This window comes from Netta rufina (assembly GCF_964035555.1).
Source record: "Netta rufina genome assembly, chromosome: Z".
Taxonomy (NCBI): domain Eukaryota; kingdom Metazoa; phylum Chordata; class Aves; order Anseriformes; family Anatidae; genus Netta; species Netta rufina.
Genome location: NC_140126.1, coordinates 72,037,094 through 72,325,451, shown reverse-complemented (window position 1 = coordinate 72,325,451; position 288,358 = coordinate 72,037,094). Strand labels below are relative to the sequence as shown.

Sequence of the window (288,358 nt, the reverse complement as noted above, 5' to 3'; positions counted from 1 at the left end):
CAATAAAGTATTGATCATTTGATCAATAGAGAGCAAATGCAGGATTACAGCCTTGCAGTAACCCGCTTCCTGCGTGTGCTCTTCCTCTCCCATTCCTTGTCCTCTCTCAGTATTCTTTCTTCCGATACTTTGTTTTCCATATCAGCATTTCATTTGATGTTTATTATGTTAAATGAGAGTAGAGATTAGGGTAGCCTTCTAATAAGTGCTTGCATTTAGAGGTTCCAATTTAGCTGGTAAAATTTCTCTTGGAGGCAATTACAAGAGGGTGTTCTGAGAACTCTGCTTGTGTGTGTGTGTCCACATGTGCATCTCCACGTAGTGAGACGTTCCTATCTACCAAATGATAAGGTAAAGCCAGTACTACACTGATGTAAAGCGCTTTTATTTTTCTGATAGAATTATTTGGCTAGATTTGAGGCACTTTGCCTGAATATATTCTTCTTTAGACTCATAAAATGTAAAAGTGAAAGTGAGAGTCTTATTTCTGCACAATATGCCAAACACAGATTTTGTAATAAGCTCGACTGCTCTGTTAATACCTCTAAGTGACTCATTTCAGACTTGCTTAACACATGCCTGGAAAAAACAAAGACTTACAACTTCCATCTGCTCCCTAATATGATGAAAGATGAATCCTGAAGATCACAAATTGTGGGAGACATGCAGCTCTTAATAAGAACAGCTGAACAACAAATGCCTTGTGAGAGGTGGTGAAAAACGAAGTAATGAGGAGGAAAGGCAGGCAAGCCTCTTGAGGGAACGTGCATATCCATGGCTGACTAGAACTGTCACATCCAAACCTTATTCTAAATATGAAATGCACATTATGTAACACAAGTCACAGTGAACAGATAATAGCCTTCTTGAATTTTCTGCCAAATTAATGCCTTACTATTACAAGCAATTGTGGTAACATGGGTTCTTGAGCTTTCACAGCATGTTTTATTTTAGCAGAAATGTGGCGGACCTCCATATTGGAGTATCTGTTTAACAAATGAGGTTTTGAAATCTTGGGGGTTTTTAATCCTCATGTTAACAACATTCCACGCAATGCAAACTTTGTTAGTTTAGTTACTACAAATATGCAAAACTTCCATGTGTACAAATAGAGCCTTTCATTTCACACGTATAGTATTGCAGGAAAAAAAAAACACAACACGCATACCTGTGTGCTCCAAGAAAAATGGTGACTGGAGTAGTCAAGGAGAATCAAAATTAAACTTGCCTTAAAGTGAAATTCTGCTTTGCACTTTCTCATTGTAGGCTGCTTAAATGTGGCCCCTCCTTAGCTTAAATGGGCGTCCCTATAGTGCTGTCACAGTAACGTGCATGAACCAGATTTATGCCAGTTAGCAAGGAGACCTATAACAAAACTCAGATGCAGCAGCCTGAAACCCATCAGAGACTAATACGCCCTGCCGAGAAGGTGGTACTCTGCATAATTCACACCAAAAGAGGTGTGTGACCCGTCTAATTTACTCTGACATAGGAAGAGGAAGACAAAGCTCATTATAAGGTATATGATATATACATTATGTTCTGAGCCACTGCAAATCTTGAAAACATTTTCCAGGTCTGCTTTCAAATCTGATTTCCATAAATGTAATGCAAAACTGAAATTTTAGCTGATGAGATCTGCAAGGTTCATAACTGCATAATAGTTGGATACAATCCATGAGGTGAGTTTTAGTATCTTTTCTGCTCTAAGGGAGAGGGAGGGAAGTATGCAGACAGTGAATGTGCCTATAGTGGAGCATGATGTTATACTTTATAAATCAATTCCACAGGAATAAGATTTGCGGAGAGATTTGTAAAGATAGACACTTGAATCCCTCTGGAGCACGACCTCATTGACTTTATCACAGATCTACAGGGATGTTGTGATCTGCCTGCACAGATTTGACGGCAGGATCAGGAACTCTGGCCCTAATCTGGCAAACAATTTCATGGTCGAGTAGCAGTGTGTGTGTGAATAGTCTCATTAAGCTCACATATATGTTTGCATTATTAGGATCATAGGACACAGTAGAAACAGAATCACCCATTCTAGTGTGCTCTCCAGTTTTAGTTATTTCTTAATATAGAAGCCAGCTTTTCATTAATTTAGTCATTTTTTTTTTCCCCAAAATGTTTTTGTGGAAAGAGACCTTCTTCTGATTCTAGCTGTTGGGGAAAAACATTTATAAATTTATGTTATAAACAGAATATTGTTACTTTATTATTATTATTATTTTTAATTTTAATAAACAGGGTAAAATTGTTAAAGAGGGCTCCTCTGGACAGCTTCTCGCATGTCACTGCAGAAAGCTTTTTATTCACTCCTCACGGTTCAGTTATAATATTGTGTTTATTTTCCTATTACTTTTATGGTTTTAACGTTAGTCTACTTTGTGTACACCGGCACTGCTTTTTCTGACTCACATTGCCAATTGCTTTCTTCTTCCTGCTCCAGTGGCTTCTTCCCCATTGTTACACGGAGAACATTTGGTGGATTGGGGGCTGATGGATGACAAGATTATAGCTCCTACCACTCCGAAGTCAGATACAGCTGCTGTCTTGGCTCATTTAGAGCAGTTTACGTTCTGTATTTCCAGTAACTGCCCTCCTCCCTTGAAAGATAAACAAAATTAAACAGCCTCCTACCAACTGTTCCTTCCCTAGCTGTGTGATGGACATCCCTTGAGGGCCTGTGCAATCTTCTGTCTTCCCTGATGCTGGAAAGAAACAAGCCTTCCTTTCACTGTCTTCTGGGAAGCTTCTTCCCTGAGCACGAGGAAGGCAGGGACTGATCCGTCAGCATCTCAGGTTTCTGTACTCCCTTTGACAGTGGCCTTTCTTGGTGCTTGACTGTGCTGTTCTCATGGACCTTGTCTGTTTCCAGCAGCTAACTGAATACTTTTTGATTCTCGGATAGTTAAAATGTATTCTCCATACTGCTGCCAGTATTCAGGCCAGGCTTTGGAACAAAGTTTATTCCTCTTCTCTCAACGTTGAGATTCAATCCCAAGTCTTTCAACAGTGAGACAGACACATAGGGGAAATAACTACTTCCTTTTTCTCTTAATAGGGACAAGGAAGTTCCTCTACACCCCTGCTTCCTTCACTGATAATTTGTAGAGTCTTCCTGGAGGAAGATGAGTCTTGTAAATTCATTCTTTTTGCAGCACTGTAGTATGTAGAGGGTTTCATTGGAGCATCAGTTCCCTAAATCACATTTCTTAAATTGTGTAAGGAACTAAGCTTTCATTCTTTTTTAAAAATATCTTTCTTAGGCTGCTTGATTGCTTAGGAAACATGACCGAGTGAAATACAGAAAATGATTAGGTACCAAAAAAAGAAATGTCCCTGGTGAAGCTGACCTTGCTTACATTCAGTTCCCTGAAATCCGAATTACAATGAGAAGATTGTATGAATGGAGTATCCAAGAGGATGATTTCAAAACAGAGCTTTACTCTGGTTTTAATGCTTTACTGAGTTATTGGATGTAATCTTGTCCTGTAGAGGTAGTTCCAGAACCTTTATAATAAGCAAGTACACATTTTTTATTTCCACTAAAAGAAACACACAAACAAAATGTAACTCCCAGTTTTCTTACAGTTCGTGTAATAATTTTAATAAACAGAATCTGTAGGTTAAGATTCTTTAGAGTCTATTTTTAGTTGCTTAAGATGTAGTTAAACTTGGTAGCTCCTGCTGAATTTTCTGTTCAAGGTGTCTGCTTCAGGCTGAACTCTTTCTTCCCAGTACCTTTCAGCAAAACCAGTTCTCTGAGGGTTTACAGAGCTGTCTCTAGGCAGACAGAGAGATACAAGGAGAAGGAAAGAACAAGTGATCGAACACTGCTGTTCCTTTTGGAAGAACCATTGCAGTTTGCTGGGGGAGAGAGGTAACTCACCTACTGTGGCCAAAGCAGTCTATGACAATGAGAAAAAAAAAAAGCCTGACCATGTAATGACAGAGTATTTCTCCGTGCTTACAGGCAAGGGGCTAGAATTAAAGCTGCAGAAGTCAGGGCAAATTGTCTTCAAAGTGGGTGACGTGAACTTGATAGCCCCAGGTTTGTGAGTTAGCGAGTGTGCATGCTTTGGTTCTTCAGCGGGTGCCATCCTGCAAAATGACTTGATTTTGTTCCTTTTAAAAGGTGTTGGGGAGAACAGGGATGCGACATCATCATCAGTAGCTGGAGAAGGTGATGGTAACCACTGCACTTCCCATAGAGCTCAGTCTGGAGTACGAATGTTTGTCCAGTGGAGCTGTGCAGGGAATGTCTGATTTTGGGAGCTGTAGTGGTAGAAAGTGCAGTTTAAGCACTTCTTAACTGCACATTCTCTAAAAAACAATGCTCTTGGAAAGAAGAAGGAAAGTTAATTAACTAGGAACTTGGTCTTATAAAAAGAAGCTGTAATAACAGTTGGAGATTTCCAAAGCTATATGGTAGCAGGGCTGGGTTTTTATAGATGGTATTTTTTATTAAATCACTGTGTCCCACTCCAATCCCATGCCAGACATGCAAATTCTTTTGGAGAGAAACTTCAAATCTTGCCACAAGACCCTCTTAGACTCTACAGGAGTCTTTAATACTGTTCTTCAATGACAATTTGGGCTTGTCCATGTTTCCTGGGATTAGACAACCCTAACAAGTGGTGTAGTTGTTGACAGGTCTGTGAATTAAAAACTTCAAAATAAATGGAAGAGAAAAAATTGATAGTCTTGATATATTTATTTTGTTCTTCATTCTTATTTTGTCAGCTGCCTAAAATGTAAAATAAATCTTTTAAAAAAAGTTGAATGATACTATGTGCATTGCAGTGTACTTCAGCTGTCCTAGCTGTTCTTGTGAACCAGCAGGGGATCGGTATTAACGAGATTCCTGTTCTCCAGCACTTGGAGAATAGGATTTAGTGTACCTCAGTCCCCTGCTGGTTCAAAAACAGGGCTGGCAGAAAGAGCAGAAGAAGATTTGTTAATAATGTTAACTGAAAATGGCCCAGTTAACGTTAAGATTATTGCCATTAAGCCTAGATCTGAAAGATAGTTAAAACCTTTGCTTTTGTTATGTGCTTTAAAAATACATTTAAAGATAGCAGGAGCTGAAAGAACTGGTAATCTGTGCTCTGATGGTTTTGAAACTGTGAATTAATTTCAGCTGTGGGCCCCTAAAGGTTGGCTACGAAGGTCTTGTTAATATATGTAGGCTTTTTTTTTGTTGTTGTTGTTATTTGGTTGTTTTTTCACTTCAAAGTGTCATGAGTATGCAGTAGGTTTTGAAGTCAGATCAATTCCAGAGGTGCTGGTGAATTCAGAGGTGTCATAAATCTGGATTCCTGTTTAAGAGGCTGGGTGGACGTACAGGTGCTAGGATACTTATCCTTGTATATCGTGGGATTTACTGTTTCAAACTATGGCTCAGTTCATACATGTAGTAATATCTTTGGTTTTTTTTGAATAAACATTTTTTGATGCAGGAGTAACACTGGATGGATGGAAGTGATGCCATGAGCTGTTTTCACAAAAGATTTTGTGAACCCTGGTTCTGTCAGGAACTTCTGGTTTAAGAAAAAAGCAACAAAGCAGTAAAACATAGTATTTGACTACCTGTTCCATTCTGTTTTCAGATTATTCACAATTTTCAGAATTTCAGGGTAAGATAGATCAAAGGAAATATTTCAAGAAAAAGATCGTAAAGCATTTGCATATTGGATTTCCTATTTATTGCTGACTAGAATCCATGTCAGAAAATGTGTTCTAACTTTATTAAATGGAGCCTGACAAATGTTGCAGTTGTTGAGATACTGCCTTGATAACAGCAGAAATTGAATTATTATTTCTGCATGTATTGTAAGCAATTACACACAATCATTACCTAAACGTGTACATTATGTGTTCTCCTGGACAAAGAATTGTGTCAGTGGAAACTGCTTTTTTATAGCCATTTCTGTGTTGTTTTCGCTGAACAAGCAAACCATGCAGCTATTTACTGAAGCTGCAAAACTGCAAGATGCATTCCTTTTTGTATTGTGGATCTTACTTGAACTTTTTAAAACATTGTGCAGTTACACGACCATGGTGTAACTCTTCAAACCGTTTTTTAGTTTTTATTTCCAGTGTCACTGTATCTGTCAATCCTCTCTGTAGGATGAGCTCTAACTCCTTCCTTGTCCAAAGAGGTTGTTACCTGATACGATCTACTCCTTCATAGATGCAAGTCCTGATCATCCAGGTTCCTTTTGCTCTTATTTTTTATGCTAAAACTTTGTTTTTATTGTCAGAAGCCCTTTTTCTGTTTTACAGTTCATGTCTTCAGGGATCTGGGACACACACACGGGACTTCTCAATTTGTTCCCATTCTCAGCCTGCATGGCTTTGCTACAGAAGCTTACCTCAGGTTCTCCTTTGTCAAGTTTCTTGAATCATTGAGTCTCTGTCCCTTTCACCCTTAGATTCATTCCTATGCCTGATTTTATTGTCTGCTTAGTTTTCTGGGACCCTAGTGGTGACATTTAATTTCTCTGTTTGCCTTCAACTGGAAATTCTTGTGCCCAAAGAGACAAAATACCATGTTGTCTTTGTTATTTCCCCAAGTGTGGCTTTAAAAAGCTTGGCAAACCTTTACTTGTGCTGGTTCAGAAGATATGTTACATGCCCTGGACAGTTGCTCGAATGACTGGGAGTTGTGCTGAAATTCTTAATATTCTAGACTCCTTGTAAAATTAATATGGTTAACAGAACTGGTCATTAAACTGTGGTGAAATAGAGTGAGGGTCAAAGGAAAAATAGTTACAAGTCTATGTTTTAAAAGTGCCATTTATGATCATTTATGATTTATCTTGTTTCAAAGTCAACAACATGCACTAAATAAATGATTGACTTGAAAATGTGCCAAATGTATTTATTTCCAGAGAAGGAAAAATGCCAGATTTTCTTAAAACATTTTTTCCTGTCACAGCAGATTTGTTCTAAAGCCTCCTCAAGTTTTGCCCATAATTTCATCTGCAGTTTTCAGTGCTTCTGATATTTGAAAGTATTTCCTGAGTATGAAAGAGTAGGAAGTTCTAAACCTTGTACTTTAGCCCTGTGCTTCACAACAGCTCTGCGAAGCATTTGTCACTCCGTAAAAATGTGTTTCCATGCTACTTAACAGGTATCTCATGAATTGCCAGAGTAAAATGGAGCAAATTGAGTATCTAAACTTGGTGTTCCAGTTTTTAAGTATTCTATATATTGGCAGTATTTAAGGACAATTTTGCCGGATCTGCCAGGAGTGACCAGCTCCATGCTCAGAAGGAGCACTGAGGACATCCTTGGAGAAGGTGCTGAGCCTCTGATCAGCACCAGCAGGTCTGTGTGGAGAGGATGAGGGCTTGGGGTGGCCACAGCAACTCATCACATCTTAATGTTCTCCATCAGTCTTTTTCTACACGTAGCTCTTTTAAATGCCCACGTCATCGTTCTGATAAAAAAGCTCAAGAAGACAGCCTCTGCAGAATGCAATTTAAACATTTAAGGCCAAATTTGTTCTCCAGGTGTTACCTAACAATGTAGACCTAGAGGTATTTCATTTTCCAACGTGAATTAGCGAGAACATGGCCTGGTTACTTGGCACCTGAGCCTCTCCCTGCCAGGGCAATGGTTCGGCTGCTGGAGCTGCATGCAGTGACAGAGGGTGGGTGGTTCCTGGTCTCCTCTTGCCTGCTGCTGGCACCCTGGCATGTGGCTACTTTGGGGGAAATTATTCACGTGCCTGTCTCTACAGCAGTTATTTTTGTGCTTGGTTTTGGACCATGCAGCAAGAGGTGGTAGACTTCATGGATACCTTTTAAGGTTTATAAAATACACCATTTTCAATAACCTAGCGCTTGCCAGCTTGTGATCTCCAGATGTGCAGAGGAAAAATTTGGAAGTTCCCATCCATTAGCACAGTTTTCCCATCAACTACTAACTTCAGCTTGTTTTAGCTCTTTTTACTGCATCACTCTGTCTTTAGGAAAAAAGCAGTTGTATGAGAAATTACATAAATGTAAGCCTGCAAATGCGTCATCTTATGAAAAGATGTTGAGGGACGATGCACTGAGCAAATGTTTTCAAGTATGTTAATACACAAGTAGTTCAAAACATTTGCTTTAGCAGTCCTGCCTCAGGTCCATCTTTTAAAAGGTTCATTGTCACTCAAATGTCTTTTCAAATGAATAGTGGAGGAAGACAAAAGGCTCCATAATCACAAAAAAAAATATTTTCCTTTCATATTTTATCAATTTTAAAAATACTTAGAAAGTGATGACACCCAAAGTTACACTTGCGTAATATTAATGTTATTGTAACTAATGTTACTAGCCCTACAGCTAAAGTTTATACAGGAAAAGTGTTCAGTAAAGCTCAGGAATTAAGCTAGTCATTCTAATTCAACTAACAATCACAACTTGTATGAAGGCTTTTTTTTTTTTCCCCATCAGAGTGTAGTGAAGTACCGAAATATAATGATTTTCTCCATGTGTTAGTCCAGTTAAAAACTAATTTTAAGAAATGTTTTTGCAGACTGAGTGACTACTCTGAACATTCTTCTTTGTATGTGTGTACATAACAAGTCATCCAAGGCACTGCATCTTCCTTTAACGATATTTTCATTGCATATTTACTAGTGTGAGATCTCTGCATTTACTTAGCCTTTACTCAAGGTAATCTTGGGCTCACTTTTGACCGCTGAAACATATTGAAAGGTAAGTCAATTAATACATCGTATCAGCTTTTCCTTGTGCAGACTGATGTCTCATCATGCTGTTGTGTGATGAAAGCAGTAGTTATGTAGTAGTATCAGCCAGATGATGATGATCTGGCCAGCACAACCAGCATTACCAAAATCACATCTACGTTCTCGAGGCTGTGCACAATAGAGTAAGTCCCTTGAGCTCTTGGATTATTTTTAACATTATATTTTCACTTTCTGTACAGGTAATGGTAGAAACAAGACTGAAATGCTGCTCTCTTAAGCTTTCTCAAACGTCTTTCTCAAAACTGGCTATCAGCCTTGATAAAAAATGCAAATTTTCTTTTTAGTCTCTTCTCCTTTTCTAAACCCTCTGTCACCATTGTTCTGGCAAACCCCACTGCTAAGTAATTATGTGGATTCCTCCGCCCCCCAACTCCTTTTTTTTTTTTTTTTTTTTTAATTGGAAGTTCTCTTACATTCCCTTTTGGTTCACGACGGCTACAGGCAAAGATGGGACTCTGCATATTTCTTCATGAGAAACTTCGTGAGGCATTGCGCCTTCCCTCTGAACCCCTTCTAGCATTACTGGCTGTTTCAGAAAACAGCAGTTCCTCACACGCCAAGACCTCTGCTTTAATTTTTAATTCTGACCTGACAGGCGTTCAGACTGGCTGCCTGTAACCGCCCTAGAATCAACATATTATTGCATGTGTTTGATGAACCATAGAATTGGTGCAAGTCTTGTTTCCAGTTACTTGGTTTCTAAATGTACTCTTTTGGGACCCAGGCAGCGTTGTCAATATTCTTTGTTCCAGTTGCTCAGCAGTTTGCAGCTTAATGTTGTCGAGGGGCTTTTGTATTGCAGCAGCTGCCTAAGTTAAACCTTGTTATGCAATGGAAGAAATTTAGAGATGAGTCCCATGCTACTATGGACTATGGAAAACGTTTTTCTTCTCATTTCTATGTTAGGTGTAGAGCAGGTAAAACCATATTGTTTATAGCTTGTCTTTATCTGTGGGCATTATGGTAGCTTTTTAATTGAACAAAAAGCCAAAAATTTCTCAATTCACTATTAAATCCAGAAAGCTGCATCTCCTACTTAAAGTAGCTGATGTTTTTTTTTTTTTCTGTATTTCTATGTAGTACTCTCAGTGTCTTTTTTTCTTTTATTTCTGAAGATACGCAGTCGGCAACTCTACAGTATGTTTGGTTCAGATACACAGTAAAAAAATGATTTGTGTTCAATATTTTGGATATTGCATTGCTTTCATACTGAGTTATAGAACCAACTTTTCATCTGCTGTTTAGTATAAAACTGCTTTTTGCTTATTAAGTTGTGCTGCATATGTACATAGTCTTGAAATGGCTCCTAACATGAAATCTAATGTGCAAAAATGTTTAAATCAATTCTCTCCAGTAAAATCTGATTTCCTGTATCTGGGTAAAATTCCTGGGAATTTTAGGAGGATTAGGGAGTAAATACAGACCAAGCTGTCAGGACTTGATTAAATTTCGTATTTGCTAACGTCAAACTCCCATGGCAGTGGTACTGGGAGTTCTGCTGCAACATTGTTTGAGGATTGGGAGGTTTCGGGAAAGACTGCAGTTTAAGATTCCAGGTACAATTAGTGAAAATCTTTAGTAATCTTTTCCATGGGATGAGTAGCAATTTTGTATAGCCTTCTTCAAAAGCGTTGGGATTGCTGCATCCAAAGTTGAATTTTCAAGATGATTACTGAAAAAGTAATTTTTGTAGGTAGCTCTCTAGTACTTTTAAAAAATTATCATTATATTTAAGAGTAACTGCTGGATTGCACTATGGTGCAATTGGTTTTGCATAGATTTGTAAGATGCATAATTGCATGTAAATATATCAGATGGACGGAAGCTTTATAATCCACGTTTCAAAACGTAGCCACCTCTAATTTCAGTACTTAATTGGTGAAGTAATGTCATACATATATCTTTCAGCACTGGTACTTGTGTTAAAAACAATTGCATGTTGCAGAGTTTGTATTGCACTACTGCTCCTGTCAGTGAAAAGGAGGCATGTATTTAAGCCTGCAGCTGTGGTTTATGTGAGCAGGAACCACTGTAACGTTGACATGCTGGTATGTAAAACAGACTGAGAAATCACTGGTTGCTCTGAGAACTTGTTATATTGCGTACTGGAACAAAACCACTTCTAGATCAAGGGACCACTAACTGAGACATGCGGTAATACCTCGGAAACCTCCAGTTCTGCACATGCATGCCGTATGCCGTTGGGAAGCTGGGATTCCCCAAATCAAAGGGAGATTTCCTGGAGATAATTAATATTTTAAGGTAATTAACATTTCAGTTTTCTTGCGTGCTCACCAATCATTTCCATTTTCTTCGGCCTGAGTGCAGGACCAAACCTGTCAAGTAATCTCTGAGGCTTTTGTGCAGCCCCTGCAAATTCTGTTCCGCCGGAGCAAACACTGGCAGGTCCTGACCTCTGTTTGTTCTGACTTCTGAGCTTGTCCTGCTTTAACCGTGTATTTGAGCAGAGCTTTTAGGCAAACTACTCTGGCCTCTTTCTTCCCTACCAAGTGCTGGCCCTGGCGGTCTCCCAGCATCCGCTTCCTCCAGTCCTGCTCTCATGTAGCACAGTATCTCCAGCGGAAATCCTGTGACCAGCCCGACTTCCTTTCGCTACAGATTTATCTCCTTTTTTTCAGCTCTGCCACCTTTGTAACTGAACAACTTTATGCTCAGACATGATCAAGTCTCCCATGCTTGCCATCTCAGTTGGCTCTTCTCTGCTTGCTTGGAATCCCCGCTGAAGTCTGACTGCTCCTTCCCATCCTTCTCCACATATGATCACACTGACTTCTTAAAAGAAGAAAACAATAGAATCATGCATAGTGTAATTACTTTCTTTGGTTTGCCTTTCTTTCCCTCTTTTTCTTGCTCAGTCGTCTCCTATCTCATGTTCAGGAAGGAGTTCTAGCTCTCCTTCTCTAATTCTTCCACTTGCTCCAGTGTTTCAGTCTTCTTCTCTTGCATCCTTTGCATAATTTTTCTTTCTCTTGTTCTTAATTGACATTCCCATTTGATGTCTAACTTTATTTTTTTTTCAGTCTCTCTCATCTTTAATAAACCCTTGTGATTCCATTTTGCTTGAGCCACGTGCTGCCTCTCACCAGCTTTTCATCTCTTGACTGGGTGAACACACTCTTTGCATGTGAGGTACCACCTCTTCTCCAAAGGTACTAGAGACCTTCCCTGATCCAGACTTGGTCTGTCACATTAAAATGACGTTAAAATGAAGTGGAACTTTTGACCCACTCTTGATTCACTTCAACCTGTCTCACCTTCAGTGCCATTAATTCCCTTATCGAAATACTCATAATTTACCTCCTGTCGCTCCAGATATTATTTCCATGTTTTCTATGGTGTTTTTTCTCATCCTTTGGTTGCCTCATTCTCCTTTCCACCATCTTGCTGTCCTTGTTCCTCTCTGTTTATTCACTTTTTACTTCATTTCCAAACACAAACCCAGCTATACTGTTTGTGAGTATAATTCTAGCTATTTGTTTACTTCTAAAAGTTTTTTTAACCCCCAAATCAAATTCCTAGCTTTTCTCTCGTACCCTTTCAAGCCTGTTTTGTTGAAAACTCATCTAACCGTAGCCAGGTGTCGTGGTTCCGCTCGAGTGGGCAGCCGAGCTCCACCACAGCCGCTCTCTCACTCCCCCTCCTCAAAGAGGAATGGGGAGAAAATATGTGAAAAGGGCTCAAGGATTGAGATAAGGACGAGAAAATCACGCAATAATTATTGTAACGGGCAAAACAGACTCGGCATAAGGAGATAGTAAGATTTATTGCCTACAACTAACAAGCAAGAGAAGTGAGAAAACAAAGGAAAAAAAAACAAAAGCACCTTCCCCCCATCCACCCTCTTCCACCTCCTCCCCCCGAGCGGCGCAGGGGAACGGGGAATGGGGGTTATGGTCAGTCTACAGCACTTCTTCTCTGCCGCTCCTTCTCGGTCACTCTCGTCCCCTGTGCTGTGGGGTCCCACCCACGGGATGCAGTCCTTGATGAACTGATCCGGCGTGGGCTTCCCACAGGCAGCAGCTCTTCCAGAACTGCTCCAGATATGGGTCCGTACCACGGGGTCCATCCCTCAGGAGAAAACTGCTCCAACCTGGCTCCCCTACGGGCAGCAGCTCCTGCCAGATCACCTGCTCCTGCGTGGGCTCCTCTCCACGGGCTACAGGTCCGGCCCAGAATCTGCTCCGGCAGGGGTCTTCCACAGGCGGCAGCCTCCGTCGGTGCAGGTCCACCTGCTCCACCGTGGTCTCCTCCACGGGCTGCAGCGTGGAACCCTGCTCCACCGTGGTACTCCATGGGCTGCAGGGGGACATCCTGCTTCACCATGGTCCTCACCACAGGCTGCAGGGGACTTCTGCTCCGGCGCCTGGAGCACCTCTCCCCCTCCTTCTACACTGACCTTGGCGCAAGGCTGTTCCTCACTCCTCTCACTCTCCCGGCTGCTGTGTGGCGCAGCGTTTTTTCCCTGTCTTAAATATGCTCTCACAGAGGCGAAAAACAACATCGCTTATTGGCTCGGATCTGGAAAACAATGGGGCCCTTCCCAAACATGGGGCAGCTTCTAGATCTTTCTCACAGAAACCACCCCTGTGGCTCCCTGCTACCAAAACCTTGCCACGTAAACCCACTACACCAGGTTTGTTCTAAGAGCTGCAAATATTTTCCAGGTACTGTATATATGCTCATTACTATTTTTTGTACAACTAAAACTATTGTTTCTCTGCTTAACCAGTATCTTGATTGCTGAATTGTGCTTTTTTTCTGGCCATGACAAATTTGGTTTTCCTGTACCAGTGTTCATCCAGAATACTTCTGTAAAGATACTTTTTCTAACTTACTGATCACTTTCTTTCCTGTTCTATATTCCTTTCCATTTCTGTTCAGTTTACCTCTGATTTATCAAGAGCTCATCACTTGCCATAATACTGTTTTTTGCCGTTCCTGAATAGATTTTCCATCAAGTACTCTAGTGCATTTCCATTGCATTGAAGAGAATATGTCTGAATATGCTCAGATGTACCTTGATACTATCCTTCAGATTCATCACTAAAACTTCACTTTAATGAGACATATTTAATATTTTTTCATATATATATACACACACATATATGCATCTATACATGTATCAGGCAAATATACTGCTGGTGTTCCTGCTGCACAGCTGGTGATCAATGTTGTCTCATTTTTAACTCAAGTTCTCCTGGTTCTCTATGTCTGTCTGTAGTCCTGTTACAATACCTGGAAAACTAATATTGATATTATTTATCTGACATTGTAATTATCTTTGCATTACATTAATTTTGGCCTTCTTCAGAGACAGTAATGCTTAGTTATATAGGAAGAACATGTTAAAACAGAAGGCTTTTTATATTTGCCATTGCAAGAAAAAATGCTAGTCTTAACTTGCACATTATAGAGGAGGACTAACATGAAATGCTTAACAAACTCTTCTTCCATAATTTCTAGTATAAGTAGGCTCTGCTCCACATATGCTTTTGGGTTGCTGCTGTGCTGGCCCCTAGGATGTGCCTTACAGGGATACCTTGTTCCCTGCTGTCAGACACTCTTTAAAATGCTGTGGAGAGGGACAGGGCTTGAAAGACAAAGAGTCTTAGGATACATGATGTCCCAAAGCAGAGTAAATAGGAAAATGTTCCTTGTTTCACCATTCACAGTGACTGGGCTAGGCATAATAGAAAAATCTACAAAAATGTTACTTTTGCGCTTTTCTTCATGCTTATAAATTGGCAAAGAAAAAAATATTTTAAGAAGTGTATCTGGTTTAATTTATTAAATGTAATTTTCCTCTTTTCTTCACAAGCTGAAAAAAAATGGAATTGCATTTGAGAAACTTGATACCAGAATCAATTCCAGCATTCATTAGGTACATGATGACTGGTGAACATATCTATGATATCTCAGTATCTACTGATTACAGGGCTAGCAAGGCCAGACTTATTTGCCAGAAATGTTATAGCAGCCTCAAGGCCATTTTGTAAAAATGAGTAGGCAAAATTCTGTTTTAATTATTTATTTTTCACATCTGAGCTATTCTCTGCCCCCAAACTCCTTCCCTAAATATTAAAATATGTCAGATGTGGTTTGGAGAGATGTATGAACAACTGAGAAAAACTGATTAAGGAAAGAATGATGATTGTTTGGGTATGGTCAGACAGTAGTAGCAAGGCCAAAACTTTTGGTTGTAATTATAGTTAATAAAATCAGTCTTCATATTTAAACCAGAACAGTACATGTTGTTTTCCACTTAGGAAGGAAAATAGGTATTTTTCCAGATATACATAGCAATGCTACTTACACATATTCAGGGCTTGTACATGAGAATGTTAAAGGTGTGTGTGTGGGGGGGAAGTAGCTGGTAATCCTGAGGGAGATTTTTATGATTTAATATTGTAGTTCCTTAGAGTGGAGAATGAGAAAGGCCTGATGAACAAAGATGGTAAATGGGAGATGAAAGCACAGCTTTCTGTTTCTGTAAATCCGTTTTTTTAAACCAGCAAACTGGTTTAAAACAAATCATTGTAGTCAGTCGTTACATTAGTATTTTATCTGAAAAACTGTGGATTCTCAAATAACAAAGCTTCAAATGTAGAAGAGTGATCAGTAGTGTCTTGGAATGCGTGAATAATATCTTTAAAAATGAGGTACAAATCAAACAAGTATAAACTGTAGGGATAGACTTAATACAGATACGGGAAAAGAACGTTACAAGCCCAAGTAAAGATGATTGTGAGTATTGCTGTTCTTAACACCCTTGAGTTTTAGCTGTTACTCTGTTTGCTGATTATGAGGAGATAGTGCTTAACAAGCTACTGCTGTTTGGTATGTGGTTTAGATATGGTAGCAAAATTATTTTGGAATTGTAAATTAATTTCTGTTGATGGCTTAACCATTTTATGTCTCCTTTGCTAATAAAATGTCAGGTATTTCTCACCTGTCAAAGAAAACCTTGATAGTTACCATAAACAGTGCTATTTTAGAACAGAAAGATTACTATTAAATATAATTGCTGTGTTTCTGAAATTTATTGCATTTAAATCACTGAATCATTTAGGTTGGAAAGAATATCTAAGATCATCTGGTGCAACCCTTAACCTAGCACTGCCAAGTCCACCATTCAACCATGTCTCTAAGCACCACCTCTGCGTGTTTCTTGAAGACCTCCAGTGATGGTGCCTCAGCCACTTCCCTGGGCAGCCCCTTCCAATGCCACACCACCCTTTCAGTGAAGACATTGCTCCTAACATGCAACCTAGACCTCCCCTGGTGCAACTTGAGGCCGTTCCCACTACTCCTATTGCAGGTTATCTGCGAGAAGAGGCCGACCCCCAGCTCCTCACAGCTTCCGCTCAGGTAGTTGTGAAGAGCAGTGAGTCCTGCCCTGAGCCTCCTCTTCTCCAGACCAAACACCCCCAGCTCCCTCAGCCGCTCCTCACAGGCCTTGTGTCCCAGGCCCTTCACCAGCTTCGTAGCCCTGCTCTGGACACACTCCAGGGCCTCGATGTCCTTCCTGTAGTGAGAGGCCCAAAACTGGATGCAGTACTCGAGGTGTGGCCTCACCAGAGCCAAGCAGAGAGGGACAATCACTTCCCTTGTCCTGCTGGCCAGGATGCTGTTGGCTTTCTTGGCCCCCTGAGCACACATGTTCAGCCAGCTATCAACTTACACCCCCAGGTCCTTCTCCACCAGGCATCTTTCCACCCACTCTTCCGCCAGGTCCCTGCAGTGTTGCGTGGGGTTGTTGTGCCCCAAGTGCAGGACCCAGCACTTAGCCATGCTGACAGTCTTTCAGTTTATTCTTCACAGTATCCGGTGTCCTTATTAGAAAGCAGCACAGCCAGGATTACTCCAGCGGAAGGCACTCCAGCGGAAGGCACTGCCTTTTTTCTCTTTCTCCTGTGACTTTTGAATAGATACCAATGCCGCAGAGGAAGCATGCTGATCCCTTACCTCCTGAGAATACCAAAAACCACCCAATCAGCCTGTATTGTCTCCCTTCAAGTGAAACTTCAGTGTCCAACATTTCACCATGTCACAGTAAGAGGAGGTGACAGACAACACAACATTAGTGTGATTTGTCCTTATCTTCCAGCAAGGGCATTGATAAGAGAATGTATATTTTTTTAATTTATCTTTCAAACTTCCCCTTGAGCAAGTCCAAAGATCAAGGAAAAATAAAAAAGAAAACTAAACATAAAGAAGCAGGAGCGTGTACATCTCTTCCTCCCTCATCTGTAGGAGAAAAAGAGTTCTCAGAATTGGATCTAGATAGATCTAAGGAAGAAATTCAGGAAGGATTATTCCCCTAGGGTGTACATGTTTGTTTTTTAAAACAATGATTGAGTTATTTTAATACCCTGGATATTCATCTTCATGTACAGTACAGGAAAAAAAGAATAAACAAACGAGAAAATATTTTCCACTCGGCAGCATTAAAAAAAAATCTTTCATACATCTCTATGCAGATTTAGAAGACTTCATCTGAGTAGAATAGGAACACAGTAATAACAGAGAAATCCAAACTTTTATGTCATCCAAAAAAACCCGTGTTTGAATGTGGCTTTAACCTCTTCAGTTAATCATGAGTGCAATCTGAAGGTAATTTCTCTCCCAGAAATTCAAGTAGAAGTTAGTTGTGCCTAAAAAATAACTGAATTGAAGCAAGTTTCTTTTTTAATAGTGATTCTATTATTCTTATTATTTATATTATTTATTTAATAGTGATTTTACAAAACCATAAGAGGCTGAGCAAAACAATTCTCAAGAGAGACTTGAACATGTATTTGTATTCTTGCATTTTTCCTTATTATTTGTAGTTTGCAGTTGCCATCAGTTCTGTATCCTGGAGGTCAAAGGAACCTCAATATTTAGTAAATGGTGCTGTTGTAAGTAGTGCCAAGCCTGACATGTTGAGGCCAGCAGGAGAATCCCAAGCAGAACTGCTGTGTGCAGTTTCTAAATACTTAGTTGGAAAGATATGAACAAAGTCTTACATGCAAATTGAGCTTTGGGGTTTTGTTTGTTTGTTTTTTCTAAGGCTGTGAAGGAGTAGAGAAATAAGTTTTTTTTTTCTTTTTTTCTTTTTTTTTTTTTCCTAATGAATACAGCAAAGATAGACAATAGATTTTTCTGCTTTCCATTCAGCTTTAGAAGTTGGCACATTGTTAAGGGGATGTAAACAATGAGTAGGATGTTTCTTTGGTCCCTCTATCAATATGGCCGCCTTTAGTCTGTCTCTTTCCTCTTTGCTAAGGCAAGACCTAAACGAATAATAACAAAACTCTGAACTTTTCACTACACAGGAGAGGGAAATAAACTTCCAATTACTCCTCTAATTATTGCTGTACAGCAGGAAAAAAAGCAGTGGCAAAACATTTCAATTACGTTGGTGGGGCTGAAGTATGCTTTTCAGCCATTAAATGAAGAAACAGTTAACCTGACTTTAGGATGCAAATTGAAATCTCTCTACATTGGTATTTATATGCCTGTAAAAGCTGATATTCATAAATGTTTTTACAGCACAGAGATGAAGATATCAAATAGATTAGTTATAAATACGCAGGTGTAAATTAAATGCATTGTGTAGTTTGATAGTACCAGATTTACAAGTGTGAAGCAGAACTCTAAAACCTGAAAATGCGAGTGAAGTCCTATTGCTGTTTATTTTACAATAGCTACTTCCTGTGGATGTACACTTGTGTTGCATAACTGCTGATTCACATCCCTTCTGGGATACCTGGGCTGCGCAGAAATTTATAATAAAGCCCTCTGTGAAAGTATTGCTGGCACAGACAGCCATACAGTAATTTTCAGCTTTCAAAATCAGTGCCTTTGGTATGTTCATGCGTGTGACTGATTTTCCATGTTGTAATAAGTGATCAGGCTTTTAAGTATCATAACCAGGTTATTTAGTATTTTAAGAAACATGTATTTGTCAGGAAGCATACAAAATAAAACCCACCAAGTGTTATTGCACAATTAACATGTTTTTAATCAAAGGACAGGGGAAATAAATCCAGGCAGAAAATAAAGGAAATTAAAATTGCCACTGGTCTTTTTAAGCAGTCTGAGCATCAGTTTTATTAAGTTCTTCTTGTGGCAAAACAGTTAATGTTGAAAGCCATAAAGGAAGGTACTGAACTGTCACTATGTGTTGTTTTTAATTCTGATGTATACTAAACTCCTTTCCTTTTCTCTGTGAACTACTGGTGAATGACAAACTGACAACCTGCATTCAGGTATCACGTGCATACTGGCATTCTGCTTGATGACTCCTTTTTTTTTTTTTCCTGGCATTTTGTTGGCTGACATTTTTTGATAGTTGGCTGAACACGAGCCAGCAGTGTGCCCAGGTGGCCGAGAAGGCCAGCGGCATCCTCATTGTGTCAGGAGCAGTGCAGACAGCAGGAGCAGGGAGGTGATCGTCCCCCTGTGCTCTGCTCTGGTGAGGCCGCACCTCGAGTGCTGTGCTCAGCTTTGGGCCCCTCACTACCAGAAGGACATCGAGGCCCTGGAGCGTGTCCGGAGCAGGGCTACGAAGCTGGTGAAGGGCCTGGGACACAAGGCCTGTGAGGAGCAGCTGAGGGACCTTGGGGGTGTTTGGTCTGGAGAAGAGGAGGCTCAGGGGAGACCTCATTGCTCTCTGCAGCTACCTGAAATGAGGCTGTAGTGAGATGAGGATCAGGCTCTTCTCCCAAGGGCCAAATGATAAAATAGGGGGAAGTGGCTTCAAATTTCACGAGGGGAGGTCTAGGTTGGATATTAGGAGAAATTTCTTTACTGAAAGGGTGGTGTGGCATTGGGAGGGGCTGCCCAGGGAAGTGGCTGAGGCACCATCCCTGGAGGTCTTCAAGAAACATGCAGAGGTGGTGCTTAGAGACATGGTTGAATGGTGGACTTGGCAGTGCTAGGTTAAGGGTTGCACCAGATGATCTCAGAGGCCTTTTCTGACATGAACGATTCTGTGATTCTATCATTCATTTATTCTACACAATGGGCCCAGCATATTAGCAAGACATGGTAAAACCACCACAGACCATTATCTGTTGTTTAATAGAGCCTGTAAAAATGTCTAACTTTGCACATATAGGACATCTAGTTTGACTCCAGTTTTATAAGAGGTTATCATAGAACATTAAACCACTCAGCACACAAAGGACTGAGATCGAAGGATGGCTTTCAGCATTTTCCTTTTATCCCCTCCCATCAAATTCAGAAATAAAGGATAATTTTGTAGTTAAATATATGAACACCTATATCGGTACAAACTGAGGAGGACTGAGAAAAATACCCAACTTTGAGGCAGTCTTCCTATATGAGGATCACTTAATTTCTCTGCCTCAGTTCCTCATCTGTAAACTGGACATAATTGTCCATTTATTAGATCCCTTACCCCTATTTAAATAGTAAATTGTTTCTGGTAAGAATTATCTCTTGGTTTTTGTTTATAATGTCTGCCATAGTCAAATTGGCCAAGTCTTTTTTGTTAAAGTGCATATGATAAGTAATAATAGGCGTGGGATCTCACTGAGAATTAAAAAAGCCTTAAGGCTGAAATTTATCAGTCCCCAGAGGCAGATTGCCAGAGTATGCCATTTTTTAAGATATGGTGTGTAGAATGGAAAAGTGAGGTGTGGCAGTCACTAGAAAACCTCTAGCAGTGCTTATTTTATTTAAGCTTCACTGATTCCTTTGCAAAGGTATTGTGAGCTGGTGGATTTAAAGCCAGTTTTCAGGTTTTCTTCCCCTACTGCAAGAGGTTAAGTACACTGCATAATCAAACATCCGTCAAGAAAAGGATACGGAGTTTACAAGAGCTGAAGAGTCTGTGAAACCTGTCTAAACTATAGTAACAAGGGACTTCAGATAGGAAGAACTACAGTTGTTGGACAGCACAAAACTTGAGGTATGCTTTTTAGCACATTAAAGAACTTTTTTCAGTTCTCAGGTAGTTGGAGAGCCCACATTCTTAATTTAATATTAAATAGCAAACTTTAAAGTTAATTTAAGACAGTATAGCTGAGCTGCCAAGTTAATAATAATTGCAATATAATTAAATTCAATATCCTTGGGGGAGATACAGAACCAAGAAGCAGCAAAGGAGACTAAACTTTAGAGGAAGTTTAATTTCAATAAAATGAGTTGGTTAGTCAGAGAGGTCCTGAGGTTAAAAGCTAGGAAAGGAAAAAAAGGGAAGGGAAGGGAAGGGAAGGGAAGGGAAGGGAAGGGAAGGGAAGGGAAGGGAAGGGAAGGGAAGGGAAGGGAAGGGAAGGGAAGGGAAGGGAAGGGAAGGGAAGGGAAGGGAAGGGAAGGGAAGGGAAAACTGGAAACATGGCCTGGGTGCTACTTAAGAGAACACCAACAGCTCCTTAGAAGTCAGTGTGCCATTGAACAGAAAGGAAAGGTAAGCCAAGGTGGTTAAGCAGTGTAGTGTAAAAGGGTCTTCAGACAAATATCTGTCGAAATTTGGAAAATTTTGTTAAAGAGTAAGACATAAAGGAACATAACTTCAAGCAAGCTAGGTTCAAGGGGAAATTGGATGAGTGAAAGTGGTTTTTCAAGATTATGTGGGCAAAAGTAGAAAACTAAATCAATGATTTATTAAAAACTGGAAACCTGCAATAGAATTAGGAGGGTTAGGAAACCTGAACCATGAAATATTGCATTGTTTGTATATTAGGACTAATCCAGAAAATTCCTAACTGTCATAGCAACCTATAACAGTGGAAAAATGGTTATGCTCTGGTAGGTCAGTGGAGACTTCTGTGTAATATGTTAGTGCATAGCTGTGATCCAGAAAACAGATCAAGATGGAATTAAAAGCAGAAATGAAGATTAAAGGATTAATGTGGCTTCCTGTCTATCTCAGACCATGAAGTTTAACCTAAGATCTCTGTCAAGCAAAAAAAAAAAAATCAGCTAGACTGCATGACTTGTCTGTTACGTAAAAATATGGGGCACAGAGGAGACCAAGGTACTTGCAGTGCTGAAGGGCATTGGCTAGGTAAGACATTCTCACAGTACTTCAGCAGACAAATCCTGTTGTGAGCTCCAGAAGATAATGAGAAATACCCTTGGTCTGTGCCATCTGTCCTGAAAAATTCCTTTCCAGCCCTTCATGTACAGTTGTGTGACTTGAACTCATAAACAAGCCACCCTAGCAAGCCTCTGAAGAGGCATCCATGCGTGACCTGGAGCACTCGTCCTCAGGACCACATCACCTGCCAGCCTCGCCTGCTTCAGTAGAAAGGAAGCCACAAATGCATAAGCCAAACTTTGTTCCTAATTGCTCCCGGGCTCTGAAAGGTGACCAAGAAAAGCCATTAGGGGTGATAATTTATTGTGATTGGTGCTATAATGCAGGGTTGCAAGTGTTAAAAGCGTGTTGAGGCAGTGCAAGCAGTCCAGACCTCCCGAGGGCCAAGTGAAGGAAGCAGAGGAACTCAAGCCCCAGTGTGCACAAACTGGCTGGAAAGCAGCATTTAGTGCTGAATACCTTTTAATACTAACGATGTAATTTTAACCTCCAGCAATTGGATCTTGTTATGCACTTGTCAGTAAGACTGGTAAGTCCGATGTGATCAAAGATCTCCCTGTGCCTGTATCCACAGGCGGAGTCACTTTAAACATTCTGTGTCATCAGGTGGATGTTAAGTATCATCAACACTTGCTGCATAACCTGTGTGGTTCAGTGGCTCAGTTACTTTTTATAATGATCCTTCCTTGGGAAATTCCAGTATTTCCAGACCTGAATGCAGTTCTCTAATTGTGAGCATGTCACAGTACGGTTTGCAAGTTTATTGCTAAAAGTTGAAATCCTTCTTAATATATAAACAAATCTATATTAATGTAACTAATGCAAAAGTTAATATATACACAAATCAGAAAAAAAATCATTTTCCTTGACAGAACATGCCATCTATGAGAAACACAATTTAGTTGTTCACATGATGTATAAATCCGGAGCTCAAACTAACCAGCTTTTCTGACACAAGCACTTTGTATTTAACTGGCTCCTGTTTGCAGTACCGGTTTTTGATGGCTTATTTTGGTTTCAGCTTATTTGGTTTTCAGTATTCGTGAATCTGTGATTGAAGGAAGTTTATTCCTTAGCTTTGAAAAAGTACTTAGTTTGAAATTATATATGATAGCACAGGAAGATAAGCTTGTGTCAGATGTGCATAATAAACAGGGTGGAAAACAGCATGGAATATTTAGTAACCTCATTATGAAAAATGAGTGTTATGGTGTCATCTGGCTTCTGTGTGCAGTAATGCTCACCTCAGCTTTGAAAAAAGGATACTACTGCATCACAAGCAAGAAGGATGGTGAGAGTGGTAAAGGACACAGAAACCTTAAATAAATGGTACTGAAGATAGAGTTAAATTGCACAAACAGTGTAATAATTCCTGTGCTTTCTCCAAAACTGTCCTATTCCTGTGTTTTGGTTTAGAGAAACAAGGGCAGTAATAACTGTATAAAACACTGATCTTTGTTTTGTAACTAGAATTATATATATATGTATTTTTTACATACTGATTAAGCATTTTTACATATTGAAAGTGTATAAAATGAAGCTTTATTCTTGGTTACCAGTGCTTTCACGTATTTGGTAGTGAATGGTAGAAAAGCGAATCAGGTATTTGAGTTCAAAGGGCGTAAAATTATGTGAACAGAGGTGGGACAAGCCTGAAGTTGGTCATAAATTGTGATCAGTGGATTTGGACAGGAGGAGCTGCTGTTTTATAGGAGAGGAGCAATGCAAGAAACAGTGTTCCGTGACTAAAATCGATGATTTTTCAAGGCTATTCACAAAAAAAAAAAAAAAAAAAAAAAAGAGGTAGCAAATAAAATCGAAAATGGTAAAAACAGAACTGATAAAAGGCAAAAAAAAGCTATACTGTATATTTTTAGGCAAAAGAGCCACTCAGCATTGAGAGTTACAATGCAAGATGTCAAAAGAAGATCAACATTTCTGCGAGTAATGGCAACATCCAGAATGACTGGTATCAAACTATTAGAAAGTATCTTTAAATTGGGTATTTCAGAGATTAAGTAAACATCTGGCACTCGAAAAACAGGATGAGGTACAATGCCATGATCAAATTACTGCACCTCTGCTTTCAGCTATTTTGTCTCCAAGTTTTTCTTACTGTACTTCTATAGAAATAGCCGCTCCCTCTCCCTTTCCTTCTCCCCCTCTCCTCCTCCAGGAGAGGTATCAGATGTGTACCAGGCATCTGACACCCCACAGGATCTTTGTCTAAAGTTTTTCTACCACATGGCCGAAGACAATGTCATAAGTACTTTGCTGTTTGAGTAATTTTTGAGTAATAGAGTTCTTTTTTGTTTTAAAAACACTTAAAAAAAAATGGACTGGGGAGCACATGTGGTTTGTAGATCCAGTATTAAACTTAAAAGTTTCCAAAGAGCTGAATCTAGTCGACAGGAATCCTGTTAATATTATCTAAATGTGGTTGTACATTAGCTTGCGTACTGTGGAGGCATAAAGGACTCTACTTATACCACTTCAATGTGATATAACTCCACTAGTTTTATAACAGTTAAGTTTGTTGGGTTCTTATTGCAGTTTATTTGTATTTGTGGAAAACTACTGTGTTCAAGCTTTCATTATCTTAAGTTTGAATTACCACAGAATTTTTATAATAAAGTGAGATCACACTAAAACTGCATTTTATTTCATTAAAAACCAGCAAAATAATTTAACAGAAAAAATATAGTGAAGTAGTAAATATGGATTTTAACATCAGATTCAAATAATGTATTAGGATTGTTTGAGAATATTTCTGTTATTGGCATCTTAATCCAGACATGTGAGGCCTATTATTTAATAGTAAAATACAATTTGTGTTTATAATAATTATTGGTACAGTTTTATTGAAGCAAATTTTAAAGGAAAACATTGTTCAATTACATGCTACTGTTCTCAAGTATTGCTGTCAATTTAGATTAGTTTTACTATGGAAATTGTTTTTAAAAAAGGAAAAATACTTAATTCCAAAAACCACTGTGATAGAAGACTATGCCTCTTCAATTTTAAGATACACGTTGCCATTGTTCTTTTTGTTTGTTTGTTTGTTTCCTCCCATGGAACAAAAGATTTTCACGAAGTCCTTGTCAGTGGCAGCAGTGTGCTCTCTGGAGTTTTCTTTTGCTTTCTCCTTCAAATGAAGAGGAACCCAGTACGTGGTACGCTGAGTTCCAGAAAAAATACAAATGGAAATGCTAGACTGAGACCTAGCCCTATTTAATATTGTATGGAACACTGGAAGCACATTTCCCATTGTTTCAAAACCAAGATCTCTGATGCAGCTATTAAAAATTTTCTTCCTTCCAGCTTTCTTATGCATACCCTTATTGAGAACATCAAGTGTCTTTCAGATCATTCGTGTTTAATACAAGAACCAAACTTGACTTGGATTTTTTTACCCCAGAAAGTATAGTTTCTGGGGGTGTAGTTCGTATGCACCTATATGAAAAAATACAGTGAGGTGGATTTCATAATATTAGACGTTAATAAGGGAGTTTCTGAAAAATGAGAGTGATTTTGGTGTTTATAGGCTGGGGAGTAACTGCCTGGATTTTGAGTGGTGAAGGAAGAGGTTAATTTTCCAGAAACTGTACTAGCATTGCTTGATGGTGGTGGTGGCTTAGCTTATTAAATTATTAATGGTTAGAGGGCCGGAGAATGCTCAGAGCTCAAGGCTGCTGCTGGTGCACACACTGCTGGATGTTCTTCCGTGGAGAACCTAACCTAAGAGGAGATGTGGCCAGCTTCTGCTACCAGAGTACGGTCATCTAATTTTAGTATAAGATTCATTTTTAATGCCCACTGCAGAAAAACAAACTTCTTAGTTTTCCCATGACACGATTTTTCATTTAACCCCTTCACTGATGAGTTGTACGTGACATTTAGTATCTCTTCCAATTTATCATTTGTAAGGGTAGAATATGATAGTATTTTCTAATCAAAATCATTCCTTGGTATACTTTGAAGCAGGAGTGCACCACATTTTTCATAACTGCCCAAAGAAGTGTCTGATCATTTTGTTTTTTATATGACAGCCTTCATATTTTAAGATACTTGTGTACTTTACTCTTTTATATTTCATACTTGCAACTTGCTTTTATGGAAACAAAATAGTGAAATTTCTAGTCAGTGAAAGAATTTATTTTATTTTCCTTCAAGGCAATTCATCCACAGACCCTTTGCACAGTTATAACGTAGTATTTACCATTACTGTTGACAGTGTCTTCAAGAGTGAATGTTTTCCAGAAAAGGAGTGAGGTGGGGCAGCGTGAGTGAAGGAGAGAATGAAAACATACTTGATTATGGTAGTTTGGATCATTTATAAGAATTTTACTCTAGTACAAGCTCAAGTACATTAGTTCACCATGATTACATGGCAAGAACTTTTGCTGTTGCTCATGCTTACTTACCCATCATATAGTAAATACTCATTTTTGAAGCAGAATTAATGTTTTACTGTTTTTTCAACATAGGCATAATTTTTCCCATAATTATGTCAGAAAATATTGTAGAGTTATACTGAAATTACAAGGACAGCCTCAGGATTATGGAACCTAACTCTTTTTAAGCTATTCCATTTCTCTGAAATTTATTTTTCCTCTTCTATACTTAAAGTTAATATATGCCTAGAAAACTTTTTGTTCTATCAGACTTTCCACTGGCCTGCACAAGTTGTCCTAAAATGACGAGATTTCATCTCACAGCATCGTAGATGAAATGTGGCATCAAGGTTGACACTTCTCTGCTGTTGAACATAAAAGCTTTTTACTCTTTTCCAGTTTCATTTAGGTCCAATTTGCTCTTGTGTGGGTCCTTGGAACTGAGCAGAACTTTTCAGTGACCTTTTCTCCTACTTGCATCTCTCCTGCAGTGGTATTTGGCCATGACAACAAGCAAGTAGCTTTGGTCTAGTTAAGCTTCAAGTGAGTTTGGTCACTCAAGTGTCTTTTTATATTTGGCTATATGCCCCTTAAGGCAGTATTGGCCAGCTTTTGCACATTTGTTTTCAGTGGCTTGTGTCAAAGCAGGAGGCATGTTGCATGGCCCACATGTGGGCGATGAGCCCCTCCATACAGAGCTTTCATGCAGTGGTCTCGTCACCCAGCCTCATCACCTACAGGTGTGTGGCATGGATTTGAAAACTGCTGTACACAACACTCTGGGTGTTCAGAATTAGGCAGGAACAGATTTATGTGTGTTACACAAGTACAAAGCTGCAGCAATGCTTGGTTAAACAATAAAGCCAGGCGACTGGCATCTTGCAGCTCCTCTGAAGATGAAATAATACTTGCATTGTGCACTCAACATACGGTTTCAGAAAGAGCTGATGTGGTAGAAAGGGCTGGCTGTTGGGTTGGCAGTTCCTTAATTCTGTCTGCTCCTTGTGTTGCTGTTGGTTTGCGATGTGAACTTTACTTCCCAAACATGCTTTTTTTTGTGATCCTGTAAATTGTGTGAAAATTAGCACCTCTAAAGGTACTTGGTGTTTTTTACTGATGTTTATCATTAAAGGGTATACATAAAGGAAACAATCTCATATGAGTACTGCCTTGAAAGAAAAAGCGATTGGGTTTAATATTCCAAAAAACACTTTATCTGAGTTGTCTCAGACTTCTGTTTCTTTTTGCCCATTGTGCACTACTGGAACCAGGTTTTGACACTGATGTTTTGGGGCAGCTTTTCAGCTGTGATAACTCAGTGTGGCTTGATCAAAGTCAAAAGAAATACAACAATATTTACAGTTCTGTTTGCTAGGAATTTATTTGAAGTTATTTTGGTCATAAAAGTCTATGACTATGTTGCACAAGACTGTTACGAAATAGCATAGTGTGAGAACACAGGAATGAGCATCTTGGACATTTTTTTCCAGCATTTCAGGTACATGGCAGACCTGGTGGAGATGGAATATATCATTTTACACTTCACTGCAAAAATGTGGGAGCTGAAACAAATACTTCTGTTAGATAGAAGTATTTATTTCTTTTAATTTAAACTGCTGATTTTTTAATTTATTGGTGAGCATACTGTTAAAAAAAAAAAGAGGCTGCATGTGAAAAACAGTCATATTAATTTTTGTTTTAATTTTATGCAGATGTTTTGTTATGTAACTTCAATGTAAATGTAAAAGATGTTAATGAAAAAAAATACATTCCATCCGAAAATACTCAATCTTAAAATCAGTTCCTGTAGTATTCCCAATTCACATCAGGGAAAGAGTCTTGGTTATTCTTTCATTACTCTTGGTTACTCACATGGCCATCTAAGCCTGATTAGATCTCTACCACTGCTTCATGGTCAGATCTTCTCCCACAGTTGCTGCTGTCAAACTAGTGTTTCTCTAATTCTGTTCCAGCTCAAATTAATGTTTTGTAGACTGAATGGTAGGAGTTTTCACAGTGCTCAAGTGAGATCTAGCCCGTGCATTTTTTCTTGTCATTAATGTTTTCCTATTCTCACTGAAATTTTGTAAAATTTTAGATTTACATTGGCTTTCAAGATCTCATGATCATTCTTTATTATTACATATTTATTTTGTAGATGAATAACTTTGATTTTTTTTACAAATAGATCCTATTAATTGCAAGTTTGCTGTTCACCATATGGTTTAAACTTAAATTTAGTACCTTTGGAGGTCATCCTTTTCATCTGTTTCCTTACCAATGGCATTCTGATCCTCACTACGGAGACCTTTCACTTTCATGCCATTGCCAAGCTTTATTGGTGCAGTTGTACTACAACAAGATTTCCATAAACACCGTATAAGTCTGTGTTCACAGAGATGAGCTTTAGACCACCGTAAGCTACAATGCAAATGTTCTTCTCATTTTCTTGTTCCTATTTCTTCATACACAGACACCACTTTTCATACTGGGAAATGGTACATATATACACACACATGTCATACGTACATACATGTATACATCGTACACACATACTCCCTACTTGTGTGCTGCCTCTTCAGACTTCCAACGTCCCCGTATTTTCAAGTGTTCCATAAAGGGTTTGCAAAGGTCCTCTGCTCAGAGCTAACATGGGTTCAGTCTCCTTAGTACACTGAGAGGCTTGGATAGAGAGAGCTGTGACAACTGCATTTAACTTAGTCTTTTAGTTTCATGGAAAAACACTCTTTGGGTTATAACTTCAATTTTTGTGTAAAATATTTAGTATTTTCTAAAGCTGAAAGATATAGGGGGTATAATAGGAGAATATAATTCTGACTAAGGCAGCTTAGAGCTTTGTCTGTAGAGGTTCACTGAATCAGTAGAGATTTTTCATGGTGACTTACGACTCTTTTTTGCTTTGGGGAAAGGGAAATCACTCTCCTGTGTGACAAAGACAAAAACGTGGCAAAAGATCTTTGATGGGTTATTGCAGTGAAACTCCTGTTAGAATGTAAATTTCCTTTCTCTAAAATTGCTCACACCTCCTTTAAAAACCTTAACTGCGGTACTGATTACTTCTTATTTTCTCAATAGATACACTTCAGAACTAGTCATTTATTTTATTGATAAAATAATTCATTTTATATTTTAGGGGAATCTGAACAGTGTGACATCATACACACATCATCTATGTATTTAAATTTGTTGCTGGAAAAAAAGTTATTATTTGAGATATTTTTTTAATTCAGCTTGGCATAATATTTCTATGCAAGAACAAAATAAAAGCGTCATATGAAGCTCATTAATTTCTTAGTCTTCTAAGATTGCAACATTTGCAGGGTCTGACATATATTTCTGTCCATCAGACCAGATGTTTGTATTGAACTTGTCTGTGATTTGGTGTGTATTGCTCATCTACAGGATTTTCCCTCATGGTAGATTTTAGTGCAAAATCAAGAGATGAAATCTTGGCCAGGCTGACATCAAAACTTCCACTTAATTCTGTGAGGACAGAATTTGCAAGGATTTTGTGCTGAATTCTTACTGTCCTGTTCTTATGTAATAAAGTCCTTACATCTCGTAAAATGCGGTTTTGAAGATGTTCCTTTATGATAAATTTTCACATTGGAGCCATTTAATCACTTCCTTTCATTCAGTCATGTAAAAACTAAAAACCCATAAACATGTCTTTGAAGATGATAAAAAGAAAATTCCTCTTAATGGTTGCAGACTGCGGGGGGTGTAGAGGCTAGCGAGCCCCCGTGTCAGATCAGCTGCACTGACAATGGTTGTCTGGAACGGCTGCCAAAACTGACATATGGTATGATGAGAGGAGTCATTACAGGGGATTACAGCTTCTCAGGAGCGTAACCATTGGAGGTTTTTCTGTGCGCTTGCTTTTTGGGGTTTTCTTCGGTTCCTTTTTAACTTTCATAACTTTTATGTAGTTTGAATGTTTTTCCTCTGCGTGTAATCGTCAGTAATTTTCTTTAAGTTTGGTAAAAAAGCGTAAGATACCTTAGTTCAACAGTAAATTTCCTTAACAAATCTTATTTCTTAATTACTTAATTTGGAGCTATAAATCTAAATAGATGTTTTTATCGTGCTATTTTTTTCCCAGTTGAACAGGATTTTAAATTTAACATCCCACCCCTCAAAATAATCATTAAAGTTGAAGCCTTCTATTTGGCTTCATGAAAAATTTGAAATGCATGAACAGGTTTGTTATATTTCGCAGTCTGAAACCGTCCCTCTCCTACAGTACTCACTCCAATAATACATTTTATTCAAATGGAAGTTAGGGAATCAAAAACAAATATATCAAAAAGACCTTCCACGTAGTTCTGCTGCGTTTTCTGTGGCTGAACGTGGGAGTCAGACTCACGGAGCATGTCACACGTCGCACTTGCAGAGCACACATCCCTCCAAAGCACAGGCTGTCAGTCCGGGCTGTGGTGTCTCCTGCCTGCTCAGGAGCAGCTGCAGCGTGTCAGGTCACCGTCCTCCAGCATCTTCTGCTGCTGCTGAAGGCACCAGGGTGGTTCCTGTGCTGTTCTTCTCTCCAGGGAGCTGCACTTTGATTTTAATTCGGCGTGTAGCAGCACTGGTAAATTTTCCCTTTACATCTCTTGTTTTCATGTCAGGTTTTCAAATGTTTTAGTTATGGTGTTGGAAATCTCATAGAGGTGGGCAGTGCAAATAATAAGCAGAAAAAAAAAATAAAATAAAGACTTCATACTTCCTGTCATAGCTTCTTCAGTCTAGCAGTGGAGAGGAGCTGCTTTTTCTGAAATACTGAATGATATTCAATAAACACATGGAAAATAACATGGAACAGGTCACCCAGAGAAGTTGTGGATTTTCATTTTTTGCGATTTTCGGGGCTTCTCTGGACAAGTCCCTGATCTGCGCAAACTGCCTGTGAGCAGAAGGTTGAGCCAGAGGACCCCCAAAGGTCTCTTCTGAACTAAATTATTACTTGATCCTCTAACGATCTTAAACTGGGTATATTTCATCTCGCTCCCAATAACACTGCTAGCACAGCAAGCGTTTATTGGAATCAAAATTGTAGAAATCTTCAAGGTGAGAAGAAAACTAATTGAAAGAAACTGGTGGTTTGGATTCAAGCCATAAAAGGGAAGGGAAGCTGTTATGATATGCATATTGCCCATTAAAAACTTTAAAGTGGGAGATCCACATTATATAGATGGGACTCAGTAACAGTTTAGGATAGGAGAAGATACAACTGGGTATTGCATTTATTTATTTTACTGTGTTTCCTCTACAAGAAAACAAAGGTGGCCTGCTTATAAAGCAAGTGTGAGTAATTATGTCAATATATTTCTGGATAGATATAACACAGATAAAGAATAAGGATGTTTTTCTGTAATTTTGATAATACTTAAGTCAAATTAAATGCTACCTTTGTTGCTACATGTAATACTAAGAAAAGCACTCTTAAGGAAGGGAATGAGTATATCAGATTCATGGCTCTGTTCTCATTAAGCTGTATTTCTGTGCAATACGTGAAGATCCATGACCCAGATCCTTTGAGGAGAAATTACATTGAGAGAACCCTGGAGGTCCTTGCACCAGCTCCTGTGTCCCACTCCTTTCCTGCTGTCTCAGAGCTGTTCCCCGAGCTGCTGGAAGCATGACAGCACGGGGCTGGAGGTGGCTGCCCCACAGCCCCCCTGGCAGAAGAGACCACTGGCTTGGTTTATGCAGCTGATGAAAGCGATCTGTGCTAAACTGGCTGGTTCTGCAGGATTTCACATAACGAGTTTGCCAGAAAAACCCCAAGAGCTGTTGGGCAATGCAACAGTTTGGAGCAGTAGATCCCAAAGTGGACCTCTGGCCACAGCTTTGGGATTGCCAACAGAGGGAAGTCATTTAGCAAAGGAATAATAAGCGGTATTGCTGTGGGGCATCATTCTTTGCTTCCACACAGGCTTGTAATTCTTCTTGCTTTTGAAGAACTTAATAAAGAAGAAGTTCAGGGAACAAGTATCTCAGCTTTCTCCTGTCTTTATGTTTGATATTTAGAATCATGGAATCATTTGGTTTTGGAAAAGACCATTTAGATAATCAAGTCCAACTTAACACTATCAAGTCCACCACTAAGATGTGTCCCTAAGTGCTGCATCCACGTCTCCTAAATGCATCCAGGGATGGATGCGACTCCATTTGCTTGGAACCGCTCCTTCATTTTTGATTTTTTTGCAGTTTATTTCATGCAACTACAAAAGGAAAATCTTAGGTCTGAAGACTTCACAGCCAGTTATCACCAGTTCTCAATGTGTAGTATGTGTTAATAGAAATAAGGTGTAAAGTCGCATTATGTATATGTGCAAGTGTTACATACACATGTGATTGTTCTTAAGTCTAAATTATAAAATGAATTAGCTTGGTCTGTATAAGCATATAGAAATACATCATAAATCAGAGACGGATTAAATGAAAATATGTACACACAATTCATAATGTAATGTTTCATGTCAGAATGACAAATCGTAATTAAGATTGCCTGAGATACTTGCACTAATACTTCCTGCTGTCATCTGCTTATAATCTCCAGGTCTCCTTAATTATTCTGTTTGAGTTATGATGCTCCTTACCTGTGTTCCACACAGTTACAGTTCTTCAGGTTCAACTGTTTTTGGTATGACAAATGTAAAATAATGCTGTTACTAAAAAAAAATCAAAACTTTGTATCAGCCATTCAAGATAGCTATTTGTAGAGACCTGAACTTCAGCAAAGGGTTCCGAAAGAACTGAGATACCACGGTTAAATTAAAGATTCACGGTTTAAAAAATCACTGATGTTTCACCTTCTTAGGGAGCGCATTTTAGGAAGAGTATCAGAGTGGTATGGATATGTAGGATTGTAACCATGAAGCTGTAACTTGTACTTCTGTCAAAATTGAGCTATTTTCTTGAGTTTACAGTAGTAGGATTTTTTAGAATCCTTGGAAGTGGGTGTATCTGTCAAAGTCATACATTTTACTAAAAGCAAAGCTCAGATATGGAGAACTTTTCCTCCAATATAAATACATGGAAATTTAGAGGGAACAGAAGCAACAGCATCTGAATGCTGTTTTTAAGAGTAAAGTCAGATATTTCTGTTTCTATAATAAAAGTCTTAGATGCTGCTTGATTCCCCTATTCCGCTAGTGAAATCGAAGACAAGCAAGGTTCACTCTGAGGTCACGTCAGAAGAGGGTATTTTCTGTGAGTTTCCAGTTTCCTTATAATCCTGGCTAATATGATTTTGAAGCAGAATGAAAAGAATGCCAGATACAGCACACCACTGTTGAGCTGAGTGACTGAGCCCGATACGAAGTCATTGTGGATTTCAGAACATCAAGCCCTAAGTGGTTACGAATATCAGCAGGGGCTGGCTTGCTGATGTGGTCTTGTAGTTGTTCTTGAAGGAAACTATTCCTACCCTATTTATTTTGGAACATAATTATATGTCTTCCAAGTAATCATTTATTACAGAAATAAACCTAATCCATTGAAAACAGCAGTTGTAAAGATAATTGCTGTGATATTATGTGCTGGGGAAAAGTTACTTGCAATTCCATGTTTTATTATTATTTTTAATCCTTTACATTACTTTCATCCTATTTTCTTTGTAAATATGTCATTCGTTTAAAAATATGAAGTTTACAGATGAGATGAAACTTGCAGATTTTTTTTTTTTGAGTTTCATCAGGCATTGTAACTTTCGAATAAAACTGGTTATAGGCAGCACAGGTGTAATTAACTTCTACTCCAGGAGACATAGACTCTTAAATGCCACTGAAACATATTATACAACCATTATTATTTTAATAACAAGCTTTAAGTTGTTGTCACTTTAAATTTCGTCCATGTCGTACATCAGTCCTGAAAGAAATCCTCCTGTGTTTAAAACTGTTCAGCGATATCTGTTGTTCTGCCTGCATGGAAAAAACAAAACAAAACAAAGCAAAACAAAACACTAACAACACAGAGCTCCTGGCAAGAAGAGGTTTAGATGCTGGGTTTTGTTGTTAAACTTGTTCTTTTATTTGCTGGATGAAGGCACAGGACTTAATTTCAAAATTTGTGTAAAATAATGAGATTTTAACTTCATGGTATAAAGTGGTTCTGAATTTATTTAGCCACTATCAGAGTCAAAGAAAAGAAGCTGTCTAGGAGCAGTATAAATTAATATAACTTAATTTCTTCCCTAGATTTCTGGCTTTGGGTACTGTCTCTGCTAGGTTAGCTTTTAAATTCTCACTTCAGTGAGACCAATCACAAAGAAAATGTTTTGCAAATTACTGTTAGGAAACACATCTTTAGGCCCCGATGTTTGGTCTCAACTGTTTCCCTTCTTCCATTTTGTCATACTCATACTTCTTACCCATTCTCACCCAACCCCTCCTGTTGTAACTTGCATGCTTTCAAGGCTGTTCTGCACAGCCCAGTTCTCCACTTGTACAAAATCTTTGCTTTTCTTACAGACCCAGGTAGCCTATAATACGGATCTGTAACGCCAACGTACACCCTCTCAGATTCTTCTGAACTAACCTTTTTTTGAATACTGACAATAGCAATATGCTGGGAAGGTGATTAATGCTGTAAGAAGCATTAGCACCAGACAATTGCTGTTATTTTAGGCCTCCCACCCGTATCTCAGTCTCCTGTTTAGTTTGGTTGTCTCTTAGACATTTTGACAGTAAGCTGCTTTTAACATTTGGAGGCTTCGAGTTCTGATTCAGCCTGGATAAAGCCTCAAGCTGATAAATATGTGAGTTTGTACAACACTGATAAAAGTGTTTCCCCTTGGAGTTTTCTGATGACTTTCTTTGTCACCATGAATGCCTGCCTACTGTGTTCAGGGGAAAACAGTTGCTTCTTAGGTACTTCCGAACTGTGATGGAGCAAATTTCATGTAAATGCTTCCAAATTAAATGCTTAATTTTGGGGAGCTGAAACGAAAACTGAGGAATGAAGAGAAACAGCTAAGGCTTCAAGAGCAACAGAAGTAAGATGAGAAAATGTGTGTGGCCCCACTGCTGAGCTGAACAGGGACTCTGGTGACAAAGTTGATGGAAATAGCCATGGTACTCAATACCTTCTTCACCTTGGCCCTCACTGCTGCAGCTTGCCCCTGACACCAATGGGGCAGTCTGGAGTAACAAAATTTCACTTGTCTTTGATGGAGGAGGATCAGGTGAGGGAACATGGAGAGAAACTAGATATCTGCATGTTTGTGCGACCTGAGGGGATGCACCCACAAGTACAAAGCCAGTCTCACTGCAAGCCATTCTTGATTATCTTTGAAAGGTCACGGTGATCAGGGCAGGTTCCTAGAAAAAAAAAAGAAAATGCTTCTCCTGTCTTTGAGAGCAGTAAGGAGGATCCAAGGAGCTGCAGGCCACTCAGCCTCACCTCCATTTCTGGGAAGCTGATGGAACAAACATTACTGGAGACCATTTCCAGACGTTCTGGATGTGCAGTATGTCTGGAAAGGTGTTTGGGAGTAATCAGTGTGGATTTATGAGGGGGAAATAATTCTTCACTGAACTGGCAGACCTCTATAATGAAGTAACTGACATGGTGGGTGAGGAGATACCCGTGAAAGTTGTTTATGTTGTTTAGCAGGGCTCTTGCACAGACGAGCTCCCATCATGCTGTTATTGACAAATTGATGAAGTACATATTGGATAAATGGACAGTGAGGAGGACTGAAAACTGGCTGGACGACCAAGATGAAAGTGTTGTGTTCGGTGGCACAAAATCAAAAGTGGTAGGAGTGGTTGATACAGCAGAAGGTTGTGCTGCCGTTCAGAGGAACTGTGACAGTCTGGAGAAATGGGCTGCGAGGGAACCATATGAAGATCAGCCAAGAGAAATGCAAAGTCCTGTTGCCTGGAGATGAGGACATGGGGCACCACTACTGGCTGGGGATCAACCAGCTGGGAGGCAGCTTGGCAGAAAAGGGCCTGGGGTCCTGGTGGACACCACGCTGACCAGGAGCCAGCAGTGTAACCCTGGCAGTGGAGGGAACCAACAGCAGCCTGGGCTCCGTTAGGTATAGTGCAGCCAGAAGGCTGAGGGATCGGGTGATCCTTTCTCTCCCACCAGCTGGTGAGAAAAATTAGGGTCCGTTTTTGTGTTCCCCAGTACAAGAAGAGTATTTATTGGCTGGGAACTCTGGGACTGTTCAGCCTGGAGGAGAGAAGGCTCATGTGTATAAATTAATATCTGACCTGAGTAAAGATGACAGGGCCAGGCTTCTCAGTGGTGCCCTGTGACAGGACAATATGCAAAGGGCACAAACAGAAGCACAGGAGACTCCGTTTATTTAAATCTATAAAGATCTAAATATAAGGGTAATGCAGTGGAAGAGGTTTTCCAGAGAGGATGTAGAGTCCATCCCTGACGATATCCCAAACCCAACTGGACACAGACCTGAGCAGCCTTCTCTGTTTGACCCTACTGTGAGTCCTAGGGTTGAACTGGATTATTTCCAGATGTCCCTTCCAAACTAAATTCTGGAAAATTCTGAATACCTCTAATTCTACCTTAGTTTAGATGGCACTGAATTGCCCATGCGTTTGTCTGTCTAAATAGTATTGCCAATTTTGAAGTTCTTTCAGCAGTTTAAAGAAATATGGCATGGTATTCTGTGCAGTCAGGCAGTATTTATCAGTGACACTTGAACATTTCCTGTCCCACTTCTGCAAAGTGGTGAAGGGGCTTTCTATATTATTCCAGTTTGCTAGCCATGGGGTTGTGTGGAAATGCATTTTAGCTTGGGAGGAAATAGTGCGACACAAACAAGCTAGGAAGAACCCTGAGAAAGAAAATGGAGTCAAAAGCAGAAGATGGTAAAATAAATGCAAGACAAAAGTGTCAAGCATTTAAATAGAACTAAGAATGGTGTCAGAGGAAGCTTTATGCATCTAATTACTATCGGTACTCCCTTTGCTCCAGATAATTTGTTGCTTTTCTCACTCTAATTCTCTTTTATACACTTCTTTCACTGAATTTATGGGGAAGTGGCACAATTTTTAAGTTACTGTTAATCAGCATTAACTCTTTGTACAGGTGTTACTTTGCAGTGCTTCATATACAGTTGTGAAAGATGATAAAGCTGAGCAAACAGAGGACTGGAGTGCCTGTTGTATGAGGCCAGGCTGGAGGGAACTGGGCCTGTTTACCCTGGAAAAGAAAAGACTGAGGAGAGACCTCATTGATGTATATAAGCATCTGAGGGGAGGGTGTCAAGAGGGTAGAGCTGGTCTCTTTTCAGTGGTGCCCAGTAACAGGATGAGAGGCATCAGTCACCACCTAAAGCATGGGAGGTTCCAGCTGAATATGAGGGGACACTTCTTTACTGTGAGGGTGACAGAGCACTGGGAGAGGCTGCCCAAAGAGGTTGTGGAGTCTCCTTCTCCAGAGGTAGTCAACACCCACTTGGATGCCATCCTGCACAACATGCTCTAAGTGATCCTGCTCAGCAGGGGTTTGGACTAGGTGATCTTCAGAGGTCCCTTCCAGCTTTGGCTGTTCTGGGATTCTGTGATTCTTGGCAGTGACATAAGATTTATAGAATATTGTACTCCCCAAGACCATAGGACGGCTAGGCCTGTACTATGTATGTAGGAGATTCAGTATCAGCAAGCTGTAGATTCTAATCCATATCTTCAGTTCTGTGCATGGACTGTGTTCAAGCCTTGTTTTCAATAAAGGAGTAGATTTTTCATACGTGATTAATGACTTTACATTTCTCAGATTGTAGCTACCTAAATTCAGAAAAAATAAGCAAGGTTATCTAGAAAAAAGATGTAATTTGTTTAAATACTTCTTAAAGAACACTCAGTTTGGTCTATTAGCTATGTCTAATACTTAGTTTTAGTATCAGTGAGCATATCTCGACTCTTAGAATGGAAATTCTCATTAGTGAATCTTTACAGACTTCAGAGAACTTGGCAGTAATTTTGAGTAATATTTTGTTAAGTTCTGAGTTCTTCAAAGATAGCTTGTGAAATTGTACACCATATGATCAGATTTTAATTTTGTGAACTTTTAAGCATCGTAAACAAGACTATTATGTAGAATATGTGGGTTATTTGGATATGATGCATCCTAGAGTTTAAAATTTTTACTAGTCTGACAAAAGCTATTGAAAATGAACTGTGCCAAGTTTTCATCATCAGATGTAGTGAAAATTACATTCCTGTTCATGTTCTCATTGGCCATCTAAAATACTATGTAAGAAAACATTACTCACCACCTAGCAGTTCACAGACATGCAAGGCAGCCTAACAGAGCTGCTGTCCCATCTCCCCACCAGCCCTTCATTGTCACCAAAAGTTCTAACTTTCTCTTGGATTTTGGCTGGTCTTTTGCAAGATGTTTACACTGGATCATGCTATGCAAAGTTCTGCTAAATGCAAGTGTATTTTTTGCCCCTTCTTGTGTCATTAGCTAACATGGTCATTGCCAAGTCAGAAAGAACTGAGACTGTGGGTCTGTTTCCCTTGTCCGCATGTTTCAGACCAGTGCTGGTGTAGTTCAGAGCAATATTTGTTCATTTCTTTTTCGCAGAACAGCAAATATTCTTTGCTTGATGTTCTATGCTGATTTTCTTTTATTGCACCTCAGAGTTTTATGCCTCTGTTCCTATTTTGCCTTCTTAGCTGTTTAGCAGCAGTTTTTATAGCTCTTGTCCTCCTTTGTGGAGGATGAAAGTACTGGTCCTCTGGAGGAATATTTTTTGAGGTTGTGTCTACTTGAGATGGAAGTCAAATAAGCAGGCATCACATTTACATTTTCACCAAGTTCTTAACAAATGCATTGGTGCATGAATATTCTTGAGACAGTCTGTAATTAAAATCTTTGAGAAGCTTCTTTTTATCTATTCAATAGTCAGGTCTGAATTACTTCCCATGAGCCTGTATTCCTCCTTCACCATATTTCACCTGAATTCAGACTGCTTTCTGACTTTTCTTTCTGTGCTGCAACAGTGCATTTAGAGTCAGATACCTGAGCCAGGATAAATCTGAAGTAGGGTGTCGTGTGCTGCCCACGAGGCGCTTTTTCATATAACGCAGAAAATTATTAAAAACGAGAATTTTGGCATAGCTGCTTCATTTTAGTTGGCAGGTAGTAGTAGCCTCCTGCTGAGACTGCACTTGCAGATAGTTGATTATATTGCTCTGGGTTTATGCAATCACAACCTGCACTATGAGCATTACTCTTTTGCATAGTCTTTCTTAAAGAAGCACATTGAAAACTTTCTTTTTGACATCAAATTGCAAGACTGAAGCAGCTCGATGCAGTTTTGAATTCATTCATCTTCAGTGGTGTTTGAAGAAACCTAAGGACACCGTAAGAGTACTGAATTGTTTCCAACGCAGATCCTGTGGTGAACAGAAAGACAGTTTATCTCAGGCTTTACAGAAATAGAATTAGGCAGCCTAATTATTTTTGTGATTGTAGGGTCCAGAGGGATCTTTGTCACACGATCAGACAAGCAAACTTTTGTGCTTCTGCGCTAGATTCCTAGGTTCGCCTCCTGACTCATTTTGGGAAAAGCCTCTTACTCCCTCGCGCCTCACTTAGGCCACAGTCGAAACAAATCCCATCTCCACGCGTGAGAAACCTTCAGCGTCTCAAACACCTCAGTCAGCGTGATGTTCCCATGCAACTGAATGCTACTTTAATCCAGGGTGTTCCCCTGCGCCAGTGCGTGGACACGGCATAAACACTGGGCCGGGAGGGGCCACAGGCCCCGCTGTCCCCAGCGTCCCTTTGAGCAGACGCCAGACGTGCCCGCGTGCCGCCGGCTGCTGCCGCAGGAAGGGCGGCTGCCGGTCCCCGGGGCTGCGGGATGGAGCTGTGCCAGCACCACGGCCGCCTCTGCTCATAGCGGCTGTGGCAACGGTGCGAGGGCGCGGGTAGCACCCGACGTCCGCAGCAGGCCCAAAAGCATCTCGCAGGCCTGCAGCTGACGGCGGGGCTGCTGATGGCAAAGAGGAGTTGGTGCGACTGCTGTTTCCCTTCCCTTCATGTCCCGCTCTTCTTTGTCACTCTCTTTACGCCCCCAGCACAGAAACATGGTGCCTGTTTTCATGCTAGTTCAATAAGGTCTTAATAAAATATATCCAGTAAGCATAATGTGCCCTAACATAGCATTAAAGCAAACATCTCATCACAGAGAACTTCCTCTGTAGAAATACAATCACTATTAAAGCTCTTCAGCTTTTTTTTTTTTTTTTTTCTTCTTTTTTTAATACCTAATCATTTTGAACTTCTTAGTGCAGCAAATGCATAACGCTCTATGGTAAATCTACATCATTTTGGGTCCAGAAATGGATCAGAACAATGTATCTGTTTAAATTCACAGGAAAACAAGCCGCAGGCTAGCACGAACACTCAGATTCTTTTTAAAATGTGTTCTCTGTCTTCTCCCACTGTTTGCCTTTCATCTTCATATTTGTTTCAAGATTTTACAACTTAACACATTAGCAAAGCTAGTAACTTAAATGTAATATTCCTTAACATTACTTAGTAATTTGCTTTAAAACATTAGGTTGTTCTTAGGTGTGTTGAATGGCAGCTGCACACAGTGTGATGTGTGATATGTGGCAAAGAATTTAAGTTGTCTCTACTATTAAGGGAAACATGGATACTAGTATAATTTGGATCTAGCAAAATGCAGTATACTATTGGGATAGACTGGTTTCCATGACAACATTTTCTTTTGTATTTTTGAGGCTAGAAATGATGGGCAGAAGCTGTTTTATTCAGCAGTGATTAGGTCAGTCTGGTTTTGGCGAAGGAAAAAAAGAATGCAAGCACGTGTGAATGGCAAAATAAATGTTAACCCTTTCTGTCTGAATGTGCCTAGCAGCCTTACATCCACAGCATTACTGTAAATACCTGAATAGAAGCAGAAATGTTTTGATTTCTTAGAAAATGGAATGAAGAGCTTTTTAAAAAGCAGTATTATTTGAATTTTATAAAAAGTCATTCTCATACGTTATAGACACTAGAACGCTCAAAATATTTTAAAATTGTACTATATTTTGATGAAATAAGCACCCTCTGGTAAATGTTCAGTTTACAAAATATTCGTGTGGACCTGCTTCTGTGCCCAGCCTTTCTTTTAAGGTCTTCTAGGAATGCTACCTGTGCTGGAGAACCACAGATTTCAGTCTTGTAAGTTGCCCTGGAGGATGTTGCTTGATTAGAAATGTAGTGTCTTCTGTGAGAAAATCTGATGATGAGAATCATCACCATAATAGTCTTTGTTTTTAGCCAGTACTACAGCCAATCTAAGGGAAATGCTTATCTCACAACTAAAGGTTAAATCCCTGCATCATCTCAGAGGCTGAAAATTGAAAAGCAGGAGCTGGCTGGTTATGAGAGACTGTTTCTTTTAGGAGAGACCCTTTCTAAAATCCAGTGACCCTCTGCTGTGAAGAAAAATAACGTTGAAGAAGCAAACTACTTTGCAAATGCAGCTCAAGATGTGTTTTAGTTGCAGGGTAGTGAGGGAAGTAGGCTAAGGATGAAAACATTAATTTAGTTCTTTAAACTTGTTTTCTGTGCATCTTTTCATTTACCTACTCTTCTGGTAGTCTCTTCTTCGTTGTATGGAAATGACTGTTTAAAAGGAGTGGGACTAGTTTCTTGTCATTTGGTTAAAACAGTAAACGAGTTGTGAAACAAAGAAAGCAATTCTTAAACTTCCACTAATGAACAAAATTTAAGAATAACTTGTTTTCCATCTCCTCAAAAAACAAATCAAACCAAAGCAAAAAACACAGAATTTCACATGAAAAACAGAAAACTAACAGTTTGTCTTATAGCTTCCATTTTGGCTGGCTGCAGTAAAGGAGGGCCCGGTCCTACAGGGAATTGATTAATTATTGGCACATCTTTTGCACTGGTTACCATTTAGCTTGGAATCAAACTGATGGTCTTTCTCTGTCCAGTTCCATGCTCCTTTAATCCATCTTTTTGAAGCAATAGTGAAGGTCAAGCAGCTTCAGGTGCTCCAGTTGCCTTAAAGCACAGTGTGAGCCTGGACATTTAATTTCAAAAATCCTAATGATCCATATTTCTTTTTAATCTTTGCTCATCTACTGAGACCTGAGAATTGTTTCCACATCCTTTCACGGGGAGCACACACAGATACTGCAAAAAATAGCTAACACAGGAAATTCTCCCAAATCCTTGCTGCATAATTGATACATTTTTCCCTACGAATGTGAAATTCACATTGTTGTTAATGGGTTTTCCATACATATATAGGAAGAAAGATAAGAAAGATAAGAAAATTAAGGATTTTCATATATGTCTGTAAAATGCATTCAATATAATGGTGCAAATGCTCCTATGTAATGGGTGCAGGATGACAACTTTATGTATCAGTTAAGGGGTGGAGAGCTGCTTTGCCATGTTTCAGAGAAAAACTTCCATCTACTTTAGTTTTGTTGCAGATCCATAATTCCTGCAGCTGCAGAAACTATACACTGCATCTACAAGAGTGACTCTGCAGAGTGTCATTGTACAAGATTCCTTCATGTAACGAGCAATCTTTTCTTGTGTACTCTTTAGCATTATGAGGGCTCTTCAGATATTGTCAGTGGTTGTATGGTTATAGTTTCTTCCTCTTTTTTTTTTTTTTTTTTTTTTTTTAAATTCGATCATGGAAGATGTGGGTTGTAGACATGGTTTTAAATATGCTTGTTCAAGTGAAAAAAGTACCTTTCAGATTTAATAGATTCTATCATTGATTTTTGTACTTGTTCCCATACAACCATTAGCACAGCACCTGAGCTGTGCAATGTGTTATAGCTAATGTTTTAGAATCAGATAAGGCCTTCATTTTAGTTGTTTATCTGGGAGTCGTATGCTTCTGCATCCTTCTGTAGGCTTTGAGAAATCAAAGTAATAGATAATGCTAGAAAACCCACTTTTTAAATACTTGAAAAAGAATACGATCTTTTTAAATTCTATTTTAGTACTTCTTATGCATGTCTTTATATGCATCCCTGCTCAGTTAAGGACTTAAACACATATTCAAATTAAACTACTAAATAACACTTAGTTCTGAAGAAAAGACACTATTGATGATGTAATAATCTTGGGAAGGCTTATAGTTTGCTTTGTAGTTTGCGATTTATACCTCTAGGGAGTTTTTTCTACCTTCCTTTCTTTGGAATTGGTAAGGAATTTTCCATTTCATCTTACCTTCAAGCTTACATAAACTCTGTACCTTCACAGTACTTCTCCAGAATTTTTTTTTCTTTTATTTCTCTCTTTTTTTTTTTTTTTCCTCCAGCCAGTTTATTTTGTGTGTAGGTCCTCACAAAATTTCATAATGTTGCTGAAATGGGACCCCACTTATGATTCTTATTATAAATTGATGTTATATTATTTATCTGCTTATTTGTTTTTTCAACTTGAGCCTTTGTTCTTCCTGTAGTGGATGTTTGCTACTTTTTCTTTTTTTTTTTGGAAGTAATATGAACACAGTGATCATTATCTAGTAACCTGCTGGTGTAGCAGTAGGCACATCCTAGCTGTGGATGTGAAGTTTCTGGGTTACATTCAGTACTGTCCTAGTTATGGTGTTAGAATTGACAGGCAGACCTAAAACAGGTTGGTTTTATATAACTAGCCCTGGTCACTTCATAGTTATATCAATCTGATAAGGATTGCTGTCACTGAGATATCTGCAGGCACTGAAAAAAATTGGACTGTGACTTTGTATAGTATGAGTACTTTCTAGAGATTTACTCAACCCTTTACCCTTCTGCCATATAATAATGTAGATGTTGTGGCTTTACAGCCATAGTGTTGAGATATGCATGACTTCTAAAATGATAGGCTACTTAAAACACATTCTATACTGTCTTCTTTATTTGCCTTAAACAAAAGTGTAGAGGAAAAAAAAAGTCTTTAGTTCATCTGATGAAAGATCCTTCATAATCAGTGAAATATCCAGCTTTTTGCATTCTGAGGCCTGTTCACCTTGGTAGTCTTCAAACTTAGAAATCAGTGGAGTTTCAGAGAATTTCTTTGTGAAAGAGATACAAAAGTAACAAACGTTTTAGGAAGTAAGGTAAAAATAGCCTTACCAAACAAACAGCCTCAGTTCTCAGTTATTTTCTGAGGCCAACAAGCATACATTCTATTCACTGGTCTCTTTTATGTATTTCTGTTCACAGTCTGGTGAAAAATAATCTATTTTCCAAGATCTACTTGAATTGTACCTATTACCCAAGTGTACTCACAAGTATCCTGTTTCTTTCACTGGCATTGAAAACACTATAGTACTTTCTGTAAGAAGACAGCCATTCATGTAGAGTATAGCAGCCTGACTTATTTTGTTAAGAGATGTCACAGAGTAGACTTGATATACCTTTTGATATCAGCAGGAGTCATTGCACAGTACTTACTTCATTTTGAAGCACATTTATTTTAACTTGAATCCTGAGCACAGACTAATACCGTGTTGTCCTAGTTGAGGTGAGTTAATATACATGGGCACAAAGTGGAGTATAGGAAGTTCCATTTAAACATTAGGGAAAAAAAAAATTTTTACTCAGACTGTTGTCAAACACTGGGACGGGTTCCTCAGAGAGATTGTGGGGTCTCCATTCTTATATGCTGAGAATCTGTTTGGATGCAGTCCTGCTGTGGTCAGTTCTGCCATTATGAAAGGGATTTGATTAGAATTAACAAGAAAACCCGTGTCTTAAGAGTGTTGTAGAGGGTCACTGGATTATTGTACTCAATGCACTGACCCTATTCTTGTCTCTGAAATTTTTTTTCTGCCCTCTTTTTAAGGCAGCAACAACTGCTTTGAATTCCCTTGCCCTGCAAATTATGTGCTTTTACGCATTTTTCATCCTTACTTTTATGGAAACCAGTAAAAATTAAGCATGTCTTAAGAGCTGTCTGCTTCCAATAGCCTGAGTAACACATTTTTGTTTATTCCTCTGTGAATCTGAGTTGAATTGCATGTTGGCTGACAGACTCTGCAAGCAGATGAGAAAGTCTACCTGTTATGGTGACCAACCAGTCAGTCGTCTTTCTATCTTTTCTCCATGATCCTTGAAGTTCATCCCTTAATCCTCTCAACTTCAGCCTTCTTGGTCAAAAAACTGGAGAGACCTCTGTGGAATGTGCAGTGTCTGCTAGTACTCATGGGGACCTTCATGTTCTCATTGATCCTTAGAGAACCCGTAAGTGTTGGTGGACCTTAAGGCAAGGAATGGCCACAGATGTCCAACTGAAGGTACATTTTATGGTGTAAAGATACATTGCTCGGTGATTTTACCCTATCCAGGAACAAAGACGTTAAGTAATACTTATGTCTTTGAAAAAAATCCGATCTTTAAAGCTTTCTTGAAACTGGGGAACCTGCTGTGAGAGAAAATCTCTCTGAACTTGTCAAACCACACGGGCAAGGACTGCTGTTTAGAGGCCTGTGAAGGTCACTCATAGATAAACATTTGTTGGAAGGGGAAGAAAAGTGAAACCAAGATACAAACTTGCTGAACAGAAAATGTTTCTCTAACACTGAACCACTCTTTGAACCTTTCTAAAAGTACCTCATAGACTCCAGTTTCATAGACTGACCGGTGAAAATATAATAACTTAGGCTGGCTGAGGATCGGTTGTTCTCTGTTGTCAGTTTTATCTGCACATAACCTGGGACCCCAGAAACTAAGTGACTCCTAAGTCATAAATTAAAAAAAGTTAGGAAGCTCTTTTTCCACTATAACTTAATTTTTAATGAAACTGACTTATTTAAATCATGTTAGGTAAAATTTAGCTGGCTAGTCCTATGGGTGTCCACAGATGCATTCTGTTTGCTCATGCTGGCAAGGTTTTGACTTTTCAAGTTGCTACGTTTCTTAGGAAAAACTTTGTCTGAAGGCTGTTTTTTGTTTGGTTGGTTTTGTTTGTTTGTTTTTGTTTTTCCTTTTCTTAATTATTAGACAGTACAAAAAGTCCATCCTTACATATTTATGTTTGTACAGTGTATGCATTTACTATACCTCTGTCCGACTCTGTCAGTTAGCAATAAAATAATTACAAGGGCTTTATTTTTCTCTCTGGTGAATAACTTTATTTCTGCCTGTGGTATACGTTGTGTTTTGTCATATCTATGATCCTTAACATTTTTTCGTAGGACGTTTAAGTAATGTCCCACCCTGAATGCTTCCTTTCCTGCTGCTAGGGGAAGAGGAAGGAGTTGACAGTTTACACACAAGGCCTCCTTAGTCCCTAGAGAAGTCATATCCTGCTTGGTCTGGCTTTTTTGCAAGCACAGACTCCTGATTTATATTAAGATACTTCTCATTGTTATTACTACGCCAAAGAAACCGTTATTTATTCGAATACATAATAGGTGTGTAAGGTGGTAGTTGTTAGAAACACATAACTGCAGGGTGATTTCTCAGGGAAGCTTGGTTTGTTTTTTTGAAAATATGTGTCAAGGAAGGCTTGAAAATCACTTTGATTATACTGTGTTTTTTTTTTTTGTTGTTGTTGTTCTTTGTTTTTTTTTTTTAAATCTTGGATAGCCATTGTTATAAAGCTATAATAGTCATTACTACTATGTGCCACTGCCTGATAGCATTGTAATGTATTTAGCTTTGAAACCCTGTAAAATAGACTGTATTAGATTTAAATGTTAGGATTTTCTGTTTCAGTAGTGTTATTTCAAAGTCTTCACTGCAGAAGTTAAGCTTAATTTGACTCATTTTTTTAGGACTGTTAGGTCTCTTAGGTTTAGAAGTTTTGTTCAGAAGGTTTTTGCTGAATCATATGAATCTGAAGCAGTTATTTAGTGGTACATAAATACTCTGTTTATGCTTTTAAAGCAGTTAAAGTGCTATAGACGATGTGGTTTCTGCCCTTGAGATGGAGCAAGATGTATGAGGGTAACCTGAAAATCATTTTAAATAAGGGTTAAAAATATTTTCTGAGCTTTGATGAAATCATTGTGCAGTCTTTTCTATCTTCTGAAGTACAACATTGCACTCAGAAATTCAGAAATCCAAAACTGCCATCTCCGGAGTTCAAAACATACAATGGGAATGAAACATTACTATCTTTAGGCTTGATGTGGGAGGCATTCTTTGAATATTTGCATCTTAATTTCAAAGATGTTGAATACCTTAAAGATAAACAGATTTCTATGCCCAGCACTTTTGAGATCTGTAGGTGAAAAGAAAGTTGCTCTTCATATGGATATTAAGTGATACTGTCAGTAAAATAGGCCAAAAAAGAAAAGATATTACTGAATTCAAAAGGATTTTGAAGTTGTTCTGATTTTTTCAGCATATTGGAACAATTTTCTCAATAAAAAACATGACAGGGCATGTAAAGCGAGTGATAGTATAAGGGTGTGAGAATAATTACTGCTTCATTACTTCATTACTATGAAGCCCTTTCTTCACAGGGAAGAAAAAAAAAAAGTTTCCAGAATAACAGTTTCTGACCATATTTGGTTGTCATCTTTAAAACACAGTTTCTCTGCATCTAGAGCCTGGACCTTGTGTCCGAGCTGACTTAGAGAGCTCTAGCAGAGAAGTAAGTATACAATATTTTGGAAGAGCTATGTACTTCACTATGCAAAGTATCAGCTCCATCTAACCCATTTCCAGATGTCTGCTGCCACCATTTCCTGATGGTGGCATCACAAGATCCTTCAGTCTTCCTCACGTTATCTCTGTAGGGAAAGTTCAAATAGCTTTCCCAGTTCTGATTTTTAATTCATTATCCTGTGAGAAAAGCCCCAAATAAATAAATGGGTAAAAAAGTAAACCAACCTCGTGATTTCATGTAGTTCTCTCTCAGTTTCAGTTAGACCTGTATTTCCATGGATCACCATCCCTGGTCATGGCAGTCCTGCTGCCCTTTGCAGGGGTGCCAGCCGTGGGCTTTCTGGTCCTCTTCATCTCCACTGTGCTGCACCTCTTGGTCTCTGTGCAGCTCCACTTGGCTTCCTTTTCTTTGCCAGCGGCTGTTTAAACTCTAAGAAAATGCATACCATTTTGGAGCTCCTCCACCACTCCTCTGGCATGAGCTGGAGTTAGCAGGCTCAGAAAGGTGGTGATGTGTCCTCTGGAGAAGATGGTAGTTTAAAAATGCCAGTGCTAACTAATTACCTTTCTTAACTTGGGATGACCTCTAGTCCTTTTTGCTGACTTTACAACATATTATTAGCAAAACCACTCAGAAATTAAGTGTTTCTGTACCTTCATGTTTTAATGGGATATCTGTTGACTTTTGAGTGAAGAAAAAATCAGTAGTTAGATAATGGGGTAGCAATGGGGAGGTTTGTGTGAAATTTAGATAATAATTTTCTGTAGATATGACTGAGAAAGAAAAATTGTGGCAAAATATTCTTTGTATTTACAGTTTACACTAGTGTAAAGACAATATGCTGGTATCATAAACCACAGATGTAGAGACTGCTTTGTAAGAACTTCTGAACTGTTAGATGTATGGCAAGTGATTAATGACAAGCTTTCTGAAGATGTGAAAAAACATGCTTGAGTAGACACACTCATGCAGAAAGTTAGAGCATGTAATATTTTGAGTGCTGTGAATACAAATACTAAGCAGTTTAGGAAAAAAAAATCGTTTATACTCTTAAGGTTAATTTAGCATTAATTACTTGAGGAGGTATGCTGTTTTGTGTGTGTGTGTGTGGAATTAACAGGTGCTGAAATGTAGCAGTTCAATTACATTTAATTCGTGGAGAGAGTAAAAGACATGAGAGGTTCTAGACACGTGCGTGCTTTTATTTTGCTGGGAGTGATTTATTGATCTTTTGTATTCACACTGCAGTTGTCTGAAGGTGATCTAGTCTGAAAGGCTCTAGTTTAGGTAGGGCCATCAAGAGCAAAATCTGCTCAAAACTGACTGGTAGTGTTGGCCCCTGTCTGTCTTCTCTTTCTACTTAGTGGAAGGATTCTCCCCAGTAATGTAAATATGTTTTATCGTTCAAGGCACTGTTGAGGTATGGCAGAATTGTTGCAGCCAAAGGCTGCTAGTTTTGGCTCAGAATAACAGCTGTACTTTTTGGGCAGGTAGACAAATTGGAAATGAAGATTTTATTTATCTTGCCCTTTAAGTATTTTACATTAACATCACTAACACAATGTTTCTCTGGAATGTGTAGCAAAGGAATTTAATCAATACAGATTAAATGACACATTTTTGTTGTTTTAAACATGGTGTGGAGACTCGTGTGATTTCTCTTTAAAAAATAAGATCCTGTAATTAAATCTTTAGACTCAACAGGCACTGTGTCATGTTGGCTTATTGCCGTGTCTTAATTTCCTTGGAAGACTAAAAGCCAAGTGTCTCAGCTACTGGTGAAATGTTAAGATCCCAGCATGAGACACACTCTAAAATGTCTTAGTGTGATTATGAAATGGCCCTATTTTATAACATAAGTACAATAAAAGAATGCATGTATTGTAACACCATGAAAAGGATGTGGAAAATTAAAACGATGTAAGCTAGACTCTTAATTATTTTGTTTTCTAGATTTTAGGTGCTGTTTGAAATTAAAACAACAAAATGACATGTAAAGTAATTCTGAATCACTGTTTAGATACAGAAGTCATAAAATAACTAGGAGAAGCTATATCAAGAAGTTGACGTCTCTTTATTAATTTTCTTTTTTTCTTCTTGAGTGCTGCTGCTATGTATGTCCCAGACAGTGTACCACTGGAGACACTTTTATTCCCCATTCTTTTTTCCAGTAAGAGTTAAATTAAAATTTCTGATTTTTTTTTTTAGTATCATTAAGTCTCAGAAACTAAACTAAATCAGAAGACATAAAAGATTGTAGTGGATCAAGAAGTGGAGAAGAACTTGAAGAATGCAGGGAAACGTCCAATTTATTGAAGAGAAAAGACAAAGAAATGAGAACTGAATAAGCAAAAGCAGAAAAAGTAGATTTTGCAAGTGGTGTCTTGAAAATCGTGAAGGGGAAAACAAGGAAAGGAAAAGGTGTAGTTGTACTATTGATCCTACCCAAGAGATCGTGTTACATGACATGACATGCAATATGGCATGGGGCCCTTATCCTGGAAGCATGTCACCTTCACAAATGGTTGTCCTGAAGCAGTCAAAAAAACCACCTGTGAATAGCTACATGCTGACATATTTTGTGTGTCTGTGGTCAAACTGTAAAGGAAAGTCTATTCCACTGCAGAGGTTTAAGGACTGATCCTGTAAGAATTTAAACACATGGGAGACTTTATTGCATTTTATTCACCTCAGAAGGAATTTGCTTACAATTTTGCAGACACACACCTTAAATTGTTTAATCTGATTTTAAAAACTTGAATACAAATGCAGTAAGAATGAGTTAAAGTAACTGTGGTCCAAAATATGTTGCACGGTTTAACTATATGGAATACTTGATGATTTTGAGGTAAGCGTTAATATAATCTCTTTAACCTCAACAAATATTTACATTCTGCTCAATGAAAAAGTTAGTTGCATTTTTTAAAGCTGAATAATAACGAATGTTAAGGACACAACAGGGATGATCACTGGGCCTCCATAAATTTGGCACTTCGGGTATTTTATTTGTCAGACTTCTGGTATTTCCCCAACTGAGAAATCCCTCAGCTTAAAGAACATCTGACGTGTACAAAATAAACCAAACAATAAAAGCTCAGATGTGCATTTCTGTTAAGCAGGCCTAAAGTCAAAGTAATAAAACAAGTGAATAGGGTAACTCGTAAGCAATCGCATGGAAAACACTCCTTACAAGGAGCTGGTTCATAGCTAGGAATATTCTCCCAGAGGAAGTGATGTGAGCATCATTGCTGTGGAGTCACTCGGCAGCAGAGCAGGCAACGCACTCAGGAGCACATTACGAGGCAGTGTAATGGTGTTGCATTAGAGCAGCTGACCCGGTATTCCTTCCCCATCCAGAAGCTGTACGTAGTTTTAATCATACAGCAGGCTGTGCTCCTGGTTACTTGCATATCGTCGTTCTTTATATTAATGTGCTTCTCCTTTATTCAGGAAGTGTCTAATGGCATTTGGGGGAGGGGAAACTCATTAGCTTCCTTCCTGAGCAATATAATTTTTATTTCCTGTTGTAACAGTGGCCTCAGCCAAAACCAACAATGTAAAAGTAGGGGGGAAGGGTTGCCTGTGCAAAGCATTTTCCTGTCTGAAGCGATGTTGGTTACAGGAAAATTTTGAGACAAACAAGCAGTTTTACTGTGTCCTTCTAGCACAATGCTCTGAGGGAACTTTATGCCCCTCATCACAATTTTTTCCCCCCTTTAATTAGGAGGACTGGGGGTGAATCGGAACTGTACTGAGCAGTCCGTTTGCCTTTTCCTTCCTCTCCAATACCGTCCGAGAAGGCTTCGCCACCATCCACTCCCCTGGGCTGGCCTCCGGAGGCAGCCATCACGCAGGAGCCTCCATCCAGCCTCCGGCTGCAGCACCTCAGCTCCAGCAGCTCCACTGCCTCGTGCCCCTTTCTGAGTCCATCCACTGCGGCCACGGGTGACAAGGCCCCAAGTGATGGGCAGGACCCTGGGGTCAGGGCTTCAGACAGGCCCCCAGCCGGCACACATTCTCTTCAGGGTGTGCTGAGGCACAAGGTGAATCTGGAAATGTGGAGCAGCCTACCCCATGTGGCTTGTAACTTTGTCTCGGCACTATGTCATGGCAAAAACACTTTCTATTTCAGATTATAAAGCCCTTCTTTTCCTGAAAATAACCTGTATGCTTGGAGTGTGTGACAAATATTGCAAGAAACAGGCAGCGGTAGTGTTGAGGATGGCTGAGGATGAGAGGTTTTTAAAAATGGTTACACTGAGTCAAGTAATAAAATGCAAACTGTTTTTTTTATGGTGCCTTATCAAGTGAATGTGTATCATTGTCATGCTAAAATTGCGCTCTGTTCTGCGCGAAAAGGAGGATTTTAAAAAATAATTGGAAGGCTGTATAGGTTCATTGCTGTGGCTGATAAAAATTGTGGCAATGTTACCTCAGCCTAAGAAGTGAACCATTTTGTCCAAGGCTCATCTTTTATATATTTAAACCCAGATTTTTGTCACCTCTTCACCCAATTACTACTATATTTGAGCTTCTTTTCACTCTGGAAATTTCAAGTTTTGTGGTTTTGTTGTCTGTCTATAGCTAGGCATTCACTAACTTGAAACTGTTGTGTTAAATGTGAATTTTGCAACGTAAAGTTAATTAGGCAGTAGTGTGCAGTGTGCCACAAGCACAGGTCAGTACACAACTAACACCAAGCTGGGGCCACAAAGAGAAAAGAATGAAACTTCTGGTTGTCTTTCTGCTATACAAACCTGGCACTTTTCCTCTTGAATTTTGAGGTTGGTGATGGTGAGATTTTAATTAGGTGGCAGAACCAATATACCGGAGTAGGAATTACATATTCCTGACACTTGAAGCTTCACTATCTCGTATCTTAAAATTGCTTGATTATCGATTCTTTTCTTTGTCCAGCTCAACTGTTCTGACACTTTTTGTTGCCCATTCATATTTATGATGTCATCCTTATTCATAGAGTGCTGATATGAAACTGCCAATAGCACAATGGAAATAAGAATGCTAGTAATAAGACAATATTTGTACTTGCAAGCTGTGCTGCATTTTCCTCCTGTTCTATTCAGTATGGGCAGTTTTGATAGTGAAGGCGATGTTCTTGTTTTTTTTTTTTTTAAAAAAAAGTAGTGAATTGTGTAGTTACGAATTAAGGAAAACAGCCTTTATTGCTTGTAATTTTGGTTAGCAAAATATGAGTAAGAATAGAAATCACGGAGCATGAGAAAACAGACTCTGAAAAGTCACTAGAGTCTTACTGCAGACCCAACTGCTCGCAGCGCGAGTTCCTGAACTAACTTCATGGAAGAATCATACATTGGTGCCTTGTGTCACTGGGGAGACCTCTTCAAGAGGACAACTAAGCATGGTAGTTTTTCATTTTTTATGAGCTAAGGGGAATGAAGGACTTCTGGCATGCAGGGTGGCAGATTTATCTTTGCTAAAATAGTTTGTGAAAGAACTGACAAAAAGAAATCCCAGAAATCTTTGTCTTTTACCTTCTGTCCCCTCTTGCTGCGTAAGTATGGATATATTAAACAGTTAAATTAAGTTTTTCTGTGGGACTTTATTATCCCTTGTTACCTGACACGGCTCTGTTTCATCAGCTTTGGTACCAGACATGAATATCCCCGCGTGGGAGCCGAGTGGTGCCAGGGGAGACCCCTGCCCGCAGAGGTTTGTGAGCAAAGAGCCCATCTCCCTGGGCAGCAGGAAGCCTGGAGCTGTCTCCAGGGATTTGAAGGTTTAGGGCTGGGAGCAAAGAAGTGATAGGATAAATGAGCTTTAAAGTTCTGTGTCTTGGCTGTGGCTCAGAGGAAATCCCAATAAAAGTTGCATTTCCCTCGTTCTGTTAACAAAATACCGCTCGGATGTAAACCTGATATCTAGCCACTCAGCTGCTGTCTTCTACAAGTGGGTCTTATTTTGTTGAGCTTCCCCAGTTTAAGATTCAAAGAAGAATGTCAGCTCTCCAGTACTTTATTGATGTGAATCTTATCAGCATTATATAGCGAGAGCTGTATAATTTCCCATCAAAAGCCTGTATCACCACTGCCAGCTTCCCCAGCATAATACAGGCTATTTACCTGATAGTAGGGGGCACAGCGAGAGTGCTGGTTTGCTTTAGCAATTTGCAGCTTGTATTATGTCCCTGTAGCACAGCACTTTGGGACCAGCCAGCTCTCTATAATTAACCAACCCGGCTGGTAAATTGTTAGGTTTGCTATATCAGAATGAGGAAAAATGGTGTAGGAGGATATGCTGTAGTCAGGAGGATGGGAGGGAAAATAATGCCTCTGAGTGTCATCGTTCGGGTGGCTTAGGATGGGGAGCAGGCTTCAGTTTCGTGTGGTGTTTTTGTTGTTGTTGTTGAGGAGAGGGGCAGGCAGGGTGCCTGCATTTTAGGGTGAGGTACGTGGCTGCCCCAGAAGAGGCCTGGTCCTGCAGCAGTGAGCCCTCAGCTGGGGAGGAAGGCCCACAGGTGGGCCGTGTGTGATGGACGCTGTCCCTGTTGTCACTGTGGACACTGCATGGCTCTTTTGACGGTGTCGTGGAATGGGAGGTCAGGGCAGCACATGGGCGACCAGCTGCTCTCCTCCACTTTAGACCATTTTATTCAAGGAGCAGAGAACTGGACCTGTCTGTACTATCCTTCCTTCAGGCTTCTCTCTGTTGGGTGAGAGGAGGAAGCCAGCATCTCATACGGAATGAAAGACGGACTATTCCAACCAGTAATCACATTTATCACTAGTCGTTCAGATTAGCCAAGCTGCTGTCCTGAAGCAGAGCTGACCGTGACAGTTCGGTTTGTATCCACACCCTTCCTTAGGGAGCTCAGGAGGAACTCACTCATTTTTGTTTTGGATCATTGTGGTGGTGTGGGGAAAGGGCCACACCAATGCTCGCGTGGATGTCACTTAAAAATATTAATAAACCAAGCAATAACAAACCAAACACCACTTCCACCCCATGAAAAAGGGTGGAGACACCACCCTGGAGGTCTTTAAGAGAGATGTGGGGGTGGCACTTAGGGACAAGGTTTAGTGGTGGATTTCTAATGTTAGGTGATGGTTGGACATGATGATTTTATGGGTCTTTTCCAATCTAAATGATTGCAGTCTGAATGATTCTGTGATTCTAAGAGTCTACATAAAGAGTAATCTGTATGATGATCTAAAAATCTGCATAAAAATTAAGTTTTTTTAAAAGTACATTTCAGAGCTTTAGTAGCTAGTAACCTTAAAAGACTCTAGTGCTTGTTGTCCCAGCTATGGATTTTCAGTCACCATAGGGTGTAAAATAATTGGTTCCCCGAGGAGAAGTAACCTGGTTGAACCCCTTGGGCTTCAGAGGCTCCGCAGTGTGGCCAGGGCACCCGGTGTGCTCACGTGCGGCTGAAGTCAGGGCTGCAGCCCCTTATTCCTGGCTCGGGTTTGCTGGGCACTGACAGCTCATTTTCTCACGTTAGCACCACACTCATTTCCCAAAGAGAGGAGAGGTTTTGGTCCTGTTTATTTTTAGCAACTCGTTTGTGTTTAACTTTAAGAACAGTGTAATTTTGCCTGGCTTTTTTGGTAGGGCAGTAGAAGAATGACCGGGATGCAAACCACTGGGGGGATGAACCTGCTGAGAATACAAATTGCTTGTGATGCCGAGCCATTTTTACATTGTGCATGTAGTAGGATGAGGCATTTTGGAGGACAGTAGATAAAAATGGATTGACGATGTTATTTTTCTTTGCTAATTTGAGTTCCAAATGCTACTTAGTGGGTTTCAATTTCAGAAGGGATTTTTTTTTTCAGTCTTGTTTGTTTGTTTGTTGGTTGGTTTTTAATATCCTAAATATAAAAATGTCTCAGACATGCATCAGACTTGTTCCAGATGGAAAGTGTTTGAGTTGCAGACCAAATATTTCAGATACTAAAGCTTTCATTCAGAAGAACATCTACAGCCTTACAGAGCCACTGAAGAGTGAGCCCCCTCTCCCTCTGTTGTCCTTTGAACACAGGTCTGATACTTTTTTCTCGAATTGTGGTACTCCATGGGGTAGGTAGCATGTTGGACTCCTGTGACTATTAAACTGTTACTTGAGATAATTATTTAAGCAAGCAACTTGCAGCATAAAAATGTTAAATCTTCATAGGCACAGTACTTAATTCTGCTTTAACATTCAGCCGTGTTAAAACTCAGTGCTCAAAAAGTTACATTTATCCAAAGATAGACTTTCACATAACATAATATAAATCAGATATTTTATAGGCTATCTTTGAATAAGCTGTAACTTTTTCATACTTTTCTTCAAATTCACAAGGCTTTTTTCTGACTTGCATACTGAAAATTAACCATTCTATCTGTGCTTGAAAACCCAAGTTACAGACAGGTGTCTCAGAAATCTTACCTAGTGGACTCTTTTAAATGTTGTACCCCATACGTTGCATGCCAGTTACACAGAAATGCTTGAATACATAGAGCATTTTCAGAAAGGTGAACTTCAGTCTCAGTAGGGCTGCTCTCCCTGCACGTCCTCATTAGTTGCTAGTAAAAGATCCACTCCTCCAGAGGATGACTCAGAGCAGCTTTCTTGTTGTGCTGGTTGCAGAGGGTGCCTCGCTGGGCTAGTTAGCCTTGCATGGCAGGGAAATACTTGTAACATCCTTAATCAGTGTTACATTTAAATTGAGATATTCCAACATATATCTTTAATTTTCAAATCCCTTTTATTGTCCTGAAAATGTTGGCCTTGCGCGGACATTTCTGCTTTTGAAATTAACTTCAGGAAGTTTATAGAACTGTCTTACCCAAGAAAAACAGCAAAATCTCTGTAAAACAGAAATCATATTGCATGGTTTTTGTTTGTTTTTTAATTCCAGACTCACAGTGTCTTAAAATTACTGTGCTTGTCATGGAATTAAAGCATTTATTTTTCAGCATCGAAGAAATACCAGTGATTCACAAAGTCACAAAATTCAGGCTAGAGACTGAAGAAAAAGTATGTACTGTGTTACATACCACTAACTCTCAACAGTGGAGCTGATGTTCAAAAAACACCCAAGTGGCTTCTTTAGTATGTTCAGTCTGTGAAATTTTTCTGTCAAAATATCTGTAGAGTTCATGCACTTTCATATTTTAGAACAAAGTAATAACATTTACAATATGGTCTTGAAAAAGACAGTGAGCTGTTGAAAAAGACTATCTGTGGGTAGTACTTTAGTAATGGTTGTTGAAGAGTGGTTTCATGGCATGAAAGCCCAGACGAGAACACCTGAATATACTATTTCTAGAGCAAAGTAGTGCTCAAGAAATGACATAAACAGTGGTTTCTTCATGATGTAAACTCTGCAGTTCATCTTCTTCTGAAGTAGCAGCTTGTTTTCCCTCTTCATGCCTTCCTTTGCGCTTAGCTATGTATAGAGGCAAAAGTCCAGTTCGGATAGACAGGGAATTATTGAATTTGTTGTTTTTCTGCTGAAGTTGGCACTTACTTCCAGGACTGCTGAATCACTTGCAGGTGACCTAAGAATAACCCCAGACCTGTCTACTTTGCATTGCATATTCAAAAGCCAGTCTTTCAATATACTTTAACACATAGTAGCTCATAGCATGCTTGTTCGTTTGCGTTTCATTACTTGCAGAAAAGAGACAGGCAGAGGAACTTTAGTCATTATTAACGATTATATTCTTAAAATGGGAAAGCACTGGTGTGGAGGGCAGTGTCGTGAGGACAGGAATACAAAAGTACGACAATCCTAAAATCATTGTAAAACTAAATGGATTTAAGAATTGCATTAATTAAGCGATTTAAAAACACTGTGCTAAACATCTTAATTACTAGAGAAAGGTAGGGTGTAAAACAGGCCTGCCACACTAGCTTAACTAGCACAATTGTTCCAACTGTGAATTTTCTGTAGAGCATCAACAGAGAATACAGTGGAGCAAGTTTGAAGCCGGAAGTTAAAAATTTAGCAGTGCTAAGCCAACTTTTGCGTAGTATGTCATGGCTTAAGCACAGGTATAGTTAGTTTGGGTATTACTCAAATAGAAGGACTAAGCCTGGTATTTCTGAAAGTTAGCTTTCGGTACCTATTGTTGATGTTGGAGAGGATGCCATTTGACTGGTCAACATCTAAAATTATTTGTAATAATGGCATTGGGAGCTAGCCATGATGAATTGTGTATTCTGAAGACGTGCAGCAACATTTCTCTCCTCTGGGGTCATATCATCATGACCCCAAAACTCACTGAGAAAATACTCAGAAAAGACGATGATGCAGTTTCATATTTCAACAACTTCATACGTGACAGTAACGCTCCGATTGTGTACAGCGGATGGATTCAGTGGAGCCCGTGCAGCGCAAAGCAAAGCAGTGGCATGTCCCGAGATTCGCAGCTAAGCCAGCAGATGGGAGCAGGCTTGGTTTGCAGGGAGCCTGCAGAAGGGCTGCAAGCATCACCTCTGGAAAGGAGCACTTTCACTGAAAGGCCACTGCATCCCGGCTCCAACTGCAGCAGCAGAGCATCACTTCCTTGTGTGCCTTCAGCCCATCCGTAACGCAGCGGCCTGTGATAGCTGCAATAGTCACGGTGCCTTTTATCCAGTGTCACCTCAATAGAGTGGGCTGGTGTTTGGTTCTGTGCCTGGGTAGGCATCTCGTGGGATTAAGCTGAGATACACGCCCTTACTTGAGCAGAAAATTGTCTGAAAATGGTAATTGAAATGTTACTATCATTGTTTTGTATCTTCATAAATAAAGAGGCAAGTATCCAACTTCTAACTTTAGTTCTGTTAACTTTTGAAAAAGGGTAGACAAAAACATGATAGTCCTTAGTCTATTCCAATATTTAAAACACACATTATTATTTAAAAAAAATAAACATTCTGTTGAGACCTACATGTAGGATTGATTTTAGTAACTTCCAGTGAATAATATTGTTATTTTATTATTTTAAAATACCTTTTCTTCATAACCGTAATTTAGAGATTTTTTTTTGCCTGGAAATTGTGTTATATATAACCCAAGAAGATGTAGCTAAGGGGCAGGATTGACATGTTGTCTTTGGACAAGAGTTTGGAACACTTTTTTTCATTGATAGCAAATATTTCTGTAAAAATCCTTTCTGTTAACAGTATACTTCCAAATGAATAGACAATTTTCAGTTCTGTAATAGAATTTCAGTATCTTAGCAAAGGAGAGTGGAAACACCAGATTTGACACTGGTATATCGTAAAACAAACTATAATCCCACTTAAGATATAGGGAAGCCTTGCTCACAGTGAGGTTTTGTGGGCAGGTAGGGTTACCCTGTGGGGAGAGAAAAATTATCTTTTAGACAGACGGGTGTGTCCCCATCTGAATAGGTCTGCTGAAGTAAACTGAGACAAACACAATACTTTTTTTTCCCAAAAAAAAGATAATATGTGATTTTTTAGAATTTTGACAACCGTTATTTAACTTGGTTATTAATAGAAATTAATAGACTTATCGCTGTAGTACATTATGTGTTCTTTATCACCATAACTGAGTGAACAGAAGTGCAGTGAACAGAAGTTCACTAAGTGGAGTGAATAGAAATGCAGTTCCAGAGTCTGAATCAAACTGTAAGGAGCTGCAATTCCAAAAAAAAAAAAAAAAAAAAAGAGAGAGGAGTTATGAGGAGTGGCATTATGACCCTTACGGTTACACTTTTTAAGCTACTACTGTCATGTGAATACCTTCCTATCAGAAAACAGAAATTAAGCATTTTAGACAAAAATGTGTCAGTGAAACTACATCAAGAATTATTTCGATCCTGTGATTCAGATGTTTCAAATGAGTTGCTTCTATCAATCATTTGTCTTTCCAGAAAAAAAAAAAAGTGATTCTTACCATTCGCTAAATTCATGAACTTGAAAAAGTAGTATTAAATACTTATCCTTTATCCTCCAGTTAAAACAAAACTAAACAAAACAAAACATTTTCTAAGTGTTCTCCTAAAGAAGACTACAGATTTGCATCAAAAATACTTGGTAAAATATAATAAAGATAGTAACTTTTAAGTAGGTAATAAGTAGTTCGATTTTTGGTGTATTATTCATATCCATGCTTTCCTGAGACAGCAGCCAGAATGCCCTGCTTGCAAAAAAACATTGGGAAAAGGAGGATATGAGAGAGTGAAAAAAATAGAAAGTTGGCTTTTGGATTATTTTGCTGCTCATATTACTCTTTTGATGCATCAGGGGCTGGTCACAGCTAAACATGATGGCCCCAGTGTCTTCTGTTCCTGTGTCTATTTACAGTTCTCTTAATTGGCATCGCTGGATGTGATGACTTAAGCCATACTGATTTGGGAAGACATTTGACTTCCATATGCACTTGCTTGTATGTTCATCTCAGAGCTACCAACTGACTAGCAGAGTCTTATTTACACTTAGTAGCATTGGGGGTTTTCAGCATGGGCTTCGAGGAGATTTCTACCAAAAATGAAACATCTTCTGCTTTCTCTGCCAACGGTATGCCTGAAACCTTGTACAAGCAGCAGCCGATGTTGTGTTCCCTGTGTTGTCCTTCTCGTCAGCCCATGCACAGTCTGGTGGTGTTTGTGTGCAGCTTGAGGTCAAGCCGTGAAGCTGGGGGTGCAGAGCTGCTGCCCTGTGCTCGCTGGGGTCCCCTCGCCAAGGATCATCACCACAGCAGCTGTGGAGTCCTGGTCTGCATATGGGGTTCACACTGGTCCATGTGGTCACAGCAGCAACGTGTAAAATAAGTGGCAGGTCATGTTTCGAAGTAGCAGCATTAGTCTTAAAAGAAGTTTGTGTTCACTGTTGGTGTGTGTATAAGTTACCTCTGTGTTAATATCACACGGGTGGAACAAAACTAACCTGAAATGCTGAACGCTTCTGCTGCTGTTTTGATGGAACTGGTTGTATCAATAATCTCCACAACAGAATATTTGTGTGTTTGTGTCTGGTCGCTGCGTATTTTGGTTGCATATATGCAGGTATGAGAAAATCAGATTAATATCCTTATAATTTATCTAAATTCGTTTAGGTTAGAAAGCTGAGTGGTTTTAAAATAAAACAATAATCATTTTATTTGTAACAGTACCAAAATGGTCCTTAACATCAGGTTAAGTGTCACTTCTATCTACATTTGAGTACTTAATCTTGAGGAGTAAATTACGTCTTTCTCATGTTAAGGTTTACATGAAATGTAAAACGATACTGCATATATAATGCAGCTAGTTCTCTGGATTTGTCTGCAATAGATTTCTTATGAAAATATCACTCTTGATGCAAACTCTGAATTCCAGAGAAACCGATTTAAGTGTTATTATTTCTGAAGATCTTGCCAAAATTCCCATGTCCTAACTTCTCTCTGAAGCAGGATCCAGAGAGAGGAAATAAAGCTTTAATATGTCTGGCATTACTTGCAATAGTTCATAGTACATCAGCAGTCTTTTCTGACTCTCATTCAAAATCAGATAGGAAATTTTGAAATAATCAAAGGAAAGCTTTCAGGCTTATCATTAAAGTGATTAGAGTCTCAGCAAATGAATTTGAAAAGTAGCAGTTCCCATGCTCTATTTTCAGCAAATGCTGCTTAGACTCCAGAGTTGTGAGAGGTACTGAGATTCGCCAGTATTTTACCAGATTTTACCTTTTCATAGTGATGATGCTAATTCACTTTCACGTGTGTAACCCGTCCTGCCTTCACTTCTACATGCAATGGAGTGTCACAACCGCTGTGCATGAAGCTGTACAGCAAAAACCCGTGCTCTAGGTAGGCACTGCAGTGCCCCTCCAGAGAACGCCTGCCTTTACCCTAATATTTGGGGTAAGACTGCACATGGAGGGAGGTATCAGCAGGTGGTTGTTGCTCAACCCCATGGGGACGGCAGAGCATCCTCAGTCACATTTCATTCACCTGTGCTATGTGACAGGAGGTGCGGCGGAGGGTGGGACAGCACCATTGTGCCTGGGTGCACAAATGGATGAACGAAACGTCTTTAAAAGTGAAAATGGCCTCGTTAATTGTTTAAGGCTTCTTCTTTATATTAGTGAATGAGCCAGATTAGGATTTTAATGGATAAAGTCTTTTCTTTGTGAAATACTTTGATCAAAAACAGAATTCTTCTGTGAGCTTCTGCCACAAACCCCTTCTGGTAGCCTCAGCAGATGACCTCTGCATTACAAATTGCTCTCTGAGTTTTTATATGTAATAAATGACATCTTTTAATTTTATTTATTTATTTTTGTGATTTCTTTGTTGGTAAACACAATCCTAAAGCGTTACAAGCTGCTCATCAGACACTAGTTTTAACTTTCTTAATGTAATAATCTAGCCTTGCGTTCTCCAGGGTTGTAGGAATAACACAGTGAATGTCCACAATAATTTTCATTCAAGTATTTTAATTATTTTAATTAATAATTCTAAAGAGATGCCATAAATTCAGTATATTAGATGCAAAAGAGAATAAACTATTCTATTTTTAAGGAGCTGAACTATCATAGAAAAATACTAGACCATTTAAATTTTCCTATTTCATCTTTTTATGAAATGTGGAGAAAGCAAATTGCAAATATTTACAATGTCAAACTAATGGAAGTATAAATGATGAGCAACTTGTAATGCATGCAAAAGGAAGCCATGGTTTGCTGTGGGACTGTGGAAGAAGAACTGAATAATTCATTAGGATAGAATAAATAAGAATATCTCAGTGCAGCTGTTGCAGGTTTGTTTATTGATTTACCTGGCATAAGGTCCTAAAATGTTCATCACATAGTGTAAGCTAGAAAATGTAATATAGCTAAAGCAGTGAACATGCTTTATTTCTGGTTTTGGGACTTAATTGTGCATCAGGGAAAAAAATCCCAAAGAGACAATGTGAAAACAAAAACAAACCCCAGTATTATGTAACAAAAAATAGAAATTTTAATCTCTCTAATACCAAAGACAGGACTACTATGGAATGCTTATAACTGTTAAATTCTTACAAATAATAAACAGCACTGTAAATGTCAGTAAAACTGCCCTAGTGTTATGACCACTCAAACATTGCCTCATTTTGTCCTCCCTTCTACTAAGAAATATATTGAAGAGATGGTTTTACACAGGTGTCTGTAAACTACACAGGATAATCAAGTCTCAGACAGTTCAGGCCAGTTAAGACCAATGCTTAGAGTACCTCCCTGAAACATCATGGTCCACAACCAGAAAATGGCCAATGTTAGTAAAGTAAATTAAATTAATCGTTAGCAACTAGCATGAAACAAAGAGCTGGCTCTCTTCTGCTTTAGACCTTTTTCTCCAGGAACCATTAGAACTGAGATTAATTAAGTAAATCACTCTGGGTCACTTTTGTTATTACCTCCACACAACCTTGTTTTTCTTGTCCCTCCATCATCACAAATAATTGCCTTTTGCCAGCCTCTGTTACATCACGGCGTGCTAGCACTGTTCAGATCCTCTGGCCACCCAGTGAGCAGCTCTCCAGAATGGGCCTTCAGAGGCTGCAGAAGATCTCCAGACTCGTTCCTGTGCTTCATCAGGCTCCTTTCTACTTCTCTTCATTAGAAAAGTTATACGAAAATCGCTCCTCCTAAAAAAAGTGTTAATTTGGGACTTATCCACAGGAATCAGCAGCATCTCAGGGCATAGTATCTTCATTTACATCTGTAAATGTGTGAGGAATACTTAGGTGCATTTCATTGCTACACCTGTAGCTCAGCAGACGAGGAGTTGCTCCATGCCTGTTGTACCACGGCTGGAGAGCTGTGTGCTGCTCCCCCAGCTTCACCGAGGAATGAGTCTGGATTCCTCTGGTCTCATGGCTACCTCACATTAAAAAAATAGAAATCAAATTATATTAAAAAATAACTACTGAGACAACCTGAAAGATGTTATCTTCAGGCATATTCTAGGTAAAGCCTTGTTAGAAGGTTTAATGGCTGACAAAAACCCTAACGATTACAATGTTAATTGTTTTCTCCCCCTGGTTTTGGAAAATCATTATTTCATTTTTTTTGGCTTCTTTAACTATTAAGGAATGCAAGGAGGGATGGTATTATAATAAGATTCATCATTATTTGTGCCTCTTTAATGGGCTACTACTACTTCTTAGTGAAAGACTGCAGTGCAGGCTATTTCGGACATTTTAAGATGCTCAGGCTTTTAACATCATTGATTTTCTCCATCAGTGATGCTACTGTTGTCATTCTTCATCTAGAAACGTGGAAGTAAGATCTGCCATACTTCACTCAAACTGTTTCTGCACCTATTGAAGATTTTACTTGACATTGTTACCTCCTGCGTAGGTCAAACAAGTAAATTTTTGATTAGGAAACAGAACAAACCAAAGCAAACCAATGCAAATAGAGCTTTCTCTTCTGTTTTGGGGAGTTGATTCTGTGCATTCAGGCCACCTGCATGCTTTTCCTTCTGTCTGGGATGCCAGAGAGTGCAACAGACCCAAGAGCAGTAGTGGAGGTGCTGCAGGGAGTAGTGTGATTTTCCGTGCACATAAGCAGCACCTTGCTCCAGTCCTACAAACATCAGATGGTGCCCAAAGGAGGGCAATTGCTAGCGGATAGCCTTCTTCATTTGCTGAAGCTTTATCGGCTGGTTTAGTTGGTTTATGGCAGCCTCCAAATGTCTTTGCTACCTCCAGCTCACCTGGCCGACTTTCTCCATCAGTCATATATTATTTCAGCACTAGTCCTGCAGACAATGTAAGACCCTCTATCACAGGGTTTTCTGGTCCATCAAACTAGGCTTCAGTCATCTCCAAAGTCTTTGCATTTTACTCATGAGTCCTAGACTTTTGTTTGAGAAGAACATGCAGCTTAGACGCTAGATGTGTTATTGGTAGTTGTTAAAGCATCGATTCCAAAGTGCAGTTTAAGCCATCGAAGTATCTGTGGTAATTAACTGAATATTTCCTTTCTGCTTGGTTTAAAAAGGTCAGCCCGCCTTTGTGCCAGTTTCCAGATCTTTCCAGCATTATTCTTTAATTTCCTAGACAGTGTGCCAAACACCTGGAAATGCAGTCAGTTTCCAGATCTGCATCTTTTGGATATCAAGCGCGAGCGTACAGCGGAGTGATAAGTTAATAAACATAAGTCATTCATGTTCTGTAGGGCAGATATCGGCAGGCCATTAGTAGACTGCGAGCGGCTCTCATTGCACTGTGCGCGCATGAGTACTTTCACAAAAGATTGCAAGCCTTTATAGGTGATTCAGACTTATGCCATAACAGAAACGTATTGCAGGAAGGAAGGCTGCTAGAAATTAAAAGTAATTGAGGTTCCAATACATGACAACAATAACAGTTTGGCTTCCCTTTTTTGTGACGATCTCCTGCTTGTAAATTGCCAGAGGCAACATTCTTTACTTGCTTATTCCAACTGAAGGATTTGCAAAGGTAACTAATTTCATCCTCTGCTTCACTTCTTAGAAACGCATTTTTTTCTTTTCCCTTCCAAAAATGTAACCTGAATTCTTCTAATTTGTCATGGTGGTTATTTTGGGGGTTGGTAAAATCATGAACATTTCCAGCAGAATTGTGAACATTCCTTCCTTCTTGTACTGAACAGAATCCTGTTTTGAAGCTTGATATAATTCTGAAAGAGTATTACAGTCTGCTGAAATTATCTTTAAAGTGCTTGGAAATTGCTTATAAATTGCATAGAATAGTTTCTTTATGCTACATATATATCTTTGTACATGCATGAAGATGTTAATACACATAATACAAGAAAAAGTGTGCAAGTTACATTTACATTCAGATATATGTGGATAAATACAGATTAAATATTTCTTAAAATCTAGTCAAGGCCTATCTAATCAATACATCTATGTATATATCTGTGCAACTCTAGCATCCCTCCACTCAACATAGACCTGCCATATTAACAAATTATTATGCTTGTATAAAAGAAGACTAGGCACTAAACAATTTTACTTTACCTTCAGATGAAGCAATGGCATTATTGCATATCCAGAGACATACTTTCTGCATTTTGGTTACAGCAGATTTTGGGGCTTTTTTTCTTTCTTTCCTTTTTTTTTTTTTTATTTTTATTTTTTTGGTTTAATGCCTACCATGCAATGACAAAGGTTTATTTTCCCTTTGTTCTTTTCAGAGTGCTGCAGCAGCTCCCAGTCCAGTGCTAGGAAACATTCCCCCAGGAGATGGCATGCCAGTAGGTCCTGTACCACCGGGTTTTTTTCAGGTATTCAGAACAATTATGATTACAGGATTTTTAGGGTAGAAAACCCTCAGTAATACTGTTTAAAAGTCTGTAGAAAAGGTCCTGTTTATAAAATACGTCTCACTATACGGTGCATTACTTGAGAGTTATTTTTTAATAAAAGTGAATAGGTGGAAAGGAAGGGCTTTCTTTGACTGACAATTGTTCCATTTCTGAAATAGTACAGCACAGCTGATTTCAGAATTTCCAGGATAAGAAATGGTAGTAATGTATGAGTAGAGACTGAAAATGCTTGAATATAATTTTATGACAATTTCTTATGATAAAGTATTATAATTTCAGTGGAACTTAAGAACTTTATTGGTCATGTCTAGCTCAGTGGAGTCAAGCCAAGGATTAGACTGTGCGTTGTCTCTAGTAAGTTTTGTCATAAGTGAATTGAAATAACCAGTTAGCACTTTGGACACTAACAGTGTGGAATCTGATGATGGACAAAGTGGCAGCTTGCTGGAAGGCCAACCTAAAAACTGTAATCTGAGGCTGGACCACTCCTGTGAGTGAGCTTGCATCTCCACCTCACCAAAGCTCTGTTGCTTCTCTTCCCTCTGTCAGACTGTGGCTGTGCAGTAGTAGCAACAAACGCAGCTCTCCCACTCTTAAATAACTGAAGAGCAGAGTTTTGCACTTTACTGACTTGATCTCACAATGAGGAGGAAACTCTTCAAATTTCCAGGATTGTGGTGTGGCGAGAAAATCATGATAGGAATCTTCTGTTCCATAAAAAGCAGGTGTTGAGATCCGGGTAGAGACAAGTATCTTTTTGTCTTCCTGGAGATATGTAGTCAAAAGCATATTTCATATAGGGGGGGAAAAAAAGAAGAAGAAAAAAAAAAAGAGAGAGATAAATGTTTTACTTCACAGCTCTAGATTTACTTCACAGCCCTATATTCTTTTAACCAAATGGTAACTATATAAAATTAGTAGGGTATCAGCAGTCTTTACTTTGTGTTTTTGGCCTGTTCATGAGTGGCAACACTATTTGTACGGTGTTCCTTTTCCATAGTGACAGGGAAAAAAATGGTGTATGTGATACAGATACCTACCTAAAGAGATATGCCTCTGGCATGAGCATGTTATTCCCTTGATCAACGCAAAAAATGAGGTGTGATTTTTAGTGCATGAATGAGAAGATACGTGTAAGTGAAGTATAAAATATCTTACTGTTGCCAGTGACATAATCCTCAGGAGTTGGCAGAAGTGATTAATTGTTTTATTTCTGTTTTTCCTGTTTTGAGCAGCTGGAGTAGAGTTTTTTAAACATATATATATTTTTTATATTTTAAACATATATATATTTTTTTATTTTCTTATTGTGCAAATATTTCACTTTTTCTTACTTCAGCCACCCACTCTGGTCATAAAGTCAAAATAATTAAATCTTAATGCTTTTTCTTTTTCTTTTTTTTTTTTTTTTTTTCTTTTGTTGTCTTTTAGGACACTTAGGAAGGGAAAGGGGCACAGATAGGACAATTATATGAAGAAGAGAGGAGAGAATAATAATTTTAAAGGTTTTGCAGGAGAAGGGTGTGGGTTTTTGTTTGTTTGTTTCAACCTTTAAACTCATGAAAAGACTTCTATCCATTCTAGGTCTTTAAAGATGTAAAAAGACAAGGTGATAGAAAGTTAAGGTTAACACGAGTAAACTTTTCTTCTCTGTCAGCATCTGAATTTGGTTGAACGTTGTACTAAAGGCCATGTTTTAGTGATGGGACTCAGTAGGTCAGGTCAGTGATGGGACTTGATGATTTGAAGGTCTTTTCCAACCTATTTTGGTCTTTTTCAACTTAGATAGGTCTTTTTCAACCTATCTGAGGCCCCACTGACAGCCTTGTCTTTTTCCAAGGCCTGGGTTTGAAAATAAACTGAGGAAAATCCATTTTCAATGTAATAGTTTGTGACATTGAGCAGAGCTGTAGTAACTCAGCAGGACATCTGGAGAACCTTCTGCAAGGCAGGTTCTGAGAGCTGATATGCACAGTCCAGTTTGGGCTCCTCCAGGCTTCACCGTGCACCTCTTGTTGGGTCTGTGCCATCGTGTGCCTCTGTAATATGCAGTACTTGACACAAGTCCCTTACATGTTAGGGAGGTACTTTCCTTGATTGGATGGCTTAGTTAAGAAAACAAGCATTTTTCAAGAGATTATTAGTTTTCACTGTAGTCATCTGCTTATGAATGTATATAATGAAATTGCATGTTAGTAAGAAAAACAACTATAAGTTCGATGGCAGATACACTGATGTGGTTGGGAGCAATCCCAACAAAGGGAGCTAAGCCAAAATGAAGTCAGTTACATAAGAGTGTGCGGAAACGCTGAGGTGTGTATAAAGCAGATATGTACAGACAGTCCGTGACAAGGTGTTGTGGGGTTGGAGGGTGTGTTGTCGAGGAGCAGCTAGTATCTGGTTGTAATTCCTTCCGAGCTGAATCTTACCAATGTCAACTTATATGAGGACAAGAAAATATATTGGCAGACATAGCCGTGTATGTGAAGCTTGAAAAAAATTGAAGAGCACCATCATCTGTTGCTGCAAAAAGCAGGTGAAAAGACAAGCAAGAAAGAGAAAGTAACTGCTCATCCAAACTTACTTCCTTCATAGATGCTTGCATCCTAGTACATCTTTAACCAGAAAATCAGTTTCTGTATGCTCTTCTGCAATTTCACTGATCCTGGCAGACCACAGGAATAAACCAAATTACAGAAAACATGTTAATGTTAAATCTGTCTTTGAATACTGGCAAACTGCAGCCTCTTTTCTATGAACTTCTATGGTCTTCTGTAAAGGAGGAACTGAATTTGCACTCAGACCTGCAACGCGCTTCTAGACCATGAAAGTGAACAATTTTAGTTTTCTTATGAGAGTTGGAAGAGTATAGAAACAGTGGGAGATTGGTTCTTAACATCAGTATTTAGTTCACTAAGACTGTGCACTACAGAAACATGATAACAATCCAACTTCTTTGCAACCTAAAATTTATCTTGAAGACCATTCTGGGATGACAAAGCTGCCTTTCGTTGCTTCTGTGGAAATGTTTGGTTTGGTTTGGGCTAGGCTAAAGCTGTTGACAGCCAGTGCCTGTAATAATCCAGTACGATGGCATGGCACGTGCTGGCAGATCAAGATGGGAGCGATATGATTCTCAAGGAGAATCAGCTAAAATCACTGTTCTGCTCTTTGTAAAGTGAAGTTTTTGAGTGCATGTAGGCTACTACTGCTGACATTACTCAGCAGTCTGTGTAATTTTATGCCTCGTCATATGAGGTGGAGTTTTGAAGACAGCAGCTGAATCTGCATTGTACCTCTAGGCTTTATATTTCTGTTCAGGCTAGGATTAGAGCTGAGCACTACAGTGCTGAAAACCTTATGGTGATACAGTGGAAGGAAGGTGGTAGAGTTGTGTACAGCTGTTACCATCAATTGTACTTCCTTTTGTTTTAATACAGTGGTTTAAAATGTCAAAAATACATCTGCAAAGTCAACAGGTTTATGTGATTTAGGATGTGTTTCTATTTCACCTACTGGTGTGCATGCATTTAAATGTAACTTTTCATGTCATGGGTATGAATTTTTTTTGCCTGCAGGGCCTCATCTTCCTTCAGTACTTAGAGTAGCTAATACTCTGGAAATAAACTGGGGTTATACAGTAACTGAATTTCTTCCTGCTTCATGAGCAGCAAGATTGAATATGTGGGACTACAGAAGGAATGAGGAAAATAGTGCTGTGGTACAAGATTCTTAAATCCCAAATAGGAGAACCTAAAGAAATTTTGGAGTCGACTTTGTATCAGGCTGAAGTAATGGGACTTAGGGTCAAGTGCTATATTCTGTGAGTGGGATGTCTGGAGGGTCAGCACTTCTGATAAGTTGCTTTCGTAAATATGAAGCTTCAGAGAAGGTTAAGGGTTGGGAGTGAGAGTGCTGGACTGGATGTTATGTTAAACTAAGTGTGCGATTCATTTCTCAGGTACCCACATTTTCACTGGGTAACCTAAGATGTGTCATTTCAATTCTTTTTTTTTTTTTTTCACATGTCTCCACCTATAAAAAGGAATATCATAAGGGAAAATCCTTTTAAAAGATTATGAATTGCTTGGGCAATAGAAATCATAAAGCTGTCTTAGGTTCCAGAAGGATAAGATGACTGTATACGTGTCTGAAATTCTCATCAAACTCCAGTGCAAGTCTCGGAAATAGATAATAAATTTGCCAGAGTTGCTCTCTACACCACCACCTGCGGGGAGCTAAGGTGTGAAGAAAGCAGTTAGCTACTACATTAATAAAATCATTCATGACATTTTCTGTGCCATTTTTAAGCACCAAATTTAGTCTTTAAGTTTCTTCTTGTAGCCATCCACAGATATCAATGCAACCTAGTTTTGTCTTCATCCTTGTTTTTGGAGTCCTGCCTGATACAGAAACAGCAGGATTTCTGGAGGACTGAAATAATATTATAGTAATTATTCACCTTCAGATACAGATACTGGAGAATGCATATAATGTCAGCAAAGTTTTACATGGGTTATCATGTAAGGTGAGGAAATTAATCCACTTGTGATCAAAAAAGATTAGGTCATAGCATTCAGAGATGCTATCACATTTCCAGTTCCTGGTCTGGGGACTACATTTTCCACTATGGTTCTGTGCAGCACAGACGTGTTGTTTTTGGAAGTTGTGTTGGATACAGGCTTAGCACAACCTTTAAAGCATTCAGTGCTAGCCTCGCTCCACTCCTGAGGACAAAGAGCTATGAAAAAACGCCTGGTTTGTAGTTCTGTATTATGGTATGGTATGCATTAAAAAATAATAGCATGAACATTTAGAAGTGTTGTCATGGAAATTTTGAAGTCCTTCTGTGCCACATGCCTGTGTGCCCATTTGAAGTGTGAGAGCTGCATTCAAGTGCATACCAGTACTCCTCATGCAGTGAAGTGCTGGCCCATTTCCATCTCTCTCTTCATTGATCGTTAAATCAGCTCAAATATTTGAGATATATTACATTTGTGTTTTCACAAAATACGTATTTGATCTTTGTTGTTAGTAATCAGCTTTACTAATCAGATAAACAGAAGCCAGAGGAAAGTTTTTGAGATTGTGTTAAGTGTGGTGTTTCAATTTGTAAACAGCATGAAAAGTATTGACTGTGTAGGATTTTATTCACCTTTTAGTTACTCTTCCAGGTTTGACACAGCTAAATGTTGAGTTCTAGGTTCTAATCCAGTGGAATTAATTGTATTTCTCCAAGTTAGTGTCAATTAGCACTGCTGAAGATCTGGCCCAGGTTACTTACTCTTGCAGTACAATTATGAAAAACGGTTAAATGCGTATTTAATTAAACACCAGTTATCTTCACCTCTTTTATTACATGGTTGATCAAAAGTTTGCTATGTCTGCATCTGTGTAAAGAACCTTTCTTTTGTTTTAACGGCACTTAGCCAGAAAACAATATTGACTTTGTACTTCACCCGCCTGAGAGACACGGCTGAATAGTTAACTCATCAAGTGCTAACTGAAATGTGGAGGAAACAGGTTGTTTGATAATTCAAAGTTCACTTTTTTTAATTTGGTAGATTAAAAAAAAAATCTACCACTGACTGTAACTTTTTCACATGTACATATATATTAAAAAAGTTACTTTTTTTTTTTTGCATCCGACTAGTAAATATTTGTGCTAGTTGAGCTTACCACTAAACCTCAATTTCCACTGTGCATATATTCTAAAGGAATTGTCATGTAGTTTGCTTCATTCACCGATTTGTGATAAGCAGATATACTTGGATAGGCATAGGAAAAATGTGTTGACACCATGTTTGAAAAACAAATGTTACATATTGCTCTTATATAAAGGAAAAAAAAAAAAAACAAAAAAAACACAAACCCAACCCATCAAATAATGTAAGGCTGTGGTGCCATCTAGTGGCAGTTGTTCTTCCTCATCTGAGCTTAATAAATATTATTTTAAAATATTATTTTTAGCCTTGTGCTTTAGTAGAGCTGACCTAATGCTTTAGGAGAGCTTTATTACAGTAAGGCACGTGAGAAAAAGTAACTCTTGCATTTCTCTTCCCACCTAGCATTACTATTTGCCATTAAAAAATGAATTTAAAAAATATTTAAGTAGTAAACATAACCAAAGTAAGTTGGTGAATTAAAAATGAGTAACACACACCTCTTTGGTTTTCAGAATGTGAGTAGGAAATAATTTATATGTAAGATCAAATTGTGTTTTTTTTAAGCCTCTGTGTAAGGCTATGAAACGTCTGCAGCTTTTTAGAGGTCAGTGTCCAGTGAGCTCTCCAAATAAATGCTGATGGCACCTCTACATCGCTCGGACTGGAAGGCATGTGGGCGCCCAGCCAGCCCGCCTACAGCCCTTGCAGGCACCCTGCCCGGGTGGTACCAGTCTCCTGCAAACGGCACTGCGGGCCTGGGGTCTGCCGGGTGCCCAGTCCTCCACGTCAGCCCCTCCAGATGCACACAGCATCCTCCCAAATTGCTCGTTTGAGCGAGCATCCAGCAGCAAGGAAGATGAGGAGGGAGAAATCCTCTGGCATGCATTCAGAGCGGTGCTGGAGTGGCTCTGTTGTTGCTGTGAATTGTCCACCAAGGGGTCGTTGTTTGTGCAAGGAATGAAGATTCCTAATTCCAGCTGCTAAATTACGTGACTAGAACTAAAAGACACAGATGCTGCTCAGACTGATCTTTGCAGGACCATAATGTGCTTCTACATGGATTAAAAAATGTCTTGTTTCTCTTCAAACCCCACTGAACTGTTTCAACTACCATCCTATCACAGTCCTCACGTAGTCTCCTGGTTTTCCAGGCTGTGACTATGTTTTATCCCCACTCTGAATTTTCCTTCAAACAGCCAGCCACACATAGTTAACGTAGTTATCTTTAACTGCTGGTCTTTGTGTTTTCCTCACTTTCGTGGCACTGCCCATCTGCGTGAACTTCCTGAGAACGACTATAAACTTGTTCACGTGAAACAACGTATGGGTGGTAGTTGGGAAATCCATGTTCTCCTTGATGCAAAATCTGCAGCCTTCCCTCTCTTGGCCTATGGTGAAAGATTGAACAAACCAGCTGTTTCGTATTTTCAATTTTGAACCATGGATTCTCAAGCTCCTGGTAAATCCATGGCACAAATGAAACTGTAAGTGACACATGCAGGCCTTTATTTTTACTTGGGAAAGCAAGTAGCTGTTTATTACTAGGGTTGCACAAAGAAAGTCTCAAGTTTCTCTTGCAAAATCAAAATCTGCTGTACATTTTTTTTTTAAACTAAAACATACAAATAGTTAAAAACGAACTAGAGCATGACTAAAATTAGCTAGTTTTGCTACATGTTCACACCCATCCTAAACTCCAGTGAAACAAGTGAGATAATTGCAGGTGAAAAAGTGAAAAGTTGAAGCATTGGGCCCCGAGTAGAGCAGATAGAGTGAAGAAGCATGGAAAATGTCACAGACTGCAATACATTACTGTAAGCAAATGACTCATCATCAGAGCTGCAAATATAGGTTGTGAGTGAAGCCAGCAGCTCTGCTAGGCCTTGCAAAGCTTTGAAAATATGAAAGTGCATTTTAAATGGGATTTTTTTTCCTATGGGTCTATACAATTGATGTTAGTAAAAAAAAAAAATAAAAAAAAAAAATCTTTGCAATCTGTGATGCTTGTAAATGTATCCACCCACCCCAGTGCATGAAACTATGCATATGTCTCTACCTCTCTGCAGAATTGAGATATGTGCCTTTTTGCCCTTCTCAGTATCACATTGCATCTTAAAATATTTAAAAAATTAATTTGATTTCTTAGACTATGTGGGTGTGGTATAACATCTAAAAAGATCTCCATGTAGTTTGTGCTTGTTCCTTCTTGTTCGTTCATTTTCTCTAAATGCCAGAAAGAAAGTCAACTTCTAAAAAGATAGAGGTGTCTGACATCTGCTGGCTTTGATAATTCCATCCTGCAGTTGTGGAAATGGTTTTGTTGCTCGTAACTGCTAGAACAAATTAAAACTGCTCAGCTTGAGTAGCTAAATAAGCTTTGAGCCCACACTTCCCCACCTCCCCGTCCACATGCACAATTTCAAGCAGCCGCAGACCCGCTGCTAGCTGTGGAGTAGGGAGGGGAGGGAGGGAATTAGGCATAAGTTATTTACCTCAGGGGTCTGCTCTGAACTTTTAGCATCTTGCCCTTAATGTCAGTTCTCTGTTCGTGGGGTAAATGTCACAAATTTAAGGGGGCTGACCATCCACCCAAACTGGTCATCTAGTTGCTGCTGAAGTGTACTTAAAGGTAGGGGAGGGATTGTTATTTGTATGTAGTGCTTCCTTCTGATGAGGTTAATTCAGCTCCTGTCGCAGTCTGGTTGTTGTAGTCTTTATATGAGCCACAAGTGCCTAGGTTTTAGACTGTTGGAAGAAGATAATGCATTTAGCTTCAAAATACTGTTTATTAAAAACAACAGCAGGAATAACAAACACCAGCTTTTCATTTTCAAAGTTCCAAAAAATCAGTTGTGTATCATGGTCAGGGGTGATTAGAAGGTTCACTGAATTTAAGGGAAGTCTCCAGCTCAGTGAGCTGTGTGCATGTCTGAATTAAAAAAGCATGGTTTGCTTATCTCTTTTAAAAGGGAGATACTTATCTTTCAGTTTTAGCTTAAATCATGTTTGGAATATTTTATTTTTTGTAGTTTAGTAAGAACTGAAGTCAAAACTATTAACACGATTTAAAATGTATAGTTAGTAGCCTATTTTAAAATGTGTTTCTTTCAAAACTGCCATTAAATACCATGTGCATAATTTAGCCTTTTTCTCTCTCTGGCTGTCTTTGTGAGCACAAGATAATGGTGCTTCCCACAAAGTCAGATAGATGTAATAACAGTACCATTCCTAAAGATCATCCATCATCAGAATCAGTGTTATTTACTTTCTTAAATTTCTGGAGAAGTAACTCAGCCAGGAGGCAGATCCTGCTGCTCAGATCACAGAGAGATGTTTAGCTGGGGACAAAAGGAACGTATTTTTAAGAGGATTTTTTTCTTCTCACTTTTCTATGCAGAGTGTGCAAGTTATATATTCAAAGTTTTGTGGTATTCTTTCATATAGTAGAACAAGTCCTGTATGTATTGGCTAGGGATAAGGCATTCATTTTGTTTGAAATGCTAGTGTTGTTCTGGTTATAACTTTTGGAATCTTATATGTGGAGAAACAGAGGTCCATAGAAAGCTTTTCATTTTTATATTTATTATTATTTTTTTAATATTAGTCTGTACTCTGAATTAAATCAAAGCTGTTAATGTTGCAATTTATATGTTGCCAGACCACGTCAGGCTGCTCGTACAAAATAAAAAACACGGAAACCATTTTTATGGGGATCTTCATCTGAAGTACAGAGAAGAACCTGCTCATGAAAATGGATATGGTCATCAAAAAAGGCCAGCATAGGGAGACATCCTGTCTTTATGCTGAGAAGCTTACATGATTTTATCTGAAACAGTGTAGATGAAAACAATTCTTTTGATTTATACTTGTAGATTACAAGATATGCAGTATGTAACCCCGCTTTCAGCCCCAAAATACTTTAGCAAAATACAAAACAAAGACCTCTAACACTGTATCAGCCTCTTGCAGAGCAAAAAGGGACAAGAGAGTTTGTATAATTAACAGTAAAATGCAATTGAATAGGAAAATAATTTCTGTTAAGAATTGATGATAGCCTGTCTGAGCTTCATAGAGGATAAGTTACATGTTTATGCTTATCAGCAGACTGTGCCAGCACAAGTGTGTCATTTTGAGAGCTAATTTAGTATGGTTCTGGTTGGAATTAAAATGTGTTAATCAGGAATGTCTTAAACACTGCGGTGACTGTCATTGCCAATGAAGATGTCCACAAAAAATGCAGAGGAAACTAAATAAATGAAATATATGAATTATAAACTAACTTGGATAAATTCTTCACACATATTTTATGGTTCATTACCGTACTTTTTAAGAGGACAAAACCATATATTTTATAATGGAAGCACTCATACTACTAAGCATGGTAGTTGTAAAGTACCTCTAAATCATTCTATAAAATGCAGGAGTCTTAAGGAGATATATTAAAACGTTACTTACTAATATTTTTTCAATACTGATACCAGAATAAGAAAATTAAATAAAATCATAAAGTAGTCTTATTTTCATGTTATAAATAGTTTAATGATGTTAGTTGTTTCAACCAAGAACAGAATTTGAAAACCAAAAAAGTGAATATGAATCATAGTTTTAGAGACGTAATACAAAACCTGGCAATTGAATTATTTTTCTGATTTTTTTTTTTTTTTTTAATATATTAAGGGATTTGAGCTCTAAGAGAATTCACATCTGTTTTCTGATTGTGATGCTAGTAACTTGGACCCTTTTGTTATACCTGCTCATCAAGTAACAGCACAATTAAATTAAAATAGTTTATAATAGCATGGGCACAAATTATAGTTGTGATTCCATTTGTAGTTTCTAGTGATGAGTAGAATTTAGAGTTTGTGTTGATTATGGTGACTGAATTACGCAAACCAAGTAAAACCATTTCAGTCTTTTTCCATACCAAGTGCTTAAAACTGTGTTTTTCACCTTGTATTTTTTAATTTGTGGTGTGCTCTTTTTTATCTTTTTAAGAGGAGTTCTCCAGTTAGGAATAAATACTACCAGCCAATCATGGTGCTGAGACACACAATCTAAGGAGATTTTTCTAAATGTGATGGTGCAGGTAAAGAAATAGTGTTCTAACAAGAAGATTCCAGTTAGTTTTTTTGTTTGGTTGCTTGTTTGGTTTTGGTGTGTGTGGTTTTTGTTGTTGTTGTTTTGGTTTTATTTTGGAAGCGTGCGTGTAGAGGTGGCTTTGGGAAGCCCAGCAGAGCTCTGTCTGCAGGTCCTGGTGCAAGTACATGTTCCTCTGCTTTCCTACGTCTTATCAACTGCAGTAGGAGCACGGTGCTGGCATCCTCTTCCAGATCTGGATGGAGCTGTGGCTAGAGACATGTCCTCTCCCTCTCCACTGTCCACCAGCAATTTGATGGTGGAAGAGGAAGGGCCTTGAGCCCAACTCCTCTGTCAGGCCCAGCCTGGTGTCCACGTGGACACCACACACTGGTCAGGCTTGGCTGGTGCCATGCTGAGGCACCCCAGAGAAGTAAACACAGCTGTGTTTGTGTAAACACACACAAGAGCCCTCTTGTACGAGCGCTCACCTGTGGAGACATGGTGCTGACACCAGGAGGGAAGGCCTCAGCCAGGTGCCTCCAGCACATCCCATTGCTGAGGGTGGCGTGTGTCACACTCAGCAAGCAGCCCCACCACAAACCAGTTAGCCCCAGAGCGCGTATTTGGGCCAGCTGACATGGATTAAATGACTGCTCCTCTTTATCCAGTTGGCTCAAATGCATTTATTTAAAACAGATTGGTGATGTGCTTTAAAAATGTACCTTTCATCCTGCTTTGACCAGAGATCTGCATATTCTTTCAAGTTGGAACAAACCTTTTAATGCACCGAGCTGGGAAGATGTTAATGTGACTCTAGAGGAGTGTTGTTATTTTAAGCCACCCTCACTGAAAAAGATTTTTATTTTTTTCATGCCATGTATACGAGGTTCTCCCGTTCAAGCATTATTCATTCCATTTTATCCCCCTCAGAGAAACAGCCCTTGCTTTGTTCGCTGTCTTTTTGTCTCTTGGTATTTTTACTGTTAGCAGATGTGTGCAACCCCAGCATCACTCATGCCCAGTAACTGCAGTAATTCCTCTTGAACTACGTTTACTTGTTTTCCTGATGTGTGTTTGTTTAGTATGTGAAATTGTACTATGCAATGTAACAAAGCATAGGATATCATATAATATGCATATATTGGAACAGATACAGATATTTATGGTAAATTCAATCTCATTAATCTAGAAATAGGAATTGAAATGTGAGCAATACTGCGGATTACTTATTTGAATGTGGATTATTGAAAAATTTGCAATTTATGTGGAATAATATGTGGTTGATAAATATAACAGTTTGAGTAAAAAGGATAACAAATGTCAATGCAAAAAAAAAAAAAAAAAAAAAAAAAACAGCTTAGCCATATTTGGAAGCAAATTATATTCCTAATTTTTGGAAGGGAAGTAAATTTAAACAAGCAGATTTCTTGAAACCTGCAGTACCATCTTTTAAGATCATTTATTCCCTAGTCGTAAGTACATGAAAACTAAAATGCATCATATTGTAGAGTCACATAAACAACAAAAGGAAGATGCAGGAAGAATTATACAATTGGCATGGAAACATGCTGGCTTCTATGCATTTATGTCATCAACTTCCCTGTGGATATTTTTTTCTGAAATCTTTCTTCCTGAATATCAGAATCAGAATGTGGGCTGTGAGACTGGTGTCTGATGCTTCAACATCATTTGACTTCCCTGCTAGAAACTTATTATCTGCTTGTCCTCATGTTTTCCCAGAGATTAAGAAAAACAGTATTTTAAATTTTTTTTATGTTGTATACTCACACGCAAACACATATACACATGCACACACAACTTGCAAAATGTGTGCCACCATCATTAAAATTCTCAAACTTCTTGTTTTAAATGTTTTAAATAATTTGACATGAAAAAGAGCAAAGAGTTTTCTAAATTTAACATTTCAAATCTTGATTTTATTTTGTTTAGTATCCCTCCTTCAACATTTCATCTACATTAAGTTGATAAATACATATGTTCTGTTGTGACTGCACAGGAGGTTTTTTTCTATACCACACTTCTTTTTCACTCAGTTTAGAAAGTTTCTGCTTATATGCCTTTGGTCTCAGCTGCTTGACAACAGTCTTCAGTATGCAATTTTTCACAGAATCACAGAATCATCTAGGTTGGAAGAGACCTCCAAGATCACAGAGTCCAACCTCTGACCTAACACTAACCAGTCCTCCACTAAACCACATCACTAAGCTCTACATCTAAACGTCTTTTAAAGACCTCCAGGGATGGTGACTCAATCACTTCCCTGGGCAGCCTGTTCCAATGCCTCACAACCCTTTCAGTAAAGAAGTTCTTCCTAACATCCAACCTAAAACTCCCCTGGCGCAACTTTAGCCCATTTCCCCTCATCCTGTCACCAGGCACGTGGGAGAACAGGCCAACCCCCACCTTGCTACAGCCTCCCTTGAGGTACCTAAAAAGAGCGATAAGGTCACCCCTGAGCCTCCTCTTCTCCAGGCTGAACAAGCCCAGCTCCCTCAGCCGCTCCTCGTAGGACTTGTTCTCCAGGCCCCTCACCAGCTTCGTCGCCCTTCTCTGCACCTGCTCAAGCACCTCGATGTCCTTCTTGTAGCGAGGGGCCCAAAACTGAACACAGTACTCGAGGTGCGGCCTCACCAGAGCCGAGTACAGGGGGACGATCACCTCCCTAGCCCTGCTGGTCACACTGTTCCTGATACAAGCCAGGATGCCGATGGCCTTCTTGGCCACCTGAGCACACTGCTGGCTCATATTCAGCCGACTATCCACCATCACTCCCAGGTCCTTCTCTGCCTGGCAGCTTTCCAACCATTCCTCTCCCAGCCTGTAGCTCTGCTTGGGGTTATTGCGCCCCAGGTGCAGGACCCGGCACTTGGCCTTGTTGAACTTCATGCAGTTGACCTCAGCCCATCGGTGCAGCCTATCCAGATCCTCCTGCAGAGCCTTCCTGCCCTCGAGCATGTCGACAGACGCACCTAACTTGGTGTCATCTGCAAACTTATTGAGGGTGCACTCAATCCCCTCATCCACATCATTGATAAAGATATTAAAGAGAGCTGGCCCCATACCAAATTATTGGGTTATATAACTGAAAGCAGTAAATACAATATACTGGTGTTCACAAATGTGTTCAGTAAGCTGATTTCCAAACATGTTTGCCATACTCTTTGGGTATTTCCGTAACTTGTGTGACCCATTTCCAAATGTGGTGGCACCTCCACCTAGGGCTGTCTTCTCAGTTGTAGCTTAGGTAAGACACTCTTGCCTTATTTTTTGCTATTTTTGTTTTCTACACATTATTTCATTTTGCTTTGGTTTATTTTGAGCTTTTTGTTCCTTTTCTTAATACATCACTGAAGTTATGTGCCTGTTCCTGAACCCCATTTGAGAAGTTAATTGTAGCTAAGGGTAGTGTGTGAAGGTGTTGTTTATATCTTCTCATACTCAGTCTAATGTCCCTGTTGTGAATTCAAGCAACTTGAAGGTTGCATTAGTTACTGTAAACCCTTGAGAGCCATTCCTGAGTCTGGAAATTATTGTTGGAAGGAGCCACTCCAGTAAAATTCTTTTTCCTTGGCAGATCAGGTTCTTGAGAGCTTATATATTCAAATACACTTGCTCAAGCTTTCTTATATACTAAGCAAGATCTGGCTATGAAATGATATAAATGTTACTGCACCCTTCTGCACAGAGAGGGTTCTAGGAGATAAGTCTTTTGGCCCTCTGTCTTCTTCCTACCTGACAGCATGGTATAGCATTATTAAATCATGTTATCTGTCTTTTGGTATATTCTTTGGATTTAATTGTTTCTATGTTTGCTTTTCTTATTTTTTAATAGTCATGTGTCTATAATGCTTTCTTTTTACCAGAGAGATGGAGGAAATCCTCTTGTAATCTGTGCATTGTTGATAGCTGTCTTACTCCTTGTGAGCTGGGATAAGCAAGGAAGATTCATTTTTTGATTCATTGATGTGATTCCTAACCAATCTCTTTTGCTGAACTCTTGTGACAAATCAGGAGTCTGTCTGGCAGTGAATTTAGTACAGAGGACCACAAAAGGTTTTAGACTATCAAGATGCTGAATTGTGAGTTGACACAAGTCTGGGTTAGCAGGCAGAAATGCCTGCCTGTCTTCAGCACACAGAGAATTTATTTTTTGTGTTCAAAAATCAAGCACCCCGTGGACCAATTTAAAATTGATGGTCACTATTTTTAAATTAGTGCACGTACTTTGAACCTATTATTTATATATATGGATATATATGCTGCAATATCGCTAAGAGAAGAGGATGAAAGAGTTTCAGAAGTCAAGGAAGGAATGCTACTAACTGTCAGAAATGAAGTCTAGCATTGTTCCTCTATAAACTGCAGTCATTTCAAGCAACACTCAACAATGAAGTAAAACCAGTTGAGACTAATTCCTAATTACAAAGGATGTAGTGAAACACCACACATGACCCCCCCCAAAAAAAGCCGGCTGCTTGAATTCAAGTCTTTTAGAATGCCTTAATGCCTCATGTGTGTCATACTTGAAAAAAAATAAATTGTTTCTAATGTAATGAAAAGTCGTTCATATTTAACATATTTTCATTAAAATGTTTGACAGCATTTCTGTTGTGTCTTGGTAGAGCTTTTTATGGGCAAACATGATAATAATGACGGAAATGGAGAAGGTTAATAATACAAAACATAAAGTATTAATTTTTTTTCTTTTGGTAGTAGAATTTTTTGTGGTAACCTTGAGTATTAAATGCTGATACAAAACAGAGTGAAATTTTTTAGAATTGTCTTTGAACATGAGTATCTCACCACTTTCTACAATGCTGTATAACATGTTATCAACACATAATCACCAAAATATTACTTGTTGTGGGCTTGTTAGTTATTTATATATTTTACTGCCCATAGAGTACCATCTTCAAGTGCAGTATTTATATCCAAGGATAATCAAGAACTACAAGAGCTCTCTGAAATTAAGTCATTCATTTTTCTTCTACGTGGGTTTAGTTGCTTAAAGAATGGGAGAAGGTTTAAGCATTTCCACAAATATACTTAAAAGAAATGTATAAATATATTTACAGTAAGTAAAATTTCTTTTATGATAGTTACATTGAAGAGCCTTCTATAGTTAGTCATTATTATACAATGAAGTAACAAATCATTTAAGAACAGATGCACTGGTTCGCAAGTAAATGTTTGATTTCATGCCTGCATAACAGTGCATCAAGAAAAAAGGTGACTTACTATATTATTTCAGAGAAGAATCTTATATTTAATCTGTAAGGTTTGTATTAAATAGTTATTAAATTGACTTGAGACCTTACAAATCTATTCAATGCAAATCCACAAGTGCAAATCTACACAATTATCTTAAGTAGCTACTGACCTCAGGGATGCAGCAAACTAAAAAAAAATGGACTATGATTAATAGAATCATAGAATGGTTTGGGTCGGACCATCTAGTTCCAACACTCCTGCCATGGGCAGGGACACCTCCCACCAGATCAGGTTGCCCAAAGCCCCATCCAGCCTGGCCTGGAACACCTCCAGGGATGGGACACCCACAGCTTCCCTGGATAACCTGGTCCAGTGCCTCACCACCCTCTGAGTAAAGAATCTCTTCCTTATATCTAATCTAAATCTACCCTTTTTTAGTTTTAAAACATTATTCCTTGTTCATAGGATAACAGGGACTACAGTCACTGACAGAAGTCCTCTCAGGCCAGCCCAGGTCCCTCTGGATGGCATCCCTTCCCTGACACTACAGGGAAGGGATGCACATCCAGAGATGACACAGCTCAGTGTCATTGGCAAATGTGCCGAGGATGCACTTGGTCCCACTGCCCATGTCACTGACAAAGATGTTAAACAGTGCCAGTCCCAAATTGTCACACATTGGAGACACTGTGAGTCACAACGTGAAAATAAAACTGTGACTTAGTACGACTGCTGTTCCAGCACTTTTAATAAAATTTAGCTTCCTATATAGAGAATATTTTTTTAGATATTTGTACAAAATGAATATGAAAGTAACCTGTTGGGAAGTGAAGGGACAAGTAGGCTTCCATCCTACTTGACTGGAAATCTGAAAGGTGAAAGAGATGTTCTGCGAATAACGCGCTATTATGCACTAATATTGGTGGTGCTATTCTACATTGAAGTATGGTTGATTTGCAAGACATTACTGATTTCCCTTTTACAAGATGTACAGCTGTAAATAAACTGTAAATAAGGTATCATTCGATGAATATAATAAGCCAAATGCACTCGCTAGAGCTGCTGCACTCCATAGAATGCAATTGGTTGACCTTTAAGGAAATTGTTGAAATTCTAATTGCCTCACACTTCTACTGCTTTACAAAGATCCTTATGTTTACAGCCTTCACCACATGCACAAACGTTTTTTTTTCTGTTTCTTTCTCATCATAGAATCTCACCATCAAATAGAGGGCGTGAAGAAGCCTCCCTCTTCTATAGCACATTTCAAATGCCCTTTTTATTAATGTAATCTTTTCCCAGTTGTCATTTAACTTTTCTTCTCCAATTTGTAAACCATCTGTATTTTAAATTGCTTCCTACTATCCATTTCAAACATGTTTATATAGAAGATTATTACTACAACTTTCATCTTATTCTGACATGTGAAAGGTTCAGTTGATTTTTCTTCCGCAGATCATTGGAAAAATACTGTTGCTAATTATTAGTAATAATTATAATTGTGCTGCTAGTTATTGCTATTATTATTACATGCATTACTAATACTGATGATCACTAGCATTGTATTTTATAGCACAGTGCAGCTGACACAGCTCAAGTATGTCAGCCATTCATGAAACAGTGATGTGTTGGGCGCAGACTTTCAGTGACCCGCTTGTGGACCTTAACTACAACTGACTAGATGATTCCTGTCTATGTGCATTTGTTTCTTTTCCAAGAGGCTAAGAGTGGGATTGTGCAGTAGGTTATTTGTTGTAAGAGATTTCTCCTGGGATGTGCCATGTGACTCCTTTCTTTCATATCCCTCCTTTCTCTGATGACTGCTAGGCAGTGTTGTGAACAGAAACAAGCTCTTGTTTCGTTATAATCAGTGACACATCATTTTTGTTTTCCCAGTGCCTAACAATTCAGGCATAGAAGACAATAAGCTAACATATTAGTAAAAGTTTTGTGGGGACATCTTATGGAAAGATTATTTTTCTCCAGCTCTTGAAGGAACCAGTCTTTTTTATCCCTGTTTTCACAGTCAAAGCATACTTCTAGCTCATTTTCTTCTGAAGTTATAGGTATGTTTGCTTGCCAAAAAGATCCTCTTCATCATCTGTTTAGTCAGATGTTTGTGCTTTCTTCCTGCTAATCTCCCTGCTTTTTAGATTTCTAGATTACTGTCACACTTTGAGATGGAATAAGTAGAGATGTTAAATGTATTTGCTTGTAGTGCCATTTGTTTATCATTTATTTATGGTCGTAGTTTAAGGGACTGCCCTTGTTTCTGGGCTACAGGGTAGTGTAGTAGAAAGCCAGGAACCAGTAGAAGCTTATAGTACAGGGTTAGTGTATATGTGGCTTTGCTAGAGGAAAAGTTGTACTGAGTGTGGAATTGTGTACGGAGGGATGGGAGGAAAGGATACATTGTCCCGGTTCATATAGACCACTGAAGTTCTAGATATTAGTGACATAAACTTGAAATCTGTGCCCTCACAGGTTGAGTCTTGTATGACACTGTACTGTATTATTATGAAGAGGTGAAGAGAAATTATTTGTGAATTATTATGCTGGTGCTTACTCTTGAGTCTTTCAAGAACATTTTGCTTTTGTATTCTAGAGTTCTTATCTCTCTCCCTTTGGTAGTGAAAAGATTAGATGTGTGATAACATGAACTAAATGGTTTATTATTCTTCACAGTTAATGCATTAAATTGTTTATATTCTGCATTCACAGTAGCTGCAACAAAACTTTAAGTAATGTGTCTTGCTACATGCATTCAGTAAGAATCTCTAAATTTATTAAGCTGTGCTAAAGATGGAATAATCTACTGCATGCTCTGTGGAAGTATTTAAGATGGATGTTTGAGGTTTGAACATGGCACGGGCCATACACCCAATGACTCAATGTGGTATTTACAAGCTAAGTTGAGTTATTTAGCAATATTTCTTTTTTTCTTTTTTCTTTTTCTTTTTGGTAGCCTTTCATGTCCCCTCGGTACCCCGGAGGTCCAAGACCACCCTTAAGAATACCCAATCAGGTAAGAATTTATCACTGGTGCACACTTGTGGTCCTGGTCATCATGCAGTGCTAGGAGCAGGGAGCATTGTCCTATTGGCCACCAGTGTCCCTGGCACATATCGCTATGTCCCTCTCCACTCTATTTTGTCATTAGTAGACACACCGTGCCACTGCAAGCTCACTTTTCTGTGCTGAATGAGTGCATACACCTCAAAATTTATCATACCCTCAGCCTGTCTACAGGAGAGTGTTCTTGGCCTTGTAGAGAGCTGCATTAACCTCAGCCAGGTTTTGCTGCCTGCTAAGATGAAGGCAAAGCATCTCCATAGACGTTATGTTCTCTAAACTTTCCTTCCAACACTACACAGTTACCTCTGAGAATTGCTTTACGTAATTCTACATAAAATACATCACTCCCTCCTATTCTTTGTGGGATGCGTAAAGTATATTTACTCCACAGTAAACATGGGGATGATCAGTGAGAAGCAGTTATCAAGTGCGTTATGGCTCTTACAGGCACTCTGAGGACTTTATAAAAGCATCAAATTCCCACTTTTCTCTCATCTCCACCAAAGGGTATGCATGCTAGTGTAACAAGAATGAGTAATGAGCTGCTGTTCGTCGGCAGAGACCTTTATTGGCCCATCTGTGAAAAGATGGTTCTGCAAACAGATAGAGTTTGTATTTTAAGTTCTTCTTAGTGCAGACAGAAGAGGAGAAAATGGATGTCAGCAGTTGAAATGTTAGTGATAAGCAGACAGAAAAATGCCAGTGGAAGTCTGAGAGAAAAACTGGGTCGTTTGCAAGATTGGGAAAGGTTGATAGGAAGGCCGTAATATCTTTTTTGTGAAACGTAGACTTCCAGGACTGCCTTTGACGTATCGATGAGGAGGCTGTTCTATTCCACCCCAGTTTTTTCTGTCTGTTTTTTATATCTGTGTGTCACAATGAGCGCTTGGCTTGAGCACTGGCACAATATTGCCAGGAAGTTGAACTTCAGATTTCAGTGAGATGGACATTTCAAGTTGCAACACTTCTTCAGATGTTCCACTCAGTGATGTTTGAGAGGAGGTTAAGTTAGCTGTAGCATAGCTTCTTCGTCAGGAGATAAATGGGTGACTTAAAATTAACATTGTGGAAATGGCCATCAGGGGACAATATGAGTGCAATGTCATCCATCCAGAGTGCTTAGTTAAGTGTTTGTTACAGTGTACTGTAATTCAGTACAAAGCATCTTTCTGATTTTTGCACCTTTCAGTAAACCATTTTCATCTTAGCCAAAGGTACACCAGAGTTTGGGTGTCGCTTGTTCGTTTGTTTCTGTTTCTGTGTTTCTGAGCTGTGCAAATACTGGCAGGTAGAAGCTGGATGTGGCAAATGCTGTAAAACTGCTGCCAGCCTCCAGCTTTAGTTTCAGAAGCATTTTTGTCTGCACATTCTGACATTTTTGGTGTAGAGATGTAACATAATGTTTGTGGAGTGCAGCTCTTGCAATTCATTTGCATTCTGCTGCATTTGTGAGTTACTGCTCAGAGCAACGCTACCCTTATTTGAGTTATAGCATGGATGAACAGCGTGTGGAAATAATGAACTACTGTAATGCAGCTTTAACACTGATGTTTTGGTTACCAGGAAGCAAGTAAGCATCGGAGTTGACTCCCACCCTAACTATAACTCCATCCCTCAATGCATAGCCGTAGGGAGTGTATTTTGGGCAAGGAGGTCTGATGCAGGGCACACCCAGTTGTGTAGGGGTATCCGAGATGGACCTGGGCTCCACAGCAAGGAGCATTACTAAACATTGAGTGCCACATGAGTGCCCCAAGGCTGCCTCCAGGGCTCCGTCGTGCCCTGCAAGACCTAGTCCTGCAATAGTATTGACAATGTGTGAGTAGACACATCTCTGTGTATTTCATGTCTACTTCTTACACATCATCCTGACTCTAAGCCACTGAAGTAAATGTAAAACCCAGATTTAAAGGATGTTGTTTCAGACTGTGTTCATTCCATAACGTTACTATAGAACACCTTTTGACTTGGTGTTAACCCGATGTAATAATGCACATTCTAAATTTGAAGCCCCCAAGTGTTATGGAAGTAAACCACAGAGTGTTTGCAGATAAGCTCCCCTTTGTACATATCCAAAAGTACCACAGTGTTTCCAGGTCACCAGTAACTTATCCATTCACTCAGTAAGCAATTACCTGTGCTACATGAGTAGATAACTTTCATAATACAGGATTTACTCATTCCAGACACATTTTTACTGAGCACATATTACTGTTTTGAAATTTTAAATAGTGCTTTGTGGGTCAGCTGCAAAGATCATTCATAAAAGCATTGTTCTAGTTGACTAGACTGTAAGAGACTGTAGAAATTAGCTGTAAACCAAAATCAGTTGCTAAAAACCCGGAGGGCAGGTAAAAATTTAGGGACATAAAAATAATGCATTTGATTGGACCAGAGGTGAAATAACAACTCGATGTATCTTCGTACTTGAAGGCAAGCTTATAGGAGCAAGTGCTGTGACTGTTGTTTTCTCCCGTAGATGAATTAAAATCTTATTTTAGCACTGATACCCTTCAAAGGAGGGGGAGAGTGGATGATAAAACCTCTTGCATATCACAGTGCTGCTTTGCCTTACCCCTTTGAATGCTGTGTGGCTGGCAAACTGATATGTCTCACTCTCGGTGGACATCATGGTGCCCACATTCTGTCCTCTTAAGGGAAGATGTTAAAATAATGGTTAAAAGGGAAAACTGTAAGAGTACAAACTTAGGATAAATTGCCCTGTAGCCAAGAAATAGGCAATGATCTGAGGTTAAATCATAGGTAAGCTAAAGCAAAGCAATAATTGGAGAAAAAAGGCAAAATTAGTGGGGTCATATTTTGAAGATTTATACGTAATTTCAAGGAAGTCCAAGAGCTTGTTTATGCAATCCATAGTTCGGGTTGTTGGACATTTAGGACATTTAATTAGGACATTTAGGAATGTAAACTCTTATGCATGACTCTTGACTGCAAAGAAACATCCGGGAATTAAAAACAAAACACCTGTATTATCTGTTTAACATGATTTTCAGTGTATTATGTCCTTGTAATACAGTTTCTATGCCTGCAGGCACTTGGAGGTGTCCCAGGAAGTCAGCCATTATTGCCTAGCGGGATGGACCCAACACGGCAGCAAGGTGAATGAAATATTTGGAGCATACAAAAGTGCTGTCTTTCTAAACCCATATCTTTTTCCCTGTGTTTCAAAGTGTACTGCAGCTTTTTAAGCTTTTTGTAAAATAGGAAAGAATGACTCATCAAAGTTGATTTAGAAGATGCTTGTATTTTGCATGGTTTTTAAAATTACATAATTTTATTTGCAGGGCATCCTAACATGGGTGGGCCAATGCAGAGAATGACTCCTCCAAGAGGAATGGTTCCTTTAGGACCACAGGTACCTTCTGCAAATAGAAATCAATTTTTATTGAGAGATCTGTACTTATACTGTATTACTCTAGTTCTGCATAGCTTGAACCAGGACTTGTACCTCTAAACCCATTTAAAAATAAAATTTATCTCTGTTAAAAATGAATTTCTAATTGCAGCTTTACAAAGTCTAAAGTTCAAGAATTAGTAATTTTAATTCAGATTTGAAATTAGAAGGCGTCCCTTAGCTTGCTTATTTCAGGAAAGTTGTGTTTTTCCTACAGCTAATGTATCCTGTAATGAAAGGCTAGGGTTTGCAAAGAGGCCCAAGTATTGAGCAGGTGTTTCCTCTTACTCCCACCCTATTTGATCATGCTGTTAAGGAGGGAAGAGTTCATCTCACAGTATTACCATCTTAGGCAAACTGTAACAAAAAACAAACAACAACAAAAAAAGTAAAGTTTTTCTTCATCCACTATCGAGACAGATTTTTAGTGAGTACCAGAAAGATTTTAATACAAAATTATGCTAGCAGTTAATGCTGCTATTTTTGCCCTATATCAATCATATCAATCATAAACATTCCTCCAGCTTTAATTTCAAGGAGTGAAGCAATCTTGGATTGCAAGAACCTGCCTTCTCCATGGTGCTGACCTGGTTGTAATTGTATATTAGCACTCTCCTCAAAAATGCAAAATATTAGTGGATATTTGTCAGTAATGCATTTTAATAATAAACTGAGGTAGAAAATAAATTTATTCCGATATGTACCTGAAACATGAACCAAAATATTATTTTATATTTTGTCAGCTCTCTCAGTGAGCGAAAATTTAGGTAGTGCTGTTTTATAGCAATGTTGCCAGTATTTTGTTTATAGTGTGCTTGTTGTGCCCACACTTTGCATTTTTGCTTTCCATTTCAGATAATCTCTCTAGTGGATTCTTTGTTCCTTGGAATAGAAAGTGAATTTTAAATGATTAAATAGCATTGCCTTTCAAATCTGTTCATAACTGCCTTTACACTTTTGTGCCTTCTTGGTAGAAACCAGTTGTTCAGTTTAACACAACGTCTGCTGTGTGACCAACAAACTGTTATTAAACATTTGTTGTTTTTTCTGTAGCATTGAAGTTTATTTACAACTTACGTTTTGGAGGTAGAAAGAGAAGCTTTGCAGCACTGCCATATGAGATTGAGCTGATACTTTATGCAGCACCATTAGTCACACAGCAGGCAAATCTCATGCCAGTTCTTATAAGGATGATTTTTTTCATTTTTGCTCTCTCTTAAAATCCAGTATTTTTGTAAAGTTCATCTTTCTTTCTTTACAAAATATCCTCTTAAAATGGGGAAAATGTAACTTAGCTACACAAATTTGAGCTTATAACTCAAACTTTTCTATAAATGGATTATCGTCCATCTTCATGTGTTGTTTTTAGGATCTTCTCAGAATGCAGTTCTAAAAACAAATTTGATGGATCTTTCACACCTACTTTAAGGTCCTCTTGCTACAGTGCTGTAAAGTTGACCTAGGTGTGCCCAGAATATGAGGCTCAGCTACCTGGCTGCACAGGCAGTGGACTTGGGAAGCACTTAATGTAGTGATACAGAAATGCTTGTCTCAGCATTTTGTGTTTTATGATTCCACAGCTTTCCAAACTAAAAAAACATGAAGCTGAAAGCTGAGTACTGTTGTAAATGCTTGAATGTGTGAACAGCTACAAAGAATTAGGTTCAGGTTTTTTCAAGCCACAGGTACACCACCTGTTCAAGGTGCTCCCTGCACGTTGTAATGGGCTACTTACACCCAGTCCCTCATACTTGCTGGTGAGCTTCTCATGTGCTGCCTAATACATTCGAGTCAAAAATAATTGGGTTATCTTAAATATTTAAAAAACAAGTCTTGGCTAATCTGTCTCATTTTGACCACCTGATGTTAGGGAGCCCTTTTATGAACAACTAAACTACCAGAAAAACAGTGGTGGTGGTGACTTTAAGTAAAATCTGCAAGGAACAAATTAGGGCAGAGAGCATAGCTGCAGCTAAAAGAACATGTGTATCAGTAGCCTTAATGAAAGTGCTCTTATTTTAGGATGAAAGAGTACATTTGATTAGAATTAGCAGTAATTAGAGTTAGAAGTACATTTGATTAGGAGTCTTCCAGTCATGCAGGATTCCATAAAGATCTTTAACCCTGGTCTACGCAAATCATTCCAAAACTAAAATAAGGAGGGGAGATACCCAACAGGCCAAACAGGGAGAATGGCTCAGCACTCCAAATCAAGATGGGAAAATTAAATAAAATAGATCTGGAACTACTGTTGTTTTTTTTATATATAGTTGGCCTGTGTTCTCTTCCAGATCCAGTAGTGCCAACTGAAGATGTTACTGCACCCAGCTGCTTTGACTACCCACCAGTGACTGCCCTACAGTTCCGAGAGCAGTGGTTCAGGCAAAATTTTCTAGGACAACTTAGGTGTAACAGGAGATTTGAGTTATTCTGGCTGACTTTTGATTGAGCATGCACACCAATCAATCTGCCTGCTGCTCACAAAAGTTCAGGAATGAGTAGTGATTTATGTCCGGCAGCTATGGATAATAGTATCTTCAGATGGCACTGCTGGATCGTAGAATCATAGAATTGCTGCTCTGGAAGAGGACCTCTATTTACAACCTCTGGATGTGTTCTTGCAAACCAGCTTTGTATGGTACACTTTCAGGACTGTCTAACAATGAAGAAAATTTTATATTTTGGGTTTCTGTTGTTAGCAGTGGGACTTCCTCTCCTAGTTCCATTTCAGTTCTAGATAACTAGTTTATCTGTAATCACTATACTCATAAACAGGACCAGATTGATAATTTGAATACCTCTGTAGGATTTCTCCCATGTATTCATGATGTCATGTTTACATGGCTTTGTGAATGGGACCATTACAGAGAATACCCATAAGCCTAGGTCATATAGATTTTGTATTTTATAGTATAGTTGTATAGTATAACAATTAATGCGTATTCATTTTTATTATTGGAAAAAAGACAGCAACAATGAGTTAAGTATTTTTAAGTAAATCGTTTGCTTATCCCCTTGCTTTCCAAAGTGCACAACCAACATGTTAAAGTCAATAATATTCAGTTTATAAAATATGCTATTATCCATTTCTTTGGAATATCAGAAAAAATATTTTAAAAAAAAGTAAGAAAAATTAACACAGAATACAGAATTCATTAAGATTGTGAGCTGAGATAGACTGTTCTGCTTGTATTCATCTGAATTAAAATAATTATAGTTTTTCATGTAAACAGTACAGTTAAATTTTTGTCATAATGTGATCAGACCATAAACTCTGATTTCATAGGCAATGGGCAATCCGTTTGTTGGCAATGGTATGACAGTCATTATCATATTAAGTAATTTTTGTATTAGTCACATTGGACATTAGAATTGACTGATTAGAAGAGAAATGTAATGGTTATGCTGTATGTTATAAAAGTGATGTCATATGGTGTAATTTTAAACAAGCATTTCTTGATACCCTAACAGAGTCTAATAAAAACAATTCTATTTAAATTCCATTACGTAGAAATCTCAGAACCTAAGTCCGGGTTACTGATTTTGAATGAGCTTCCTTGTTATAAAAGTTGAATAGGTTTTAAAAGCTGTCCCTCTGGCCATTGACTTGATCTCTAGATGTGTAAATATTTCCTCCTGTAAGGATTTGCATTTTAAGTATTCTTATTGTATTCCTATTGTTTGAGTAGTAAATGTAATTCTTTCTCCTTGGGGATAACAGTATTGTTTTTAAAGTCAACAATGGAAACTCCTGAAAGAATGAATTGCATTGGCCTATCCAGTCAGCAGTTGTATAGGGATATCATTAACCTGCTGTCCTTTCTTTCCCCCTCCTCTTTGGTTTTGTTTTTTTGTTTTGTGGTAGTCTGACCCTTGGTTATCATTGCAGAACTATGGAGGTGCAATGAGACCCCCACTGAATGCTTTAGGTGGCCCGGGGATGCCTGGAATGAACATGTAAGCACAATAATCAAATCTTTTAATATTTAGAAAATCATTGTTTCATTGTGGAAGTAACATTTGGGTTACATAACACAAGGGAGAGCATGCTTCGATAAGTAAAGTGCTTTGATGACTAATAACTGCAACTGAAAAAAAGTGAACCTGCAGCAGCATGCTTCTTCTGCATGCATTTCTAACAGCCTCCTTTGCTGTTCCTTCAAGTCTGCACAATCACTGAGATTTTTTCACAAGTCAAAGTTAAAATTCTGGGAATATTTTGTCAGTACAGTTACTGATATTTCCATGTATGCATTTTTTTACCAGTGACATTATAATCATTTGTGGTTTTACTTTACTTTTTGTAAAGAATGGTACAGGTATGGTCCTCCTCTGCAAAATGACGAAACATAATTTTAGCAAAATAACACTACTGTCTAGAGCTCTTTGTAAAACAGAAAAAAAAAAAAACACAAACATATTTGAATGAAAAAGTGTGGATGATTCTTTCTTTGTTACTGCCTTTATTTCGATTATTATGTTTATTTCCACTCTAAATGTATAGAACAGTACTCCAGATATGAGTGTAAGTTTTCTAGTATTTCTATGTACTCCTGGGGCTGGATTATCATCTAGTATAAAGTGATATCAACCGAGTTCAGTTTAGCTATATTGATTTATTCCAAATGTGCATTTAGTTATTGGATTGCATTATTCCATTTACACAGGTAGACAACACCTCTTTGTAGGCATGTAGAAAATGTTTAGATATAAAATTACTGTATCTAGACTAATATAGTAGTCTAGATTTAAACTATGGATTTTAGCATAACAACTGACTCAAGATGAGAAATCTTCTTCGCTTGCCATAAATCTTTGCTTGCCTGGAGTTGTTTTTATAATTATTAAAAAAAAAAAAAAAAAAAAAAAAAGCTCCTTGTATTATATATATATAGATTTCTCTCATAAGAGATTCTGAAATTTTAAGGTGCTGCTATAATTACTGTTAGTGTAACACAGACCAGAGGTTATTACCTGGAAATTGAGTATTGAGATAGATAACACCATTAAAAAAAAGTCTAATCTGGCATGTCCTTCATTTTTTCTGATTTCTGGACAGACTTTGATTTTTTGAAGCAAATAAAATAAAATCTAAAGTTTGGCATAACTCTATCATGTGCATCATATATCGGACTCCAGACAATTTTAGGAAACTTCCCAAGGGTAGGCATTTCTTCTTTTAAATAAAATTGATGTAGAAAAAAATATTTAGATATTGAAATTCAGTGTGAGTATAATATAAGCACTACACAGATTGTCCCCAAGAGGAGATTTAGTTTTAAGAAAAGAAAATGTAGCTTCCTAAAATAAAATGTTCTGGAATTAAAACTGAGGACAGATAAGGTATTTTGAGGATACTTATCCACATAAATGAGAGATAGGAAGAATTTGTTTATTCTTCACATAGAAAGAACAAACAAACATGTTTTCTGACAAAAAGAACTTCTTGTTTGCCATAAAGAAAGGAGATGGTTATGGGTTGAAATACTAACATTTTCCGTGTGGCAGCATTTAATAAGCAGGTTTCATCTTGTGTTGAGTCAGTAAGCATCCATAGATCATGTTCTTTTAAATCAGTGATGGAGAAGCACATTTTCCTTTGAACTTGTATGTTAAAGGGGATGCCCTGAACTGGAGACCTTTGGTTAGGGAATTCATGAGCTTTGATAGAGTGTTTGGTCTTCTGAGAAGAACACCGGGTAGAACAGCAGTTAGGAAGCCGTACCCGTAGCAGTCTCCTTGTCTTATCAGGCATGTGCTGCACTTCTGTACATTTTTTACAAACCTCAGCTGGAGTACACTTGCTTGGTTTTGAAAAGACTTCCTGCTGCCCCTTGGTATATTACAGTGCATGCTGGAGGCATAAGGGAGTCCAAAGTGCTCATCCTGCAGTATTCTGCTATAGCATTTGCTGACCTCTGCTACATGCTGAAACACAGACTTTTGGAGTTAGAATACTGCTTTGCTCACATGAATGTTTTATATATATATATATATTATTTTTTTTCTAATGAAACCAAACATTTCTTTTTCTTGTATCAAATGGAGGGACATACACTGATCCAAAGGAGAACAAAGGCATCGATGTGGTGTGGGCTTCCTTTAATTTTATTTCTAGACATCACGTTCATTCCTTATTGTAAAGTTTCTGCTGTCAGGTTTGTTGTTACCCTGAAGCCATAGTAAGGACTCATCTTCAGGCCTGTTCTGCATACAGGATCAAGGCAGAGCACACCTGCAAATGACCTGTGGGCAGTAGCAACAGATGCACCTTTGTGCATTCAACTCATTCTCTGTATTACCCCTTACAATTCACCTAATGCACAGCTCTGAGAAAGCTGTACATCGTTTAGTGTACTTACATTTCTAGGAAAAGAAGATAACTATACATAAAACTATTGCCTTATGTTAACTTATGTTTGTCTTCACATAGCCATATATCATACATTAAGGTTTTGCACTGTTGTGTTCGATGTTTTTGGCTTTCTGGCAATGTTAAAATATAAAAGCATGTACTCTACAAAAAGCAGATGCCATTTCAAAATCCAGCTTTTTCTCCTGGGAAAGCTTCAAAGGAAGCTGTTCTGGCTAAGAGCAGAATATCAGCCAAATGCAATTTTACATTTTTCTGGATGAGAAAATGTTCTTTATTGTGAAAAATGGTAGCAGCTAGCCTTAGAGCTCATAGACAGTATTTCACTTCATGAACATATACTTCACAAATGTAGTATTTTTAAATAATTCCTTGCTCCATCATAGGTAGTGCATATCAGATTACTGCTTTAAACAGTAGATACATACCCTGTATCTTTTAACAAATAACCTTATTTTACCTACAAGGTTTTAAGCTGAAACTTGGTGTAGCCATTTTTAGTAAGATATTATTTCTTCATGGAAACCTGCTCTCTTTAGGAACAAGACGGCAAATTTCAGGGAGCACTGTTGCATTTCTCTGGCACTTTTTAATGGCCTGTGTGACCTGCAGTGCTGTATCAGGCACTAAGAATATCTCATTCATGCCTGAAAGGCAAAAAAATGTGATTTTATTTTTTAACTGCAGCTCACAAACTTGTATCTAGAGGTTTAATTTCTGATGGGATGTATTTGCCAATTAGGAAACTGAAATGCTGGACTTAATTCTCCATGTGCTGTGGTCAGGGGCACAGGACTAACCTCAACTGCAGTTGCAATTAGTCATAGTGGTAGATATTGTGTAAATTACTCGTATTTTGGAAGCAGAGCAGTCATAATAATCTTTTATGAGCCTATTGATACTTCCAAAATAAACATTTTTATAAAAGAAAAAAAAATAGCTTGCATTGAATTGGAAAAAAAAAATGCAGGTAGCTTTTTTATGTGTTTTATAAGCTAACAACATTATGCTCTATATAAACCATATGGCTTTCAAGCAGAATCTGCTACAGAGTTTTCTGAGTCTATACTTAGAGCTGTCCATGACTTCCAGTAAATTTGCAAATTCTAACAGCTTTTTAGATGAAAGGTGAGTTTCCTCACTGGAAGCAGCAGTAGTACAGCCTGCAGGATAACTCAGGCATTACATGCGTTTAGCTTTACACAAAACTTGCATGCTCACCAGAGGTACCATGATGTTGAGAAGAATTTGTTTCCTAGTCTTCTCATAAAACCCTCCTAAATTTCCATGTTGCTGTGGCTAACCCAGTCATGTATCTGAGTCAGCTTTTTAACTTCTCCATGCTTCACAGTAATCTGCAGTGTAATCATGGCCATTTTCCATATGATGTTTTTCAGTAGATATCTTTGTGTCATTTAATGTCACACAAACAATTGCCGGGTTTTGTGGTGAAAACCAACTTCCAGTGTTGTTGCAAATACTGCTGGTTTCTCAGAAAAAGAGGTTCCAACAAACCACATACGGGATGTGACAGAAAAGAAGAAAAGGATCACCTAATATTTCCCGTGTTATTATTAGCAGAGTGTTGCGTCTGCAAAATCCACTTGTATTAGGCACTGCTTGCATGATGCCATGAGTCCCTTTCCTAGCTAGAGTAAGGCAGCCACTGGCCATTGCTAAAAGCCCTCATGGAGGTATCTTCCAGCAAACATGCTGCATGAAGCAACCCATGGATGACTGCTAGGGTGATGGATTTTTAACCTTCATGGAAGGACCACTGAAGCTGAGAAAAACGCACTCAGAAATGTCTTCCTTTTCTAGTGGGGAAGTGTTTCAGCAAAAAGACCCTCTCCTACAATTCTGTTTTCCAACCTCCCATAAATGTGAGCTTCATAAGATGGAATGATTCACTTGATTTATTTCAGTTCATTGTTTGAGATAATTTCTTCGTAATAGTTTCGCCAACAATGCAATAAAAAAATGAGAGATTCAATATTAAATCCCTCAAGCAACAATATGTACTTATTGTTTTTACTTTTGCAAAACTTTAAAATAGAATACTTCCTGAACTCGTTAATAAAATCTAGTTTTATCTCTGTATTTAAATCACTCTTCCAAGTCTGGTAAGCTATTGTGGCTAATGTCCCTTTTCTAAAGCTAATGAGGCCAAAATGCCATTTTTAATGCAATGGCTTTGTCATCTCCTCAGCCTTTCAGTTGTCAGGGCTCTCAAAACACGAATTTGTCTTATTTATAAATAACTAGAAGTTTGTTATGCTACCAGGGATAATTATGGTTATTCACTTGTTATGACTGTAAAGCATGGAGATTTTGCTTCCCATATGGTTTAGTTCCCTCAAGACTGCCTAGTACCCTCAAGTACACCAAACTATATTTCTGATTTCAGCTAAGAATGAGAAACTCAAAAGAATAGCCCGAGTTGTGAGAAAGAAAAAAAGGTGCTCTGTCTGGAGAGTTTTTTCTCTTTCCTTTCCCCATTCTGTTTTGCTCTTAGCATCCGTCTGATGTTTAGTCTGAGCAAGCTTTATCAAAGACTTCCTTGGCTTGTTGCACTCTTGTCCCTCCTGCTAGGAAACTGCTACTTAATCATAAATACACTGTTTGAGCCAAGCGTAACAAGAATGTCTGAGAAGTCTGAAATTTCCATTTTGCCTGGTTTCTGATAAATTTCATGTTTCTGGGACTTCTCTGGAGCTAACATATCCTTCGTCGAGTAGGAATCTATTTTTAGATACCTATCTAGATGTGTTTAAAATGTAGGCTTAAAGTGTCATGCTTTCATTTTTTTTATAAATACATATATTAAATATATGTATGTATATACCCAATTGCTGTGCTTCTCAGACACATATTAGAGCAACACATTTTTTGTAGCTTGTTATTCTAAAGAATAGTTGTTACCAAAATGTTTGTAAGGAAAGCACTCTTTCCACAAATGAAACCTTGCTATACGTGCAGTATTCTAGACCCATACTCAATACGTGCATGTGTCCACAATTCTTCAGGAAGGTACTTCATTATTTAAGCAAGAATACAGTTTCATGACTCAAATTAAACCTATATTTTTGTAAATTTCTGCTTTGATCTGTACTGTAATGAGATTTTTATGGAATGTGTTATACTTCCCTCAAACGTTATAAAAATTTTAATAAAGTTGAAAGAAAAACACTCTCCCTGAGAAACTTAAAGAATTTTGCAACAGGTATTTCACTCTTTTCACGACTTTTGTAGCACACTAAAATGTTGTAAACAGAGTTAAATTCTTCCCAAACACTAGAAAAGCATTTCAAGAGACACAAATTTGCAATGTTTTTCCAATCATTCCATTGAGGATGTAAGGGGGGGGGGGGGGCACATCTGATGCTCCCTAAATTTGCAGGTGCCTGGAACCAGCGCAGAGCTTGGCTACCTCCAGGCTGGCCACTGGCAGGGTAGCTGCTGGTGGTGGTGTCCTGAAAAGCTCACACGTACACAGAATGAGTTAGGACACGAGCTGTCTAACATGTAAATGGCAGGGCTGTAGTCATAAATAAATCAGCTCATATACTGATGAAGCGAAGAAAGTAGTGCAACAACGGGAACTTTTCTGTAGCACTGTAGCTTGGTGCAGTTATCGTTGATGATCACTCTTTAATGTCATCTGAAGAAAGCCATCTCTTATCTTACTCTGGAAACAGACTGCTTTGAAACGTTTGCTTCCTTAGAACAGGTCAGAAGCCTGGGGATTGTTCTGTGTCTCAATCGTTCGTCTTCTCTTACAGGGGCCCTGGCGGTGGTAGACCTTGGCCAAACCCAACCAATGCCAATTCTGTAAGTAAATATTTAAACATACTAAAATCATCTTATATGCAGAGAATTATTTCTCATCAACATACCAGGAAAAAAAAATCAATTCAACAAATAAAAATAATGCATGGGTTTGTTTGTTTGTTTGTTTTTCACTTCCACTAATCCTAAGGCAGAATAGGAACAGTGAAGTGGGGACCATGTCTTAACAGAGAACTCACTGACCTGAAAATATCCAGCTCTATTCATAATCATGCAGCCACACTGCGTCTCCACATAAGTTACAGACCTTCCCTAACACAAAGGCTACCTTGGGGGATATTTAAAATACCTTCTATACTTTCTAGCTTCCTTTAGTGCAAGTAGGAAGAGTTAGGACAAAACTGTCTGTCTTGCAAGCTCTACAGAAATGACAACGTGGGAAGATCAGCTTAATGTGTTCTCACATATTTCATATAATAAAAGCACACTTGATCCTGGTAACTAGGGAAGGTGGAATTGTAGACATAACCATTTTAATATGCTTTTTGTAACAAGAAGTGCACGTTATTGAAATTTGTTGGAACAAATAAAAAATGAGGTAGTCTAATAGCAGCTTGAAGGGAGGTATCCCATGTGAAAAACAGTACCTGGTATTTCTTCAGAAAATACAAAGGTAAAGCTTCAATTTTCATTCATTGGTCATATATCATTAGTGTAAAAATGTCTCCCTTTTTAGCACTTGCAGCAGGATAAGGTAGGTCTGATTTAACAGACTAGACTGGTTCTTTCTGTTCCTTATTTTGAATTTTTAATTATACTGGATGACAACTGGATGACAAAAAAAGAGCTGAAACTCTTTCTCAGTTTTCTTTTGTGTGTACTGAAATAAGATGGTTGTTAGGATATTTTTCAACTGACAGTTGAAATATTCTCACTTTACAAAATTATTGAGAAGTCTAGTAATAGATACATGTGAAAATGAATTGGCTGATCAGTTATCTACAAACATGTAAGATGCTTATTCTACAAAATAATTTTGCATTTAGTCAATTCAGTTACTTCTTACCCTCTCCTTCTATAATAGCTGTGCTCTGTGTTTCTGTAGAGAGAATCACTGAAAAGACTGTTGCATAAAGAATAAAACTGGGTTATTCGTAGGCAATTCAATTTCTCCCTATGTCCTTTGTAACAAATACGATAATTGAATTTGACATGAAATTAGAACACTGTTCTTTAAGTTAAAAAAAAATAAAATAAAAGAAGGAAAGAAAAGAAAAAAAGAAAGAGTAATGCAAAGAAATAAAATCAGTATCGTCTACGGTGAAAGAAACAAGAGTTGCTTTCCTTTTATGGTCCAGACACTAGTCAAGATTAAGTGCATATGACAACATACAAATTCAGTCCATGTACAGGATGATATTACAGTTCCATTGACTTACATGCAAGTCTGTGCTCCTTAAGTTTCCACCTTATAAAGCATGTTACATTAATAATCTTACAGCTTAGCCTTTCACTCTAGCTTGCAGATCTTTACAGAGCTTATTCTGCCTCCCACAATAATAATAAAATTTTGTAATAGATGCAAGGAATGAAATTGATACTGGAATTTGTAATTTGGTATCTTAAGAGTGATGTTTGTTGCTCAAAATGCATGCCTCACTAATTACAGAAGAATAGGAACAGATACCAGACCTCAGCCTGCATACATTTTAATGTATGAATTATGTTATTCATATTGACTTAATTAGAGTGGCAACCACAGCACAGTATTCTTAAGGAGAAATATTTTTAAGTATTTGATTTTAAATTCAGTTTATGTCTAAATTGCAAATTTTAGACTTGAGCATACTTATAATGACAAGTTGTTGAAAAGAAAAAGGGAGAAAAGGGGTTTGTATTTGACGACAATAGTATGTTTTCATCATCTTTAACAATATATTTGAAATAAATTAAACAAATACACAATAAGCTACATCTGTACATAAATGTAGGTTTGGACTCCATCACACTGCAAAAGAAATTACTGTTTTGTTTCTGTTGATGTTTCAGATACCTTATTCTTCAGCATCTCCTGGGAACTATGTAGTAAGTACACTTGTATGTGTTTGCTTATTAGAATAGATGTTACATTTTATTTAGGCAAAGAGATGGTAGTCCAGATGTTAAGAAGAACCCTTGTGTATTGGTTGAGAACTGAACAGCTGATCTGCACTTAGTATTTTGTCTACCATCTATGGTGCATATGTTGATGTTTATTACTAGAATCATTATCAGTCTGGTCAAAATTGCCCCGAGTGCTGTTTTATTTCAACATATGTTTATAATAACCAATACAATACATTGTCTTGAATAATAAAGAATGAACAAACAAACAAACAAAACAACAGCTTTCTTGGAAACACAGTATTGTGTATGCATTTCTGTACTTCTCCAGGAAAAATTCATTTGAAGAATTAGAACAAGCTTTTGTCTCCCCAAGGATATATAAATGGGTCCTAATAGCTAACATTTTAGGTACATTTTTTTTCTTATAATTACCTTCTGGAGACTTTAATTTTTTTTTTTCTCCATGGTCTGTTATGTCTTTATTTCACAGACATTGTCTTAATTTATTACGGATTAGTTGTTCACTTTTTCCTAGTCTATACTTGAGAATGAAATAGTTAAAACTTTGTAAGTGTCCAGCATCGGTCAGTCATTCAAAAGACAAAAAAATGCCTATTATCTGACCGGAATTCCATAAAAACATTTTACATAATAACAAAATAGTCTTTGGAGTATGTACTGCTGTTTTCTGTCCATTTCTCAAGAGATTAGCTTTGTTTATGCTTTTTATTTAGGCTTTTATTGTTGTTGTTGTACTTGTGAAAATTTGTAGTTCTAATGTACTCCTGTCATAGTGCTTCATATATTTTTGCCACGTTCAGTACTGAAGTCAGAGTGTAAGAGGCAGAGAATGTTATCTCCCTTCTGAAGCCATTTGTCATATGTCGTTCTTGTTTGCAAGTCCATTGGATTCCAATTTCTGTTGGCCAGTAAGGCTTCCGTAGACTTCTCTTGTGATTTTTCATGTTTTATCATCTGGAAGTTAGACAACTGTTGTGTATTGGCTTAAGTCAACATAAAATGTGAAGCTATTTTGGAAGATGGAAATAGCAAGTCTTTCACCATGAGGACAATATAGAAGTGTATTTTTTTTAAATCTATTTGTGTAGTTAAAGGTTTCTCTTAATTTCTTCATGGGAAAGATGATCCTGCATAGCAAATGCTGAAGGATGAGTTCAAGGATGAGCTTTTTTTGTTTAGATAAAAGATATTTCTTTAGTTTTTTATTTAAACAAACTACTAAAAAGGTTAAATTCCTGTTAAGTGTCCATAATTCTAGGGTTCATTTGCCACATCTGTAGTGGGGATGATCTAAATCTGCTGATCTCCACACAGGTTCTTCTAAAAGATCTTCAGAAAGTTCTCTCTGTTGGGAAGAATGTTTTCGCTAGTTTTGCTCTAGGTATTAGTGATCAGTTACTGTTGCAGATTTTTAATATGGGACATCGGACTTCTAGTTTATTCTAGTTTTGGAAAGGTATGAAGTTCTGAAAAATTAGGAAAGGACTTACTATAGAAATTAATTTTAAAGAAGCAAAACTAAGTAAAATGCGTGATGTACAATAGGACACTGTTAGTGTACTCACGTCAAGCTGAAGGCTAGCTGGGATAAATTACTTTGACACAAAAGGACATCGCCACATTTCAATGCATAGAGAGAAGGGGAGGAATAAGAGTAACAAGTTCATTTTGCTTCATTCACTAACAATGATGAGACCGAAGCTGGAATGTGCAACACCGAATGCATTGAAACATCTAATATGCAACATTGAAGGAAAATTAAAATATATGCAAAAATGCAAGAGAGAGACATGAAAAAGTCTGAAGCACTGGAAAAAATCCTGAGCCTCTGAGCAGATGTGCTCTGCGGACTCCAGCGGTTCCAATGGGAAAGAATTTCCCATTGAAATCAAAGAAAATCAATGCCTGATTCCTTGTCCCCACTCTTCTGAAGTTTGCTACTCCTTCAGATCTGCCACTGAAGTTCCTTGGATGAGTGACCCTCTTCACTCAAAACGATGCAAGTTGATGTAAGCATTTAAAAAAAAAGGGTCTTTGCAAAATCGGTGTGGTTGGCCCAAAACAGGTTAAGGGGCACTCACTCACCTGTAGAGCTCCAAGCAGAGCTGAGGCTGCCTCTCGCAGAGGGCAGTGTTGGAGCAGTTGAGGTGGGCCAAGTCCTTTGCCAGCATGAGTGCTTGGACTGTGCATGTCTTGTCTCACACTGAGAGAAGTGGCCTTGCTTCAGGGAGGCTCTCTGAGCTTTAGAAAACGGAACACATGAAGACAACCAGATAAGCAAGACCAGGGGGAAGGAACTTTCAAGAGCAAGACCCAGCATCTAGGGGCTGGTATGGGCTGGAGAGCTCTTAAAGCATCTTTTTAGCAAAAGGGTTCATGTTGTGGAGCTACATGCTTTGGACATTTATTCTGGTTATTTTATCAGACAGCTTTTTGAGAAATAATTTCATTATATACAAATACATTCACAGGGAGGAAATACTTGGTACAAGTAGGCTTTCTAAAATTGAAAGATATACAAACAATGAGAGTAAACACGAATTTTAAATTAGATGCTAATAGTAATAGTAAAGAAAAGTAAGTTTTCTAATAAATGACCAGTTAGTGGTTTCTACATTTCTTTATATCATGCTGAAAAATACATATAAACCTAAAAAAATCAAGTTAGGGAGCTTAGTGCACAAGTACATGGATGAAGAGTCACAGACTGTGCTAGCCAGATAGTCAGATAATTGATCTAAAGGTCCCTTCAAATTCAGCATCTGTAGCTCTACAAAAGAAACAGGGGATTTTTTTTTCTGATGGCTGAATAAACCTTCCAGACATTTTTGGCAAGCCCAGTTCTAACACTGCTGTTACTGATTCAATTGTAATTTGGAGGGAAAAAGCTTTGTAACTGCTGGAAGTATGAAGTTTTGTTGTGATTATGCCTTGATTTTTGTAAGTTGATCTGTGTATTTCATGGTGGAGCAAGCTTTTATTCTAGCACGCTTTATAAAAAATACTCAGTGACCTTTCTTAGTTCACAAAAAATGGGAGAGCACAAGATAAAGAACTAGTAAGTGGTGTTGTTACATGTAAGGGCAGAGAGGTGTACATATGTTGACTGACTGCAAGAATGTGCTGCTGCTTCTGGGTGAAATATTTCTGTTTCATTTACAATTAACTGTGAGTTAATCGCTTACTGGCAAACAGAGATGCTTGCCTTTGAAGTGTTAAGTATTTTGCTTGAACGAATCTGGGGAGGAGTGGTATCAGTCAGAGGGCTGCTACATTACAGACTGATTTTCTGAAGATAGTGTATGCGAGTGTATTATTGCTACGTGTTTTGTAAGAAATGTTATTTTTAGTAAATCACTATTTACAGTAAACAGCATCTTTTGTTTTAAATCCAAAACTTGTCTGGATTCTTCCAAGATATCTTAGTGAATTATAGCAAATACCAGTAAAGTCCTTGTAAGCAGACTGAAACAACCAAACCTTTATCTTCAGTACTGCTGAAAGAAAAAAATCTGCTACTGTTTGGAGCAGTATGCCTGATATCTAAAATACAACAAAAGGGATAAAATATAATAACAGTCATGTAGCAATGGAGATAATCACCTGTTGTTACCAATCTGTGTATTTTTTATTATGGAAAGGAAGGGGAGTTTGTATTTATTGACTTACTGATGGTTTTTGGCCTAGATATTTTTATCAACCTGATTTGGTAGCTTTTCATGTTACTTAAAAGTATTAGTGGATATGCAAACACAGAAAGCAAGAAGTTATGATTCTGTTCTTACTAAACTAATTGTTTGCTCTGATGTTCAGAGTAAAAATACTGGAGACGTTTTTAAAGAACCTTAATAAGCTTGTTTAACAACCAGAGCCATCTGTGTACAGTGTTTATGCATAAACAGATTTGCAACACAGAAATGCCTGAAACTAGGAAAATAATACTCCTTTGTGTTTTTTTGTTTTGTTTTTTATTTTAATCTGTGATTTAGCAGTCTAGGCAAGTCATATGACTGTACCCAAATTTATACAGTCAGCATTATATTGACTTTTTTTTTTTAATCCATTTGTCATTAATTTGAGAAGGAATTGTGTATATGGATGTTATTTCTAAAAATGCAGAATATTATACAAGCTGAATTAAATTGTCTGGGATATGGAGATACCAAGTATGCCTGAAAGCAAAACCTGTCATACAGTGACTGGCCTCTTCTCTTCCCGTAAGACACCGCCTCACTTTGTGCTTAGCAAGCATCAGCTACCATTGTGCCAAGCACAACAAAACAGAAATGCTGGTTAAAAAACAGTGGTAACAAAAGTCAGTTAAGGTTATTAAATATAATACTCTCAAGTCGTAGTCCAAATATTTCTTTTGCCTGACTTACAGCATGATGCATACTTATTGACTAATGAATATTCTCAGATCGGTATACATAAGTCTATGACAGAACTTGCTGAGAAATTGCATTGTCTTAATCTGTTATGAGTTGTTTTGCTAATTTATCAGAAAAGGTGTATGTTTTATCAGAGTGACTCAGGACATTCATGACAACTTGTTTTCATTTGTACAGTGTTCATATTTTCTGTGGTGTTTTTTCGTCTCATGCTAACTGACATTTTCTATACTCTCTAGGGTCCCCCAGGTGGTGGAGGGCCACCAGGAACACCTATCATGCCTAGTCCAGCAGGTAGTGAAATATTCTCAGAAATAATAAAGGAAAATTAGAAGAGATTTTAGGAAGTACCTTATTTTTTCAGACTTTGATGACATTTCAGACGTTTTCATAATGAATCAGTTAATGAGAAATTATTTGCTTTGTACGTTCTGTATCAGCTTTTTCCTGCTCTTTCACTGTTTTTCTATCCCTGATATGTTGCAGACACAAATCATTGTATCCATGCAATTCAAATCAATTAATTTCTCTGACTTTTGAGCGATCTTTTATTGCATGATTCCAGCAGTAGCAAGGGAAAAAAAAAAAAAAGACAAAAGACACAATCTTTTAAGCACACAAAGATTTTGCTGATGTTCTTTGGAATGATCCTGCCAGGTTGGAAATCAGCAGATTTCTGAATCTGGTGAAAAACCCACACAGCATCCTGTGGGATAGACCTGACCAAATGTGGTTCTTGGGCGATGTGTGACTCAAAGGCATGGCTACATCCCATGGCTGTTTCAGCTGACTGACAGCAGGATCACGCTGGACAGATTGCCCTTCTCTGTCCTGCAGTGAAGGAGTAAGGTCCCAGAGGAGCTACTGTTGTGTCCTAGCAGTGATCTGTTCCCAGAACTTCACTGTCCCACTGTTTCCCCAAGGTAAATGGCTTGTATCTTGCAATTCTGACTACCTGGTCACAAAAGATTGTCCACATTACGACTAAGGTTTGAAGAACCAAAGAGGATGGGAAGACTCAGGGCAGCCAGCTAGCTTCTCAAGGCTTAAAGATAGTTAGCTAGATGTATGTATTTCACTCCACTGATGTTCTGCAAAGATTCTGTTATGAAAGAAGAGCTGCAAGATATGGAAGATGCTGTCCTCCCCCATGGATGATACCAGAAGACTGCCAAGATGAAACAAATATGTCTTGTGTAACACAGTATTCAGGAGCTACTCAGACTACTTTTAGCCAAAATCTGTCTTTGCAACTCACTTTCAAGAGGGACCTATTCACCTCAGTGATGTTGTAGCATCCTCAGTCCTTAAGTCTGACATGTTCTTGCTGTCCTCTGCAGCACAAGAGGATAGGGAATTTTCTTATTTGCCATGAAAACTTCTTGCACCAGTATAATACTTTCATTAACTACAATCCCAGGGCTTTAAAATGCAACCCGAGATAAAGAATAGGGCTTCCTCGTTCATATAATTAGTGAAAAAGATAGTTAGTGCAAACTAGTATTTAAAAGTTAGAATTTCATTTAACATAAAACTTAAAGACAGCCCGCGCATTAGAATATGGTCAGTCCTGCAGTTATAGCACCTGTTAGGCTGCCCAAGTTCATTTCAGATAAAGCTTCTGTTGAGGAATTGTTCCTATTTTCAGTTAAGGAAATTCCAAGATGTTTTAAGACTCTGTTTTCCAAAGTATGGAAACACTTGGGAACTGGCTACCTGAGAATTTTGTAAAGGTACTGACTTGCCTCTGAGAAAAAACAGTTCCAAGCATTCCCATGGTCCAGCCACCCCATGTGTATTTCTACATGAGACAGCACAGCATGGAGAGAGGCAGAAATGTATGTTTCAGAAGGATCAGGTGGTTGAAGAACTTGCTGTCTACCTCACCGAACATTAAAATAACTTGTTATGTGCTAACTTGTTACAGTACTTTGATAACTTTAGGTTAAAAGCTTGAGTTTCCCCTCTTCTTCAAACAGTATATTTAAGGTCATAGTGATACGTTGTGGGCTGTACATAATAGAATTATTTACTCACAAAGGTTGATTAATACCTAAAAAGCTGCATCGGAAAGGTTAAGAATAGTCAAAGACTTGATTTGAACTACATGTGTACAAACATATTCTTGCACGAGGTCAGACCCCGTTCCCAGTTCCAACACATTTGAGTCAGATACAGGCTTTCTTGCTTCCACTACTTCAGACTGAGAAGTCTACCATCACCTTGTCTTGGAAAAAGATTTACAGCTCAGCATTGACTTTTGTGTGTGCTTGAGTTCAAAACTCTGGTTCAAAGAGATGGAATGGTCTTTTGGAGGAACTAGGTACAGAGTAGAGTACTTAGTTATTCTTTATTCTTTTTGCACATGCAGTGGACGTACTGATTTTCCAGCATTACCAGTATATTTTTAAGTTATGCTGTCTGCTTAGGGATGTATTTAAACTTTTCTTAGGTCATTCTCCTCTTAGTAAGCTTTTTGATTCCATGGCCCAACTCTTGTCAAGTTCACTCCAGAAAGGTTTTTGCTACTAGACAAAGGTTTTGTCTACTATCTGCTGCATTTTCCCTTCTCTTTCTTAGAAATTTGATGAAGGACTTTGGGATTGTGTGTATTAGCAGATAAGTTGGAGATGAGAATAAAAAATTTGTATCTACTAGTAGTTCTCAGTTACTGGTTTCTTAATTTCAGCCAGACAACTTCTGCATGTCTTGTTCACTACACCTTGCTTTTCACTCTGGAGATGCTGCTCCTGAAAGCACATGTACAGTGACTGGAGGACAAGGACTGAGAGGCAATATAGCTGTGTCAACAGCAGTGCCCAGTGGAACTCTTGGCAGAATTAATAGCTTAGGCACTACACTGTGCCAGCAGGGTTTTATTGTTTTTGGACTCAGGCTTATTTTGAAGCGTTGCACCACACTGTACCATGAAGTTACATCAGTCAAAGCTGTTCTAAGTGAGGATCTTTGCATAACGCTTTACTGAGTGTGCCTAGATATATACTCAGCATGCACAATGCTCTAGATATGTCCAAAATCTAACAGACTGACATGGATGAGAATAAAAAGTTCTATTTGCTATACTAACTTGAAGTCTGTATAATGAGAAGCTATTTATCATTTATTACAGATGGAAAACAAATTACAGAAAGTATTGATAAGTAAGAAGCTCCTGTTTTATCTTATAGAGAATACTGAAGACAAGTGAAATAATTTGGAACTCCAGGAAAAAGGGTTTATGAAATTAAATAGTTACAGATACTTCATGATTTATAAACCTTTTAACATTCATACATAGAGCTAGAGTCTAGAAATAGTCACTCAGGGACCACTGCAATTATTTCTTTTCATAGCTGTGTTGTGTGGTAGAAATAGATAGAAAAAGAATGGAGTCTTCCTTTATATTGCCACTGTGTATCAGTGATTCAGGCATAGAAATAATATGAATAGAATGGCAAGAACTGTCTTAGGTGAGTAGCTTTATTGAAAGATATATATTAGCACTTAAAATAATCTCTTATTACAGATTCAACCAACTCTGGAGACAACATGTACACTTTAATGAATGCAGTACCACCTGGACCCAACAGACCTAATGTAAATATGAATCAAGTTACATACTTTTTGAATTACATAGCCTTGTTTTATCCAAACCACTACGTTTCCATCACCTATGTTTAATACTAAGTTTTCCATTTTTATGGATGACATTTTAGCTGTTTCCTCCCACCGTGTCCAGTTTAATGTTTCTCAAATCAATCATGCGAATGCATACAGAATAATGAATGGGGGCACTTTTTCTATACAAAAAAGATCTTTAAAACTTTTGCATGTGGATGTGGGGGATGACTTAGTTTGTCACGTTGCTGTGCAATAGAATTATTTGTGATGTCATCATCCTAGGAGATGCCACTAAGCATTAGTTTCTGCAGGATTAAAACTTTCATAATAAAAAAGTCTCCACCCCAACAGAAATGTTTAAAGTGACCCAACATTATGCTATCCTGCTATTCTGTAAAAAAGGATAAAATTATTATCTTTAAGAAGAAATAAATTTCTGTTTTAGGCTCAACTTTAGCAGTTCTATTACTGACAAAAATCTGTTTTCTTAGGTAGAACTTGTTTCTTTTCTGATCTCTGTCTATGAGATCAGACTTCAATTTTATTGTATTTTCTGATTACAACCATACTTCACTTAATTATAGTTTATATTGTGGGCCTTATGAAAAGCAAAGGCCAGTAAAACTTCAAAAACCAGATACGTATTTCTAGATTCAGTGATTTTTAAAAAATATTTATAATGTTAATGCCTTTTAGATTTTGAAAAACTAAATTTAAGGTTAATACCTGAGATTGGACAGAAATGGCTCATATTGCAAAGAAAACAGAGAGTAGTCTGACTGTCAGCGTAGATAGGGTGAAATTTGAAAGCTGTTAATTAATCACCTACTTGTTGAAGAAAATAGTAAACCTCAGTGTAACTTCAGTGGGAACAGAGCTAGATCAGCACTAGCAGGTTTGAAAATCATACACAAAGAACTGAAATAAAATATAAATTATCTGTAAATTTTATGCCAGCCTACAGAGATGGAATTCTCAAAAAATCAGGAAGGCAGCAATCAGAAAAAGTGAACAAAAGCAATGACGCTTTTGCAGTCTTCACAAATGACTTTTACTTGACTTTCACATTCAGAGCTGGAACTGTGCACTTTTCCTTTACTATTTTTTTTTTCCTGGGGAATCTTTTCTTTTTATTGGATTACCTACAAAAATTTGTACAGTAATACCAGTTTTTAACGTCTGATCCTTTTATAGTTTCCAATGGGGCCAGGGTCAGATGGACCTATGAGTGGACTGGGTGGAATGGATTCACATCATATGAATGGATCATTAGGTAATAACAGTAATATTACAAGCATTGTGAATTTTCAGTGACCAGTGCTATTTTCTATGTTCTCTGAGTGATGTGGAAGACTGGATGTAAAAAACAAGCAAAACCACCACCACCAACAAAAAATTTTAAAAACAAAAATTGTATATATATCAGTAAGAAGTATTAAGATACTTTTAATGCATTTGAATTGGCATACATAACACACCTCTGGAGGAAAAATACTGTGTTTTATTTATATAACAGATATAGTTTTAATCCAGTTATTAAAGCCAGTCTGATGATGGCTTAAGACCCATTTTTACTTACCTCTCCTCCTCTTTCAAAAACTTAAGAAGGTGTTACTGTGGCATGCTGGTGCAAGTTCTTATCAATTACCTGGAAGTAAGTTATTATGTATATTGATGTGTTTGTTAAGCTGTTTTTATTCCAACATTCGGATATCCTCGTTTGTCTATATAATTATCCTTCTGTCTGTTAAATATTAGTATTATTATTCCATCCCCACAACAAGCTTCAGAAAGGTGCAAAGACCATGTAGAAGCAGGAGAAGCAGGTTACTGTTTGACTGTTGAGACTATGATTTTTGAAGGACGCATGTCTAAGGGAGAAGCCTTGCACAACTCTACAAATTTCCATTGCTTTATCTGTTGACTGTCCTGGCAAAGTCTTCTGCCTTTGCTCTTTGCTGGAAGGATGATCGACTCTTGAAAGGGATTTAAGAAAGAGGGCAAAGGTAAATAAAATGCATTTCTGCCTTACTCCTCCATACCCACAAGATGAATAAAGACAAGGTATTTATTTCTTCTCATACTGTAACACTAGGGCAGTAGCTGAATGCATTTGTGTGTCTTACTTTTCACTTCTGTCTGCACCAAGCAGTGTTGATGATACAGGCAACAGCAGAGGGAGGACTTTCTTTGGATCTCTTTCCTCTTCTATACCTGTTACCTACCAGCAAGGTTCTCTTTTACACCTGGGAGCTGTCCTGATGCCCACACAGGGCACCAGCAACGTTTTGCTGAACAGCATTTTCCCTTATGGGGAAAAAATACCACCAAGCTAAAATATGTTAGGCGGGCAGAAGCCAAGCTGCTACTGTTCCCTTTGCTTCTGTCCCTGAAGAAAATATCTATCATCTTCCCAGCATGGACACAGACCAACCTCAACTCCATACTGCAGTTAATAACATTTAATTCCATACTACCATGGTGGATGAAGATCTGTCATTCATAGCCCCAAAGTTGGAGATTTTGAGACAGAAATATAAACAAGTGAAGCGAAGGGAGAAATTCAAAAAGTGTATAACAAGATAAACTATATTATCGAAACTCATTTAGCAGGTATATTCTGAATGATTAAAATTCAGCAGTATACATCTAACTCCTAATAGAGCTCTCTTTCTTTTTTTCCATTTTTCCATTTTTTCTTTTTTGTTTTGATTGGAAGGCAGGTCCCTGGAATTCCTAGATTACTTTGCATAAGGACACCTTGTGATTTTACATCCTTTCTTTACATGTTACAATCCTAAAACGGATTGTTGCTTTAATTGATAATGATGCGCATTATGTTCAAATAAATGAGAATCTGTGTAAAAGGTAATCACATCTTTTTCTGTCACTTTCCATACCCTGAGAATTATTTCTTAGCTAAAAGAAAAATTAAAATTGAAACAGTTACGGAAGGATTTTGTGTGTTCCTAGCATTCACTTAGTTACTTTCTCCAGTGAAAATGATGACGTATTTAGTCAACTTATCTATGCCTTCCTCACAAGGTTAATTTCATATCTGAAATGAAACAGTTCATCTCAGAGAGGAGGGCTGGGAAAGATCTTCTGCTTTTGTTTCTGTGCAGCAGTAGGCAGCTTTGTCTCACACTCAAAGGTATCCATTGGATGAGCTTCATGTCGAACTTCAATTTCTTTCACCACAACTGTTCTACTGGATGTCTGTACATAGCTCTCATTGTTAGAAAGCAAACTTTTGCTGATTTCCATCAAAATATTTTCTTTTGGCTTTGACAAATAGCTCTTCCTCTCCCTAACATTTATGAATATGTTGCGTTTATAGAGAGACATCGTAATCCTTATCAATCCTTATTTTTTGTGTCTACATGTAGTGAGCCATTTCAGTCTCTTCCTTTTGTTTTTCTCTGATGCTCTTCTAGTGTGAATGTCTTTCTTGAAAATAGGTGGTCAGAATTGTTTACTGTCTGTTGCTGCTAAAAATGCCTGTAGTGATACATCTCTCGTAAAATATTTCCCTTATTCTTGGCTGTACCCAAGTGGGAGTTACAGCATGTGAAATATATATATATATCTATATTTTCAATACTCTTGCCTTCATTGTATTTAAATTTATTTGGTTTCTGTTATTCCAGCCCTCAAGATCATCTGATTCTAAAAGATAGTATCATCAGTGTTTATAATTAGAAGTTAGTGTCATTTCATCCAGTTTCAGAAACCAGTAGGTTTCTGCTCTGGGAACAAAGATATTCATGAAACCCTCCCAGCTAATGCTAAAAGATATTCCACTAGATCACTGACTAGAAGGGAGTTCTGAATAGCTGAAGTTCAGTAAAATAATGGTCTTTTTTTTTTTCTTTTTTTTTTTTTTCTTTTTTTTTTTCTCCTTTTTTTTTCAGGAACATTAACCTCTACTAGTCATCCATATTTTTTCCCTTAGTCTTCAGCAACATTTCCTATAGGAGTATGTACCCCAAATTAATTTCACTATTTGTACCCTGCCCTGGCTAAGAGGACAGGGAGATTCAACATGCTCTTTTTTGAGTTGTGCCAGGCTGTCTCACCCTAGTAGGATGCCATTCAAATAACCAACACAAATCAGAAATATGTCCTTCATTCTTTTCTTCCTTTTTACATGAGGTGTGTACACAGGACTAACATTATTCTATACCTACTGTAATCTTTTACAAAGAGAGTCATTGGGAAGGAAAGGAGATAATGCACTGTTATGTTCTAACATACTGCTGTCACATTATATATTTAGTGTGGAAAAAAAGCTCTTCAATTAATTTCAGCTCAAAACTAATTGAATAATTATCTATTTTAATTTAAGGCTCAGGAGACATGGACAGTATTTCCAAAGTGAGTACCTAATGAAGTATTTGGAATTTTTGGAATATTTAATTCTAAACATGGTTTCTGTGTTTTTGTTATGAAGCATTTTATTATGTGTCTACATTTTCTGCTTGTCAACTCTTTGGAAGCTATACAGACAGTATTAACTGAAAATTCAAAAGCAATGTTTATGATCAATAGGGAGTGTAAGTAGAACTATTTCTTACTGCATAATAATGTGTATTAATTTGTGTCATTAATACTTATCCAGTTCATAATCTGATTGATCATGTTGTAATCTTCCATACTGTTAAGACAAATGAATATGGTTCTGATAATCAATTTTAGCTAAGTTTGGGAAAATGTCTTTAGGATGTTACTTTTAAGCACTGCATGATTGCTTTTGTTACCTCTGTAAGGCATGGTTAATATCTTAATCATTATTCTAAGTCCCTAAAAGCTAGATTAAAAAGTAGTTTCAGAAGCAGCACTGTTTTGATTTCACAGCCATTAAATAGTATGCTCAAAATGAATGTGAGTTTAACCTGCAGGGGTTTTGAATTTACAAAAATAATATTGTGCTTTAATGTGCCGCTTCTTCCATAAAAATAAAACTCTACTATGTATGTGATCATTATTAATTTAGTAACTTATTCAAATAAGGAATTAATGAGCATATTTGGTATTGATAAAATGGCATAAATCTGTCCCTGCAAAATACTATGTTTTGTACTCAGCATTTTCAGGCATAACTGACTCAAACTAATAAATACATCACTAAAACAGTCTCCCTGCACTTACGTGCTTTTGATCTACAAATATAGAAGAGGATGAATAGATTGTTTCAGATAAAATTCTGTAACTCATTCTTTTGTTGCAAAATTCTTAACAGTCTTCCCAAAAAGGAACAGGAGTTTGCAGTGAGCATATGAACTGCCTGTGCATTTCGTCTGACTGAGGACTAAGTACCACAGCGCTGTTGCAGGATCACTCTCAGTGCAGACTGTGCCACTTTGCACCTGTCTGCACATGCTCTGGGCATGCTGAGGATGTCAATGTAGATGCACCCTCAGGATGGCCTTGAGCTACGATGAGACACAAACATATGAGTCAGAAAGGCACAAAATGTTTGCCTAAATTCACATGGGTTGACATAAAAGTTTGTAGTGTGAATTGGCTGAGAACACACTCTCAGATGTTCAAAAGACTGGAGTCATTCTTCAGCTAGTGGTACCTATTTGTACATCCAAAGTGGAGGACAAGGACCCTGAACAGTTCCCAAGTTTTGGTCTTCGTATGAGGCTATGGGAGATGTGTAGCTTGTAAAGTGTACTTAGGTGTGTATCTTTGTGTTCTGTGCTGTCTGTAATGGCTTTGCAGCCACTGCCAATATAGAAGACATAATCTTGCATCAGAAGAAATTCACCACAGGTGAACACTGTCCTTTCAAAGTTGCGCAGGTGGTTATGGCCTTACAACAGCCCTCCCTTGCCTTTGGTGGAAAGCAGGATCTCAGCAATATGTCTCCAAGGCTGTTGCTGCTCCTGTGAGGGAGTAGCATCTATAGCAATGCTATGTGTTTGTAAGTCTTCAAGATCTGTAATGTTTTCAGACCCCACAAAGAATAAAACAAGGGACCAAAATGACCATGTTGCCTTAGCTGTGCTAATATGTGCAGTGATGGATTCAATGATAACAAGTGTACAGCACTTTAAAAATCATTGTCCCTATTTTTTCAGTATATTTTGTTTTGCAAACTACAAAAATATAACAAGTATACAGCACTTTAAAAATCATTGTCCCTATTTTTTCAGTATATTTTGTTTTGCAAACTACAGCATTTTTAAGAAAAAATGAAAAACAAAACAAACAAACAAACAAAAAACAACAAAACAAGCAAAAAATATGTTAGTTTGCTATAGGATTATTTTTAAGGGACCATATTCAATCCAAAGGCATTAAGCAACAGCATGTGTGCTAGTATGAGTATCAGGTATTCTGAAAACCTGGATCCAGACACTTACCTGGAAGTCTTGTAATCTGTTAACCTTAATAAATGCATCATGCAAATCACATTTGATGCATGTCTTTTTGAAATAACTGAAAAAAGGTGTTTTGGAAATAGCAGAGTTGTACTGTTGCACCATTCCATATAATGGCTTTTAAATACCTTTTTCTGAGGAATCCTGTCCAATATGCAGCCTTTATTTGTACTAATAAAAATGTGTGGGCAGAGCCTTGTGTATTGCATAATTTCAGGCAGGTAACAGTATGCAATACTTTTGAAACTAGATTGGAGAAGTTCTGTTTGCAAGGCATAGGCAATGTCAGGGGTTGATGCATGGAAAATAATTATATGGCTGCCTTCCAGTTTTGTACCAGTAACCAGGATTGTTCCTGCTAAGGTAACAGTCTCCCTGCTGGCTTTTTCACAAGTAGATTTCCAGATTTCTGATTAATGTGACAGGAATTGCTCACTGGAGTTAACAGAATTTGGACTGGATGTTATTGGATGCTCAGTTACAGGCATTTTCAGTGGAGTAAAATGCACATTAGAGGAGCTGATTGTCTTTTCCCACGAGATGCAGGAAATTAATCCAGTCTTGGTAGTATCAATGCAACTCATGGAATTCAGAGCTACATTTTCCATAGAACATTTTACTTTAATTGGCTGAGTGGCAAAACATGAAGTTTTTACGAAGTAGATTGAGATGGGGGAAGTAAATGAACTGAAATTATGCATATTAAATAAACATTAATAACCAGTGTTTCTTGCAGTGCCCATGGAATTTGTGCAATCATCAAAGACAGAGTAGCTTTGGAAAAACTCTGCTAGTGCTACAATGTGAAACCCCATACTGGCCATAAAAGCAGCCCAGGGGAGTTGCTATAAAAGTATTTATGTCAGGAATTTGAACCTTTGGGGCCAGCATACTGTAGCGATTGCAGAATTTCAAAGCTTTGTACTACACAGAGCAAGATAAAATAGGGGTGAATCCCCAAGGAATGAACAAAAGTACGGGAGCATCATATAAAATAAATGTGACAAGACCTTAGTGGATTTTAAACTTTATATTCATAGATTTTAAGGTCAGAAGGGACTGATATGGTTGTGTAGTATGACCTCCTACATAACATAGGCAACAGGATTTCCATGAATTAATTTCTGCTTCAGGTACGACAGCTGTGGTTGTTGAACTGAGGCAATAGTTTTCAACCTTTTTCAAGTTGTAGATCCCTAAATACTTGCTACAATAACTCCACTGAAAAGCACACTCAATTGTCTGATGTTAATTAACTAGTTGAGTTTTCAGCTGTCTTTGATGGACCTGTTGTTTATTGATTCCTGGGGATCTGTTAGAACAACAGTGAACTAGCTGGTGAAGGAAAAATAAAGGGCAGGGTCTTGACTTCTGTAAATGTTTATTTAATTAGCATTTCAGATGTTAAAAACAGTTATGCCTGCATGTGGGCTGTAAAATTAATTTTGTATTTAATCTATAGCTGAAAATAAATGCACAAAGCTGAACTCGTAAACATATTTGCCCATTCAGACTGAAAATGGTGATCTTCCCTCAGGAGTATGGTAAAAAATTTGTGTCAGCCCTTCGCTAGCCATGCAAAATACATCTCAAAGCAGACAGAGTGTACTGCAATCAGAAAACTCTGGAATGTGCTACAGCACTTAAACTTCGGGCAGTGGTCAAAATGGAGCTTTTTGATTGCCAATAGTAGCGTGCAGAAATAGGGTGTGAAGGGAAAGAAGTCACAGCTATCACATTTTCTGTTCAGTGAGCTCTCCAGAGTACGTACATCCTGTGACTGGGCACCGCTGAATGGAGCCAGGCTCTTGTCAGTGGTGCCCAGTGCCAGGACAGGATGCTGTGGGCACAAACTGGAGCACAGGAGGTTCCCCTCAGCACCAGGCAGCACTTCTGTGCTGTGCGGGTGGCTGAGCACTGGCACAGGCTGCCCAGAGGCTGTAGGGCCTCCTACTGGGGGGATCTCCAAAAATTACCTGGACACAGGCCTGGGCACCCTGCTCTGGGTGGCCCTGCTGGGACCAGGCGGCCTCCACAGGTCCCTTCCCACCTCAGCCATTCTGTGATTCGTGTGATCTCTGAAGTGCCAGTGCAGGATGTATATAGTCTATATACACTATAGCTGTGAGGAAAGTACCAAGGAGTTAAGGGAACTTCCCTTTAATTTCATCTCTCCTATTTTTCATTCAAAGTTTGCCCTACTGCAGACTTAGTTGCACTAAATGAGGAGTGTCTGCAGGTGTTTCAAAGTGCAAAATATATATATATTTTAAAGAAGCCTCATAAATCCCTTTGCTAACAGACATACTATGTTAGGATTGTAATTGAGAAAAAAAGAAGAAAGGGACAATTCCACTCAAGATCCTTACAGCCATTGTTGTTTGATCACGTTGATCAAAGACTCTATTTGCAGTTACATTTTGTTATTTTGCCCATTGACTGCACTGAGTTTGTGCTAAGTTTTTATGACATATCAGACTTGCATTTGTATATGTAAAATCCAACAACAACACAGCATTCAGTTTCTCTGGATCAAAAAGATCAAGGGAAGAACTGTGACAGACATCACAAACATTTCATAATGAAGTTCTTGGCTTCTCCCCCCCATTTCCCTGGCTATTCCTTTTTCATCACAAAACCTCTGTTAATAGGAGTCTTAGCAGTGCCTCTGTTAATAGAAGTCTTAACAGTGATGGAAGGAGAAGCATCCATGCTCCAGGCATGGCAGGGTGCCACAAATCAACTTTGTAAAAATACCTAACGAATTGTAGTGTCTACTGTAATCATGTATTAGCTGTTGACTTGGAATAATTTCTGTGACAATTATCTAGTTTCACCCTTCGTGTAAGTAACTGAACCTTGAAAGCATTTTCTGAACCGTGTAAAAGTGATTGTGTAGTATTTCTATAAAGAAAAAAAGGAAAGACATTTTTCTTCAGAAGCCTTTGTATTGTTACTACCTATTAGCATTTCAGTTACACCTAGGCACTAAGAAGGTAGATTAAAGAGTTTATTGCAATACGCTCTGCAAGCAAATGGAAAAAGTACAACTGCTCCTGAAAAGTGTTTACAAGCCCAATCCAGGGGCTGCCTGTTACTCAGGGGCATTTAATCTTAACTCTGCTGTGCCTGTAAACTCTGCATTAACTGCTTTCAGTGAAGTGGCTTAGCACCTCAAAGTTTGAATACCACTTGTGAACTGCTTGTGAAATTGTATTTCCATCGACTAAGCACTGTGAGCAAAGACAGAAGTCCCATTATGTCAAGACGTGCTCATAGACTTCACTGAACTTGACCGTGTGGTTTAATGTAGTGACAGAGTTTACTCTTAGACCCGATGAAGTCATTTATAGCTTCTCTTGACTTCCACAGAAGATGCTGGCTGTAACTTTGAAAACAAGAATTACAGATAAGAGGTGTTACTAAAATTAGTGACTGAAGCACACAGAACTCAGCAGAGGCTTATCTTTTGTCTTGGCAAATCCCAGTGCATTGCACAGTACATTTTACTGCTCTACGTTGTAGAAATGAGCTGGTGTCTTCAATACTTAATCTGTGTTTTAAAATCTTATTTAACAGAACTCTCCCAGTAATATGAGCATGAGTAATCAGCCTGGCACTCCCAGAGATGACGGTGAGATGGGTGGAAACTTCCTAAACCCTTTTCAGAGTGAGAGTGTAAGTATTTCTTTATAGAGTTGTTTTACTTTGGGAACCTTTGTCCCTGCTATTTTGTTAAAAAAAAAAAAAAAAGTTTTGCAGTGTACTTGCAATGCCCGTGCCTTAGGTGTTTTTGTTTTTTTTTTTTTTTTTTACGAGCTTCTAAAATTAGAGTATTAATTTACCAAAATTTTTTGAAAAATACTACTAGAAGTTGAGCCAAAATGGGTAAATGTGGGAGGTGTAGATCTACTGCAGAAACTCTTTTTCTAGATAAAGAGGTGCACTGTCAATGAAATTTAGATCTGTCAAGCAGTAATAATTATGGCCTATGTATTCAGTAATGCACAGTGGGCATTTGTCAGACGCTATCTGAGCAGCCAAAATACACAGAGTTGACAGATCTTTACATCTGAGTGTTTCAATTTGTGGTTGCCCAACCTTTGACTCCTAAACAATGTGTATTGCACTGCAGGAATGTCTTTTAGGACAGGATTCACACTGAAGTGTATAATTAGAGCACCAGATCCCATATTCCAGAGAGGTAGAGAGAGATTTATTGGCACTATTAGAGACAGAAAAGGCAAAGGTGCCCTCTAGTGTTCATTCTGGGACAAATGATGTTCTTTAAAATGGAGTACGCTTAAGGCAGCAAAACATGGTGTGCAATAAATTACGGAGCAAGACCAGTATTTTCATACTCATGTGCCTGAAGCTGGGTTTCTAAATCCACATTTAGGTTCCTAAATAGAAGTGGCCTGATTTTTCAGAAGTGCTGAGTGACTTCAACACTTCTATTCTTTTTGGAAATCACTGCTGCCAGAAGTGAGTGCAACTTAACATTAACTATGCCAGTGGTGAATTTTTGTTTAGAAACCATGAGTAAACAGTTCCTCTTAGATCACAAAAAGCCAAATTGCACGGCAAGTTAAATGGGAATCAGATTTTTTTATTATTATTATTTATTTTTATTTGTTTGTTTGTCTGGTTTTTGGTTGGTTGGTTTTGGTTTATTTCTTTAACTAGTGAAAAGGAAAAGGGAGCAGTTTCTGCATGTTAGCTGTTTTTGTAAAGAAGGCACATGGTCAGATTGTTTGGAGTATTGGAGAAAATTGGTTTGTACCACCTAAAGGGATTGATGTTTCAAAATCTGCCAAAAAGGCACTAACCACAAAACATTCATTAAATGTGATCCTTGGTCATAGTAATCCTTGACACTCAATTTGGCATGCTTTGCTTGTACTGAGGGCAGACAGCCTGATTCAGCAGGCAGGCCAGTTAAGCAAACTAAAGGCAGGAAAGAAGGACTTTAGCTGTACTCAAAAGAAAATCAGTTTTCTCAGGTACTTATTGGATTCTAGGTGCACCTAGTTGTCATTTTCCTACCTGAATGAATCTGGGACCTAGTTTTCTCAAGGTTTTGCTATGACTTCTGTGTACTTCTAGAGTAGGTGTATTATTATGAACTCCTTTCTCAGGCAAATTTGCTGTTGCTGGAGCTTTGCTTGGGAATGGGGAAAAGATTTTGGCTAATAATAAGCTAAATATGACAAATAAACACTGTTTTGTCTTCAGATTCCTTGTCCAAAGTGATTACCCAGCTACATTGACTGTAATACAGAAAATCATTTGAATACAGGCTTTATGTAAAGCATTTGAGTTGGTCTTACTCATTGGCTAAAGATAAGCACGTTCTTGCTATCTTTGCTGGCCTACCATGAGAGTGCACAGCACAGGGTGGGAGTGAGCCCTAAAGCAGAAAAGAACATCAGAGAGATGACATGGGACAACATAGGTTGTACCCAAGCAGTCCATTCTGTACAGTTTTCATGACAGAGAAGACCCACACAAAATGTTTTTTTGAGTATTCTTGGACACTTGGAAATGGCCAGCTCAAAGCTCTAGCTCGGGCAGTTTTTTTATTATGTGGCTGTTTTTGCGAAGGCAAATTAATCTCTCAATTTCTTGTATCAGTTTTCATTACACTAATACTTCTTGCACTTGAACATTTTCATCAACTTAGAAGATTTTAGGTTGTGTTTCTGCAAGTTTTCACTTTAAACAAAATTTAAGCACATGCACTTCTTGTAGGCCTCATGCTGTCCCATTCATTATTTGTAATGAAGTACTGCTAACTTGAGGGCAACTATAGCTTGTATAAGGGCTGCAGTTCAATTTGTTTCACAATAATAAGGTGAAGTGGTGACTGAGTTTTAGGTTCTCTTGAAGGAGAATGACCACTGATTCAGCTTCCCTCCTGAAATCAATAGTACTGAATAATAGATACCAAAAGAATAGCTGGATTCCAGTCAGACATATCTGTACACTCTTCTTCCCACCCAGCAATAAAAAAACTCTCCAAAACATTTATCTAATTCACCTCACCACAAATGCAGCTGGTCTGCTTGAGGCTAGCTATCTGCCCAGCTAAATCCCCCCAGTTTCCAACACCAATCAGGAGAAGGTCTGGAAAGCATTAGTGAAATACCGGCTCATCACATCACCCAGATAACATTGAAACAGTCTTTGGGTGATTTGACTTGGTCAGCAAGAGCTGTATTTTTATGTAATGAGAGAAGGTTAACAGAATTTGTGATACCACAAATTGGACTACAGCCTTAGCACAGGCTATAGTACAAATGTAGGAGAAAATTCAAAGAGCAGGTTGGCATTTGAACTCATTGCTCTGGTCCAGTAGTGGTTTTAGTTATCTGGAGAAAAAAAAAAAAATGTTAAAATGTGGATTCCTCTTTTTTCAGTACTCCCCTAGCATGACAATGAGTGTGTGATCCGTTAACAAGTCTCGTCATGAAGACCACAGTGAGTTGGCCCTCTTCAGAGAGTTACTGCAGAAGAAAATTATTCGTCCCAGTGTACAGTTTAACAAAAGGATCTCAAACACAATCAGACCCACATTTTTTTTTCCTGCCATCTCCCCTGTTTTGTCAAGAAAGTGGGTCCCAAACACGATTGAGATAACCATAAATAGTGGCAAAACAGATCTGCCCAAGATGGAACTGCAATTACCTGTGTATGTACATGCGTGGGTTAATGTATGTATGTGTGTGTGACGCAGAAATACACACATACATATATAGACCTGCAGGACATTGTAAAACATTATCACATGACATCTTAAGTAGAAATGAGAAGTAGGAACTTCTATTCCATCTTTTTTTTTTTTTCACGTTTACATTCTAATTTTAAACTTTGCTTTCCCTCTCCCCTCCTGAATTGTTTTATGTTGCATATATCACTGCTCTATAAGTTATTTTTTAAAGTGAACTCAAATGATAAATTCTTCTGATTTTGTAAATGTCTGCCATTATGGATAGGAATAAAACTGCTTATAAGAGCTTTCATTAACTTGTGTTTGATACCAGTTACCCTGTGAATCATAAACTGTACTGTCTCAAGAAATAGAAGAAAGCTCATCTTAATTTTTTTGGAGAAATTTAATAATTTTCACCTAGTTTGGTGATTTTTTTTTATACTTTGCCTTTAAAAAAAAGAAGCACTGAAGGTTATATTTCTTCTTTAATGGAAGCCTAATATCTGCAATATCTATTTTAAATGGAAGCCTGAATTTGATACAAGCTTCTCAGTTTATATAGAGTACTATAAGGTTACTGTATGCGAGCTCCAATTGCTATAGAATCTAGCAATAAAGTGTCAGGGCTTCTTCTGCCCTTGGAAATGAATTTTCTATTTAGCATGATCTTCCGTAGGGGTGGTAGCTAGAGGAAATACAGTGGAGTCCTTATTACCAAAACCTGTTCTAACAATTTATGTTTACGTTTCCCCTTTTCAGTAATTCTCAACTAAATCCTAACAATCCGTGGTCCTGATGACGAACAGTATCTCCCAAGCCTATTCAGAACATCAGATCACACTGGTACACGAATTTACCCCCCAAACCTTTCAGTAAGCAGTCAGTTTTGTGAACCAAAATGAGGGAGTAAACTTTTTATGACTACTATGCCTTGTGAGGGTCTTACCTTTCACCATGAACAGAAGAGGCAAAAACATCTAGGCCATTTTATAAGATCAGTGTATTAGACATGAAAGCTGGGGGCAGAATGGAGAAAAGGCATAATGGTCTTTAAGGAAGAGCGTCTGGAAATGGTCCCAAGTCTCCAGGCAAAGCTCTAAAACCAAGATTACTGTAAATATAGTTCCTAGTGACTTCCAGTTCCCCCACGAGAATGAAAGCTTTCAGTTGTGTACTGGTCAAAATGCTGATTAGAAACAAGGGCTGCTCTACAACTGATGCCATAGATGAAAGCAAAGTCCCCACCTTGGACTTTGCCTATAGAAGAGCCACTTATATAGGAAGAGCAGTTCTGAACAGAGTATGTCCATGCAGACTTTTAAGGGGATATTTTTCATGAATTTGTGCTGAACAAGTGTATGTAGAGAGCTCATTGTGATGGTAGATGCACATAACTGGATGCATAAGTAGTACCAGAATCTCTGAACTCATTTTTATTTTTATATATGTAATTTATATATATATGAAAATAAAATCATTTAACGCTTTTTCTCTCTTGTTAGTGCTGTTCAAAGGTGAAACTCTTGGAGGCTTAAAACTATGTTAAAATATCAAAAATTTTGGGAGCATTGCTATATAGTAATAACATCATGAGCTAGAGAGTCATTATATGGTTTTGTAGACTTTATTCCCAGGATTATGGAGATTTAATTCATTTGCTTATCTTTGGAAAACATTTTGTTGCTGTCTCAAAATATGCCAGGAGCCCCTACCATTAATTTGAATTATAAAAACATAAAATGAGATCTAATTTCCTGAGATCCTTCATGGTTGTCACTAATGTCACTGGTTTCCGTGGTTATGTGCCCAGTGCAGCCCAGCGTGTCCCATAAATAGTGCAAAGTCCAGGCATCCTTGCAGCCTTCATCTGACATCTGTATTATCCTTGTTGGTAGCCTCTAAGGAGTATTCTAGGACTGTTTTCTGCCCAGTTTCAGTCACACGATGTCACTGCTCCTGGACTAAGGTAGATGGATATGTCTGGACATCCAGTGCCAAAGCCATTCGTGCACAAGGTAAGTGTGCCCTCGAGTGAGCTCGTGACCGGCTGGGGACATCTGGGCCCTGCTGGGTGCCTCGAGGGGAGCCCCTGGGGCTCCTGCAGGCAAGCAGTGTGTCCAGTGGGCACCGAGAGCTGGCCTGGACAGCATCATTGACATTGCAAGACTGGAGCATCCCGATGTGGCAAAATTAAGCAGAATTAGGGCTTAATATTAATCAGACATTCAATTTATTTATTTTTTTTCCTAAATTTGGCATTAGCTTCAATAGTTTAGTGTACAGGCATCTGTTGAAAATAAGTCTGACCATGAAATTAAACCTATGCATAAAGCAGTACCCTTTAAAGGGAACTGCCAGCACATTGAATATTATTATCAACATACGATATCCCAATTTATCCTAATCTTATATATAAGATCTATATCCTTTCGGGCACATATTTCTTTCTTATGCAGTTCTTTTGAATTCTATGCAATTTTTCTTTTTGCCAGCATATCATTGTTTACCCTTTTCATTTCTTTCCCAAACATTTATATTAAATTAAACCTTGTTGCATCGATCCTGCAGCATTAATATCAGCAAATACATTGCTGGTCTCAAAAGGAACAGGATTGGTCCCTGCTTCTTGTAGCCTGTAACTCCGTGCCCTGATATTGCAAGTTACAAAGTATGTCCAGCACTTTTCACACCTACAGAGCCCCACAGATTAGTGGGATAACAAATGTGCAAGCTTGCAAAATTTCAGATTTGGGAGATCTGATTTAATATTCACAACACATCTTATTTTTAGAATTTTAATCAGATATAAAGAAACCTAATCATCTTGCTTTTTGTAGGGAACTCTTGCACTCCTATGCTTGCATACATGGGGAAAGTTATTTACGTGCAAATTGATAAAATCAGGTGATTATGACCATGCATAGGTTCTGAAACTGAACCATTAGAAAACAATTGTACATGCTAAATGCTCAACTTATAAATTACAAATATCCCGTTCTTCTTAAAGTTTTCATAGAGCTTTATGCTTGTGCATTTGTTTTCTCTCTTTTGCTTATAAATCCTTGCAGGATTTCATCATATACAGGAGTATTAATATGGAAAGAAAGATTATTTCCAAGCACTGATTTTATATTTCCACTTATGTTTCTAATGCACTAGATATCAATGTGTAATGTATCTGCTGTTTATATCTATCTTTATGCAACAGCATTATTGATAATGGCAGAACCTGTCCAGCTCTGGGAGGAATGTTACTGTAAGTGGTGCCAGCTAGTTTTCCTACACCCTCTTTTTGTAGAGATTTCTCACTTTCATATAGAAATAAATAGATCATTATTCTGCCGATGTGTCTTTCAGGCAAAGTTAAAGGAAGGCTTTTTTAAAAACAAGTGATGAAATCTTAGAATAGCAGAAACAGGGGGATAATGGGTCTCTCTTAACCATCAGAACTCTGGCAAAAATTCTGGCCTTGGCAGATGAAGTTGGGATTCACTTGTGCATTTCACAGTTAAGTTGGTATTGTAGCTGGTATCTCTCACCCACGAGAAAGGTGCATTCGTACACAGTTTTTGTCTCCATGTCTAAGTCTTGCACAGACAAGACTGGGGTTTAGGACAAGGAAGAAGCTGTATGAATCACTGCTAAAGCATGTGGCCTGACGTGCATTAAAGAAATACCTGGTACTTGCATGTATGGACTGCATTGTTTTCTTAATTGTCTGAGCATGAGGAAGAAGTGCAGCTGCACTCAATGCTTGCTGAGTTGGTGCATGCAAAAGACATGGCAACAACAGTGAGCCATGTCTTTGATGTGCCGTGGGCTGCCCAAATATGCCCCAGCTTGCCTTGGGGTGACTGGCATCAACAAGTGACAGCCAAGTCCCCCTGGGAGTCCCCAGACACCAGACCTGCATGTCACCTTGTCAGGGAGAATACCAACCTCCAGACTTACCAGCCTGCTCCACTCCTGAATTCCCAAAGCATGAGGTTAAATGTCCCATGTCCCAACACCAGTCCTCTGGAAACATCTGGCCCGCACTCTCCTTTTAAAATGCAAGGAGAGAGATGTAGGCTAATCATTTATTTTAAATAATTCAACTTGGGAAGAAGTGAATAGAGCCTAACTTCTTTATGGAGAGCAATTCAGAATCACTGCATAAGGGCTGCTTCATGAACTGGCCAAAAATCATTTGAATTTTCCCCTGTTCTGTGGTTAGCAAATGAAATACTACATGTAAAGAGGATTTGGAATTAGATGGGTAATTTAATGAGGGACCAGCTGTTACAATATTCAGTGTTGAACATTTTACTTTCCTAGTTGAAATGAATTTTCAGCTGATAAATGTTGCACTGATTTCTACTTCTCAAATCAGTTAAATATTTTTGACTGTTATCTCCTGTTCTAGTGAGCTCTGATCCTTTGTTGTTGTTGCTAAATATGGACTGAATTCTTCAGGATTTGACTGTATACATTTCCATTTGGAGAATGTAAAATAGGGTTTAACAATACATCTATATACATTTAAAAGGACAGGCAAATTTATTTTTTTTTAATTCACTTTTAGTGATGATCTAGTACAGCTTCTGTCCCAAATGTGCTTGGGTTTGGTTGGGCCCTCAGGATGGGAACCCTGGTTAAGCATATCTGCTACATAAAAACCCCCAAACCTCTTTCAACAGTGACAGCTCATTTCTATTCAAACTGATCACGCTATGGAACTAATACAGGATGTTACGATACGCAACAACAATAAAAATTCAGTACGCTCAAATATAAATGAGTTAGATTTAAATTTTAGTTTGTGCAGCTTCCTTTACTTTCCAGACATTATTGGCTCCGTGCTACAAGCTGCTGTTCATGCCAGTTGTTCTACTGAAACTTTGATGAAACCACTCACATACTGTCATTTTTCACCCTAGTCTGTGTGAAATTTGTCTGAGATGTGACGTTATTTTGCAGATCTATAAACTATGGAGAAAAATAAAAAGGATCTGCTGAAATTACCAAAATGTTGTTTCAACACAAAGCACAGAGGGAAAAGTCCGTATCTAAATTACTGATGTGAGTGCATGCATAGAAGTTGTCTGCCAGAGCTGTCATCTTGAAAACAAATTACAGTAACAAATTTAGAGAAGATAAACAGACTGTCTACTCAGCAGTTAAAATTCTGATCCTGCAAACACATTCACATTGGTTTGAAATAAAGCCTACACATGCTTAATTTTAAGCAGATTTAACAATACAAGTAATATCCTTCGGAAGAGTGGGACTGCTAATATGCTAAAACCATGCTTGAGTGTGGACAGTCTAGAAGCTCAAATTAAGTCTTCCCTGAGCAAACATTTTATCTTATTTTACGGATTTTACCAGTGCAGGAACATGTTTGTGTACTGATAGTACTGATATGCGGAACAGATTTGGCTTTCTTCTGTTTCTTATTTTATTACAGCATTGTTCACTACTAAATATTAAATATTTTTGTGAACTTGTCCTTTCATTTTGTTTTCAGTTGTGCAGCCATAATTTCCCTCAATATACAGCTAACAGCTTTGCAATTTTAGTCCAAACTTCTGTTTGGTCACTGTTCTTCATCTAAGCTTAAAATATGTAAGAAAACCTCTTATGTAATGGGAAAACTTGCCATAAAAATAAAAAGGGTTTTCTTTGGGTACTTGTTTTCACATTTAATTAAAAAAAAAAAATGCTTTTCAGTTGTAATTTGAAATGGTCACTTTCTAGCCACTATTTAATATCTCTGTGCAAAAGAAATCGAGAAAACAAATTGTCCCTTCTTCTTCTTCTTTTTTTTTTAATCCATTTGAATTTATCATAAGGAATAGTTGAGGGGCATGATTTTGGGGAAATCAGATAAAAACGAGATATACCACCTACCTGCTATGAATAATACAGCTGGCCTTTGTGTTGAAAGCTCCTTCCATGTCCCCAAAAGTGGATTGCCTAACATTTGATACATACAGCTTAGTAACAGCCTGATACCCAAAGAGTTGCCCCAGTCATATTTTCCGTGCTCAGCATCCCATGGGTGGCCCAGTGGGCCCCTTGACTGGTTGGGGGACTTGGGGTTGGCATTTTGGAGAAGAGCAACCGAGCAGGCAGACAAGCAGGCTTGTGCAGGGTCTGGACAGCACACGGTGTTGGCGTGCAACCTGCTGCAGATCGTCTGGCAGGTAGGCCCGGGGGCTCCCTTAGGATTTTAGTACTGGAACAAGAGTCTTGGTTTTCCTAAGAGAGAATACTGGCAGCTTAGCACCAGTTTTTGGAAGGAAACAGTGCAGAACTGGTTTTGTTTGCTAGATGGCACATTTCCTCAGCAGCTTGGGCCTACTAGGAACCAAGATGATAGGATTTGGAAGTCCAGTTTGTTACAGAGATATGCACAGCTCATCAGAGTAGGAGGGAATCACTACATGGCCAAACCCACGTTTGTCCCTGTAGAGCGAGACCATCGGTAGTCCCTTTCGATGCAGAGAACTGTTACCACAGAATCCTGCTCCAAGCCACGAGGAGCTAAATCATCCTCTGGATGAGCGGGATATTTGTAGGCTGTATTTCTGTTGTTTAATCTTCATGTTTTCTCCCCTCTCATTTGGATTTTTCCATTAAATGTACCATGCCAGATGTTTGCACAAAAACAAGAACAATTTGCCCAATAAACATACAGGAAGTTGCTCGCATCTGTAACAAGAGTCCTACTATAGAGCATTTATTTCATTATAGACATTGTGGCTGCGCAAGATCCTGAGAGCTCTTAGCACTAGACATTAGGAAAGTTAACATCTCACAGGCTTATTATGCATTAGACAAGATGATTTCCAGCAATGACATAAAATAGCTTGAAACAGAAGTTGATGTTTGCCATGCAGAGTAGAGGAAAATAAAATCCAAATAGAGCCTATGTAATTGAAGTAGGAGATTACTAAGGCTATAATTTACTAGGAGGATCTGAAAAGTGTGTTAACTGGCAATAAGCTTGCCAGCAGCAAACAGCAACAAAACGGGTGGCGAGGACGCCGTGGTTGCTCTCATGGCTGCCCCGCAGGGTGGATGGATACTTGGTCTGAGCAGGCTGCAGGCAAGGGACTCATGTTATGGGTGGCACAGTGCAAGTGCTCTTCCAGTGGGTGGCAAAGGCCATCCAAAGAGAGAACATCCAACAGCTTAGCAGGAAAGATGAGAGGTGTTTGCCACACTGCTGTCTGAAAACAAGATATTCAGAAGCTGGTATAAGCTGTTCCCAGATCTATTCTCATTTTGCTAATTAACTTCCAGTTTTGTTTTCATTTACATTCACATTAAGAGTTAAGGAAGTGAATACAAATTCCTAAATGAGCCCTGAAATACCAGAGATGGAAGGGTGGCATCAGCACAGTGCAAGCTCGAGCTTTCTGCTAGTTGAGAATCAAATAACTTTAAATATTATTATATGTTCAGGACAAAAAAGAACCCATACAAGAAAACATTTTGGTCTTGCAGTGGTTGTTTGAGAAGTGTATACCAACATGCCCTGTATGCTTAAACATAAATTGTGAGGGCATTTTTTGTGGCAAGTATCCCCTTGCAGAAATGTTGGACTACATCTATTTTGTGCATGTTTGCCTAAAACCACAAAAACAGAACAGTTATTTATGGGTTGCATTACATGCAATTGGAAGACATGTATTTCTGGTGAAGAGAGGAGGAAAATTGGGTAGCTGATGTGTTAACATGTTTATGTGAATTACTTAAAGCATTGGTAAACTGCTGTCAACTTTGTTCACATTACACACATACTCTGTGTGGGCGACTGCTGACATTATAACCCCAGTGACCCATGCATAGTCTGTAAATTCCTGTAGGTTCTGTGTAGGAAACCTTGTCGCCATTGCTCAATGCTGTAAATTCGTGTTCTGAAACAAGAGGTGGCGGGGTCGTGCAGCCGTGTGTATTGTATACCACAACAAACAGCACCTGTTCTGTCATCAAAACTTGCTGTTCACGTCCAGTTAAAGCTCTGTTAAGCACGCTTAGTGGTTTCAGAACATAATTCAAGCAGCAGATACACAAGCTGTTAGCAGGAATATTAAATATAATGTGCGATGAGAGAACCAGGCCCAGTCCGTGGCCTGTCAGGCGCGAGCAGGCCACGGGTGGCTGCAGCTGGGCACATCTCGTGAGCCCGAGCAGGCCGCGGGCTGTGCTTGCAAGCTGCAGACAGGGATGTCAGGCCCAGCAGGCAGGGACAGCCTGGCTTTTCCTCCAGTGTCTCTTCTTAAAGCTTCTGCTTTGGTGCCAGGACAGAAACCCAGCCCCGGCACGTGCAGCGATCAGGAAGCGCGCTCTCTGCTCTGTGTCCTTGTCCCCAGCTGCCACAGGCTTTACGTGAGGCAGTGTTTTAAGGAGAATTTAATTCTTTGTCTGTTTACTGAGAAAGAAAAATAACCCAACTCTGAATTCTTTTCTATTGGTATTTTATGATGCACATCAAAGGCCTGAAAATATGTATGTGTTCTTTGCTGGTTCCTGACATCAGAAATTCAAATCCTGTCTAGACGGAAAGGCTTTGAGATGATGGGAAAAAGAATGAAAAACTGGCAACACAACCTGAGAAAGTTGAAGGGGATTTTTGGATCATTTCAAACTCTGTCTTAGTGGGTTTTATTGATAGTTTAAATAACTAGTCTAACCTTTTGAATAAAGGCAGTCTTTGTTAGTGACTTTGCACCTTAACCCATTCACATAAAACTGACTACTTGAAGTAAGTGTTGCTAGCACATCCAAGCCAACCTGTATATAAAGTCTGAATATTTCTAATGCCAAAAATAAATGTTTAAGGTGAATAAATAGAGAACAGGACATAATCCCAATTAAAGAGAAGTGTTTTCTGGTCACGTACAAACAACTAGGCAGGTGTGTTTTAGACAGAGATGGACTTTCCATATCGTAAGTGAAACTAATATTCCAACTCCAGTCTTTAGAAGTAAAAGGAACCTCAGAAATTTTCCAAATAAACAGGAATTAAGTTTTCCAATCTAAATACTGATGTAGAAAATACATATAAAACAGGATGCTGCCCCTGACCTAAAACATTAATACTGATAGTATTTGGGGTCTCACAAATTCTGTATATTTCAACATATCTGTATTCCTCCTTAAGCGAGTGCTTCATCTCCATTACTGACAGTGCAAAGAGCTAATCCATGCCATGCCAGAACAGTTCAAAAGCATAGCAACACAAAATTCCCGCAGTATTATAAATACGCAGACGTGTGTGTTATGTTAGGGCAAGTAATCACCCCAGCCACAAACTTCTTTAGACCCTTTGCATGACTTTCAAAAGCATCTTCTTGGATTGTTTCAGAAGGGCAGCAGGCTGTGCTGATGAGAGGTCCAAAAAGCTGCCTGACAACGGTCCCTTTCCAGAGGGTACAGGGTCTTGCATTGAGGGGTCATAACAATTCCAGTTGCAGCCCTTAGGAGCAGTTGTACCATGCGTACATCTTAACCTGAAGCCTTTTTGGTGTCAGAAAACAGACCTGCACCTGAAGGCCGCCCTTCTTTAAAAATCCTTTTTGAAATGTCCAGCTGTTTTCCACAGCTGTTAAGCTGCTGAGAGGTTTGGTGGGATTAGTTCTGTTGTACCAAGATAAAACTCTGTGTGCCCTTGTATACACAGAAAGCCTCCCCCCAGGGAGCTGCCGCTGAGAGCCAGTCTAGCACCCAGAATCTCTGGTGTCTGGAGAAGCCTCCATGTCTAAGGACCAAACACAGAAACAAGGTGATAAAATCAAGCTTCTTTGTTTTATCTTAAAAAAGTTCCTGGCAAGACTGGGGAGCTGCAAAGAAATGGATTGTATGGGTCTGTGACCACAAAGCATTATCTGGGTTGGAGCCTCAGACAGTGCTATTGCAGACTGTTTGGTAAGCGTAAATTTATACCTCTATACCATGCTTGTTTCTGTTCCACACTGGCCTGATTCATCCTACCCTCACTTCAGCTGCTTAAAAATTATCAGCCTCAGCAAATTGGGTTTCCTCTCAAAGTTACAGGAGGGGCAGAAGCAGAGATGCCTTCAGAAGATTGTACGATGGCATCCATCACCTTCTCCATTGATATCTCCTGCATGCTTTTAAGAGCATACCATTAGGTGGAATGATTTCAGGGTTTTTATACTTCACTTCCCGTCCTTGGACAAGGCTCAAATGAGCAGGAATAACAAGCTCCTGAGAATCTGAATCCATGTGGCTTCCAGATGAGTTTCTAAATCCTTCAGTCTCAAACATGAGATTTTTGCCCTATAGTTTGGTATTCTCTCCTTCTGTACTTCTTTTTTTTTTTTCTTTTCTTTTTTTTTTTTTTAAATATAAACAGGTGTAACTTGAATTAAGTTGTTTGAACATTTCTGGAAGTTTTACCCCTGCCTAGAGATTCTAGCCTTTATTTGTTAAATGGGCTCTCTCATTCTTTGTCTGCACTGATTCATTCATTTAAAGCAACATATGAAGAAACCATTGCATAGATGAATCAACACCAGCAATAGCATATGCTGCTTTTAAATTCAGCTGTGAGGTTGTAACTAAGATATTAATGTATATACTTTCTAGGAATGACTAGGTTCCTTTCCTAAGAGCTTTCAGGAATGAATCTAGAAGCTCCTAATTTAGGATTGTGAAAATTCAGGTAGTAATGGCAGTTTATGGGGATTTTTTGTAAGCTTTCTGTAAATGTATATAATTTCACATGCTGGTTTGGAGATAAGGAAAGTACCCAGTTTCAGATAGGCCAGGTCTTTGAAGACAGCGTTACTGTCTGGGTTAGCAAAGCCCATCTAGGTTCCACCTCAGGCTCGTACCATACACCTACTTTATTCTCACCCAACTCAGTATCTTTCTTCATTAACCATGCATACCAAATCATAACAATTGTACCAATTCTTGTTGCAAGCTGAGGAAGAGCTGAGGTTTAAAAATACAAATGTTGAGCTTGGCACCTTTTCACCTTCATGAAGTGTCCACATTCTCTCCGCTGGGCCTCCAAAGAGTGGCTCCCTCCAAAGTTGCCGTATAAATTCATCACACAAAAGTAGGTGAAATTTATTTTTTATATTTTAATGAGTCTAACAGCAGCGGTATTAGTATGTTTGCTATATTTTCTGAGTCGTGAGTCATTCAGTGTTGAAAATGATATGCATCTTGTGTAGCTATGAGTAGAAAAATTGAGAAATGCTTTTTATGATATGCTAGTACAATCCCTGCTCTGCTGTTCAATATTTTAAGTGCTGAACTAAACCAAAATGTTATTTTCAAGAATTAGCCCAGCCTCATCCCTGCATGAAAATGGATGTGAATTTCCCGTTACTGCTTCTGGGTCTTCAGTGAATTCTGGACCAAGAGTAAAGCAGTGGCAGTGGGAAAGGTTACTGTGGTAGCCACTTACGGACAACTTTTCAGATGCATACCATTCTGTCTGTCGCCTGATAATCTTCCAATTTTCCCGTGGATCACCATATTCTTGAACATCTTGATGGGTTTTGTCAGCCATGGAGGAGATGTGGACAAGCTTAGCACCCAGAAAGTGTAGAAATGTAGCAAGTGATGAGCTATCTTCTCCAGCAAGCATTTATTTTTAGTGCTTAACTTTCAAGTAACGTTTATATTTTCAGTTATATTTTATCATTCAGTATCTTGAGGTGGTTTGAGCAAAAATATATGAATATATATAATTTACAAGAAATATAGGCTTGTATTGTGCCTTTGTAATTCTCTTCAGCTTCAGTATCTATAAGCTATGAGCGGACAAACCTTTGGGGTATTCTTTACTACATAGTAGCTGATGGCTTCATTAATACTGGCTATTTGAGTCTTCTGGGTCTAATGTTTATGTTTTCCCAGGTGAAAACGCCATAGTGTTCTCCACCAGACATAAGCACAATGACATATCACTGCAATGCATGCCGTCTCTTAGCTTCTCTCTACATGTGCTTGCATGTTGAAAATTTAGAAATGCTGCTGTATAAATTGCTACCTTGTTTATCCAATACAGGTGTTTTTCTGCATCCCTTGTTTGCTTGAAACTCCCATTAACTCGAAAGTTATCATTGGCTTGAAGGGGAGTTGTGGATGCACAAAGGATGCAGGGAGCAACTCTTCGGTAGTTTACAGGCTGCTGTACATTAATGTCTTCTCAGCAAAGAAATGTAGCATTAGCAGTGACTTCCTAGTGAAAACACTGAGCGTGCTTATCACTTAAGATTTTAGGAAAAAGCGTCAGACTGTGTAATTGTATCTCATCTAACTTTGACACCTAACCAGTAACATTTGATGAGGTATGAGCCTCACTTTTAACTACGTTTGATCATGATGTACCAACCAATGCAGAACTGAAAGGTGAACAGCCATGTTTTAGTATCACAGCTACACAAGAAATCACAGTTTTCACGAGGTTCTGTTCTGATTTTTGTTTCCTTATCTCTAAAGCATTTTCACCGCAGAAGTATTTTTCCATACAGTTACCTGAGGCTTCCTTTCACCAACCAAAACAGTCCGGTCCGTAGCCTTCTACACTGTGAAAGGCAAGCTCTGTGGAGAAACATGGGCTTTGTGCTTGCCCAGCAAATTAGCAGAAAATTTCATCCAAGCCATAAAAGCCTTTTATGTTATTCTGTGTTTGTGTAATCAAAGCAATTAGGGATAGGAGCTTCAAGAATAAAGAGGTCTCTCTATCCTCCGTTTTACTCTCTCTCTGTAATTCGTAGGGATTTAAGAGTTATTTTCTCAAGGCTCAGCTGTGCCTCTCTAAACCAGCACAGTCTACGCATCATGTGAGATTCAATTTATGGGGATAACATTTGAACACATAAGATTTACTTTTCATAGCAAGGAGTAATGTATGTCCTTTTGGACATGGACACTTGCAAACAAGTCTGATACCAAGAATAAAAATTCAAGATGGTACCAGTACATCAGACTCTGTACTACAGTGGGTTTTTTAGCTTTTGTCATTTGTATTTTATTTTGCAGGAGAGGAGCTGGGGAATCTCAGATCACATGGGGGATTTTAGAAGTATATCACTCAACAATCATTTTATAAAGTCTAACTTCAAAATGCACTATGATTTATTACAAAAATATATTTTCTTCTGTTTGCCGACATGGTTGTTCCATTTTGTGATAAGTTAAACTAAGCAGTTAATTTGTTGCACTGCCTAGCTGCATGAATTCATCCAGTGTACGTATGTACCTGTGCAGCATTACTTTGGGTTTTGTATTTGAATTTGCAGTATTGATTATTATTTTTGTATTTTACTTTGCCTCTGTTATTGGAATTGTAGTAAACATAATTTATACATATGATTTTACAACTGTTTTGCAACTGAAAAGTCTTCTTTAAATTGTAAAGTTTTATTGATGGATACTCATTAAAATGGTATAAGAATTATATTAACAATTGTTTTGTGTTTTGATGCTCTCTGTACATAAATATATGTCTATTTATCTGTTTAATGGTGCTTGTGTCTTGCAATTTTGGATACATTTTAGAATAAAGTTTCATTTTACAAGAAGTAGTTGTATTTTCAAAAGCTGTGTCAAAATAAAAACAACACACAACTTTTTTTTCTCCAGGAATAACTAGGGTTATGAGAGAAACATATGACTCCCCAAAACATTTGTAACTTCAGGGAGTGATATATTTATTTCAAGAAAATAGAAACATATAAAGATGCATAGCTACATATTCTGGTCAATTTACTGAAGTAACTGACATCTGTATTTAAAATGTTACCCAAAAGAGCCGCTCTGGAGGCACGTCCCACATCTGCTGACTCCACTGGTAAGAAAAGATTTGTGAACATGTTGTCACGATTATCACATTAGTCTGTAGTTTCTCAAAGGACCCTGAAGCTCTCTGGTCTTGCATGCATCTGTTTAAACATTGACGGAATTTTGGTAGACAACTAACACACAGTTATAGATTATGGGCTTCTGAGAAATTTTGGTTCTAAATCAGACCTCCCTTACTACCCCCTTGCTCTGTAACGTTTCTCAGAATAAGGTTGTTGTGGTTTAACCAGCAGGCACCACACAGCCGCTTGCTCACCTCCACTTCCCAGTGGAATGGGGGAGAGAATCGGGGGGAAAAAAAAGGGAAGGCTCATGGGTTGAGATAAAGACAGTTCAAAAGGGCACAAAAAGAAGAGAAATAATGATTAAGATGATGATAACAACAAAAATAATAACAGTAATAACAACAGTAATAACAGTAGTAATAATAATAATTAGCAATAATGGAACATAGAAAGCAAGTGACGCACAATGCAATTGCTCACCACCCACTGACTGACGCCCATCCCGTCCCCAGGCAGTGAGTGATCCCCCCACCCTGGCCAGCTACCCCATATTCATTGCTCAGCCTGACTCCCCGTGGTACAGGACATCCCTTTGGCCAGCTGGGGTCAGCTGCCCTGGTTCTCTCCCCTCCCAGATCCTTCTGCACCCTCAGCCTCCTGGCTGGCAGGGCAGCGTGAGAAGCTGAAATGTTTTTGGCTCCGTGTAAGACAACTAAACATCGGTTTGTTATCGGCATTATTCTCATCCTGAACCCAAAACACAGCACCATACCAGCTTCCAGGAGGAAAATTAACTCTGTCCTAGCTGAAGGTCTAGCTTGGCTGAAGGTCAAGTCTGGTACAGCTACATCAGTTGAACTGGCTGCTAGCTGCCTATATACCGTATGATTGAGCAGTACTTCTTGCTACATAAAATGGCTATATTTTCCAGAAGATTTATCCACATCTAATACTGAACTCATCTTTTAATAATAAGGTGCCTTACCTCTTCTGGCACAATTCGTCTACAGGTACTGTTCTGTGTCCTGTTCACCACATCACTCGTGAGATGTGCTATTGTGCTGCACAAAGCCTTCAAAATTATGTTGCTTCAATTACAAGTATATGTTAATAGGAGAGGATAATCCTTTCTCCTTTGTAAAAGCATTTAAAACAGTACTGCACCTGTTCCTCTTGGTTTTGTTTTTACTATTTCAGTTTAGCACAAGAAGTCTCAAGCCATTAACTGAGAATCATTTATTGACAAACACTTTTAAAAACGACATTAGCAAGCAACTTCTGAAGGAAAGCCAATTTTTTAGCCAGCTAACCAAACCTTTAAAGTTGAGCTCACTCTAAGTCACCACCATTTCTCAATTAAAAAGAGCAGTTTCACCAAAGGCTCTAACTCAGTGATGTGTGGCTTTGGCTGTGAAAAGAGAACGATACTGGCCTTTCAGATGTTTTATGAGGACAAATACACAAGACTGCAAAACACTCAATTACTCCAATGGAGACCATGTAAGAAGCTAAAGGAATACAAGGGGTTGCAGACAAAGGAGATGCTGAAGGAGATGCAAAGATGATGGATTATGAGAGACACCTGACTCAGTTATTTCAGCAGACAGAGTCAGAGGAGCAAGACAAGAGGCAGAAAAAACAGGCAGCTTATGGAAGTAGAGGCTAGTTTGGGAAAATTACATTTTAGGCTGTGAGGTCTTTCACCTCACTCTCCATGTCTGCCAAGTGTTCAAACCCATGGTAGCCATGTGGAGACCTCATTTGGATCCTGGGTGGCCATTCCTGTTCTTGAAGGGCAGCTCCCATCTCCTTACGTTGTGTGACACACTTTATAAATCAGGAGGTACGTTTAGTTCTGGTGTGAGAAGTACCAAACACCAGCTTCCCTCATCCCAAAAGAAATGAGAGAAGTTAGCTTTCCTGTTTCTCTGAAAGGAGAGGTTTGATGACCCCTCACCCAAGCACGTACTCCTCCACATGCTTCAGAAAATTTTAGATGTGCGCAGCTTTAGGTTTCTCTTTTACCTGTCTGTTATAGCAACAGCCTTGTAGCTCCTGATCTCACAGCAGGTGACAGATAAATATTTTGGGCCAATTGCCTGATCAGAGCTACATGTTAAACAGGTGTGAAAGCTACACGGAAGGGAACAAGAGTGTGAGGGCAGGAACAGACCACGTGGGAAGAAAATCCCTACAGTACTGAGAAACTCTGATCTTGGCGTGGCAGGTTGGTTAACACTCAAATTTTCCCTGCTCTTACAGGTTAAAGCTGGATCTTTAACAATGTTTAGACGAACATTCACGGCACAAAAAAAAAAGTATTCCAGTCTGTTTTTAATAAACATGGGAAGCCCGTGGTTGGGAACAGCGGGTAGCGAGCCACTGCTAGATGACAGAGAGGCTGATCAAACATCCAGGGATAAAAAATAAATAAATATATAAGCTCCCCATCAAATCTGAGGCGTCGTGTGTCCCCCTCAGCGCCCAGGTCAGGCCGGCAGCCCCCGGCACCCCCCGGCTGCCACCTCCATGGCGGAGCCACCTTCCCGCCCCACCGCAGCCCGGCGGCGGCCAGAGGGGGGCGATTCCAGCCCGGCCACGGCCATGGTGGGGCGGGACCGTCCCGGCAGGGAGCGGGGAGGGCGGCACAGCCCTGCCCGGCTCGTCCCGTCCCATCCCGGTGCCCGGGACAGCCTCAGCCACCGCCGCCGCTGCTGCTGCTGCTGCCCGCTTTGCCCGCGGCGCCATGGAGCGGTGCGTGGCGGGCGGCGATGTCGGCATGTGCCAGGCCATCTTCCCGGCTCACGCCAACCACCGCGGGGAGCTGAGCGCCGGGCAGCTCCTCAAGTGGATGGACGCCACCGCCTGCCTGGCAGGTAGAGGGGCGGCGGCGCCCCGGGGGACGGCGACCACCACGGCACCGCCTCAGGGAGCCGGGGGTTGAGGCGCCCCCGCCGCCATTTGCTGCCCCGGAGCCCCCCCGGCCCCTCGGGCTGCCCATGTGGGCGCTGCCTCGCCCCGAAAGCGGCGGCTCCCTCCTGGCTTTTGCCGGTGGCAGGAGGGGAATGGGGTGGTTTTGTGCCCCCGAGGGTCGTGGGGGGGGGATTGGGGTGAGGAGCGGGGTACTGAGGGGGTGTGGGGTGAGAGGGAGCAGCCAGAGCTAGCAGGGAGATGGATGGACCGGGGATGAAGCGATGAGAGGTGCTCGAGGAGAGCAAAAAAAAAAAAAAAAAGCCCTAATTTAAACATATTCGGAGAAAAACAACACAAGAAACACCGGTTTAAAAAACAACTTTTAACACCCCTCAGCTAACTTCTAGAAGCGAGCAAACGCCAGGCGCTGCCGCCGGCCAGTGAGCTCCCGGTGCATGGCGTGGGCTTGCGGGGCGCAGGAAGGCTGGTAGGGGATTGCGGCTGGTTTTTGGGGAGCTGCTGCCCAGATGAGTGTTTTTAGGCACGCAGTGTGGTGTGCTGGCTGTCTAGGCGTGTGTCATGCTTGGTGGCTTGTGGCTGTACATCACCCACAAAATTGTGGGATGCTGGAGGACCTGTCCCATGCGGCAACCACCTGGCAGGGTTCAGCTTCCCAGGGTGACCGCGTGTTTGTTAGGGGTTTATGGTGGCACTAGGGAACGGCTTGGCTCCAGCTCTTTGGTGACTTCTCTCTTAAAAGCACTCTTCATGGAGAGGCTGCTCACTGGTGGTATAAAGCCTGTAACTCGGGTCCCTGCCCTGATGCAGCAGAGCCCCAGCTGCTGCGATGGTCGGCACCTGCTCCCTGGACTTCTGCAAATCTGTGATCCCCATCCGCTGCAAACCTGACAAGGGAGCTTGCTTTCAGTCCACCTTTAGTGATTGTTTTTGCTTGATTTGACTTGTGCCACGCAGCTAGTCCCATTGCACACACAAGTTTTTTAATGCTTTCCCTAGCTTGGGACTTGTGTCACAGCAAACGCAGCATGCCAGGCAGGGATTTCTTTGGCTTTTGCACCTTTCCCCTGTGGTAGTGCCAGCTGCTGCAGTTGCAGGTGCCTGGATTTTGTACCTCCTTTGTTACATGACCTGCAGCTTCAGGCTTGATCCACCTGTCTCTTTGCTCCACTTTGAGGCTGTTTATGATCTATCACAGTCTTACTCATCATCTTGCATTAGGCTGTGGCAACTCTAGCCTCTTAGTCTTTAGTGACCTCTTCCCTTCAGCACAGTTTGTTGTGTTTCTGATAAGTGCCTTAACATGTTTTACCCTCATATTTTAAAAAGGAATTCCTCAGGTAATGATACAATTTATGCACCACCCTCTCTCCAGTTCCTCCAAGCCTTTTCCACCAATGGTCACAAAAATATTGCTGGGCTCCATGGGAGTGAGAACTTCTCTCTGTTGGGCAGACTACTGTTGTCCACGTTTCCTAGGACTCTTTTTTTTTTTTTGTCTACATCACGCAGGAAACTCTGGAGCTGGGGTTCCCTGTGTTTACATGGACTCATAGAATCACAGAATCGTAGAATATTCCGAGTTGGAAGGGACCCATAAGGGTCATTGAGACCAACTCATGGCACCATGAAGGTCTACCCAAAAATTCAAGCCGTATGACTGGGCGCGCAGTCCAAATGCTTCTTAAACTCCTATAGACACTGCTGTGACTATGTCCCTGGGGAGCCTGCTCCATAGACCCTAGAGGATGAGGAATTTAGCCTGTGATATGAAACTCTAGGCACTATGGTTAAATAAATAGTAAATCACAATAACTTAATATAAAAAGATGACTGTTGGACTCCCAAATATTATCAGCAGAGATACTTACCTTTTCAAGATTATGTTTTCTAATTAATACAAATTGGATGTATTATTTTTTGTAATCTATGAGATGAAGAACACTACACATTTCGAAAACAATATTTTCAAATTGTTACAAAAAGTAAATACTCTTTTCCAATGTTTAAATCTTGATTGCATTTTTTATAATCCTGCAGTTTTAATATAATACTGGGGGGCATGTACTTACCTGCTTTCCACTGCTGTGACCATATTGTCAAGCCAGTAGGTCTTTCTCCTGTGTCTGAGAATTCTCAAGTGACATAACCTTCTAGACAGGTTTAACATAGCTGACATCCACAGCATTCTCGTTTTGAGGTTGGTTGCTGGGATTTCTGTATACCTGTTAATACTCTTTTCCCCTGGAAAATGCTTGATAGCTCTCATTCAGAATGCTCAGTTTTAGAGGAGGACCTTAAATAGTTAGAGCTTCTCAAACTCAGGAGAATCATTATAATCATCTAGTCTCATTTCTTGGTATTACCTTTATATCATGGTAAGTATTAATCTTATTTCAGCTGCCTTTTTTTCTAAAGGCTCCACTTCAGACTTGCAAATATATAGGTGAATGGCTTGCTGCAAGTGCAGTGCAGTAATTGTCTGTCCTTGTGTGTCTCTTGAAGCTGAGAAACACGCTGGTGTGTCTTGTGTGACAGCGTCTATGGATGACATACAGTTTGAAGAGGCTGCCAGGTACAAAACCACCTAACAATGATTAAATGTTTTCATTTTAGAGATTCTTATTTGGCAGAGATAAACTGAGGCATCATAAAATACTGCGAACTCCCCAGAGCCATGGGGTTAAGTCTTGAAATTGCTCTTTCCTGTCAGCGATAGCCTGACCCACTTAGAAAACAGAGATAAATTTCACAGATCTAAAATAAACTGTAGTTACTTTGACCTGGCAACGTAGATGCCAGGTGAGAAACCAATGTCCCAGTGATCTTTGGCTCTAGTTGAAGTGAATGCCACAGGCCATTACTTATCTCTGCTAAATAAGGAGTACATTTATAAAACTCATAAAGGTTGCTGTACGATTTTTGTTGTAGGTGCTGTTTCAGTTTATTTCTTACTGACTCTTTCTTACAGCTCTTTTAAAAGAATATCTTCACGTAACAAAACAGAAATGTTTTACATTTGTGATTATTCAGTATTTAGCAAGTGTACAAGGTAACACAAGGTTTAAAAGGCAAAAGTTTTGTTTTAACCATTCTCCATGATGATCCCTTACAAAAGTAAGGGATAAAAGACACTGTAGGAAGAAATGACACTTTTTTTTTTTTCCGAACCATTTATTGCGAAAAACGTGAAGTCATTGCTTTGTACTTAATGCTGTATTTAAGAGTATATGTAAAAGCCATGGTCTGCTTAAATTTAAGTAAATAAGCAAAACTGTGTGTGGAAGTTCATCATATTACTGAACCTGAGCTGCTGAAGCAGCAGGACACAAATGAAAGAAGCAAGATATCCTACAAACTTCTTGTGTGTTTTTGCATCTTGCACACTAGAAATTAGTGCATAAATGATGTCACGGGTGAGGTGGACCTGGTACAGACCAATGTGCGATGATCATAACTGTAAGCCAAGCAATGTTGGTTGTCAGATGTGCAGCTGATGTAAAATAAATCACTCGCACTTTTGGTCAGTGAGTTGTTAGACCAGTGGCTACTAAGAGGAGAACTAGAACCAGCAGCAAAGCAAGTGACTATGGTCATGCTAAGACTAGAAATCACAAGAAGTTCTTGGCCTGTTCTGCCAAATGAGTTTTAAAATGTTTGTCTTGCCTGTAATTGTTCTGTGGTTTTAATTTTTTCCTTAGGAAATAATCTTCTCTGCAAAAACAGGGATCACAGATGAACAGATCGCAGAGCTACAAATCTGTAGATCACAGATCTACAAATGAAGTCAGAATAATGTTTTTCTTTCAGGCATAGTATTTCAGACTTCATTAGCCTCAGAGCATTTTTCTCTCTTGTTTCTGAGAGCAGACCTGAGCTTCTGAAGTAGAATAAAAATACTGTCTTTTCAAACTCGTTTCTAAATATGTTTCTAGCTCTGCTTCTACTTGTAGGGCCAATGTTCCGTTATTTATAAGAATTTAAGGTACAAGTCTAGTAACTGTGAAATGGTTTCAGTAATTATTCTTCAGCCTCAGTCATCCCTAACATCCTGTTCATAGTTCACTGTGTCATTTCCTAAATTCTGCCAGATTATACAAATGTCTGGCATTAGTAAGAGCTCTTCTTATTAGATATAAAAAAATGTTTTGTAAGTTACCTGCTGTAAGGCTTCATTTACCTAACTCAGATTAGGTATGCTCTGTAAGGATTAACTCTTCCATGTTTACTTCTCTTCAGTTGACATGGAAATACATTTTTTTCATAATATATCCCTATATTGCAACACTCAGTTTTATGCCATGATAAGAAATAAGTTCCTCTTCCTCATCTTTTAATATGCAGCAGATCAGGAGTAGTAAGAACTTCTAACTTTAAATTACATTTAAATTTTGTTAATGCTCCGTATGTTAACCATTCTGATGTATTTCAGAATCCTTCTGCCAGTTACAAGCGAAAGTGTGATGTTCTGTGACTCCTGCCCTTAAGTATCTATTTAAATGCCCAAGCTGATCAGCTGTCTTGGCTTAAATAAATCTGTTTGTCCAAAGACAGAATACGTGATACCACGTAAAACATTTCATTTTGAAACTGCTCTGGATAATATATGAAAAGACATTTCCCTATCAAGCTGTCTTACAATCTCAGTTCTGACATCTTTATTTTCTGTTATGGCCACGGACCCTAGAGGACTACGCTTTCCTGCAATGAAATGTGAATTCAGCTACGTAGACTGGAACACTGAAGGAGATGTAAGTCAGTCAGGGCGTTCAATGTCTCTTAAAATCCAAACCCACCTTATTGCAGGACTGGCTCCTCAGGTTGAGTGAGATCACATCCAGCTTTGTTCTGCTGTTCCCTCAAACTCCGCAGTTCCCTGAAACATTAACAGATGCAACCTTACCTCTCTCAACCCCTTTTATGCAATGTTCTCACAAAGAGGAAGAGAGGTCGCCAGGGACCTACTGCTGGCAAAGGTCAAATAAACAGTCTTTGTGTGGAAGAATGGGGTAGAGACTGCTGCATTCCCTGCTGTGCATGGATCCTCACGGACAACCTGCCATCGTGATGTCCTTCACAGGGACCGTGACATCTTCTGCAAGCATCCACAGACTCTGAACTCTCCCTCTTTAGAGGAAAGCCTCATGCTCACTGTTAGTGTGTGGCATAAGCTTACCTTTTTTTCACCTTGCACTTCTCATTACTTCTGTTGCTGTGTTACTGTAATCCTCTTGAGAGTTTTGTGGCAGATACAGAATCTTCAGAGGTTTTTCAGGATACTTGAATGAGTTCTCTTTCTAAGCTTTCTAAAGGCTTTTTGCAAGACTATATCTATAACTTCTTTGCCAAGCCTGAACACAAATACTATGCTATTGTTCAGAATACCCTCTCATTTTTAAAGGCATTGGTGGTTCCCTCTTCTGTGCAGTTTGGAACTATTATGTTAATGTTTGCATGTTTGCAGTGAGCAACAGAAAAACTGAGTATCTTCAAAAGGTGTATATCTGCAGAAGGACCAAAATCATTCCTCGAGCCACTTTTTTCCCCATGTAAAGGTTTCCACTTGCATTCTTGAATGTGAATAAGAAAGAAAAAAAAAATCTTTGCAATTCATTCTTCTTGTCTGGTATTGCAAAGGAACAGTTTTCCTACTTTCCATTATATTGCTTGATAACTTGTTTGAAAATCTGGCAGTGAGAGAAGCAGTTTAACAAAAGCCTTACCTTTGTACATCAAAAAAAAAAAATCGACTATCCATTAAATTAGGAAGAAATTAAAAAGATTTTTTTTTTCGTAATAAACTGGGGTCATGCTGTGCCCAGTGCTTAGCTGTAGATGTCTGTTTCTTAGGTGATCAGGTAGCCCAAGTTATATTTGATAGTCATGGACGTAGCTTGCTGTGCTTTGCCTGCTTTGGGACTGATCCTTTGCAGTTTTAGGTTGTCCTAATTTCCCTGAAGTCAGCAGCCTCATGCCCAGTTATTTTGGCTGCCGTTCTCACTTACCCTGTCTTTGCCTCATGTCCTTTTGCTGTTCTGCTCAATAAGACAACTCTGGAGGAAACTGCCTTCTTTTCACTATTTTAGCATTGCCTGATAAAAAAATACACTTATCAGTATGTAAGAAGCATTATTTTAGAAATTCTATAAGGAAAGTATTTTCACAGTCAGTTAATTTTATGTATATAAGTAAATATAAGTAAATAAATATGTAAATACATATAAATACAATACATGTGTTATTTATACATAAGTATAATATTCTGTTTAGGTATTCATGTAAGTAAATGGGAAAGAGTAGTAGCTGCTCAGACAGAAGGGGCATGTTACATCCCTGCTCTTGGCCAGAATGTGGGAAGTAAACTCTTTTCCCATCCTACAGAAACTTCAAAGAGCACTAGGGGATAGAGCACAAACTGGGGGTATTCCTTAGTGTGTATCTATCTGTATATTAGGGGATGCACGTGATGTGCATTTGAGCAAAAGCAGAATCTAGGCCAAAATTTCTTGGAAGACTAGGATCCTGGAGCATACCTGATGTCATAGGGATAGCAAGGAAAAGGAATGCCTAGAATTAAGCTTACATAGTTTTCTGAGAGACTAAAATCATTATTAAGCATGAGTGTAATCTGACTGTGGTAAACCTTTTTCAGTGCATTTTCAGTACACTGTGGAAGATACAGACTGATCACAGCTTAATGAGAGTTTCTTCCAGAGATTTTTTTCTCTGCTATTATGAATACCTAGAGAGGGACGTCCAAACACTTATTAAGCTGCATGATTACGTACCATAAGAAGATTTTACTCTTCTTAACAGGGTTGGACAAGTTATTACCATCAAAGCAAAAGTGAACAGAGCATTCAACACCAGCATGGAGGTAAGAGATCATCACTGTTATTTCTAATGATGCTTAATGAACAGGGGGAGAGAGACGGGAGGAGAAGAGAAATGAAACAAGGATCCAGTCTTACTAGTTCCAGAAGGATGTAGTGCAGAAATCTAAACAACAGCGCTGCCTAATGAAAATCTGGTTTCATAATGACTATTTTAATTGCATATTGCCTGTTAAATAATCTGTGTCAAAATAGCAACTGGACCCTGAAGACTTAAAATACTTGGCAGGTATACTGGACAGGTTGGCGTAGTTGGTGTTTGTCCAGTCCAAAGCCGTTAACCTCTAAGTAATCTCCAGATCAGAGCCAGGCTCTACTGAATAGGTGGACTTCTAAGTATTTTTGAAACTTTTGATATAAAAAAAAAACAACTTCTCTCAGCTAGCTGTGCACGTTATTACTCTTCATATTGTAATAATGTATTGTCCAATTACCTGAAATAAGAATGGAACAATATGAGTATGTTAATTAGTATTAATGGAAAAGGTGCATATCCTAGAGAACGTATTCCAGAAGGCTCTAAAGCTCACAAAAATCAAAAGATTTGATGCACATCAGAGGGTCAAATGAAGTGCTTCCCCTTCAAGTGTTTCATTGTATTCTGTGTCTTTATAAAGACTTCACTGTTCATACAGATCTTAGATTCAGAGGTAGACTCCCAATGGCACACAAATAAATGGAAATGGATACCCATAAAACTAAATCTGAATGTCTTTCCTGATTTTTATTTTACCCTTACAGATGGTTTGAAACATCTATATGCAGCTGTGCTAAAGGGCTTTTCAGAGGCCAGAGAATATTGTGATGTTCTTGTGTGTTCAGAGCTCTATCAGTGATAGCAGATCAGGCTTTTTACCTTTTTTTAGGCTTTTTACCTTTTACCTTAGGTTTCAGAAACAGGACATGATTAATTTGATAAACAGTGCTCTGCTTTATCTGAACTCAGTGGATGATGATGTAATTACTTTTTTGTCCCCTTCTCCCGCTACCTTCTTCCTTGTAGGTTGGCATCAAGGTTACAGTACAGGACATTTTGACAAATGTTGAAAAAATCGTGAGTGTGGCATATGCAACATATGTAGCCAAACCAGTCGGTGCTAAAAAGGTATTCTTTCTATTTTGTTCTATGCTTGACGTTACTGGGACTATATTTCTGCGAAATAGCCCTCCTCTGATTGTGAAACACAGGAAAATGATGATACCTGTTCATTCTGATCAATGACAGAAAAATAGCATGAACTCCAGAAAACAGGGAGATCTTTTTTTCCACAACTGATATGATTTTTTTAGGCTTTTTTATTGTTTCCACTTTCTCCTGCACATTTACTAGTAGTAGAACTGGTGCTGTTATGGGGACTGCAATATTGCCACAGGCAAGCATTGGAAAATAAATTCCTATGAGTTTGCACCACCTCTCTCCTTTTCAGAAGCAGATCTATAAACATACTAGGGTTTGGGGGAGGGTGGGGTCCTTTTTTTTTTCATTCTTCCCACTCCCTTTTGAGGAGGTGGTCCAGAGTCATCACTACTCAGGTAGAAAACATTTTTAAGCTAGCTTCCAACCTAAATTAATTCTTCAGCATTAATGTTAAATGGTTTGCATGCCACTGTGTTCTCTTCTCCCCAGTGTTGGGATCCTTGGAGGTGTTTAGAAACCAGTCACAGTGCTGTTTGGCTTTCACAGTGCAGGCACAGTTTTTCTAAAGTGTTTGTGTGGGAAAGGCCATATATTCCTCAGATATTCTTAATGAACTCCCTTTGTGTACAGTCTACTTTCTAACACAAGTTACTAGTATCACAATCATAGACTTTCCAGTTTCTTTTAACATATTATAAAAGTGCATCTGCCTCACTAATATCCACTGCTGATTGGCAGACAGTTGTCATCACGTGAGCAATTTGATACATCCAGTCATTTCTTTCCTTTTCTGCAATGATATAGTGCAGTTTGCTGAAGAAACAAATTAGTTCAGTTTTACCAAAACTAAAGCTTAGCTTGTCTCTGAAAGGTTAATGGCTAAGGTTAGCTTGAGAGCACTAAAATATAAAGTAAGGATTGATTATTATTAATTTGATATCACATCTGTGGCACCTTATGCCCAAATTTCCAGGGAGATTATTTACAGATTAAATTTGTGATGATTAACTAAGCTTAAGACAGGACTGCCCGGAGGGAGTTTAAGATTTCAGTTCTAATTTCATTGGAAATTAGAGTATTGGAGAAGTTAACATTTTTTCAAACCTGCTTTTTGAACAATTGTTGCTAAAGCTGTGCAGAGAGCAACAGTATACATTCACCATCTTAATCTTCTAGCTCAGCCATTTGGAAAAAGCTGGGAAGTTCTTGAGTAGGGTCAGAGACAAGGCAAGTAAACTGGAAGAGTGTTCAGTGAAGACTCGAAGACTGAGAAATAGTAGCAGCAGGCTGTAAAATGTTGGTTTTGTCTGCGTTACATTGCTTGTGCATTATTTTAAGGTTTCTGAAATTAGATCGTGTAAGTAAATGACACAAGTGTCTGTTTAGTAGCACCTCTCAGTATTTATCTAAATGTAAGACTTTTCAGAAGCCAGTATGGGACTGGATTCATTTTTTTCCCTGCGCTGACATACATGGCAATTTGCATTTGAGCACAAGTAGCGTTTAGGGCATAAATCATTTACTAGTAAAGGAAATTCTTAACTCTGAGAGTGGTGAGGTACTGGAGCAGGTTGCCCAGGGAAGCTGTGGGTGCCCCATCCCTTGAGGTGCTCAAGGCCAGACTGGATGGGGCTTTGGGCAACCTGATCTAGTGGGAGGTGTCCCTGACTATGGCAGGGGGGTTGGAACCAGATGGTCTTTAAGATCCCTCCCAACCCAAACCATCCTATGGTTCTGTGCTTCTACGAAATGTATGTAGTCTGTAGCCACACCAAGTGCTATGTGTTCATGCATTTCTCCTCCACCTCAGAAAACCAGTAGTCCTTTTAAAACAGGTCTTCAGATAGCTGGGGATAGAGTAGGCCATGTGAGTATGAGTGAATTCTAAGAGTGCAGGCTATTTGAAGGAGACTTAGTGAAAGAGAGTGGGCTCTGGGGTACACTTCCATGCATTAAGAAAAAAAGTATTGCACCACTGCTCAGTGCAACTGTTTTTTTTTTCTAAAAAGAAAATTCTGCACTCAAATGTTCTTGTTTGAGTATAGATTTGTTGTTGTTGTTTTCTTTGTTGTTGCTGTTGTTTTTTAAATGAGGACTGTCTTAAACTGTAAGTGCTCTTCTGAATCTTTGTATTAAGAAGTTAAAAGCCTGTTGTGTGTGAGTTTTAACAAATGACTCTGAAAGGATAATGCAGAATCTCTTGAACTTTAACTCTGCGCATGTTTGTATTAATGACACTTGTCTTCTTGGAGAGTTGATAGCAAAAGATTATAGAAAATGCTGATGCCATTTTAAGTTCAAAGTGCATGGTATGATTGTGGAATTGAGAACTTTTTTTTTTTTTTTCCATTTTCATAGATTGAACTAGAACCTGTGCAGCTTCTGTCTACAGAAGACCATCTGGAGCACACCCTGGCTACTGAGAGAAGAAGAATCCGACTGGGCTATGAACAGGTCTTTCAGAACCTAATGCAGGAGAGTAATAAGGAAGGTGATTACTGTGGTCATTATAGAAGGTGGAACAAATAACATAAGGGAGGGAGAAAAAAAAACAGTCCAAACAGCTGAGTGTAGCTCCGTGAGGTGGTGGTGTCAGGTAGAAAAGGGTGTATCAGATTTTGTGAGTCTGCGTAGGACAGTTGTACTAACAGAGTACCATTTATTTGTATTTCACAAATTCTAAATCTAAAATGCAGGATTGAATGCTAAGCACACGTTAAACAGATGTAAAATGCAGATCTTGTTGCTTATACATCTAAGATTTAACAGTAAATGCAGATCTTTGCAATACAGTAATAAAGTTCTATAACATCACTTATAATGTAGACAGAAGGATGAAATTCATTTGGGATTATGGCTGTCTTTGCAAGAAACCTCAAAGGGCTATGTTCATGCTGTGAGAACGTTCCCAACAAGCAGGTGAAACTTCATTAGATGGTGGTTAAAACAAGTAAAGAAAAAAAAAAAATAAACTCCTCAGGACCAAATTAGAAAAGCTGGCCCAAGGCACTAGTTCATCTTAACTTCTGGTAGAAATCTCTGTTCTTAAAGACCACTGTTCTTCCAAGTTGCTGTGTTCCCCTGCAAAAGAAGTTATTAACAAACAGTTAAGAAATCTGCTGATACCTGGAAAATCTGAGCTGTAACTGTATCTGAACAGCAGTCATTATTATGTGTCTGTCTTCACTGAGGAAGGATGAAACCTCTTGTAAATATAAATTAGAGTCTTAACAACTTAATTAGACTGTGTAGGGGCTACTGCAAGCAAATAGCTTATTTTTATTGCTCACCACCCGCTGACCGATACCCAGCCTATCCCCAAGCAGCCGGCCCCCCTACCTGGGCCAGCCACCCCTATATATTGTTCAGCATGACGCCAGATGTTATGGAATACCCCTTTGGCCAGTTTGGGTCAGCTGTCCTGGGTCTGTCCCCTCCCAGCTCCTGCTGCACCCCCAGCCTGCCTGCTGGCAGGACAGAGTGAGGAGCTGAAAAGTCCTTGGCTTGGTGTAAGCACTGCTCTGCAACAATTAAAAGATCAGCAGGTTATCAGCACTCTTCTCATCCTAATCCAAAACATAGCACCCTACCAGCTACTAGGAGGAAAATTAACTCCAGGACGGTCCTCATGGCAACTGCCTCATAGGAAGTGGTTTAATACCATGAAAGAGAAATCATAGGTTGATGAATTTGGTTTCCACTACCTTGCCTGGAGACTTCCTAGAAGGATCTGATCACCGTAAACAGAGATTTAACTATTTTAGGGGGAAGAGCAAGCAAAACAGGGGAAAGAGAAGAAAATACTGCATTAGTGGCTGCCAGGTAGCATGTTCAGAAAGTGAAGTTTGTCTTCTGAGTAGATCTTATGCAACAACTTAAGTAGGTCCAAAGTGCAAGTTAGTCAGATGTGTCCACACGTTTATATAATCATAAAGGTAGTTAATTAGGGCAAAAATCTAAAGTACAATTCAGGTCAAGTAGCATGTAGCATGAATGTGCTCTTTGTAAATAACTGACACCATCTCATGCCTAAAGGGACTCTTGGAAAATATATCTGAAAAAGCAAAGAGTACAGTAAGGATGTTTGGCTAAGCATTTGGAAGTGGAATTGGAACCTCTCAAATAACAGAAAGTGGTCACTGTTTCAGATCAATAGTCTCTTCTTAGTGTATCCACTCTGTACTCTTTCCAGTAATCACAAAATTTGTAAGTAAAAGGCTATGAAATAAGCATGTCATACTATAACCTTAATTAGACAGATTTGCACGGGTACCCATCATACATGATGGGCAAAGTCTATGAGAGGTATTTGAATAAGTGATAAACTGCTGTAACAACATCTGCTAAAGGTCATGCAGAGCAACCAAGGATAACCAGAAGCACAAGCTGAGAAAGTTAGCTGCCTGTGTTCGTAGCTAATGTGAGTTTCACAGTTACTGCTTCTGGTGCAGCATCTTTAAAGGATCCTTTCAAGGAAGGATCTCTGTGCTGCCATAGCGCTGAGGGGTGCACCACCCCCCACCTCTCAGGTCTTGTGGAAGAACAGAGGAAATCATCATCATCTTGCTACCCTTGGAAAGATCAGAGGCCTTCCTGTATCTTCCTTTTTTTTCCATTTTTTTTTTCTTTTCAGTGTGTCTAAAGCAAATGGCACACTTTGGTAACTGGTAGTATTTTCTTCTTGATTATCAGAGTTAACCAGCTGAAATAATTCATTATATATTGCTTCCATATTTCAGATATTTTTAAAGAGGAAGATGCAGTTTCAACTGACCTCACTCATGTGCAGAGTATTGAGCTTGTCCAGCCTCCTCATGCAAACCATCATGGAAACACTTTTGGTGGCCAGATCATGGCTTGGATGGAGACAGTGGCAAGTATTTCAGCAAGGTACTTTTCTACATCAGAGTCTTTGTATGTGTTTCTAGAAGGATGTGTGTGCTTCCATTTTAATACTGAAGGTGTCAACGGGATTTATTTTATGAAAACAGCAGACCCAAATCCTTTTGACTTTCCTTCTTAAGATTGCAGGAGGCCTTTAAACGATTTCCGTGGTACATTTCCCACAGCATGCCACACCACTGTGGGAGTCATGTTTTGTTCTCTCTCTGTTATATATGCAGAGCCTAAGGCAAAAGAGTCCGTATTATTTGCCTGAAACTCCCTGCAGAAAGTCAGCATTAGAAATAGGAATAGAAACTCAGCCTCCTTGTGATTGGTGCGTTGTTTTAAAAACAGAGCCAGTCATTAAGTTAGAGTAAAACTGACACGAGCCCTGTATTAATTGGTAGCCCAAAACAGAGAGCCTTCTAGATGTTATTGTGCAGATCCTCATGCCAGAGTAAGAATCAGAAGAAACATGTGCTGTTTTATTGGTGCTTATGCTGAAGGTATGCATAAACGTCTGCAAGTCACTTAGTCATTCAGACCCCCTGTGTCCCACATCCTGTGAATTCTAATATTGTTAGTAGTTTAGTTCAATGTGCTCTGACATCTTCAGGTAGTAAGTACAAAATATTTTTGTGAAACTGCCTCTAAGTAAGGCCTGGGCATATTGTCATTTGATTTCTCTTCATCTGAAATTGAGCAGTTGTTTGTCTCCCTCCTTGTTCTTGGACCGTATACAAAGCTTCTTTGTAAGCAACACTTGAATTTCAGTTTGAATTTTCGTTGCATACCAAGTGACCTATTTCATTGCCGGGATGTTAGATTAGTTTTTTTAACTTTAATAATTAAATGACTTTCCCACTCATTATTCATGTAGTTTTGACTTGTAGGCAGTAGCTATACTGGTAGCAACAGATTTTCTTTAGTGTTTGGATAAACAACTTGCTTTATTAACATAAGAATGCACTGACCTTACCCCATTGTGTAATTTCATTGGCTTCAAAGGAGTTGTTTCAGATTTGTGCCGTAATCTGACCCAAAATATTCGCCTGTTTTCATTTGATAAATGTGACGTACAGAGAGTCACATTTATGTTTAAAAAGTGAAGGGAATCACCAGCGAAGCAAGTAGGGAAAACACTTTCTTTGGAATAATGAATGTCTAACATGATTTGTTGTGTAAAAAAATTCAAGAATAACAGTTGATGACAGAAGAATGTTGAAAACAGAGATGCTGTAGTTTGTTTGTGAAACAGCTAGTCTCATTACAAACCTTTTGTGAGGCCACTCATAATTAGATCTGACCTTTGAAGTTAAGAGTTGCTATGGCCACAAATTCTGAAAGAAATGGAGGAGAAGGGCCAACATTTGAAAAGTAAATTTGTAAGGGCATTGTAAAGGTTACTCACCCTCTTTCCCCCCACCTTTCTGTCTGGACAATGGATGAAAATCTTACAGATAGTAGTAAAGCTATCTGAATATTTGTTTGAACTGGATTGGTTGTTTCTTATGTCTTCAACTTCCAGTAAAAGTATTCAGAACACAGTTTTCCAGGAAGAACAGAATAATTAGGCCAAATTTCTGTTCAGTTCTTCTCTTTATTTTCAATAATACTGTATTTGCATCTTTATTGTGAACTTTGTAAATGAGATAACCATTTAGTGTTTTAAATCAGAAGACCAAATTATTTTTAATGAAATTACAAAGTCATTTGAATGTCTGAGTCTATTAAAAAGATGTACCAGTCAATTAATTAGCAACAGATAATTGTGTGCATTTAACAATACTGGTACATTAGTTTGCAGAGTGCAATTGAGCTAAAAGCTAAGAACACTACATAACTGTATTTTCAAGTATAAAAACTGCACAGTGAAAATCTATTCTCAGATGTGCATACCTAATTCTTACTGAGGAGTTACACAAACATGCATGAGGATAGAGAATATTTTCTCTAAGTCTAAAAACGCATGACATTGTTACATATTGTTCTTTATTCATGTGGTGCACAAAGATGTCTGGGGGACCTTTATTACACTTCGAACTGCTGAAGAAACCAAAATTTTGCCCACTCTGGAGAGATTGCAGACTATACCCTCCCACTTCCACAAACTCTGAAGTTGTATTGAATCATAGAGCAGCCCAGGTTGGAAGGGGCCTCAAAGGTCATCACATCCAACCTTTTCTGGGAAATGGGAGTCTAGATGAGATTGTCTAGTGCCAGGTCCTGGGGCGCAATAACCCCAAGCAGAGCTACAGGCTGGGAGATGAGTGGTTGGAGAGCTGCCAGGCAGAGAAGGACCTGGGAGTGATGGTGGATAGTCAGCTGAATATGAGCCAGCAGTGTGCTCAGGTGGCCAAGAAGGCCAACAGCATCCTGGCTTGTATCAGAAACAGTGTGACCAGCAGGGCTAGGGAGGTGATCGTCCCCCTGTACTCGGCTCTGGTGAGGCCGCACCTCGAGTACTGTGTTCAGTTTTGGGCCCCTCGCTACAAGAAGGACATGGAGGTGCTTGAGCGGGTGCAGAGAAGGGCGACGAAGCTGGTGAGGGGCCTGGAGAACAAGTCCTACGAGGAGCGGCTGAGGGAGCTGGGCTTGTTCAGCCTGGAGAAGAGGAGGCTCAGGGGCGACCTTATCGCTCTCTATAGGTACCTCAAGGGAGGCTGTAGCGAGGTGGGGGTTGGCCTGTTCTCCCATGTGCCTGGTGACAGGACGAGGGGGAATGGGCTTAAGTTGAGCCAGGGGAGTTTTAGGTTAGATGTTAGGAAGAACTTCTTTACCGAAAGGGTTGTGAGGCACTGGAACAGGCTGCCCAGGGAAGTGGTGGAGTCACCATCCCTGGAGGTCTTTAAAAGACGTTTAGATGTAGAGCGTAGGGATATGGTTTAGTGGGGACTGTTAGTGTTAGGTCAGAGGTTGGACTCGGTGATCTTGGAGGTCTCTTCCAACCTAGAAATTCTGTGATTCTGTCCAACTACATCTTGAAAGCCTCCAGTGATGGGGATTCCACCACATTGGTGGGAATGTTGTTCCAGTGATTCGTTGTTCTCACTGTAAAAAAAAATAAATTAATTTGTCAAGACAAAACCTCTTTGAGTGCAACTTGTACCCATTACCTTTGTCTTCTCCATGTGTCTCCTTGAGAAAGAGAGCCTCTGTCTTTGTTACAGTCGGACTTTAAATACTGGGATACTCTCATTAAATTCTCCATGAGCCTTCTCTTCTCCAGGGTGAAAAAAAACAGCTCCTCCAGCATTTCCTCAAAGAGCAAGTTCTCCAACTCTTTGATCATCCCCATGGCCCTCTTTTGAACCCTTTCCAGTCTATCTGCCTCTTTTTTGAATCACAGGAACCAGAACTGGACACAGTATTCCAGGCGCGTCCTGCAGTATCTGTACTGCAGACATTTTTTTCTGGCATGCCTGTGAAGGTCGGAGAAGCGGTAGGTTGTTGCAGTTCCCTTCCACAGGTGACACAATATTGCAGAAATATTCTTTCTATTCTGTTTCTCCACTGCACTAGCCCAAAAAACAGCTTTGCTCATGTACTTCTGGAAGGGATAGTCTCCTGGCACTACACCAGCAAAGTTTTACCAGAGTGGCTACAGACTATTTCACAAGCAGTTCGAAGAACCCCAGTAGGACAGCTCAGCTAAACTTGACTGCATGTAATTGAATATACTATAGGATCAGAAAATATCAGTAAGATATGTGTTTATATGATGCCTACCCTCATCTGCTGAAATTTAGCGAACATGTTGTCTGAATTGATAAGGGATCAGTTCAAAATCTTGCTGTCCCATTGTATATGCAAAAATGTCCTTCCAAGCTCAGACCAAATTAAATACATATACATGCATCTGGTAGTTTTATGAGTATTTTTTTCACTTCATATAATACTAGTAGAAAGCATTGACAAAAAAAAAATAAAAATAAGTATCAGTATTCAAAAGAAGAGATTCACATTGCTTTGCTTGAACACTGTTTCTGGTGCTGAACCTTTCTGCTCAGGTTTCTTTATTTGTGTAAAGGGTTTATGATCAGGCATTTCTACATACTGAGCAATATCCTACTCCCTATACAATAATGTAGAAGTTAATGAAACTCTTTGTGAAGCAGGTGGTTACTCTGTAGGTAAGGGATTCATGGTCTGGCACCAAAAGAAGGTAATAACAAGCAGTGAGAATCAATTAGTCAGTGTTTGTAAAGTGTGTTGAAAATGAAGCAGCATGACATAAGTGGTGTTATTATGTTTGAAGCTTGAATTATATGCTCCTGGAGCTGAACATGTTAACTATATTTCAGTGGGTTATGGAATAAATTAGTGTAATACAGTGAGTGATCTTTAGGCTGTGGAAACCTTGTTGCTCTAATCATTACCCCTTTCAAACCTAACAAAGGAGGTTCTTTCATGTGACTGTGTGTTTTGCTCTCTGTCTCACGGGGTTTCTTTTTCAGCCGCCTTTGTCGTTCATATCCCATCCTGAAATCGGTCAATATGTTTAAATTCTGGGGACCATCCGTTGTGGGTGACCGCCTTGTCTTCAATGCAATTGTGAACAACACATTTCAGAACAGGTGAAACTCCTTATATGCTTATCTTCCTAGGTAAAGTCCCTTATATGCTTGTCTTCCTTGACTTCTCCAGCACCAGCCTAACTGCATTTTTTAGCTATTAGTAGGATTTGTCTTACTGAATGAATTATTTTGCAGCTGGGCTTTGGAGGATATATCTCTATATATGTGTATGTGTATCGATTGATCTGTCAATCTGTCTCGTTTTCCTTTTTTTTTTTAAACTTCTCTTTTTTTTTTTAATTTATTCTCTGATTTTCAAGATTTAAAGATCATCCATAGCCAAATTGCAATCCTTCAAATTATGACTGTAAAATTCACTCTGAAATTCAGTGATTTTCAGGGGATTATAGAATCATAGAATATCACAAGTTTCAAAGGACCCATGAGGATCATTAAGTCCAACTCCTGCCTTCACACGGGACCACCCAAAAAGCAGAGCCTACATCTGACAGCGCTGTCCAAACACTCCTTGAACTCTGTCAGCTTGGTGCTGTGCCCACCGCCCTGGGCAGCCTGTCCCAGTGCCCGACCTCCTCTGGATGCAGACCCTGTCCCTCACCCCCATCCTGACCCTCCCCTGTCCCAGCTCCATGCCGTCCCCTCGGGTCCTGTCGCTGTCCCCAGAGAGCAGAGCTCAGCACCTGCCCCTCCGCTCCCCTCCTGAGGCAGCTGCAGGCCGCCATGAGGCCTCCACTCGGCCTGCTCTGCTCTGGGCTGAACAAACCAAGGGACCTCAGCTGCTCCTCCTACATCTTCCTTTCCAGACCTTCTCCATCTTAGTTGCCTTCCTTTGGACACTCTTAATAGTTTTATGTCCTCATACTGTGGTGCCCAAGACTGCACACAGTACTGGAGGTGTGGCTGCACCAGCACAGAGGAGAGCAGGACAATCCCTTCCCTCGACCAGCTAGCAATGCTGTGCCTGATGCCCCTCAGGGTAAGGTTGGCCCTCCTGGCTGCCATGGCACACCACTGGCTCACATTCAACTTGCTGTTGACCAGAATCTCCAGACCCCTTTCTATGGGGCTGCTCTCCAGCCTCTCATCCCCTAGTCTGTATGTATAGCCAGGATAGCCCCCTCATGCTGTGCTTCTGCTGAATGTCACATCAATGCTGTATTGTTCACTTTTGCCCTGTGCTCACACATTGTGCACACTAGTGTTCATATTTTGCTAATTAACTCACTTTCTTCTGTTTTTACCCATGCTATGTGTCTTTTATTTCTAAAATGTGTCTGTCCAGACTACGTAATTTATTTTTTATACTGCAGAAAGTATTTAAGTCAGGCTTCCTGTACACAGGAAAGTATATAGCAGTCCTTTTTAGTTTGCCTTAGGGCTGCTTCTGCATCACTTGTGGTAGTTCAGTAATTAATCTGAACTCTTATTTCAGTGTAGAGGTTGGTGTCCGCGTTGAGGCGTATAACTGTGAAGAATGGATCAAGGACCAAGCACGGCATATTAACAGTGCGTTTCTCATTTTCAATGCTGTGAATGAAAAAGGAGAGCTGCTCACCTTCCCTGGAGTTAAACCTACTACAAAGGTCAGATTTTATCCTCAGGAGGAGGATGAATGCATACATGCAACAATGTGGTCCGACCCAGCACACTGCATGTCCCACAGCTGGCCACTATAGCCTTGCTGGAAAAGCAAAGATTAACTGAGGCTATTCACTGAAATGCATCTTCTTGCAGAAGAGAAAGCCTCTGAAACATGAAATGTTTGCTTTTGAGTGAGAAATTCATCATTATTAACTTCAGACGTCCAAAACTGAGGAGTGTGGAGGGTGGTCATCATTAGAACTTCTGTAGTTAGTGGATGGAGAGGGAGGAAGAATCTACCAGTTGCAGATTCTCCATCTGTCTTGTATTGTCTCCACTGACTGTAGAAAATGCCTTGGCAGCAAGAAACTGACAAAACTCTGAAGTGTTAAATGAATAGTTATTTTTAGAAACCCTTAAGGAAGATGAGGAATAGAGTTAGGGAGAAGTCCATGGGAAACAAATCCCATGACATAGGCAGGCTTTCCAGTTCCTTTGGCATGGAGATATAAGCAGGTGAACCTGAAAGAAGTTCACTAAGCAATCAGAGTAGTGTGAATACTCTTGCTGAATTATTTGCTGTGATATCACCTGTTATTAACTTAATGCTCCAATGAATTAGATTTTTAGAAAGCCAGCAAAGGCAGAAATGAAATAATTATTCAAAATCACTGTCTTTACACTTTGTAGGATGCCAGCTGGGCAAATAAATCAAGGTATTCTATGTACCAGGTGAAGCTGTAATGTTCATTATTGCCTGTGATTGACTGTTTCCAGAGGATAGACTGTCTGACTCTTCCTCTTTTAAAATACAAGGGAAAAACAAACAAACAAACACAAAAACACAACAGCTTAACTTGTGCCAGAAAAGCAGTGGTTCCCTTCAAGACCTGACTAGAGGAGCATCCACAAACAGTCAGGATAGGAGAATAGGAACATTCCAATTCCTCCACAGTCAAGCAGACCACTCTGAGAAAAACAGAGCATATGCTCCAAATAGCTTAAACTTGGTGGTTTATACTTGGCAGAAGATGGTTTGAATAGTGGTCGTTTCACTGAAAGTGGCATCTGAAAGCATTAAATAGTTTATGTTTTAAAGAAGGTTAAAATACAGTAATCTGGAGAGACAGATTAGCGTCTGTACAGATTAGTCCAGGAGAAGCTGTGTTTCAGCTCCTAAAAGCAAATAAAAAGTACTTTCCAAAGTTGCATATCATTCAGAATAAAAAGTCCTACTCACCTTTGATAATGCAGTCTATGCTCTTGGGCCACTTCCATACTTCAGAAAAAATCCATTCTGTCAGAGTAAGGGAAGGGAAAGACCTGCTACCTTGATGGGTGGGTCACATCTGTTTGCAATGAATTTGCTCTGTGCACAAGATGAGTGTGCACTTAAATAGAAATTCTTCCGTACTTCTAGCATGCTTTGAACACTAGATGATAGTGAATTGGATTTGTTAGGTGGCACATACAAGAAGGAGTGGAACATGTTGTGATGTGTGTCTGGCTGCCCCTGCTTCAGGACCAAAGTGCTAGGGGTATGCTGCTGTGATACAACTTTTTTATTGGATTGTTTTTGCAAATTTGAGGGAATATTGTCAAGTCAGAAGTAAAGCACTGACTCAGGTTAATCTGGGGAAAGTCCAACGTACAGAGTACAGTTCTTTATTTCTTTGTAATGCATCCCTGGCATTTGTCCATCTGTAATATTTTTAGTTTGTTTGTTTTTGTGTGTGCCCTAAAATAATCATGTGTCACTCATGTGTCGCTGTCTTTGGCTTACTTTTGATAAAGGACAGTGTGAGGCGGTACCACGGAGCCATTGCCCGAAGGAGAATTCGACTAGCCAGGTACAGCTGGGCTACAAAGAAAACTTGATTTTGAAAACTTACATTTTTTTTAACATGTCCAGAAAACGTGATCATTCGTTAAGAAGTCAATGTCTGCTCAAACATAACTGCTTTGTTGCCTAATTTTCTAGACCACTTTGCCTGAGTTGCACTGAAATTATTAAGGGCTACTCATCCCATAAACAGTTTGTTCTTTGTGTTATTTTGTTTCCCAGTCACTCTTGTGAAGAAAAATGAGTTATTGCAAGTGAAAAAATCACATTGCAATTCACAATTTCACATTGCAAGTGAAAATTGATAAAATATTTCTAAAGCGTTTAGAAAACACTTAAACCTGTAGAAGTGTTTGATGTTAGCACACATAGAAGAAAGTGTAAATAACCACTGTATTATTTTGCTTTTGAACTTTGCTTTAGAAAGTGTATGCTCTCTGCTAAAGAAGACAAACCATCTGACCCCTGGGAGAGAAGCAACCAGGTAATCTTTAAATTGTGTCCTGTTGTCTACCTGCATAAAATGGTGTAGTTGTAAACTTTTGGGGTATGTAAAACAGTTGTACAGATTGTGTCAGTTTCCAAACTGACACAGTCTGTGCTTAAGTGTCGTGGTAGTCATGGGAGAATAGAGCAGTGTGTGATAAGATGAACATATTTTTTCTTTCTGGAAAAAAGTGTCAATGCCTAACTGTTGATTTAAGAGTAAGTTTTGTACAGAACATAAAATGTGTCTCTAAGATAGAATCTTTTAACAACTTTTCCCTTAAGCAGCAGAGCTATAATGAAGACAGGTCTCCCGAAGATTTATGACCCAGTGTGCCCAGCTTTTAGAAAGTTTAATACTACTGTAGAGGAACATGTTTGCTTTTTCCCACTGAATTTCTCAGAACTTGTGGGGTTTTATTATCACTAGTAATGAATGCTAAAAGTGATGGAAGAGACATGGCGATACCAAAAGACAGATGAACAGTGAAATAATGTAAACTTCATTTTTGTGGGAAACGGAGGTTAAAATATGTGGTACATGTTTCTATCTTGGACATGATAGGCCACAGGAAGTGCTTATGCCATAAAGTAAATAGTGATGAATCTGAGCTTAGGTGGATTTGTACACACCCTAAATGTTGCTGAGACCAGCGTGGAGTTTCTGTGGTTAAATTTTCTTTGTACACAAGTTCCCAGTGGCTCCCAGAAATTTTACCAGATCTTTATCCATTACGTATGAAACTAAATAAATAATTGAGAATTATGTTATGGGGAGGGATTTGTAGTTAACAATGGCATCTCCATGAATGGAGTCTGAATCCTGCAAATGCAGCATTTCTTTTCTGCAAGACAATAAATATAACTATGCATGCAATGTTAAAAGTGGGTTACTTAGATTTATTTGGTATTACATTCAAAACTTGTCATTAAAGGCTCTAAAGCTCTGTTCAGTGCTTAAAAGAGAACTCCATCCACTGTAGTCAAGCATATATGGTAGATACGTTTGCACTGTCTCTGCCATGAGCCTGCTTTGTAAAACAGCTGCCATAATAGACCACAGGTTGATAGCAATGAAGAGGTTAAATTTCTGATAGATTTTAATTACTTAGGAGGAAAATGGACAAAACCATTAATTTAGTGGTCTCAGGGGTTACCTGTATTATCCCTCCAGTGGTCACAGTTTTTCTGTGATGCTATGTAATTGGAGAAGCCTTAAGTGGTATTTTGTTGTTTAATTAGGGTTGTTTTGCCATCAGCCATGTGAGCACATAATCTAGCTGTTGAAAGTATTTAATTCAGAAACTACTGGACCATGTTTTCTGGAAGGAAAACACTTATGGGAAAATATACATTTTGTTTGTGATTCAGGGGTAATGATAGAAAAAGAGCATCTCGTTCCTGGAGCATTTAGTGAAATCTACCTTCACCCCTTGATTTTCAGAAATGTACCTTACATTTCAGGCATACGTGAGTTACAGCAACGTAGCCGCACTGACACACCTGGCAGCAAAACAAGGCTGGGAAATAACCAGTATGCTGGAGCATGTAAGTACATATCTGTGGAACAGCTGCACAGCCACTTAGATACATTTCAGCATAAGAGGTGGGTGGAGAAAAGCAACGTTTTGCATTTGTAAATAAATATGTTGGCTTGGCAGTGTTTGGCTTTACTGTGGCTAGTACATAGAAACAAAACTCCTGTAGTTACCCCAACAGGTTGCAGAGCTGTTTGTCCAGAGCAGTGCTCAACCTGGGAGCTTCTCTCCTGAGACAGTCTGCATGGCTGGTAAACCTTAGACTTGGGATCCCAAAAGGGCAGGTTTGACAGCAACTCACTGGGCTTGTTGAGCAACCATACAGTCAAACGTAAAAACAAAACCAGAACTATATCTTACTTTTGTGAAGCATTTTCTTTGGCACAATTGAGCTGTCTTTGTGGTTTTGCCAAATTCTTTGATTCTAGTGAAACACCAAGCTTGGATATCTCTGCTTAGGAGATGTTGTTGAGGATCTGTTGGGCTTCTCATGGGCAATATGACTAGCAAGATGCGTGTGGCAGTCTGTCATGTGCTGCCTTTATCAGCTGTACATCATGGGAGATGTTTCTAACCAGCAGGCACTATCCTCAGATTGCTCTAAGTGGCTACTGCCAGTTGGCAGGCGGCGTAACTTACCTCCACTGCGTCTGTGCATTACAGAGGACCAGAGAGGGAGGGGCACCAAATCTCACGTTAGCATACACTAGCATTTTGATGGGTGTCTTTTTAATATGTTAATGACCATTAATGAGCAAAAGGCTACCATGGTCAGTCTGGAATCTTCCCACAGCTATTTTTCTCCTTGTTTTTTACCTTTCATCCCTTATCTTCCTTGCTTCTGCTAGCTCAAGGCTACCAGTCTCCCTGGTTTATTTAAGGTTTCCTTATTTTCTCAGCTCAAGACTACAAGAAGAGGCTGTTAGGGTCTTTTAGTCTGACCTCCTGCACGTCACAGGCTATGAAATTTCACCTACTGCCTCTTGCATCTGGTCAATAGACAACTTATATAAGAGCATACATAAGGAAGGAGTGAATTTCAGTGAAGGCAAGTCTGCTAGTTCCATGTGTGGGCTGTTCCAGCGGTTAAAAGCTTTCAGTAGCTGTGCCAAGTAAATGACAGACAGCACTCATGGTTCAGAAAGTAAGCTTGAACAGTCAGATTGAAACATTTAACATTATTTTCAAACCTCTGGTAGAGCATTATTGTTATGCGTGTGAAACTTTCTTTCTGCCTCCACTGGAATTGCCTCAATCTCGATTTCTTTCTCAATTCTAAATGCTTGAGATGTGTAATAGGAACGACAACAAATGTTGTGACAAAATTGCTTTATACAAAAAACCACACCCATGCACATTCTGGATGACATTTGGAACAGCATGATGTGATGGTGTGATTTCTCTCTTTCAGTAAGCCACCAGCTAACTTCCAGTATTAGTAATACTGTTTCAATCTGTAACTTTCTCCATTTTGGATACCTTGAAATAGTCCTAATGGTAAGATCTTTCTCTAAGTCAGCTCTTTTTTGATGGAAGATCTTGAGCAACTTCTTCTAGCTGTTTGTTAATCTAATTGAAGTAGGTACCTTAAAGCCAACAAAATCTTGGCTTAGGCAGGGTGTAAGATGCAACTCATGCTGATGCTGTCGGTGGGCAGAGAGCAGCCATCCGTTCCCATTCTGCTGGACCTTTCTGCATAGCCTGACATTGCCAATAATTACATAGCCCTTAGAGAAGTGGCAAGCATCCAGGGTAGCACAGCACCATTTCTTTTTCTGTAATGATGTATGCAGTGACTGGTTATAGCAAATCCTACTTCTGGATATAGGCCACTTTGATTACGGCGTACCTCCGATTCCATAATAAGCCTCATTTTTCCCCTTAGCATCTACTTGCAGGCGAAATGGAACCTGCTGACACAGTGTGGATGTCAGCAGCAGGCAGAGGTTATTCTTGTCCCTGTATGTATTTGTGATTACCTCCAAGTTAACCCACTAGGTGGATGAGATTTGTCCCTTGGAGAAGGAAATGTGAGGAAAACCAATCTTGGACTTCACAGCTCCTCCAGTCAGATGTGTGTTCGAGTCACTGAATAATGATAGAGAGGCAGCTCCAAGGATGGCTTCTTGCAACTTCAGGTAATGAAATTTAGTGTCTTAGCGAATGTTGGCTCGGTCACTTGCCCCAGTTCCATGCTCAATTCTGTCACTTCTGTAAACCTTGACACTAGCAAGTCTCTCTTAAGAAACCAAACCTTGCTTAGCACATTTCGACATGTTTCCTGAAGCACTGCAGGCCCCAGTCATACCTGTCTTCTGTTCTCTGCACTGCTGACTCACTGCAAACTAGGTCATGTGTCTTGATCCTTTTGCTTAGGGCATAGGCACAGATCAGTTGCTTAGGTTTCTCTGATAAAAAAAACAAAACAGTGTCTCCAGTCAGACAAAGTCTTCGGTGTCCACAAACTATTCTCTGGGGAAGAGGACAAAAAAAAACAAACAGTAAAAATCAGTAGTACTGCTGATCAGTGCTCTGCATGAAGACAGTCGTACTATCAGAAACAAGGTTGTCAAAGACTGAACTATATTTGGGGTTGAAGTATTCTATTAGGTAGGCTGTGCAAAGCAGCATGTGCTTCTCTGCAGGATGAGGATTTGTTCCCCTTTCCCTGGAGTGATCCCAAGCCGATTGAAAGGTTTTGAAAGTAGGAGGTACTGTGAGCCCTTTGACACAAAGCCACAAGACTTCTAGGCCTATATAATAACCTAGTCTTGCCAGCGTTCACTGTATTGAAAGGTGTTTTAAAAGCTGCACCTCCTAGTTTATTTTGTGATTTTGAAGTCCAGAAGACTCTGAAGAGAACATGATTTCTCTTCTATGCCTTATAGGATTATTGATCTATGTTTCCTGCAGCTGGTTTCTGGAGAGCTTGGCCTTTTGTTTTCCACCAAAACTTTAATTCAGGAAGATGCTTGCTGGATTATATTATATATATTTTTCTCCCTATCCCAAAACATGAAAATACATAAACATACAAAATCTGTGTTGTTTTATAAATGTTCAGTAAACCAAAAGACTGGTTTTTTTTGTTTTTTTTTTTGTTTTTTTGGTATAATGAGAAAGAGCAGCAGAGATAAAGAAGCTTATGATTTTTTTATTACTTAGAAATGAAAATCTGTTAAAACTTTCTAGTATTTGAGAAGAAAATTAACACATCAGATTAAACTTTGGGAATAACAGAATCATAGAATGGCTCGGGTTGGAAGGGACCTGGAAGACCACCTAGTTCCAGCCCCCTGCCATAGGCCTGGATGCCACCCACTAGATCAGGCTGGCCAAGGCCCCATCCAGCCTGGCCTTGAGCACTGCCAGGGATGGGGCATCCACAGCTTCTCTGGGCAGCCTGTGCCAGTGCTTCACTACCCTTACAGTGAAGAATTTCCTAATGTCTAATCTAAATCGATCCTCTTTTAGTTCAAGACGATTCCCCCTTGTCCTGTCATTATTTCTGGGCTGCAAGCACACACTGCTGGCTCGTGTCAAGCTTTTCATCCAGCAGAACCCCCAAGTCCTTCTCTGCAGGGCTGCTCTCAGTGAGTTCTTCTCCCAGTCTGTGTTCATGTCTGGGATTGTCCTGACCCAGGTGCAGCACCTTGCACTTGGACTTGTTGAACCTCCTTCAGTTCACGTGGGTCCACTTCTCCAGCCTGTCCAGGTCCCTTTGGATGGCATCCCTTCCTTCTTTGGTATCAACCGTACCACTCATCTTGGTGTCATCTGCAGACGTGCTGAGGGTGCATCAATCCCATCACCTGTGTCACTGATGAAGATACTGAAAAGCACTGGTCCCAAGACAGACCCCTGAGGGACTCCACTCGTCACCAGCCTCCACCTGGACATGGAACCATGGACCACCACTCTCTTGGCCATCGGGCCAATTCTTATCCACTGGATGGTCCACCCATCAAATCCGTATCTCTCCAAATTAGAGATTAGGATTAGGATGTCTTGTGGAACTATGTCAGAAACTTTACAGAAGACCAGGTAAATGACATAGGTCAGTCTTCCCTTGTCAACTAATGCAGTCACTCCATCACAGGAGGCCACCAGATTGTCAGGCAGGATTTCCCCTTGGTGAAGCCATGCTGGCTGTCTTGGATCACCTCCTTGTCCTGCATGTGCCTGGACATGGCTTCCAGGAGGATCCGTTCCGTGACGTTTCCAGGCACAGAGGTGAGGCTCACCACTCTAGAGTTCCCCAGGTCCTCCTTTCAAACAAAATCCCAGTGGTTCATTTTATTTTGCTGACGCCCGTGTTGCCTCACACATGTTGCAGGGATGCTCAGCTCATCTTGTGTGGCACCACCCCAGCTTGCTGCTGCCCACCAGTGCCCCATCCAGTGATTTCTACTCTGAAGTTTACAATTTCTGGAAAGCTTTAAGTAACCATCACCATTCCATCAGAAAAAAATACCTAAAAAAAGTTTCTTCATTCCTTCCTAAACATTGTATGTTACCTTCTCTTACTCTCCTGTACTTATGCCTTATTTTTGTAACGACTCAAGGCAATGGTAGAATTCAGGACCAGTGCTTCCCTACATTTAAAAAGTCTAATCTCCCATCACTGGTCCTGATGTCAAATTCACAAAAGTATTGCATGAGGTCCCAAGGTTGTCCCCTTAGCTTTTGGACTCTAAGGAGGCTTAGACCTCTGTGAGGAGACTTTCTATATATATTGCAAGGCCAAGAATAAACTTTTTCCTTCATTCCTAAGTGGATCTGCTGTTGTGTATGAAAGCGATGCTGTCTACATGGTCCTAACAGAAGAAAAATCCACTGAAATAACTATTTTTTCTAAGGCACTTGCAGTACTTAAGGTATTTGTAGATCATATACACAAAGTGTGGAAAGGGGGTTTGTATCTGGCCTTTGGATCATTCATTCCCACTTAGAAGGTAATTCAGTTAGCCCTAACCTGATGCAATTAACACTGTGTGTTCTCACTGTGCTACCAGTATATTTGATTTTGTGTTCTGCTGTATTTTAATGTAAATCTTGAATACTTACCTGCCTTTCATCTGTCAGATACAGTTTCATATGTAGCTGAGAAAATCTGCTTAAGTCCTAAATGTGCAACATTTAAAAGTGCTAAAATATTTATAGCAGTCACCCTTTGTTTTTAATATGTTGTTCACTTTTCCAGATAAAAATATGGACTCACGAGGAGGGTGATGTCTTGTCACTCAAAGTAGAAATGCAAGTGAAGATACCATCACATCTAGCTTTCTCCCTTTTATCTGACTTCACACGCCGTCGACAATGGGACAAACATTTCTTGTAAGAACTTACCTTTAGTTAAGACTATTCTAATCCACTGACAACTAACCTTTTCCAAGAAAAACATTTTTTGAGATGTTGACACTTTTGCACCTAATTAAGAAGGAATTGCTGTACGGAGTTGACATTAAAGGTTCGTTAGTCAAAGTATAGATTGTTTTTTTCTCTCAAAAATAAAGTAGAATAAATTAATTTCTCAATAGGGTTGCCCTGGACTGTCAAAAGAGATGGGACAGAGGTTACCCTTTACTAAAATGAACAAAATTCCATGCCTAAACCTGTGTTTCTTAAAAGGGTTAACTTGAGTAGGTTGTGTATAACTTGAGGTGGAAAAATGGTGAACACTGTAAGAAGTAAGGCAAAGCTGTGGACTCATTTATGTTTGTGCTGTTTAGGATGCTGATTCCCAGCTTCACCATACAGTCAAAGTGAGAAATCAAGAAATGGGGATCTTCAAAATTCACTTTTTATGAAAAATTACATCTTATAAAGTGTGTCTAAATTGGAATGGGTTTCAGACTAGCTGTAAAAGGCGTTTTTTAATCTACCTTACATGGTGTAGAATAATGACAAGGGAATTGATATGATACCAGTTTGATTAGGTGAATATTGTCTTGACATAGAAGCTTTTTCAATTAGTTATTCTGTCTTGAAAGATTTTTATTAGAAAGTGAGTGGAGACCTGAGAATATTTAAGAATTAACATCTTCTTCATTTAAGGCTTAAAATGTGAAATACGAAGAAATGTTGTGTTGCTTTTCCATATCTAAAGCCAAAATCTTAGATGTCTTACGACTACCATGAAGCCCAATCTACTAGTCAATATGGAATACAAACCTAGCAGTATTCATTGCTAAGGCAGTAGAAGATGAAGTGAAACCATTTACTGCCAGTGCAAAGGATAATGCTGATTTTTTTTTTCAGTATTAAAAACTAAGAGATACTGATCAGTACTTCTAAGAGAGTGAAAGAGTATGTCCTACTGGGTGGCGCCTTCTGAACACAGCAGAACACAACCTTGAATAAAATTTTGCTAATGTTTTCTGACTATTGCACCTTTGGCATGTCAGATGGACAATGTTTGGTCAATCAGCAGGTATTATGTCATGCAAGCTAACGTCATTCCAAGTAGAAATGGGTAGTATGTGAGAGGCTGGAATATATGTTGGTACTGTGCTTTTCATAAGAGATGCTATTGAATGTGACAGCTCCAGCATGTGTGTATTAAATGTACTTGCAGAACTTGCGAGGTCCTACAGGCTGTGAATGAAGATGAGAAGATATATTATGTTACGTCTCCACCCATGACTGGCCATAAACCCCGTGACTTTGTGATTCTTGTGTCTCAAAGGCAACCGTGTAAGCCCAGGTGAGCATACCATTTCAAGTTGAACTGTGAGTGCTTTGGAGCCACGGTTTTGATTACTGCTGACCTCTCCCATGCCTGTTGTTTGGTGACAAAAACGTCATTTGTTTTTTTAAGAAATTGGATTGGTAGCTAATTTAAAATATCTGTTGATGCCTGAGTCTGCACAACCAGATTTATTTTGCAAATGGAAGAAGCAGTGAAGTGAATTGAGAGCATCACAGACTTGGAGCATAGTCCTGTGTTGCTTCTTTGATAGTGACTCTTCAGGAATGGTCCATCCTGAGAGAAAACGGGTCAGAATTCCAAACAGGAAATTTGGAAAAAAACATAACCTGGAGGCCCTGCCAGTGTGCTGAAGCACATGATTACATGCAGGAGTTCCTTTAAGTGACCTTGTAGTCCTATTTAATGCAATTCAGGAGAATTTTTCTCAATGAAATGTTTGGCATTTCTTGAAACCTCAGCATGATGCATTTATTGTATCAGTAAACACTGCTGCTGAACGTGGTTTAAAAATTCAGTTGATTGGTTTAATGTACATTGATTTTTATTTTTCATTAGATTTCCTTTTGTTCTTGCATAATGAAACATGGATAAATGGGGCCATTTGGTCTACTTTGTGCTTATCATTCTTTATTCCCACTTTATTTTGTTATATTTAGTAATTCTTTATGTTAACAGAACATTGCTTGTAAATAGTGTTCTGTGCTGTGCTTTTTTTCCGCCCCCCACATCTGGGATTTGGATCATGTTTACCTCTGCTGGGGCCATACTCCACATCCCCTTAGTAAGGGTTGCTCCTAGGCCCTGTTCCTGTGAACTTGGTTCCTGGAGAGCTGAATAAATGAAAAAAAAAAAAAGAAAGAAAAATGAAAAGAAAGAAAGGGGGTGTTGTATGTGGGTGGTGGTTCTGTGGCTTTCCACAGAAGCCTTCTTGATTGGAGTCTGTGACAAAGCCTTAATGAGACTCAGGAGAACTGAGCCTTTTAATGAGCCTTCAAAATACAGGGGCATGTTTGCCTTTGTATAGAAATGGCATCTTTGGTATAGCTATTTATGCTTCTCAAAGAAAAAATTCATACTCTGTTCTTCTAGCCCTTTACATGCATTTTTTTAATATCTTGTTAAAAAAAAAAAAGTTTGGTTCTTCCCCTTGCACTGCAGTGAACCCTATGTAGTAGCTGTGAAGTCAGTTACCCTCATGTCTAAGCCGCCTTCCCCAGAATACTGCAGAAGTGAAATCCTCTGTGCGGGATTCCAGATCTACAGTGACAGCGACAGCTCCTGTACGGTGAGTGGCTCTGCAGGCCTCAGCTGTGCCTTCCTTTACATGTGCATCTCATCTCATTTGCGCTGGCAATCTAGAACAGCAGAAATACAACAAAATAAATGAGTCGGTTTCCCCAGACTTCAGTTTGGTTAGGAAAGATGTTCTTTATTCCACAAAGTGGGATTTGTTTTGCTCACTTTTGACCAATCTGAAGGTTAGGAATGAAGTTAAACTCAGTGCTGAAGAGGGACTAGGACTTCTGGAGGGTAATTCATTCAGTCCTAAAATAATCTAGAAGGCATGGTGTCTGTCGGTGCCTGTCTGCCTTCAGACAAATCCCAAAGAATTAGTTCAGATTAAATACTTGGTTTTATATGATAGAAATTATGCAATCTGAATGCCATTCCTGGATGAATGGCAGTGTCCCTCTCTTCTGTACTTTTCCAGGGGAAAATATAACTTCTAAATTTAAGAAAATGCGTGTCTGAAAGCAGCATCTGTCAGTGGCTGGGATTCTTTTTTCAGACAACAGCTTTGTTCATAAAGCACACCTATAGGAGTCATACCCAATGATCCTTCTGGGGCCCTTCCAGCTCAGGACATTATATGATTCTGTGATTGTATGATATATTTTACAACTTAGGCAGTGTTTCTTGCTGCATTGCTGTGTACATTCACCTATATGCTTGAGGCCCCGCCTGTAGTGAGGACAGACACTAAGATCCTCAGAGGACTGTAAAAAAGACTTTGTTTTTGCTAATTTGTGCCTTCAGTTTCTACTGCCTAAAAGTACTATGCACTTCTGTGCTTCTCCATAAAAACTTTGATACTCATCTAGGGTCTGAAAAAAAAAAGACCAACTATTGCAGTCCACGGGGTTTTTATTTTTTAATTTTTATTTAAACAGGTGTGTTACTTCAATCAAATGACATCAGGTGTTATGCCCTACTTAGCTGCAAATCTTACTGGTTCATCAAACTCCATTGAAGACGCTGCTTTGGAGTGTATAAAGTTCTTGGAGCAGGAAGGCAGCAAGTGCTGAAGTTAAAAACAAATTTCTGGAGAGCGCTAAAGATTATCAAGCAATTCTGGTTTAAATTCTTGCATGTGTGTTGATCATCCTTCTACATCTTAATTACTTCGGGTCATGCAGCTGATACTGGGCTTGAACCAGAGGATATCTAGCAGGAGGATTTTGTATCAAATTAAGGTTAGGCCTTATGCTCTAAATTCAAGTTTTTAATCTAAAAAAGATTAAGGCACAGAGTCTGCACTTGAATGCATTAATGAATTTTGATTGGCCAAACAGAACTTAGAACTGCAGCTTATAAGACTATTTCATTATTACACTGTTGTATTGAACCTAGTGGCACCCAGTCAGCTTTAAATCAGTAAACTCTCATCTGTCTAGTTTGCAGAGAACCTACTCTAAGTACTCTAAGTACTACTAAGTAGCTTATCCGGTGCCCTGGCCTATTTGTCTAGGTTCTTGGACATGCATTGTATGTAAACCTATCATACCCTAAATTAAATCAGTGTTTGCAAATGTTTATGTGTCAATGCTTGTAGCTTATCTGTGATTTTCAATAAATTATGGCTTTTCAGGTTACACATCGATCATGATTTTTATTACACTCTCTCTGGAAGAGGTTCAGACCTGTGTGAGAAACATCTCGCATGATTTTCTTCAGACGGGATCTTCCGTGAAGCTAGTTTATTTGTGATTGCAATGGCGAATAGAACAGCTTCACAGAAGATCCCATCTGAAGAAAATTATGTGAGACGTTGCTCACAATGTTGGGGATTGTCCGGGATCTTGTCACCTGCTGAAGATTTCTCGCCACCACAGACAGGAAGGTGCACCCCGCTGATTTCAGCAGTCCCACTGTGGGTGGTGGGTGGTCTCGGTACGGCCGGCGAAGGACCGAGGCTGTTAACCTGAAGACAGGCTCTGCGAAACTCTGGGGAGAAGGGAGGCCAGCACCGACAGACACAGACACAGCCCAGAGATAGACCAGCCCGGATCGGGAACAGGCACGGGGATTACTGCTGATAACCCACACCGGGAAGCCGTGCACGGACCAAGGTAAGGGAAACTTTACTGTATCTTGCCTCGGGTTGGGCTGGGGGAGACTCTGGTGTGAATGAGTGTGAGTGTGAATGAGACACGCTTTTAGTGCAGAGCGAATGTGAAGTCCCGATCCATGAGGCTCGGTGGTCTTGCGAGGGGATGAACAAAGTCCCCTCGGCTGGAGAGGGACGAAGCGAAAGAGAGAGGAGAGGAGTGAAAGAGAATCTCAGGGGTTTGGGCCCTTAGGTGTACGGTACCCCGAGCACGGTGAGGTGAGGTGCTCCACCTCTGTCCTCATCCTAGGTGAAGGCGTGTGGTACCCTGCGGGTGGTGAAGTCCACAGCAGCACGTCGGGAAGAGCTGGGGATTAAGGGATGCAAGAGTCAGCAAGGTGGGGGTGGAGACCCCGGGACTGTGCCTAAAGAGAGCCCTTTGGAGAATGTGATGGGGGAAGAAGGGGCTGGGATAACAGCACCACTTTTTGGGGACACCGAGCTGAGACTAGGGACAGAATGATCACTGGGCAATTATTGTATGTGCCCGAGGCGGGGACTAACTTGTTGGGAAAGGATTTGATAATGAAACTGGGCATTCAAATAGTAAATTGTTAGGCTGGAATAATGGTGTTATTAATGGGGTGCTCTCAGACCCTGAGAGCAAAGATATATTTGCCTGTGAGTGGAAAGACCCTGAAATGGGGTGGAAGCAGCAATGCAGATGGACAATTTTACCTCGGGGGTTTGCAGGGCCTCCAATTTATTTGGGCAAGTTCTAGAACAAATTTTGGAGTAATTCCAACCTCCGGGGGGGGTGTTACTGTTACAATATGTGGATGATTTTTTATTGTTAGGACAGGAGAAAACAGCTGTGAAGGAAGCCACTAACAAGATATTCGACTTTCTGGGAAAACAGGGATTGGGAGTATTGGAAAATAAATTACAATACATAGAAGGAGAAGTCAAGTATTTAGGGCACCTAGTGTTTGAGGGGCAACGAAAAATAAATCCAGAGAGGATTCAGGGAACTGTTGGGCTACCCCTACCCAAAACTAAAGCGAAGCAAAAGTTTTAAGAGAAAGAGGTTCTTAAGGAACTAGAAGTCAAAAAGTCCAAAGGAAAACAGATCCTCTCCCTGATGGGAGAGAAATGCTGAATAAAGTGCTAATGAGGCAAATATTAACTGTTTGACATCAGGAGGGTCACTGGGGAATTCAAGCAACGTGTGACGCGGTGCTTTGGAAAGAGGTGGTTCTGGAAACTCGGCTTCCCCAGACGAAGTGCTGACCTTTGGCACTTCTCCGAATTCAAACTGCACCAAGAACAGATGTGGGAGTTGCACCGTATGAAATATTATTTGGATTGCAGTCCGTGGACAAAGGGAACGAATCACCTCAATTTGAGACAAAAGGTGCTTTCCTTAAGAACGATATACTCGGGCTGTCGTCCTCTTTGTCATCTCTCAGGGCCCGGGGACTGTTAGCTCAAACCCTCCCTTGTAAGCCCCGATCCCTCCATTCCGAGCAGGAGGCTGGGATCTGATGCAAAGGGAGAGAGCTGAAACTGCAGCCTGAGGGGGACAGACTGTGCCAAGTTCCAACTTTTAAGGTTAAAACTGATAACACTACGTAGAGTAACTCAAGATGACAATTCCTGGGGATTTGGAAACATTTGGGAGAAATTATTTTTGTGATTACCTGAATAGAATTGGCTCAAACAACTATTTGTTGATATTGTAATAATAATGGCGTTGTGTATCTGTCATCCCCCCTGACAGCCAAAGAAGAATATTGCACCTTAATGTTGGAAAAACTCAACAAAGCGGTATGTGAAGAGGTGCAAAAACAACAATAGGAGTAAGGAAAGAAGAGGGGGGGAATTGTGAGAAACTAAGTTGTGTTTTTGCTGTAGAGAATTACTTTTCTGTATTCCAAGGTAGTTGTGCAGTCATAGTAAGGAGAAATGCTGAACAGGTAAGCGGACAGCAGGAGGCCTCACTGCTCCAAAATAAGGCGGAAGCTTGAGGCAAACAGGATGAGCAGTGTGGGAACACTAAACCAAAGATCACAGGTTCTCGAAACATAAGAAAGGAGAAATTAAAGGGCTGAAAAAAAAGAAAAATTGTACGTATATGGTATAGAGACATACACAGAGGTATAGAGGTAGACACATGGTGTAGAGGAGTGTCGAGTAGCTTGTAAACCTGTAGTACTCTGCCACTGAGGAAACAGGGGAGGTGATCAGGCATCGGGTAGTAGGGAATAAAAGGTTATAATTTTACTAAAACGTGCTCCTGATTGACAGGATGCCCAGTACTGCAATCACAAATTAAATAGCTTCACAGAAGAAAGAGTCTGTCTGAAGAAAATTATTTGAGGTGTTTCCCTGTCACACCTGGCTCCAGGCAGACGGGGTTGTGGTGATGATGGGGGGCTGCTGGCCTCCTCCACAAGTGCTGTGACCCCCATTTCTAAACCAGACTGCTCCGCTGGCAGCCAATTCATGTAGAGAGGGAAGAGTCTTGGATACATTCCCTCATACATAAAAAGGGCAAATGCTTTCAGAGGTTTTATTGTGGCGTGTCTGTTGTTTTCTGTTTTAATTTTTTTCCCCGCAAAAGTCCCTTGTTCCAAAAGCCTGCAAGATCACCTGCAGTTAAATCGTAACGTGAACGGAGGGGTGGGTTAAGAGGATCGAAACACGTGAACCGTAGTTGTGCCGTTTATCTCTCTGATGTCTGATAATTGGTAGAATGAGAGCTCTAAGCATCTCATCCAGGTCCCACTTAAGTAAATTATATCTTCAGTTTAACCTGTAACCAAATCAAAGCTTTTGTTGCTGATCTGTGGGTTACAATATACCTGCAAATTTTGCATGACATCAACTACCTGCACTGCAAGGGGCACCTGCTCTTGCCCTGGAACCTCTTTCGTGCATTAGCAGGGTCGGCCAGCCCCTCAACGGGGCACTCCACCTGGGTACAGCGCTGCACTGAAACAAAGAGTGAGCGAAATTAGGGCATCTCCTGTTATCTCCTGGTGATGCCGGGCACTATACGCCCTACAACACGGAGAAACGTTTGCACTAGCGATAGAACAAGCAAACTGGGGCAGGATCTCTGGCTCTGAAGATGACCCTCTGGATGCAGACCCTTATTTCGGATCACGATTTTTACCACGTGGGTAAGATGCATCCAGCAAGGGAGGGCTGCGGGCTCAGGGCAGCCCCGTCCCCAGCACGAAGGCTGCCGAGGCCTGAGCAGGGCAGGCTCCTTCCCCCTCCTGGGGTGGCTGGAGCAGCAGGGTCGTCCCCTGCGTGCGCTGCACGGCTCAGTGCTCTGCTGTGTTGCTGCTCGCTGCGTGCAGACGGTGGTGGACAGAAGCCCTGGAGCGGGCAGGGAAGTCTTTGCAGTCCCATTTTTTAGCCAGCAGAGACACCTAACGTTCAGCTCTGCGTATGTGCAGGGAACATATTCCCCCGAGTGAAGCGGCTGGGGAGGGTCTGACCTCAGCCTGTTATACAGCGGAGCACAAGTATTTCAGCACCTCGTTTTGTGCTCCATCTTATGAAACCCAAAACTCAAAGGTTAATCCACAGCTCCATACGTGGTTTCCATTGCCACAACCGCCCTTTAGTCTTCCTGGTAAAAAAAGTCTTCCTTTTAATCTTCCTTCCATATACTAGGAAGGGAGACACCTTTTAAGCTGGAACGTCTGTTGCAGCTTTGAGCTTCAATCAAAGTTAATTAAAACTTGGTAATTAATCCTTTATTTCATCCAAGTCTCCCCCTCTTGCCCATTTAAGTGGGTGCTCTGATTATTATAAATGGAGTGTGCATACGCTGTTACCTGCCATTAAACCCAAAGCAGAACGGGGAAGCCTAGAACAAGACCTCTACCTATGGTATTCTTTACCAGCATTTTATTTAAAACAAAACAGGGCATATACAAAACACGTATTGAGACAATTAAATTCCTTTTGTTTGTGTTTTGTTTTGTTCTTGCTTTAAGAAACGTAAATCCCAAACCCATAGCTTCAGCACCTGGTGCAAAGCATCTCGAAAACCTGCTCTGAGCTCAAGTTTGCTGTTACCTTCACATTCTGGACAGCGCACTGTACGGGCTGTTAGGACATGCATTTAAAGGACAAATTGATTCTGCAGAAGCAGCAGCTTTATTAGCAGCTAGCTTTCCCTCAAAGACTGTTGCTCATCACTATGTCATGACAGCTGGAGTTGTCAGAAGGCACTTTAAGACTTCTGGAGCACCGAATTGCTGCATCTGTCCTGGGGCAGCGCTGCAGAAGCGCAGCATGAGGAAGCCCAGCGGTGCAGGCGCTGAGCCCAGGCTGCACAGTGCAGGGGCGCTGCACAGAGATCCCACACGGCACCTGCCGGTGCTGCGACACAACACTGCCTCACAGTGAAAAGCAGCACATGAGGTGGGCTCGGGGTTAACTTCTCATCTTAGGTCAGGTAATTAGACACAAGTAAAAGTCTACCACTGTTGACTGCACAGGATGAATCGGGAGAGTATTTTGAGAGCTGCTGCAGGCACTCCATTCTCCGTTGGCTGGAGTGACTTTTGTAACAGGTACCAGTTTTTCCAAGTGCACGATGTAGCCTCCATTTAAAAATAAATAAATCTGCCATCAGCAGGCATGTTTAAAGAAAACAAAGAGTAAAACCCAAAGGGACAGAAACACTGAAGAGCAAGATTTCTGAACCCTTTCCATACAAAAGTAAACAAACTAAGCAAGCTGCTCACTTGCTCTCCAACTATTTTCAGGTGCATTTCATGATGGGTATCAGAGGAAGGGCATGATTCAGCGCGTTAGTGAAGAAGTGCCCAGAAAATTAAACACACATCAACTATCAGATCAATGCACATACACCCTGAGCTGATCTAGCACGAACAGAAGGAACTGCACCCCTAAGCTCTCCAGACAGGAGGCAGGACTCGCACAGCTCTGTAGGGCTTACCCGATAACTCTGCTGTAAGACAGGTCACATGTGTGCGTGCAGAGCACAAAATCAGTTCCTAGAAGGCACACTAGAACCCAACAAGAGTGGTTAGAACATACCCATGATCGCTTTCAGAGAAATGCAGAAAGATTCTCAAGATCAGCACAACTGTATTCATACCTGACAACAGCAGCACTCGTTAGTTAACCCTACTGACCAGCTGGATCCACCGGTCATAAACCCGCGTGATACAGGGCATGTGCCATGTGTGGTAATTGCAAACAGATTTGTGTTACGAGAGGAAACTGATTTCTCTCAATAGTTCCCAATTCAGAGAACTAGCCGTGCAAGGGAATGTGAATCAGACAGAAAGCTGTATTTCTGCAAAAACATATAAGAATGAAATACCCGCTTGCTGCATTTCTGCTGTTCCCAGTTTTTCAGTAAGCTAGATGAGTCTGGGAGGCAAACTGAAAAATCAGGGACACAACTTCAGCAGCAACAGTCCGCTCGATTTTCTGGAACCTGCAGTTCAGTCCACTCTATCAGTCCCACTCTGAAGTGAAGCCGTGCGCTGTAGCTGTGGCTTAGCATCCAACAGAGGCCTTCAGAAATTAACAACCTTCGGTGCTTTCACTTTGGGTGTTTGCGGCTTTGGTGTTTCTGTAACTTCTTCATAATCAGCACTCATTCCAGTGGCCCATCGCCCAACAGTAACCTGATCTGTGGAGTAGGAGACAAGAGGTTACGGAGAGGCTAAGCAGCAGCATCAGATCAAGCTTTCACATTTGAGGAAGACTTGGCCCACAAGGGCCTGTCAGTTTCCTTCTAGGACTGAAGCTAACTCCTTTACACAACTCTTCTTCTTTTAAATTTGTGTTTTGTAAACTCCATTTCTTCACCCACACCGATTTCCCATCTTCAGAAATCATCAGAAAGCATTTTTTGCTATTTGACTGTCCAAAGAAACATCCAGAGTGTACGCAGAAGATACACTAACTCTCCTGTAAGTCCTAATTACTCATGCAATGAAGATTTCAGGATATGTCAGTCACCCCTGGATAAAAAGGAAAGATCTTGAAGAAACCATGCTTGAAGAGCCACAATAGAAGATCATCTACTCTTCTTGTCTTATACCCCTGCATATAATGAACACCATCCTTTTGCCATTTAAGTGATATTTTGACCAGTTAAGTTCCCTGTCCTAGAGAAAACACTGGTAACCAACACATCACAGAATCACAGAACTGTAGGGGTTGGAAGGGACCTCGAAAGATCATCGGGTCCAACCCTTCTACCAAAGCAGGTTCCTTAGAGCAGGCTGCCCAGGGAGGCGTCCAGACAGGCCTCGAATATCTCCAGAGAAGGAGACTCCACAACTCCCTGGGCAGCCTGTCCCAGCGCTCCGTCACCCTCATGCTTCTTTTCTGAATGACTACCTGAGAGCCACAAACCAAATCACACCAAGAATATCACACTGTTAAATCAACGTTTACTTGGATTAACTTCCGTATGTTGTGCCTCAGCTTCTTTGCCAGCTATCAGTTACCTTTCTGTAATTTATCTGAAAGCACTCTGCATGGCACAAACTGCTTTCAAAGAATACTACAATTCTTAGCTATGATGTCACAGTTCAAATTAATTCCACCATTTTAAACCAGCAATACCAGTTTTGAAACGTCAGTGTAAAGCCTAATATATCCCTGTGGAAATTAAAAAGCATCTGTTGATCTTCGTAATGGACATAAAGCTTCTCCAAAAAAGGACAGAAAAAAAAAATCCAGTTCTGCTTCACATGTAATTCCAGTACCAGAGAGCAAAGAGTTGCAGCTTTTTTTTTTTTTTTTTAAAAAACTTTTTCTGCAAAAAGACAGTGGCTCTACAAATTAGCACTTGTTAGTTCTCATTAACTGTCCCATATATATATATGCAGGCCCTGGCACGCTAACCCCACCTGTTACATCTTCAGCATTTTGGGGTTGGACCAGGCAGGTTTAGTGACTGCACCTCCCAAGTGAGGAGCAGCTCCTGCAGGTGGTTTTCCTGCCTCCCTGCGTACCAGCTCTGCGCCCTTTCAGCTGATTAGCGCTGCCAGCGCAAGGCTGCCATGCCAACAGCTGGCTCACCTTTGGTATTTGTGAGGGAAAGTCTGCTGAAAAATTTAATTTTCCTATCAGAAACTTCTGTGACCAGTTAAGAATCAATCTCACGTCTCATGAGCTATTACACCAGAACACAGCTATAATGCTACATCTGCTCTCTCATACAATGCCTACACTATCACGTACTCTTCAGCTGCTCTTTTGTATCCGATCCTGTAGATACCTCTATCATCTCCATAAATATTTCTCACCAATTACACAAAAGTTCATGACACATTATTAACCCAAAAATTCTGTAGGCCATTCAAACAAAGTACAAAAAATAATGTTTCATCACTCCAACAACAGTGCCATTCTTCAAATCCTTGTTTGTTGGTTTTGCCTTCCTTAGCACAATCTTTTGTATAAAAGATAGATAAAAGAAATATAAATATGTATGGAAGCGCAGCAGCAGATTTCTCCTGTCTCTAATAATTTAGGAAAAGGAAGTACTATTATTCCATAGCCCTATCTGCAAATTGTACTTCCCTTTCCAATATATTCATTAATAATGGAAGTATTACAGTGTGTAACATGTATTGATGAATTTAGTGCAAACTGATTTGTCAGGAGGTAAAAAAGGAATTAGCAGTGAAAAAGGGAAGCAGATTACTCAAAGTGCTTTCTATCAATGGCCTTACCTGAAGGGAGAGCTCAGATAAAACCATACACTTTATTCAAAGAGCCGAGCTCATCAGCCAGGGAGATTTGTAACAGATTTTTCCACCCACACAGGTAAATCACAGAACACAAAGAAGCCACTTATCAGCTGGTGAACCCAGGAGGACAGACCTCCATTCTCCTCTGACTCTCCTGTTTATAATTTAAACACCTGCCTGCACAAGCAGCTCGTGCCAGCTGCCAGTATCACCACGCTGCAACTGACATTATGTGCTGTTCTACCACTTCACGAGAATCACCAAAAGGAGAAACCTCTTCAGTTCATTTTCTTCTGTGGCTGCTAATGCTATGAGCAGCAGCATAAATACTTGCTTACGCACACACATTTGGTCGCATTACCTTCAGAAACCCAAAAGCTAGATTTTTTTTTTTTTAAATGAATGTTTGTATTTTGCACTGCAGCTTAATGTATCCTCCCCTTAACACATCCCTTAATATAAGGGCACATTCCCAAAGGGAAGTCATCTGTGCTATCTGCAAATTCTCTTCTCAAAGCCTTTTCTTCCTGACCAAAGTCAAGGCAAAGCAGCAAACAAACACGACTGCGCGTTCTATCCACTCTATTCAGCCCCCTGCATCTCACCTAAGTTCTTGTTCTCTGGACAGTCTTTTCTGAAGTGCTCCACAGAGCCGCAGAGTTTGCAGCAGCCCCCTGTTAAAAGAGAGAGAAGGTTGTTACTCATTTGAAAAACAAAATAAAACAGAATCGCTCTTTTACTGTTACGTGTACATTAAAAAATCGTTTTGCTTTTCTGAAGTGACAACCGATGAGTAAGATAAAGAAACGTCCCTACAGACAGGTCAGCATTCCTACACGTGGCACTGCGGAGCTGACAAGCAGACAGCTTTAGGAGCCTGCATGCACAGCTTCCTCGGACTGTCGCTCTCTGACAGAGAGACATCTGTCTGTAACCCGTCTATTTTTTAGACAGAACAACATAATTCTGCTTTAATTCAATTATTCAAAGGAACTTTTGAAAGTAACAGGAGCTCGAGAGCAGTACTTAACCCAACGGCAGGTACTGAGCTATAAAATATGAAAGTCACTTTCAACGCCTGGATTATGAGACATGTAATGCCTTCAAAGATGCTTTTCTTCCAATCCAACTGTATTGTAAAATCACCCTTACGAGTCTGCAGGACTTCAAATCCGTACTGCAAGACTCCAGCAAACAGAGCGTTATTTGCTAGTGCCAACAACAACAAAAAAAACAAACAACAGGCAGAGCAGAATCTAAATGAATCTTCAAACCTAGATGATGTTTCTCATTAAATACGTAAAAGGATGATGTGAGAGCCCTTTGCTATGAACAAGCCTCAGCTGTCAGGACTCCAAGCTGCTGGGTGGTCAAGCAGCATACACACGACATTCATTTCTCAGAATACATTTCTAAGACTGTCTCGAAGCCACAACCTGTTTTTAAATTCTTAATTTTTCCTTAATCTTTTACAGTGTCACCTCCTACATACATCAAACAAGTGACTCCCACATGTAACTACAACAGATCTTGTTTTGTGTGAACACCTCTCTCTGTTTTTACAGTGTTAAACAGTAAAGGTTATAAAGTCCCTTCTCAGACCAGCAGCATGTTTTTTTACTAGTACTTAGGTGTATTTACATTTAAATACTCATTGTCTACATACACAGAGGATACTATGGTTTCTTTGTGTCTCTTGAAATTGCAAGCACAAGCAAGTTCTCGTATTTTGCACTTCACCTCCTTGTTTAACAAGAAGCTTTCAACCAAAATAGAAATCCCTAGATAACGAACATTAGCACTGAGTTCCCCAGAATTGATCTGCTCTCACCAAGAGTAAAAGACATCTGGAAATTCTTTTCAGTAATATTCTCATTAATTTGCAACGTTACTTTGCTCTGTGTCGGGTAAGAAGGAAAAATGCATTTTGTTTGCAGTTAGGTTTCTGCACTCACCTTCAGCATACAATCCTTTGGGATTATCTGGACATGACCTTGACAGATGCCCCATCTCGCCACAGATGAAACACTTTGCATACGGAAATGCCCCTGCAAAATTCCAAACAGTTTATGAAACAAGTTAAAAACTCTGCAGAGTCACAGTCTACTCTGAAAACATCACAATTACAATATTATACCATAATATAATATTATGCTACAGTATAAGCACAATGCTGTTAAATAGTGTTATTTTAATGTTGTATTCCTTTAAACATATTAACCTACGTCTGCAGAACAGTTAAGTTGCTAAAATAGAAACCTTTTATTACAGTGGTCAGAAAACTCACACCAAAGTATACTCTGAGAAACACAATTTCTGAACCGTACCAGCAGCTGGATCGATCTTTGCCTTGCATTTGCTGATGTCGTGTTCTGTGGACCCGCACCGGTAACAGATCCCTGTGCCCATATCTTGACTTTCAAGCACCGCTGGGCAATCAGCAACACCGTGGCCAGGTTCCCTACAGTGGAAACATACCTTTGAAAATAAAAATTGCATTTTTGTAAACACGTCACAGCGCAAAACAGCACTTATAGGCAGCTTTACGAGAGAGATCGGTTGGTGTTAATATCTGATTATCGCTTACGTCCCACACGATTTTCTCTAGGCCGCCATTTCTCCTGGCTGAAACTTTCTTGGCACTACTGAGTGCACCTCTGCAGTGCTGTTTGAGGCTACCCTAATGTGAAATGAGTTTGTCAGGGGGGTTGTTAGGAGCCAGGTGTACCAACAGGTCATCCCCCTGCAGAAACACGGGTAGGGCAGGAGAGATGCTGCGGCGTGCCACAAAGTAACCACCAGACGCCCATCACCAAGCAAGATTAGCACCGGCTATTATTATTATTTTTCAACTGGTGGTTGTTTATTGATTATTATCACCGTGTCTCCCCCCGAGGCACCACCGGCGGCGCCCCCCTCACCATGGCGCTCCTCCTCGCCTCCTGCCGCCTCAGCCGCCGGCCCTCCCGCCGCAGCGCCTTCCTCGCGGCGGCCGCCTCCTCTTCCTCATCCTCCTCTCCCCTCTCCTCCTCCTCCTCCTCATGCTGCTGCTCGCCGCCCGCCGCCGCCTTCCTGAGGTGGGCAGCGAACCCGTTCACGTCGCGGTCCGCGTACTCCTTCCTCCTCCTCCTCTTCCTCGCTGCCGGCGCCGCCGCCGCCATCTCGTCCCAGGGGGTGGCCGGCAGCGCCTTTCCCCCCTCCGCGGCGGCTTTGCGAGCCCAGCGCGTCATGGCGAGCGGCAAGCGGGGGCTGCTGCTGCTGCCGTTGCCGTTTACTGTTTATTTACCGTTTACCGTTGCGGCTCGGCCGTTGCAGCCGTTAGCGTGCAACCGCGGCCGGGCGGAAGCCGGGTCCCGTCCCGTCCCCTCCCGGCGGGGCGGGGCGCCATGTCATGTCCGCCCGCCGCCATGTTGTGGGGGGAGCCATAGGGGCAGCTTGGTGCGTGTGGCTGGGGGGCGATAAGCGCTTATCAGGCTTATCAGCCCCGGTCCTGTGGTCTTCGCAGATTGCTCAAGCGAGGCTTTACTGCGCTTAGCGCTGCCCCTGCTGTCTGGTGCTTCACAGTCTTCACGATTTTACACCAGACTCCTTGCAGATGGGGGGATGTGCTGGTGCAGTTATGCCACTGTAAAATCTCTCACCCTTCAGTAAAACCAGTCCAGTTCATGTTGCCCTCACGTTGACTTCATCTTCCACCAGCAGTGGTGCCTGGGGTGCTAAAGCGGTCCTTACTTCTATTGTGTAGCAGCAGAACAGATCCAAAACCCGCACCTGAAAAATGTCCATTCGTCTTTCTCTGAGGGCGCAGCTTTTTGAGGCATAATATATGACACCTTTCCGCCTCTCTTAACGGCACCATTAAATTCACAAACTAAACCTCCAAGACTGTATTGTTACAAGTCCCTGCAGAGCAATGGAAGAAACGTTTAAAAATACAAAGAGTACTCTAGCATTTCCCTCGATCACCGTTACTGTTCTTCAGTGGATAAAGCTGACGGAGAGTGGACAGAACAGCTGGGCACCGTGCCCTCTTTATTACTTATTTTTGATATTTGTGTCTCCGTGGAGAAATGGGCTTGCTGTATTTTGCTTCCACTAGAGGGAGATGTGCACAAGGAGTGCAGTGATTTTGCTGGTCCTTGCGATGAAACTGTGTGGCTGCTGGGTAAGAACCAGCACAGATTTAGGAATTAACTACAGTGCATTTTCTGCAGGTAAAAGTAATCAAATAATGCCACTTAGAAGCCACTCTTAATAAGATGGGAAATAAAACATGAGAGACTTGGGATTTCATTTTACAACTGAAAATATCAAATTTCCAATGAAGTTACCGTTCAACCACAAAATGAGGTCCTGTTTTTTCCAGCTGCTGATAACCTTGTAGATTAGAAATGGCCAAAGGTGACTCTTACAGGCATGAAAGGCTACTACTAGAAACAGGCAGCACTGGTGCAAGGGTAGGGGAAATAAAGGCAATCAGGGATCCAATGGACACGTAATACACATTTAAGGTATATGTATGATATGCATTGACTACGCAGCATTTTATGAATAGCTGTGTGTTGTTGTGTTAGAGGGTTTTAAAACACTTATTAGAGTTTTTTTTTTTTTTAAAGAGCTGGCGTGAAGTACTTGCTAGTCTGTATCTAGCATATGTGGCCTGATTCATTTTATGTATTAGAGGGGGTAAAGGCTGATTTATTTGCCAAATGAAGAGAGGCCCTGTGAGAAACAAAGTTGTGCTTTTGCAACGGAAGGTGTTTTTGCAGTGGAAAACTACAGAGTACTGTGCTACACACACACATTTAATTACATCTGTGTCTGTCCATCTGTCTGCTGGCTTATTTCCACCGAGCAAAGACAGCAGCATGCCTCCTGACGCACGCCAGTTTCGCTTTGGAGTCGCTTTCTGTTCGGCTGCAGCTTCCTGCCTCCTCACTGAGCTCACAGCAGACAGTCCTTCGGCCACCTCACTGATGCAGAAGTGGGTGCAGAGAAAATCTGAAGGGCAGCATCAGCAAGAGCGATGGGAAGGGGGTTCCTTTCGTTACTGTTCTGCTGAAGTATTAATTGTGATGTCCTTCTGCAGTCAGAATTCTATCTTTTTTGCATGCGTATAGGCAAGTTGGGTCCCCAGCCAGGCTTGCAGGCAGTGGAAAGGGCTGTCTAATGTGTGATGTTAGTAAACAGAAAGAAAGAGGAGCATGAGTGAATCCTTCTCCCTCCTTCAGAGACGCTTTTCTCAATTTTTCACTTCATCCATTATTATATTAAATACGATAATTCAAGGCCAGACTTGGTGTTCCTCAGTCCATGTCCACGAGGAGTTGTTCTCTTTGCATGCAACAGCAAATCTTGGGAAGATGTCTAACAGCTCTTGCAAAGGTGTGGCTGAGGGAGCACACTTGCAATACTGTGAAATAAGTAGGGCTTGGCTGCATCTTTACAGCTCTCTGCCTGAGCAAGCCAGCTCAGGAGGGTCCTACAGTGACAACTGTTCCTGCAGGTGGTGCTGGAAATGCAGCACCTGGGGGATTCCTTCCCGAATTTGCCAAGAGAGCCACATACATCTCCCTAGTGCCGGTGAGTGGAGCAAGGACCATCAGGAGCTGTGCTGGCAATTTGGCAGGGCAACCCCAAGGAATGAGAGCAGCCAAATGCCAGACAGAGCTCGTGATGTAGGTTCAGGGAAGTGAAAAATGTAGAAAGGTGAAAAGGATGTGATAGTAAGAAATTGTGAAGGAACAGTGAAGGCAAAGGGTCTGTCTACAGCTCCACCACAAGACAGAGATGATGCAGGTGCCAATTTGGGGCCTGAGGAAGGACTGGGAACTTGGACAAGGAATATAAAGGCACTCCCTGCAGTCAGGCATTTGATACAGGCATGACTGTGATACCGAACGTGTCACCTTGTCAAGTACTTCACAACGCTTGACAGGTGACTTTGGTTTTGTTCTGGCTCATAATATTTATAATCCTCAAGCCTCAAAAAGTGAAGTTTTGTCTGCTGAAGAAGTGCCAGAGGCTTCAGTTGTTTTCACATATGATGGATGGTATCTTTGTTCACTCTATTTTTTTTGCCTGTGATCCTTGGATAGTTAATACTACTTGCCAGAGTGCCAAGATGACATTTTTCTGGTTGTTACAATTTTGATTTAAGCCTCAGGAGAGAAAGGAACAAGTAAGGCTCGTTTTTAACAAACAAGTAACTCCTGTTTTTGCTTAAATGCTTTTATGTTTGCAGTATTCTGAGGGCTCCTGAACAGGTGTTAACTTTTTTGTTTGTTTGTTTGTTTGTTTTATTTTTATAATTACAACAGATTACTAAGCAGATTACTGATCCTTTTGGCTGGAAGGATAGGGAGGGATGGGTCTTTCTTGCCTGTGCTAAATGGCTTCATATTCTATATGTAAACTTAATTATTTGTGGACTCCCTTTGGTGTGACCAAAGCTGCATCATCTTCAGTAAGCCTGCTCTGCTGACTCTTGCCCTGTTTTTCCATCATGCTATGTTGCTTGTGACTCTAATTCTTCAAGATATTTAACAGGTGCTTAAATAAGTTGCTGGATCAACTCATGTATTTATATTTTGGCACGATTTTAGGAGTTTGGATGAAGTGAAGCCTTTAAAGTTTAGCCTGTAGTCAGCTATTTTATTTATTTACTTTACACTCAGAAGAAACACTGGTCTTTGCTATTTCTTTATCAGAATGAAAATATGGAAAACATGGTTCAGGTGAAGTGGGATAGTAAGTCTAATACTGTTACACACTGTTATGATAGCACAAGTTTTCTCTGTTATTAGTTTTGATGGCTGCCTGTTAAGGAAACATTGTTTTCTCATAAGATAACATGAGTTTTTCTTTTCCAAAAACACATGGTGGTTTTCTAACCGTCCAGTTTCTTTACTTGAAGTTTCAGTTTCTCCTGAGAGTGTCTTAGACTTCTGGTTTGAGATTTTGTTTTTCTTTTTGGACTGCAATTGGAGTACCTTAGTTCCTGTACACTCCAAGGAATTTGTTAAGTGCTCTATTTTGCCTAGGTCAAAAGGACATTTGATAGGAAATTGCTCAGATGGATTATCCTCGGTCCAGAAATTCTATTTATTTAATCATCTGTAGGTTTTAGGAGATAAATGCATATATCATTTATCTTGACTGGGAACTAGGATTATCTTGGCAGAAATTTGTTTAATTCACAGGGGTGGACTGACTGCATGTCTGCGACATAGCCCTGTTACTACAGCTGTATTCTCCTCTCAGAGTATTTGCATACCTAGAGTCTAGGGGTCTCCAAAGTGGGGTACACACAAGACAACCTACTGGGGTGCTAGAAGAAAAAAAAAAAAAAATAATAGAACTTCAGTAGACGCAGGTCAAGATGGTGAAACGTGAAGTTCTCACTAGAGTAAATAGCTACTTTGCAGCTTCAGATACCAGTCAGTTCATGTCTCAAGGACCAGTGTGGGAATTCCTACCGGTTTATCAACCCAGAAAGTGCATGAATGTCTGCTCATGTTTTGAAGAGGGAGAAAAGCCCCTGCATCTGGGGACAGGGAGCCAAGTGTGATAGCATACAATCACAGCTTGCTAGCAGAGGCTGTGGGCTTGGTGCAGTTCAACAGGTGAGGGACCATGGCCTGTTTTGCACAGATCCATCTCCCTCTTTAGCATCTGCCTGACTTCCTGACCTAATCAGTTAATATGTCAGTGTGTCAAATGTAACAATAGAAGTCATCCATGCAACAGTCTTGTTTCGCATCATTTCCTGTTCGGTATCACCTCCATCTATAAAATAACGCAAGTAGATAGTAACCATGCTTTCTAGCTCCATCTGTTGGAGACAAGCAAATGGTTAAAAATATCACAGTCGGGAAGAGAGAGTGAATGGTTTCTTAAGGACATGCCAGTCTGGGAGAGTGAAAGAGAAGCAGGCTAGATAAGCAAACCAGGTCAACAGTCTGTGAACCTAAGCCATGGCATGAATGTTTAACTAAAGGCTCATATCTGTTTGTTTTCTCTATCTAGCAAGTATTTGTGACACACTTCTATACTAACGCATCTCCACACGCGGTGTGCAGATTTACCCACCAGGTGTCAGTAAAGGATCTTTCCCTGTGGTCTCTGTGAGGGGCAGCCTGTTCTGAAGAGGTGCTGTCTGCCTGCCATACCTCTGCATTTCACATCTTGCTGACAGATTGTTCAGGTTTCGCCATCTGTCTGGCAAAGCAAGAAACAAAGAACTAGTATCTCATGGAACAGCGGTGAAGGCACTGAATCTAGCGTATCTTGAATAAGTGCAAGATTGAGCAGGGTTTTGGAGCAAAGAAAACTCTCCCATGATTGAGGGCAACAGTAATTAGGGGGAAAGAATGGTTGATGAGAGCTGAAGAATGCAAAAACAACTTCTATTGCTAAAGCACGATTTTGCTTCTCACAAGGGGAGATCTTATTGCTCTTCACAACTACCTGAAAGGAAGCTGTGGGGAACTGGGGGTCAGCCTCTTCTCACAGGTAACTAGTGACAGGTCTGGAGGGAATGGCCTCAAGTTGCGCCAGGGGAGGTTTAGGTTAAAAATTGGGAGATATTTCTTCTCAGAAAGAGTAGTCAGGCATTGGGAAGGGTTTCCCAAAGAGGTGGGGGCATCACCATGCTTTGGGGTGTTCAAGGAAAGGTTGTACGTGGTGCTTAGGGACATGGTTTAGTGGGTGACATTGGTGGTGGGGTGATGGTTGGACCAGACAACCTTGAAAATAAAAAATATATATATAGTTAAGGTGGGGGAGGGAAGAGGTTGGTGGCAGGGCAGGGCAGGATCATTATACTAGGGTGGGGAGAAAGAAACTCCAATACCTGAGAGAAACCAGACCCTCTGCACAACTTCCTCTGAGACACTCCTCACAACTGCCCAGAAGGGAGGCAATGGCTAGACAGACAGAAGCTGCTCTCAGGCAGGCCCCCACCATCACCCTTGGCACCCCCTCCCAGTTTCTTCCCGTCCTCAGGCCTTAACCACTAACACAGTCCAGTGCCAGACCTCATCTCTGGGGTGCTGACCGTAGGCAAAATCTCGTCAGTTTCTGCAGACGGTGATGCTTTGTCCATGGACAGGAGCATGCCAGTTGTCGTGCCCTCCTCTTCTACTTCTGACATAGAGGAGGCCTCCTCTGTGGGCATGGCCCCCTCTGCGGGTGTGTTGAGGAGGCGAAGCACCCTGGGCCTGTGTAGGATGTGTGCCGGCAGGGCCCAGCAGAGGGAGAGGCCCTGAGAAGCAGGGCCAGGACACAGCTGAAGAAATACCCTGCGGCCTGTGTGGAAACAGCCGCAGTTGGAGGGGCCGCAGTGACTGCACGTAGCAAGGTGGCCCCAGTAGCACCTGCAAGCAGCCCCCAAAAAGCACCTGCCTGGAGCCTACGGGGCAGAAACGCTGACTTCTCTTTGAGCTCCTTGGCATAATGCTTGATGCCTCAGGCTGTCCTGCTAACTGAAACAAGGCTCTCCAATCTTCTCAAATTACAAAAAGTGCCACAGACAATTCAGAGAAATTTATTCTTCTGTTTCAGTCAAGTGGACACTAAGTTAAAACATTCAGAAAACGTTTATCCTTTTTCCCCTGTTGCTATTGTTAATTCTACATTATAAGAAAGCACCGAGGACAGGGAAGGTTCTCAGATTTCTTGATGCTTTCAAAGAGTGTGTAAGGCTTCCTAAAAGACCTCAGGAAGAAATCGTGGACAATCAGCAGGACAAAATGATGTAGAGCTCCCTGATTCAGGATTGGAGAAGAACGTGGGATACAGGAGTGAGCCCAACAGGAGGCCTGCGAGGCCAGCCACACCTTTTACCTGAAGAAGGTGCATCTCCAGGGAGCCATGCGGGACACAGTTCCGTGCAGGGAGCAGGGCAGGCCTGGAGGTAGTGCCGAGGGTTTGGAGAAGACAAAGCCCAAATCTAAATGATGCCGTGGATGTGCTGGATGGTAATTGTATTAGTAAAAGTAGTTGTATTACTACTTTGTATTTATTACTAACCCCAAACTAAAGAGGCATTTCAGTGGCACACAGGCAGGAGGCCGAATGAACTGAGTCAGTAGCTGAGCTGAGCAGGGGTCACACCCTCCAAAGCACCACAGAGAGGGGGAAGTGTCGTAAGCAGAGCTATAACAGAACTTAAGCTGTAAATTTCCCTACTGAAAATTAAACAGTGGCGACAGAGTTAAAGACTACACAAGGTTGTTCATAGGGGACAAATCTAAACCTTTTATTAGCAGCATTCATTCCAAGGTTATGGCTGTAGATGCATTTTCTAACTTTGGATTTTAACAGTAGAGAAATGCAAACACACGTTGTCATTCATTCAAAGTAAGTTGGTTTGTTCCTTGTTTCCTTACTTATGTGGTATCACTAATTATAACCTGTTAAGCTGATTTGCATGAAGTAATCCCAGTTACAGTGAAGTGCTAAACCACTTAACGGTCTGTTCAGACAAAGAAAAAACTTTTCATGTGTCAATTACCAACCATGGGATTATTCTTTGTTCCAGCACAGCTGCAATTTAAAGAGAAAACTGCATGCTACACCAAGAGCTTCCTACAGAGTACAAAGGACAAAAAGGACTTCTGATTGATTGTTCTACTTCTTCCTCAATAAATTATGAAAATATTTTCCAAAAAGGAATCCAAAATAATGTGTTGTACAACATATGTTCAACCTATAAACACTGTAAAAATATCTGTAGCAGAATACAAAACAGTATTAATACAGTAGGAGTTTTATTTACATCATCGGTACAGGATATAAAACTTTTTACATATACCCCTTAGTCTCTTCTTTCAGAAGGTTCAAACTTCCAAACAGCAATTTCCCTGAAGGTATAAATTTTAGTAAAGCCTTCAAATGCTGACAACTAATCAACTGTGCACTTAGGAAACCCACTGTACAACTGCAGAGTAAATTAAAATGTGTAAAAATAAAAAATAACTTAAGAGTGAAACTGATTATCTACAGTCTTTCAAACTATATCATTTACTGTTCTCTCTCTCACAGTATAAATTACTTTCATGGCTCAGAATAGGCAGGGAATAGCCTGCAATTTAGTATTCTGCTCAGGTCTGATCCTCCAAAGCTAAGGGGAAGCTGAAGAAATGTCTTGATACTGACACATGTTTAGATCTGGCTTCTTCATCCACCTAAGTAGCTAAAGGATTACTGAGGTGCAGACCATCACTTTAGCAAAGGCCTTTGATGAATTTTAATCTATTCAGGCAACTCAGTTGTTGGTATTTTGCTGTACTCAGTCACTATCATATTCTTCTATTTTTAACTCATCTTCCTCCATAGCTGCTTGGGCTGCAACAGGCTGAGGCTGACTGCAAGGTAGTTCGCTTCCACTGCACTGGCTAGAAGAAAGAGGGAATCCATCTGAACCATTCTCGTGTGTTCTGTTTTGCTCCATCTGTACATCCATCTCTGTAGCACGCACACCATCATGGTCCCCCTCAAAACTAACAAACAGGTCTGGTATTCCAGGATCTTTATCAGTAAGTGTTTCAAGCTTTAACCTGTAAAATAATCATCACAAGATTAAGTTATTACCAAAAAAATAAGACACATACAACCCAACAACCACCCCCAAAAAACATTTCCTGCTCTAGCACAAGCTGCAGTATAAAGACCACCTGTGTAGCACCTTCCTGTTCACTGACGCTGAACAGCTTTCACATTTCCTGTCAGTAATTCCCTTTACAAGTCACATTTAATTCAAACTGTACACATTATTTTTTTACATCACTACCTCCAATATGTTTTACTTCTGTACACATCTACCAAGTATAGATATTTATGCCCAGACCTCAACGCTATATAACCTGCAAGACCGACAGACGACAGAAGCTTCTCTCAGGTGAAAAACAGTACTATCTAACCTAAAACTAGAGCTACAGCAAGAGCAAAGTATCAAGTCATGTACGTTTTGTGTTCTTTCCCCAGTGCTGTCTGGTGCTTGACGTTTCTTCCTTACGGTGACAGTGTTTTTGGTTAGCTTTCCTCAAGCACGTGAACTGCCAACAACTACCTTACTGACAACAACCCACAGCACATCAGACCCCTTCCAAACAAGAACCAAGTCCTTTTACGACATGAAGCAACTTAACTTGAAACAGGCAAGTTAAGACAAGGAGTGGAAAGTATTTCTTTTTACATTTCTTGTTTCTTTTACTATTTGGACTTCATCTTTGTAGCATCCCTACCCCAGTATGTTATCAATGTTCCATTATTTATTTTCTCCATTTTACATGGTATTAATAAACTTTCCCAAAAGTTACTGACAAAAGCTCATCCTGACAACAATTCAAATTCATCAAAAAACATACAATCTCCCCAATGCCAATTTTCTTACTACAGCAGTATTCCTATCCCACAAATAAATGTAATGGAAAATAATATTCTTATTTCTGTTGAAACATATATTATTAAAGACTACTTTATATAAAATAGTCTTAGATAAAATTAAGTCTTTAACAAAAGTAGTCTTTAACAAAATAAAGTCCTTACCAAAATAAATGATTTTCAATTGGGACTCGTGAAGGAAGCAAATACATACTACTAAAATATGTAAACTTCTTTACACTTCCTTTCCAAAATAGTGAACAAGCTAAAAGGATTTCAGTCCTACAAAGTTGTCTCTCAGATAAACTAAATGGTACACACGCAACTTATTAATGCAGGCACAAAAATTTTATCAGTATTTAGAGGTATGCTGCAGACAAAGTTAATGGCATAAGGAAGGCTATGATTAACTTGTGAAGTTATAAACAGTTTGGCTCAGAAGAATACAAAAATACCTCCATTTCTTCATGACTAGCAGCCGAATTGGCTTTTAATTCATATGTTAGGGAACAGCGTGGGTTTTGGTAACTTTACTAGGTAAAGTAGTTAAAACTCATGCAGCAGTATTACACTGATAAATATAAGATGCTTTGTCAGATGCCCTGACAAACCCTTTTCTCTTGGCTAAAAAAAACACACAACACCTTATTAATAGAGGCCATCACAATTAAAATGTTTTAGTTTTTAGAGATATCAAGGTCATAGAAATGTATCTAAGTCTCTAATTTTTTGAACAATCCCTATGGTTCAGAAGCCTACGAGAGTCATAGTACAGCATATCAAGCTGTATTGCCCCATCAGCACTACAGAATCTGTAAATAGGCGACTGTAGCATCACAACTGAAAAAAAGTATTTTTTCAAAATTCTAACATCCAAGACAGAGGAATTTCAGTAGTTGTAGTTTTATGAAAAAAGCTACACAAAATAAAGTCAGTGCTGCTATTTAACTTCAGAGGAAGCACTCATTAAGTGCTTGTTAGTCCCACAGGCATACAATTGTTTCAAAGGAAGTAAGAGTAATTTCTCATACCTTCTTTCTTAAGCCTCTAACAAATGACATAACAGAATATTCTATCAAAGTTTCAGATTAATGTTTTATGTCATGATAAACAATGGGCAAAGCACACTACACTCATACCAATTTAGTTTTATTCTCAATTAAATGTTCTTGATGGTAAAAAGATTTCATCCAGATCATGCACTGAACAAACATAAGCATGTCTAGCACAGATAAATAGCATTTGATACAGTGGAAGAGAAAGCTAGACAAGAATATAGAAGTAAGACTATAGCTAAAATATTGCTATTAGCATCATAATATAGATTTGAACTGGAAAAAATTCTAACAGCCAAACTACTAAATGATCATGCTGCAAGTGAGGCAAAATGTCACACTACAGATATACAGTGAAATTGTTTTGTACAAAAACATCTCTTTTCTTAATATGTTGAGAAAGAAAGAAGGTATTGTATTTTCTTGAAGAAAGAAAAAGGCAACTTTACCTCCCAAAACGTCTTTTCAGGGGTAGCCTCCCAACATCTTGAATAAAAGCAATCTGAGCTGAGAACAAAGAATCACCAGTATCGTATTAAATACATCACAACGCACATAGAATTAAGCACACTGTAAAGCAAGTAATTCATCGGAAGTTCAGTTAGGTGGTCCTGCATAAGTTTCCTCATCAAAAGTTTATATGGCAGTATGATATACTTTGAATACGTAGTATATTTGTATATTGCCTACACAATTATAATACCCCTACCATTCATAATAACTCTACAGCACAAGTTTACAGCTTAATACGTATCCTACAAAATGAATTAACCTGGACATCATGGCCTTAGTTAAGACATACAGCCTTTTAATAGACATAATTAACATAGCATAAGTGACCCACCTGTCTGATCAGTAATTTTGGGATTATATATCATACAACGTAAATTTTTATGCATGTACTATCTGCTCATGGGTTACCTTTGTTACACACTTTTTAAAAATGCGCTGTAAATTTTGATTTTGTTTACTTCTTTCTGGGAAAGGCTTTTTCGAACCTTTTAAGTCTGTTGAGATTACTCAAAAGCTATCAGAAGCAATGAAGATGTAGCTAATGTAGTCTACTTGGTGTCCAAAAGGCTCCTAAGTCCCCTATCAGAGGCTTTCAAAAGAAGCCTTATGCCTAAAAGAACAACTTAATTAGTAAACTCTGATAATTAATGGATGGGAAATGGGGGCCATGCGTATGAGTTAACAGTTCACTCCTGCAATGGAGGAAAATTGCCAACACATCTCTGCAGATATCTGTGCTAGGATCTGCCTTACCCAGTATGCTCTCAAATGTGAGAAAAAGAGAGTTGAAGAGTAAGATTAGCACGATACCTCGGGGCACCGAGTTAAATAGGCTAGTAAGGATGTGGGCATACAGAAGAACTGTGCAAGACCTTGAGACCGCACAATAGTCACATGATGAAATTCAGTGTACATAGATGCTCAAAATCTGTGCAGTAAGCAAGAGGGAAATAGGATTTTTAAGTACTCTAACACAAGGACCAGACTTACACATTTATAAAGCAATGTGTATGTATTGTATATGTCTCACCTATTACAAGACAGACAGCTTGTTTTCATTCTTTCAGTTACAAAAGCTTTAAAGACGTTCCTGATTTTGTTTCAAAACCCAGCAGGACAGCTTGAATTTTGATTATACACCAGCTCACTACCTCTGTGTGTACCATATGTGGTGGCTTTGGGGTTTTGTTTTTATTTGTTTTGTTGTTGTTGTTATTTTTGCTGAAGTGAGGCAAACGGACAGATGGAACTCACATTCTGAGTTACTAAAATTTTTCAGTATGCTTTAATATTCACAAAAATCTAAGAGCAAGTGTAACACTGATTTTACCTTGGTTTCTCATTGGATTTGCTAACATAGCAAGGTAAGGCAATAGCTCCGTCTGAAGACACTCTGGTGGTAAACAGAAGCTTGAGAAGAGAGATCTTGCAGCAAGGCAGTTTTCGTGATACTGTTAGAGTTGAGGAAAAAATTAAAAGTAAGAACTCTGCTAAAGTGAAAATTATTATATGTATTCTGTACCAGAAAAAGCAGCAGGATGACTTTCTTCTTGTCTGCTGGATAACTACGTACAAGCTTCTACAGAACAAATCCAGAAAAGAAAGAAGCAGTTAGAGTTGCCATATACAGATTACAAAAAAATGGTAAACTTCTTCATTTTTGTTTTTCACTGGACATTGAAGTTTACTGAAATTTTTATCCTTTATTTATAGTATTCCCCAACCATCCTAGGCACTTTTTTAAATTCTGTCAGTCACAGCAAGGCAGGTATGCATTCAAATGTAAAAAGTTGCCAAGAGCTTTGGTATCTCATGGACAAGCCATTTCTGATAACCACATATATTGCAAACTACTTCTGCATTATTATAAGAGTTTACGGCAATTTAAACTACTTAAATTAAACTTACTTTTAGGAATATTTTAAAGTATCTCAACGTTAACTGCGTTCCCATAAGGTGGGGGTTAATACTGTCCCAGAGATACAGTAACTCTGACACAGGGAACACTGTTGGAGGTCTCCAGTTTATTTGTCCATTAATGAAATAACACAAGTAGACCTCTTCAAGCAAGTGTTCTTTACAAGTAGCTTATATTAAAATAGGGTATTTGACAAATTTAGCACTGCGTATAAACTTCACCTATACTACTCACACCACGTAGAAATATAAGTGGAATGCCTTCCTCAAAACATCAAGTATTTACCTTGTTATTGATGAAGAACCACTGGGGCTTATGCAGCGGCCGGAACCCCATCCCTCCTTGGCAGTGGGCAAAGGCTCGGGAGGTGTTGGAATGTATCACACCTCGGGTAGCCACAGACGCGCTGTATTCTTCCATCACAAGCCGTGACTAAGATAGAAACTGGGCATTAGCTGAGCTCAAGGTCTCTGTACAATGCATCTCATTTGACTAAAACACGCTCTTTAACTGCAGTGACAAAACATGTTTAGCATGCATTTAGATTACTGCAGAACCTCTGGTCAAAGGAACTGAACAAAAAGCTAGCTCAAGTACTTCAGGGAGAAGACATATAGCCTCTGATACATTTAACACATTATTGTTCTACTTAAAAACACTTTGTAGAATATTTTACACTATTTTATAAAAATATGGTGTATTTAATATACCATATTATATATATATGTATACACGCTATATATACACACTGTAGTCTATAAAATATACAGTGACCAACTATAAAAAAACAAATTGCACAGAAATTGTACACAAATGGCCTGCATCTCTCCTCCATTGGATGCAGTTTAACAATTCACAGTCACCTGTATCATAAGTTTGAAATAATACAGCTTAGTTCTTATTAATGTGTACGAAAATTTCCTTCTACTATTTATAAATACTCAGAGAAACATCTAGCAGCTCAATTTACGTATGTATAAAATGACACTTACATTCCAGTTACTACAAAGGACATCAGCGGTGCTCAGGTATTCACTGGCTCTCACAACATCATCTATGTCAGTAAAAAATTCTACGTAGTTCTGGTGAAGGTATAAATTAAACATGCTTCCAGACATGTGTGATTTTTCCACAATAACCTATTGGAAGTGGGGGGAACCACAAGAAAAAACTTCAGGTTTTATACAGTGTAAAAGGAAACGTTTCCCATAGAAGTTATGACACATTTGGATGATTACAGAGGTGGTGCATGACCTACAAAGGGAAGGGATGCCACCCAGAGGGACCTTGACATGCTTGAGTGATGGGGCCCACAGAAACCTTGTAAGGTTCAACAAAGCCAGGTGCAAGGTCCTGCACCTGAGCAAGGGCAATCCCAAACATGAATACAGGCAGGGTGATGGGTTGATTGGGAGCAGCTTTGAGGAGAAAGACTCGAGGGTACTGGTGGTTGGAAAACTGAATACGAGCAAGCCAGGTGCACCCACAGCCCAGAAAGCCACCCGTACCCTGGGCTGCACCAACAGCAGCGTGGCCAGCAGGCCAAGGGAGGTGATTGTCCCCCTCTGCTCTGCTCACAAGCAAAGGGAAGGATGGTTTGTTCCCAGAGACAACTAAGGGAGGCTGGAAGGGCAGAAATCACTGCTGTCTTCAGCTCTCCAATGAATGACAAAAGGAAGGTGAGCTCCAACTCCACTAGATCACACACAGCAAAAATGTGAGAGAGAAATCATCACAGCCTGCAGCAAGGGTAAGTCCACCCTTCGATGCAAGTCAGAAATTTCAGTCACCTTACTGACTATCACTGACGATACTCAAGACTAAACAAGACTGAGAACTTCATTGGCCTTTGAAGTTAGCCTCCAGAGGTCCCTTCCAGATTATTCTGCAACTTAGACCGATTGAGTATATGAATATTATGATTAATGACAAAGGCACTTGAGAATTTGTAACAATCACTCAGGTTTATGGTTTGGCTTCCTCCCATATCAAATTAGAATCAAGCAATTAATGCAGATATACCTCGGGCTGAATAAGCAAGGTGTCTCGACGGTATTCTGATAAGTGAGAAGGCAGCTGAAGAACTTCTGACTCTGACAGAGGTTCTCCTAAAAGGAATTGTATAATCCTTAGTCCTCTAGTACCACAAATAACGTCATGTTACTGCATACTATCAAAGAGCTGACAGGGGAACGAGGTGGGGAAGACACACATTCAAACTCAGAAAATCAATGAGACTGAGAGCAAGAACAGAAATGTGCAACTGCATAAACAGTAGTTTTCATATATAGGGAGCATGACTTTTAAGCAACAGTTGACTTTACCAGGTTACACAGTTTTCACTTCCTAGGAAACTGTTTATGCCTGCATCAACAATTAATTACATAGTCAACAGCAGGTAATTAGAAACACTATGCTTCATGTAACACATTTCTCCTAATAATTTTCATATTCCCTCATCTCACCATTTCTGAATTTATTTTGGAACAGATGCTGTGCATTATTACATAAAGGTGAACAGCGAACAGCCAGTGGCATTATGGCTCCTTATTTAGCTGAGCGTAGGTAGTATTACAGCATAAGTATCAAATTCTTATGAATTGTATTATTTAGATGTTAATAAAGGACCGTAGCCATACCCAGGAAGCAGAGCTGAAGTAAATTTGCAGAGCCTGAGTGTATAAAAATCAGTGAAGTTAAAAGCATTTTGGACAGGTGGAAAAGGAGATGGGGTAGTGTAATAAAAAAAAAAAAAATGTAGGGAGGAAAAGACAGCACAACAAATCAAAACCATACACATCAACAGGGCAGGCAGCAGCCAAGAGGCTGCAGGGCCATTTTGTAATCTCTAAGAAAACAGTTGAGTTCAGAACATAAATGCATAATTATGTATAATTCTACATAAAAGGAAAATTTTGCTTTTGGGCAAAGCAACAAATGCGATAGCTATCTCTCTAGCTGTAGGTGCATGACAGCAGATGGACCTAATGCAACTAGATGTATGTATTGTATTACATATATGCAGTAGATTCGTTAATGAAATGTGTGCTATTTCTCTATTACATGCAGACTGCTGCAATCTCAGTTACCAGAGGCATTTATTACTAACTTTATACTGTTATATGAGAATTAGGGGTCACCCTAAGCCTTACTTTATCAAGTCTAGCTACTAGGAGCTAACATACTTCTCCTACTGACAAGGAAGAGTAAGGCAAAGTTCTCTTACTTTTGCAGTAAATTATTTTCCCCAGAGCATGGAAAAGAAAGATAGAAGCATCTTTGCCACCAATAGCTTGTATCTCCTGGTCTTCTGAAGGATCACATTTACTTTTCTTTCTTGATTTACACACTGCTGCTGCTCCATGTTTTAGTGTGGAGTTGCCTTCCTTCCTTGACCAAAAATTTTTCTCCAATGAGAAGTCTATCAATAAAAGAAACAATATGATCATTATGAAGTAAATAAATAACTAAAATCTATGATACAGAAAAAGTTTTAAAAGTAAGGTAACTAAGAGAAAGCACATTTGTTAGGAAGGCAACCTCATCACCTAAACTAGCATGATTTATTACACTTTTGCCCCTTAAGCCATAACTAAGATGCCAAGCATTTCTTCAAATAATAAACAGCTGTTCTTAAAGAAAAGCTGGCATTCTTTCTTACTTACCCTAGTCCTGTGTGCCCAACTTATATTTTATTTATAAAGAAGAAACTTATAAGTAATGCAGCTGCAAGTAATGTAAATGGTATTTTCATTATATTTGGTGCAATTACCCATTTCTTTTCTATTTGCAGGATACGTTTAATGCTCTTACTGAAATATATGAAGGCAAAGAAAACCTTTCATTTAGTGATTCTTCCAACAGCCTACTATTTCTGCAATGATCTGAGCTCCACGGAATAAACCCCTTCTTTTACTTTAATCTAATATTCAAAAATTTAAACCCCAAATTTGATTAGTGGCAGATGAGATGTCCTCTGTCAAACTAAAGGAACTTAAAGTAGTAATCTCTCTCTTCTCTCATGATTATCATGGATCCCTTTTACCCATTAATACTACCATAGAGAACATACCATTTGTCTTACACACAGAGAAATTACATATATGTAAAATAAATTCTGCATTTTGATGAGACACAGAGATGAACATGAAGGTGAGGTCCCTCAAAATTTTCACTGGCTGCTGATCTATTATCTAACTGAAACACCTGAGCAATTAAATAATTTCCATTTGACATGAGGACAGCTCTCTTGATCAGTGTTTAAAAAGAAAAAATGCAAGAAAGAACGTATGCCTTTATTCTCTCCCAAGTTCTTTATATAACCCCCATGTTTTTACACTTCCAAGATGAGTTTATCTAAAATTACACAAACCGGTCATTTTTAAGACTACTTAGATTTTCTACAGTATGTATAAAATATATATATAAAAAAAAATATATAAAGCATCTTGGCATCCACCAGTGAGCTAGACCAAACTACTCACAGGTACTTTCAGCCTACTTTTTATTCATTTAATGGCACTACAATCAAAAATGTTTTGTTTTGTTTTGTTTTTTACTTCTGATGAATCAAACAGTAAAAACTATCTGAAGAACTTAGTTTCCATGTTTACAATTGAAACCTAGAAACTTGACTTTCTCCCCAATTACATGTAAAAAACACAGCTAGAAATCCATTTCAATATACTCTAAAACCCAAACCACAAAGACGTGAAACAACATTTAATCTATTCCACATTTTCAACCTGAGAAGTGGAATAGAAAGGAAATGAACAAAAAACAACACGACTACTACCAGCTTTAAGAAGTACCACAGAATTCTACTTCCTTATTTCCGGTTTGAACGTAAATGCTGGCATCATCTACAGGTTCTCAGAATAAACTACAAGTACCAGAGACCACGTACCAATTTGTTTCCCTACGTTTTGACTTCCAGCACTTAAAAAAAGACATAGTAAGTCTTTTCTTTCTACACTGGAACATTTAAATAATCTTAAACTAAGTCTGATTTACATTGTATAGCCACATATTTTAAAGGCAACTATAATGCTGAACTTCACAAAGCTATTCTATAATCCTGTCAATAACTTCATAGAAGGTCATGCTACCTCACAGCTTTTCAACTTATCAACAGCTGTAGGCACTCGAAATTTCAGAAACACCACACATGAATGGCTATTTCAGAAATGCTACGTGAGCAGAGATGAGGACATAAACAATTTTAAAGAACCAAGCAGTGAAAATAATTCTTTCAAATTAAGTTTGCATCATAAATGCTCTCATCAGCAAATGCATAGTGGTTAACAAAGATATCAAGAGGAAGAGAGGTCACTGCATTAAGCTACATCAATACACGTGTAGCAGATACTTAGAAATGACATAACACTCAACTTATTTGGCTTTAAAGAAAAAAATACTCCTCTTCTTGCTGCAGCGCATCAAGTTAAAAATGTTTTCACACAGCTCACCTAGCAGCTTCAATGGTGAACAGCATATCTTTACAGCAGCAGTGGTCAAAACATCATTCACTTTCATGAAAATCACAGGTATTTACCTTTCATAGAAGAAAACTGAAGACTGTTTATTGCACTTCTTATATCACCTGAACAACCTCTGCAAAGCAGCTCTAGAGATGTTCTGTCAGGAGCATAATTCTTATCTCCATTCTACAAGGAAAAGCAACATCCAAAGTAATAACAAAAAGTAGGATAAGGAGTATTTGAGTAATATTATGACTGTGGGTACTCACCTCTGATATAGACCATAAACAGATTATATCAGGACCCAATTAGAAGCTCAAGCAAGGTAATAGGTCTAATTTTAAAACATTTAATCAATTTAAACACATTGCCACAATTTATATAACAATATACTAGAGAAAACAAGGCGCAGGGGTCTTTCCAAGCTGTTAGTCAGTACTAGAATACATTGTAATCAAGTATTGGGCAATAACACAGGATTCAAGTTAATGACCTCTTCTTGTCTTACTGGATAAGATGGGATTGTCTTCTGCTCTTAGTGTTTTCAATATATATGGTTTCTGTAAAACGCAGATTTGAAAGTTTATACCAAGGATCAAGCGGAACTCAACTGGAAAATAAGATGGCTTTCCCCTTTGTTCCTTGTATTCTGCTGTTTTTTAATACATTTTTTTCTTTTGTTGAGAGAGGGGCGGGTTGTCACATGATCAAAGATCAAGCAATAAAAACAATAAAAAGTAGCAATAACATATTTTGTATATAGCAGCCTGATCCTAGCACTGCGCACAAGTTCAGTTTTGACAACTTACCATACTAGCTTCTGTTGCTGCTATTCGATTAAGAACTTTCATCATATTTGTTGGTGCAATAGGCTTGAAACTGTTAAAAGTCGTTAAAAAAATCAATTAGTTCCTCACTTCTCATTTATTTTGATGAAGTTCTTACTTCATCAAAGATCTTACCTGATAATTGAAATACACAGCTCCTCCAGAATTTCTTTTGGAAATAGTAACCTCTGGTTGCTGTCTCCACTGAAGTTATCTGAGATTATAAATATAAGGGGACATCTACTTGTACGAACGAATCTCCTAAATTGAAAAACAAGCAGGTGAAACAGGCATCAAACTCCATTTAACACAAGCAGCTAAGGCTAACTTTTAAAAGTTTGTTTATAACTAACCTGAGAATTTCATGTAGACTGCTAGGGTCTCGATAGAATTGGTTTGGTATGTCCTATTCAAAACAAATGAACTGCTGTCATTACATTCAAATGTAAATATTCTCTCCCTCAGACTGACTGTAATGCCACACTACACTGCTACACATTTTGTCTTCCTAGTTACCTCGCTTTCAACTAAATCTGAATGCAGCTAACACGGAAAATAATCAGAAAGAAAGAGAAAAAAAAAAGCCTAATATTTCTTTCTTTCCCTATGGAAAGCAATTATCTAAAAGAAGCATTTTTTTTTCTATCCTTGTTTCCCAAGAAACAGCCATGTATGACCACATTACCTACAGACAGTTTTATTCAGACATAACAGAAATACTCAGGGCAGCGGCTCCACTGCAGAAGGAGCCAGGATATACTACTCGAGATAGGTGAGAATCTAGACCATGAACTGACTTTATGAAGAGCAATCACAGGAAACCATGCTAATTTATACAATACGCATATTCTCAAGTTCTTCTATACTATCTTGCATCTTCAATAAACAAGAAAAGTGGTAATTTTTCCATCTAACTGTTTAAACACATACACATTTCTAGAAAGCGAATCATACAGAAGCACAGATTGGATTTTTCAATATTGCGTCACAATCTGCATTTTAATAATCTATTTCTGATTTCTGTATATGAACTAGTGTCCAACTTTTGCCTGGCAATTAGCTTATGTGGTTTAAGTAGGGGTAGAATTTGATTCTAGTGTGCTGTCAAGACTCAAAAAGTAGTAACTCATCTGCAGAAAAGTAGTCAAATTTGTGGCAACACCAATTCACCAGCAACAGCTAGCTAGCATGTCAAGTTTATCATAAAAATTTTCACTTACTTCAATGAGAATAAGCTTTTTATCATTTCCTGAGGACTCCCCAAGCATCTGAAGTTTGTTATACTTATTTGCTCTTAATAGAAAATCCTGAAAAAGAGCTGCTTGGGCCTGACTCGGAAACGTATGAAAGTTTGAGACTGAAAAAGAAAATTAATTAAAAAATGTATTCTACTTGGTATAATATAGAATACATAATAACTACAAGAACTAATTCCCACGCATGCTACTTTTTGATAAAAGCCATTGAACACCAGCAGCCAAGCCCTTTAGCAAACATAATTGAAATAGAAAACTATTTTTACAGAGTAGAATTCAGCTGAGGACCCAAAGACACACAGTTATTTAACTAGTTCAAATGATATCCAGGATATTACATAGCTCTCTGTGTGCACTGTAAACTATTTTGGAGTAAACACTGTAAAAAAAAAAATCCCTTCCCAAATAAAAGTAAGACTCTTATTAAACTCTAAGAATCTGACTTATATGGACATTGTATTTTTAATTCTTATGCCTCTGTCACATACGAAGTCAGATCAAACTATGAAAATCAAAGAAGTATAAGGAAGGAAAAGAAAAAAAAATCAAAATACTTACCATGGCCAAATACACTTCTTAAATCTTCTTTTGTAAAGTCTGACAATATTGGATTGGTCCATTCTTGCACATGAATGTCAAGATCTTTTGCTAATATTTGTATAGTTGCTGTCTTTCCACAGCCAGGAGGACCAGTTAATAGTAAAACAGAGCCACCCTGTCAAAGAAAGAAAATAATCCCCAACATTACAAATAAAGACTAAAGCTTGTCTGAAGAAGAGTTCTTCTACATTTTCTGTAGTACTGATACTGACTCTCTTTTACAAATAAAAACATAGGTAAGTATTTTGTGTTACTGATTTACCTGTTGGCTACTCTGGAACAGCTGGAACAGAAGTCGGGAAGGCATGCTGGCATGCTCCCAGATTTTTCAAAGGAGTCTGCTTGCTTAACTGCACACCAACATAATACATACAGGAGAATCAGGTTTGAAAAGCACTAGTCGGGACTACTAAATGACACATCAGTGTAAGAATGCCTCTTATCAATCAAGAAATTAAAATACCCTCTTACTTCAAGTCACTGTAACTGGAAATTTGCCGTGCTATGTAAAATTAGTCTTTTGGAGATAAAACACAGTTATAAGCACAACCAAACAGGTATGAACTGACCGAATGCTACAAAATAATGCTGCTGGGGAAAAAAAATAGAATTCAGCTCTGCTTCCCTTAGCTGTTTAAAACCTAAACTAATGTAAAAGCTCTAACCTACGTTCTTAAGAGATTTCTTACAAAGCAATATAAACACTACCTAAAAGTAAAGTTGTTTTTTTTTTTTTTCTTCCTGAAATTAAAAGAATGTTGAATCCAGCTTGTTTAGACAGTTCTGTACTTCTGGCTGCTAATTTTTAGCAAAATTACCTGCTTTGGTGGCCTCTGAAATGCATGTGTTTTTAACCAGGTTTCAACTTCTTCAATTTTCTTCTTTTGCACAGCAAGGTCATTCTGAAACAAGATGAAAACATATGAAACACATATATATGTGCATCTTGTCTTCTACAACTTTAATGATGGAATTCAAGAACAGAATACATACAGACTAGAACAATAGCATGCGTATATTCCAGTTACATATGTTTATGCTATTACAGAAGTAACAGAAAGATGACATTGGAGCTTCTTTCCTCAAGCAACAACCAATTTTCCATTGCCAGCAGTATGGAAATAATGAATAATTTATTATTCCTAAAGTAATAATACTCCTTCATGGTAGTATGCTTTACAGCTATGGCTAAAGCTGATAGTTTTTAGGCCTTACTGACTCTAATCCTGCATATATTTGGGGGATTTCTGCAGATTTTGTGCAACTTCCTCGCGTTCTAGTCTTCCTTTCCAGAGATGACTATTATAAATTTCAACATAAAATACAAGTACTACACTTAGTTCTCTATCCTTCCTCTAGCTGTGGATTTTTCTAGTACTTGTGGCTGACAGATTTGGCTAAAATTTGACAACATATTCAAAAGTTTAGACGTTGATGGACAAGAAACAACATCTCATCAGCACATCTGTATCCCCAGGAGGCCTGCTAAGAAACGCACCTTCTACAGGTAAGTAGTTCATTAAAACTTTCAATACAGAACGTAGATAAATCAAACAGTACTTTACTGCCCTAATAAAATACAACATATTTAGGACCCAATCAAGTTGGATTAGAAAGACGAGCATGATAATTACAGTGTAACATTACTATTATTTTAGTACTTAGAATAACTCTCATACCTGAGTTTCAGGTTTGTATTTATCTACCCATGGTTCATCCTGGGATTGGCTCTGATTTTGTCTGCACTCATTGCCAGGCAGGTCTACTGAAGATGACTTTGTTCTTTTTTTGGGCAGAACTTTGCTTTTGCTACATGCTGGCACAGAAGACAGGCCTTTGTTCTGCTGACAGTTTCTTCCAGAGTTGCTTCTAGGCAGCTTTGCAGAAACTGTGGTAGAAGAAACAGCTGTGTTTCCAAAGAAGTCATCAAATGAATCTGCCAACCAACCTTTTACCTGGTAAAATAAAAAAAAATAAAAAGTTATTATTGTGGCATTGTCTTCCTTTCTTCAATAGGGCACAACTGTCTCCAGAAAATTCAAGATTTCTAGCAGGTGTGTATAAAAAAATGCCTTGTAGATGCAAAAGAACTTCATTAAGATTGAGAGGATATTTAAAATGCCAGCTAGCAACAAACGCTGACACTTTGCTGGGACTGTATCAATTACAGGCTTCTTAAGGGCCAAAGAATAAAGTTAATATTTACACTTTGTGCCAGAGGATTTTGCAGCAAACTGGCAAACCAAAACAAGCTGAGATCTCTGCTAAAACACATTTAAATAAAAAAAAAAAAGTAAAGTTAAAACAGAAGTAAGAATGGAAAAGCAGCATAAGCTTATCAACAGCCTTCACATTAAGATCAAGTTTGTGTCGTCTCTTCCATTGTAAAGACTTTTTCCCCCATTTACAAGGCAGCTTTTCCTCAAAAACTAGAAATATATAACAGAAAATCGATGTGAAGAGCATGATAAAATCAGGTGTTAGTGTTCATCTGCCACACGAGGCCATACGGACTGATGGACTGATCTCGGGTCAGCGGCCGTGCCGTGCATTAAGAGCCAGACAGCGACATGTAAAGAAACCGCTGTTCGTGGTTTATTTTTTTTATCACAATTTACTTTTGCACCTGAGGAACACCCTGCAGGGCCGGTGTCCGAGCTCGCAGGCCCTGAGCTCCCTCTGAGGCCACCTGCGTGTTGCCAGAGGAGCAGAGCCAAGGGCCCCACACGCCGCTTGCTGGCAGGACGCGCTCTCAGAGCACAATATTTTTACGAGTTTAGGCGACTTCCCGGGGAAATCAGACACACAAATACACGCTCACGACCCAGAACTCTCCGAAAATTAAAAAAAAATAACAGGAGCCTCTAAAAAAAAACACGAATGGAGGCGCTGCGAGAGCACCCCCCCCCCACCGCCCACCGGCCCCCGAGGAGGGGCAGGCTCATGGCCGCCCGCGTCCCCCTCAGCCCGGGGCCGGTCCCGGTGCCTACCTCCGGCTGCCTCCCCGCGGGGCTCCGGGACATCGCGGCCGGCAGCGGGGCCGGCAGCGGGGCCGGGGCTGCTGGCAGCTCGGCCGGGCCTCGCTGGGTCCTTCCTCAGCTCCCTCCCTTAGCTGCCCGCCTCAGCGCCTCGCCTCGCCTCGCCCCGCTCGGGCTGTGCTGTGCTGTGCTGTGCTGTGGGCGGCGGGGCCATGCGGCGGCCCAACGTGCTGCTCACCGGTGCGGGGACGGGGGGGCACGGGCAGGGGTTTGGGGACACAGGCAGGGATTTGGGGACACGGGCAGGGATTTGGGGGACACGGGGAGCCCCTTCCTCCTTGTCCTGCCCTCGCCTCTCTCTGTGCAAAGCCGCACCCCCCCCCCCCCCCTTTCTGGTTTACCCTCAGGAGGGGCTCTCTGGAGGGCGCCCGGCTCCTCACGCTCTGACCTGTTTTTGTTTTTTTTTGGATTTGTTTTTTTTTTTTTTTTTTTTTTTGCTTTAGGTACGCCGGGTGTGGGGAAGAGCACGCTGGGGAAGGAGCTCGCCTCCAGGACTGGGCTGACCTACATCAACGTGGGGGACCTGGCCAAAGAAGGTAGGCCGGAGATGCCTTTATTTTCCAGAGCCTTTCGCTTCTACAGCGCTTGTTTTGCAGTAAAAAATAATACAACGGGTTTGCCTTAGGGGAAGTGTTTTTGGTGGGGTGTGCTAAGGAAACGGTGGGAGTAAAAATGTTGGTTTTTTTTGCAGCGTTACGCTGCTTAAAGGTAAGGAGTGTGGTATTGAGATGTGCTTGCACTGCTAAGAAAGCTTAGCAGGCAACCTTATAAAACGCAGACAGCCAGACTCCTTGGAGCAATTAGGTGAAAATCACGGTGTCAAGGTAAGAGAAGAAACATCAACACTTTAAGCAGTAAAAAAGAAATTTGAAATTTAGTAGGCCAGCAACTGAAGGCCATGCGTTGTCTGTGAAGCATCAGATGGGTTGTGAACCTGGATTACCCACTCAGTGGGGAATCACTCAGAGGAGGTTCCTGTCATCAAAAAGTACATAAACTGTGTTTTGGAACTGGTAGGGGCACTCTCCTCCTTGTGGGGCACCCGCCATTGCAATCACGAATAAATTGATACGTCACTGAGATCCTCACCTAAGTTACTGGCTATGGAGTGTTTCTCACAAAACCACTCATGTAACAGTAATTTATTAATCAGTGCAATGCAAGTGACAAACCTCTCTTTATAGGAATTTGTAGAGGTTGGACATGGTGATCTTGGGGGTCTCTTCCTGTGTAGATGATTCTGTGATTCTGTAAATGAAGCACTCCATGCTCTGTACAGTATTTTTGTCTGTACAATATTTTTGTTTACAGCCTCCCAAAACAAACGTAACTATATTTTTAATAACTCCTGCTATTTCACTAACTTGCATGAATTATTTTTGCTGCAGGAGAACTATATGAAGGTTTTGATGAGGAGTATGAATGTCCAATTTTGGATGAAGACAGGGTAAGTTCAACTTCAAACCCTAGGATTTTTGCATTTGTTTTGATCATTTCCTGTGATGTCACATAACTTTGCCTGTCTGTTTTTTTTACAGGTAATTGATGAGCTAGAAGACAAGATGCGCGAGGGTGGAGTTATCGTTGATTACCACGGCTGTGATTTTTTCCCTGAACAATGGTTTCATATCGTATTTGTACTTCGCACAGACAACTCGTATCTGTATGACAGGCTGGAAAGCAGGTATGTCACACAATGAATAAGTAAATTGCTGTTGTGTGACTTCTTCACAGATTTGATTGTGATATCAACTACTGATTCTGCATGATATATTTTGTAGTTCTCTCTATACCTGAGGCTTTAGCTTGGTGCTGTTCTTGTTTTTCAGGGGTTACAAAGGGAAGAAACTACAGGACAATATTCAGTGTGAAATTTTTCAGACTCTTTATGAGGAAGCTATGTTGTCATATCGGGAGGAAATCGTGCACCAGTTACCCAGCAACACTCCAGAAGACTTAGAGAGAAATTTGGATCAGATTATGCAATGGATTGAGCAATGGATGAAGGACAACAACTGACATTTGCTGAAAAAGTAACTGCTGGCCTCTTCCTGGGAGGTTTAATAAATGACATTTTTTAACACTTGTATGGTTAATTAAAATTAATTTAATTGTAGTTTGACGTGGTTGGAAACTAGAAAAAGCATCCAAATAGCCAAGCTGTAAGGCTTTGGAACTGCCTGTGAAACCGTGTGGGAGAGGCATATAGGAGAACTGACACCAGAGTAAAAACTGAGCAGAGAGTGTAAAGAGGATAACGACGCAGTTGCCTTTAGTAGGAGGAACAAAACTGAAACCTAGCTTTTTTTTTTTTTTTTTTTTTTTTTTTTTTTTTTTTTTTTTTCCCTACAAAGAAAACTGTAAAATCCTTAATATTAAGGACCATTCAGTTTCCAACGGGTAGATCAGTCAGTGTCCTGAACAACAATCAGTTTCTGAATTGCCAAACTTCGAACTGCTAAGCTCCGCTACATATACTCGACTGTGTGCAGGCTAATATAGGGTGAGAGGTGATAGATTTTAAGGACAGTGCTTCATTTTTTGAGGGAAGAGTTGTGACTTTGCTAAAAGAGCTGTGTAAAAGAGTGTAAAAGAGCTGTGAATTATTCATGGTGTAAGGAAACCTTGGCTGTCCCTGCAGTAGCGAAGAATAGCAAGCTGCAGGCTTGCATTTTCCTTTTTGTCTCAGCATTCTCTGTCGCCTGTCCCAGTGATAAATAAACTTTTTATATCCGTGAGCTTGAACAGTAAAACTGATTCCTGGTAAAGAGTGTTGTTGTTACGTGTTTTAGATCCTATCTTTTTAATCGAAATTTGGTGAGACTGACAGGAGTGTTTGAGAGGAGGCGAAAGTCTTTCTGCAGAGCATCTTCAGGTGCTGTTAGCACATCAGCAAATCAACCCGTGTGCACCAGGACCGTGAGTGGAATTGGTGGGAGAAATCTGGAACTTCCTTGCTGGATTGGGACCAAACACTGGGGAAAAAAACCCTCCTTTTGAGCAGCACTTTTTAAGGGTGAAGGGGTGGATGGATAAAATAAACAAAGGCACGAAGCTGGGTGAACTCGAAACTGTTCCCAAAACCTGCTTTGCGTGCAAGGGTGGCTGTGTGCAGAGCAGGAAAACACGGGAGGAGCCGCAGCCAGCCCTGCCCTGCCCTACACGGACACCGGGGCCGTGCCGAGCCGTGCCCGGGAGCACGGGGCCGACAGCGAGCAGAGCAAGGGGGATTTGGGGGAGATTTGGGGGAGATCTGGGGGGGCTGGCCGCCTTCTGCACCACCAGGGAGGCGGGACAGGTATCGGGGAGCAGCCACATGCTGAAAGCTTTGTTTTTTTTTCTCATTTTGGTGGTGTTTTTTTTTTTGCTTTAATGACGAGGCTGGTTTTGTTTCTCCAGGTGGGTTACCTGCTGGCGGGGAAGGGGCGCTGTCCACGCGGGCACGCCCGGTTAAAAGGGGGAGAAAGCGAACAAAGCAGGGGGAAGGGAAGATGGAGGAAGCAGAAGAGGATGACATGGCATGCGGGGACTTGGGAAACGGGCTGGGGAGAAGACCTGGAGCTGCTGCATACGAAGGGGAGGACGCGCAAAGCTATCCGTCCAGATCCAGGAAGGGGTCTGGAAAGGCTTGCAGAAGTTTCCTGTCAACGAAGAGAGTGGAAGAAAACGAAGCTGCTCTTCCCTGCTCCAAGAGGAACAGCGTTTACGACGGATCATCCAAAACCCCCGTTACTGGTTTGACCCGACAAAAGAGCTCCGGTAAGGCTAATTCAGAGTCGATTATTCACCCTGAGGAAATTATGCACCTTGGCAAAATGGGGCAGCCGAGCTACTTCACGAGGCATCATCAAATTTAGCGTGAACTGCTTGCCAAAACCCTCTGAAGCTGCAGAGGATGCCAGGCACATGTTCAGCACGTGCCTCCTGGGGTCTGCCACTGCGTGGCCCTCAAGTCTTGTCCTGTCAGGGCCGTGAACAGGGCACGGAGGAGATACTCGGTGTAACCAAGGCAGCGAAGTCATCTCTGCCCCAAGGTCTTCCTCCCAAAATGGCCTTCCAGCCGCTCGGGCTGTGGTCCTACTTAGTGTGAAACAGCCCTTCCTGGTATTTAGTTTTGCCTTTGAAAGTGACAACCTGTGGTAAAGAGCAGCTTCATTTTTCTCTACACACATACATACACGTGTGTGTGTATATATATTATTATTAGATTTAATATACATGTATGTATATGTGTATATGTATGTATATCCATTATACACATATATATGTATATGTAAGTATATTAATTTTAATGGATTTGTTTGGATTTCTGATCTGAATGTATCTTCCCAGAGACTGCATCCAAAATTTTGGGCTAAATATTCAAAATCCTGTTTGTTATTTAGTTGAAATTTATGAACTGGCATAGTTTTAAGGTTAAGAAGTTCCTGTACATCTCTGCTATCTCAGTGTTGGCATTCACTTTTTCTTGTGAAGAAGTGCTGCTTTAAATAAAATCAGGTACAGGCAGTGATGTTCTTTACACTTTAGCTTCTCTGCTTTGCATTTTTAGTGCTTTGACTGAAGTATTTCCATAACACTTGCTTATTTCTCTCCTTGCAACAAGTCCACACTATCTTCTCTACGCACTGCAGTAAACTAAGCCATGTAGTTTTATTCTCTGTAGGTTTTAGCAGTGTCAATGAGAAGATGTTACAAGAGCAACGTAATTCCAGTTGGTCTCACTGTACTCCTGTCAGTGTTCCTGCTGTCTTGGGCCTAGGTTGTTCACCTAGATTGTCCACACAGCGCTATCCATGAAAGCAAGACTAAATCCCACATGAATGTGACTTGGATTTAGCAGGAGGCTGCATGTTAATATGGTTCTGTGCTGCTCAGTTTAAGGAAAAATGGTGCCAATAGGAACCATTAGTTTAGACAAACACTGAATCCTGCAGAGTAGACCACTGTACTTCATTTCAGTGTCTTAAACATTGGCCTGACTTCTGAATTGCACTAGCTACTGTAGTGTCGGGTGCAGCTGAAGAATAGTTTCAATTTAAAAGGAATCTAAAAAATTGAATTATTTTGGGAGGAGAGATCACAAGTTTGTTTTTATTTCTAAATGGAAATTTTAACCTTGAAATTGACCTTATTTTAGATTTCTCTATGATTTTTATTTTTTTCCATTTGGCTTCTTTAACCATGGAACAATGTTTGAGTTTTGGATTTATGTATTTCTTAGATCTGCTTATTAGCTCCAGGAGGAAAAAAAAATGAAAATCATCTCTGCATGTTTCCTGTTTTCAGGTTAAAGCAAATTCTCATGTTTTCTTTTGTAACTGTTTTAGTATCTCATATTCTGGTATCTCCTATCAATCTTACAGAATCCAGTACTGAAATGTCAAATGAAGAACTGAAGCAACAACTTCGAGAAGCTCTAGAGGTTAGTAACACTGCCAGGTATGCTGTTCTTGAAATCTGCATTTCATTTTAATGTATCGAAGTAAAGCACAGTGTTACTTTGGCAGATGTTTGCGTGGTCAAAATCTTGGATGGAATCGGGTTCTTGAAACTCATGTACTACTTGGAAGCCTAATTCAATTTTATGCTAGGGAATCGTAGTGTGTGATGCAGTTTATACTCTGGATTTTTAGGGGGAGAAAGTGTTTTTAAAGGTGTAGAGAATATTAGAGGGATTGTGTTCCTTTTCTAGCAGTTTTTCGTTTTTATTGAGGTTTGTGCCTGAAAATCTGAAGAGTAAACTGGATAGTCTTTGGCTTTTTGATATACATTTTTACCAAAAGGTAGTCAACTCCTATGTTTTTAATTTTACTGCAGATAATTGTGTTGGTATCAGTACAGACAGAAATACCAGAGTGATCTCAGCTGTAAAAACATATACTTCACCTTTACTGTATTCTTTCACCTCAAAATACCTCATGATATGGCACTTTTAAGCTGTCTTTAAGCTGTCCTACAAAGAACCTTTACTGCAGAGCAACTTAAGATGTCCAGGAACCTTACTAATTTTCAATACAATGAAGGTAATAAATTGGCACTGCCCACAGATACAATCCCAGTATCAACTGCTGAAATACTAGAAGACCTATGAAAGATGTTTTGGATAGCCACAGATGAACAATCAAGGGACCTATGTACAGGTTAAGCAAAAATCACTATACGAAGTAGTGAATTTTCTTTGACCTCTTGAAAATTGAAAAACCACCTTCTTCTAAAGGGAGGAATGTTGCTTAAAGGCATGACTGGATCAGGAATCTATCTCATTTTAGCTGTTCTTTTGTTTTGGACAGGTAATGTAACAGATAGTCCTGGCATGATATCCATTCTATAGAGTACAGATATTTTGTATAATATTTCATAATACATCATATTATAAATATATAATAAGTCCTAAGTGCTCTTAATGTTTATAGTATATTTTCTTTCTGCTGCATGTATAAAGAAATTTATTCCGTTTGCTCACTTAATGTAAATGCTCTAGGCCTATGTTGGTATATACAACCTCTTTAGCAAGGCAGAACTGCAATATTTAGTGCTTTGTTTTGTTTTCCTGAATACACTGGAAGAGAAGAGAACGAAAAATCGCAAGTATTATTCTTTAAGGATTTTGCGCTAGCACATGCTGTTAACATTTCATCACAAGCAAGCTATTAGAAAAGAATCAAAGAGGATAAAAACAGAATGAGAGGGTTTTTTTTGGAGGGAAGGCAAATTTACATTGCTGTTATACTTGAGTTTTTAACAGGATTATTTTGACTTTTACCTAGTGTGCCTGTTTTATTTTGCTTCAGGAAGTTGAAATTTTGAAAGTTGAGCTTGAAGCTTCTCAAAGACAGCTTGAAGGAAAAGAAGAAGCCCTAAGAATTCTGCAGAGCATGGTAGGAGTTGTTCAGAAATTTTCTGCTTACCTTGTAGTAAAGGAAAAATAAATAAATAAATAAATCTTTCTGCCTCTCTTCATTAAATCCTGCAAAACTTAAAGTCTTCCTAGGGCTATATTGTAAAAACGTTGAGTCTGCAAGTCTGCACAGACTAGGCCCTTACAATTTACTACTTTTTCTGCATGAAATCATCAGTTACTTAAGAAGACTTTACTGCTGTAGCAAATTCTCAGTAACTTATCCTTGAGGATTCCAGGATTGTTATATTTTATTCACTGTCACAATGCATGGTGTTGAAATCAACTGCATACTTGCATAATCCGTTTATAGTTCTGCAGGTTCTACCCTCAGACACTTGTAATAAGTCAAACCTAGATCAAGGTATAGGTATGTTGTAACCACATTTTCTGAGAGCTGATTTTGTGGACAGTCCTTGCAGACATGATCTCTTTCTAAGTCATGTGCTGTTTTCCAGTAAGAGCCTAGGGGATTGAAACACAAGTTTGTTATGCTGTGTAGCTATTTAGTATCTTAAAATTAGAACCCATGGGGACTTATAAGGTAATTGCTAATGTTTGAAATTCAACACACTCTTGGTTAACCAAGAGCATGGACTTGTATTGATGTACAACTGAATATTGGGCCTTATTTAATTACAGTATTTGACAGTTGTGCCTTTTTATTTTTTTTTAGGCAGTATTTAATAAAGCCACTAGTCATACAAAAGCAATGCTTCAAAAAACTGAGGAAGAAAAGAGAACTTTAGAAAAGGTAAGGGTGCAGGTTTCCTTTAAACTGGCACAAAATCATAGAAGTTCATCACTTATCACAATAAGGGGTGATCATGCTGTTTATTTAAATCTATCCCAATCTGCCATTAGCTCATTTTTTTTTCCCCAACTATTCTATTTTTAAGTGGAAAGGTAAAATGTCGATGTATCACTCTTGATCTAGATGTTTTCCAGCTACACTGTGTACAAATAATAACTGCGAGATACTGGAAATATGTTTGTGTTTTCAATTGGTCTGTGTTGTGAGATTCACAGTTGTTGGTACTGAGTTGTATTATTTCTGAGTTAACCTTGATCTTCCAAACAAGTCTAAGAAATGAATACCCCATTTTAATTGGGAAGATGAGGAGGAGGAACGCTTTGAGCTACTTCATTAAACGGAGTTCTATTTCTCTTTCTATGTGGCCTTTCCACGGAACAGTAATGGAAGAGGGAAACATGACAGCATGGGTTTGCTTTTGTCATAAGCCAGTACAAGCATTAGCACGTTCAGCATGGTCTGGAACAAATAGGTTAGTGACGCAGAAACTCATTGTTGTCTGCTGCCAAATTTATTTTAAAAGACATAGATTGTAGTTACTGTTGGTCACCTTAGTCTCTGTCAGTGCCAAACACAGCACCAGCTGTTCCATTTCTTCCTTCCATTCTGAGGATTATAATGAACTTCTGCTGGTTTGTTTTGTCTCTACAGGAAATAAATATTTTGCAATGGGAAATTGAATTTGATCAGGATAGATTTAAAAACATAGAAGATACATGGACAGAAAAATATGACAGGTATTTAACTTATGCTGTGTTTCTTTATTCTTTCTATTTTTTTTTTAAACTGCATTTTATGCTATATGTCATCTTCATCTCGTTCCAAGTTTGCTTCATCAGGTCTTCTGGTCCTGGTGGTGGGTTTGTTTGTTTGTTTGTTTTGTTTTGTTCGTTTTGTTTGTTGTTTTTTCTTTCAAAATTTCCTTCACAATTTGGGAAGATGAATTTAATTTTCATGTTAGTCAGATATGTATTTTTCAGTTACAACTACTAAAATTAATAAGCCTCAATTCTTTAGCTGGCTAAATTCTTTTAGGGTGGCTTTGCTAGGTTCAGTTTTCATTTTCATCCTTTTACTTTATTATGTTAGCTAGCAGGAACCAGACTGTCTCTATTTACTTTAAGTGTAAATGAGGCATGGAAAATAATGGTATGTGCTTGCTTGTGGAAATATCGTTTGCTGGTTAATCATTGTTTTACTTTCTTGCGTTGTAGGTATGAGACTAAGTACAGGTAAAATTTAATGCTTTTGAGAGAGGCAGATCAACTGGTTCTTTGTTTAAGTAAGAATTATTCTGGGTGGACTGAAGGTATAGATAGGCAAGCAGAAGAAGCCAGAGGCACTAAACTAATAATGAAATAACAGACATTGAAAAAGTGACCAACAGCCTCACTTATTTAAATGTGCATATAGTATGTCTGACCTCTAGACATCAGAGTTATAATTATTTTAGTGGAATTTTTTATTTAAAACTTTCATACTTAGAATCAAAGAAAATACAAACAAACAAACAAAAAACCTATTAATTTGTAAGAAGAGTTTTGCTAAGATTTTGTATCTTGTTCACCTCTTAACATAGTTGCAATGTCAAGGAATCCTTTCTGAAAAACCACTTGGCTTTGTGGACTCAGGAAAGTTGCAAGAGGTGTGAGATAGCTGTGAGTAACAAACTTACTGTTAATTGTTGGAAGCTAGAGACTGAGCTTCAGAAAGCTGCAAGCTATGAGCTAAAGACATGAACTGCAGCCTCTGCAAAAAGGTTTTCAGATATCTGATACACTAGGATGAGAATAATGTGTATTTCCCTTTCTTTATTCAAAGGAAATACTCCAAGTTATTATTTAGCTTTAAACAAAAACATGAAGTCACAGTATGCTGCATTTACTGGCAGCTGAAGAGATACACCAAAAAATGTATACTGCTGTAACATTTAGGACTTCAGATTTCCTGGAAGCATATCCTGTTGAATAGAAAAATGGCAAAATGCATTATAAATGTCTGTTGAATGTTCTCAGTTTGCAATGCTGAAAAGTATAGCTGTTCTTTGCAAGAGTATTGTGACTACAGGAAGTTTACTTTCTAAAATTGAGACCCAAGCCATATTGTCATATGTCCAATAACAATTTCCTGTTTTCAAGGAAGCAAGAGATTGCTAGCAAGTGTTTCAGAGGCTTACAATACAAATTTTATTGAGTTTCTAATGGTAATTATGATTTTTATGAGTTTCTAATGGTACCTAAACACATCTCTTGTTAAGCTCTGAAGTTTGGGGCATGATGTGCTTTCATGCGAATGATTTTTTTTATTGCCTTTTTTTTTTTTTTTTTAACTTTCACTTGAGCACACACGGACACAATTAAATTGGTTGTGGGTGTGGTTTTATCATAAAGGTCAGCCTGTTTGAACAGTGTGTGTTATCTGGATTGTAGAGAAACCTCCACATGAATGCAGAGATTCTTGCTCTTGCTCCTGCAGAGCCAACTGCAGCCTGAATAACTGGGAGTGACCCTGCAGAAGCCGGTGTGGCATAGCCTGACTTCTTAGCCTGGGTTCAGCGCCAGTCATACCAAGCCTACACAGAGTCCCTCAGGTGTGCTGTGGTCACCAGCCCCTGTGCAATCTGTACTGTGCATTGTTAAGAATATTTAGTTATTTTCCTCTGCTTGACCAGGCAGAGGGGAGCTAATTAGTTTTTAATGAGAATCTCCCATCAAAAAATGCTGGGTATGTAAAATGTCATTCTTGCCTATTTTTTTCAGAAAGCTGGCTAAAGATAATTTCAGGTAGTTTACTGGCCCTGACTAGCAGATTCAGACCTAGCAACATGCCACTTATTATTGGTAGATATTATTACAGAAAAATAGTAGATTTTTTTTCCTTAAAAAATTGCAAGCGAGGAAAGTGATGATATATGTGTAATATCTTCTCAAACTGAACACTCAACTATTTTCAATTTTCATTTTTTTCTCTATTATTTTTAGTAATCCTAATTTTAATTTGTAGAAATAGTAGATATATTTTAACCTGCTAATATATTTTTTTCTCTTCATTTAATTTCCCATTTTGTTAAATATTCATTTCAAAGATGATACAGCCTTTTTCTAAATTCTGCAGGATATATTGTGAAAATGCAGCTCTTAAAGAAGCATTGAAACTGAGAACTGAGGAAGTTAAAACTCTTAAGTCTGAAAATGCAAGTAAGCCATCAGCCACTGTTCCTCTTACTATATTGTTGCTCTGGAATAACTCAGAAGTTAACTATGAATAAAGCTTTCCATCAGGACAAGTCTCTTTTTACTGACAACTGGTATTAGTGGATATGCAGCAAATCTCTTTAAATAGACACGTACTGTTTGTTGTTCTTGTCACATTGTCACTTTAACTGGAAAAAACATATTAAATGATAGGAAAAGTCAGGGTGGATGTAGCATAAAAAGTAGATCGTGTCTGAAAGAAACAGACCCATCTTATCACACTGGTTTGGTGACACAGTGGGTGTGGAGGGAAACAACCTCTTGTGTTCCTGTTCATGATCTGTAAGGAGGGAGCAACAGGCCAGGAAAGCCACGGAATGCTTCAGCTACAATTAAAGTCATTACTGGAGATACACACTTCTAATGTCTCTAGATTCCTATAGCAAAAACTTTGAGGTATTCAGCTTGTCAACTTTATAATGGAGTTTTCCAAACTGTATGATATGCCCATGCTGGGTTGGAACCAGCATGGTTTAGATGTGTGTACATCTCACACATCTAAAGCTCCTTTCCCTTATTTTTGGTTTCAAAAAAAAAAAAAAAAGTCTGCTGCCTTAGTTGTAAGTGGAAAAAAGACATGAGCACATAATGGAAAAGTAATATTTGAGACCATATCTCTGTAAATGGCTCATCAGCTCTAGGAAAAGACAGAATTAAAAACAAGTGGGATCTGAGTTTGTACATCTACGTGGTCTCATCGTATTCCCCAGATGCTTATACAATAAAACTGCTTCATTTGGCTCTAGTTGAAAACTATGAAAATAAGAAAATCAGAACAGCAGACTTTTCAATTTTTTTCCTCCTTTATTTCATAGTCCTGAATCAGCAGTGCTTGGAATTTCTTGCAATGCTGGATGTGAACAAACAGAAGGTTGTTCAGGAAAACATGTCCCTGAACAGAAGCGACATCACAGATATTACTGGTCTTGAAGTAAGTACGAACTGAGTTTTTCAAAATGGCTGGTTTGAAGATGTGCAAAAATCTGCATTCTAAACTTTTCTTCCTTTACAATATAAAAAGCAGGCTCTAGGATACAATGCATTTATTAACCTTTCCAAAAGTGCTCAGGCTGGCAAGAGCACAGTGTAGGACTTTATTTCTTTGATACCTGCTTCAAGGTGAAAGCTGGAGGGGAGCAGTGTTTACAGGGATGTATTGACACAGATTTACCGGAATGCACTTGTGGCTCTTCTCATGTATAAGCACACTACTGTTTCACCTTGATTTTCTTGAGCATTGCTTTGCAGATAAGTACTGAACAGAAGACTTTTAAAGCCCATCTCCTCTGCTGCCTTTGTAGCAGTGAGTTCAGATTGGAACACCTAATGGGCATATTTAGATTCACAAAAAGTACATTAGTGTCAGATATGAGATTAGTGCTGAAAAATACACTTGACATGCGTCATTATGAGTTAAAAGAAATCATGCCTGAATCTTTGTAGCATGGTTTCCCTGACCCTTACATTCCCTCTGTAGCTTCAGAATGTTTTTTGATAAGTCATTTGGCATCTCCTGCATTGTGGTGTGTTCATTGATACTTAACTGGTGATTTGTTTTGGATTTTAAGCTGGCAGTTCTTGGAGCCTGCACCTGCAATACTTCTGGGGGGCAACCTTGTTCCTGTGCTAAAATGGCAGCTGTCACTCGAAAACAACTTCTTCATCTCAAGCAAGAGGTAATGCTGCTTGACTTAGATATAAACAAGTAGAGAGGTCAGAAAAACAAATGTGCTCAAAAAAAATAATATCCTTACACAAACTGATGTGTTTTAAAACAAGAATGCATCCCAGAAATAATGTTTGTTTGTGATGCCTTGATTGTTGCTAATATAAAACTGTGATTATGATTTTTAAAATCTACTAGTAAAAAAAGTAAATCTTCTTCAGTTTTCTTCCACTCATATTTTTAATATGAAAATATACACACTCAAAATGTATTACACTCTGTAAATGTGTACACAATGTGAGTGTGGACTTCCACTGAAAAGGATAATTTCCTCTTCCCTTTCCTGTCAGTGCATTCCACCCCATTACCCCACTCCCTTGCGTTGACGTCAGCATTCAAACAACTGCTCATCTAGCTAGGTCATGGTGTAATCACATCACAAATAAAGAAATAAAATTATTTTCAAGCCCTTAAAGTTTTAGTAAATTTTATTTTTATTTTTTAAAATTTTAAATTTAGTAAATCTATATTTTTAGAAAGAATAATTTTTCTTCTGATTTGTATTTGAACCTGCAAGTGTGGTAACCTTACTCACTGTCCTAGTGCAGAAGTTCCCACTGACATACGGATTTTAAAAATAAGTGGAGCAAAATAGAATAGTTCCAACTGGAAGGAACCTCCAAAGACTGAGTCCAACCACCAGACTACATTGGGGCTGACCCCAAATTAAAACTTATCAGTAAGAGCATTGTCCAGATGCCTCTTAGACAGGCATGAGGCATCAACCACTCTTTAATACTTTTCATACCTCTTTTGTATCGGGGTTAATATGCATTTTTATTATTTTATTTTATTTTTATTTTTATTTTGCTGCTCTGCATACTGGTACAGAACAAGCTGGTCTGCATGTGCAGAGATAAGTAGGCACCACCAGCAGCATAGCTAATGCAGTGTGTAGGTGGTGTCAGGTACATGCGTAGAAAAGGGTACGGACTTAAATACACACTTCAAAACATATCTCTTTATGTAACAAGAAACCATTTAGTCTGGTTTTATACTACTTCCCCAATTAGATATATGTAAAATTTGCCTGGTTGCTCATCAGTACCCTTTTATGGTCACAGGTCTGCCTTGGGAACCACTGTGGTGACCTGGTAATATGAAAGTGCTGAACTGCATTAGTGGCTTTAGTCTGCCTCTTAACTTACATTTTAAATCCATGATTGCTTCCAAATTGCTTAATATACTTCACATTTTCTCTTAATCAAAAACAGATCGAACTTCTGAAGAAGAGTAAAGATGAAGCTTATATAATGGCAGATGCCTTCAGAATTGCATTCGAACAGCAGTTAATGCAGCGAAAGGACCAAGCACAGAGGCTTGCAGAAGTGATAAAGATTAAAAAGGGAACAAAATTTATAAACTGGAAACGTCTGAAAGAGGACGGTAACTGGGCATGTTATGTATCAGTAACAGTCAAATAGAAAAGAAGTCAGTTGACAAAGGGGCACAGGCAGCCTTTTATTGCATCAAGTACATGGTTGTAGTTTAATTGCTTACTGAGACTTCTGAACCCCAGAAAAAAGGAACAATGTGAAAACCATAAATACGCTAAGCAGTGCAGCACATTGTTCACAAACTACTACCAGAAGTTTCTCATGTAATGCAGGATGTCTGGGTATAGGTGGACTATTATAGTTATCATAAAACAAAAACTACTGTAGGATGTTGGTGTTACTAGTCTACCTTTTAATGTAGCCTTTCTTATTACACGCTCATGAACTAAATTATCTGAGTTAAATCATGCTAGAATAAATAAACTTATCCAGGATGACAATAATATTCTAGATATTAAAGATCTCATGAAAACAGCACAAAAGAAAGGTAGCATCTGGAATGTTTAGCCTGTCTGTTCAAGATGTTATCAACATTTTTATTTATTTTTTCTTATATGTAAGACTTAGGGAAGGAGAAGTGCAAAAAGATATCTACCGAGCCTTTTCTGAAATACTGAATACAATTATTTTTAAAATTTCAGTTTTTCATTACATATTTCCTTTCACTAGTATTTCTTCTTCTACTACTACATGTACACTACTACTACATTAGCATGATGATCCATGAATTACAAATCCCTTTGTAAAAGAGGAAGACTTGTCATTATCCTTTTCTTTTTAAGGAAAAGCATAAAGAGAAATATTTAAATATTTATTTCATGGTCAATACCATAGAATTGAGGAGTAGAATGCATTTCAGGATGTATTTGTGTTAGCTATTGACCTGTAATGTGCCAGGTTTATAAGTTTTGTGGGTCTTCTGGATTCCTTGGGCACCCCAGGAAGCAAGACAGGATACGTCTTCAGTGTCTGTTTCCCTTTTACCGATGTCATTATTATGAAGCTCTATAGTGTGATACCAGCATTTTGTAATTTTAATGTATTTTAATCTTTTTATAATCTTACAAATTTAACAAGTTGTGCCAAAGAAATGTATTTTTTTTAGGCTACCAACTGCTTAAAAACACATTACCATGAATTGCCATTTAGTTAGAACCAAAGTTTAATTTTCATATGGCAAAAAAAACTTTTATTTTCAATTTGCCCAAAGTCAAAGATGAAAAGTCCATTTAGTCTTTAAGAGACAGCAAGGGTGGTGCTGCACGCAAATAACTTGCCATATTATGTACTGTACCGGCTGTAGCTTGCAGTGCCCTTTTAGAGACGTTGCTTGGAGTTCAGCTTTATGCATGCCCATTTTGTCCCAAAGCAGCTTTTCTCTTAAGCATTTCCATAATTTATATACTTTTCCTTAGGGTCTGTCAAGTTACAAGGGAACAAGAATAATCTCGGACAGAAATTATCGAGCCTGCTCTCATCAGACATGGACAGTAGGAAAGTTGAAGAACTAGACAACCCTCATGAGATCCTGAAGATATTAATAGATTTGGTTAGTTTTTTTGTTTTATTTAATAGTCAGCACGATTCCCTAGAACAAACGTAATTGTTGATTTACACGGATTGCCTTGTTCTTACAACTTCTTTCCTCTCTTTCTATTTTAAATCAACATGCAGATAAATGACAAAGAGGAGGCCTTGGCTCATCAGAGGAAGGTCAGTTACATGCTAGCCCGTGCCATGGAGCTTAAGGAGAAGGCTTGGGCAGAAGGTACAGACGGACACCAAGGCAAAGCAGGGCAGCCCCTGGGGCCATCGGGACCCTGACCCCTGCCTGGGCTGCAGCGATGTTGCCACCCAGCATGGACTTTTGTCAGCTTCTGAGTGAAACAGATTCACAAAGTGCTTTGGGAACCGCACTCCTGGCCCTCAGAGACTGCGCCCCATGAAGAACGCGGCTCGTGAGGAACCGCTGTCCTTCCAATACAGGCGTCAGGCGAATAAAAATGAAGTTTTGCTTTTTTTATATACGGATGTTGTGTCTTTTTTTTTTTTTTTTTTATTTAACACAGATGATGTGTCTTTGTTTGTTTGTTTTTTGAACACGGATGTTACGGACTAAGTAAAAAAAATAAACAAAATAAACCCCGCAACACGGATGCACTCCCCCTCGCCGGGCGGGGGCGCAGCCGCCATCTCGGCGCTGCCCCGCGCCTGCGCTCCGCAGCCCCACAAGATGGCGGCCGCCGCCGCCGCCAGGGGCGGGACCCGCACATGCGCCCAGCGGCCGCGCAAACAAGGGGCGCCGCCGTCCCGGAGCCGCCGCCCGTGAGGTGAGGGCTGAGGGGAAGCGGGGAGGCTCTCGCCCGTCGCCTGTCGCCGTGTTGGGGCTCTCCTGGTGGGCGGTGGGTGCCTCGTCCCTTCCCTTCCCCCGGCCTGAAGCGCGTCCTGAGCGGTGGCGAAGGGAGCGAGGGGCTCCCTTCATCGGTGAGGGCAGGCTCCGGGGCGCCCAGGTGTGGTATTTTGGGGAAACGGAGCAAAAACCCTCGGTCTGTGTCGGTGTGGGGTGCGGCTCGCAGGCTGTGCGGTCCCCTTGCTGCTCAGGGGGATGAGGTGCTCGCATTCAGTGGTATCCGTGCTGCTGCTCCCTTGGCTTAGCTACAGGATGCTGAATATAATGGTTATAATGCTCTGGTTGAGGCATGAAGTGATTTAAGGCTTCTGGATAAACTGGTAAACATTGTCGGTCTGTAGTCAAATGCAAACTACAGCGGTAGAGAAGTGGTTATTAGCGTGCTTAGGAGAAATGTCTAGATGCTATGAGCGTCTGCTGCTTAGGTCCTCCAGTACCTCTAATCTGATCGTTAATCACGCCAACCAGAAAATATGAGTGTGCTGGGAGAGCACTGATTTCCTTTGTCTGGAGGATGATACTTCAGACCTGATGTAACAGCCATCACGTTCTCATGACTCAGTTTCTACAGCTAAATAATAAAAGCTGGTACAGCCAATAGCGGTGGCATTGTGTGCAGCGTGTGAGAGATGTGTTTGTTCGGTTGGGCAAGTGGATTCTTCAGCTGCGCTGGTGCCGCTGATGTGCTATAGAGCACTGCTGAAAATCAGTAATTGTCCAGTGTGCTGGTTTTACCCAGCTGGGCAGCCCAGCTCCACCACAAACCGCTCTCTCACTCCACTTCCTCAAAGCGAAACGGGGAGAAAATAGGATGAAGAGGGCTCAAGGGTTGAGAGAAGGACAGGGAGATCACTCAACAGTTATCGTAACAGGCAAAACAGACTCAGCACGGGTCCCCCACGGGTGGGCGGCAGCTCCCCCCAGACCCCCTGCTCCTGCGGGGGCTCCTCTCCACGGGCTGCAGCTCCGGCCCGGGGCCTGCTCCTGCGGGGGCTCTCCATGGGCCGCAGCCTCCTCCAGGCCACATCCACCTGCTCCACCGGGAGCTCCTTCACCCATCGGGGGGCTGCAGCGTGGAGATCTGCTCCATGTGGGACCCATGGGCTGCAGGGGGACAGCCTGCTCCACCAGGGGCCTCTCCCTGCACAGCCCGCAGGGGAACTGCTGCTGCCTGCCTGCCTGGAGCACCTCCTGCCTCCTGCTGCAATCACCTGGGGGCTGCAGGGCTGGCTCTCACCCCTCTCTCCCAGCTGCTGATGAGCAACTATTTTTTTTTTTCCCCTCTTCTTAAATCTGCTGTCCCAGAGGCTCAACCAACATCACTTACTGGCTTCGCTCTGGCCAGTGGCAGGTCCCATTTGGAGCTGGCTGAAACTGGCCCTTATCTAACGTGGGGCGGCTGCTGGACTCTTCTTACAGAGGCCGTGTCTGCAGGCCTCCTGCTCCATATACCTAATACATCCAGCGACATCTTTTCTCTCTGTGGCATGCATGGTACTGTTTTCTGGTCAGAAGAGAAATAACGTGTTACTGGGGCTGAGTGAAAGCACAATTTAGGGGTGGAGGGGGGGGACTGAATATGATGTTATGTTGAAGTTGTCTGATTGCTGTTGGTGATAATACTGTTGGTGGCTTTTTATTGTAGTTTTTCTGAAGAAATTTTGTTGAACTAACAAAATATCCCTCTTCAGGCAAGGCAGTGTAGTGCTTTGCAGTGTGCCATGTCAGCTTTCTTTTAGGTGCCTGAAAACTTCTGTTAACTTTTATGTTCATTCCCTAATTCAGCCAGTAAATCTGCAGTGTCAGCAGCTCCTGCACTTTTTTGGTTGGATAATATGTTGCATTGGTCAGCAAGAATCATTTTATTTTTTATCTGACACCACTTAAGCTTTTCCCAAAGCTTTTGCTCAGTTAGGTTGATTGCTGACCAGCTGCACGGGTAGTTGTACCCTTAGGTTTTTGGCGTGGTTTAGTTTTGTTGTTTTGGTTTGTTGTTTGTGTTTTTTTCTCTGTAGAGCCTCAAGCATCTAGTTTCTGGTCACTCTTAAGTATAGTGAGTAAGCACAGTGATGGAGTTGAAATAATGCAACTTTGCAGTGAGCACAAAGACTTTCCTGATGACTGCAATAGCAGTCTTAATAAGAGGCTAATTTTCAGGAATTAAGAGCTCTGTGTATGTGTGTGTGAGTGCACGTGTGTTTCATTGTCTCCAAACCTGATGCCCTTTGGCAGGCCTGGATTCTGCAGGGATGATGGGTTGTGAGTGGATTGAGCTCTGGTAATGCCTACATGTATCAAGCACTACAGGAACTGTTTTTTAGGGATTTGTGAATATCAAAAGACTGCTTGTCATCAGTCACAATCGTTTTTTGGTTAGTAAGTAGTAATGAATTTATAAATTTTACTGTGCAAATCATAATGGAAAACTACTAACTTTGTGCATTTAGAGACACTGTCTTTGATAAACTACAATATAGATTGCTAGGATAGAGAATAACTAAAAACTGGCAAATAATCATGTGTATTATGTTCTCACTTAAATAGGAGTGCACTTAGAATTGCCTAACATTAAGTGCCTTTTGAACACTGGAGTATGTGCCTATTATATTAGAAGTGATTTATAAGGTTATAAACAAAGATACTCTTTTTTTTTTTATTTTATTTTTTAGTATATTGACACACTTGTTACCCAAGAGAAGCAAATAATGTCATCTAGATGACCATGCAACAATTCTTATTTAGTAAAATCATTGCCTCCATTTCTTAAGATACACTCTTTGTGCAATGCGAAGTGCAGTATTAGGAGTTTGCCAGGGACCAAGGCTCCTCTGACTGGGCAAATAACATAAGCAAACCTGCACTGTTTCCATTTGTGCACTTTAAACTTGCAGGGAAAGAAGGGTGTCTGACCAGGTGCTGATGTGTGCTCGGTACTGACTGTTCGGTTCCTCCAGAGTTTACCACAGAATAACACTGATACTGTTGTCTGTTTGGGATACTGGCTTCCTGAGTTCACCATGATGGATTCTGCCTGTTTGAGCAGTTTTGTTGTTAATCGTCCACTAAATAAACTTGGGTAAGGTAATAAAGAAAGCTTATCCTGTAATTACGGCATAAGAAAAAAGCTTTGAAAGCTGAAAGACTGGCAGCAAGCTTGTTTAGAAAGAAACCAAACATTTATCTAGAGAAGTGGTGAGAGTTGTCTTGGTGTGCCTTTTTGTAAAACATTAAAGAGAACTGTTTTCTGTCTTGAAGCTAAAGGATAATCAACAAAACGAAGGCTGCTAGCTGGAATAAAATGTACTTTTGCCATGCCACGTACTTGGAAGCCCTGGTAATAGGTGAGATCTTCAGTGACCTGTTCTTTGGTGAGATTGTCCATCCATTAAATGAGACACACAGAAGGACAAATGGTGTGATGAGAGTTGCTGATCTGCAGTGGTTCAGGATGTGTGGAGTTTGAAAGTTGTCTTTTGTATACTTCTGGCTGAAGATCTTGGAGTGATCACTCCAAGGCTTCTCTCATCATCTGGCCTTGTCCTTCAGTCATAAGGTAGGCAGTGAAACTCATAAGGAAATAGATTTAATTGGCTCAGTTTAATACAGTGAAAGAAAGTTTACAGACCAGTTTTAGAGACTAAGTTAACCGATTTAACCATAACTACGTTCTCCGGTCTAAGCTTGTCTTTCTGAAATAAAGCTTGCTCTTTGGGATGACTTCTGACATTAGACACTAGCTGTTTAACGCTGTACTCTACTCATTTTATGCTTTGATTTTTTTTTTTTTTTCCCATTTTGAGGAGCACTGGTATATATCTTCCAGTCTCCTAGCACATAAATACTTAACTTCAAGTGAAAGCATAAAATCTTTGGCAGACAGTGATTTAAACAGTACTTAAAACTTAAATCTTTCAGCTTTGGGGAAAAAATACACAAAATGGAGCCATTAAGAGGCTCGAGTTGCATGTCTCCCTGTACCATGAAGGATGTAAGACCTCAGACAGAGTTATGAATGTTGTGTCCTGTTTGTGCACTGCCCCTTCTGGTATGGTGGCATGTTAGTTTTTTTTTAATGTGTCTATGCAAGGACCTCATCTGGATGAAAAATAACTAAGGAAATAAATAAATTAAAAATGTTTAGATCAGCCAGGTCAGTTCTTGCTCTGCAGAATGTGTAACTGAGCAAACCATAACTGCAGTGATTTAAGGAATGGCACAAGGACAAGTTGTTTACAAAGCAGTTCCTCTAAAACCTGCAGTGCCCAGCAGTCATCTTCCTCTGCTTTCATGCTCTCTCCGTGCTCATACAAAATATTTACTTCCCTCTCCTTTCTCGGTCATTTGGGTTTTTAATGCTTTTGTGGGTGGACCTCGAACTAAAATTTTCTACCTATTTTAAAAACCATGGTGGTGCTGCTGCAGGTTTGAGACAGTTAGAAGTATAATTCTTGAAACTGAGTGTATATTCAAAGTGAATGTAGTTCAATGAAAAACATGGATACTAAAGATTACTTTCCTTTGAGGAAGCAAGCAACCATTTAACAAAAACACGTCACCAGAACCTCAGGGCTTCTAGTTCACTTCTTGTTTAATGTAAATATTGGGACTGGCTGTAGGTAGCTGTAGCAAGCCAAAAAGAAAACCTGGTCTCATTCCTATAAAAAAAGATCTCAGACCAGAAGGATTTCACAGTTGGCTGGTGATACAAGTGTTGAGAGCAGAGAGGTGAGATATGGGTAAGGTAAGGAATTACTGTTGTCTTTGTTTTTGTGTTGATTTTGGGGAGATGAGGGAGAGGAGCTGGGGGAAGGTGTTGGAGGGCTGCTCTAAAAGAGCTGAAGATCTGTGAAACGCTTCAAGAAAGGGTAGTAAAAATAATGAGTAATATACTAGTTATTCAAAGTTATTTCAGCTGTTCAAAGTGCTTTATCACCTCAGAATCATTTTATTTCAAAACTGTAGGATTAACTAAATGTGACAACTGTGTTGGCATGGAATGATGTATCATGGTAGATTTTCTGTTTTTTTTTTTAATGGAGATGATTTCACCTGTATCTTAAGCTATGTAATACAAACTGTAACAGAAAATTTCAGTTCTGCAGTTCTTTGCCCTTGATTCTTTCTGTTTTGAGAGAGGTCAATGGGACAGAAATGCACAGTGCAAACACATCCTTCTAATTAATTATTTAGCATTATAATCAAATACTGTGTGTACTTAATTCAAGGTTTGTCATGTCCTAAGAATGAAAAATGCCATGGATAATCTGGAAGTCTTTTTAAGTACAAGATAAAATTAGTTGAATGTCTTGTTTCTCCCCCCCCCCTCTCAATATTATTATTATTATTATTATTATTATTATTAATTCTTAAATATCAAAGTTTTATTTTTGGAAAAGCTTCAGTTGTCACTGAGGTAGGAAAATATAACTCACTTATAACTCTCCTATTTTTTTGACCAGCAATTTTGTTGGTGTCCATTATATCTTTAAGGGTGGTATCTGTGCTAGAATTGCTTTTAATTAATCATCAAAATCTGTTGTAACTTCTGCTTCAAGTATCAATCTTCCACTTATCAGGAGGCCGTGAAATGAGACAATTGTTACTTTTATTTGAACACAGTTCTCACTGGTAAGAGAAATAGCATTAAACAGGTACTTGCTGGCAGTCGTAGTGCTCATCATACAGCTGTGTCAGACCTGACTTCACCATGCAGTGTGCTGAAGGCTGTGGGAGTGACGGCTGAGGATACAGATACAGCAGGATATTCAGATTTTTTTTTTATATGGCACAAAGTACTGCATGAATTTCTGACAAATACAGTCTGTTTCAACTTTCTTGAGTTTTATGGATCTGTATTTAAACTATAGCTTAGTTTGAAAAAGTATTCTTCAGCATGCATATTGGTAGAGTGGCAGGTGAACATTACAGATCTGAACCATTGAACAAGAAGGGAAACTTGTTCTTTCGTGGAGTTAGTAGGGGAAAGGATCTAGACCAGTAGCTGCAAGAGGATTTAAGTGTTTCTTTGGTCTCTAAGCACTGAGGAGAGACGGTCTGTTGAATAGCGTTGGGTGTGAAGTCATCAAATGCAGAGAGGCTGAAGTGTGCTGCAGGGATAACAAGGCAGCCCTCCACAGGTCTGGTTTCCAGAGGAAAGGAGTTTTAAGTAATCCAAATCCCCTTGGTTTACTTGAGGGAAATGTAAATGACATCTTGATTATATGTTCTGGATAATTGCACGTTATGGGTATTGAGACATGAGACAGATGTGGAACTGGGAAGCTCCTCAGAGTGACCAAAAGGGCATAACGTTCAGTGGCTGGGGATCTTCATTAAAGAAATTAAGCAGGATGTTTTGTAATACAGAGTGTAACACCAAATAGCTTTCTGGTGAGTTGGCGAGTATCTAAAATTAGATTTTTTTTAAATTTTTTTTTTTTAACGATCTCAGAGTCTCATAGAAAATTGATGGATTTTGGGTATGGTGGAGATGAAATAAATTATCATGCTGGATTTTTTTTTGTTTTCTCCTCCTGGCCTTGGAGGAAAGTTTCAGAGGAGGATCTAAAGGCAGTGCATTGATCATTGTGGGGAGCAGTCCTGACCTCAACGTGCTTAAATGCACTGCAGCTCTGCGTTAAGATGACTGTCTCACCATGCTTCAGCTGCTTATCAGCTTTCTAGTCCCTGATACACTTCAGTTTTCAGCTTGTGTTTAGTTTTAACTGAAACATTTGACCATAGCTGAGAGTTAACTGCAGTTGAGTGGCTGGATAACTTGGGAACTAAGAGAACCAATCTCTTTTTTTTAAAGGTTGTGTTCACATGCTCAAATTCAAGCTTGACTTCCTGCAGGAATTCCTTTTTTTCATATTGGCATTTCCAGTAGCAGATGGAAACTTCTTCTTGCAACCTACTGCAGTTTAGAGTATGATTTATCTAGGATTATGTAGGCATCATTTACTTATGCAATTCGTTTGGATTGCAAGGGTAACAGTGGCCTATCTTGTTTTTGTTTTTCCTGTGAACCATGTGGTATAAAATGTATAGGGGGGGGGTCAAGATAGAAGATCTGACTTCTTGCTGGTTTAAAACCTTCTCACTGTTACAATGCCAGAGTATGAACTCAGACACATTTGGTTTTAAGAAGTCAGTCTCCATTTCCTGATTTGAGGTGAAATTTTTAGTGAATAGTGTACTGAGTGTACTGTAGAATAGATAGAGGCTAACAGATTGCAGCCATCTTCCTACCAGCATTCTGTTTGTATAGAAAAAAATTTATTAAAAAAGAAAAGAAAAATTACCTCCTGGAAGTTGTTCTCAAATAATGAGAGCAGGTTGACATTGTAAATAGCATAATGTGAATGAAATGCTGTATTTTTCTTTCTAGGTTTAAGAGGCCTAAAGCTTCACTAGAACTGTAACTAGAATGGACAGTTATTTTAGAGCTGCAGTCTGTGACTTGGACAAGCTACTTGATGAATTTGAACAGAACACAGGTTAGTACCTCCACTGCCTTCCTCTCCAGCGTAGCAATACTAGCCAAATGACTATGACAGCGGAACTTGAAAGTAACGTATGCATAAAACCTTGTATTAATAAATAGTTGAGATTTTGAGGTTGTGCACTGTAGAAACCCGTGAGTCTTACAAACTTTGCTTTTGATCTCTTCTTGCTTAAAACAGATGAATGTGACTTCTACAGAACACCTCAAAATCCATATGACTCGAAACAACATTCATTTTCTTCAGACCTGGATGGCTTACAACATGCATATCCAACACCCAAACTGCAAGAGGATGCTTGTATGGCATCAGACAACATCTCTCTAGTCAGCCATACTGGACCAAATGAAGGGATTCTGAATTACCCATCACAAAATGAGAAGAGTGTTGCTGGCCCTGATCTTTTGTCCACTGTGGACAGCAGTTCCTCAAAAGAAATTCAGGCTTCCACCCCAGGAAGGTGTAGTATACCTGTGTGTGATCTTGTTAATGACACAGGTAACTTGATTCATTCAGCAGGTTCCAGCGAAGATAATCAAAAGGCGCAGCCACATGACTCCCAGCCCAGTGAAGACTGTTTGCTTGGCTTTGGCATATCTTGCATACCTGTTCCTGTTTGTGTGTCACCAGTAAGTTGCAGCGGCGGTGTTTCAAGTACAGAACAGTGTGATGGGGACTCAGTGCTACAAGATGCAGGACACCTTAAAACAGAGGAGAGTAGCCCATTACCTTTAAAATCAGATGTTTTTGCTAAAACAACGATCTCAGAACCGTGTGGTGATCCACACAGAACAGAATCGTTGAAGGGCAGTGAAGCATTTGATCAGGCGGAACAAACTGCTTGCCTTAATACTGCATGTGCCTCTGTGACATCACGGAGTCCGAATGTATACAGTCCCAAAGATGAGGCAGCATACGGAAAATTGTCTTGTGAGCCAGAAGATGAAAGTGCGTGCTCTGCAGTGAGCAAAGAGATGTATGGAGGAAATGCCCTAGAAGATGAAGACTCAAAAGATCAGGGTAAAGATGAATCCATGCCTTCAGACCTGCCAAAGAGGCCTCAGTTGCACAAAAGCCATGCAGCATTACCTGGAAGTTGTGTTTTACCAAGCTCCACATGTCAAACAGGGGCTAAAGTAGCCTTACAAGAGAAAATTACAGAGGAGAATGTAAATAGTGAAGAGCTTGCTGGCAGTGAAATACTAAGCAGTGTTTCACCTTCATGTGTATCAGTCGAGGATGTCCAGACATCGCTGTCTGTACCTGGTTCATCAGTTGTAACAGAAGAAGAAGTTAATCCTCTACCTCAGAGTGAGATGGTGGAGGTTATTAGTGACAATTTAACTATTCATGCTGGGAAGTCCAAAGCTGATGCCTCTACATGTGAATCCTGGAAGGAGACTGACTTGCATGAACAGGAAGAATGTTCACCTAAAATCAACCAAAGTGTTGTGGAAGAGAGTGCAGGTGGAAAGATATGTGGTACTGAGAATGCAACTGATGACAGCGATTCTGAGCAAATCAAAGCTCTCTCTTCTGCTTTTCAGGAATATGAAGCTGAGCCATACGGTGTTGATACAGACTCTTACTACAATGAAAGTGTTGGCCAAGTTGTGGCTGACTTCTCGGTTGAGGAGGGCATTATCAAAAGTGATACTCTAATAAGTGATGCTGAGCTTGATGAGTTCTTGTATGGACAAAGTCATCAGTCTAATTTGCCTTTAGACAGTGACAGTAACTTGATGGAAGCTGATGCAGAACAAATGCATTTAACAAATGTGAACCTAGATTTTACAGAGGTTGCTGAAGAACATACACAGACAAAACTGGAAGATATAACTAGCGTTAATAGTAATCCTGAAGCATCTCTCACTGCCAATAAACTGGAATCTCCAACAGAAGGGACTCATGTTCAGGATGTGACTGAGAATGGTAGCGAGGCACTAGTTTCGAAGTTTCACACTGAAGGTGCAAGACCAAAGCAGTTGTTTGGCCTTCCACAAGGAGCTGCTGGTCAGAGACAGCTGAATCGGACAGAAGTACCTGAGAGAGAAAACCAGGACGTGAATTCTGTTACCCCAGAAGTTCCCCTCTCAAGCACCAGCACTAATTTTGAAAAAAATTCTGAACCTGCTGGGGAAAGCAGCACCGAAGCGGGAGGAAGCCAAACATCTGAAAGTGCAGAACCAGTTAAAACACCTGCAGCTCTTTCACAGAAACAGCCATTGTGGGTCCCTGATTCAGAGGCACCCAACTGCATGAGCTGTCAAGCGAAGTTCACCTTTACAAAAAGACGACACCACTGTCGTGCGTGTGGAAAAGTAAGTTATTGGTGAGGGGGTCCTTTGGTTTTGTAGGCAAATTTACTTCGATTTAGGGATAACCAGAATATGAAAGGTGAAGAATGTGGACAGAATTCTTCTGGGCTCTACGTGTTTTTCTTTATATGTCTGTTTTAATTTTTATTCAGAGATACGGATTGTTGGGAAAGACTGATATTAAGTATTTTAAGTCTATTAACAGAGTTCTTAATAATGGGGTTGTAAGGAAAAAGTTATTATTTTACCTTCCATTACTGGCCAGACTATTGTTCTTAAGGAAGATAAGACAATGTGCACTGCATAGTGATTACTACAATGAATCTTATTTTTTTTTGCTCAGTTCTTAAGTATTTAAGCTCTAAAGATGGAGACGATGCTGATGGTGATCGGAATTCAAGTGAGTCCATGGCTCACAATATCCATGGCTCAGGAAGGATCGTGTCCTTTGAGGAGCTGTGACAGCAGTAGCCATGCAAAGGATTTATAGTCTAAGCCTGTCCTCTGTGCTTAAACGTATGTGTAAATTTCCGAGAGAGCTGGCAGGGAGGGCAGGGGAGCAGGGAGAAGTGTGCTACTTCTGCTGAGAGAATGGTACTCTGCAGGGAGTAAATAACATCAAAGCTTGCTTTTAATCAAAAATAAATTTCCTTGTGAGCTACTGTGGTTTATGTACTTGTGCATAAATGCAAATATTAATAGTACTAATTAACTGGTTTTTCAGCGTTCCTCTGCAGGCTTTATGGGTGAGGAAGTATTGCAAAGGCTAGCATCAGTATTTGTTAACTTCTTGCATCCTCAGTTTTAAAAGACATTCAGAGAGGCTTGCTTTATTTTATTTTATTTTTTTTGGCCCAGAATGCTGCTTTTGGTGCTGCGTATTCAAGCCATAGTCCCCATTTATTAGCAGTAAATGTACAGTAAAGGGTAGGCGAGCAGTTTGATGCCAAGAAAATGAAGGTTTTGTCATGATAAGCTAAGAGTCATTGAACTTAAGCAGTTGGCAGTATACCCTGCTGAAGTTATGCAACACTTTAAAATACAGTTCTTCAGAGTAGGCTTCATTTTAGTCATTTGGCTGTCTACACTTGCCATGAGATTTCTTGCACGTCCTCTGGAGAAGGAGGCCCCTTCAGTACACGCTGTTGTTCACAGCTAACAGCTGCTGGTGTTGCTAATCCTGTGTGTTAACGGAGGATGTCTTGGCATAAGAACAGCATAAATAAAGGGAGCTTCACAGTGTAAGTGCATTGGGAGAATGGGTGAAGGCTCATAACGGTTGCAGATAACGGTGTGCTACGCAGCTCTGTCATAGCTTTTCTGAGTGTGCCATAGCTTACTGCTTTGTCACTTGTCTTTAAAGACAAAATTTACCTTCCTCATGGGCCCGTTGTGGGTTGTTGTGTTTTCTTCCACTTGCACTAAAGAAGAAGCTGGTAGAAGTGCGTAGTTGTCCTCTTTGACCTCTCCTTGAAGAGAATTGCATAGGTACATTTTTTCTTCCTAGTGCAACCAAAATCGGTTTCTTTGCTCAGTGGCTTCATTTTCATCACTTTTGCCCTGCCGAGCCACCCGTCCCTTAGTTCTCCACCTCTCATCTCCTGTGCAGGAGGCTTGAGTCGGTTCCTCTGTTGATGGTGCCAGTGGCACCGAGTGTAAGAGGAGCATGGCAATGCCAAGGTTGCACTGCTCAGCGTTTGGAGCCTTAAGGTTGATTGCTGCTGATTAGCAATTAATCCTTTCCAGTTCCATTCTTAACTTCTTTACTGAGCACCTGTTTTTAGTTGAGATAAATTAGCTGTGACATTAATGCAGAAGCAACTAGAATAGTTCCTTTTTTGGGGTTATCTTGCACTGATCAAGTGTAACTGTGCTTGCAGTGGCTTTTCCTGCTTGAAGAGTTAACTTATAAAACCTGCTTTTTTTCCTGTTACTGCTGTTTTTTTTTTCTTTTTTTTCCTTTTTTTTTTTTTCTCCTTAATCCACTTTGTTTTCCTGGAGATAATTAGGAATAGCAGGAGATTTACTGTTGCCTCCACTTAACTGTGATAAGGCGTAGAAGGCTTCTGTCAGACCAAGGTTTGAAAAGCTATTTTTTTGTAAAGGCTAGTATTAAATCTAGAGTCCGTGTATAGCTAAAAATAGTAGGACTTCTTGAAAACTTGCAAGCTCCCCCAGGAAGAACATCAGGTAAAAGCGAGAAAAGCACCAGGTATTTGTGGGAACTTGCAGAAAAACTAGAAATGTAATTCTTAGATGGATTGTACAGTCTCATGGCATGGTCCAGACTAAAGTTACCACCCCACCCAGCCCCAAATCTGTGCTTAAAAATAGACAAGATAAATATAAATGTGTGTGCGTATATCCTGTTGAAGTGTGAGAGTGTAAGCTGTTCTTTCAGAGCATGATCTTTAAGTGCTTTGCTGAAGGAAGCTAGCAACAAGAAGGCGACTAACATAATTCTTTCTGGCAGAGTAGTGGAGGCTCCCTAGATAACATAGTTCCAGAGCCAGCATTATTAGGAAGTTGTTTGGGAAGCACTGAGCTTCCCAAAGCTCAGGGTAGTTGTCCGAGAGATAGAAGAGGTAGCTTGGATTCCCCTAGATTCATTGTAGTGCAGGTATCAGTGCTGCAAGAAGAATGGTCTGGGGATGGATCTCTGCTGATACGGTTTCAACACTACCCGAGTCCTTTTTTTTGAAGATCTTGAGATAGCATCATAGATGTCTTCCATGGGAGATAGCTTGAATACTAGGCTGCAGAGGGTCTGTAATCAAACAAATGTATTTCTTGGAAGAGCTTTCTAATCACTATGCGATTATATGCCAGATGCTTCTGAGTATGGTCTTAAAAATAAAATAATTTTTAGTCAATCTGCAGGCACCTGGCTGTATGTAATTTGATCTGTCCACAGGAAGAAGTTTTATGTGCTGCTCTTTTTCATGCCTGGATGAGAAAGTATACTGGGATGACGCTTTCTGTGTCTGAATCTCTCTGTTCCAGCTGTAGCCCTGAAATAAGCTACTAATACAGTCTGTTCTCTCCTTATTTCCCATTTGAGACTAAACTGTTCCATAATACGAAGGAAGACAAGTGTTATGTAGTCTGTTGGGGATATAATAAAATATTTCAGATAACATCATGCAATCTTAGCTTTTAAGAAGAGATACCTGGCAGTTCTTATACAAGACCAAGAGTTGCTTGGAGTATTATTGTACCTTAATTTTTTATTTATTAAGTAATTCTTTCATTTATTTTTAAGGATTGCGGCACTTTCAGCAGCTTTCCTTGGAGAAAGCAGTTGATGGAAATGTGCAAAGCAGCATTTCGGACTCTTTGCAGAGCTCCAGCAGATGCTGGACCTGAAATCGTGATGAAATCGTAGAGTGATGATGTGCAGTATCCAAAGTGCTACCCTGGTTAATGCTGCAGAGCAGTTCTGTGGCACAGCATTCATTGATGAGTGTTTCAGAAGAGCAACGGGATGTTTTTCAGAGCCTTTTTCAGAGTTTCCACTGTGGACAGGCTGTGATGCAGTTTTTGGAAGCAGGGTAGGAACTCCTGATCAAAAGCAGACCTGGCAGCCTGAACCAAACTGTGGAGCTTTAAGCTTCCTGATGAAAACCTTTCTATTCTAGTACTTTCCCTTCTCTCAGCACAGAAACATGTTATGACATGCATGTGCTAAAATGCTTTATGTGTGCTTTGTGTTATTCCATCTGTTTAATAAAACAGGCCATAATAGGAACTGAACTCGGGAAATAGTGGGGCTTTTCTTAAAATGCTTAATTGAGTCCCTTTCTTGTTCAGGTTTTTTGTGGTGCTTGTTGCAAACGAAAGTGCAAACTACAGTACATGGAGAAGGAAGCAAGAGTCTGTACTGGCTGCTACAATGATATTAATAAAGGTAAAGAGTGTTTTTTTTGTTGTTGGTGTTTTTGTTTTTTAGTAATTGCAGTAATCATTTAAGGAGAATATTTACAACTAGTATCTCTTTAATTTTGTGGTTTCTGAGAAGATTCCTTGCTTCAGTTGGGGTCACCTGTGGCAGGAGTCCAGGAAAAGAGATTTCTGCCCCACCTTTCCCTGATCGCCACAGGAGCTTTATATTTGATGAAAAGGCCATACCCCTGCTAGTTCTCGTGTAAAATGGGCAAATAACATGTAGCTTTTTATCCTGATGTTCTTAGAAATTACCTTAACAGTACTACTGTAATTGTAGTTAATTTTTTTTAACTGTAATTGGTTAACTTTTTCTTAACGGAAAGCGGAGTGTGGATGCTTCATGGGAATAGCCGGACGAAACTGAGATCCTTATTAATAATATTTAAATAACAAGTTGAAAACATACCAGACTTTATAAATGTACCACCTGAATGAAATTTGGCTTCATAAAGTTGATACATCTGCACTGAGGTACAGGGACTATATGGCTCATTGTAGTCACTGCAACAATAACGAGCTCTTTGAGAAGGTCTCTTTATATGTTGGGAGTGAATTAGGCAAGTGGAGAGGTTGAAAATCAAGCAATTTGGATTTTCTTCTGTGCAATAGCTTGAACATTCACTTCTCACAACTAACTAAATTGTCTACTGTTTTGGCAAAAAAAAAAAAAAATCAGTATTACACCTCAAAGTAAATGTATTCAATTGTAAAATTGTAAAATCTAACCACTTCTTGTTTGTTTGTTTGTTTTTTTTGTTTTTGTTTTAGCACAGGCATTTGAAAGGATGATGAGTCCAACTGGTCCTCTTCCTAACTCCAGTGTCTCCTCTGAGTGTTCTGCTGCACCTTTGCAGGAAGCCCAGATACCTGGTAGTGCTAGCACTCCCTCATCCTCTGCATTGTCACCTGTTTCAGTGCTTAAACAACCCGGCATTGAAGGTATGCTAAACACAGTATAATTTAACTAACACATTTTCAAGTTCTGCTCGGAAAGAGTTGTTTGCTGTATCATGGATACATACTTGGTATAGTGATATTCTTTCTGAGACTCAAACAAATTCTGTGAACTGGGATTTAGAGGAAGCTTACAGCTCCTAGTTCAGACTCCATGTATGAGCTTGACCAAGTGTGTCTTACATCTCCATTTATGAAATGTGGATGTTTGTTCTTTTCACTGTCTTATGTGCTTATATAGCAACTTCTTTTTCAGTACAGATATTGCTGTCATCGTTTTAATAGCTGAGGATATTTCTGGCTTGTGTTGCAACTGCCAGTTTTACAGTAAACAAAGTATTCCCCCCCCCCCCCCCCTTTTTTTTTTTTAGGGAAAAGTTAGGGAGCAATGATCAGTGACTAAATAGTGTCTTTGTCCCACCATTATCTGACTTTCATCAATGAAAATAAACTTTTAACAACATGATACTCTAATTTTTTAGAGTATTTCACCTTCTAGTTGTGATATGCATTTCACTCTTACCTAACTACAGAGGGGTGATGGGATGACCGAGGAAATGATACACATAACTATAGCGTGACATCTTCCTCTGCTAGTATGAGATGTCTTTTGCATGTGCTCACCTGATGGGAGAGACTGGCTGGAGTCAAGCTGCCTACTTGTGCTTGGTTTCAGTGAGCAGATTGTCTGTATAACTGGGGGGAGAAGGGGCTGCATTTGTATCCCTTTCAGCTGTTAGGACAGTGAAAATAATATGAAGTCAGTGTTGTTTTCTCAACCTATCCTAGGGCTGTGCCCCAAAGAACAGAGGAGAGTTTGGTTTGCAGATGGTATTTTGCCAACTGGAGAAGTGGCAGATACAACAAAACTTTCATCTGGAGCAAAGAGGTCATCACAGGACCTAAGTCCAGTAAACCCTGACTTGCCAGAGATGCATATGGTATGAATTAAGAAGTGTGTGTAGGTGCATGAATTCTATCTTGAAATAACTTTGCTTGCTACTGATTGGGGCATATGTGAACGTTAAAAATGATATAGCTGAATAAACTCCAAATCAAGCTTTTCCTGTACAGGCTTTGATTAACTATTCTTATGAAGGTGTCCTCAGCCATAGCTCTAAAATCTGTCATTATTAACGTGCTTATAGCTTTTTCAAGTGGTTATCTGTAGTTTGCTTGTTAAACTAAACTAAACTGCTGTACAAGAAGCTGATTAGTGTCCTAGAGTACTATACCATAGGGTGCAGCAAAATCTGTATACTGCTGCTGCAGAATTAGATCTTAGACAACTCTAATGTAGCAATAATTAAGGATTTATTACATTTTTGTAGCACATAACAAGGTTAGATTACATGACTTTTGACAGCACTTGATGAGTGTTTTATAAAGTTGACACAAGTTTTAGAAAATTGACACAATGATCAATGATTCTACAGTGGAAACAGGGGCTTAAAGACTTAAGGCTGGCAAGGTTCACCCAAGACTTACTGCAGGGTCCTGGGAAGTTTCTAAATCCAGTTGCACACTTCCAAGAGTCCCTCTTAAAGTAAATTTCTCACCGTACTCCCCTGTCGGTGCTTGTCTGCAGGTGAGCTTGTTCCTTGAGGAGTCAGGCCCAAGAGGTACTTCTTCTGGGATCCTCCCAGCTCGGGGGGACATTGAAGGTGCTGCCTGCTGAGGTCCCCAGAGAGCTCCAAGAGTTCTTGCTTGGGATCACTATTCATAGGATGGCGAGGCCATTGTATTTCAGACAGTTTTCCAGGATTCACGTCTTTTTAGTTTTTTTTATAGGTTGTTACTGGCTCAGGTTGTGCAGTCCCTCTCCCCTTAGCACTTAATTGTGCCATTGTTAATTATCCATGCCACAGGGCCCCCCAGAGCCAGTCACAAAGGAGGCCTGATCACCCCGTGCCCATAGTACATTAATAGCCGGGGAGCGAGGCAGCATAAGGCTTCACTCCTCTGTGTAAACAGAGGAATGGTGCTGCTAGGGCTTTTCCTTGAATTAGAGATAGCAAAGGGATGAGGCACCATATTGATTAGATGAAGTGATTGATCATAATCGAGCTCAAATTCCTTATCACGTTGTTTCCTGGGCTCTGACGTGGTTCCTCATTTTCCCACGGTAGGCTCCCCAGAGCATCAAGCTCTGCCTGGTGCTCTGCTATTAACGAGCTGTCCAGTTCAGGGAGCAGTCACATTGAGACCTGCTGCATGCAGAATCTCCACAGCTGCAGGGTGTGTAATATGTAAATCAGCCTTATTTCATGAGGCAGGGATAGCAGTAAACGTGATTCCGTATGAACAAGGATTCCACTGAGTCGCAGGTGAATCTGGCTTCCGCAGTGGCTTTGGGCCTGAGGAGCTGTTCAGAGTGACAGCGAAGAAGTGCAAAGATTAAAGATTTTTGATGGGGATAATCATGCCTCACGCTTCTGTTAGAGGAAATGTGCAGTGGTAGAGGTAATGCTGATGCTGTTCGTGAACATGTATGTCTAGAAAAGCTCATTGGGAGCTCTTGAAAGAAAGTAGGCCTCTGTTAGAAATGAAAAGGCCCCCTTCCAAATCATAAAGATAAACCGAACAGCTACCGTAAGTGATAAAGGGACAAAGAACTGAGTCTAATTGTTCTGTGTCCTGGACGCAGTGCTGTTTGTTGTACTTGCAGAGGATAAAAAGGGTGAAACTGTTCAAACAGTGAAGGCAAATACATTCCAGCTATTACTGAATTGGATGTTAGATTATGTGATATGCCTTGAAATGCAGGCTTAGGAGTGTGTGATTTGGGGCTTATTAATGGTACATTTATTACTGTCTCACTGGGTGGAAAAGGCTGGTTTATGGTCAGTGGTCAATCTGAAGAAAATGCTTAATTAATTGTTAAAAAGGGAAGTAAGTGGATGGGAAAAGAGAAACAGAAGTAGAAAATCATTATGACAATAAATGCATCCATACTGCTCTCAGAACTTGAATATACCTAGCAACTCTTGCTCTACCCAACTTTGTGATCAAAAGATGCATCCCGTGTTCCATTTTGGGGAAAGAATAGGGCATTTTCACTTTAAAAAGATGAGAAACGTCTAAAATCAAACGTGGCATGGACAAAGGAAACAATTAGTTGGTGGTTCCTGTGTGCAGCTTTCAAGGTTGAAACAAACCCTCCATAATGCAGCTCTAAGGCTCAGGATGTACTTTACCAGAGAGCATGTAATCCTGAACATGCTGTCACAAGATGCTATGAAGGCTGAAAGTATAAAGTGATAGACAACACCAGCAAGTGAATTTGTGGGGAAGAAGTCTACCAGAGGCCCTTTTAATAATAGCTCTTGTATTTTTGTGTGTGTTTGTGGGGTTGGTGGGTTTGGGGGGGGGGTTGGTGTCTCTCCCCCACCCCTTCTGGCACACACATCTCTCTAAGCAGGGGATTTGATGGAAGCTGAGGGCATACCAGGAGAACTATTATTGCAGGACAAGCGTAGAGCTGTTAGTTTTTTTCTTGTTAAAATGTGGTCTTTCCTGTTGAAATAGGATGCAAGTCTACATGGATTTGTAGTGTGATAACTTAGCGTACATGGAAGGTGATAGATCACCTCCTGGTTTGTTTTTTGATGACAGTTCACATCATAACGTGACTGTGCCCTTAGCTTGCCATATCTGCTTCACTGAGGGAGCAGCGTAGCTTTGACACCAAACTAGAAGTGAGTCAGACTGTCCAACGCTAGACTCCTGTTTCTTTTCTGATGTGTTCTACTAACAGCTGCTTGCAATACTGAACTGATCAAAATGAGGACAGATCACAATGTTCAGTAGGTATGAGTGAGGAAACAGTAATACAGAACAGATTGCTTAAGGGATACTGATCATTACTGATCATAAGACATTGTTGATGTCTTAGGTCTAACTATACTAATACAACTAATTTACAACACTGGTAGGATTTTTTTTGTTACCAAACAAATTAGTAACACATCTTCACCTAAGATAGGGACTAATGTGACTTCTAACAATGGGGGAAAAAATGCAAGAGATTTAGTGGCATTTCCTATAATTTTTGATAGATTTCTTTCCCAATGTGCTTTTTGCTTCTAGATTGCTAGTACAGAAGTTAAGAGTTTGTTGTGAGACTAGAGTTTAGATCTTCTTTTTTTTCTCATAGGCTGCAAACCCAGAGGAAGATGACATACTAACTGATGTAAATTCAAAGCCAAAAGAAGAAATGGATGTTGTTACAAGAATGGAGGGACTAGGTCCTCCTGTTCCTTCAGAGCAGGATGTGCAGCAGGCTCTTTGCGGCCAGAGTGAGATGGCGCATATTTATAGATCCGTAACTCCAGGAACTAAAGAGAGTTCTTCTGCTACAGAAGATGAGAAAACTAGTTCCAGTTTAGTTGATCGGACTAAAAGTGATATGCCTGTTAGTCCTTCAAGTTACAGAGCACTTTGTGGTGTTGAGAACTCTGTCCGTAGAGAAATCAGCCTTGTTCCTGATGGTGACAAACTCCCACCACTTTTGCTTGCAGTGGGTGAAAAAGGAAAAGGTAAAATTCAGATAAGTTGTACTGTATCACCAGATGCAAAATTTCTAAATATTACCATTTTGTATATAACTTACATTATAATACTACTTTAACTCTCATCTGTGCACATTGGATTGATTGTTTGTTAATTGAACGTGAGTTATTAAAATGTCAAAATGTTACGGAAATAGCGCTTCACCACTTAAATGCATTATAGTAGTGACAGTTCTCATTGTTTGTAATTGACAGTACCAGTATACGGATTGAGAAAACAGCATACACGATTTATCAGTAATCAACAAATGAGTGGCAGCCCTAGTTCACACCTTTGTTAGAAGTTACTGCCTTATTTTTGTATGGCCTTTGAATCTTAGGATAAGCTGTTGAATAGAATAGCTGGTTGATCCTCAGCTGTTCTAAGTTTGAGAATAATTACCACCCATTTAACATGGGAAGATAGGACAGTCATATGCTATGATCTGTAGTTCTTATTTTAAACGTTTGGCTGACATTGAACTAAATCAGATGTTTATTTAGATCCTCTAGTGGAAGAACATCCGTCTCACCAACAGGTCACCTTGCTTCTTGCGGAAGGAGGTCCCAATCCATTAACATTTATCCTAAATGCAAACTTGCTTGTGAATGTCAAGTTAATATCTTGTAAGTACTGCACATTTCATTTTCCATTAAATCTGTATTTCCTCTTCTGATTATATAAAGCAGTATCTTTATTACTGTGGTATCTATCTTTGATTAAAGATTCTTCAGAAAAATGCTGGTACTTCTCAACAAACGGACTACATGGTTTGGGTCAGGCAGAAATTATCATTCTGTTGCAGTGTTTGCCAGATGAGGAGACTTTTCCTAATGAGATGCTCAAATTATTTATTAACATCTATAAGGATGCAGTGAAAGGTATGTAACTATGATGATCTAACTTTGTAATATAATATCTTCTTACTTGTCTTTTAAAGTTGGAGGTTTACGTAATTTTTATTGCAGTTTTTGTAGGTGTCTGGTTTGGTGGAAAAAAACTTACAGTGTTAGCCTTGGGTTCTCTAAGTAAAAAAAAATGGGAGGGAAAGAATTTAACTTCCTCAGTTGTAAACATCTGATTTGCTTGTTTGTTGTTGTTCTTCATATGGTCTTAGAGATTCTGGGTATAAGACCCTATGCCATAGGCTCAAGGAATCTGAACTTCATTTGTAGAAGTACAATACTCAGATGTGTGTAAATACGAGGTCTGTTAATTGAAGTTCATCAGTCAATATGTACCAGAACACTGTACACTTCAAAGTTTTTTGTATTTGTTTGGAAAAAAAATAGTTTTCGTCTAGTTAATAAATAAGACTATAGAGCACTTAGTTTATGGGTGTAGGTGCCTCAAATTTTCAGCAAGATTTGAGATATATACCTTACAGTTTACAAGATTGTGGTAGAGCAATGACATTAGAGTAGGTACCAGTTTTCTTGGCAATAGCGTGTTACTTTTAAAGATGTATAAAGATTCTCTGTCCGTCTTTCAACAGGAAGATTTATAAGAAACATGGAAAACATTACATTTACTGAAAACTTTCTCGATAACAAAGATCATGGAGGATTCCTGTTTGTTTCACCAACTTTTCAGAAACTTGATGATTTAATTCTACCAGATAACCCTTTTCTTTGTGGCATTCTAATCCATAAGATGGAAATACCCTGGGCAAAAGTTTTTCCAATCCGTTTGATGTTGAGATTGGGAGCAGAATATGGGGGTAAGTTTTAACACTTCTATTAGCCATATAGATATAAAATTCCCCTCGAAAAACGTAACTTTGACACTGCTCCAGATTCACTGGAAGAAAATACTTTCACAAATTGTCATTGACTTGAAGAGACAAAGCCAGCTTGCACAGGACCTGAAGGCAGATACTGTCCTAAATGACATCTAGAGTTGCTCTTTGAATAACACAGGCACTAATCTAGAGGTGTAGGTGCTGCTTTATTTCCTGTCACACTGTTCCTTACTTGGAGACAGTTTAGATAAGGAGTTTAGGTAAGTTGCAGCATGGAGCTGTTACTTGAGTGGAATAGATTTCAAAGATACATAAACTTTTTCCAACTTGGATGGTTTTTAATAAACAAGCCTGTCATTTTAGAGATTTTAAGCCTATAAATGTGCATCACTCAGTTGTTCATGCATTTGAGTCAGTAGTGGAGTTCTACTTTCTGCCTGGGTGTTGGCAAGGGTGGTAGCTTTGGTGTTACTCTTTCTCAACAAATTTATGGTCATTTTTGTATCACCCATGCACCTTCTTTGATCTCAATCCTGACTTCGTAATGCAATTCGCTTTGTTTTCAAATTACTTTATGTTGTCTGTGGTCTCCTGCATCTCCTTGCTTTCCCTTGATTTCCATCTGCACCTTTTCTGTTCCAACCATAGAACTTCAAAGCACTTAAAACCTTGTTACCTTGTATGAACCTCTTTAATCACTTTGTTCATGGCCTACCAATACTAAGTGGTACTTCGTATTAGAAGTTACCTGCATGGTATTCTTACTCAAACAACTATTGAACATCTCCTCTTATGACTGGTGACCCAAAGACTGAACACAGAGCGTTTCCTTCCAGCCCACCTATTGCAAGAAGCGTAGCTGATAAAGCATGTGAACGGCATCAGGTCTCTCAGAAGACTTCTGCTGCTGGGGGAGACATGCAGACACTGCAGTAGGATTTAACCATGGGCGAGGAAACCATGCAGTGGGATGAAGTGAGGGAGAGTAAGGGAGAAACACAATGGCTATAGTTCACTTGGCAGTTTGGATAATGAAATTAGGAAACATAGGCTATAGCTGAAAATATTTATATTAGTGAGTTTTACAATTGTTGGTAAGTAAACATGACCTTTTTTATTTCCTCCACTCCAGCATATCCAACTCCTCTAGTAAGTTTCAGACACCGAAACCCACTCTTTGGAGAAATAGGACACACAGTAATGAATCTACTTGTTGTGAGTAATTGTTCTCTTCCCTTCCTGTTGTAATCTATTTTATATAAATACCCTCAGAACTAAGATTCTTTAAAGCTGAATTACTTTTGGCAACGTTAAAGAGCTAACGTTTTTGTTTTTCAGAGCTAACTGGGAAATTCCTTACCAAAGACTATTTAGATGTCAGTTAGGAAAGCTGAATCTTTGTGGTGGGTTGATCTTGCCTGGCTGACAGGTGCTCACCAAGATGCTTTCTCTCTGCCTCCTCTTCATGATACAGGGAGGAAATATGAGATGAAAAATCTTTGTGGATTGAACTAAGGACAGGGAAGTTGATCACATTACCATCCCATTCAAAACAGGCTTGGCTTGGGGAAGATTAAATTTGTTGCCAATAGATAACGAAGTGAGAACTGAAATAAAAACAAACTAAGCCCACCTTTCTTCACCCACCCCACCCCCCTTTCTTACCACGCTCAACTTCATTCCCAGTTCTTTTACTTTCTCCACACCTGAGTGGCACAGAGGGAAGGGAAATGGGGTTGCAGTCAGCCCATAACACTTCATCTCTGCTGCTCGTTCCTCCTCACTCTCTTCCTCTGCTCCATTGTGGAGTCCCTACCATGGGATACAGCCCTTTGCCAGCTGCTCCAACACGGGTGTTCACCACAGGGTGCAGTCCTTCAGGAACAGACCGCTCCAGTGTGAGCTGTTCTCCACAGGGAGAGCTGTTCATGCCAGCAGCCTGCTCCTGTGTGGGTTTTCCGTGGGCTGCAGCTTCCTTCAGGCCACATCCATCTGCTGTGACGTGGTGTTCTTCACGGGCTGCAGTCTGGAGATCTGCTCTGATGTCCTCGCTCACCACTGGGCATCTTCTGCTCTGGGACCTGGAGCACCTCCTCCCCTCCCCCTTCACTGACCTTGGTGTCTGCAGGGATGGTTCTCTGTTTCTTGCTCCTCTCTCCCAGCTGCTGTTTTTTCCCCTTTCTTCAGTCTGCTCTCCCAGAGGCCCACCCAGCATCGCTCATGGCCATGCCCTGGCCAGCAGCAGGTCCCTTTTGGCGCTGGCTGGAGCTGGCTCTGCTCTGACATAGGGCACTTACTGGGCTCTGCTCGCAGAGCAGCCCTGCAGCCCCACTGCTACCGAAACTTCATCAATTAAACCTGGTGTAATCTTTCATGTCATGCTTCTGTTAGCACAGTCTGTGGTAGTAAGAAATAGCTTTAACTAACTGGGAAAAATGTTGAAATTTACAGTAAAGCTGATAGTAATCACTGTTCAGTTACATTTTTCTTTTACAAGGACTGCTCTGGCACAAGAACTCTAGTCTTAAATCTGACATCTCATTAAATTTGAAAAAGCAAACTTGACAGGCAGATTCTCTATTCTAAGTGTAACATTAATTACATTGATACACAAAATTAACTTTGTTAAGGTTAATCAGCCTGACTATCTTACATGAAAGACTTGACTTACTTCAAGTCAATTATTTTTCCTTTGTTACCCAAATAGTTTGATGTAAACTTCTAGTAAACCTGTATTTCTGACTGGTAACTTCCTCTTCTAACACTTATGTAGAACTTATCCTTAAGGCTTTAAGCAAAAGTACTGGAAAGGTTACAGACAGTTGCATACACCCAGGTGATTGCTAAATCCTCTCTAGTCTAGAAACCATTACAGCTTAGATGAAGTGGCGGTCTTTGGCTCTCTGTTTTTGCTATCATTGATTTCCATGTTACGTAGAGAATCAATCTCAGGAATTAAGCCATATGAAAATAGTGATTCCTCCATCAAGAAAAAAAAAAAGAATATTAAATTTCAATTCCATGAGGCTGCTCCCTGCCTGATTGGCCATGGACCAGTACCAGCGTGGGGGCAGAGGGCAGAAGAGTACGTTAAGAGAATCAAGATTCACTTAATTGGCTTAAGCCACGGCCTTTGTGTTATTCAAGTACTAAGGCCACGGATTGTTAAGGTCTGGAAGAGTAGCCTGGGAAGGACATACAGGCACATAAGGAGTAGCATAAACTCATCAGTGTTCACTCTCTGTCGCTGTCACGCAGGGGATATTGAACCGGATTTGTCTTAGTATCTGATGTGGTATACCCATTCCTTTCTTTAGCCTGCTGTGGAATTACACCGTTGGACTTAAAGGAGTCTTAATGTTGCACTGGTGACAGGGAGGGCTTCTATAGAACCTGTTTTCAGTTGGATTACAGTTGCTGTGATTCTCCTTTATAGCTGTGTTCAGTGGCATCTGTTCAGTGGCATCAGCTCAAAACACTGAGAACATGTGCTTCTTGGCAGGGTTACTTCTTTTGATACAGCAGGAGTTTGAGTCACGGGAAGATGACTGCAAAATGTTCTTGTTAGATTTTTAACTACAGGCGGTGCAAGCTCAACAGTTAAAGATCACAAAATCTAGTACCACACAAGTGACTGAGGTGGTGGTGAATGATGAAGGCAAAGGGAGTCTGTGATGCATATCCTTGCTGCTGCTAGACAATGTCAGTTCAGCTGAAACTTGCAGTGCAGTGAGATCTGTGACGCCATGACAGCGTTGTCCAAACCCTCCCTGAAGACCAACGCTCTTGGGGCTGGATGTAAAATACTTTGTTCTGATGAGAATTACTCTCAAATGTAAGGAAATTATACTTAAGCTGTCTGCTGACATTACATTTTTGTCTGTTATAGGATCTTAGAAACTATCAATATACTTTGCATACCATAGACAACCTATTTGTTCATGTGGAAATGGGTAGAAGCTGTATTAAAATACCCCTAAGGAAGTATAATGAGGTGAGTAAAAGTAATCCAAACCCCTTTAATCTTCATTTTTGTATAACACCAGTTATGTCTTTTATGTGAGGTCTTTTATTTTTTTAAAAAAGGAAGGAGGGAAGAAGTGATTCTTGGAGGCAGTAATGCTTTATTCTCAAATCAATTTCCAGGGAGTTCTGCAAGTGATTTCTCCACCTGATTGCAGCTCTCTAGTTTGCTGTGCAGTAGGCTCTTTGAACTTTAAAATGGTATAAGCATGTGATATCTGGGGAGAGGGCATGAAATCGTCAGAATGCACGTTTCTGTCTTCATGGCTGTGTTAGAAGATGGATGATGAGTGAAAAATTGAGGCCTAGGGTAGCCTGCTAAAGGTGAAAGATCAACAATTTCTGTAAAGTCTTTTAGCATATGTTTCCAAGGAGAATCTCCTATATATTTTGTGAAAGTGCTGTTTTGCGTAAAACTTCAAAATACAATACAATTTCTAAAAAATATTTCGTCAGTGTAGTTTTTATTACAGTTTAACTGACCTTTAGCAACAACAAAAAAGAGGAGTAAACTGCATGATGCTTAATGCATCGCCTCATAACCAACAAAATCCCTACAGCTCTGATACTCTGCGTTATCAGTAGTCAGACATCGCTCTCAACTGAAGTAGAATTTTTAATCATGTTTAGTTTTCCTCGAACTAGTCATGGCAAATCAAGTTGTTCAGCCTTTCTGGAATTAAGTGAATAATCCTTGGGATTTGTTTCGAGACCTGGATTTTTCTAATGTCTGTGTATTTAAAACAAGTACTGCAAAAAAAGATTTGTCACTTTAATGACAAACTTTATGTTGACAGGTGATGAAGGTGGTAAATTCTTCTAATGACCATGTAATTAGTATTGGAGCCAGTTTCAATACTGAAGCAGATTCTCACTTGGTGTGTGTGCAGAATAAGCATGGCCACTATCATACACAAGCAAACAGCGCTACTGAACATCCTAGGAAAGGTAAGCTGTCTTGTGTGGCATGTGAGGAACAATCACAGAGCAGAAATCACAGAACCATAGAATGGGTTGGAAGGGACCTTAAAGATCACACAGTTCCAACCCCCCTGCCATGGGCAGGGACCCCTCCCACCAGACCAGGTTGCCCAAAGCCCCATCCTGCCTGGCCTTGAGCACCCCCAAGGATGGGGCATCCACAGCTTCTCTGGGCAGCCTGTGCCAGGGCCTCACCGCCCTCTGAGTCAAGAATTTCACAGTGCAAATAAAATATATGTTCACTGACTCATGCTGCAAGGAAAGTATGTATTCCCAGTAGCTTATTTAGGCAAAAAGTTCAGGCATTCAAGTAGCAGAGTAAGTGCAAAATAAAATATTGCTATTTGGTTTCAGCTGTTAGTTACCTTTTAGAAATGATAAGTGAAGATTCAAATTGTTTTCTGCTTGTTTTTAGATTTTTTTTATTATAACTTGCATTTTTAGGCATGATTTTTTTTACATCTTTCAAAATCCAAGTTTAATATTAGTGTGAACTGTGCAATATGTTTACAGACTAAACAGCCTGAGTAACTGAGTGTATGGAAGTACAGTATGAGTGAATCACTCTATACAGCACCTAGCAAACTGATGAAACCACGTGTAGTGAAGAGTGTAGAGGTACCTTTTGAGGTTTTGCAAAAAGTACATTTACATTGCAGAGCAGTGTATCCAGGCTGATTATTTGTGCTTCTCAAGAGTCATTAGTTGCAGGGGAATTCCAGATTGGTAAGGCTTTACTCTTGCCATCTCTGGCATGAATTACAAATACTGTTTTGTGCTTCATTAAGCATATCTATTAAGCGTGCTCTTGTGTGAAGTGCTGTACTTGGGTTGACTGAGCCCAAAAACAACATAAAACACCACAGCACAACACTGTACCAGTGACTCTCTCCCCTTTGTATTTTGAGCTTTGCCAGCTTGCCTCTTACCTATCTGCCAGTATCTTATAAGAATACTTCATGCACTCATAATGTAGCTTGACAAAGGTTTTTTGCCAAGGTCCAGTGTTTTGTACCAGCCTGTGTCTAAGTGATTGCTAGTAATACCTTTCTTTGTTTGCTCTCTTAAAACAACAACAAAAGTAAATTAAATGTTGGTAATGACAAACTTCAGAGATATGTAGTGATATTTACTTTTTTCTACTTTTTCTAGTTACAGGTGCAAGTTTTGTAGTGTTTAATGGAGCCTTAAAGACATCTTCAGGATTTCTAGCTAAATCCAGTATAGTTGAAGGTAGGAATTTTGTCCTATGTGTCTTTTTCTTTTTTTTTTTCCTTTTTTTTTCCCAGAGGATCCTAAAGGGGGGGGAGGGGGGAAAGGAGGAGGGAGAGGGGAAAAGAAGGCAGTTTTATGCAAGATCTTTATTCCACAGTAAGTAAAACTTTTTCAGGACTTGTAACTTTTAGAAAACCTCTTACAAACAAGTCATGCTCTATAAAAATACATGCTAGTTCATCTGTCGGTTTTATTACATATCTTGGTTATATCTCTCGTCACGTTAGCCAATATTTGAATTTCCTTTATGGCTGCGTGTATCTAGAACTATTTTGATTGATATACTGATGAAATGCATGTATTGACACACAAATGCCAGCTACTTGTAAGATTAGTCTATTGGTCTTTGCTCTGTTGACTAGAAAAGCTTTAATTACTACTTCTGTCATGTGGCATTTGATGCTGTTGTTGGGTATAGTGTCCAATTAGGATTTGACGTCTGTTTATTAGGGAGCTGAGGGAGAGAGGGCTGGTCTCACCAGACGTTAAGCTAAGACTCTACTTTAAAGCTATGCTACTCTTTCTGTAGATAAATGATAATCTTAACTGATTTTCTTTTAGATGGACTAATGGTACAAATAACACCGGAAACGATGGAAAGCCTACGCCAGGCATTAAGAAACAAGAAGGACTTTAAAATAACTTGTGGCAAAGTGGATGCAGAAGGCCTACAGGAATATGTAGATATTTGCTGGGTAGAAAATGAAGAAAAAACAAACGAAGGGTAAATGTATTACCAAAACAAAGTATCTTACAGAATTCTCTTGTTCCCTGCTTGAAAATATCCACCTTTTATTTCTTGAAATAAATCTAAGATATTTTTATTCAAAGGAAGTGTTCTACTAAAAGCTGTAAGGGAATAGGACAGTGAAGTACCTGCTAGCCTCTAGATGTCACTAGCAGAACAGCTTAGCTTGTGTTCACCGAAATTAATACTGTTTTCAATGTTACACAATTTGACAGGAAGTGTGTGTGTGAACCTTTGGAAGTCCTCTATCGAATCAGTTATCAATTTAAGGACGCAGTTAATCTCTTTATATCTCGGGGGGGTGAGGTGGCTTGTGAGCACACAGTACTGCTCTTTGCCACTCACTGCTTTGAATGCCAGCGTTTAGTGAAACAAAGTAAGGTGCAAGACATCCTTACTTAATGTGTTTTGAACGGTTGTTTATACATCTTCAAACTTTAATTGTACACTGCTAACTCAAAAACTTGCTTTTTATTAACAGAGTTATTTCTCAGGCCCTGGGCTTGACTTAGTATGCCTTTTTCTGTGGTTTCACTGACCAATTAAAGCAGAAAGGTGCCTTACCTAAGATGGTTTATAGTTTCTTAAACCCATATGATGAGGCTTTTATTGAATAAGTGTTGTTTGTTCCCTGTGTAGGATACTTTTTCTGTAGCTTCTATGTTGACATGATGCAAATCCTGTATTACGTTTTGTTATAGAGCTGTTTAAAAAGCCTTTAAGGATAACTAAACATTATTTTGTAGATTGGAAAAAGTTGTATGAAATAAAATGTTTTTTGTAATTATTAACAACGCTATTATCTTCCACAGAATTCTAAGTCCAGTGGATGGAAAAGCAATGGAAGGAACTCAGAGTGAAAAAGCGCCACACAGCAGAGACTTTGAAAGAGAAGGAAAAGTTCTAAAGTGCACTGAAGTTAGTAAACTACATTGTACTTCAGCCTTTTTACTACCACGTAATGTATTGTAGTGTTAAAGAAGGGGGTATTAAATGTTACTATTAAAGAATCTAACTTACCTGCTATATAGCCATACTGATTTGCAAACTGTTCTCTATGATTCCTTGATAAGCTTACATACTTTATCTTCCTCTGAAAAGAAGTACATTGTAAAAGTCTATTATCATTGCTAATTAATGTCTGGATTAATGTATAATCCAGATACACCTATGGTCACTTAAGTATTATGACTGAACATGAAGTGTTAGAATAATATGCCAACAAACAAGCATTGATATTTATAGCTCACTTTGTTCTGCATACTCATTTTCTTACTTTTGTCATGTAACCGGGCTATTGTCTGTCCTTATCCTTTCTGTGATTTCAGGTGTACTATTTTCTGAAGGACCATGAACTATCCAGTCCTGTTCCTCTTCAGTTTGCTAAAGAGATTGCGATTGCCTGCAGCGCTGCTCTTTGCCCACACCTTAAAACCTTGAAAAATAATGGGATGAATAAGATAGGCCTAAGAGTTTCTGTTGACTCAGATATGGTAATCTTTCAACTTTTATTGCAGACACTCCATTTCAATTGAAATCTTTCTTGTGAAGACCTTGGATCTCTTTCTGAATGGTTCTATTTTTTTTGTCCTACCCCAGATCCAGACTGAGGATGAAATTTCATTTAGAAGCTGACTTAATGCCTAGTGGTTCATGAAAGGAATAGCCTCATTGTCATTTCTGCCCCATTCCCTAGTAGCTGCTTGCTATAGGTTATCAGTTCTTCTCTGGTTCTGACTCTCTCTGGCACTCATTTGCCTCCAGGGTGAGTCAGTTTAGAGAGTTACAGAGTTAACTTTCTGATGCTTTTCTTTAAGAATGTAGTTTTCTGCTGCATTAGCTCCCAACTCAGGAAGAGATATTTGCTCCAATATTTCTACAGCAGAAGAGAACAGGTTTGCCTAGTTCTGTCCAATATGGATGTCCCTCAAACGCCTGCATAACTCCAGTATTGAAATAAACTTCTTTGTATCTGAAGGTCTTATTCTCTGTTACCCTTCCTTATCTATTTTGAGGGAAGCTGTAAATGTACTGCTTAAATTCTAATTTTCAGCAATCTATTTTGAAATTTATCTATTAGTATCTGATCCCAGAATAAAATCAGATAATTCTTGGACAGAAGTCTGAAGCAATCCAGGATGCTGAGGATTTGTGGCCTGGTAAACCTAGGTAGAATGTTGCATGTTCCTCTGGCAAACCTAATAGTTCGTGATCAACCTGAAAACCTACCCAGTTCCCAGTGTTTCAATGTTACTTTATGTCACTTCATGCTAGGTGAACTACTGTTTTACCAAGATACTATGCATTTGTGTCATCTTATTAGTTACAAAAAATGTTAAAATAGATGTGTTCTCATTCTAGGTTGAGTACTTGGCAGGATCCGGAGGTCAACTTCTTCCACAGTACTATCTGAATGAATTGGACAGTGCTCTGATTCCTGTGATCCATGGTGGGATGTCAGATCCTACAAGTTTACCATTGAAAATGGAATTAGTATTCTTCATTATAGAACATCTGTTTTGATGAGGCCAGTTACTGGCAAGATACTGATTTGCTAGCTCTGAATACCAAAGTTGTGATGCGTCAAACACTAAAAATGATAAAAGTTTTTAAGACTGGTTTTGTTTTAATGGATTTTCATTAATGGATTTTCAAACTGTTTAAGAAAAAAAAGCACCAACTCTTGCTGGTTACTTTATGACAAAAGAATTGTAATTTGTAATGTTTCCTAAACTTCTGAAATTTTACACTTAATACAGTTGATGAAGAGGGCAGTCTTTGTTACCTCTTTACACAATTGTAGCGTTTACTTTGTGTAGTGTAACTTTAAGCCATATTATCTTGCCTCTTAACCTCAGATAAGTATTAGAGAAATTGCTGTGGTTAGGTCTAATCTCAATCTGAAGCATGTGCTTTCCATGTGCATATGAGCTAAACACTGAAGTATACTTAGCTGGCACAAAACTGTTTTCTTGCCATTTGAGATTCAAATATGTGATCTGTAGCTGACTGCAAGCTTCACGTGTCAGTGCAAATATAAGTGCACACTTTTTGACACTCGTCTATGATCAGCACAAGGAAGAATTTTGCAGGTATGTTTATGAAGACTTTGTAGTTGAAGTCCTGAATTACTAGGATATTATGCTGGTGCTTCAGGAACATATGCTTCTGAATTCCTTTTTATAGAAAACTGATTTCATTCTGGTATTTATAAGGACTTATCTAACTTAAATGGATGCTATTTTTATAAATACTGATACTTTTTTTCCTTTACTCTGTGTTCAGAAGTCCTGATGCAATTTGACCTTTCAAGGATTAATAAAAAGCCAGATTACCTTTGCAGTAATCTACATGTAGCAATAAGTAAGACAAGGTTTCTACAATACTTTTTCTGCTTCCGTTTACTGCTTTTGTCACCTCTTGGTAGCCACCTTTGTTTTCAGGGACAATAAATGTATTGTGTGAATTTTCATGAACAGATCGCTTTAGTATACTTGCGGTTCTTGTATAGGATGTATTTTTGATATTGGGTCATTAAAATCTATTTATGTACTTGTGATGCATGTGATTTGTACCAAGGTTCAGTGAACCAAGGTTTGATAACTGTCACAACTGTTTACCAGGAACAGAACCAAAACAAAATCTGTCCAAGGTCTGTATTGTTTTCAGTAAAAATGTTGGTACCGTTTTATGCGACTATTAGAACTTTGATGCCTTCTTGATGCTCATAGGGGATATTTCATGTTTTTGTATCAAAAACAGTTTGTAACTTTAACCTAATCAGCTCTGCTGTTAACCGTGCTTTAAAAGGCAAGTTTTTGGAAGGTTTCAGGCTTCATCAGGATCTTGCTGTGGAGGATACTGGGGATACTTTCGAGCTGATTCTTCAGAGGAGCTGAAGACCACAGGAGGAGCACTTGGGTGCAAGCAAAGCCACGCATGGACCGTGAAAGAAACAGCAGTGTAGACACACAGTTACCGGCTATTTAAATAAACACAGCCCTCTTACTCATGTGAAGCCTCGTCTTTCTTCCCCTCAGGGGGGCTCCGGGACCCTTCACACCCCCCTCAAGCCCTGTGCTGTGGCCGCCCTCCCGCCGCCCTGCAGCCGGGGCAGCCTCCGCCTCTGTCGGGGCGGGCCCGGGCCAGGCGATGGCGGCGCCGCTGGGTGCTGGAGGCTGGGCCGAGGCGGCGGTGGAGCACTTCCAGCGGGGCGGGCGGCTGCCACACCGCGACGGGGCCGGGGTCCGCTGGTGGCATGCGGCCAACAGCAGGCGGAGAGCCCGAGAGGCCGCCAGCAGTGAGTGCCGGGGCGGGTGGTGGAGATGGCGGAGGGCAAGGAGGAGAGGAGAGGAGGGGAGAGGAGGCGCCGGGGTTTGCTCAGCCCACAGGGCGGGCGTCATGGCGGCACGCTGCTGCCTCATGAGGGGAGCGGGGGCAGGCGCTGAGCTCTGCTCGCTGGGGACAGCGACAGGACCCGAGGGACGGCACTGCCGTCTGTGGATAACACACATCTGTTTGTAAACATCAGAAAATTAAAACATCGCCTTCAAGCTGGCTGTGCTTTGGGCACCTCCCCATCCAGCAGCAGCCAAAGTGCCGGGGGACGAGTGCTTGTGGCAGCTTTGTCAGGGATATGCAGCAAATTTTGCCCCTCTTCTAGAAGCAGTTAGGGTTCACAAGCAGTTTTGGCCTTGTATATTCTCTTCTAGGTCTTTTCAGGATGGTTTGAAATTAGGTACTGCTCCAACACACATAGTAAGATGTACTGGATTCAACAGGACAATTTGTTCACTACTTTTCCATTTTTTTTGGTTCCAGGTAATTACACACTTCAAGTCATTTATGAGCAGTATGTTGTAGTGAATTTTAACCTATGTGAACATCAAAATATATGTGATGCTTTTGATTTGCTTTTTATCAGCAATATCATCTTTTTTTTGAGCTTGTCAAGCTTATCATCATCTTTTTTTTTTTTTTTGGTACTATTTCCATCTAAGTAACCATTTTTATTGAATTCACTGCAAAGCTGTTAGCACTGTCCAAGCTCTCAGATACCTCTCACTATAGGAAGCTGTTATCAAAAGCTTTTAGCTTTCCTAAGATTTCCACTCATTTGTGTTGAGCTTCAGCTACCATTTTCTTGAAGTTCTGGCTCAAGTGAGTTCACCAGCCTGGGGAGTGAAACAATTTAGCAAGAGTGGATCCACATTTGGGATATTCATTTTGCTGTTCACTTGGCTAAATGTGCATTCAAAAATCAATTTGCACTTGCTTGTAGATTTATGAAGTGCCTACTGACTGAACTACCCCAAAAATGCATCGCTGTTGCTTCACACAGAGCAACTCATAGTCACTGAGCTTTGTGGGGAGAGCGTGCACAGTCTTCCCAATAGTTGTGATTCTGAAGCAGACATGAGCTGTTGGATTTGCTTTCTCTTACAGCAGTCATCTTTTTATAACAGGTGAGGCTCACATGATAGAAGCAGATGTCCTTCTCCGTGGTGGCAAGGGAGACCCCATCATGGCTCATCCGCCTGAAACAGACAGTGACATCACGTTGCAGGAATGGCTGGATGTCATTGTCAACACAGATAAAGGCATCAAGTTGGATTTTAAGAGGTATTTCAAGACAAAAACATTTGTATATACTGCATATACATATATATTTGTATATATATATCATTCTTATTAGCAATTAACAGTTTTACAGGTAGAGATATCATTTGGTGATCGTAAACCAAACCATTTCTGATTGTGCAATTTAGAGTTATTCCTTCCTTACTGAACAGTAGCTGTAGTGAATCATAGTCGGAATTACTGAATGCGTTTCAAGAGTAAAAGCTTTAAAGTGTTTTTAATCACACATGATGATTTCATGTTCAGTCAACTTGTTTCCGAGTTGCCACTGAGCAAAATTCTCCCATTGGGAAAATTGACTTGGTAGTGCCTACCTGGAAAACTCCCACCAGTTTTCTGCTTGAGCAAATAAATTAGGAAAGACGGCCTCTTGGCTGGAAGTCAGCGTGGCTGCCGGGCTGCAGATGGGGCTGAGCACGCTGGGTCTCTCTCTGCCCAGCAGCATGCATGTCACTCCTGCTGTTCTGCAGGTTTCTCAGTGGTGTTCTCTACTCTGGAAAGGGAATGAACGTGTCAAGGCTGTTTAAGGAGCTTCTGAACAGCTTGTTGAAAAGCTAACTTTATTCCAGGCTTGCTGAAGGTCATATTGATTAAAAAAATAAATAAATAAAAGTCATCCCCTATCAGCATATATATCTTTTTTCCAGAACTCTTTTTTTTTTTTTTATTTATTTTAAAGGAGAGGACTTCTGTTCCCTCATCAGCTCCAATATTAACAGTCTGTTGGGAATTTCTCAGTTCATGAATGAAATGCATTCTTTTGAATGTCTGATCTCTCACTATGCATGGTGCAATTTTTGAGTGTGATTTGTAATACAGTAAAGCTTTATTACTGTCAGTATGGTAAGTTGCATGTATATTGAAGTAAATTCAATTTCTTTGGTCTAACTTCTCACTTTCAGCTTTCAATTTTAACCATGCTGTTTCCTTAGCTTTATTGGAAAATGCACCTGAAAAGCTCATAGAATTGCTTGGAAAAGTTTGAAATTGTATTCAAAGTGAGCTGTGATTTTCAGACATAATCTCTGCAATTCCTGTCTTCCGCTTTGTCTGATGATCAGTGTACATCAGTTTTTGCAGCAGATGGAGAATCCAGCCGCACTTTTAAAGCAGCCTTGGTATGTTATAGACACACAAAAATTGCTAGGTAGCTATAAAATTTGTACCTGTTTTTCTGTGTAATGTAATCACAGTTTTCATGTAAAAATTCATGAGAATACAGAAATTGGGGGCAGACTTTTATTGTTACAGAGTCTCTAAAAGTCAGCTTAGACAGGAAAGAAAAATGGTAAGAGAAGTAGAGAGGTTTTCTTTTTTTTTTCAGTTCAGTCTTAATTATTCCTGAAATTAATTTAAAAACTGTTGCTTCCTTTTTTTCTACAAGGAATTTCTGTCCAAATGCAATGATTTTTTTAAAAGCTTTAAAAATTATATTGCATGATAAAAGTCTGATTGTACAAAAGCATTTAAAAAATACAAGCACACAGTGCAGATACATTCAAATGAGTGACACAGAAGTTGGTGTTCATTTGGATAATATTTCTTTGGGTACCATTGCTGAAGTTTTGAAGGTTATTCCAGTGGTGCTTAAAAAGAAATATTTTCTGTATTTCTACTCTGTGAGCTTGATTAATCACATAATCACATTTCCTGTTTGAATTAATGTATTCTGCAACAGGACTTCAGAGTCACATTTCAAAAATGCCAGAATCATCTAAAGTGGAGTCAACAATACATTTTAATTTGTTCAGATTTACTCAGTGCTGTGGAGTAAAAATAGGGCTGTTGGTTCTTTTTTGTGTGTTTGTCTTGTTTTCGAGAGATGCTGCTTTGTTTGTTTCTCTTTACATTGTAATGCAATTTACAGCAAAAATGAAGGCAGTCTGCTGATTTGGAGAATCACCTGCATATTAGTTCTGGGAACATGTGAAGTGTTCTGGCTTCATAAGATGTGAAAAATACTTAAGCCAATAATGTTAATTCAAGCCATTACTAGCTTTTCTCTGGGACAAAAAAAAAATGAGCCAGTGGAGCCAGTACTTAATAACTGAAAGTGCTGGGTGGAATTCCTGACAATATGCAGTTTTCTCAACAACACAGAAGTTAAAATGTACAAAATGACTTTTCACAGTAAGTAACACAGGCAGCTCAGGGTACACAGCTGGCTGCTGTTCTCATGTCTGGCTGAACATCCTGACATGATTCATCTGACCTCATCCTGAGCTGGGTTTGGGAATAGCTTGTTCCAGAACCAACCTTACAAAATGGTGAGAAGGTCTCACAGGAGAAAACACAGGTCCTTGCTATTAATAAGGAAAGCACGACTCTGACCATAACAATTTCAAATTCCTGAATGTTATGTGGAATGTTCATTAATTTGCTGAGTGAGAAAAATTATCTGTTTTCTTGGCATTCAGTCCCTTTCCCCATTATTCTACATTTCTTTTTTTTTTTTTTTTTCCTACAAAACTTCTGAAAGTTTTGTTAGGATGGGGAAAGGGTATAGCTTGCTTTCTAGCTATGCTCTTTATTTTGATTTAAGAGAGTAGCAAATGTTGTATGACTTACAACATTTTGTTAAATGCTTACAGGAGGTTTCTACATCGGTTGCTCAAGCGACGACATCGCGTACTTAATAATTATCTATAGGATGAGCATCTGATGTGCAGACTTCATGCTGCTGCTGGTATGCCACACGTCTGAGCTATGGCAGTAACCACTACCAGGGTTAAAATGTTCAGATGAGTGCCCTTTCACCCTGTTAGTTGCCCAAAATGCTCAGTTTTTGTCTTTTTATTGTCCTAATACAGGTGCATCGTCTTGCACAGATGTGAAGGTAATTTTTTTCTGTCAGCAGGATTTGAAATAGCTAGTTGTTGACAAAATATGTACCATTTTAAGCTAGGTTGAGAGAGACTACTTTCAGCCTTCAGGTAGTACATAAGCCTCAGGAACATACTCGAATAGAAGAATAAATTTAGATTTATGACAGCACTTGTGGCTTTCGGGTATTGTCAGCCCAGTTGTCTGATCTGATTACTAGTGTTAGCCAGAGCCTGCTGTGGCTTCCTTTACTAAAGTCCTTACCAAGCATCCGATAATGTCCAAGTCTTACAAAGCCTGATGTTAGAAGTGCCATGAAGTACGAGCCATGAAGCAGTTCATTTTGGGCATGTCACCCTGTGGTAGAAAGGCTCTTCACCATCTGCTCAGATGCTGCCTGGGTTACGTGGGGAGTTTTCATCAACTTCCCCACCTGTACACGCACGGTGCCTTTCCCATCCTCGGTCTGGTAAGGCGTCTCACCTCACCTGCATGTCGCTGCCACAGTCTAGATGCCGTACAGCCTTCCCTGGAGCTTCTCAAGCGTGTGCAGCCGCAGCTGAGGCGACCTGTTTGGCTCAACGCAGACATCCTGCCAGGACCGAACGGGAGCAGCAGCGCCGTGGATGCGAAAGGATTCCTTGACACCGTCACTTCGGTTTTCCCGGACGTAACCTTGTCGCTGGGGTGGACGACCGGGTGGCACCCTGACCAGCAAAATAAAGGTAAAGGTAGAAAATTTAATTCATATGCTGTATAGCCTACTCCCTCCAAATTAATTTCATAGTTGATTCAAAATAAATCGAATGCCATCTTGTCAGTTTGAAAACAGTAGTGAATATAAGAAGAATTGTTTTCTTTCTTGATGTATATTTGCTAGTGTGTTGCATAGCTATTAGTTCTGTCTTCGAGTTGCAACAGAACTGTGTGAAAATCCAGTGTTACAGTCAAAATAAGCAGTACTTTGTTCTTCTCATTCTCATGTACTGCAGAATTTCTTGGGGACAAAGTGCCTGAGTTCTGTTTCAGGTGGTCTGCTCCCTGAATCCTGGCGGGATCGGAATGGTAATCAGAACTCTGGCACAGTTCCTAAGGAAAAACTGGTTATCTGGAAGTTTTAAAACCTATGATTGTGCTCTTTCATTAGACAACTGAAATCAAATTGCTGGTCAGCATTGTTTTCAACATTTCTATTGAAGAATTGAATTTGTGCTATAGATTTTCCAAGTTATTGATATTAATAATTTTTGGAAATCTCAGTTTTATGAATCTAATTGCAGTTTGTTATTGTTAATCCCTAACTAAAGTTTAAATCTATAATGTGTAAACATTATTTTAGGATCTTTTCTACAGGCATCCTCTCACAGTTCTCAGAGCTGCTTTGTAGGGATTTTTTACTCCAGGGCCCATGCATTTGTATGCAATGACACAGTTCCCACTAGTATCATCTGGGACTACAGTGACAAAATTATAAACCATTCCAAATTGCTTATTATTTATTAGCAAGATTTAGAATTTTGTTATGATGATTGTGTTGTATGTTATAGAGGGTTTTTTTTGGCTTGTATTTTCTCCAAAGTATTATCAGTCAAGTAAGAAGTTGTTGGAAATGCTCATAGGAAATATTGTACTGAATAATCTTTTTTTAATACATGTAACTTTATGTTGTTCATTCAAAACTTCAGTTTATGATGATGCTAATGATGGATGTACTGTAAGACAAAAGAGAAACAACTTATTTGAACGCTTACAACTGCAAGTTACTGTTTGCCCAACAAAACCTTTATTTAAAATTTTGTGCTTTTGTAGGCTTTGCAGTACCTACATTGCAGTAGAGTAATTGAGCAACAAATGATTAACTGATGTTACTGAAGTTAAGATTTTCATAGCCTTTAGAAGTAAGAGGAAAGTTAAACAGCATTTTATCTCCAGTGCTTGTAAAAATCTCAGCAGCAAGCACTGCAAGTGTTTTAGATTGCTTCTTTTCTAGCATTTAGTGGTTTTTGTTTGTTTGTTTGTTGTTTTTTGTTTGTTTGTTTTTTGTTTTCTTTGTAATGTTTCTGGTTTTTTTTAGGGCCACAGTCATGTTAAAACTAGTACATACAGAAGTCAATGGCAACGCATTTTTAAAGAAAGAGTAAAGATACAGTTTCCTGGACATTAAAAATGTTACATTCTGTACCTTTATCCAAAATAACACTGCAGTTAGTGTAAATAAGTTTCTTTTTTCCATGTTAGTATCGAGACATGGACATTTTTTATTTATAATCATTTGGTGATTTCTTTTTTGATTTATCTGATTTTCACAAAACCATTGTTTGCTCTTGTTCTGTCTTGCAAGCTTACTATTCTATAAATCATCATGTCTTTATTTTAAATGGCCTTTGTTGTAGGCTATGACTGGACGATGGTGAAAGAAATGGCTCACATATGCAGTGCACTTTCCCAGCCTGTTACCTTCCCTGTAAGAGCAGCATTAGTACGACAGTCCATGTCTGAGCTTTGTTGGTTAATACAACAGTCAGACAGGTAAGTTTGAGGGACTTGCTTCAATTTTAGCAGTCCTTATTATAAAGGTACATATTTGTTATATTAAGTACAGTGCATCTGTATGTACATGCTTATCCCAATTAAATTGAAAATATTTTCTTTTAGCTTATTCCTTTAGTTTCTTAACTCCATCAGTTCTTCAATTGTTTTATCACACATGACTAGTCAGTATGCACTTCAAAAGCCTCTTTTAAAATTACTTTTTATAGTTAATGAATCTTTTATAGGATTAATTAGATTTATAGGTAATCCAATTCCATTACATACATTTCATAAGACTAATGTAGTTACACAGACGAAGCAGTTTGATGTTGCAATTTAGAATTAATGAGGCTTAATACTGACATTTTATATATTCCTTGCATTAGGTTACTTGTATACTATATAATAATGTGCCATAAAAACATCAAAGGTGATTTTTGAGCTGGAATTTGTTTGTTAACCTCGGTAGGAAGCTGGGCATCACCCAGCTCTACCCCAGCAGGACCAGAAAGAGAAGCATAAGGGCAAAAGTGAGAAAACTCATCAGCTAAGATAAAGACAGTTTTCTAGGTAAGAGGAGGGACAAAATAAAGCAAAACCAAGAAAAACAAGCAATGCAAAAGCAATTGCTCACCCCTAACCCACTGATGCCCAGCCAGTGCCTTATCAACAGCAACCCTGGCAAACTTCCTTCCAGTCCCACAAGTTTTTACTGCTGTGCATGATGTTGTGTAATGAACACTGTTTTGATCGCAATTCCAAAACTTATCCCATACTGATCTGCTATGAAGAAAATTAATTCCATCCCAGCCAAACCCAGTGCTACAGAAGTTAGTAAGTTTGCTGCAAACTTGTTTGGATTAGGAACTTGAAATATATTAAGTGGTTTCCAAACACCAAGTTATATTTCCTTTTAAAAACTGTTCTTATAAACCCGTAACAATTTCATAGCCAACATGTATTTGCCTATTATAGAAGAAGAATAAAATCTGTTTCATACACACTGCCATTTACTATTTTTTTTCACCTACTCTGCTTACCTACACTTCGATAAAGTTGTTCCTTAAGCACTAACCAAGGTCAAAGCACAAACCAGAGAATGTAATACAAATAGTTTCCTGAAAAATTTCTAAGTAATTAGTGAAAATAAGGCAGAAAAATTAAGTGTTCATATTAACAGTGGAGAATTGAGAGAGAAATGTTAATTATTGTAAACTGAGAAATTCATTTCTTTATGTCATTCTCAAATATTTCTTCAGTGTATAAAAGCATAATTCCCACTGAAATAGCAGGATTTTCTCTTCACCTCATCCTTAAATTCTCAATTTTTTAGTGGCGTTAGAAGTCAGAAAGTCCTGAGCTGGCTTTGCTGACATACAGCTACATTCTTGATTTACCTCTGTTTTAAATTAATACAGTTTTAATAAAGAGAAAAAAAAAAGTTTGTTATGTGGATATTATGGACAGTAATGCTTTTTTTTTTTTTTTTTTGAAAAAAAAAAAGTTATAATAAAGTCTGTGCAATTAATGAGAAAAGCATGCATGATATGGTATGGAAGATACATCCAGTTAATCAGGTGTCATCACTATATGTGAGAAAATGTGAGACTGATATCACCAATTATTAAGATTGCCTCCTGTTTGCTGTTATAATGCTCTGTAACTATTGCTCTGTAGCTCTGTAACTATTTATTATTTTATCAAACATAACGTTTAGCTTGAAATTTCTTTGCTGGGTATCTGCCATGCATTGCTTATTTTATTCCTTGAAAATTCCTTGAACAGTTCATACAAGAACCAGGCTCGGTATAAATTGTGTTGGGTAATGGACAACTGTCCATCTTTAAAAATTTGCAGTCCTCCTCCTTGGGAAGTTCTAACAAATTTAGTTGTAGTTGCAAGAACTTAAATTTTACTAGAACCAAACTGTGTGATTTTCTTCATCTCTAAGGAAAAAAAAATGTGGCCTTTGCAAATTGTCATTCACCTTCATCAAATAGAGGTTTATTTAGAGGCTTGCAATCATGTTCTTATGCTAGCCTGTCTGTGCTAAGCATTCAGTAGGCTCCCTGTGCAAACTACTTTGAGCATGTGTTGGAGCATGCCCGTTTTTGGAGTAGCATTTTCAAGAATTGATTTTCCTCGTCATTTTAAGTCATTGTGGTAATAAGACAAGTAGAGAGACCATCAGCACAGTTCCTTGTAGCACAAATGCAGGGTGGGGGAAGATGATTTTCCTGGATGTGAATGGGTAAAGAGGCTAGGGATGTTTAATTCGGGTAGTTCATAAATTTTTGTTGCTTAACTATGAAATCTAAAGGAGATAATTTTTTGGTATGTAATTTCATTGCTAAAATTAAGATACCATAGACCTGACTATTTTTAAAAGCATATTAGTGCAATGTCTTTCTGTCTTATATCCTTTAAATTACTCTCTATTTTCTCTCTCTCTCTTTTTTTTTTTTTTTAATAGGTACAGCCTCACCATTTGGACAGGGAAAGAAGACGTGTATTCTGTAGAAGATTTGCTTTACATCCGAAAAAACTTTGATAAAAGTAGGGTTTACTATGACATCTTAGAACCACAAAATTCCGAATTCAAAAAAGCCATAGGAATAGAATGCTAACTATGAAGCCCATGAGCTGAGACCTTGTAATACTTCGCCTCTTTAAACATGAAAACTTCTCCTTCAGTGGACATACCCGTGGTTATTGAGGAAGTTTTTGTGTAACTTTCTTAAAAGTTTTCCCGAATAGGTAATGCCTCTTTGATAGGTCAGAATTGTTACTTGCTCATTATATGCATCTCCCCTCTCCTTCTAGCACTTGTTCCCTGCAAGCATATAAAGAGGAGGGTGGCCTCAGTGCGTAGCTGTGGACCATGGTAATTTGCTACTAACTGCTTTTGTGTAAGCCAGTTATGGGACACCTGATGTCTACCAAGGAAAACAGTTCACACTTTATACAGGCGGACAAGAATTGAGGTTGTAGTACGTACAGAGATACACAGTTTCTGAAAGGTTTTATTTTGTAGCTCAACCTGATACACTCCATTTTTACTGCTATCATAATAGAAAATTTTCTCAGTCCGAGTGAATAGACGATTCTGATTGCTGGGTGTGGGATGCGTGATGCTACATGTCCCGGGCAGATAAAATAGGTATTTTTCCTGAATTAAAACTAATCAAGTTCATTGAAGTGTGGCAGTCATACATTTCATGGCTTTCCTCCATGCATTCCAAGCCGTCAGCAGCATGCACTGTGTCCCTGGACTGTGAAAAGCTGGAGTTGTAGCTGTAGCTGAAAGAGGCACTGGGGCAGAGAGAGATGGTGAAATGAACTGTAATTCTGACCTGTACTTAAAGCACATGGATGGATTGCAGTGAAGTATGTATCAGCTACAGTATTAAAAAGACCTACAGTGGTTTATAAGATAGAGAAGTGCTGATTGTTCTTTCAAGAGTCTTAAACTAAATTTTAAGTGTAAGAGTAGCTATGTAAAATGCTCTGTTGTAGTCTTTTTGAAAGCCAGAGGCTTTAAGAGTAAAATAGCTGTACAGTAATTGGTGCTTACCACAAAAACTGTACATTTCTGTGATTGTACAGTTATTTTCTACATTCCCCTGTACTGGATGTCTTTTTGACTCACAGAATGCAATTTCAAAAATTTTCGGAAGTTAAACTTTCCCTTCAGAAAAAATAAACTCATTGTAACCTTCTTTGTCATCTGCAGGAAAAGGCCTAATTTAAGCATTTTTTTTTGCCTCTCTTCTGTCTGCATTTATTAAAATGAATGGCAGCAACCACCAAAAGGTCAACTTTGTCAGTGTGATTCCTTTTAATGAACTGGGAGAAAAGATGTGTTGTTTAGTTAACTATGCCAACACGAGCAGGTTTGAACAGATTTATCTTCTCTATTCTTTGTAGCATCTGTTCCTATTGGCTTTGTGGGCACACTGTTATTGCACTGGAAGAAGAGTCATTAACTATTTCCTTCCTTGCCATAACTATGGTGAATATTTTAAGTACTTTAAGGACCATTTTCTAATCAGATCATTTTGACCAACCCAGGTTTCAGGAGCTATTACCTGAACAGGAATGAAAACAGATCTGATCGTGTAGGAACACTCTTGGATAATGACCTTTTCACCTTACTCCTTTCCAGGGAGAACAGGATGCTTGACTGACCAAAGGTCCCATTAACCAAAGTTCTGGATGTTGCTTTGAGTCTACAGTACATACAGCAAGCTAGTATGAAATAGTATAGTTCAGGTTTTTTAATACCCGAAGTATTAGAAGTTGTTAAAACTGATTAAACTATTAAGTAATAAAACATTATCAGCAATTGCCAGAAGTACTTTTAAGCATACAGACATCGTAGAAGAAATATCACTGACTAATATATGAATAAACAGAGATAGTCAGATGCAATTAAATGAAGACACAGTCTGATTACCAGAAAAATCAATTAAGGTAACAGGACGTGTGAAAGTAGATTAAACAAAGTGCTGGAGTGAGTTCTATGAAGCATTCTTGCAGTGACAGAAGGGTTTGACAATACTCTGAAGTTGATTATTCTTTATGGGTTATCCTTTAAATCTGAATTTCTCTCTGTTTTCTTTTTTTACCCATGTATCTCTGTTAGTTTCCTGCAGGAACCAGGGCTTGGGTCCTGGTCTGACTTGCATAAAAATAAATTAATTTGACTTTGTTTCTCTGTTTTCATGCTGTAATATCTCCTTGTAATACCAGATGTGTTAACTGTGGGGCTGGCAGTAAGACAGTAAAGATGAGATGAAAGCCAGTTGTTTATTCTGTTGGAAACAGCTATCTATGAAAGTTCCGTGTTGCTCTAGATGTTGATGTCTCCTTTTTTTCTCCTGCAAATGATCTATTCCTTGTCCTTAAAACTTTCTTTAGGAGTTTTGCCTTCTGCTTGTGGATTTTTCTTTTTTCTCCAGCAGTGTTACTTAGTCTGTTATCTTTCAGCCAAGTTTTTAGACATACTTGTCATTGTTACATAACAAACCCGGTTGTCTTTAATGGATTAGGTCTTGTTCTGGATATCCAGGTGAATTAATTGATTAATAAAACATTTGAAATTTACTTCAGATGTAGCTCAAGTCATATATTTTTCTGCGAATTTGATGGAACTTACTAAACAGATAATATAATGTCACAGAAGAGAGGTGGCATCATTAATCCTCCATAACTACTCAATGAAATTCAGAAGCAATGTGTGTAATGACTAAACCAAAACAGAAGCTAGTTTTCTGAGGTTTGTGTTTTTCAAATGTACTGTGAATTCAAAGAAAATTCTTTAAAAACAGTTGAATTATTCAGTTTTGGCCTACTCTGACTGAAAACAAACAAGCACAAAAAGCAACTGTCTTTTTCTTCAAGATAGATTAAAACCTTTTACGTTTTATTTACCAGTCGGCTGTCTGTGATTAAGCCATTTGCTAATGTTATCTCAAATTTATTTTGCATTTAACTTTCCATGAAAGCCTATTTAATGTTATTGACCTCAAGCACTTGTGATTTTTATTGCGCTGCATGGAGACAGAAGAATTTGATTCCAGCACCTGGTGCATGTTATCTTTTGTCTATCAGTAGGGATTGTGCAATAGCTGCAGGAAAGTATGTGAAACTTCTGAGTCCCCTTGTGCAAATCGGTGTTTCTGGTACAGATAAGAAGACAGAGAGTGAATTATGGAGAAAGTTTTTGTACTTCATTGAATAATTTGGCAACAAAATAGTCCCTTCCTTTCCTTCCTTTTTTTCTTTAAGCAAAACTATAGTAATAGCAGTTAGCAGTGCTGTGAAGTTCAAAATGTTTCAGCTGTTTTTCTTTTCTTTTTTTTTTGTTGTTGTTGTTGTTGTTGTTGTTTTAAAGAAACATTTTTCATAAAGCTTTGTTAATTAGAAGTTGTTTTCTACCATGAAACAATATTATACATCATGAAATTTCAATTGAAAAGTAATATTGATAGATTTTTGATGCTGTGTTTTGATGTTTGTAGACTATTATTCTTTAGTCTGTATGTTTATGCAATGTGATTCCCTAATGCCTAGGATTATCATTTATTAGTTTGGTGTATTTACTGACAGTTTTTACCAAGAGTTTTATGTGCAAATCTTGTACGGACCTATGTGCAAAAGCTCCTAAATAAATCCCAAGCCAGAGTGTTGTGTGAGTCTCTACTTCTTTGCCTCTCTTCTAGGGCTTTGCTGGTTGAGCTCTGACAGCTGTCTTTGCAGTGAAGTAAGATGGTGATACTTTCTTCTGGATGCTGTTACTCCTGACTTGTCTTTTTTCCTGCAGATCACTGTAATTATTGCATTATTACCCTTTCAGTGTGGATATATAAAGAAAATACTCACTACATACTGCAGTTACTCCTAATTGCAGTAGGACAGTAAGGTCCATGTTCCCTTCTGCAGGAGCAGTAACTCATGGCAGATTGGTGCAAGAGGATGCTGGGGATAACAACATCTTACACTGCTGTAGCTAAGGGTATTCATTAAAATCCACAATAAAGAACTACCATTTTTTATTTTGCTTCCAGTAAAATTGAAACTGTGTTACTCTTATCTTCTGAATTTTGAACATCTGAATTTTCAAGGCAAATAAATTTGTTTTTAAATATACTGATATTTTGGGTTTGTTCCCTTGAATTTTTCAGTGGTCCTTGTATCATCACAGCTGTTGCCTTTGACACCCAGTTGCCACTCCTGGCATTGTTGTAACATAAAAGTTGCACCTGCACATTTGTAATCTCAGTGGGGATCTGTCTGAGCAGAATTAAAATATATTTTTAAAAGGTGTTCTAGTTGCTGTGTTTTCTAAATGTATGCTCAGGTCAAGTGTTTTATTTTAAAATGGACTAACTTTTTCAGAGAGAAGACTGTAAACCATGCCATTTTTGGCAACTTGTAGAAGTGTTCAAATTGCTAACTGATGCCTTCAGGGGAAAAAATACAGGAATTAATTACAGTCCATCAACATGCAGCTGCATCTGGAGTTCAGAAATTTGGGAATAACCTGGACCATATGCAGTTTTTAAAAAATTAACTCTTCAGTCTGAGATTGTAGTGTGTTTTTTTAAACAGCACTTAAACCCAGCTGAACATAAAGTCACTTTTTTCCTACTTGGGCCCAAACCCCTGAATTAATCTTAGACCTCCAGAGTGGAGCTAGACAGAGCCCTGCGCTACAGGAGGTACCATCTTCATGGTTATATTTAAAACAGTAATTTCGGCTTCACACAGACTCTCAGAGTCCTTGGGTACTTTCTTAAGTGTAGAAATGTTAACACCTGAGCTTCCTAAACCCCAGTTTAAGCGAATGACGGACTGTCTAAATTTATCCTTCCGTTTCTGCTTGTTACAGCACTCACTGATCGTGTTTAGTACTCCAGAGGAGCAAGGGAGCAATACAGGTGGAGTAAGCCCTGATTTGGGGATGAACTTTCAGGCATTCCTTTCAGAATACTTTTTTTTTTTTTTTAATAATTTAAAGGCACTTTTCGCCTACTACATAGTAAATATTAGCACAGAGAGCTAAAGCAGGTGCAAAATTAGTTTTAAGTAATTATTTGCAATTCCTCTAGTTCCGTTCCTATAAACTTTCCTTGTTGCATTCTAACAGATGTGTGCAAGGAATGTGTTTAAATGAAGACTTTGCACAAAGTAACTCAAATGGTTGTATCAGTAGAGTGATTCAGCCCCCTAGTCAAGGTCCTCAGGTTTTGTTGTCTGTTTTGTGTAAACATAAACAAGCAAGCTTGTGTTTTGCTTGTGTAAAATGCTAAAACCAAGGATGTTCCTAGGAGATGTGCTCTCTTCCAGCTACAGACATTGTCCAGGCAGACAGCTTTCTCAGATAACCTGTATACTTTGAAGAACAGGAATATTGGATGAATATTAAAATCAGGCTAATTTATCTGAGGGACTGTAAGACCTGCCATCTTTTTAAAAAGGATTTACAGGTGGGGAGTTTTATCAGAGCAATTAGCCATAAAAATTGGCGTTTTATCCCTTTTACTGTAGAAAAATAGTCTTTGTAAGATGCCTCCATATCAAAACTGATCTTTTTGAAGGTATTGCGGTGCCAGTATTTAAACTTGAAGGAGAAAATACCATGCTGGCAAACAGTGGGAAATATTTTAAAACAAGTATTCTTCCTTCTAACTCTGAGTTTTAAATTAAAAGTGAAAAAAAGCTTGTACCTCTTATGAGAAAAGTATGAGTGTTTTTATTAGGATCATTACTTGTGACTAACATTAACCTTTCTATAGCAAGCCTTGTTCTTGTTACATGAATAAAATAGTAACCTAATGGAGTCATGGTTTACTGATAAAAGAATTCATTTTATTATAAATATCTTGTTTTAGAAAAAAGTAGTTGGAAAGTTGATCGGTTGTATTACATGCACTAAGAAGTCTTACTAAGGACTGATGAGGGAAAAAGACTTTTTTTTTTTTTTTTTAATGACGTTTAGTTTACTATTTTTCCTGTGTAGCTGCATCAAACGCTCTTGGAAGAGTTTCATTCTTTTTCTTAATTGTAAAAAGACAAAAAGCAAGTGGGAACAATTCCTCCAAATTACTTTCTCCTTACTGCGAAAACAAACAAAACGAGCAGGAAAGGATGTTTTCAAAGCTGTACTTTGAACGCATTACCTTAAGTACAACTTTGAACAGTGTTTTTTTTGTTTTTGTAGTATTTTCATGTGGCGACTTACTGTTCTTGTATTTAATGAACCAAGCTATAAAATACTGAAGTTGGATGCATTTTTTTTTAGATAATCACTATTTTTGTAAGGCCACCAGTATTTGTCTAGAAGGTACTCTGTATGGTTTCACAGTATTTTCCAGACAAAATTGAAACCAAAGATAAAAAAGATTTTTTGCCTTTCTAAATTCTTAGATGGTCTGCAAAAATATTATCACAGGGGTTCAAAACCAATAATCTTATAGCTAGTGTATATTCCCGAAAGCTGTAATTTGCATTGACAAGAATGCTTACTCACAGGGGTATTGCTTCCATTTTTTAAAATAGTTTAGTATAGGACTGTTTAATAATTTATACCATTCATCTTTTTAGAAGTTGGAGTGGATGAGCCTCACTGATTTTTTGCTGTCAGGTGTGTGGAATAAGCCACTCCCCGTGGCGTGGGAAGCAATGGTTCTTGAAGGAAAACTGGAAAGGAAGAAGTTTCAGCTTGTGATATTTTCTTTATCGAGATACATAAAGAACACCTGAAAGGTCTTTTGTTGGTTTTAAACTTTTAAGCTTTGGGGGGAATTTAACATTAGAAATCAGGTCTTGTTTCCCATTCTTTGCTTAAGAGACTTTAAGGACAATTGGAAAACAACTAGGATTAAGACTTCAAAAATGGCAGAAGTGTATCCTCACTGAAACTAAACATTAAAAAAAAAGGCTACTGATAGACGTTCTCTCACACTTTGCTTTGTACAAATTCAGCTATGGTTGATTAAATCTAATTAACTGTTCCAGTTTTCCAGTGTAGAGACAGCCTGAGAAACACTTAAAAGTGGGTACCTTTGACAGTGACTCAGCCTCTCCTAAATGGCGAATAAATGGATGCCTATTTCCATGTTCTTTGAATGGAGGAAAAAAAAATAACTTTTATTTATGCATCAGAACAACAGCAAGTCAACACGACTGGAATGCTTTCCCACCTAAGGTCACTTGTGACACTGATGCAACAATAAACTCTGATGTTAGCTTTTCACATTACTTCTGCATTAAAGTTAGGCACAAAATACTGGCAACATGACAAAAAGACTTCACTTCTCAAGACATTTAGCATTTCCTTCCGTCATCCGAGTAGCTTGGAAAAAATTACTATTTCTGTTCAGGAAGCAGTAACACCCCCACACGTAATTATAACAGTGACACAGCAGAAATCAGGTTTCTAACAGGTTTTACACGTACTCCTTGTATCTACCATGTACATGCTGAGGTTGATCCAACAGCATCTGAAGTGCAATGCTGTTTTCCAGACTGAAAGGAACCAAAGGCTCCTCCAGTGTCACCACCTCCTCCAGCAGCCAGTAGCTGTTACTAAGCGAAGCCTAACTCCTCAGGTTTGAATGATTAGCTATGCAAACTCACCTGGATTTTAGTGTTTTGGTTTTGTTTTAGGGGGGTGTTTTTTGTTTGTTGGTTGGTTCGTTGGTGATGGTGTTTCGTTTGCTTGAAACCCAGAGAACAATTGTTGCTTATGTGCAGAGACTAGGGTTGGCCACACAGCCCGTAAATGAGCAAGTCTTCCAGCAGATGAATAGTCCTTCTCAACTAACTAACCAATGAATAAAAAAAGTAAATTGTAAAATACCCCACTTGCCATCAGATTTTTGTGACTTGAAGTGGTTACTCCTGATGGGCAAGAAACTAAACGAGTGTGACAGTCACAGCTGATGACATAAAATGTGGTGGGATTGTGCAGTTACTCTGGGGCTCCTCTGCTGTCACCAGTGCTCTGCATCCCAGGTTAGAGCTGTAAGGGAAGGACAGCAAAGGACATGATGTCTTTCAAGACCTGTATTTTGTGTAGAAGAATTAATTTTGACAATAGTGATGCAGATTTGCATGTTTGCTTATTCCCTAGAATCTAGATATCTGAAGGGTTTGGTGTTGCAAAATTGGTTTTAAGATTTAAATTTGTAGTTTCAGACCAGCACTTTACATACAGTGGTGTAAGAGTAGAGTTATAATCCATGCTTCCTTCTTCAAAATGTGCACATTACGAACTTTAGGACGTTTTCATATTTTCACATCCAAAGGTTCTTACAGAGACAATACATTTATCATCTTACTTGAAATTGTCTTATACTAAGAACAAAACTAAACAACATCACAGCTACTTATTAGGCAACATCACAGACCAGGTGAATTTTGACTGAAGTGGCAAGAAGGCAGATAATACCCACTGACTATTTTCAGAAAAGAGTATGTCATTTCATAACACAGAAATTCACATTATACAGACATCAATACTATATATATGTAAATATATATATATATAGGTAAATTTTGGCAAAACAGAGCACATTAAATACTTCTCAATCTTTAGAAGACAAGCTATAAAATGCTACATGTGACACCAGAAACCAAGCTTCTACAGAATATGCACAAATACAAGGCAGATGTGTGGAACCACAAAACTCTAGATGGGAAGGAAAAACACCTTTTAGATAGAGACACTTAAAAACAGAGATATATACAATACCTCGAAGGCAAAAGTACATTTCTGGTTTGCAACAAATTCAGGCTTTTGCTTCAAATTAGGTAAAATGAGGACTTTGAATGCCCAGGCAAGTACCTGAGCTGCTGGATGGATTTCTTTAGCAGTGTCTGAGCAGCAAGACAGAGCTTGTCCCAGGCAGGGGCTGTGCGACCATAAGCACAGAGCAAGACAAAAATCTGTCTCCAACCATCCGTATCCTGTCTTGAAAAGACACCTAGACCTGTGGCTGGGGAGAAGGATGATGTGCGTGTTCTGGAGATCAGGTTGTTGAGTCTGGAACTGCAGAAAGTAACAGAACCAACCCAGTTCTCATACCATACACACTCTGCCTTCTCCCTCTCCCCCCCACTTTTTTTTTTTTTTTTTTTTAATGTGCAAATTCCAGCTCTCAAGTAGCTCGATACACCCAAATTGTCTGACATGCCTCTCTGAGGCTGCAAGCAGGGTTTGGTCATTGTACACCAGATGAGAGGGAACCCGACCCCTGCAGGGCTCCGCGCTGGATCGCGGCCACGTGTCGTGAAGTCCAGCTCTCAGGCTCCGCGCTGCTGACTCCCGGCGGGCAGCAAGGCACCTCCAGTGGGCTCCCAGTCTTTGGGATTTCATGGGTGAAGCTACATATGCAACAGTACTCTGTGAGTTTTTTCTTAGTCTTTGAATTGCCTGTGAGCAAGATGCAGTGAGGCCACTGGAGCCAGAAGATGCTGCCGGCAGAGACTTGCCCATGCACAGGCGTGACACTGTCTGTGTCTGGGGTCTGTGGATACCACACAGCTTGGCCACAGCCACGCTTCAATGTCCAGCATCACAGCCAAATGCTTCAAGTTCCCAAAATTCACTTGTACAACATTTTTGGGTGGAGAAAGAGCCTATGTATTTGGGGAAACCTTGCAGGAACAGTATCTCCAACCCAAAAATGAGAACTTCAGTGCCTAACGTCCTTTGTAGATTCATCCTGTTGTGGGTAAGGTTTCAATGCTCAAGTTGAAAATATTATGAAAACAATATAATAAACACTCCTCCATTTACAGAAAACAGCATCACTTAGTTAGACAGGTAGTTAATCCTATCTTTTTACGCAGTATCTAAGATATTTAACTCACTCCAAGACAGCAAGCCTTATGTTACAGACCTGCTATCTTTTCAGGAGTGTAACAGCTAAATAGGTAGGCAAGTATGTACATAATGTAAGGATGTTATAAACCTTCGTTTCTCCTGTTAAAAATTCAGTAATTGCCTTATCTGCTCAGTTTGCAAGGACTGCCTCCTTAGCAGCGTTTTTTTACTTTTGGTCTCCCTAGAGGAAGCAGCTACTGCTGGTAGTAAGTGTTTCTGCCCATAAGAAATCACCCCAGAAACCTTATTTAGGAAACTAATGTCTGGAACTGGGGGGTGAGGATTCATATTCAGTGGTGGAAGAAAACCTGGCCTTGTCTGAGAGAAGTTATCCAATAACAAAGCCCCTGAACCCCGTCTTTCTAAAACAGTCTGATTTCTTCTGCTCAGGGGAAGAGGAGGCATGCCCTCAAATAATTCTCTAGAGCTTGGTAACAAAGAGTGAGATGCAGAGCTGATCTTCTTCTTTCCTATCACTGACTTCATGTCTTCTGCAGCAGCAGGACGTAGACTAGTAGTTAACTGAGAATCAGAGCTGTAATGATTTGCTCCTAAGTTTCTTTTCTGGATAATACTGCTCAGGTCTGAAATGAAGCTGATCTGTCCTAAACTGGAATCCTTACCCACAGGAATCCCACTGGGGAAAAGCTTCTCTTCGCCGTAAAGAGTCTGAGAGTTTATCTCATCATATGATGATTTCTTCGATGCAGTTTGATCAATAGCTTTCAGTAAATGAGCAGCGTCTTTTATGTCAATACTTTGGTGTCTGGTAATGAACCTCTTTGACAAGGCAAGGCCATTGATTTTAAAAGAGAGCGCTTCTGGAGTTACATCCTGGATCTCTCCATGTAAAGAGGCAATTTTACTCTGGTGGAACAGCGGAGAGCTCTTCATCCAAGGTTCGGGATGCAGCTGCTGCACTTGTGCCAGCTTGGAGACTGCATTGGTTGGGCTGGAGTTTCTCAGTGAGACTGACTGAGACAGGTTGTCTGTGCTTCGGGGATGGTCCAGATCCTGAAAGCTGAAGAGTGCACTTTTAGTCTCATTCAAGCTTGAAAGTGGGGGTGGAGATGTTTTCAGTTCTATTTCGGATGGGGACGTGCAGGCATCTGGGGAACAGTGCTCACTGAGGTCCACAGGAGGCACGTTTAAGTATTGTTTCGTTGTTTGCCTTCCTGATGGAGACTTGTCTGTTGTGATTATGATTACCTCTTTTCCTCTGTCTTTGCAGGCATTGAGAAGAACTTCCAGGGTCTCTTTGTCTTCAGAGTTTATTGCGTACACCAGCGCAGAGCTGTTGGAGTGATCTTGTAGGCTCGGGTCAGCTCCGCTTTTCAGCAGCAGAGAGACCACCTCAGGCCCTGCTTTTTCTAAGCAGGCATGCATCAAGGCTGTCTTTCCAGACTTGTCCTGTATGTTCGGATCTGCGTTGTTTTCCAGCAGGTATTTAACCATCTTTGCCTTGCTGACACTCTGGGCGTCCACGTGTTTCGTCTTACAAGCAACCATTAAAGGGGTTTCACCCCTGTCGTTGCTTTCGTTGATGTAGGCCCCCCCTTCCAGTAGCAGCCTGGTGAGGCGCAGTCGGCTCTGGTAGACAGCTCTGATCAGGGAGTTCCCCTCTGTCGGCAGCTCCACGGTCTCATTCATGGCACTTGTCTCTCAATCACACCTTCCTAGCTGCTGGAAAGAACACCTGGCGCTCAAAGAAGACAAGGAAGCACAAAAAGAAGGAAAAAAAAGGGGGGAGGGAGTGTGTCAGCTTTTTGAATTGCTCCTGTAAACTCACCGCTACTCTGTGATGAGAGGGAAGATAAGAAGGAAAAAAAAAAAAAAAAAAAAAAAGGGTAGTCTTGCCTCCTAAACTTCAAGAAATGCGCTAAAAATTTTAAACAATATTTGGCTACACTTAAAATATTTATGGATGCTTAATACACAGCTGTCACTTTATATTTTTCAGGCTGCTGTTGCTTCTGTCACAGCCTGACAAACAAGCTGCAAAAAAAGTCAAATTCTCCACACTGTGATGGCTTTATACTTACTATACCCAAGTGGCTCTGCTGCAGTTGTACCGCTCCTGATTTGCACCCGTGGAAGCAAGAACTGAATGAGCCCTGCAGCACATTTTTCACTGATATGAGTTACTCTGTCACATTCACTTTTTCTTTCTCATAAAATGACAGTGCTAAACATCTAGAAATTCGTGAGGAAAACCAAATTCCAAAGTATAACAAATAAGAAAAGCACAAGCACTCTTTGTTTGTTTATCTACGAAGTAACCGTTAAATAGTCAGAAGATAAATATTAATGTCTTTTATAAAAAGTGGTAATATTTGGGGAAGCACGCTACCTTCCTTAGGCGGATTGGAAAACATACTAGTTTGAGTGAAACGGCATAAATGAAGTGACGCAGGGGCTATTGCATTTGTCACGAGGATCAGTAGGCTGAGAGGTGTCCACTGCCTGGGCACAAAGTATCAGCTCTAAAAGAAAAGAAGTATTTGATAGCAACAAAGAAAATCTGAAGGTTTCGCTTGAAAAAAAAAATATGAGCTCAATGTGATGCAAATAATGAAAGGTCTCGTATGAATATACACCCACACACATGAAAACAAACAAAAAAATGCTTTTATTTATGTGATTGTTTACCTATGTGGAGGGAAAATCTTCAGAGCCAAAATAAAAATCAGTATTTAACAATGGGCAGAGACATAACACCAAGACAGGATACACATGGACATGAAAACTACTTGTTTATTTACAAGGTATTGCTAGAGAAATAAAAACATTTAATTGGCTTAACTGCAAAGAAAATGAACATATGCACTGTTATTTACCATTGAAAGCACTAGCAATATTTTGCTGAATAACTGAAAAGAAGCAACTTCATTCTGGTTTTCTTCAATATTGGAGTTTTACTTTGATTTCCAAAATCAAAGAAGAGTATCAACGTAGTTTGTTCTAAAAGTCCAATAAACAAAAAAAGTTAATTGAAGTACATAGACACGAGACTTTTATCCCAGATTCCCCCCACCATGCAGTTTCACTCCACAGCAACATGCTCCACAGGCAGAGGGGCCCTTGTTCAGTTGTGGTTTGTCAGCCACAATGTGAACAGTAAGCTTCGGGGCTTCACACTTACCATGTGTTAATAAAACACTCAGCTATTATTGATATAGTCATTAGTTGTTGATGTGGTGTAATAAAGGTCATATACAGCAAGTATTTTAATAAGATACCACTAAATATTTGGAATTTCAGGGAAAAAAACAAAAAACAAAAAACATACACAAATGCATGTGATGGAGCAGTTTGAGTTTGATGGCATTCATTACTTTCTGGGCTTATGGCGGACACAAAGACTGATCATTATCTACACAGGACCAAAATCCTATCCTGAGAAATTAAAGGGGACCAAAGAGGGCCAGAATTTCTCTGTCCATTCTCAGGGGAGAAGATGTCCCACTACTGATCACTGGTGAGAATGGGGACGCCACTGTGGTACTATCACTTTTATTTATTTATTTTATTTTTATTGATAAAACACCTTTTAAAGTAATTGCACTCAAATTACTTTAAGGATTCATTCTATTATACTGGAAGTGCATGATTCAGTATTGTCTATCTCAGCTTTTGTTGATGTGCAAATCACTATTATGCAATGTATGTTTTTGACATGTAAAACATTCAAGATTATTATTAAGTCTTTTTTTATAAAAGTATCCAATACATTGGTGCATTTAGGTGTCCAGAAACAAATTAAACAGAAATCACTTTTAGATAGCACACATGCTGGAATTCTGATGTGCTCTCCCTTATTTTTTACATATCTGTAAGTCATTGGCAATTTTGCATTTCTTTCATGTTTATCTAAGACTTTTCTGATACCTACCTGCTTGTGCTACCTAAGTGATGGTATGAAGCACTTACAGAAGTCTTTTCATCTACAGAAGTTCTTCTAAGGTGACTGGTCAATGCTAAGCCAAAAATGAGACTGTTTTTCTGGTGTCTGACCAAATATCACCACCTGCTTAGCTGTCTCCATAGGCTTTACCTGGACTATTAATGTAAGAGGCATTAGAGTAAGAATAGCCTATACCAATGGAATTTCAATGTTTGGAGTAGATTTTGCACTTGGAAGACCCTGTTTTGCCATAGCCCTCCTGCAGGGTCATTTAAAGCTCAATTTCTAAGCACCTTTTAACGTCTTCAATAAACTGAGATCTGCAGAAGCTAGAAAAAGCATCCAAGACTCATTTTCCCATCCACGCTTAGACAGAATTGCTGTTAGAAAAAATGCAAAACAGAGTGTGAGGTGCTTACATCCTGTTATGATGGGATGATGCAACTACCTAAATACAGACAGGATGCAGAACGCAGCACTGGAAGGAAAAAATCATTTGTAAGAGACTGCTTCTACCACCGCCACCCCACTCCTGCTGTAAAGTAGGTAACTACACATACGTAGACATACGCACGCCCAGACAAAAACTGATCAAGATTCATCTTTAAGCATCTCTTGACTTCACGGTGAGGAAGAAACGACTACAAGTCAGGCAGCATGTGTTCCCAGGACGCTGTATGAACCTGGTCTGGGGAAAGCCCAAAACAACAAAAAGAAAGTGTTACAGATTTGTAAGCGGAACAATATAAAGCAGAATACATTCTTGAATGCTAGGTGAAATAATCACGACTTCACCCAGAGAATCCATCCATTGCAGGATAATGTGCTCAGAGCTGTGTCATCCCAAAATTGCCACTCTGGGAACAAAATGTAGCTGGACTTCTCTAAGACCCGGAGTGACACTGGCTCAATGGAAATGCATGTGCCACACCTGGACAGTGTACACCCTGCTCCAAAACAAACAAACAAACAACAAACAACCCACCCACAACACTTACAACTAGTTAAGTAGTTGAAGTGAAAGAACACTGTTCAAGCAATCTTCTGAAAATATTTACTCACTTGATAATCTATCACAGACTGATGCTAAACAAATTGGGACTACACATTCCTCAATTGTAATTATCTGTGATGCCAGGAACAACTGCATATGTTACCGAGATCTCAGGAGTGGCACAGCTGCTTTTCAGCTGTGGAGATAACCTTGTGCCAAGCTGGCTGTTCAATGAATGATGAACTGTGCGACCTAGTTTATGACAGCAAATCACAGGCTGGTCTGTCGGATTATTCACAAATTCCTGGTGTTCTTGTGCAAATCGTATTCCAGGAACACTCCTTCTGTCTGGGAAGAGATTTGTTCTGTTTTCAAAGAGCAAAGTTGTCCTGGAGACTGTTCTGAGATGAAGTAGCACAAAGCACCTTTCAGAATGAAAATCGATTTTCGAAAGCAATGATGGTTTGTACCCAAGGAGGGGCGAGGCAGTATTGTGGATTTGTCTTGGGTCCTATCCCAAGGTCTGGCTGGCAGATAACAAGCAATGATAACCTAGAGCCCTATTCTGATAAAGGCGTTGCTGCCATCAGAGCAGGAAAAGCCACTACAACATCTAAGTTTTAGCACTTGTACTCCTGTACGCCTTGCTTATTGGATCTGTAGGCAGCACTTAATTACTAGGAGAAACTCTGGCAGTGTTTCGTTACAGGCAACAGCAGAAACACTCACAAAGTTAAGGGGACAAAAGGCTCGGTGTTGAAACAAGCATACACACCAGCATTTCCACTAAGCAAAGGAGTGCTATGAAACAAGGCTATTGCAAAGCTATTCCTTCTTCTTTTTTTTTTTTTTTTTTTTCCAAGGTTAAAGCCAAATTTTCTCAGTGTGCCCCAGCACTCTCTGAATCACGCGTGAGCTTTCTCAGCAGTCCTCAGGGCATCGAAACCCCTCCAGTGACAGGAAGGGCATCGGTCCTCCGGAAAAGATGGGCTTGGAGGCTGGAAGAGCACAAACCTGTACCTGTGATTCCCACACCCATCCTAACTTTGTGGGCTCTCTGGGCCAGCACGACAAGCACCCTGATCTCCTACACCGTGCTGAGAGTTTATCCCCGGCTGGAAATTACTTCTGAGTGGAAAAAAATCACCCCCACGACACCGCCACCCCCCTCCCTGAGCGCCACCACGCCTGCCGCCCTCCCAAGCGCTGTGTCCCACCGCGAGACCTGGAAGGAAATAAAAATAAAAATAAAAACATAAAAACAACCTGTGGGACGAGCAACTTCTCCGCAGAGCCGGCAGGGAGAGCGCACTCGTAACACGCCGAAAGCTCCCGTCCAGAGCCGGCCGCGGGAGCCCCCCCGGCCCCGCTCCCCTCGTTACCTGCCCCCGCCGCCGCTCCTCGGGCGGGCCCCCAGCGCCGTCCCATCCCCTCCCAGCCCAGCCGGGTCGCAGGAAGGCGCAGAGCCGAGAGATTTATTATTTTTTTTTTTTTAAAAAAAGTGCGGGTCCCGCCCGCTTTATAAACCGGCTGGCTGCCGGCAGAAAGCCCCGCGGGCATGGCGCAGGGCGGAGCGAGCTCCCCGCCGCCGAGCTGCCCGCCCTGCCCAGCCCAGCCCAGCCCAGCCCAGCCCAGCCCAGCCCGGCTTGTCCCGGCCCGGTCTCCTCATGGCGATGTCTTCCCTCCTTCCTTCCCTCCCTCCTCAGCCCCACAGCCTCTGCCAAGCGGCTTGCCCCACGGCACAGGGCACCTCGCCATGCCCGGGACCCCCCGGCCCCACCACAGTGCAGGCGGGAGGAGAACATGGCCGGCACCCCTGTGGTGACGCCTTCAGCTGTGGTTACCCGTCCCTTCGTGTGTGAGGAAGAAAAGAAACAAGAAGCAACCCTCCATAAACATTTCACCCCCTTGACGCTTACTACTGCCCTACTTACTACATGAGTTGATTGGTGTTTAATAATTTGACAGGTTTCATAATTTGCGGGCTGCCCGTGGCTAGCTTCCAAGGCGGGCTCAAGGGGCAACCTTCAGCCACCCCACCTGGAGCTATGCCCAGATCCTGATGGAAACGCTACAGCTTTTGATGCCAAAAGGCATCAAAATGCATCAAATTTTGATGCATTTCGAACATAAGTCTGTCCCTAGAGTACCATTAAGTGAAAATGATCACCTAGAGATGAACAAGAAATGGAGAAATTTGTCTGAGGTCTTTTTTGTTGCAGCCTGAAGAGATTCTTCCTTTGAGTGTACTCAACTTTTACTCTGCAATAATCACCAGCTACTTCAAATGGCAAAACTGCTGAAGGAAAAAGGGGTTTGGCTGCTATTTGTTTGTGGGAGGTCTAAGAGTTTTGTGATTTCATAAATCGCCTTACTTATCTCACACAGCTTCTTCAATATTTAGCAAGCCCAAATCCAACCAGAGGGTTATATATTTCATGACATTTTTTTTTTTTGCTTCTGCAGAAACTTGTGGACACAGTTGGAGATGAAGGCCACCGTGTCAATATGGGTTTACCTTGTATTACGGATTTTCTCTCTGCTGCTTGCTCTTTGCCAGAAGCAATCTAGTCAAAGCATGCCAGGAAAGACGTCTTCTTTTACTGATACTTGGTGTTGCCTAACAATCAATGAACCTCAAAGCAAATAAGCCCCAGTGGTTGGGATTGTCTTGGGTTTCAGGCAAACTAAAAAGTTTGTCTGCAACTCCACTTCCGTGCAACATTACTTTATACAGATTTGTCTCCTGACAGGTAGGCTACGTTATATTTTCCAGAGTGGCTAGGACAGCCGGAGCATCAGAGACGCCTCAGTAAGAAACAGTTATTCCAGCAAAATCAATGCGTGATTTCTTTAATACAAACTCAGAAAAAAAAAAAAAAGTTACAAAACAAAAAATTCCTATCAAATAGAATGCATTCTCATAGCTACAATGTATTTTTCTGAGGTTATTTGAGGATATAAGATACCAGAATGTGTCCAGAGGAGGGCAACAAAGAGTGTGAATGGACTAGATAGAGGGCCTGACTAAGGAGGAGTGGCTGACTTCCTTTGGTTTGTTCAGCTTAGATGAGACAGAGGTGACCTCATGGCAGCTTACAGCTTCCTCACCAGAGGGAGCAGAAGGGGAGGCAAGGTACTGAGCTCCTCTCTCTGGTGATTGTTACAGAATCACAAAATGGATGGGACTGGAAGGGACCTCTGGAGGCCAGCTGGTCCTACCCACCTGCAGGGCAACCTGCTCAAGGTGGGCAATCTACACCAGTGCTCAGTCACCTGCACAGTAAATAACTAGTTCTTGATGTTCAGATATAATCTACTGTCTTTCAATTTGTGAACATTGCCTCTTGTCCTGTCCCTTGGCACCACTGAGAAGAGCCAGGCTCTGCCTTCTCTGCACTCTCCCTTGGGGTATTTGTATACATCAATACAAATGAACCCCCAAATCTTCTCTTCTCTAGACTGAAGAGCCTCAGTTCTCTTAGCCTTTCCTCCTAGGACAGATGCTTCAGGCCCTTTATCATCTTCATGGCCCTTCGTTGGAATCTCTCCTGGACACAGCATTCCAGGTGCAAAGGAGAAGGGAAGGAACACCCCCCTTGACCTGCTGCAATGCTTTGCCTAATGCAGCCCAGATACCTTCTGTCTTCTTTCCTTCAAGGGCACAGTGCTGGTTTGTGGTCAGCTTGGTGTCCACCCAGTTCCTTTTCTGCCAAGCTGCTTCCCAGATGGGTGGCCCCTAATATATATATTTTTGATCCTCCTTAGGCAGTGCAGAACATTACACTTATAGGATCATGGAATCACCTAGGTTGAAAAAGACCTTCAAGACCATCAAGTCTGACCATCTGCCTGACCTACTGACCTCCCATCACTGAACCATGTCCCTTAGTACCGCATCCACCATTTCCATGGGTGGCCTGTTCCAATGCTTGACCACCCTATGCATGAAGAAATTCTTCTTAATGTCCAATATAAAACTCCCCTGGCACAAATTGAAACTTTAATAGAATCATAGAACAGTTTGGGTTGGAAAGGACCTTAAAGACCATCTAGTTCCAACTCCCTGACATAGGCAAGGATGCCCCAGATGTGGATGCAGTACTCCAGGTGGGACCTCACGAGGGCAGAGCAGCGAGAAACAATCACCTCCCTCAGCTTTCTGACCTCTCTTCTGTTGATGCAGCCCACGATGCAGATGGCCTTCTGGGCTGCAAGCATGCACTGCTGGCTCATGTCAAAGTTTTTGCCCTCCAGAACCCCCAGGTCCTTCTTCACAGGGCTGCTCTCAAGGAGTTCTTCTCCCAGTCTGTGCTGATGTCTGGGATTGCCCCAGCCAAGTGCAGCACATTGCACTTGGGTTTGAATCTCATTAGGTTCACCATGTCTCCAGCCTGTCCAGGTCCCTTTGGATGGCATCTCTTCCTTCTGTTATATCAACTGCACCACTCAGCTTGGTGTCATCTGCAAACTTGCTGAGGACCTGCTCAATCCCATCACCTGTGTCATTGATGAAGATATTGAAATGCACCAATCCCAAGACAGACCCCGAGGGACTCTGCTAGTCGCCGGCCTCCACCTGGACATAGAACCATTAATTGCTACTCTCTGGGTGTGGCCACCACGCCAAGTCTTAATCCACCAGACGGTCTACCCTTCCAATCCATATCTTTGCAATTTGGAGATCAGGATGTTGTATGGGACCGTGTCAAAGGCCTTACAGAAGTCCAAGCAGACGACATCAATCGGTCTTCCCTTGTCGACTGATGCAGTCACTCCATCACAGAAGGCCACCAGATTGGTTGGGCACAACTTGCCCTTGGTGAAGCTATGCTGTCTGTCTCAGATCACCTCTTTGTCTTGCATGCACGCTAACACTGATTCCAGGAGGATCTGTTGAATGATCTTGCCAGGTATATAGGTGAGACTCACTGCTCTGTAGTTCCCTGTGTCCTCCTTTCTACTCTTTTTATAAATGTGAGTGATGTTTCCCTTTTTCCAGTCACCAGGGACTCATTCACGGGCTCCTCTTGATCGAGCAGCCTGTAGTAGACTCCAGCCACAAGATGTCCTTTGTTGGTCCAGTCCTTAATTTTTACCCACAGGCTCTCAACCTGCTCTTGGCTGTTTCTTAGAGGGAACTCTTCATAATTTCTCCATTTCTTAACACAGAGGGCAAATACCCCACTCTTCATTCGCTGTCTGTCTCTCCTGTAAAGCTTGCAGCCCTCTGTCCCGATGTTCCAGCTGTGTGATTTATCCCACCATGTTGCCATGATAGCAATTAGGTTACAGTTTTCTAATTGCACTGTGGCTTCCAGCTCCCCCTGCTTGTTTCCCATGCTGCGTGCATTGGTGTAGAGGCACTTCAGCTGGGCTATGGGCTGCGTCCAGTCTCCTCCTCCTGATTATTCGTGAAAAAGTTAAACAAATTCGGCCACAAGATTGAGCCCCAGCTCATGCCCCTGGTGACCAGCCACCAGCTGAGCTGAACTCATCGCTAGGACTCTCTGAGCCAGACCATCCATCCAGCCCTTCATCCAGCAAGCTGCCCATCTGTCCGAGTCGTGAGCAGCCAGTTCCTCCAGGAGAATACTGTGAGAAATGATGTCAAACATCTTCACCTTGCTGAAGCCATGCTGACTACTCCTTACCGGACTAGTTTATCTGCTGGGTGCTCCCAGTGATGCTTAGGGACTGCTCTTAAGAGGATTTCCTGCAGTTATCCCTGATATTCCACGGGTATTTTCTTGGAGTGCCGACTATCACAAAAGCCCACTGCGACGGTTTCACGCAACGCTGTGGGGAAGTTTTGGCTGCCTTTCGTCACTGCGACTTTCTGCAGTGAGGACACGACAGCTGTCTCCCCTGCAAACAGTGTTAATTGTGGGGTCTGTAGTGCCTTATTGTGCAAGATCCTGTACTCATCTGTTTAAAAAGGCAGCTGCTGCCTCAAAGACTTTGTCATCTTGGCATATAAAAGACAACAGGTGAATGCAGTAAACAAATAGGGGAGCTGAGGGCAAAGTAACAGCGAAACAATCAGGCATGTTCTGTATAATAAGCGGCAGTCACAGGGCACCAGCAGCCTTGATGCTATGAAGGGCTTTTTTAGGCATCACAGGAGATAAGTTTCCAGGAGGAATGTGAAGGAGATTTGTACCGTTCTACTTTTCAGAGGACATGACAGGATTGGTTAGGCACAGGCATGACTAAGAGCTGGGTGAATTGTAAGAATAAGCTACTAAAACAAACAGCATCCCAAGGGCAGCTTCTTCAGTTACTCTTTAACCTCGTCTTTCAAAAACTAAGTTGGGAGACTGTCCAAAGATTTATTTTATTTTATTTTATTTCTTTCCCCCCCTGTGTTGTGATTCTAATTATCTTTGTTTTCTTTTATTCTCTGCACCTCACCCACATTGTTAATACTCTTTCCATACCAAGCAGCCTGAGATGGGCATGTATATCGAACACCCACTCTTCAGGAAGGTTACTGCTCTTCTCAGACCTGCTATTGTGTGAATTATATAAGGTACGGAGGCGGTGTGCGCTGGTGTATGGTTCATCAATTCTGCTGCTTGGGCATCTTCGCTTGTGTGGTTTCTGCAGCTCTCATGTACACTTTCTTATTGTGCCTCCTGTCCTTGCTCGCATTGTATTGTTGTGCTTATGATAGCCAGCATAAATCTTCTGCAAAGAGAGTGTGTCACACCCATTCTTAGAAGAGCACTTTTAGAAAGATAATTAGATTTTTTTTTTTTTTAAATGCATGTCACAACTTCCTCAATTTTGCTACTTTTAATTAGGTATAAAAACAAGTATTGATATCAAGAAGTTAATTTTTATGTTAACAGTGAAGATGGGTGGAAAGCCAGAGTAGGGAATACAGCAATGCAGTCCAAGGTTTATTCAAAAGTGCAGAAGATGTTTGCATATGCACATGACATATTAGCCTGCTACACTTTTTCATATCTCTCTCAGGATTTCTATCTACCCAGACCTTTTTTAATATTTCACTGACATTTGGGCTAGCTACATATCTACCAGGGGAAAGTTTTATGGTCATAGCATACTAATATTCGTTTTAATTAACCGAAATGTTCCACTGCATTGATTCTTGATAAACTTTTGTTCAAATACAGGCAGGTAGACAGTAGAACTAAAGGAACACACTTCATCTTATGGTAGCCTGCTCAGCAAGCTGCTGGAAAGCCGGAGCTGGAATGCAGACCTCGAGCCCAGGATCTTTGTTTTGGGAAGGTGGCTTTGGACCTTCAGTCCAGGCTGTGCAGCCGGGAGTCTGGGCACAACAGTGAGACCTGGCGGGGTTTCTGAGCACCACTGAGGTTTGGGGGAAGGTGGCTGCTTCATCGTGTCCGGGTGTGGAGAGGAGAATGGAAATATCCTCATCTGAAACAAAAAATATCGTGGATTTTTATTTCCATGGGAAACTGTAAGCACTTTGGTTGTCACATCTATTTGGAGAACTCATTAAAACCATCCTGCGCTGACCAACCTTAGCCTACACCAGAAAAATCAATTAAAATGAAGAAGGGCCTATACATGCTTACTGTATATAATTAAATCTATATTGATGCGTTACTGTGTAAATCATTGAACAGTACCATATAAGTCACTCTACTATTTTGTAATATGTTGGTACTTTTTTTTTTTTCTTTTTTCTTTTCACTAAACTGTGAACAAATGACAAAATAGAAAGAGTACCTTACTAGGTTTGGTTTTGGTGAATAAAAAAAAACACCAATAACAACACTGAAATTAATGTAATCGTAATTTGGTACCTAAGTTAGTGCATTTTAAAACATGTACAGAGACAGCTGTTTACCGTGCAGGAGCTGTTTGCCAAGAGGAATGCAATGATACTTTGTAAGTAATAGGATTTCTTAAAAATTCTTTCATTAATTTCAGCAGGTACAGCTGCTTGCTGGTTTAAAATAATGAAAAGGAATTATGTTTGTGATCTAGAGATGTCACTGTAGTGGCTTACAAGCCAAGAAAGGGGGCAGAGGCAGGAGGCAGGGTACAGAGGAATGCTGTTTTGTTTCAACACTAGTAAGCAAAAACAAACAAAGAAATTAGGGCTCCACTAGCCACACAAAGTGGGGCTCACACAAAGCCACAACTCTGCACATTGTACAAAATCTGAAGTAAAATGTTATTGCTTTATTGGTTCCTTTACTTGGCTAATTTTGACTTTGAGGTGTACTTTATGCTGTACTTTCTTTGCTAGATCAGTCGCTTGGAGTGATCACACCAGGCAAGAGCTCCAAGACAGGTCCTTTTGACCTTGTCTGGTGTGACCTCTTCAGCTTCAGTGAGTCAGCACCAGAAGTGATACTTCTGATTTCTTTCAGGCACGTTTTAATTACGTAGTTATGACATGGAAGCTTCGTTCTCAAACAATATGCTCTCTGAAGTGTTTGGTGTATTTTGGCTAATTACTTCAATTAAAAAAAATAATAATGACTATGCATGGGAATTTGTCATGTGGTACTGGCAGGAATAATTATCACTGGTGAGGTAGCAGAAGTCCTTAAAACAATTTGAGAGACTACATTGCACTGAAATGTCCGGTTCCGCAGGTGCATCCATTTGCAACACTGTGCAACACACGTGCTGGACTCCTAATCGCTGTAAGTCAGCAGGTCTGTAGGACAACCCTCTTTTGGCAGGGTTATTTCTTTGTGTATGAACCAGATGCTACTAATCCATGCAAATGTCCACAGGGCTGGTACTTTCTTATAAATGTGTTCAGAAAAATTGAAAATACGTTGTGAAAGAAGTATTTTTAAATGTTTTGACACAATAATGTTAGGCATATTGGTAAAGTAAAATGGTGCAAAACATGCTTTTTACTATATAATAAGGACTTATTTCTATATTGTGATTCTAGTTAGAAGGAAAAATCAAATAATGGTTCAAGACATCAACTGCTAGTTTCCATGTTTACGGGCCTGTTTGAAATTCATGTACTACTGATTTTCAATTCCATCTGAATCTTTTACACTATGATAAGG

At 39.6% G+C, this 288,358-nt stretch overlaps 9 protein-coding genes across 10 annotated transcripts in view; 6 read left to right on the top strand and 3 right to left on the bottom strand.

The window, feature by feature from the left end:
- Positions 1-121,838, top strand: part of SSBP2 (single stranded DNA binding protein 2) — a 175,869-nt gene extending 54,031 nt beyond the window's left edge. The window contains exons 5-17 of one of the 2 annotated variants that reach the window (XM_084304808.1): positions 65,991-66,080; positions 85,065-85,124; positions 88,227-88,293; positions 88,480-88,550; positions 92,479-92,546; positions 98,745-98,793; positions 100,801-100,836; positions 105,509-105,563; positions 108,796-108,866; positions 110,085-110,163; positions 113,239-113,267; positions 118,862-118,960; positions 121,702-121,838. In XM_084304808.1, the coding sequence (XP_084160934.1) occupies positions 65,991-66,080; positions 85,065-85,124; positions 88,227-88,293; positions 88,480-88,550; positions 92,479-92,546; positions 98,745-98,793; positions 100,801-100,836; positions 105,509-105,563; positions 108,796-108,866; positions 110,085-110,163; positions 113,239-113,267; positions 118,862-118,960; positions 121,702-121,731 (804 nt within the window). In that variant the 3' untranslated portion in view covers positions 121,732-121,838. The remainder of the gene's footprint in view (positions 1-65,990; positions 66,081-85,064; positions 85,125-88,226; positions 88,294-88,479; positions 88,551-92,478; positions 92,547-98,744; positions 98,794-100,800; positions 100,837-105,508; positions 105,564-108,795; positions 108,867-110,084; positions 110,164-113,238; positions 113,268-118,861; positions 118,961-121,701) is intronic. The other variant, XM_084304809.1, reaches the window with a different exon arrangement.
- Positions 121,839-138,584: 16,746 nt separating this feature from the next.
- Positions 138,585-170,688, top strand: ACOT12 (acyl-CoA thioesterase 12; the record flags this gene model as incomplete). Its single annotated transcript, XM_084304692.1, has 15 exons — positions 138,585-138,714; positions 141,275-141,344; positions 145,586-145,646; positions 146,666-146,767; positions 149,159-149,291; positions 151,540-151,690; positions 156,142-156,261; positions 157,655-157,805; positions 159,598-159,653; positions 160,070-160,130; positions 161,597-161,680; positions 166,874-167,007; positions 168,248-168,376; positions 169,541-169,667; positions 170,554-170,688. The coding sequence occupies 15 exons, from the start codon at positions 138,585-138,587 to the stop codon at positions 170,686-170,688; spliced, it is 1,644 nt and encodes a 547-aa protein (XP_084160818.1).
- A 5,030-nt stretch (positions 170,689-175,718) lies between these two features.
- ZCCHC9 (zinc finger CCHC-type containing 9) lies at positions 175,719-182,802 on the bottom strand. The gene is made up of 5 exons (XM_084305159.1): positions 182,398-182,802; positions 181,804-181,954; positions 181,432-181,524; positions 180,082-180,150; positions 175,719-177,399 (listed from the first exon to the last, which is right to left on the bottom strand). The coding sequence occupies exons 1-5, from the start codon at positions 182,704-182,706 to the stop codon at positions 177,284-177,286; spliced, it is 738 nt and encodes a 245-aa protein (XP_084161285.1). The 5' UTR covers positions 182,707-182,802; the 3' UTR covers positions 175,719-177,283.
- A 6,952-nt stretch (positions 182,803-189,754) lies between these two features.
- On the bottom strand, positions 189,755-206,599 carry RAD17 (RAD17 checkpoint clamp loader component). The gene is made up of 16 exons (XM_084305191.1): positions 206,503-206,599; positions 205,192-205,467; positions 204,331-204,414; positions 203,471-203,627; positions 202,877-203,013; positions 202,010-202,062; positions 201,792-201,917; positions 201,639-201,708; positions 200,904-201,015; positions 198,576-198,770; positions 197,372-197,457; positions 196,342-196,488; positions 195,635-195,781; positions 194,762-194,882; positions 193,368-193,425; positions 189,755-191,037 (listed from the first exon to the last, which is right to left on the bottom strand). The coding sequence occupies exons 1-16, from the start codon at positions 206,533-206,535 to the stop codon at positions 190,770-190,772; spliced, it is 2,070 nt and encodes a 689-aa protein (XP_084161317.1). The 5' UTR covers positions 206,536-206,599; the 3' UTR covers positions 189,755-190,769.
- Positions 206,599-208,633, top strand: AK6 (adenylate kinase 6). The gene is made up of 5 exons (XM_084305192.1): positions 206,599-206,730; positions 206,994-207,086; positions 207,939-207,997; positions 208,089-208,234; positions 208,380-208,633. The coding sequence occupies exons 1-5, from the start codon at positions 206,703-206,705 to the stop codon at positions 208,567-208,569; spliced, it is 516 nt and encodes a 171-aa protein (XP_084161318.1). The 5' UTR covers positions 206,599-206,702; the 3' UTR covers positions 208,570-208,633.
- Positions 208,634-210,041: 1,408 nt separating this feature from the next.
- Positions 210,042-222,406, top strand: CCDC125 (coiled-coil domain containing 125; the record flags this gene model as incomplete). The annotated part of the gene is made up of 11 exons (XM_084305596.1): positions 210,042-210,309; positions 211,917-211,975; positions 213,345-213,431; positions 214,128-214,205; positions 214,917-215,002; positions 217,380-217,462; positions 218,335-218,450; positions 219,088-219,195; positions 220,460-220,631; positions 221,998-222,131; positions 222,257-222,406. 11 exons carry the CDS (start codon positions 210,042-210,044, stop codon positions 222,404-222,406), a joined length of 1,341 nt encoding a protein of 446 aa, XP_084161722.1.
- A 412-nt stretch (positions 222,407-222,818) lies between these two features.
- On the top strand, positions 222,819-255,027 carry ZFYVE16 (zinc finger FYVE-type containing 16). Its single transcript, XM_084305714.1, has 18 exons — positions 222,819-222,912; positions 230,383-230,491; positions 230,678-232,818; positions 236,626-236,722; positions 237,529-237,699; positions 238,504-238,655; positions 241,871-242,252; positions 242,769-242,891; positions 242,991-243,146; positions 243,761-243,985; positions 245,139-245,221; positions 247,896-248,000; positions 248,827-248,977; positions 250,163-250,243; positions 250,847-251,009; positions 251,846-251,951; positions 252,362-252,526; positions 253,395-255,027. The coding sequence occupies exons 2-18, from the start codon at positions 230,422-230,424 to the stop codon at positions 253,554-253,556; spliced, it is 4,533 nt and encodes a 1,510-aa protein (XP_084161840.1). The 5' UTR covers positions 222,819-222,912; positions 230,383-230,421; the 3' UTR covers positions 253,557-255,027.
- Positions 255,028-255,185: 158 nt separating this feature from the next.
- Positions 255,186-268,171, top strand: FAM151B (family with sequence similarity 151 member B; the record flags this gene model as incomplete). Its single annotated transcript, XM_084305595.1, has 5 exons — positions 255,186-255,333; positions 256,499-256,655; positions 260,004-260,221; positions 261,890-262,025; positions 264,502-268,171. 5 exons carry the CDS (start codon positions 255,186-255,188, stop codon positions 264,653-264,655), a joined length of 813 nt encoding a protein of 270 aa, XP_084161721.1. The 3' UTR covers positions 264,656-268,171.
- Positions 268,172-274,524: 6,353 nt separating this feature from the next.
- On the bottom strand, positions 274,525-276,072 carry ANKRD34B (ankyrin repeat domain 34B; the record flags this gene model as incomplete). Its single annotated transcript, XM_084304653.1, has 1 exon — positions 274,525-276,072. The coding sequence occupies one exon, from the start codon at positions 276,070-276,072 to the stop codon at positions 274,525-274,527; it is 1,548 nt and encodes a 515-aa protein (XP_084160779.1).
- Between the last annotated feature and the right edge of the window lie 12,286 nt (positions 276,073-288,358).

Bases quoted from the DNA above. Each gene is read 5' to 3' on its own strand.
- RAD17 (XM_084305191.1), bottom strand. From the start codon at position 206,535: ATGTCCCGGAGCCCCGCGGGGAGGCAGCCGGAG. The intron at 198,771-200,903 runs GTAAATACCTGT...TTTTATTGATAG, and splicing joins TCAGTTTTCTTCTATGAAAG to ACTTCTCATTGGAGAAAAAT. The intron at 197,458-198,575 runs GTAAGAGAACTT...AATTCCTTTTAG, and splicing joins GAAAATAATTTACTGCAAAA to GAGAACCTCTGTCAGAGTCA.
- ZCCHC9 (XM_084305159.1), bottom strand. From the start codon at position 182,706: ATGACGCGCTGGGCTCGCAAAGCCGCCGCGGAGGGGGGAAAGGCGCTG. The intron at 180,151-181,431 runs GTGAGTGCAGAA...CTCTTTTAACAG, and splicing joins CAAAGGATTGTATGCTGAAG to GGGGCTGCTGCAAACTCTGC. The intron at 177,400-180,081 runs GTGAGATGCAGG...CCTACTCCACAG, and splicing joins TCCAGAGAACAAGAACTTAG to ATCAGGTTACTGTTGGGCGA.
- AK6 (XM_084305192.1), top strand. From the start codon at position 206,703: ATGCGGCGGCCCAACGTGCTGCTCACCG. The intron at 206,731-206,993 runs GTGCGGGGACGG...TTTTTGCTTTAG, and splicing joins GCCCAACGTGCTGCTCACCG to GTACGCCGGGTGTGGGGAAG. The intron at 207,998-208,088 runs GTAAGTTCAACT...TTTTTTTTACAG, and splicing joins CAATTTTGGATGAAGACAGG to GTAATTGATGAGCTAGAAGA.
- ZFYVE16 (XM_084305714.1), top strand. From the start codon at position 230,422: ATGGACAGTTATTTTAGAGCTGCAGTCTGTGACTTGGACAAGCTACTT. The intron at 243,986-245,138 runs GTAAGTTTTAAC...CCTCCACTCCAG, and splicing joins ATTGGGAGCAGAATATGGGG to CATATCCAACTCCTCTAGTA. The intron at 252,527-253,394 runs GTAATCTTTCAA...TTCTCATTCTAG, and splicing joins TTTCTGTTGACTCAGATATG to GTTGAGTACTTGGCAGGATC.